Source organism: Pinus tabuliformis, chromosome 4_1 (assembly GCF_031772625.1).
Source record: "Pinus tabuliformis cultivar Carrire ecotype Pingquan chromosome 4_1, CPIR1, whole genome shotgun sequence".
NCBI classification, from domain to species: Eukaryota; Viridiplantae; Streptophyta; class Pinopsida; order Pinales; family Pinaceae; genus Pinus; species Pinus tabuliformis.
The window spans coordinates 834698048-834986405 of record NC_142303.1 but is presented as its reverse complement, the minus strand read 5'-3'; the positions used below and the strand labels follow the sequence as shown (position 1 = coordinate 834986405).

At 39.6% G+C, this 288358-nt stretch overlaps 1 protein-coding gene across 3 annotated transcripts; it reads right to left on the bottom strand.

Annotated features, from left to right (window-relative positions):
* Nucleotides 1-78970: 78970 nt before the first annotated feature.
* LOC149178807 (Plastid-lipid associated protein PAP / fibrillin family protein) lies at nt 78971-256520 on the bottom strand. Of its 3 annotated transcripts, XM_089420435.1 has the most exons (5): nt 255963-256520; nt 255756-255879; nt 254806-254985; nt 203719-203937; nt 78971-79395 (listed from the first exon to the last, which is right to left on the bottom strand). In XM_089420435.1, the coding sequence occupies exons 1-5, from the start codon at nt 256263-256265 to the stop codon at nt 79205-79207; spliced, it is 1017 nt and encodes a 338-aa protein (XP_089276561.1). In that variant the 5' UTR covers nt 256266-256520; the 3' UTR covers nt 78971-79204. The 3 variants fall into 3 exon arrangements, with proteins under 3 accessions (XP_089276561.1, XP_089276562.1, XP_089276563.1); XM_089420436.1 differs by lacking the exon at nt 203719-203937 and having other exon boundaries at nt 255963-256514; XM_089420437.1 differs by lacking the exons at nt 78971-79395; nt 203719-203937 and adding an exon at nt 177819-177886 and having other exon boundaries at nt 255963-256516.
* Nucleotides 256521-288358: the final 31838 nt, after the last annotated feature.

Genomic DNA, 288358 nt, shown 5'->3' with positions numbered 1-288358 from the left:
TGTATTGAATGGTGTCTTGACATGTAAACTCAACCAAGTAGAAAAGGGAAAGGAGAAAAACTTTAAAACAAGCATATTAACTTCAATTATATTTCAAATCCCTTAAGAAAGGAACAACCTATGTTGCAAAGAAAATAATATGGTTCCATATTCCACACATGCTACAAATGTTTAATAAATGCTTCAATCATATCTTTAATAAAATTAAATAAAGGGTAAAGAAGAGAAATGCTTCTTGCGCAAAGAGGTGAAGCAAGCGACTTTGTTGGGGTACTGAATATGCCTGCTGGTAGTGAAGCGATGCTTGTGTTTCCATGAGGTGACTCCATCGGGGTACTAAATAGGTTGACTGATAGTGAAGAAACACCGGGGAATGTGTTTAAATCTGATGATCAAAATATTGATATACTTATTATCCTTATCCTCTATTGAAGCAATTGAGGTATGGCTGGTTTTGTAAATGTTTTTGAAGCCAAGAAAGGAAAATAAGAGATATAGCTTCATCCAAGAAAGTGGAAAAGTGAGGGAAATATACATGGTGAATCAATAATTCCTAAAATACTAATACCTTTCACTTAAAGGTGAAACCTGAAAAGTGAAATTGGAGTTCTACCTGTGTGTTTCCAAATGTTGTCGCTGTGATCAACACCCTACAAAAGTTTTCCTACACTTGAATTTTGGATCTTGCTGAGGATCTTACGATCTGTCCCTCATGGTCACTTCATGGTTGATTAATGTTTTGTTAAATGTTCAAGTCTTTTTCTTAGACTTTAAATGTCAAATTCAATTGCTCACACATGCTCATGAATTCACAAACACACATCTTTATATGCAAGCTTAGATAGGCATTGCACGACTCTTGAAAGCAAGGCCTACACAATCACTATTGACTATGGATGAATAATCCATAAGAATAGTGCCTACACAATGTTCAACCCATGTTGATAGTCAATGCGCTACACCACCTGACAGTTCCTCTCACTTTGGTTGTTATTGTATTACTATGTAAATGAGTTTTCTCAATTGTAGCTTTTACACACTTTTTCTTTCATAAGTGTTTCTTTCCCCTTTGTAACTATTGCTTTTTTTCATGTTATTTTCGCTATGGAATGTGTCACTTTCAATTTTTTAGTGTTTTCAAGTGTCGTTTTCACTTTTCTTACTGTTGCAAGTGTCGCTTCTAACTATTTTTACTCCTGTATGTGTCACACATTTGCACATCACTAGAGGCATCTCTAGTGCACTTTTCTACATTAGATGGTCCTACATATCATAAGAATATGTTCTAGACACATTCCTACAACTTAGCACACTTTCTATTCACAATCAACCCTTGTGTCACAACTTGTGTTCTAAGTGTCGTAATGCATCATTTTAAACTATCACACTTAGAAATAAGTATCACTTTGATATTGTTTCAAGTTGTGATTGTTGTTCATGAATCACGTGCATTCCATTGTATTGTATTGATGACATTCATGTGTGTGGTCCATGTTTGAGCCTTGTTCATATGCTTCTCCCTCTCTTACTTTAATGATCCCACAGTTAGCCATTTTAGAGCTCTTCTTAGTCCTCCTTCCCAGTGCAAGTTATGAAAACTTCAATCCTTCATCAAGTGATGATCACAATCTACTTATGAGCCTCATTGATAAAATATTTACTTTCTATACTTTTTCATTGAGCCTCTCTTCAGGCCATCCTTTATGACCGCACATTGAAAACCTTAAGCATGGTCACCTAAACCTTGTTGCATGCACTAACTGACTGCAATGAGTTTTGATCACCTCTGCCATGCATAGCTCATATAGGACTTCCAGCTAACAATAAGGACCTCTTCCATTCCCTTGCAAAAACAAACTTCTCAATGCAAAGACCCTCCTCCCTTCATAATGTAGTGAGTACTTCCTAGGCCAAGTGACCTAAATCGCTGTTGCCTCCCTCAGTGAACTGCACAATACTATTTCTAGTGAGTCCCTCCCAGTGCATGGCACAGTTCCAGTAGATGTTGAGCCACTCCAAAAGACAATTTTGTTTCCCTTTAAGCCTCCTCTTCCTTCCCAACATAGGGCGTAGTTTCAGTTAGCAATGACTCAACCCTTAGCCACTAGACTTGCCCATTGCACAAAAGACCAGCTTAGACCTCTCCCTCCTAGCACATTTCACAATTATAGTAGAAAATGAGTCTTTGTAGAAGAAAATTTCACTACCCTTTAAGCCTCCCCTTCCTTCCCGACACATAACACAGTTCTAGTTAACAAGCCTTCAACTCTTGTCCACTAGACTTCCCCTTTGCGCTGAATCTTGTCTTATCTTTCCTTTTCTGTGCATTGTACAATCCTAGAGCATAGTGAGACCTCCTCTCAGTCATTTTCAATTCAAAATACACACTCATTATCTTCCTCTCCCTTTAACCTTGCACACTGCACAATCTTAGTTAGCAAGCTCATCACATTGTTCCTTGCACTTTCTCACTACGTTGGACCTTGAAGAAATCCTCCTCATAGCACATGGAAAATTTATAGTGAGCAATGGTGCTTTCCTCATACACTTCTGAGCTCAAGTTTGCCATCCTCGTCAAGCCCTTGTCATTCATTTCACAAGCCTATCACAAGCAACTTTTTCCATGAACTAGGTAGAGATATAATATATGATTTTAAGACTAATTTTTCCTTTTTATGAGTGATATTCATTGGCAGGTGTACCTCCTCAACAAGGAGAGATGATGCTCAAGGAATATAGTAAGGAGAAGGAAAAAGGAAGCACCTGTAGAGAAGAAGCAAAAATAAGAGCCATCACAGATACATGAAGCAGATCTTGTACCATGAAAAAAAGAAGACATTGCATGATAACACAGAAGGTCTCGATGCTGATCCAAGACCCTTTGGAGGGTGAAAATGAAGAGAAAAGTAGATATTTCATGAAGATTGAAGACAAAGAAACAAGAGATCAACTTGGTTTTGCCACATCACCATGAAGTTCCATGTCATCAATGCCAAGTTATGCTTGTATAAGTGTTATCACAATGTCATATGTGTCTGTGTGTCTCACTAGTTGAGGTGGATGTAATAATGTATTATCAAAGGAAAATGACTAAATGTAAATGTGTGGAAGTCCAAGAGTCACATGTGGAATATGAAAAGTCACATGTGGACAAATGAGTCAAATAGAAGTTCAAAGGTCATATTGGAAGTGTAAGAGTCATGAGGGTAGTTCAAGGGTAATGGGGATATGAAATATCATTCCTTTTGTTATAAAAGAAACCTCATAACTCAAGAAAAGGTATTATTAGAGGCTTAGGCTTTGGAGAGCTAGCCTTGGCTTCTCTAACTTGACATAGGAGAGAAGATCATTCCTTGGAGAAGCAACAAGTGACTTAATGTTCCACTACTAAAGCTAGCGGCTCACCATTGTAACTATGTGCGTGGATCTTTAACTTAATAATTTAAGCTCATTGAGCCAACACATTTTCATGCATGTATCGTGATTGTTGTAAGACTATTCTTGGGATGTTTGTGGTATATGTCATGTTCATATGTGCTAAACAAATTGAACTACTTCATTGGCTTTGGTACTTATCATGTTGAATGAGTGTTGTATTTTCTTTAATAGTTGTTGTGTCTATGTGAAATATTTTTCTAGATAACTAATGAATATTTCCTTTCTCTTGTGTGCCTCTCTTAGGATAGTATTATTACTTTCCTTCTAGAGACTCACTCTTTTCTCCCACTCGTGAAGGCCTCCTTTTACACATTGCAATTGGTGTTCCACAATGTCAACTTACTTGTTTGTTCAAAGGTTATGTGTATAATCCTTTATGTTATCCATTGAAACTAGGGAAAACCTTGAGTTGTGGTAGATAAGCCGATACTCCAGATGGGGCTCCTACATCAAATAGTGTGAGGCCTAATTGGGACTTCACATAGGGGAGACCCCCTATATATTGGCGGTATCCAACACCATCAACACATGGATTATTCAACATATGCACAAACACTTAAATTATTCCCTACCACTCTTAAAGAAGCAACCCTATGTTGGTTTATGGGATTGGAAGAAAATAACATTACAACATACGAGGTCACGAGAAAACAATTTCTTAAAAAATATCAAGATTATTTTAAATCTAGAGAATTGAAAGAAGAAATTTTAGGATGGCACAAAGAGAAAATGAAATCTTAGAGGACTATTTGGATGGGATTTTATATAACCTTTAACGTGCTAGACAACACAAGCTAGATCTTGAAACAAAAACATACTCTTTTTATAGGGTGTTTTAGAAGAATCTATGGATATGCTTAATTTAATGGGGTAGGGGATATCTCTAGATCGTCTTTTGATGGAATTTTTGAAATCTGTATGAGGTATTCTTGAGAACAAGGAAGAATTGGAAAATGTCCCCAAGATAATTTTCCTAGAAATATTAAGGTATCCTATACCAATGTAACCAAGACTGAACTAGGAAACCTATTGGAGAACTTTAAAACTAACATCCTCAACACACTCAGTTTGCATCTTGGTATCCTAAGCTTTAAAAATAAATGGGACGAAGAACATCTATCTCTTGCTATTTTTTGTCGTAGATTTCAAAAGAAACACCCAAAGAAATATTTCCCTCTTGATAATGTTGTTATTTATGATATCTATGCAAAAGAACGCACTACTAATAGTTGTCCATCCTTACCAGGGCTCAAGGAAGTGTACCATGGAGATGATTAGGAACAACTGTAAGCATTAGCAACCAAAAATCCATGGTAGCCTTGGTCACAAGGTATGCGTTTCAATCCATCTGCTGTAAATTCTTCATATTTATCAAGACAATAATATGTACCTTGGAATATTGCAGCATCATGGTAAGCATGATCCCAACAACTAGCTCAAAATCAACCTTGGTAGAAAGGGTGCCAAGGGCTTATTTATGGGACCATGCCTTCATATCCCTACTTTAGACAACCTCAATATCCTATGAAACTTCAATAGTTTCTACCACCTTATATGCCACAAATACCTACTCAAAAATAATAAAAACCACAAAACATGCAACCTCAACAACTGCAATGACCATCCACCCAACATCTTAGGAAAAATCAATTACTTATATAACCTCTTACTAACCATAACAAGAAGGCAACCCAGTTGGATTTGCAAGTTGAGTTGCATCCCTTCCCAACTTATATAATTACTCCCATGGAGGTGCAACATATTGATTTGCAATCTAGGAAGGTGCTCCAAAACCAAAACTCCATTATTATTGAAGAGGAAAGAGAATACGTGGTCCCTACTTCTACAACTGATAGTAGTACCCCTACTATCCTAAAGAAAAATATTGGTTTCCAAAAAAAAAAAAAAAAAAATCTTCATTAATAGATCCACCTTATCCTAAAAGGCTGAATGTGAGTAAGCTAGTGGTTTTTCCTAAATATGATTTGGTCACTGAGGTTAGAAATGTCTGCACTAAAATCCCTTTACTCTAAACCCTTAATAACATACCTATGTATGCTAAGACAATGAGGGAACCTTGCTTAAGAAACCTGGGAGAAAAAAGAGGGACCCACCCATTATACATCTCATTGTAGAGTCTACTAATTTAATTATCAAAAATTACATAACAAAGAAATATATAAACCCCAGTAACCCTATCATCTATGTGCACATACATGGATTTTTCATACCAAATATGTTAATTAATATTGGAGCAGCCATCAATCTTATGACTGTTCAAACCATGAAACATCTAAAACTTCAAAACTTCTTCCTACTCCAACTCTTCTTGAGTTAGATTATAAATCTAAGGTTAAATTGGAGGGAGTATTCGATGATGTAATTATTTCCATAGATCCATGGGAGTACCTTGTAGATTTTTTGGTTCTCCAGCCCAAGACCTCAGCAGGGGGACATCTTATAATCTTGGGGAGACTTTGGCTTGCTACCACTGATGCCTTCATAGGATGCAAATATGGTAACATGTTTATCTCCCATTGTTGTGTAGTAAAACAAATAACATTGTATCCACCTGCAAAATCTCTCATGGAGTTAGGAGTTACATGGTTTGATGTTCAAAAAGTGATGAACAGACAATTCAGCCTATGTGCACAATGGACCGAGTAAGGAATTTTAAAGAATGTATAAAATAAGACCAACTTAATTATTTCCTTTGTAATTTTATTTTTTTGCATACTTCTAATGCCCTTCTATTGGAACAAATTTTAAAATTTGATGTACACGAAATTAATGATTTAACATTTTTTTATTCATTCTATAACACTACAATAGCCTCCTCAAAAAATGGAACTGAATTATATTCTTGTTGAAATCAATGCTGGGAAAATTTTGAATATTAGTAACGAGATTACTGATACTCAACATAGGGAACTGATCCAAGTATTACAAAAACAGATAAAAGAATTTTCATGGGACTACCATGACATGAAGGGAATTGATTCTAAGATCTATTCACATCATATATATACTTAGGTTGATGCCCATCATGTCAAGCATCCCAAGAGGCTTATGAACCCAACACTCAAGGAAGTTGTTAAAGATGAACTACAAAAATTTCTTGACGCTAGTTTAATCTACCATATATTTGATAGTAAATTTGTTTCCCCTTTATTTGTGGCACCTCAACTATTGGGGAAATGTCATGTATGTGTATATTTTTGGGAACTAAAAAAAGCTACCATGAAAGATTACTTTCCCTTCCTTTCATTTATCAGGTCTTAGATACCATAGTGGGAAACAAATACTTTTCTTTTTTAGATGGGTATAGTGGATACAATTAGATTCAAATAATATCAAAGGATCAAGAGAAGACAATGTTTACTTTCCATTTACCAGGTGTTACCTTTTAGTGTGTGTAATGCCCCTGTCACCTTTCAAAGAGTGGTACTAGGGATCTTCTCAAGCCTTATTCATGATTCTGTAGAGGTGTATATGCACATTTTCACTATTTATGGTGGCACATTTGAGAAAGATTTGAACAATCTCAAGAAAGTGCTAATAAGATGCCAAGTTGCACATCTTGCCCTGAGTAATGTGAAATGTCATATGTTGTTGACTAGGGGTGTAGTGCTTGGTCATGTGATTTCTATTGTAGGAATTGAGGTAGAGCCATCCCAAATAAAAGTTCTGTCCCAACTATCGGTTCCCAAAATGAAGAAAGAGGTGAGAATATTTCTTGGTTTTGCTGGACACTATAGAATATTTATTGAGAATTTTACAAATATTTCTACTCCATTACTTAAGATGTTTCTTTTCTTTGTAATGACTATTTTTAGATTTCTTTTGAAGCTTTGAAGGAAATTTTTTTTGTTGTAACTATATTAAAGGGGCCTAATTGGTCCCTTCCCTTTCATATTTCCACAGACACCTTAGACACCGCTTTGGGGTATATCCTTGAGTAGAAACAAGACCAATACTCTTTTTCCATTTATTATACTAGTAAGAACCTAACCACTACTAACCTGAACTACACCATGATAGAGAAGGAATTCTTAACAATGGTTCATTCTATAAATAAATTTAGAAATTATATTATAGGTTACAGAGTTTTCATTCAAACTGACCACACAACCATATGATATCTGATGAATAAACTGGTAACCAATGGCAAGATCATGAGATGGCTCTTGCTACTATACGAATTCAATGTCATAATTGTGGACCACCTAGTAAGGAAAATGTGGCTGTCAATTTATTTTCCAGGTTACAAAATGAGGGTGATATTGTTCCGATAGATGTTAATTTACCTAATGAACAATTATTTTTAATGTCTACTCATTTTCCTTAGTTTTTAAACATAGAAAATTATCTAGTAGCGGGAAAATTTCCTCAATAGTTAACAACTCATGAGAAATGAAAATTATAAGAAGAAGCGCTACATACTCATGGATTAATGGTGACTAGTTCCATATAAGAGTAGACCTCATCATTCAAAGGTATGTTTGGGAGGAAAAAATGCTTGAAATATTAAGGGCTTGCCATAATGAGCCATGCAGGGATCACTTTTCCAACAAGCAAACAACCTATAAGATATTGCGATTGATGACCCTCAATATTACAACAAGAATGTTGCAACTCCAAAGAGGTCTTGAATTTAATTGTCAACATGGGGTTCATATAAACTTAAGAGGGGTTGAAACTATGTGTGCATCATGCAATGTGTTCTTATTTTATCGATATGATGTAGGTGAAAACAATTGAAGGGAAAATAGGTTGCACATAAACCATTATGCGATCTATGTTATAGGAAATACTAAAAAAATGCAGGAAGGAAATAACAACAAGTAAAACTATTTTCTTGCAAGAAAAGGAAAAATAATTTAAGAAAGATGGAACAAAATTAAATCTAGTTTACTATGCATTGGAATAAATTTTCAATTGAAAGAAAGTTTTGAAACATTATGTTGGTTGGCCTGACCCAGGTTCGAAGTTATTTAGCCAAACAAATCCCTACACTACTGGCCCTTTCGGCATCAGCCCGCGGAGCTCGGACTGAAGTCTCACCCGAAGCAGTATGGGGGGATGTTGAAACCAAGTTTCTGCACCCTTGAGATGTCTGAGATGTCAATTTATTCCAACTAGATCTGTCTTCGCGCAGGTTGTTTTACGCACTGTTCCAACCTTCAATACCTTTGATATCTGTTATAACCGTCTTTCACGCAGCCCTAACCAGGGGTTGAGATGCTTCGCACTGCTAGGGCAGCAAACTGCACTATTTCCCCAAACTACACCGCATGTCTTACTTATCTTCTTAACAGATCTTAGTTAACTTCGTGTAAACATATATTCTATCCTGCATTTACTTAATCAATACAATTATACAAATTTGCGCATCATATAAGTATTAGAAGTGAATTTCATACCCAAGATAACAGATGCATAAAACAGGAAATAAATACACATAAATGATAGGAAACTTCTCTTTATTAATATTTCCAACTATTACAGACTTAACTCACCCTGCGCACTCAGTTGTAGGGGTCTGTGCACTCAACTACGGACTACTAGGACTCTGCACACTCAGCTACAGAGCCTTCTCCTACTCTACGACCCAAAACTAGACTCTGCTTCACAAATCTATCTCACATACATCATATGTTCATATTTTCTTCTCAATTGATGTCTTAACTACCTAGAGCCTCACTCTATTTATACAATCCCATGGTCCACGGGCCATCGGTAGATTTCTATAGCCGACATTACAGTAACAAAACTAAGGGTGGACAACCTTATGACTCTTTTACAAACTACGTGCTCCACACCCACAAAATGCAGAGTCTTTACATTGGAATTACAATCTTTGATCAAAATCTGGGCTCTAAGCCCCAAAACTTCCCTTGGGGGATCCTGTGCCCAACAGATCCCCACCACAAACATTGTGACTCGCCCTTAAGTCAATCTATTGGTACGGAGATCTTTACACGAAGACCTCCCAACTCTGACTGGATCGTTGCAAGCTTGGCAATGCACTGAGCGGCTGCCTGCTGTACTTCCTCGACGCGTTGTTCAGTGACCGTTATGGCTGAGCTGCTACCCTAGATCCTTTCCTACATTTCTTGCAGCTGCGTGAGATTTGCTTCAATGGAGGCTGTAATGGTGTACGCCTCATCAATCCATGGCTATAAGCGTGCCTTCAAAACTTCTTCCTTATGCTGAGTAGCATCCACCTGCTCCTTGAGCGCTTTAGCCTGCTGCATCCTCGCAAGCCTCTGTGTAAGGGAAACCATCTACGTGGTACCTTTTACTTCATTGTATCTCTGTTGTAGCTCACGCATGCCTCTCTCTCTAGGCACTGTATGTTCAGGTCCTCCTGCAAGGTGGTGAGAATCTCGAATGATTGCTTGAACAACTTTGTGCAGTCTGTCGATGCACTGTTAACCTCCGCTATTGTTGTTGTAATCGCAATGACACACTGCTCCTTAACCTCCGACGGAGTTGAAGGCTGTGCCTTCAATTTCTGTTCTACTATCTAAAGGTTCAAATCCAACTGAACCCTGGCCATTTCTTCCTTTGCATCGTGCACATCTGCTGCTAATTTTTGGACGTGCACCTCCACTGGTTCTTCTGCTTGGATGGCCAATTCCAGGACCATCTAGTAGGCTTCCTCCACCACCTGCAGCATTTGTCTATTCTGCGCCACTACCTCATCACGCTGCAGGCTCAACTGTTCAATGTTGATGCACTGCTCGCTCATTACCTGGAGCGCGCAACCCTCCTTGGCTCATAGTTCTGTAGTAACTCCATCCTAGAAAATATAGAGTGTCTCTCGAGGGAGCGCAACTATTTTTAATATGATTCCCTTCAACCCACTGACCATAGGCTTGTCGGCCTCATTTTCTGTAATGAGTGCTCCATCTGGAAGCACTATGGTGTTGGTCATCAGGGCGTGCAACATTTCCTCGGCCGCGAATGTGCCTACTGCGAGGCTTGTTGACATAGTGCCAGCCTGTGGACTACGCGCCTAAAACTCCTATATTTGTGTCCAAAGAGCCCCCAACACAATCTAGTGTTCCTCCTCAAACTACTGGAGGGCCTCTACGGTGACGTCCCTCACTATCTTGCCAATGTCGTGTAGATCCCCCTAACTGAGGGTCATTGGGTTGAACGAAGTCTTTGAAGCCTTTGACTTCTTTCGCAACCCTACCTGTTCTCTTGGGCGCGGACATTTTAGCTGAGTGGACGTTGTTTGCGGGTCCACGCCACCTTGCTCTGTATCGATCTCCAGCTCAGGCGAAGGTGACTTCTGTCCTTCGTGCTATTCTTCTACTGCTTTCTATTGTTCTTCTACCAACTTCACAGCATCGTGCACCTCCTGGGACTTAGTTGATGTTGCTTCATTTCTATGCTTTTCTTCTGACTACGCCATCCACAGTTTCACCTCTTCCTTTTTCCGATGCGTGGCAAACTTCTCTGCTTCCACCACGGATCTGGCTGGGGCATGCCACTTCGGCGGCCATGACTCAAGGACTACAAAGATGACATTGTCTGTCGCCAGATAGGGTAACTCATGCCACGTCTTCATGGGGTCCTTCCACGCCCTGATGTAGACATGGTGAAAATCTGCCTTGAACTCCGCGAAGCTCTACAAACTATTGTAGACTATGGGCGATAACCGTGGCTTGTGATTAATCCCCATTCTGATGTTCATCTCCATGAGCACCCAGAATATTTTGTTGTCCCTTATCCTTTGTGCATCCCTAGTTGCCCACAGTGAAGCGTACTTCGCTGCCTCCAGAAGGTCCTGCGCAATCATCAGGAACTGGCTATCTTTGGGCAATTCCCATGCCACCAGTACTATGGACAACAGAAGCCACGCATAGTGAAAAATTTTTCCCTACTCCTGTGCCTCGCGGCAGTTCTCAAGGAACTCTCCGCATAAGTAGTTTTCCCAATTGAACTGGACCCCTTCTGCGCATTGCGCTACTAGCGAAACCACCTACGCGAGCACCTCATTCGCGCAGCACTTCCACATAATCTTCCCTGCCAATATCTGTGTCGCAAATTTAACCACAGGTTTGTTGATGCTGGAAATGGCGTACCCTCTCTTCTTCTTTTCTAGCTTAAACTTCTTCTTCATGGCCTTTGCGATGGCAAAATCATCGCTCTTTCCTTCTGAGATGTTTGCTGGGTCCTCCCCTTTGCAAGGGAGCTGGTTATTTCTGTGAATCAAATGGCCTGTGATGGGGATGGGCTCCTCCAGCCATAATCACCCATCATGTACCAAGTAGAGCAGTTGCCTAATGACAAAAAGGGTCACTTGGGCGCGATGGTAATGCAGCACCTAGAGCAAGTTTAACAACCCTACTTTCTCAACTCCTCTCAGCCATTTACGTGGCTCCAATTCTATGATTTTGGCCGACACGTCTTTCTTCTGGCACATGAGCTACACGGTCGCGAGATGCGAGAAATTCTCGTGGTCCGCGAGATCCCAATCCTCAAACCTTAGCACGGGCACTCGTCCCAAGTGCGCTCCTTCAAAAAAAATCTCATTGGGGAGTAGTGGAGTCTACAGAGAGCTCTTAATCTCATCTATATCTTTGGGCACCTTCGCTTTACCCTTCCGCGGAGGAACATATGCGGGCAACCTGGTAAGAGGGTCTGCACCCTGGGTTTCGACCTCCATTTCTACATCCTCCTCTTCTACCAGGATTTCTTTGAATTCTTCCTCCTCATCAGCCTCCAAATTGATAACCTTCCCCTTTTCTTCCATGGTGAGCCTAGTCCTCAGCAGATTTATAGGTGATATACACACCGGTACCATGGCCTGCTTGTCTTTCTTGGGTCTCGGCGTGTGCAATGATTTAGGGATTTCTGCGACTATCCCAACACTTTTTGGGGCTTCCACTTCCATAATGGCCTATGAAGCTTCCTCGGTGGTCATTACTCTAGTATCCATGGCTTCTTCAAGTGCTACCATAGTGCGATTCCACAAGTCTCTCAACATCTCAAGTAATTACTCAAGCAAAAAATTCACCTTTAGAAGTTCGAACAAGTCTGGGTTCATGAATGTTTGTGCGTGCAACAACTCAGTTGTCAAATTACCAAGTGTTTTTTACTGGACATACCTTTATAATTTATAACGCCTTTTGAATTTGAATTCGACCGTTCCCCCCACATTTGGTCCATTAATGCTTGATTGGTGGCAGATTTTCAAGAACCTAACCCATAAATTTTGCCTTAAATGCCTGCCGCCTGCTTCATTTAGTCTCAAATGAAGCATCACATCATGAATAGTGATTGTAATGGTCACTTTCCAGCCAACCCGCGCGATAGCGCAACTACCCTTACGTTGTCGCGGACCCTGTGACACTTCTCTATTGCGCATAGTCTTGACATCGCACAGTCCCCGAGCAGAGTAGTTTATAGTCCCGCGCCTCCTTTCAGTTGCCTGGAGCACTAAGACTGTGCTTCTATCGACTAGTCAAATGACCGAGCCCCCTGTGTATGTCTTCAAATGACTACCATTGACTTTTCCTGGGAAGAGTTCTCCATTTAAGTTTACCAACTGCACCGAGCGACCATCTGTGATCTCCTTAATAACATACGGTCCTAGCCAATTCATTCTGAGCTTCCCTAGGAATTTATCGAACTTACTATCATACAAAAACACTAAATAATTCACCGCGAAGGTACGCAACTTAATATGACAATCATGCGAAGCCTTTTCGGACTGCTTTTGGACCTGCTGGTGAAATCCAGCCAAAAATCGTTCTTCCTCGAGCTCCTCCAATTGCGCAGCCTCTCCTCCAGGGCTCCACAATCTGTCATACCTGTGAGCTCTGCTATGCGTAGACTAGGCACGATGTATTCCATAGTCATTACAGCTTCTACTCCATAGACAAGCCTAAAAGGTGTCTGTCCTGTTAGTTTCTTGCATGTCGTCCTATAAGCCCATAACACTACAAGTACGTGCAAGTTCCAATCACTTCGTTGCGCGTTGCATACTTTGTTCAGCGCATTGCATACCTTGGTGAACGCTTCTACACGTAAAATATTCTGCGTGATTGGTCTTCCTATATAATGTCTTCCCAACATTAAGAGCCATCTGTGAGCTCCCCCCCCCACCCAACACATGCTTATTGACCATGTATTTCAGCGCGGAGTACATGTGCATCCATGCAGGCTAGGGCTCTTTTCCATAGGCTTGCATCCTCCTGGCCAAATTCATGTGTGGACCATCCTGTCCATTGTACTTATATGTCAGTCACAACCTAAGCTTCCCAAATTGTGTGCACATCATTCCCCTACATTCGCGCCAGTCGTCAAAGCTTCCTTTGTGTGTACCCCACCATCTCACGGGTGTAGCGCGCAGTACCTAGTCCAAGGTCTGAAAGCGTTGCTTTTCCAGCACCTCCCTTTCAAATTTATCCAAGAAGGTATCTATCTCACTTAAGCCATCATAAGTAGGCAGGTCTCTTACTTCTGTCGATACGCAGTGCAACGACCTTTTCATCATATTACAATTTAGTGTAGTTACCTCATGTAACCGATTCTGCCATTGCTTTGTTTCCTCATCCGAATCCGAAGAACGGGAGCTTTCGTGCTCCCATGTAATGCGCCCATCCACAGTGGGATTCACCCAGTCCTGGTTTCATTTTTTTATCTAATAGATGCACTCCAAATCATCATCACTTTCATAGTCGCGCACCGGCTCCATATAGCACGATTCAATAGGGTCCAAGGGTAAAATTACCCGTAGTGACTTCTTTTAAAAAATCATTTTTTGCTTTTTCAGATTGATCACCCCATTCATGTCAGTGGCCCAATCAATTCCTAAGAGCATGGGGTAGGGGTTGTTGTCATCAACAATCTCTATTACTTCAAAGTCAGCCAGTGCACTCGCTCCCTCAATATCCATTGTTATTTCCTGCAATCGTCCCATGGGTATTATTTTCTGTTGGTTCGCCATTCTTAGCTGAATAGGAGACCGCTGCAGTGTAGGTCACCCCATTCTCTCCCATGTCTGCTTCGGTAGAGCATTTGCATCTGATCCAAAATCCATAATTACTTGATCCATCTCATATTCTTCGATCTGTGTGGTTAGCATAGATGCATCCATCTCCGGCTTCTGTTTATCTTTTCTTCGTGAAGTGGAGGCATCAGCGAAGCTCTTCTTAGCTTCCATGAAGGCTTCTTGAGTGCACTCCAAATCAAACTCCGCTTCTTTTGCTGGATCTTTGTGAACCCAAGTACTATCTTCTGGTTGTTTTCCTTTATCATCTCCTGTCGCGATTCTACTTCAGAGCACAATGTTCACATTCGGATCTTCCTCGCTTGGCTCATACCTCATCATCTACAGGTTCTAAGTTGTGGGAGGCGGTAGCACTCCTTTGTCTCGTATCCTAGCTATCAGTGTAGGACAATATTCTGTCTCATGATCAAACAAGGTGCAATACAAACATGACAGGCGCATTGGATTTGTGAAATCGTAGGCATAATGTCCTGGTCCTTCACAATTGTAGCATATCAATTGTCTGCAACCTCTTCTAGGTCCTCCTCCACCTTGGCCTCATCCGCACCCTTGAAATCTTGTTCGCGCCATTCCTACAGTCTGGTCAAGGGGCTGCGTTTTGGCCTGAACTTTATAGGTGGGAGTTCTATCCATCATTAACTCATAGCTTTTACAAGTGCACTCATCATGTCCCACTGACCTACAAAAGTTGCAGAACAACTATTGTGCACTTTGCGTATACTTCTGCAACAAGTGACAGTTGTCCATGGCATGTTTTCCAGCTATTTGAAAAATCGCGCACCACAAAGTAGGCACCGCGCTAGGTCCTGCTTATGCCTCTGGCCTTAAATGCGTCAGTCCTCCTCCTGCGAGATAATTTGTGAAAATCGGGTAGTGGTCCTTGTCATGACCCTTACCCTTGCATTTTACGCACCATACCTCTTCACACACTTCTGGTCAAGCTTTCCTATCCTGTTTCAGACTCTGCATCTCAAGACATAAATTATTTAGTTGCACGTGGATCTGCTAAACTCCTAAGTTAGGATCCTACATCGGGGTCTCATGTAGCCTCATATCAATCTCTAAGGTCTCTACCTGAGTCGTTATCTTCTGTTGTGATAACGTACTCCTTAAATGTGGCATTAGCGAAGCTACAAACCACTTGTGATGTTGTCCATCCGTCAGATTCATATTAGCTTTGTGAATCATACATCTCAACCTCTGATCTAGCTCCCAAGGAGTCTCGCCTAGTAGCATCATGATCTCTTTGAATCCAATGATCAACTATGCTTCAGACTTTGGCCTGCGAAATTCTCTATTTAGCGTTGCTTGGATATCCGCGATTCCCGCATTTGGATTATCATTGGAGTGCTTAATATACCAGGTTAGTGAGTGGTCATGCAGGGCGCTAACCAGTGTCTCTTTCTTTATATTATCATCTGTAACTCCTTGCACTTCCCATACATCCCTTACCACGAACTAGAATTGGTTTGAATCCTCATTTCCCAATCCTTTGAACACATGCAACTTCACTGTGCTTGCCATATTGAATCGCGGTGGTGGTGGAGGTGATGGCGGTGAGGTTGGTGGCGGTGTGGTTGGAGGTGGTATTCGTGGAATTCTTTGCCTTATCAGATGGATCGCACTTCACAGAGAGACCTTCACGAGCTCTTCCTCGTCCCCTCACAGAGGTGAAATCAAGGGGATATTTTCTGGTCCCTTATTTCCTTCGTTCCTGTAAGATTTTCCACTTCACGTAGCCCTGAACATCAAGGTAACTGCATAACCCTCTTTCGCACAATAGCATTTTAATCCAAGTATTTAAAGAATTTATGTACTTACCTCGCGGTCCTTTAAGAAAGCGTTGCTCTACCTTGCTATAACTGACTGAGGTGTCAACCGCAAACTCAGTAATGAATCCTCCTATAATCCAATCGAGCCAATGATCAACGACATGCACGATCTTATCCTCTGATGCTTCCAATCTTCGCACTAACTCTGGGGTCCACACAATAGGACCGTCAAGTTTCCACCTTCCTTGGCTATCTGCTAGGTTCGCGATCCACTCATATAGCTCAATAGGGAAGGACGCGAAGAAGATTTCATAGATCTCCATGTACAGGTAGCAGTATAACCACTCTTCTTTTGACAGTCACGGGTTCCTGTTCTCCTGCGCTGCGAACTCGTGAATTCTTCTACCCAACCAACCTTCAATTTCCTTCTTATTTGGATTCCAATGATATGACATCAAACATCTCTATGTAGATTCTAGTCCCGGCAACATAACCATTTTTTGGCTTATGGGGGCCTGACCCAAGTTCGGAGTTATTTAGCCAAACAAATCCCTACACTACTGGCCCTTTCGACATCAGCCTGCGGAGTGTGGACAAAAGTCTCACCTAAAGCAATATGGGGGGATGCTGGAACCAAGTTTCCACACCCTTGAGATGTCTGAGATGTCGATTTAGTCCAACTAGATTTTTCTTCGCGCAGGTCATTTCGCGCACTATTCCAACCTTCAATACCTTCACGATTTATTATAATCATCTTTCGCGTAGCCCTAACTAAGGGTTGAGATGGTTCGCGCTGCTAGGGCAACGAACTACACTATTTTCCCAAACTACACCACGTTTCTTACTTATATTATTAACAGATCTTAGTTAACTTCGTGTAAATAGATATTCTATCTTGCATTTACTTAAGAAATACAATTATACACATTCGTGCATCATATAAGTATTAGAAGTGAATTTCATACCCAAGATAACAGATGCATAAAACAGGAAATAAATACATAGAAATGATAGGAAACTTCTCTTTATTAATACTTCCAACTGTTACAGACTCGACTCGCTCTGTGCACTCAGTTGGAGGGGTCCGCGCACTCAGCTACAGACTACTAGACCTCCGCACACTCAGCTGCAGAGCCTTATCCTACTCTACGACCCAAAAATAGACTCTGCTCCACAGATCCATCTCGCATACATCATATGTTCATCTTTTCTTCTCAATTGATGTCTTAACTACTTAGAGCCTCACTCTATTTATACAATCCCATGGTCTGCGGACCATGGGTAGATTTCTACAGCCAACATTACAATAACAAAACTAAGGGCGGACAACCCTATGACTCTTTTACAAACTACACGCTCCGCGCCCACAAAATGCGAAGTCTTTACATCAGAATTACAATCTTTGATCAAAATCTGGGCTCTAAGCCCCAAAACTTCCCTTGGGGGATCCCGCGCCCAACACATTAAACCCTAATTTGCAGAAAATAAAGCATTTTTACTACAACAATTAGGTCAAAGATTTAGGGGGTCTCTAAGCTTCCAAATTTCATCCTCAGGATATGGTGTACATTGTAACATGTCAAGGAAGGATAATAATACTTTGGATGAAAAACTTGAAGATTTTTTATTCAAATTGTGGGTTGCTACAGGAATAAGAGATAGCCTTGTAAGAAAAATGTGTGCTAAGTGAGGTTTGTGGAATGAATATGGTTGAGGAGGGCTAAAGGAGGGTCAAGAAGTATTTTCCAATTCCTTATGCCTCTAAGTAAATGGTTTCTTTAGCCAAAGAGTGATTATGAGGCTTTCCTGTAGCTTTGCAAAATAGGAATTTATGCACTAATAGGTTGCAGAAATGCATGACAACAACAAATAAATAGACTTAATATAAGAAGGTTAAGTGCAAAGAAAGGAGTGATAATTACATCAAAGAATTTTTGTTAAATATAAAACAAAAAGCACAAATATTTTGACAAACAAACTATCTTATTGACCTATAGGATACCATATTTGTAAATGATGTCACATAAATGATTGGTTAAACTAATGTATGGAGAAGAATGTCGCTACATAATGTAACTTATTGTTGGATTTACTAAAGCAAGATGTGTTGATTTTTGAAACTGTGGTCAAATTCCACCATGGATAGCTCAAATGATTAATATAATGATTGCATTACATTCCTCTTTTCGAGAGGACCAAAATCAACCTAAAGATCACCCAATTTCGTTAAACGGAAGTTGAGTTATGAATTATTTTATTCATACATGTATTATGGAAAGGGTCGGCTCTAACAACATGAGTAACTGCTTTGGTCTGTCTTAATCCCAAGTGAACCCATAGGAAAGCCCATAAATATAAGATACCTCAATATCATTTGGACAAATCTTCTCTTCTCATTTTTCTTGGTTTGCACAGGTTCAATGGAAGGAGTTCGCTCAAGGGTCCAAAATCATAGGCGAAAAGTTCGCTATGGGTTAGGGTCTTCTGGATCTCAGTCGTTGGCATAAAACAGGGAATTTTGGTCCCTGGACGATGGAACATAAGCATATGAGATTGACTATAGACCCTTGGATGGTGGCATAAAGGCTTATGGGAGTGACTATGGCTTCAAAGGCAAATCAAAAGGTTCAAGTCCTCGGTCGCTCGCACAGAGTAGTCCTAAGAGCAACTAGGACATCTCAGTTGCTCATACAACAATTATAAGGGAGAAACTCTGGGATTTAGGTGTATTACACCACAATCGCACGCATAAATACTTATTGAGAGTGACCATGCAGTCATAGTCACCTGCATATAGTGTCCAAGAGAGTGACCAAGGAGTTTCAGTCGCACATAGACAATTGTGATGATGGCGACCATAATTTATATCTAGGGTTTGACATCTTGGCTTCAGTTGACTTCAATGATCTGGTAGATCTGAATTCCTCTCTACAATTATACAGATATGTAGATTTGTAGATATGATTTGTTAGTATCCACTGCAAACATATGTATTGGGCTCATTGACAGTGACAACAATTCTCAACAATGTTCGGCACAATGACATCAATATACAACAATTGACATCAGTTTGTGACAACACATTACAACCATCAGCATGAGGATTCTAATTCCTAGCATGATTAGATCTGTTTCATGAATATCATCATTTTTTTTCTACATAGATAAAGTTATGGATCATTGTACTCTCTTTTATTGCATCATTTGATGATGATCTAAGAAGAAGAATATTTGCAAGGGTTTTCCACATAGTGGGTTTTGCCCTATTCTTAGACTAATATTGGTGTCTCTATATGTGTGCATGCTTTCTTCTAATATTCCTTTTATGTTCCACTGCGTTGATGATGATGGTGATATTGTTTCTTTCTATGTTATTACACATGTCAATGTATAATGGTGGAGATCTGAATAATGTAATCATGATATGGGGTGAACTTAATGTATTAATGATGAAATGAAACTGTCATAGAAAAGAACAATGTCTCCCAATGAAAAATTAACATGGTATCGAAGTTGGGCTAAAGAAAAGTCATGGAGATCACCCCAACGATGACACCTTTTATGGAAGCACGAAGAGGATGGTGGAGACCTAAAAGAATTATATGGTTTTAAGAAAACACTAGGCATCTTGATGATTAGGGTTTGATGGATTATATGAGATTAGGGTTGGAGAGAAAACCCTGGTTTATGGCAAATACTTGATATTTGATGTATGAAACTTCTGCATGGTCTATGTGAATATGCTTAAGCACTTGTGGGAGATTTGATGAAGCCCTAAGGAAACATTGCTATATGGACCATGGACATTGATGGCTATTGAAGATTGGTTAAAGAGGGAGAGGATCACCTTTCATTGAAGATAAGTATATCTTGACTTATGGTGCTTCTTACTTGTTAGACTTATAGATTTGATGATTATGTTTATTGCTTGTACTTCCTACATATGCATTTGAGTATATGGATGTTTCTAACCTCCTTGATGAGATGTGATGAGTATATCCTTCTTAAGGATCATTTTGAGATGCAGATATGGAAAGAGACAAAGAGGTACTTGATGAAATGATGACAAAGTTCTTCAAGGAACCTATGTCTAATGAGTATATGCTTAGGTATTTGAATACCATAAGGTATGCATGTTGTGTTTCAACTATTGGCTCGGTAAGCCCTAAGGTATGACGAGAATGCCTCTCCCTTTAATGGATCATACATGCATATGAAAGTGACATGGTTATATGTCTCTTATGATGAAATTATGCACTTGGTGTTGAAAATTTTGAACGTCTTGAATTTTATGAGTCTATCTAATGTTGATACATTTATACTCTTCATGTTTGACTAACATCTATGATCTATCTGTCAGATATCTTGATCCTATAAATAAGGCTAACACCCTGGCTCTAGAAAATGATACTCTTGATACTTGTCATGATGGATTTCATATAGAAGGATAGTTCATTGACTCTTGTACATAAGTCTGGTGGTAATGCTTGTGATAAACATGATGAAAGAATATGGAAAGAGTGTTTAACACTCTTGTTGTTTTGATAATGCTTTATTGAATGACCTAATTTAATCTCATTGGTCATAAAGAGCATGGTAACCTTGGTGTGAGAGGTATAAGTGTGAGATTAATATTCTAGACCTCTTAATGCATGTGGTCTTGTCTTGATGAAATATGGTTAAACTAGATATAGTAACTTGATGAAGTGACTTGAAAGAAAATGCTATTATTTTCATTATCTTTGAGATATGATGTTGCATTTATTTACTACTTTGAGTCTAACCTTTGATGAAAGATTGATTTCATGACGCTGATAGCCATATGTTTATGATCTAACAGATCTGTTGTTGTATGAATCAAGTAGAGACATGTTGCTTACATGAATGAAGATGAATGATTCAGATCGCCAATTAGAGGGAGAATCTCTTCTCAAGATACTTACCTTTATTACTATTTGTATTCTATGCTGCTGAAGTATGATTTATGTGCATCTGACAGTATTGATATGCAATAGAGTCTTAGATCTGAAGCCCGTATAGAAATTAGGGTTTCTGCTCTGGACATAGTCACAAATCTAGGAGATCTTGTCCTTGGATGCACACATGCTAAGGTTTAGACATCATCCAAATAGCTAAAGTCGCTCTCATGCTAACCTAAAGGGAGAGACCAGAGGTTTGACTGTTGGTGACCATCATCTAAACCTTTTTGAAGCTATTTGAACTTTGAATCATGATGTCCCTGACATATTCTACCACTATTTTGTGAAGTTGTTGAGTTAAATTATTGCTCATATAATTAAGTATTGTGCATGAAATCAGATGGACACCTGGAAGATGTCAGTACCATAGATGTATTGCAGATAACAACAAGATCTTCTAGCAGGAAAAGCTTGAATGGTTTCCATAACATGGACATGAAAACTGAACTTGTGTTTGTAGGTGACTGGGACATACATATATATATGTCACTATGTTTGTGCTACAAGAGGTTGGCATGATTTTGCATTACTAGTATATATGAAAAGTGTTTTTTCATGATGCTTGACAAATAACTTTGAATTGATGATTGAGATGTGATTTGAATTTAGATCTCTCTACGATAGAAATTTGGACTTGACCTAATCTGATTTGACGATTTTTTATTTTTCCTGATATCGATACTATGTGGGCATGATGACTTATGTGGAAATTGGCCTCATTATTCTTAGCACAATGTTTGAAGTAATGATAGTTGTAATTTGGCATGAAAAATGGAACCTACATGACTCATCCTTGATGTATGACTTTTCACCTAGTGATAAGATGACTTGTATTATAATTATGAGAATGACTTAATCAAGTTCGGATTGATAATGCTTGACTTGTTGGCATGATGAAATCATGATTTGATATGAGCTCCACCTGTCTCCTGGTTGAAAGTATTAATATTATGATAATGATGACTTTGATAATGGTCATGATCTGACTTCTAAAATCTGATGAGTTGACTTTGTTGTTGATGGTACAACATTAAGTTATGTATGGATGATTATGATGGCTTAGCAAGGCATTGTGCTTAGAGAATTGCAATCCATATATGTATATATTTGATAGTTATCTGATGAAGTCAGGATGATGAGTTCCAAGGTATGACTTTGATATTGATTATGGTTTTGGTTTTATATCCTAATGATCTACTTGTGACAGGTGATGAGCCTTTGATGACCTAAATTAGAGGGATATGGCTTCTGAAGCCCAAAATGATGTATCATGCCATGATGAATCGATTTCTGGAATTCGGGAAAGAAATTCCATATTGCAAATCCATTGGTAAATGTTTTCGAATAATGAAAATGAAAATCGTTGGATACTATGATTTTACATTCAAAGATATTGTTGAACTTGACATGGCTTCTGACAGTTATTTGAAGCATTGATGTTCCATCTTGAACATCTGTATATATATGATGTGCATAGAACCTGAATAAATTTATGATTGAGTTGCTTCACTCACATAGAGTTTCCATCGAGCATGCTTTGAAATATATGCATGAGGTGTTCTACTTTGAGAATGAGATATTTCTCCTATGATATGCGTATGCATAGATGTATTGATATATTTGAGATTTTTGTTGATAAGCACATTTGGATAATGCTTTAGTATAAGATCTGCCATGATATATTGGATGAGAGGTTCATAACATGACCGAAGTTGATCATGATGTTACTAGCATGGACAACTATGAGGTAGGATGAAGAAGCTCCTTAGAGAGTTGATTTGAGCATGATTTGGATATGACATGGTCACATTACGATGACTGAAAATCCCATACATATAGTTGGGACCGAGATACTCTCATATTGATACAAGTGCAGATGTTTAAAACAAGCTCAAGATTATGGTTGGTACCTACTTGAGAGGGAGGATGATTATGGTATCCTTCTGTAATTTATATGATTATATATGATTGAAATTGTATTTTATTTGATTTTTTGTATGAATGGGAAACAACTGCTACTGCGAAAAGATGATACCATATTCGAGTATGATGAGAGTAGCACTCATTGAGGACATTGAGCCAACTCTTCCCCCTGTTTGAGCTCCCAGAGTGAGGAATTGAGGGATAAGGACTCCTAGGGTTGAGGTAACTCTAGACAATAGGGCACTCCCCTATTTGTTACCCATAGTGTTGAGGGTTTTACTTTGGTCTTTGCAGAGTATACCCTAGTTGGCATCATACCCACAAGCAGGGTTTGTTGGGAATATTACTCCTCGTTTGGCCAACAAGTTGAGGGCATACTTGGCAGTGTACAACCCAAGGCAATATGATGCAGGTGTTCTACCACATGACTATTCAGGGTCATCGATGGTAATATCAGTAGGAAATAAAATGGGTTGAGATAACCTGATAGGATTCCAAGTTGAGGGTAAGCTCCTCATTGAAATTACAAGGTCGAGGGTGTAATCCCCTATTTGATGAGTTATCCTATTTCTCGATATGAGTGGAATCTATTTCTCCTCGTCGTGATTCCAGGTTGAGGTACGCTCCCTGATGATATGCTCTCTGATGATGATTGATGATGATCCGAGTAGTAGCCTGCTGGTAGAGATTCCAGATAGTAGCCTGATGCATAGAGGGTAGAAGCTTGAGCTCCCCTCCAATATCAAATTCTTCTTCTTCTAGATCCGATAATATTCAACGTATTAGCAGGAATAATCAAGAGATAAGTAGGAATAAGCAAAGGATAAATAGAGATGTACAATGATGATTTGTGATGATGAGACACTTGAGATAGACATGGCACAATGACTACATGAAAAATATGATCCATGATGATATGTGATGACACTTGAAGATTCCAGAATGACATATTGTTTGATGGACATATATTGGCAGGTGGAATTCTACCTAGTGGAGAGGGAGTGTTAAATTTTGCAACCGTGGTCAAATTCCACTTTTGACAACTCAAATGATCAATATAATTATTTAATTAGATTCCTCTTTTCGAGAGGACCAAAATCGACCTAAAGATCACCCAATTTGGTTAATCGGAAGTTGTGTTATGAAATATTTTATTCATACATGTATTATGGAATGGGTCAGCTCTAACCACATGAGTAACTGCTTGGGTAAATCTTAACCCCAAGTGAACCCTTGGGAAATCCTATAAATAGAAGAGACCTCAAGATCATTTGGAAGCAGCTTCTCTTCTCTTTTGCCTTGGTTTGCACAGGTTCGACAGAAGGAGTTCGCTCAACGGTCCGAAATCATAGGCAAAAGGTTCGCTCTGGGTTAGGGTCCTCTGGATCTCAGTCGCTGTCACAGAATAGGGCATTTTGGTCCCTAGAAATTGGCACATAAGCCTGTGAGAGTGACTATAGACCCTTGTACTCTGACACAAAGTCTTATGGGAGTGACTATGACTTCAAAGGCAGATCAGAAGGTCCAGGTCCCCGGTCGCTTGCACAGGGTAGTCCTGAGAGCGACCAAGACATCTCAGTCACTCGTACAACAACTGTAAGGGAGAAACTATAGGATTTAGTGTATTGTGCCACAATCGTACACATAAAGACTTCTTAAGAACGAGTGTGTAGTCACAATTTCCTGCATACAGTGGTCAAGAGAGCAATCAGGGAGTTTCAGTTGCACACAGATAATTGTGATGAGGGCAACCAGAATTAAAATTAGGGTTTGACATCTTGGCTTCAGTTGAATTTAGTGATCTAGTAGATCTTAATTCCTCTCTATAGTTATACAAATCTATAGATTTATAGATATGATTTTTTAGTATCTGTTGTAAACATATCTATTGGGCTCATTGACAATGACAACAATGCTCAGTAGTGTTCGACACAGTGACAACAATATACATCAGTTTGTGATAGCACATTACAACCATCAGTATGAGGATTCTGATTCCTAGCATGAGTAGATCTGTTTCATGAATATCATTATTGTTTTGTTGCATAGATAAAGTTATGGATCATTCTACTCTCTTTTGCTGCATCATTTGATGAGTATCTAAGAAGAAGAATATTTTCATGGGTTTTCCCCATAGTGGGGTTTTCCCTTGTCTCAGACCAATCCTGGTGTCTCTATTTGTGTGCATGCTTTCTTCTACTGTTCCTTTTATGTTCTACTGCGTTGATGATGATGGTGATGTTGTTTCTTTCTATATTACTACACATGTTGATGTATAATGGTGTAGATCTGAATAATTTAATGATGATATGGGGTGAACTTAATGTATTACTGATGAAATGAAACTATCATATCAAAGAACAATGCCGCCCTATGAAAAAGTAACAAGATGCATAAGAAAAATTGAAAACAAGCTGATTCACTAACTCTACAAAGACAATTTCTAGGAATGCCACCACAAAATTAACCATTAAGTTAATGCATGGAATGTAAAGGTAAAAAGAGGAGGCTTGAGAACTTGGGTTGGGCCCTAACCTAAGGATACTAACTCCCCTAAAGAAAGATTATTCTAGGAACCAAAAATGCTTCTCATTGATCAGAAAATGTGCTCATACATAAAATATTACAAGACTAAAATTCTAGGTGAAATCCTTCAGTTGACTACTATTAATCAATATCCAAAAATTCAACTCCCTAATGGGCTACTCGAGCCCTTTATTTATACAAAAATAGATGATGGGAAACCTCCTTTAAGAGAGGGATGCTTCCCTCCAAAACCCCTAGAAAATGAGATCTGATTTCTAATGACTTCACAACTATAAGGGAATGATAATTTCCTTAAGCTAGCCAAGTTTTAGCCATCCTTGTAGGGTATAGGTACCATATTTTTCTCTTGGATGGATTCCTTTGTGATATGCACAAAATATTATTAATATCTTACACAATAAATACATTAGGCACACAAGATATGAAAATCATATCTAACCTTCCTAAGGACTTATTAAAGCTAAGAAATACATTATTAAGTGCAAAAGGAGAGGTTAAACATGCCTAGGAAAGGTTAGATGGGCCTTAAGTTGTTCCTAATTTGGAGGCCCATCATAGCCCCCTACTGAAATTGTTAACTCATCCTTGATCAACCTACTCATCTTCCTTTTTCTGTTGTTCTTCATTCATTCTCCTGATGGTTTGTCTGACATCCCATGCTAGATGAAAACCTGCATTTTCCTTAGTTTCTTTCCATTCCCTTGTTTCTTCCTCCTAATTATAACATTCTTGTAGTCCTAGTAGCAATGAAGGATTGAATTTGAGTCTAATCCAATGAAATCCAATTCTTTGGATGATTCTTTTGTACAAGGGAGTTTTGGCTAATGCAACTCTTAACCTTTTAGGTGAATGGTATTACTTGATCCTCATACTATATGGTAATGTGTGCCATCTCCTCTGAAGGCATGCAAGATTTCCTCATTCAATAGCCTAAAGGTATCCTCAAAATGGAGGATGGCCCTCTCTTTCCTTATCTTATAAAGTGTTTCTAGATTAGGATCTTCTATTATAAGTTGATGATTCAAAATGAGGAAATGTGGGGATGGAAGCTCTAGCCCGACCCATAGTTGTTCCTCCATTTCTTTGGCTAATAACCTCTTTACCTCCTCTACCCTGATTTCTTCATGCCTTAGCCATGAGGCTAGGGCCATCAATTTTGCATCACCCAATTAAGAATTTCATTCCCATATGTTCATGTTAGGTGTTATCACCAAAATAAGAGTTTACATTGTTCCTAGTCATGGTCTTAGATAAGTGTCAAGTCACCCTATGTTTTAAGAGGTAGGTGATAGGTTAGGAGTCTTAAAGGTCTCATTTTTCATATCTAAATAAAGTCTAACAACCTTATTCCATGTTTCATGAGTCTTACATTCCTTTTAGAAACTCATAGCTTAAACCATTTTGAAAATTTTTGGAATTAGCGCCGAAACCACATTTTCGTAGTGCAGACAGTGTAAAATGTCTGTTTTGCGCTATGAAAATGCTACTCTTTTCGTAGCACTTGTCCCTACGTACTACGAAAGTGCGAATTCGTAGAACAGTCTTGTCAACACATCAATCCGTTAAGATTTCGTTAAATTTTCATTATTAGGTGTCAGCTAGGAGTCAGTTCTTAAGCATGCCGCCATCCAAAACCCATCATTTCCAATTTAGGGCTCATCATGATAGGTAATTTAAAATTCGAAAGGGCTGGCTTGTCTCTCATTGTAGTTTGCATGCAAACCCTCAAACAGAATCGTTTTTCGAACGGTAAGTTTTTGGTAATTTCTTACCAAGGTTTCTTTCAACCATAAGCAAGCGACGCTGACCACCTTAGGCAAGTGAGGCTGATAAACAGAATTTTCAAGCAAGGTTGTTTTGTTAAAGGAATTCAGAGGCAAAGATGACAAAAGAAAGGAAAAGTACAAGTCTGGCCATTGTTTAAGAACCGAGCCTGAATGCACCGATGTCTTAGCTAGAGATAAATCAATTGTGGAAGCCTTCAAGAAAGCAGGATGTTGGGAGTATTGTAAAAAAATTGCAGGGAGGACATACTCATGTGACAAAGGAGTTTGCACTACATTTCACTGGCTCAAGCACAAAGGTTGAAATCCTAAACTTGCAAATTTCTCCAGAGATCATAGCTTTGGTGACAGAGATTCCTAGGGGGCAAGATATATGGTTCAAAAAATTCAGATTCGACATGGAACCATGTAAAGTGTTTCTAAAGCCAAAGTTTGCAGAAACAGACTTAACCAAGGTAGTTCCTAGGAATTACATCAAGGACAGCTATGCCAACTTGCTCTTCAACATTCAACGATATTTTACCTATGAAGGCAGATATCAAAAGGTTTATTCATATCATTTTGAACTCCTGTTGCATTTTACTAGCATGATTTCTTTATATTTGCCTTACTTCCTGTATCGAAGTGTAGCTAAGATGGCAGATAAAGTGCAGTTGAAATCTCAAGGATATGAAACTTCCCTTTTTCATCATGGTCTAATTAAACTGATAGTTTTACATGAACTCAAAAGGATCAAGAAAGAATGGTCTTCATTTCTATTTTTATGTGATTTTGGAGCGGAAAATCAAGATTCAGGTATTAGCCCTAAGGTTAAAGAAACTCCATCAGTAGAAACCAGCAAGTCTATAATGTCTAGGGCAAAAAGATTTGTTAAGTTGAAACCTAGGAAGTAGGTGAAAGAGCAAGTAAGCAAAACACCAATAGTTATTCTTGAAACTCCTAAATCTACAAAGGAAAAGATAGCTGAGGTTAAAGGAATGACACAAGAATAGTCAGCTACCAAACCAGTTCAAAGGAGATTGACTAGAAGTCATATTGCTAAGGAGAAGGGTATATCACTGATCTCGGGAGAAAGTCCAAACTTGAAGGGTAATTTAAATGATATTTTAAAAGCCATTGATATTGCTGGTGTAGGCAAATGTCATAGAGTTTGATAAAGGAAAGTCGAAGAAGATGAAATCCTCTAAGAAACTGGAAATTGAGGATGATGTTACAACATTTGTGTTCAAGCCCAGAAAGCCCTTAACCAGGCAATCCAAAAAGATGTAAGAGTCCAATATTGAGTTAGGGAAAATAGAATAAGCCTTCGCTGTTCAAGAAGAGTTGATGGACTTTTCATCACCAAGACCTGAAGGTGACAAAAACAGAGTTTTTTCCACTCAAACAGAAAAATCCAGTTACGAAGAAATGGAAGAAAGGTTAAGAGCAGCTAATAATGAAATTGCTAGACTAAGGGTGAGAGCAAGAAGGCATGCTATTGAGAAGACAGATTTCAAAAGGATAAAGGCTCTTTGGGAAGTTGAAAAAGTTTCCAAACCAGAAATAATCAGCAGTGAAACTCAGTACTTTACCTGGACTGTTCCTGCAATCAAAGAAGCCAGATATGTGAGGAGGATTAATGCTCAGCTGAGAGCTACTAACAGGTGATTAAAGAGACAAATTGAAGACCTAGAAATACAGTTAACAAAATCTGGAAAAAAGGGCTATAGCAATAATGAAACAAGGTGATGAAAAAGGGTGGTGAAGGATATATCTTAAAACAGTTTTGGCATAAAAAAAGAAGGACATCTGTGAAGCAGAACATCTTATAAGGGTAAGTTGTTTTGATTTTTGTTGATCATATCAGTCTTTATGAAATTTTGAAAAAATTTCCAAACTACATATTTTGAAGGTCGTGTTGAAAAAAGAGCATACACAGCAGTTTTGTAGTGCGCTACGAAACTGCTGAAGGTGACCATTTAGCACCTTATGGATGTATTTCGAAGGTAAGGTCTAATAAATTCCAAGTTTGATGATTTCTGGTAGACATATGAGGATCATTGATGAAGTTTCAGATGGAAGTGACGCAGAATGGTTCAAAGAAGTATTCCATAAGTAATATAAAAATTGTGCTATGAAAACAGGATATTTTCGTAGCACAATCATGTTTTATTCTCTTTTTCATCTATTCGAGATTCCATTTCTTTTACAGGTGGAAAAATGAAGTTTAAATGGATTACTAACACATGCCACTTATATGAAACTGCTCAAAGATAAGCATAAAGGATTTAGGGTTTTAAAGGGAGAAACTTTGTCTCCTTGTTTTTAGGACAGTTAGGTCATGACTTAGTAAGGTTTGCAACAACACTAGAGACATCATAAAGCTCGAAGACATGGATTAGCAGCTGATTAAAGAATGTATTTAAGTGATAGATAAGGTTGTTGAAAGCATGTTTTAGGATTTTCACTCATATTCGTATTAGGACTCTTAAAGACAGCTAGTTGTCAAGTTGTAATTAAGTAGTTTGTTTTATGAACAAATAGGTGTCAATGTTAGGAATTCGAATTTCCCTAAAGATGGATCATAGTATCCAAGGTTTTAAAAACTCTATATAAAGCATGAGAATCGAATTCCTCAGGGTTGCTAATTTCATTAGCGAAAGAAAGTTGTGTTATTGTAAGAAACTGTGGTTTTTCAAACTTAATACAGAGATCAGTTTGACTACTTAAGATTCACAAGGAGTTTATGTGTTTGATGTTCTTATGGCCTTTTTCAATTACTTATTTGCAGTGGTATGAGCTTGTGATACTTAGAATTCATTGGGAAATGCTCTAACTTCCTTCACATGCTTGTAAATTGTGTTGATTCACTGTGTTACTGTTTTACTTATAAACCTAAACTCTAAGTGCCTTGACTTCCATGTTTTGATGATCATGTTGTTTTGTTGAAGACTATTTTGAATCCATAGCCCAATAGATGTTTTCTAATCTATGATTCAACCAATTATACATTTGTCCATTGTTGTTCCTAGAGTTAGCCATCTAATCATTAATCAAAAATCTTAAACCTATTGAGAGAGCCCTCTCAGGTTGAGGAGGCTAAGCCTCAACCAAAAGATTGGTTTGAAAGAGTTACTTAGAGTCTACTTGATCAACAACCTATCAGGGTCAGATTTTGTGATAACATTAGGTAACACCAAGTTGTGGATGTAGAATTATGAAATCTTGGCCTTGTCCTCAATGTTGCACTGGAGGAAACAATCAATGAGTTGTCTTACATCTTGTGGGGAAAGGGAACACTTTTGTGCCAACATCTTAACCTGAAATTAACACTATTGATCTTTCAAAAACAAGGAGTAGGTATTTAAGGGGTGCATGTAGCTCATTGTTTCTACAAAGGCATTGGCCATAGTAGCAATTTGGAGTTATTTTTCTTGTAGCAACCTTTGTGTTTGTTGTAGCTGGGCCCTCAAATTTTTGTTTTCATTTTTCATATGATCTCTTATGTTAGCTTCATTAAATCTGAGGAGGGTCATCTCCTCTCCCGTGTTTTTCATCTTTTCTTCCATCCTTCCAACATCAAAAACCCCTTTAGATTATGAAATATATTTCCACCTATGGGTCCTACCTTTTTCTTCCTCAAGCTCAAATAATTACACTGGTGCTAGGGGGATAGGGTACTTTTCTTCCCTTAGTATAAGAGCAGTAGAAAGAGAGGTCTTTCAGAGCATCCGATTGTTTTGTTGTATGTTCATGTAGCACTGTAGTCTACACTTGTAGCACTATAATTTTATCCTATAGAACTGTAGTTTTCTCTTGTAGCACTGTAGCTTGAGTGCTTGGAACTTGTGTTTGTGCCTATAATTATTTTCCTTTAGGAGGTATGGAGGTTAGCCATATTTTTCCCCTTTTCATTTTTAGGTCCTTCCTTCTAAGGGCTAGGTGATTCTTCAATGGTGATTGGAGTGTGAGATGGAGGCTGAAATGTTCCAGTGAAATTTATTCTATTGTTTTTCCTTCTCCTAAAATAAACAAGAGGTTCTCTTGGTTTTCTCGTTTTGGGCCTTGTTGGACTGCTAAGGGTTGCTAGAGTAGCAATAACCTCCTTCTTTAGGTTTTATTCTCTTTGAGTTGTAGTACCCTATTTTTCTTCCTTCTTCATCCTCTTTGCTAGACATATTAATGTCTCAATAGCTTCCTAAGGCTTTTGAGATTTTTCCTGTGGTGTCGGTATATCCCAAGTCTCATATTTTGCTAAATGAAGCTTGGACAACCCTATCTCAACTATCTGTACCTCTATTTTTGGCTCCATTTTTACCTCTTCTTTTTCTTCTACCTATTTATTTATATTTTCCTCCATTTCTTCCTTTTTCTATTCTTACACTTATTCTCCTATCTCTGCCTCAACTTCTCCTTTTGTCCCCACCTTTTCTCACCCTATTTGAGGTTCTAATTGGGTCTCTAGGAAATCTTCCCTGTCCATATCAATGGGTTTTGTCCAAGAGATAGGGTTCTATAGGTGCTCCAGAGTCTATAATTATTAGTATAATCATACCATGGTGAGTTAATTAATTATGCTTCCCCCATTTTACTCTTGTGCTCATTTCATTCAGGGATTGAAGGGGAAAGTGTGGGATGTTGAGTTTCCCATGGGCAGGTAAGTCAGCATGAAATCTTAATTAGTGGAGTAGATTGAACTTATTTGCATAGACAAATACTCAACCTTCCCTCATAAGAAATGTACTTGAGTATGTGATAAGCCACCTCATCCCATGGATGTGGCAGGATTTCTCTTCTCATCCTATTCTTATCCTTGATATGTGTTCATTTGGGAGGAAACATATTTTCTTAGCATTGACTGCATACTTCCTTTCTTCTTTACTCCATTTGACTCCCTTGGGAAGAATGGTGGTCCTGCTAATGAGATATCCATTTAGATATATAATCAAGCACTTGACTATAGTAATCACCACATGCCCTTCAGGGTGTTGGAGGTTTAAGGAAAATTCTAGAGCAATTTCATCATCAAAACCTTTCAACCTTTCAAAGAATCCTAGCAAATTACAATTCTCAAAAATGTCTATGACTAGGGTTTTTATCGATTCTTGAGGTATCTGTTGGATTTATCCTATTACACCCACCCCCCCCGACCTTGGATTAATACACTTTTTATAGAATGGAGCAAGAAAAATTGGTAGAATGGGGTATTGGTCTTCTGCTATTACAAAAGTTTATGGTTTTATGTGCAATAAGAACATTTGTAATAGAGGAAAGATGCACAATTTTTTTCTTCAAGGATAGGAAATGATAATTATATCATGCAACCTTCCACCATTTGGCACACTATATTCACAAAAAAAAACATCGAGCCATCCAATTACTGTATTATTTGAGTTCAGACTATATATTGCAGAGGATTTATCCTTGATAATTGAGATATTTTGAACACTTTTGTCAAATGTAAGCAGGGAGAATTTTCTGACTTACATTTCATCCAAAGATCTCCTTGCTTTTCAATTCATTTGAGGCTCTTATTGGTATTCTGGGGAAAAATGCCTTCATGTAGTGATTAATCTATCTCCGGCAGCGGGCTATTTGTCTCTTGTAGAAATGCATGTAGGTTCTTGTAGCAAACTATCTCAAAAGCTTGGTAGTGGTGTTGATCTCCTCTAGTGATGGTGAGGCCTCATTAGAATTTTAAATAAGTTTACATACAAGATAGACTCAGAGTGCCTTGATTTAGGAAGTCATTTGTTGAGTTTGATGCAAGGCGATGGACTTAGTGCACAATGGTGAGATCCCCCCACCTAGTTTTTCATACTCCACGTCCCTCATAATGAGTAAATGATATCAACCCATCTTCTCAAGTCTTTTCCACTTTTTGTCTTATTCTTCTCCTACACATATGGGTGTCTTGGAGTAAAAGTGAATTCCACTACTAGATGTGGTCGGGACTTCCTACTATCTAAAACTGGCTATAAATACCTTTTCTCCTTGCACTTTTAATTTTTTCTCAAGCTTATAATAGGTTCAAAGGGTGAGGTTCAAGAGATGTATGCATGTGCCTTACCTTCAATGCTTCCTGCAGGTGTCATGTGTTAAAGTCGCATGGAATGTAAACAGCCAAGGTGGATGAAAAACATTGAATACATTATTATTGACATGATATGCATTTATAGTACATTTGTGTGACTATTGGGTTCCACATCCCAAGGTCTCTTGGACTCTCATGGTTGTTCACATTCTACACCAACCCATAGAGTATTAGGTGTCCAACATTCCCCCCCTTAATCCGAAGGGGTATGTATGAGTCCAAGAAGAGAGTTGTAATACAAAATGTGAAAAAATACATGGCAGCACTAGATTGAATGTGCTCTCTAAAATGTTGGTATAAGGGGGGTGGTTTAAGCATGACCACATACACTAGAATGCTTAGTGCAGTCCCCAGAACTCTTCCAAGTCTATCATGAAGCTCAGGTCTTCTACTAGAGGAAGTGCTCCTGATGTTTTGAAGAGGGAAACCTTCAACCATGAAAGGGAGGTCTTACCCCACATAAAAAGGGAGAACCTCAACCTGAAAAGGGAGGTCACAACCTGTGATGGTTTAAGGATTACCACCAACTCTAGAATGCTTAATGCAATTCTTGGAACACTTCCAAAACTGGCAAGAAGGTGAAGTCTTCTACTAGAGGAAGTGTCCTCAATTCTCTGAAGAGGCATCACCAACTGATCTGAAAATGGGGCAATAAAGGCTTGTTGTGAACTTACAAGAACCTCTTCCACTTCCAAAGCTTAAATATTCCCAAGATATTATGATTAACCAATGCGGAATTAATAATGTGCTTGAAAATAAGGCGTATTCTGGTGTTTATTTTTTACTGTTTATGTGCTTTAAAATTCTATTGTTTATGCTGATATAACATGCATATCACAATAAAATAGTGCAGCAAATAACAAACACATAAGACAACAATTTAATTAGGAGTTCACCCAAAACTCTTGTACTATGTCTCCCTAAGATCTAGTCAACTCGACTAGGCTCTCTGGGATTATGGCAACAGTCCTTTTACAAGCTCCTCTCTCAACTCGATTAGTTTACACAGAACACAATGGGTTTAGACACCATCTTATCCTTGGCTTTGAAGCTCTCGACTTTCTGGCTGCACTCTCGCTCTGACTCTTGGCTCTGGCTCTGGCTCTTGGCTTTGGCTCCTGGCTCTGGCTCTTGGCTCTCGGCTCTAGCTTCTCTGAGCTCTCTTTCAGCCTCTGCGTGCATCAATGATTCACTTGACCTCCAAGCGACTCCCTCGGCTGCTCTACACATTTGCTCTCGTTAGCCTTGCTCTCCCCCTCTCAATTGAGCTCTCTGCCTCCTTTGAGGTACTTTTCCGGCTTTTTGGCTACCCCAACCGTTTCTCTACATATCATCATCTCTCTGCACCTCTGCAGCTTCCCTGCTCCTTGTCAATTCAACTGGCCATCTGGATTTACAGCTCAGTGGCTTCAAAATGTATCATTGCCTGTAAAAACACTCGCTCGCAGCGTGGTATGAGGATCTAGAGTGGTTACAGAGGTTTCGGGGCCTTCTCTTAGGCAAAAAAACTGGAAAACGGAGAAAATTTCATTACATAGAGATTTCTGGAAAATACACTATCGAACATGAAATTCCATTCAATCACCCCTAGAATCCCTATGGGGTCCGCCATTAGGCAGCATATCGCATCGCATTAGCATTTTGGGTAAAATCCCAAATATACGGGAAATACGTGAAAAACTAGACAAAACTCTTTCTATCGAACTTGAAAAATTATCGCATCCACCCTATAATCATATCGAATCAGCCTTAGGTCACCTTCACAAGCCCCACCATCGATCTAGGTGATCTCCGATCCAACGGTCAATACGCAACTTCGGGTGGATTAAGGGTATGGAGGTTACCGACCCAAAAAGGGGGTTTTCCTCTCTCCTCCGCTAGCCACGCATCGTTCATTATATGGGATCGGGCGGAGCCGGCCCAATACCATTTACCGCCTAAGGCCCACCCGAAATCCCGCTTACGGAACTCAAATTTTATAAATCACACCTATAATTCCCCTTTGGGTCTGGCGTTATCACTTCGGGCATCTTTACTTTGTATTTCAGTTTTTACACCGAAAAGCGTTAATACACAGAAAATCCTTTTTACCGGAACTCAAATTTTATCAGGCCAGGTTTATAAAACCCATCGGGTCCAGATTTCACTAATCGCTAGTCGCATGTATATCACCCCATTTACATTGTTGCGATGCGACGTTGCGATGCGATACATCACAATCGCATGTCGCATAGCCCCGAGGGTTATTCCCTGTTCACTTAAGTCCGCTTCTTGGACCATCTCCGATGCGATTTCCCTTTATAAGGGTTTTCTTTGCCATTTTTAGGGGATTTTGCCTCTTTTTCCAAAGAACAAAGGGCAACTTCTTTTTGCGATAACTTATGCATCCTAAGTCCATTTTAGCCCATTCAAGTTGTATTAGATTCAGAAGGAAAAGATCTCTGCAATGGGGCTATTTCCAGGAACATCTTTGGACTTTCATTTTCCTCTGTGAGGAACACTTAGACTTAGAAGTCTATCCAAAATCCATTTTGGATCATGCCTTCCCACTAAAAGAACTTTTGGTCTCCAAAAGACTGATATACTAATCTGAACAGTAAATGAGAGTAACAACACCCTCTTTTCTTTAGCCTCCACACACTTTCCTTGCATAGTGCCTCTGAAATAAAGTCTCTGACCACTTTCCTTCATGGACATGCTGGTTCTCCTGGGAAGAATTGTCTTCCTTCTTGACCTCATGTAGAACTTCTGCTGAGATGGTCACAGAAGGTAGTTTGAACTTCTTTACCTTGATCATTGATCCAAGGTGGCTCAAACAAATGTGAAGTAAATTTGCTTCACAAAACTTTCATTTGTACCTATTTGACAAGCTGCCAACAACAACAGTTAACAACAACAAAAACACAAATAACAATTGGATGGCCTAAAGTCCTGCTTCCACAAAAGAAACACATTTTACATCTTGTGAACACCTCCATGTCTTACATTTGCATACAAATGATGGAGTAGACAACAAGCCCACAAAACATGCCTTTAAAACAAATGATCCTTCAAGTGAAGCATGTAGAAAAATACCATTAGGACTCTTTTTCAAAAGACGAAACACATCATCATTATCTTTATCTTGGAGACCAAGTTAACTTCTCCCAAGTCAACATTGCATGCATGTTTACAACAAATCAATCAACCCTTCAAGTTAACTACACATACATGTTAAATACAAGGAAATCATCAACATCCCTGTGTTCATGCACATCAATGCATGCATTTCATCCTTTAACTTTTGCTTAAGCACACTGTACTTTCGAAGCTGAAATATAATGTTGCAGCAGCAAAGTGAGTCTCCTACTCAACTTCTCCATTCACCTTCTTGGTAAAATCCTGCAACTTGCATTCCATTAACAAAGAAATGCAAAAAGATGCATCAATATACATGCCATCTTAATTGGATAAGAACTCTAACCATTCTTCACCAATCCCTTTCAAAGGTACTACCTTTGTCTGCACATCAGCATCAACATGTGAATCATCCTGAGACACATCATTCATGGAATCTTCCTTTCCATTTCTACCATTTTTTCTTTCCACCTTCTTTAGCTTTTGTGGAAGCATTGCTAGATTCAAAGTCCAACACCTTTCAGCAAGATGCCCTTTCTTATGGCAATAAGTGCATTTCATGTGCATCCTCTTGACAACATGATTTTCCTTGTCATATGGACCTTTGGCTTCTTGCTTCTTTTCCTTCAAAAGTTTCCTGTATGTGGCCATTCTCTTCCAACATCTAGAAACATGATGGTTATCCAAACCACAAAAGGAACATGCAATTATTTTCCCATATCTATGTGGAAATTTATCATGCTTTGCACAATCAAAAGGAAAATGTTTAGAACCAGATTTATACCTTTCTCTTTCACCTTTATTGCCTTCATGAGGAGGTGAAGCAAATGAATAAGTGGCTCCCTTTGGAGCACCATAAATCTCTTCAAGGTTGTTAGAGTCTCCACAACTCTCTGGTTCAAGTGTGTGCTTCTGAACACCTGCATCCTGCAAATGATGTTTCAAGCTATTGCATTCCTCCTAAATACAATCTTCACACTCTTGAGGTAGAGGACCTGAAATGAAACTCCTTCTTGGAACTGTTTCAATGGCCTTCATGGCGGCTTTGGAACCCTTTCCATAAGCTTGTCCATAGCCAAGACCCAAATACTTAGGCCTTTCCTCAACCATTATTGGCTTAACAATACCTTGTGCATGTTTGCCCAATCCTTTTCCTTCATAGACCATCTTGGACATTAGCTTGGAACCTATGCCTCTAGTTTGTTTTTCAAAATAACCAATATAAGAATTCATAGAGGAATTTGAAAAGAAACTAGAATGGTTTACCTCTTCTTCAAGCTGATACTTGACCAAGGCTTCTTTGGCAACAAAGAGCTGTGACTCCAACTCATGCATCCTTTTCAGGTTCATATTTGTAATATGAAGTTTCCTCTCCATTTCCTTCAATTTGTCAGAAAGAAACTGCTTCTCTTCCTTCATGGAATTCCACTGCTCTCTAAGTATGCTTCTTTTTCTTCCATCCTCATACATTTCTCTCACCTTTTCCATCATGATGAACAAGTATTGCTTCATGTCTACATCAAAGAGTCTTGTGATGTAGGAGGAATTTGAGGATACACTTGTAGAAGTTGTCATTATGCCAATGAACAAAAAAACTTCAAACAAGATTAATAAAGAGTTTATTTAAGCACCCTTTTGCAACAAACCTCTTGTGCTTCAAGGATTGCTTTGAGATCCTTTGGGATAGAAGAATGCCTTCAGCCCTTCTTCCTTCTTGTCCTTCCTAGACTGATCTATCAATAGCTTTCCCTTCACCTCTGTAAACTCAAAAAATAGTCAGTCTGCATACAAGCATACCATCAATCAGACAATCAATCCTTAACTACCAAACACCTTTCAGACAAGCAATCTTTGCTCTGTCAATCAAGCATTCTGAGTTGATACCACTTGCTCTGGTATACCCAGCTTTAATATCACCTTCTTGAAGGTGAGGTTAACCAATCAAAACCTCTGATACCACCTGATCTCAAAATGGGGCACTAAAGGCTTCTTGCGAACTTACAAGAACCTCTCCCACTTCCAAAGCTTAAATATTCCCAAGATAATATGATTAACCAATGTGGAATTAATAATGTGCTTGAAAATAAGGTGTATGCTGGTGTTTATTTTTGACTATTTATGTGCTTTAAAATTCTGTTGTTTATGTTGATATAACATGCATATAACAGTGAAACAGTGCAGCAAATAACAAACACATAAGACATCAATTTAATTAGGAGTTCACCCAAAACTCTTGGGCTATGCCTCTGTGAGCTCTAGTCAACTCGACTAGGCTCTCTAGGATTATGGCAACAGTCTTTTACAAGCTCCTCGCTCAACTCCATTGGTTTACACATAACTCAATGGGTTTAGAAACCATCTTATCCCTGGCTTTGAAGCTCTTGGCTTTCTGGCTCTGCACTCTCGCTCTAGCTCTTAGCTTTGGCTCTGGCTCTAGCTCTTGGCTCTGGCTTGTGGCTCTGGCTCGTGGCTCTGGCTCTGGCTCTTGGCTCTCGGCTCTAGCTTCTCTAAGCTCTCTTTCATCCTCTACGTGCATCAATGGTTCACTTGACCTCCAAGCGACTCCCTCAGCTACTCTGTGCATTCGCTCTCATTAGCCTTGCTCTCCCCCTCTCAATTGAGCTCTCTGCCTCCTTTGAGGTACTTTTCTGGCTTTTTAGCTACCCCAACCATTTCTCTGCATATCATCATCTCTCTACGCCTTTGCGGCTTCCCTGCTCCTTGTCAGTTTGACTGGCCATCAATCTCTGCGGCTTTGTGGCTTCAAAATGCATCATTTCCTGTAAAAACGCTCACTTGTAGTGTGGCATGAAGATCTGGAGCACTTACAGAGGTTTCGGGGCCTTCTCTCAGGCAAAAAAACCCAAAAACAGAGAAAATTTCATTACACAGAGATTTCTGGAAAATACACTATTGGACGTGAAATTCCATTCAATCACCCCTAAAATCCCTGTCGGGTTTGCCATTAGGCAGTGTATCGCATCACATGTGTTTTGGGTAAAATCCCAAATATACAAGAAATACGTGAAAAACCCATCAGGACTCTTTCTATCGGACTTTAAAATTTATCGCATCCACCCTATAATCATATCGGGTCCACCTTGGGTTGCTTTCACAACCCCCACCGTTGATTTGGGTGATCTCCGATCCAACGTCAATATGCGACTTCGGGTGGCTTAAAGGTACAGAGGTTACCGGCCCGAAAAGGTGGTTTTCCTCTCTCCTCTGCTAGCCATGCATCGTTCATTGTATGGGATCGAGCGGAGCTAGCCCAATACCATTTACCGCCTAAGGCCCTCCTGAAATCCCGCTTATGAAACTCAAATTTTATAAATTGCACCTATAATTCCCCTTCGAGTCCGGATTTATCGCTTCGGACGTCTTTCCTTTGTATTTCAATTTTTACACCGAAAAGCGTTAATACACAGAAAATCCCTTTTACCAGAACTCAAATTTTATCAGGCCGGGTTTATAAAACCCATCGGGTCCAACTTTCGCTAATCGATAGTCACATGTATATCACCCCTTTTACATCGCTGCGATGCGATATATCGTAATCACATGTCGCATAGCCCCAGGGGACCTTCCCTTAAGTCCGCCTCTTGGACCATCTTTGATGTGACTTCCCTTTATAAGGGTTTTCTTTGCCATTTTTAGGGGATTTTGCCTCTTTTTCCAAAGAACAAAGAGCAACTTCTTTCTGCGATAACTTCTACATCCTAAGTCCATTTTAGCCCATTCAAGTTGCTGTAGATTCAGAAGGAAAAGATCTCGGCAATGGGGCTACTTCCAGGAACATCCTTGGACTTTAATTTTCCTCTGTGAGGAACACTTAGACTTAGAAATCTATCCAAAATCCATTTTGGATCTCTAACTGAAGGCATGCTCAAGGGCATCTTTGTCTCTAGCTACAACTCTAAATCTGGTATGGCAAGTTATGGCTCAGGCTCGCTTGATGTGGCTTTGAAGCTTGTAGATGACCAACACTTCCCCCCCTGTCAGATACAAGGTGAGAATATGAAGAGATCTCAACTGCAATACTTTTCAATATTCAAGAACAAATCTTGTTGTATGAGCGAAATATCTTCTTGGTTCTTGAAGCCCATTGCCAAGAAGCGATCCATCCAAGATGAATCTTTGTTCTTGCAAGAGGTTTGTTTCTGAAGCATCTGTTTGAAGAATGACTAGTTTTATGACAGTGCTTACATGGATGAAGATCAAAACAATGATCTTTCAGATGGCCAACTCAGTCACAATGTTGGCATTTCACAATCTGTTGCTGTTGTGGAAGAGGAGTAGAATCTGGAATAGCTGAAGGTGAACTCTCATGAAGGAATCCAACACTCTAAAACTGGATGGGCTTTGAGTAATATGGAATATGAAAGGACATGTCCTTGTCATATCCAAGACCAGTTCTATGCTTGTTGTGGATAAGCTCTTCCCAAGGTCTGGTGACCGACTTGGGAAGTGGAACCTAAACTTCTACATCTTTATGTAAAATTGCTCTTGAGAGGGGCTCAATGATTTGATCAATTTCTAGTTTTTGATTGGAGTGTGTCTCAAATAGAGAATTGTCCTGAAAAAAGACAAGTTCAGAATCATGACTACATTTTTGCAACTCCTCTTGCTATAGCTGTGATTCAAGCTGCAAAAAATAAATTTTGTCTTGTGCATTTTGTAGACAAGTTTAAATTTCTGAAATAGAGGCTTTGCTAATTTTAACTGTGTTGTTGGTAGTAGACCTGATTAGAGTTTTCAGTAACTCTAATAATCCAGTAACTCTAGTAACCAAAAGCTAATGTTCACTACTCACTCAAGCTCTTATCCCATATCTTACATCGATTACAGCCAAACCACTATTTCTTTAGCCAATCCGTGGATGTCGACCTTCCCCAGCATGACCAGAACAAACAACTTCATCCTTGACTCCACTGCGCCTTTCAAGTTCAAAAACTAATAAAACCCAGGGATCAGAGCACCATGAAAAACCTTGATAGATGCTTGATTTTCTTCTCTAAAGAGAAATATCCACGCGACACCAGAACTGGTCCTTTGTGAGTAGACCTGGGCACATTCAGTTTAGAACCCAATTTCTTTATACCACATCAAACACAACTTTCATTAATAGTAGCAAAAGCCCAATATTTTAGACGCAATCACGTCCAACAGAGGTTGTGTTGGGTTTTTGTAGGAATGGAAGTTGGCCGAATATAGAGCCTTTGGTGCAGCCTGGCAACTTTTTTTTTTTTGACAGCCACCGTTACAATGCTCAACAGAGACTCTGACAGAGCCAAATGTGCGTAGTGATGGAAAAAAGGTAAGTATTATAACGCATAAGAATTGATAGTCATCTGAAGTGCTGAGAGAATGCAGTGAAACGTTAGGGGAAAAATGCCAAAAATAAAACTCCACAATAAGTATTGGTTGAGAAACACACAATCCAATGCAACATAGGCTAGTCAAGGATTGCTTCAACGCTCAAAATACAGTCTCACAGGAACTCAAAGTCGTTGTAAATTCAGTGCTCATAGAGATGGTATCCACGGTATCAGTAGTTAGAGACAAAGAATAGTTGCTGGGTATCCACGGTTCAGGGTATTGAAATCCAAGAGTAAACCATTAGATGAAATGGCAATAGTGTTCACATAGCCTCTGGAAATTTCTAATAGTGGAGAAGGATTACGGTGCAAAATTACCAGACTAGACTACTCAAAACTCAACACACAAAAATCGATTATGTCTAAAGTTTTAACACAATATTCCAGGGGTTCTACCCACTAAATGACTCATGGCTCAATGTGCATATCGCTCAAACTATTCATCGGTGCATAACACGAAGGACTCACAACTTCATCGCTACATTCTTTGAAGCCTCATAGCATTTAATGGATACAATATACATTCAACCGAATTCAACCAACACACTAATAAACTGAAACTTTGCGCAAAGGATATGAGTTGATGCACAGAGAATGAGGATTAAGTTTGTACTTTGTCTAAGAAATGAAAGGACTGAGTGTAGACTGATAATTATTGCAAGCGCTCAGGTGAATTGATATGACATCGTTGGCCTCTCTTAGAGCTACTATAGAACTGGGCAGGAAATCGCGACTACAATATAGCTGACAGGATTCACTCTAAGGTAAATGTAACGTTTATGCAGGAAGGATAGTGCAAAAGATAGAGAGGACAACTAAAATAGTGCACAATGGCAGAGCACATTCAGTTGAAGAAGACCACACAACTAATGGTGTTAGAAGGCCACATATCATGGCTCTAATACCATGTTAAAGTCACGTGGAATTTAAACAGCCAAGGTGGATGAAAAACATTGAATACATTATTATTGACATGATATGCATTTATAGTACATTTGTGTGATCATTGGGTTCCACATCCCAAGGTCTCTTAGACTCTCATGGTTGTTCACATTCTACACCAACCCATAGAGGATTAGGTGTCCAACATCATAGATGTTATTGGTTAAATTTTGAGGTTTCCTTTGAGGATTATGGTGAAGATTTAGCTGCCTTTGATATCTTTGTTGGGAGTTCTAATGTTCCTATTATTGCTCATAGATATCTTGCTAGAGCCTTTTGGTGGTGTTGCTACTGCTATAGATGACTATGATGTTGTTGTAGGTGATTGTGGTGTTTTTGTCGATACTATTGGTGGATGAGAGGTCTTATAGCAGACTACAAGGGATCCTATAGTTTCTCAAGGCTGATTTTATTGCCTTTTGAAGATGTTGGAACCTATGGCATGCAATGGCTCTTTTCAAACATGATGGAGACGTGGGTTTGTAGGGATTCTAAAGGTTGATACAATATTGTATGCTTCCTGTAACATTCATAGAATCTCCTCAAACTCATGATTTTACTTTTCTGAACCATCATAAAATTTTGATAATTCAGAGGGAAGTTGGTAGTGATTTTGGAGATGTTATTGCTTGTGACTAATAGGAAAAAGTGAGAATATTGAGCAATTGTGAATGAAAAGTGAGGGACAATGAATGGGAGAATGAGAGGTGATAGGTGCTGATGGAGTGTACGAATGTTAGGAAGCCTTAGGTACCTTCGTCTCACTTGCAGGTGAAGAAAACATTAGACCCGTGTCATTTTTATTCATTCCATGACATCATGTAGCATTATAGGGCCATCCTATAGCAACTTAGGACAATGAGAAAAAAAAATAAATAGGACTTGGGAATAATGGGTGGAGGCTTGTGAATGGTTGCGTAATGGATGAAAATGGTGTGGAGAGGCTTCCTTATTTCCGAGGGTAAAGGTACTTGTGCTTGCAAGCTGGCTTGATTGTCTTTCTTGTTGATTTTATGTTGTACCTACACATTCATTAGACTGAGTAAAACAAATTTTATTTTCATTATCTTTCTTCATTTTTCTTTTAAGGCCCACTAGATGCCTCATGGAGGTTTTCAGCTTTAGTAGGTTTGATATGGATGCATCATGGTGTTAGTGTCCTATATTATAGTAATAAAGGTCAAGCTTAGTCTTTTCATTATTATTGTCAATTTGTAAAGTTTTGTTATGATCTCTTAGAGATCAAGTTATTATTATTTTAAGAGAAGTGTGAGATCATGTGATTAGTTTGAGTATAAGTTAGGGTTATGTAAAAAATGTTTCAAGTGAGGATGGAAATAGTCATTGATTTCCTAAGTTCTAAATTTAGTAAGCTTAGGAAAATGTGTCAATCAAGTCATGAGTGCAGATCATAACAGATTTGAGTTTTCATCATTGGGTCGAGTTCAGTGGTGTCTTTTCAAGTCAGTTGCAAGGTCGAGTCAGCATATCATTATCATTTCAAGTTGTTGTTGTGCTTTCCCTTTGCACTACGCTTCTATAATTAAAAGGTTTTGTTGTGCCACGATCACTCTTAGGTTCCAAATTTATCTTCTCTAAGATAATTCACATTGTATGCTATCAGTTTCATTTTTAGTAATTGAGAAGAATGCCCAAAAAAGCTCGCAACCCTCATAAACTTGAATGTGCTGCGTTTTCTTGCTGCGCTATTGTCATAAGCATGAAGTTTGGTAGGAGATGGAATTTTTTTGTGATATTTCAGTTTATGGAGGCTCAAGGAGGTTGTTAAGACTGTAAACATAATCAACTAGCTATTTTATTCATTCAAAGACCCTAGTGCTCAGCCAAACCTATGCAGGTGAAATTGCATTGCACTTCTATTGTAGATGATGTTTTTCAAAGAAGGAAGGTTTGTAGTTTGGCCAAGTGTTTATTAATAGGTATTTTATAATTTAGGAGTTATTTTACACCTATTTGGAACATTCATAAGTACAAGGGATGATCTGAAGTATACAAATGGTGAATTCGTTGTGCTTTTGAAGTAGCGCAGCAAATGCGTTGCGCTTCCACACAATGAACATTTTGACTTTTTAATTCAACACAAAACCTCATGAAATTGATTCTCATGGTTATGAAAAATTTCCTTGAGTGTATTCAAGGTTAATCATTCAAGCATTGATTATCTAATATGAAAAGGAATCTCATTGCGTTTTTTCTGCAAGGGATTTGCTGCATTTTTTAATGTTTTAGCAGTTAACTTCAAAATCGGTTTATGATCGTATGGAGATGAATATTGAAAAAATGAAAGATATTTTTTCGAATACGAGCTAAATTACAATAACCTCCTTCAGTTTTGTAACAGGTTTCATATATTGGAAGATTCAAATGAATCTTTACAACCTATTTTTGGATTTTGTCATTTCCTATTTTAGCCATGATTTTTGGGTGCGGATCCCGAGGATATGGAGAATAATTTTCGAAAACTAAGAGAGGTTTCTATAAATAAAAAGCTAATATAAAAAAACATCCTTCGGTTTTGTAGCATATGTCATGATCCGAGAGATATGATCTAATATTTGGCCCATATTTTCCAAAATATCAGTCCCTATTTCCTAGCAAGCAGTTTCTAAATCTAGTGTAATTGACTCTATCTTTGGGGAAATGGTTGAGATCGACCCCCTAAGTTTAGGGATGAGCTAATTGTATATATTTCATGAATTTCACTATGAAAAGGGTTGGTTGGTCAAGGTTTGATAGAGAAGACATTGTGCATTGTTCATTTTCATTAAGTTTCAGTGAATGATGAAGGTTGAAGTCTACTTTTTCAGTGATTCATGTGTCAATCTCTTATAGTGATGTTTATCTCCTGTTCTTGTTTCATAATATTATTTTATTTCCATGTTTAAATGTCATGTATTCAATGTTTAATTAAGCATAATTTGTTTCATAATTCACTTTTTAAGTGCTTTGTTATGGCTTATTGAACAATTTAGTGTTTTTCTTCCCTTATGATATCTAAAATTCATCCTCAACTAGATGATTTAGATGTTATCAATTCCACTACTCCTCTTTTCACCTCTTTAAAAAGAAATTTTACAAAAAACACCATAAGAATTACCTACCTTGCCCCTATCTAAGGATTCCTCATTTTTCCCATCATATCACTGAAAATCATTAGCTCCCTATGACTCCATGCCCAATGGATTTTCCCTCTTCCCTACCATCAAACTGTTAAACCTATTTCCCTATGATCTTAATACCTATCCTAATACCTAAGGCTGAAGATTTATATAGAGAGGGACCTCTCTGAAACTAGAAGGGCTAGATTCTGGTTTTAAAGTGGTTTGTGGTCACCTTTGGGTTCCTCTCCTTGGCCGGGAGGAAATATGAAGTGTTAACACAAGAGAGATTTTCACTTGGGGATATTTTATTGCTTCTATTTTTTTCTTTCTCTCATGTTCACAAGCTACCTCAGGGAGGTTTTCAGCAAATGAGACTACCTCAAGTGCCTTAAACATGTTTTTCAATTGAGGGTTTTTTTCTATTTCTCTTTTTCTTCTTCTTTTTTTATTTTTTATTTTTTTTTGTTCTCCTTTTTCTTTGCTGAATGGATTGGGAGCTCTAATTCTCTCAATAAAATTCATCTCTTTTCTTATTGAATCAATAAACTTAGTCCTTGAGAGGGGCTTCCTGTAAAAATTTAGCTTGTAGCCATTCACTAGAAGTGGGTTCTTTTCTTCATCAATTGTCTTGATTTGAATTCAACCATTATCATGACATTTATCGGCCAAATAAGGTCCCATCCATCTGGTAAAGAGTTTTCCTTTAAAATATTTGAACCTAGAGTTATACAAGAGGGCATAATCACCCTCTTGGAAGGCTCTGGTATTAATATATTTATCATGCCAAACTTTCCTTTGCAGTTGAACCAATTAAATGTGCATTAAGGCTTGCATTCTGAACTCATCAAGTGCATTTGGTTGCTATAGTCTCTATTATTGTGCCTTGGTGAGATCCATGTTAAGTCGTGCTTCCATTCTTAGTGTTTGTACTCAAACTCAATAGATACTAAGGCCTTTTTTCCATATACCAAATCAAAGGGGTTGAACCCAATAATGATCTTCGAAGTGGTCTTGTAAGCCCAGGTGGCCTCCATAAGCCTTTCTGCCAAATATTTTTAGTTGTTGCTAGCTACCTTAATGAGAGTGCTTTCTAGTGCTCTATTAGTCATTTCCAATTTCCCATTTGCCTGAGGGTGTTATGGGGTATATTTTCCATGTTTGATATGATGTTGCTTCATGATCCCCTCTATTAGATTGGAAGTGAATTGGGAACCTTGGTTCATCACCAATTCTCTCGGGAAACCAAATTTTTAGAAGATGATTTCCCTTAAGAATTTGGCTATCATTTTCTCTATTGATGCCTTTACTGTTTACAGCGTTCATCTCAGCCCACTTGGCCAAATAGTCTGTGTACATAATAATGTACCTCTTTTGTCTAAATGGAGGATCAATAGGGCCAATAAAGTTCATGCCCTACTTCTCAAATGGCTCGAGAGTCACTTGAGGTTGTAAATATATCTCATACCTCTAATTAGGTTTCCTCGTCCTCTGATTTTCATCACATTATGTAGTTTATCTTTGTGCATCTTGATGAAGGGTAGGCCATTAGTATCTTGCCTGAAGGATCTTGTAGGCTGTCCTATTAACAACAAAATCACCCCCATAGGGTCAATCATGAAAAGCTAAGAGAATGTCATAAACCTCATCTTCCCTCATAAATCTTCTCAAGATCTAATTAGGCCCCAACTTGAAGAGGATACCCCTAATGCAAGTATAAGGAGCACTGTTTCTAGCAACCTTAATCCACGCATTCTATCTCACCTGATATTACTCCAAGTGTATTTGGAGCTTTTCTCCTTTAAAGATAAATGAGGGGGAAATTGGTTAGAAGCTAAAAAAATATCTATGTCAATGAACCATGGAGACAATAGTGATATGGAAAATTAATGCTCATTAGGGAGTTGGTCATTCACCATCTCTCCATCCTCTATAGATAAGGTTAGCCTTGATAAAAGATCTGCAACAACATTTTCTTTCCCTGGTTTATCAAAAATAATTAGATCAAATTGTTGTAGCAACAATAATAATCTAATGATTCGAGAATTTACATCAAGTTTATTCATTAAATACTTAATTGTGTCATGGTTAGTATGTACAAAAACCTAATATCGAGTAATGCAGTGCATGAATTTATTCAAAGAATTGACAACAACTAAAATTTCTCGTGTAATTAAGCTCAAATTTGGACAAGCTCTTACTAATGAAATAAATGGCATAAGGAAATTTACCTTCAAGATGTCCAAGTGTTACCCCAACTTCTTTTTTTGATGCATCTCTGTGGATGTGGAAGAGAAAGGCCTAATTCGAGCCTCTAAGGATTGGTGCAATTGTTGTTTATCCTTGATCTCTTTAAATTCCCTTTGACATAGATGTATCCAAAATAATTTTGAATCTTTTGTTAACAAAGAGAACAAAGGTGAAGCGATCTTGCTGAAATCCTTAATGAACCTTCTATAGTACCTAACAAGTCCTAAAGGACTCCTAACATCTTTCTGTTTTTTAGGAACACAAACCTTTCTAATGATGGCTATTTGATCGGTATCAACCTGAATTCCTTCCTTAGAGAGGAATTTCCCTAAAAAAATCCCTTCATTCATAAAAAAACAACACTTTTCAGGGCTCAAGGAGAGATTCATCTTTATATATCTTTACAAAAATTTGCATAGGTTGGAGAGAGATTCTTGGAAATCTTCTCCATAAAGTGTGAAATCATCCATATAGATCTCTACTGAGTCATGTACAAGATCAAAGAAAATGCTTAATACAACTATTTGAAAGGTAATAGGGGCATGACATAGGCTGAATGGAAGAAATTTGTAGGGAAAGGTTCCCCATGGGCAGGTGAAATTGCTTATATCTTGGTCTTTGAGTCTGATTTGGATCTAATTATACTCATTGAATCCATTAAGAAATGAAGAAATCCTTTTCCCCACACGAGCATCAAAAACTCAATCAATAAAGGGCAAAGGAAAATGGTCTTTTTTGGTGGCTTTATTGAGTTCTCTGTACTCAGTGCAAACTCTCCATTTTCCATTTTTCTTAGGGCCAATAACTAAGGGGGACACCCAGTCACTCTCTGAAATTGGATAGATAAAACTTGCATCTAATAATTTCTGCAATTCTTCTTTTACAATGTCTTTTAGTGTAGTGTTCATTCTCCTCTGAGGCTAACAAATAGGTTTGTGGTCCCTTTTGATGTATATATGATGAGTGTGTAATAGGAGTAGTCTCCCTTAGTTTATTTTTAATCCCATTCAAAGGCGTCAATATTTTGCCTCAAAACGATGAGCAACTTTTCTCCCTGATCAACTAAAATAAAGGGGTTGATTTTCAGAGTTTTGGAGGGGTTCATTTCTATGGTTTTCACATGGCTTTGGTCAAAACCAACAATGAGTACATCTTCCCATGAAATTTCTTGAGATTATCTAGGATTTCCTATAGATATGCCATCAATATTCATGGCAACATGATATTTATTTTGCAGAAATTTTTCAATCATATTATCTTTGTCTAATTGCTGCTACCAATGGTCGTCTCTAGTGTACAAATTGGGTAGGGTGATGGTTGATAAATGTATTCTTCTTCTTCTTCTACAAAAATAGGAAAATCATGCTAAATGAGGGTTGAGTAGGGGGGCATAACACAAGCTATTTTTTAGAAATCCCATTTGTAATGATCATATTTCTAGCCCTACAACTGTTGTATGCATGAAATATGGCCAACCAAGGTCTTCCTAGGATAAAAGGATAGCCATTAAACTTGGATTTGGGCTGACGAATAGGGAAATATGTATGAAACTCCCAAGAATCAATGGAAACCATGACATCGTCAATGATGCCTTCTAGTGCTACTATGGATCTATCAGCAAGTTGTAACATTGTGGTGGTTTAACTAAGGGATCCTTGGAAATTAAGCTTACACATAATATCCTTGGTCATGACATGAATTATAGCCCCTAAGTCAATGAGGGTGTTAGAGACTACAATATTGTTGATGTGCACATCTACTATCGAGATTCCAAGATCTAAATACCTTGGGATGAGGACATTCCCAAGCATAAGGTCATCTAGCCACCCTATCATTGCATTGATAGTAGGGGAATCTCTTTTTCTCTTTCCTGACCTCCTAAGACATTATTCTTTGATGAATTTGTTGTATATGGGAACATCATTAATGACCCGCAAGAGGGGAATCTTGAAACAATTTTTTTAGTTCTCCGAAAAATTCAACTTCTTTTGGGGTGTGTATTTTAGGAGGGATCAACCTTTTAGGATATAGAGGTTTGTTGGCTTGAGGAGTAGGATCTTCCTTCTCTTCTTTGGGTTTTTCTGTTGGAGAAGGTGGGGAGGATTTTGAAGTACCTTCCCCAACATAAGGTTAATTTCTTAGATTTCTACAACATAGGTTGGATAAGATGTCTCTCCACTGTAGACAGGTTGGGCCTACTTATTTTTGGGGTTCACGTTCAGTTGAAAAGGAATTTTTGGTTGTTTTGGAGGATTATTTTGGGGTAATTGTGGCTAAGGAGGAGGGGGAATTAAGGTAGGTGGTTGGGATGCCTGAGGCCTCCATCATAAAGATGGATCACCCCATTAAGGGGGTTGGTGTTGGTATGGATGAAAAGGAGGAATGAGGGGTTGGTGTTGGTATGGATGAAAAGGAGGAATGGCATGTTGGGAATGATAGGACCATGGAGTGGGCATAGACCAAGGTGAGGTGCTAGGTGGATACCAAGGTTGGAATTGTGCATTATAACTTGTATTGAAAGAGGAGGGGCAGTTCATATCTTGTTGATATGGTTTGGGACCTTGTGGCCTCTTCTGGTTGACAAAGTAGAGTTGCTCCATGCCTCCTTTCTCCTTGGTATGCAACTTTCAAACCTTTCAAACCTAGAAAACATGGATGTTTGTTAGTTGAGTGGTTTTCTTCAAACAGAATAAATCTCTATGAAATCTATGGGACACTCATTCATAGGATGTCTCTTAGTGCATCTAGGGAAAAATATAGCTAATTCCCTTTCTGCTTCTTGTTTTTTATTAATCTGTGGTGTGTCTATTTGCGTGGAAAATGTATGTAAGATCTTAGTTTTTAAATCTTATAACATACCTCCTATTTCATTCATAGCAATTGAAGTGGAGGAGGGAATTACCAAACCCTTTCTTGTTCTACCTATTTTTCTAATAGCTCTAGAATGATTTTTGAATACTATTTTGATGCATTCATAGTTGAACTGATAAATATCTCCATTTGATAACATGTTGGGGGTATCCATTGGTTCTTCTCTGACTCCCTGGAGTAACACTAGTTTTAAGGAATATGGATCAAGAGTGTAGTTATGTGCCCTCTTGTAACCTAGCTGGAATCTTCCCTCAAAATATTCTAGGGAGTCATCTGGTCCTTGAGTCATTCTAATTATTTCATCCCTTGTGTCTCTTGCTCTACAATAATCCCTGTATTTGGTGTTGAAGGCTTGATGGGACTTGGACATGGCAAGTGTCACATAGACTTAGTGTACTTGGTGTGGGTGCCGTACTTGGCAGACTCTAAGCCCTAGGATTTTGGTTAATGGGTCAATCTACCCCTTCTCCTTGGTTCTAATGGCTCAACCTCCCTTCCCTCTCACTTTTCCCCATGAAGTGATGTTGGCCCCTTCCATGATCATAAACTAGTGAAGGGCTACATCCTTGAGGGCAGAAGGAAACAATTTGAGCATATGCTCATTTGTTGTATAATCATATGTCCTACAAATTACAACAAATTCAAACATGAAAGTATTCGGGTCTTCAGTAGCCAATCCATGGAAATGTGGGGGAGCAGTTGGATAGATATTTTTCATTTTGGCTTTCCCATTTTCCTCCCTGATAGGAAAAACTGTGGGTTGCCTATTTCCACCCATGGTATCAATCAATGATGGAGGTTCTTCTCCTCCCACAATCTCCTTAGAAATCCTTGCTTGCTTACCTATAAAGGCCTCTATATCTTATGTGGATAAAATATGAAGCTCATAGTTAGTAAGAGAAGGATGGTTGTTTGTAGAAGTGGGGTTTTTTGGTAATATTTTTCTGTATTATCCCTAATTCTACGAGGCATGAAAGGAATATATTTTTTGGTTTTGTGATTTCATTTATGAGAATGCTAATGAATTTTATTTTGTGTTTTTGTAGAAAATGAAAGAAGTGAATCAACTAGGAAAGAAAAAAAATCATACTTTGACACTTGTAATGCCTCTTGATAATAATAATAATAATATATAAATAAATAAATAATAAATAATAAATAATAAAGAAAACAAAAATAGTAAATAATGAATTGGAGTTATATATATATATAGTAAATTAAGTACCGTTAACAAAAAAGTAAAAAGAAATAAATAAGAAAGAGTTAAATTAAGAGAAATATTGAATTAAGTAAAACATAGAACAAAGAAATAAAATATGCATGTTGACATATGGATTGTGTGCATGCAAATCCCTTTCCAATTCCCTTCCATTTTTGGAACTGTTGGTTCTATTTACTGGACGAAGAGGGAATGAGATGGGCATTCTTTGGGAGAAGAGTATTGAGAGGCAAAGGAAACATTGCCAGTAGTACATTGATTAAGGGCTTAGGGATGGCTAGTTATAGAAAAATTATGTGCAGCGAAGCCTACGGTTGGGTGGAGAGTTGTCCCCAAAATTTTGTTGTGGTTAGCGAGATTCAAATAGCATTCAACTCTGAAATCACAAGTAAGGAATATCAGTAAGTTGTCTCTGGTCATATTTTTCGAACTTCTATTCTAATTAGTTGAATAGTTGTATATTGATTATAAATCACATAATTAATTTAATTAATTGTATATTTAAATTGTGGGTTATTACATATAATATGAAAGTGATATTTCAACTCTATTGCACCTTTGCACTTTATATTTTTATTCATTAACCAATACAATTTTTCAAATAATTCACATCCTCAACTTTTGTAAAAATTTCATGCATTAAATTTAGTTACGTATTAATTTTAAATTACATGGTTTATTAATTTTATCTCATCGTTAGTGATTTTTTTTACACTTAAAAATTTCATTTGTTTTCGCTATATATGCCCATGAACAAGAATTACATCCAAGAATCTTTCACCCGAGATTTTGAATATTATTTACTTACTAACAATTATTTACTTACGACTAGTGATGATGATGAAGGTGTAAGATTTAATAATTACGACTAGTGATGATGATGAAGGTGTAAGATTTAATAAAAAATGTCTTTATAGTAATAATTTGTTAAGAAATCAATAAATAGTTAATTAATAAATATAGAAGTATATTTTTTAATTTTTAATAAAATATTTATTTTAGTTAATATAGTTATTTATTTAATTAGCTTAAAATTGTTTATTTATTTATTTATTAATATTAAGTGTATTATATATATATATATATATATAACTCAAGTAAAAGTTAAGGAGGAAATGTGTGGATGGCTAAAAGTGGCCGAAATCCAATCAAAAAAATTTCAAAAAATCTTGTAGAGGCAGTGGTTGAATCATGTTTTGATGGTGGAAATGGATTCAACACCATCAGAAACGTGTAGGACACCTAAAATTTTGAAGTTTAACAACTATAACTTGGATTTACAAAAATCATTGCCGGATTTTCTCTAAATATAACCGAAATTTTCATAACTTTCTGGGCAACTCCTCCACCTCATTAAACTACGTGAAAAGTTAATCTATTCATAATTAATTAGTTTCACTGTTAAAATAGTATATATATATATTTAAAAAGTTAATTTGAATTTGTTTTAATTTAAAAAAAAAAATTGAAAAATATCTATAGCAAAGGAATTATTTTCTAAGGAATTTTCTCGATTTCGTCCTTACTTCATCTTTCCCTAAACGAGAAGGACAAGTTTCAGCTTTCCTCTACAAAACCTTGGCATCGCTAGTCAGTTTTGATGGCTTCAGAATGTAGATAATGTAGAGGCTCCAAACGAAACTCGAAATCTATGAGAGAATTATGCACTTTTGATGTCGTTAAGAGGGCTTCCACCGGTTGCTAGTGATGGCTCTCGTGCTCTGTCTGCCTGGACGTTAAGAGGGCTTCCACCGGTTGGAAGTGATGGCTCTCGTGCTCTGCCTGGATGCTGAGGAATTTTACCTGGTCAATTTAACAAACAAACCCATGATTCAGTCGATGTGTTGGGCCCCTTGAAATGGACTACGACTTTCTATAAAAAAAATTGAAATGAAATGAAATGAGATTTTAAAGTCTACGAGACCAAAAATAGTCTATGAGACCATTAGTTCTTTGTTTTTCGCTCTTTGCAATTCAATGCTTCTCTGATTCAAATTGATGATGCACTGACCCAGCCTTCCAACAATCCCCTAACTAAAAAGACAATGCCAAGAAACTGATGCTAACATGTTCTCATCACTTTCTCTGATGTCTTTGAATGCATCACATTCCAAAATGAAATGCTTTTCCGATTCCACAGCCCAGACGTGCAAAATGTACACACCCGTTCTTCCCAAGCTTCTTTAGCCCTTTTCCACCGTCCTGTTTCACACCGAAGTTGATGTGAGTTGGTCCTTAGTTGAGCAATAAGAACCTTTGCCCTCCACGAAATACTAGCTCCAAAGAACTCTTTTTGTTGTAAATCACACGTAGAGTTGAATTCCTCGATATAATATTTCTTCTTTCTACCCAACTCTTTTCCCCATACCTTTTTACGAAACTTCTCCATAACAAAATCCTTTAGCTCCTTGCTATTTGTGGGATAGGCATTGAGGTAGATATTCCATTTTTGCATCCATGTGTAGTTTTGTTTCATCCATGTTTTCTTTCTTTCACTGATCCCTTCATTGAAGATAACATTAGGCCATCTACCTACTCTCATTTGTTCAATTCTTTTTAGGTATCTTATGAGTTGCACCATAGCAATTGCTTCAATGGACGCTGCTCATGTTTCACTCAACAGTGTCTCATAAGTTACCAAACTTTTTATTTTGTACTTGCTCATGATCAAGCGCTTTTGGATTTTCTCAATTTGTTTCCATTTTGAGACGGGAGTGCTGTTAGCCCGCAATTCACACCCATATAGCATCACTGGACAAACTAGGAGTCCAAAAAGCACTTTAATTGTTTTCCAATCCCATAACTCTGCGTCTCTACATCTGTTTTGAAGAGCATATAATGCTTTCCACCCTCCTAAAATTATCTTCTTTCTGCAGTTAATAGTATGCCTTCTTTAACAATAAGATTTCTATTTAGAAAGGAAATAGATAGGTGAATATAATAAAGTTGTTAATAAATTTTGGCCATTTTATAAAAAGGTTACTTTTTATCAAAATTAAGTTAATCAAACGTATGATATCAATCTAAATAAATAAATTATTTTGATTACCTTGTAATTTTATTTTTTGAATTTTTTTATATGCAAGATTTTATCTCTCCAATTTTTTTTTATGTGTCATGGTCTTACTATATAATACTATGTATAACAAATTCGCAAGTGCAATCCAAAATATGTACTTACAAATCAGTCCTTATAGTTGTGGCGTATCATCTCACCACGGCCACAAGGGTTTTGTTTTTGTTGGATTTTTTTTTTATAAAGGGTGGTTTGGACTTAAACATGAATGAGATACTTCAGACATTAACCATGGATTTCTCTTAATAATTTCTATTCACAAAGTAACCCCAATCAAAGAAACAATCATATCAAATTTGCAACCTTTTATAAAAATAAAAAATAAAATCCCTATCAACATAATTACTTAACATAAAAGTATAGTAATTTTAGGACTGAAAAGCATCGAATAGCAACTGATCCTTGTCATCTGTGTTTTTATTTAATTCAACATGGTTTATCATATTCCACAAGTCCTCAAATATCCATATACCTCATCATCACTATTTCACAAATATGAATTTTTTATTAGATTCATTTACATGCCTGACAAAAAGCGCTTGTTAGTTACATGTGACGGGGGACCCGAAGTCTAATTATATTATCTTTGAAATATATACAAAGCGATATGGATTTGAAGGCTAGCATTATATAGTCTATTATAATTGAAGCGATGGCTAAATTTTGGCAAGGTCAGGATTAATTTATAATAATAAAAAGGGACACGAGCTCCAATGAGTAGAGCATATCTTGTGAGAGAATTCCTAATTCTTTTGATTGCCCCATCAAACTGTCAATCTTCATAGAGTCGCTGGTTAGAATTTTTGTGAAGCAATGCACAATTTTCATAGTGCTCCTTTTATTCTTGCTACCACTTTAGAGGACCTTGGGTATGATTATTATTATAATGGTGGAGTTTGCATTTAATGGAGGAATAATAAAATGTAGATAATATTTAAAAGGAAGCTACTAGATGAGTATTAATTTTACTCAACTTTTAAATTTTATTAATTTCAATGGGTAGAAGTATAAGAAAGTTAGTTAGAATATTAGAATTTATAAAATGGACTATGTTGTTATGATGATACTCTAGTTATAACTCAAAAATAAATATCAAAGCATTGGGATAATTATCTTATATCAATAAATAATTATAATAATCTCAATAGCAATGATTGAATGATAATCCATAAACTAAATGTTTTTTGAATCAAATTTCCTATATGAAGGATCCAATTTTTAATTAGAGAATGTAACCATTTTTTTTAAGTAACTTGATATTTTCTTTAATTAAATGTAATACAAAGTTGATATTTGAGAAGATCAATGTTGATCATTTTTTAACTAACACTTAATTGCTAGACAATTTTATTTGCTAACTAGAACATGCTTTGTAGATTTATCGATTTAAAAATTAACAACTTATAGTAAATGAATAAGATGATTTGGAAATCTCACTCAAGATGATGTAATATACGTAAAAATAAAATATTTACATATATACATGTGAAACATTTTTTTTTTTTAACAAGATCGGCTGCTATATATTAGACTGAAAAAAGGAATAAGGCGTGAAGCCATACATGGATTGCTTCAAGAGCATTACAAATCCAAGGAGAAATCATGAGGCTCCTGTCCTTGAATCGATTTCTATAACTTCTAACTAAAAAACATCTATTGCTACTATAAATTCGGACATACTGGAGGCACCAAAACTTGCATTTACAGCACATAATTAATCAATGTCAATACGACTAATCTTTCTCGCTGTGGAATCCTCTGGGTTCTGGTCAGCTTCCATTGGCTTTGCACTTGAGGATGATGAGTTATCTTTCTGCTTTTTCTCCATGATTTCCCTTAAGATTGACAGCGATTCCTCAGCGTGTATGCATCTATTGCTGAGTCCGTTGAACTGCTCATGAAGAGTATGAACTCGGTGAAGAAACAGGTTCATTTCTGCGCGGTACTTGCTGTGTAAAATTCTGAACTGCTCGTCAAATTTGGCTTCCAGGTTCCGGATCTGTTCAGCGTGCCTGGCCTCCATGTTCTGGACTTGATCTTCCAATACCTTTTGTTGAGCTCTGACCTCTTCGAATTCGGCCTGAAGATCGCGGCAATGGAAGCATTGCTCAGGACGCTCCATCACTATTTGGGCTTGGATTCTCTGAGGGGCGATTTCACTGATTTGGGCTGCTAACTCCTCTTTGCTGCGGGGAATGTGAAACTTATCTATGGATGAGCTCACTGAGCCTGAGTGAAGGGGAAAGGAGTCTGAAATCAAGGAGGGATCGAAAGGATGAGGAAAGATGAGGGTCGAACCGGGAATATATAGAATAAGAGCACAGAGGGAGCGGGAACAGGGCTGCACATTCCTAGAAATGAACGACCCAGCCCAATGCAAGTCTGGAGTAGAGCAAGTGATTTGAATGATGGTATGATTACTTCTGGCATTTCGACGGATTCCCGGTCTGTGAATAGATTTCCCAATCCCGATTCTGAGCATACTGCCGTCGTCCACACCTGTTATGTCCTGAGTGTGCTGACTGGAATCGTGCGGGATGTTAGATCCTTTGTAATGGGAAGGTTGAGCTGATTTTCCTTTCTGCCTTCTGACAAAATTCCTTACATCCATATCAAAATTATGTTCTGCACTGCTGATATTTTCACAAGTGCGGATCCTGTCGATTAGAGTGCTGCATGCTTGGACTGATTGCTTGGTCATGGTAATGAGTAGGATGATAGGATAGCATTGCTGCTGAGTTGGCCTTGAGGTCGATCACAAGCCCTGTTGGCAAGACTATCAGCCTTTTTATTGAGACCACGCAAAATGTGGAAGTAAATGGTCTCCTCCATCAGATTGTTGAGGATCTGGTTTCTGTTATTGATTTGCTGAAGTAATATGTTGGGCGAGGACTGCTTGAGCACCATCAGACGGATTATGATAGCTGAGTCACCGAATATGGTTGCTTTCTTTATTCCTAGCTTGAGCAATTGCACAAGGCCTTGAAACAGGGCAAGACCTTCAGCCCTGTTGTTTGATAGTTCGCCCAACCCCCACTCGAATTGGAGAATTAGATCGCCATTTCCATTACATATTAACCCTCCTGCCCCAGCTTTGCCTGGGTTGGATTTTGAAGCTCCATCAAAAAACATGTGGTATCTATTACAATTACTCAACCATTGGACAAATTCTTCCTCTTTAAGCCTCAGCTTCCATCCTTTACTCTTTTCATTCTGTGGAAGACTCTCTTTCTGTAGCGCCTGAACATTGATGACATTGTCGGGCCCAAAGTTAAGCAAGTTTCTTTCTTCTGTGCTGAGATAATGGGTTTCAATCTTGCCTTGAGTACGGGAAATGATTGCTTCAACAGCAAGAGTCTTAGCTTTGTGGCAAATTATCCTTAGGTTGTGGTCTTTATCTTGAAAGACTTTTTTGTTTCTGGCCAGCCAAATGCTCCAGACCAGGGTAAGTGGAATTGTATTCCAAATCCTTTGAGTTAGATTGTTCTTCTTCCCTTTCCATGGGCAGATTTTCTTCCAACTTAGAACTGAATCAGCTATAGTTGCCCTTGGCTCCCAAGCAACCGCCCCTATTGCAGCCATGTTGTTCCAGCATCTCTTAGCAACTTGACAGTCTATGAACAGATGTTGCATTGTTTCTTCGGCTTGACAGCAGTTTGGACATCGGGAAGGTCCCTGAATTCCCCTTTTTTTCAAATTCTCTGCTGTTAGGATCTTTCCTTTCAAGAGAAGCCAAAAGAAAAATTTTATTTTGGGAGGGGCTTCAGCTTTCCAAACCAATTTCCAGTGAATCCATATTGCCTGAGGAAAGGTATTTTCACATATTCTTTGGTACCCTGCTTTGGCTGTATATAGAGTTCCTGTGGGATCCCAGCGATAGCTATCAACACTTCCTCTTTGAACCGGTGCTTTGCTGTGCAAAAGGTTTTCCAAGACAAGAAAACTTGCTTCTATTTCCTTAGGATAATTCGGGAAAGACCAGCCTGTCCAAGAATGAGAATGGTTTCCCCACTTAGTTATTTGTGCTAGATTCCATATTCCTCTGTTGTTGAGCCAATTGATAGCTGGGACTGCCTCCTTATTGGATCCTATAGAGTTCTGGCCCATAATTCTATCCATGGAAATACTTATGCTGCTGCCTTCCCCGGGAATTTTTGAGATATTTTGGGCAATGAAAGGAATGGTTTTCTTACACAGCTTCCAAATATTGGAGCTGTCCCTGATGGGGATATTGGTTTTTAACAGATGGTGCCTAGAACTGTTTAGATACTTGGCTTCGAGGACTGCTTTCCACCAAGCTGAGTCTCCAGTTAATAGCCTCCAGACCATCTTTGCCCCGAGAGCTAAGTTTAACAGGTGAGGTGATCTAATTCCGAGCCCGCCTTTTTCAAGAGGCTGGATGACACTTTTCCAATTGACTAGATTAAACTTCTTTTTCTCCGCTTTCCCTCCTTGCCAGAGAAAATGTCTGAGAGCCTTTTCCATTTTGTGATGAACGGCCATTGGAGCTTGAATCAAAGAGAAGCGATATATAGGCAGAGATATCAGACCTGATTTTAAGAGGACTAAACGGCCTGCTGGATTCAGCCACATGGATCCCCAGTGTTGAATTTTCCTTTTGATTTTATCCAGGATTCCACTCCAAGTTTCAGTTTTCAGAGGACCAATACCAACAGGCATCCCAAGGTAAGTGAAGTTGTTCCATTCCAGCTTGTGAGAGACACCAAGAATGGAAGCAATGGAGTGAATGGTGTGGTGCGAGGCATTCCATCCGTAAACACAGCTTTTCACTTGATTGATCATTCCACCTGAGAAAGCCATAAATTGGTCAAGGATCTTTTTGAACCGCCTTGCAATGGTGATCGATGCCCCACCCATCAAAAGGGTGTCATCCGCAAATTGAGAGTGGTTGATATTTTTTGTACCCTGAGCAAATTGGATGCCTGTGATAAGACCAACTCTTCGGTTATAATCCAAAGATTTACTAAGGGATTCTGCCATAAGGATAAATAAATATGGAGACAGGGGACATCCTTGTCTTAGACCTCTGGAGGATTGAAAGGCTTCACAAGGTCGCCCATTGATCAAGGGGGATATCCAGGGGTTGGAAATGCAAGCTTTGATCATGCTAATGAATGAGGCATTGAAGCCCAATTTGAGTAAAACAGCAAAGAGAAAGGAGTGTCTGACTCTGTCGAAAGCATTGGCAAGGTCAAGTTTTAGGACGAACCCTTTTTCCTTTCTGCTCATGCTAGAGTGGATTGCCTCTTGCACAAGGAGAATAGAATCAGAGATATGACGGTTGGGCAAGAATCCCCCTTGGTTTTCAGAGATTAAAGAGGTTAGATGGGGCTTAAGTCTAGCGGATAAGATTTTAGTTATAATCTTGTAAGAGGAGTTGCAAAGGGATATGGGCCGAAATCTAGAGAAGGTGGAAGGCCTGTTTTCTTTAGGGATAAGAGCAAGGAAAGTAGAGTTGGTGGAGCCCCCCAGCTTGCCTTTCCGGAAGGACCATCGAATCATCTTTAGAAGGTCTTTTTTTATCAGATGCCAGAATTCTCGATAAAAGCTTATTGAGAAGCCATCGGGACCTGGAGCTTTGTCCGGATGGAGACTCCAGATTGCAGAATGTACCTCTTCTTCTTCAATTTCTTGTGTGAGCTTGCTATTGATTTCTTGAGTGACATTGCTCGTCATATGCTGGAGAAGGCTCGAATAGTCCTCCTCGTTCTTATCTTCCGTTAGAAGTTTTTTAAAGTGGGAGGATGCAGCGGCTTTAATGGATTCCTGAGTGTCATGATTTTTCCCTTCGCTGTCTTTGATATTACTTACAGCATTCCTTGTCTTCCTGATTGTGGCTTGTTTGTGGAAGTATGAGGTATTCTTGTCTCCGTCGCGAAGCCATAACTGTCTTGATTTGATCCTCCATTTAATTTCCTCTTCTCTTGCTATTTGTTTAAGTTGAGCATACAGATGGATCTCATTTTCTTTAGCTTGCTGCGTGAGGCCCTGCGCTTCTATGTTTAGCTGGACGGACTCGAGATTTTTCTTTAAGTCTTTTTTGACAATCTCGGGTTCCTGATAGTTGTTTTTTGCCCAAAGTTTGAGGGCCTGTCTGGTTTGTTTCAGTTTGGTTTCCCAGATATAAACTGGGGATCCCTCCACGTGTTGGAACCATGCTTGCTTCACCACTTCTCTGGCCGCCGGGATGCGATTCCAAAGGGGAGAATATCTGAACGGGAGAGGCCCCGATTGGCTGTGATTGTGCAGAGAGAGGGTGATTGGATAGTGATCTGAAGCAGAAGAGCTGAGAATATCGGACTGACCAATCGAGAAGGTGGAGAGAAAGGTTACGTTCACAAGGAAACGGTCAAGTCTTTCCATGATATTACCTGCTCCGATTCGCTTGTTGCTCCATGTATATCTTCTGTTCTTTGGCTTTATGTCCACTAAATCTTTCTCTTGCATTATATGCTCAAGCTTGCTTCTGTAAGGGTCTGGGGCAAAAGTCCCTCCTCTTTTCTCGTTGCTGTGCATGACCAGATTGAGGTCCCCTGCGAAGATAATGTTGCTGTCTGGATCTTCTTCGATAGCTGTGTTCAGGGCGGTCCAGCAAGCTTCCTTTTCCCTGTAATGGTTAGGTGAGTAAACATTATATATTTTCACCTCGGCTCCATTGTCCTTGCCTTCCAGTTTGACGCAGATCCAGTTCTGGTGGATATTGAAGTAACTGCAGATCCATCTGCTATTATCCCACATAGTTAATATTCCTCCCGAAGCTCCTCTAGCTTCACTAGCGCATCCGCTATATTGTCTTTGTTGAGAGATGAGTTTGTTGATATCTGTTTGATCAAGCTTTGTCTCTTGGATGAGAATGATTTCGGGCTTTTCACTATTTATAAGCTCCCTTAGGGCTGCTTTCTTGGAGGGGTGCCCCATTCCCCTGCAGTTCCAGGATAGCAGCTTCATCATTATTTACCAGTGATATGGAGAGGTGCCCGCCTCTCTTTACCTTTATTATTGTTTTCCTTATCTGAGAATCCCTGGATGTAGGATTCGATAGGTGTTTGAGATCCCATTGCAATGTCTTTCTGGGCATTTTCTTCTCTGTGTTGCTTTGCTGACTTCCTTCCTGGTCCGTGCTTTTTAGGGATGTCGCTAGAGGCTCCATGTTCCTTGGATGAGCTTCTTGTAATTCTTATGGGGATTGAGTCAGGGGATGGCTGGGAAGAATGAGGGGGTGAGGGGTGTGGCAACGGGTCAGAAGAGATGGTTTCCAGAACCGGATCATCTTCAGAGAGGGAGGCAAAAGGATTGAGTGATGGAGGGATGGAGAGGTCCGGGAGATGAGGAGGGGTGGAAGAGGAATGAGGATGGGATTGCTTAGGGGAAGAAGGGGATTGCTGGGGATGAGAAAGAGATTGTGAAGGATGTTTCTGAGAAGGCCCTGGGATTTCAGATTCAGATTGCTTCGGGGGCGGATTCGGTTTTTTTTTTTTAACCGTTTCCCACTGTCCTTCTTGCTCTTTGGAGTCAACATTAATGAGTTTTGGGCATCTATTAGCAAAATGTCCATATTCGTGACATACCTTGCACTTGAAGGGGATCTGCTCGTAGTCCAGCTGTTGGATATGGCACCAGTCGTCCACTTTCAGTTTGATTGCCTCCGGAAGTCCGCGTCCAAGATCAACCTCCACACAAATTCGCGCACAGGCCTGCATGTTGTCCTTAGGTTCGCAACGATCTATGTATTTTCCGACAGCGTTCCCAATAGCTTTGACAGAGTCGTCTCCCCAGCAGTGGAGGGGGAGATGAGGGAGTCTGACCCAGACTGGAACAGCACTCGGTATATCCAGCTCGGGATCGAAATCCAGGGTCCATTTGTTGAGGTAAAGACCTCTGGAATCCATGAAGTAAGGCCCGTTGCGGAAGATAAGGTCCTTATCCTCCTTGGATTCAAAATGAAAAGTGAAGTATCCTCTGCCGCAAAATCTGATTGCTATTTTTCCTTGGACCTTGTCTGCCCAGTTTCGCTCCACCCATCTTTGCACAGTTTTGGGCGAGGGCCATAACCCTGTAAATTGACCGATTAATCCCTTCTCAGCAAGCGAAATGGCTGCCATGCGAGGAATGGTCGGAGGCAAATGAACTTCTTGCAGGACATCCAGTTTCTTTACAAATTTGGTTGCTGAGGGTCTTGGTCTGTTTTGAGGTAACGATTTCACCAGAGACGAGAATGCCTGCTGCAGATCCGGATCCCCTCCGGGCGGATCCGGAGGGTCCATGGGGGAGGCCGAGGGCCAAAAGACGGAATCGCAGAAGCTCAGGTTCGATTAGGGCGAACGCGCGCGCGATTTTCCCCTGATGTATATGATGGTTTTCTACATGTGAAACATTTTAGTAAAGGGGATCATAGATCATTAATTAAAATTATAGACGTGTTAGTTAATATTTGATATCTTGTTTTAAGGATTTATATTATGGTATAGATTTGTATTAGTGGACGTTATATATATTTAATATTTAAGGTATGATAAATGATATAATATGGGTAATAATTAAATATATTATTAGTATATGTGTTACCATTGTAATAAATCAAATTGTAATGGATATTTGTGTTTATTTTATTTGAAGTTATGCAATTTATGAAAAAGATTAAGGATTTTCGAAGGATAAAAATATAATGAGTAAAGGTTTTACGAACAAGTGTAAGTAATCAACAAGAAGTCAAATCTAATTTAAAAGGACCAATAGAGCTCATGGTCAACTATCTAGGAGGATGCAAATGTTATTTTTCATGACTTATCTATTTGATTAAATTGTGTGGTGAACTAGATAAGATTGCATAACTTAGCTTAGATAGATACTTTTGTGGAGTATCTAAATCATGTCTTATTGTTTCAATTTTATTGATACATCTAAATCATACACTATGATTTTAGTTATGGTTTTAGTTAACTGTTATGTCAACATAGGATTGTTGAGTATAATGTTGGGATGAGGTTTCATGATATGATGGTATGAGGATAATGATGCACATGTAGTTCTTATTTTTTTAGTTGTTATAATAATGACATTGTATGCTCATGATGGATATGGTATGCCTAATATGGAATAGGGATTATGAGGTTATGATATGAGGTGTACTGACATGTGGTTCATTTATTATGTGATGTCATGATATATCTTTGATGTTGATGTTATAACTTATAAGGGAATTTTATGATATGAAGCATATGGTAATTGCTTGCAGATTTTATGACATGCAAGAGTATGCAATTCTTTACTATTCAGAATATCGTGATTAACAATGATGTTATGTTATCATGATGACATGCAAGAGTTTATATGTGGATTCTTTTCTATGATTTTATGATTATAACTAATGCATTGGCTACATGTTGAAATGTTATAACTGACAGGAACTCTACAAGTGGGTCAATAGGGCCAGGTTATTTGGTGATCTCGTGGGATCCCATACCTATGAGGGAGAATATGTAACAACATATGGGTCGAGGACAAACTCAACCAACACTACATATGCTAGTGGTTCCTTTGTCTTGTATAACTCTTGATGGATAGATCTTGAGGGGCTATGGGACTATCTTAAGGAGGTTGAGTACCTGATATTGGATTGGGATGTTGAAGTCTGGTGGGGGTGTAAGAACTTCGATGACTGGGGATGTGCACCCTAGTGAGTGTGGAGGGAGTGGGCCATCCTTTCAAGATGCATGGAGTATTGAGCCGAGTGCCTCCCTTGCGGAAGATGAGGTCTAAGTTGGACGCGAGCCTTGGGGCCAGCCTTGGGCTATGATACAGACCGCTGAGGCTTTATGCCTGGTTTTGAAAGTTTGGAAAAAGGGCAGAGATTCCTTGGGATTTCCTTGGTGATGTGTAAACTTTCGATGCATGTTGGTTATACTAGTTCATTAGAGGGTGTAGGGAAATCATGAAGTAATAAATAACTAAATAAAATAAAATAAAAAGTTAAATGATTCAACTTAACTTCGAGACGAAGTTCCTTAAAGAGGGGGAGTATGTAATGCCCCCTAATAATAATAATAATAATAATAAATAAAATAATATTAATATATAAGTAAATAAATAATAAAGAAAACATAATAATAGTAAAAATAAAGCAGAGTTCTAAATATATATATATATATATATATATATATAACTAAACTATAAAATTAGTAAAATTAAGTAAAGTTAACAAAAAGTAAAAGGGAATAAAATAAGAAAGAGTTAAATCAGGAGAAATATTGAATTAAGTAAAACTTAAAACAAAGAAATAAAGGTAGCATATTGACACATGGATTGTGTGCATGCGGATCCCTTTCCAATTTCCTTCCATTTTTGGAACAGTTGGTTCTATTTAATGGACGAAGAGGGAATGAGATGATCATTCTTCGGGAGAAGAGTGTTGAGAGGCAAAGGAAACCTTGGCAGTAGTATGTTGATTGAGGACTCGGGGTGACCAACTATAGAAAGATTATGTGTAGCTGAGCTTACGGTTGGGTGGAGATTCATTACCAAAAATTTGTTGTGGTTATAGAGATTCAAATAGTGTTCAACTCCGAAATCACAAGTAAGGAATATTATTGCTATAGGTAAGTTGTCTCTACTCATGTTTTTCGAATTTCTATGCTAATTAGTTGAATAGTTGTGTTTTGATTATAAATCACATAATTGATCCAATTAGTTGTATATTTAAATTGTGGGTTGTTACAACACCTCCCTGACAATGACGCCAAAAAGTGATGGACCTCAGTGTTACAACAAAAATGATGCAACTCCCAAGGGGTCTTGAATTTAATTGTCAACTTGGGGTTTCTGCAATCTTAAGAGGATTCAACACTATGTGTGCAACATGCAATGTGTTTTTCTTTTGTTGATTTGATGCATTTGAAAACAACTGAAGGGAAACTAGATTGCACAGAGATTGTTTTGCTATCTATGCTACAAGAAATACTCAAAACTTGTAGGAAGGAAATAATAGCAAGCAAATCTATTATTTTGTAGGAAAATAAGGAAAACCAATTCAAGCAAGCCGAAACAAAATCAAATCTACTCTATTGTGCATCGGAAAAAAAAACTTTCAATTGTTTTTTTTTTAAACATCAAACCCTAATTTGCAAAAAAGAAAGAAATTTTACTACAAAAACTAGGTCAAAGATTATATGGGGTCTCTAAGCTTCCAAATTCCATCCTCAAGGTCTGATGTATGTTGTAACATGTCAAGGAATGATAATCATGCTTTGGATGAAAATCTTGAAGAGTTTTTGATGCAAATTGCAGGTTGCTACGAGAGTCTTTGTTTTACTATAAGAGACAATCCAATAAGAAGAAAAGTGCATTCTAAATGTGGTTTGTGGAATGGATAGGGCGAAGGATGGCTAAAGGAGGAGGGTCAATAAGTCTTTTCCAAGTCCTTATGCCTATGGGGAATTGGTTTATTCATTGAAAGAGTGACTCTAGTCATTTCCTTTAGCTTTTCAAAACAAGAATTTATGCACTAACAGGTTGCAAAAATGCATGATAATAAAAAATAAACAGTAATCTAAACAAGCTAAGTGCATATAAAGGAGTGCTAACTACATCAAAGAAATGTTGTTAAATCTAAAGAAAATTTCATAAAGAGTTTAACAAACAAACTATCTTATTGATCTACAAGAGACAATATTTATAAGTGATACCACATAAATGATTGGTTAAACTAATGTACGGAAAAGAATGTCATTTCATAACATAACTTATTGCTTGATTTACTAAATTAAGATGCATACAAATACAATATGATTCACTAACTCTACAAAGAAAATTTCCAAGAATGTCGCCACAAAATTAACTAATTAAGTTAATGCATGGAAAGTAAAGGTACAAAGAGGGGGTTTGAGCACTTGGGTTGGGCCTTAACCCACGGAGACTCAAGTACCTGCAGAAATTTCAGTGTAGGAACCAAAAATGCTTTTCATTGATCAAAAAATGTGCTCAAACATAAAAGATTACAAGACTGAAATTCTAGGAAAAATCCTTCACTTTACTACTAATTAATCTCCAGAAATTTGACTCCCTAATGGGATACTCAAGCCTTTTATTTATTAAAAAATAACTGAGGGGAAACATCCTTGAAGAGAGTGTTGCTTCCCTCCAAAAACCTTAGAAAATAGGATCTGGTTTCTTAATGAATTTACAGCTACAGGGGAATGATAATTGACTTAAGCCAACAAATTTTTGGTCATCCTTCAGGAGGGGATAGGTCCCATATTTTTCTCTTGGTTGGATTCCTTCGTGATGTGCACCAAATATTCTCAAATCCTGCACAATAAATACATTAGTCACACAAGATATGAAAATCATCTCTAATATTCCTAAGAACTTATTAAAGATGAGAAATACATTATTAAGTGCAAAAGGAGAGGTTAAATCTGCCTAGGAAAGGTTAGATGGGCCTTGAGTTGTACCTGATTGGGAGGCCCATCAATAGTATGGATATTATTGGCCCAATATTTTAAAAGACATTAAGAATTATGATCAGTAGTATGATAATTGTTAGAGAATTAGGCAACTAGTGCACACCAATGAAATGTCATTACATCCACAAGTGCTTATTGAACCATTTGAGAAGTGTGACCTATATTTTGTGGGCTCGAGCATGACAATGCCAAAGAATAAAAAGTACATTCTCGTATGTATTAACTACGTTACAAAATGGGTAGATGCTAAGGAATTATCTCTAGCTAATGAACAGTCAGTAGTATACTTTCTCTATGAAGAAATCTTTACCATATTTGGCATTCCAAGAGAAATTTTTAGAGATTAGGGGAAACAATTTATATCTAGACTTATTAAATCCATCATAAATCATTACAAATTAGCCATAAAACTTCTACCCTGTACCACCCTAAAGTGAACGATCAAGTGGAGTATACCAATAAGGTACTGGAAGCCATTCTAACAAAAACAATGCAAATTCATCACAAGGATTAGGGAAATCAACTGACTAAAGCACTCTATACTTACAAGACAACTTGAAAGAGTACTATAGGATGTACCTCATATGAACTGGTCTACAATGAATATGTCCTCCTTCTAATAGAATTTTAGATCAAAACCTTTCGCAGTGTAACCCAACTGGGAATGAATCTGATATAGGCACATCAACGAAGATTATTGCAATTGAATCAACTTAATGAGGTCATGAAAGATGTTATCCATCAGACTACTTTAGTGTAGCAACAAATAAAGAAGTGGTGTTAGGGCCTAGATCTACATCAGGCTGAAGGAAGGCAAGTCTAGGGTAACATCAAACCATGCTTAACCTGGTAGCTAGCCCTACTAGGTCGGGAGAGGGCTCTCTCCTTCTGAATTTCAGTCAAGATGACTAAATCAAATATGGATTTTAGGCTAGGTATAGTAGCTCTAGGGTTTTTTGGATTTGTTTTGGGTCGAAACAGCAAGAGAAAGGAGGATTTGGACTATGGAATCGATGTCAGTTTCTGCCGGCAAACCTAGGGAAAATTAAGTGCCATGTTCAACCAAGTGAAGATTGTAAATGTGAGAAGTATAGGGGAGAAAGCCCGCTGCCCTGCAGGCATCAGAGAAAGGATGAATCTGCAACAACTTTAGATGAAAGAGAATCACGAGGTTTCTCAACAGAGCATCTAGCCAAGGATGAATTCTGCTACAACAACCATTACAACTAACAGCAAAATCATCATGAAATGAGCATCATTACGAACGAATTCCTAAGAAATCACTTAGATAATGTTGTAACAAGGCAGAAAAAACATAATGTGTAAATGAATTACAGGAAAAACATACTAAACATCAACACCGTGATGAATCCTAGATCTAAAGGGCAAAAGACTATTTTATTAAAATGATATTCAGGAAAAATTTTACACAAAGCCAAGCAGCCTCTCTGCTGCCAAAATCGAACCTATACACTATGAAATTCATAAAATTTATACACTTAGGTCATCCCTATATTAAGGGAATTGAGCTCAACCATCTTCTTGAAAATAGAATCAATTACATTAAACTTGGACCGAATTTCTGAAAATAGGTGTTGAAGATGAACTCGTATCTCCTAAACCATAGCACCTGTTACAAAACTGAAAGAGGTTTTTGTAGATAAGGTCATTTTGGAGAAAAACCTCTCTCAAATTTTGGAAATTCGTTTCCAGTTGCTTGGAATCTGTGCCACAAAATCATCTCTAAAACAGAAAATCATTAAAAACTTAAATCTGTCAAAATGAGCTGTAAAGATCTAGTCACATATTCAAATTCACGACACCTGTGAATAAACTGAAAGAGGTTTTTGTTATATGGCTTGTGGTTAACAAAAACCTCCTTGGGTTTTTCAAAATTACTTTCCATATGTTGTAAAATGGCACCGCACTAAAATGACTAAAACAGTAAAATAAATGAAAAATTTGCTTTGTTTTAATGCAGGCTCCAAATATCACTGCGTATCTCCCACATGGTAGCACTTGTGCATAAACAGAAGGAGGTTTGTGTTATTGGTATGTGATGGACAAAAGCCTCTTTCACTTTTGAAAAATTCCTTACCATTATTTCAGAAACTGATATTGTACTAAACTTGTCATTGTGTGCAGCAACTGACCTCAAAACATGCATAACCAAGAATCACTCATTCATTTCGATCATATCTTATGATCTAGAAACCGGTTACAGGAGTGTGATATACCGTTGGAAATATTTTTCCGAGCTTCTTCTGATGGATCCATTTGTGACATGTTTTGTACTGAATATCATGTGAAAAACATCTAACCAAACCAAACCTAGTAAGAGCTCATGTTGATCCTTGGTGTCAGGCTGCGAAGACTGGAACTAACGAGCATGATCGAGTTTTCCAAAGGTGTGAATTTCCAAGACAGAAGATCGAGTTTTCCAGGAGGCAAATCAAGTTTCCAGAGGCTGGTGTGAGTTTTCTAAGAGAGAGTGTGAATTTCCGAAAGACCAGTGTGGGTTGCCAGTGAGAGTTTCTGGAGGTAGTGCGAATTATAGAAGGGGAAGACGTGTGGTTTCTTCAGGTTGATTTGATTAGCAGAAGTGAAGATAAAATATTGTCGGAGCTTTGCTAGTGTTAGGAAAGTAGTTGTAGTTTCTCAATAGCAGTTTTTTTTTAATGTGGTTCACGAACTCCGGAGATTAGTGACCGCTACGTCCACGAAAACGATTCTGGGTAGATCCCCGAAGTGATCAGTACCGTCGGCTCATATTGGATCCTAACCCCAGAGGGTGTCAAGGAGAATTGACCCCGTGATCTCTCATAACGAGGTACTTATGCAATGAATACTTGACCAATTGAGCTAACCCTCAGGGCTAGTTTCTCAATAGCAGTTTTTGGTGGAGATAATAATATAAACCCTCAGAGTTGAAAACTGGTTTCCCCACATTAGGGTGTTTCCATGGATGTTTTTCCAAAAATACTTGTCTCAATCGTGTGATTGGTTTCTCGTATATTTCACTGCAATTTATTTTATGAATGGTGATGTTCATGTTAATATTCATTACTTCCAACATAAGAATTAATCTTTCGTGAACAAGTAATAGGAAATAATTAACTGGGTTAATAACACCTTCTGAGTAGCTAGAAATTTCACATGGTATCAAAGCACTAAAGCATTAAGGTTATTGGTTATCTGAGCGTGAGGATTTCGAAGGAGAAACCAAAGGTTTTCACGTAGACGTATCTCTTCAAATTTATTAGAGTTTATTGTTTGAGGGTTTCAGAAATGGATTCAACTTGATTGAGGGATCATGACAGACTTGATGGTGCATCAAAATTTGGTATCTAGAAATCCATAATTTTATATTTATGGAGGAGCATGGACTGAAGGAGTATGTTATGGTATTTGTTGTCGTACTGACAAATCCGATGCTGTTTGCAACCTACCACAATGAGGATGCCAAGGCTAGGCGTATTATCTAAGATGGGGTTAAAGATCACATCGTTCGCCATATTGCAAAATTGGATACATGCAAGAATATGTGGGATGCCATCTTGAATTTGTTCAAGAATGCTAATGTAAATAGGAAATTGATCCTCGAAGAGAAGCTAAGAAACACCAAAAAAAAACAAAGGGGAAGGCGTTATCAATTATCTCACCAGGCTTAGATTAGTCAAGGACGAGTTAACAACTATTAGATAAAATATAGATGATGATGAGCTCGTGAGAACTACTTTAAATGGGTTCTCAAAGAAGTGGGACATATTTGTCCAAGTGATTAATGGACGACAAGACATGCCTGACTGGGATCGCCTGTGGAGCGATTTCACTTAGGAAGAGCTTAGGTTGAGCCTTAATAGCGTAAGTAGTAGTAAAAGCGAGAAGCATGAGGATGACAAAAATGTTGCTCTTGCAGGAAAGGGAAAAGCCAAGAAAGGCTCAAGCAAAGGGCCTAACTCCAAGGGAGAGAAGTAAAAAAAAACTTGAGAAAAATCAAGTGTTTTGGTTGAGGTCAACATGGACACTATCTTAGTCAATGTTTGAACAAAAAGAAGGGTGAAAAGAAGAAGTAACAACAGATAACAACTTCAACAGACATTGATGAATTATCTTCAATACTTGAAGATGAGTTTTCTCTTATAACTTTCCTATCCAGCTCAACCACCATAGGAGTCTGGTATATTGACAGTGGGGTGTCATGTCACATGACAGGGGTTAGAGAGAAATTTTCCAACTAAAAAGCATAGGAGATAGGCTTCTAGATTCAAATGGGAAACAATTCCAACTGTAATCCAGTTGGGAGAGGGACAATCACATTTCAAAGGGAGTGGAGAAAAAGTATCCATGTTATAGATGTGTTGCATGTGACAAGTTTTGGAATGAACTTGATTTCAGTTTCTATTTTTTAGGATAAGGGGTATGAGATATATTGCTGAGGACAACAAGTGTATTTGAAGCATCAGGATTGGAAGTCAGTAAAGGAGATTGGGGTGAGAAGAAACAAGTTGTACAGGTTGCAGTTGGACACTCTAAAGACACTAATTCACAACAACATTTTTATAGATATGGGAGAGCTATGACATAGGAGGATGGGTAATATCCATCATGGAGCACTTAAGTTGCTCAGATAGACCATGATAGATATTCCAAAAGTTAGTACAGAACATGATGACATGTGTAGAGGGTGTGTACTTGGGAAATTCACAAAGGCAACATTTCCAAGGAGTGACAATAGAGCCAAGGGTGTGCTAGATTTGATACATTCTGATATTTGTGGGCCATTGTCCACTAAGTCTCTCAGGGGTTATGAGTATTTTGTGACCTTTATTGATGACTTCTCCAGGAAGACCTGGATTTAATTCTTGAAGACAAGAGATGAAGTATTCAGTCACTTCCAAGAGTTTAAGGCTCTTATGGAGAACTCGACAAGAAAGAAGATTAAGGTTCTTTGGACAGACAATGAGGCAAGTACATCGAGAAAGCCTTCAAGAATTTTTGCACTAATGATGGAAACAAGAGAGAATGGACAACTCCATAAAATCCATAGTAGAAAGGGGTTATAGAACGAAAGAACAAGAAGATAGTTGGAGCAGCGAGGGCCATCCTATATGATCAAGACATGCCTATATATCTTTGGGTAGAAGCATGTAGCACAACAATTGACATTCAGAATAGGGTGCCACATAAGGTGTTGGGAAATATGACACCCGAGGAAGAATTTACAGGGAAGAAGCTAAAATTTAGTCATTTCAAGTTTTTTGGTAGTATTGCATATTCTCATGTTCTAGTTGAGAAGCACATCAAGCTAGATTCAACTGCAGAGAAGGGGTATTTTGTTGGTTACAGTGAAATATCCAAGCCATTCTATATCCCAGGGACTTAGAAGATCATCGTGAGATCGAATGTTAAGTTTCAAGAGGAGAAAGCCTTCAAGAGATCTCGTGAGTTGCTAGCAATTGATTAGAGTCACTAAGAAAAAGCTACAAGGGTTGAACAAGAATCTCAGTATTAGGGCACAAGTACCAATATAGTGATTGACACGAGTATAAGTGTCGAGGAAATTTTGTAGCATGTGGAGTAGCCACAGGATGAGGAGCTTGAAGCTCTACCCACCACAAGTGGGAGAAGAAATCACGAGGTTCTTAAGACGCTGAGAGATGCGCACGAGTTTGTGGGAGCTCTTAGATTGAGCACCAAGGGCATGAGACCACTAGAGAGATATTTCGGGTATAATGCATTAATGAATGAGCTTATTGAAAGTGAGTTTTCAAGCTATTAGGAGGTCGCACAACATTAGGTGTGGTAGGATGTGATGATGGAGTACAAATCCATCATGTGGAATGATGTTTGGGAGGTGATGCCTAGACCATTGGATAAGGCAGTGGTTGGTTCCCGCTGGATCTATAAGATCAAGCACACTATAGATGGAAGTGTAGAAAAGTTAAAGGCAAGGTTCGTAGCCAAGGGGTTCTCTCAGAAAGAGGGAATATATTATGAGGATACATACTTTGCTCCAGTGGCCAGGTATACTTCCATTACGGCCATGATCTCACTTGTAGCCCAAATATGATGGTAGATTCATCAGGTGGATGTCAAGACAACATTCCTTAAAGGAGTTATAGAAGAGGAAGTGTATGCCTAACAACTAGAGGGTTTTGAGATGCATGGGAGGGAAACCCATGTATGAAAGTTGAAGAGATCACTATATAGACTCAAGCAAGCTCCCAAAGCATGATATGGTCATATTGACAACTACTTGCAGGAGATGGGCTTTGTTCAAAGTGAGGCAAACTCAAACCTCTACTATCTTATGGTTGGAGGTGAGCCACTCATTCTCGTTTTATATGTGGATGGTTTATTTTTGATTGGGTCACAAGGGCTCATAGAAGACTACAAGAGGGACTTAACAACAAAGTTTGAAATGAAGGACTTGGGGTTGATGCACTATTTCTAGGACTCGAGGTGTGGCAAAAAGATGGGGAGATCTTCCTTAGTCACAAGAGATATGTTATGGATATCTTGAAGAAATTCAGGATATTGGGTTGTGGATCCATGTTTACACTTATGATAACTAATTGGAGGAAGATTGACGTGTCAAAGCAGGAGGCAACTGTGGACCTATGTCTACACATATGATAACCAATTGGAGGAAGATTGATGTATTGAAGCAGGAGGCAACTGTGGACCCATGTCTACACCTATGATCACCAATTGGAGGAAGATTGATGTGTCGAAGTAGGAGGCAATGGACCCCACCTTATATAAACAACTTATTGGCTCTCTCATGTATCTGGTCAACACAAGGCTGGACATTTGCTTTGCAGTCAACACTCTTAGTCAATTCATGGTGGATCCGAAGAGAGTATTTTGGACAACAACAAAACATGTGTTATGATATCTACGAGGTACAATTGAGTATGGATTGAAATATACTAAGGTTGATGGTGTTAGGTTGATGGGATATACTGATGCAGACCTGGCAAGTAATGCAATGGACCGGAAAATCACTTTAGGGTGTTGCTTCAACATTAGATCAAGGGTTGTCTCTTGGTACAATAGGAAGCAAAATTTGGTTGCGTTAAGCTCTGCAAAAGCATAGTACATGGGAACAAGCATGGCTATATGTGAGGCCATGTGACTGCGAAAGCTGCTAGTGGCACTGTTTGGTTAGAGGGTGGAGTTGACCATTATCCATTGTGATAATAAAAGTTGTGTCAAGCTATTAGAGAATCAAATATTTCATGATAGGTCGAAACACATTGACATCATACACCATTTCATAAGGGACTATGTACAACATGGATCAATTTGACTACAATATGTTCCTACATATCAATAGGTTGTAGACATTCTGATGAAGGCCTTGAATAAAGGAAATCTTGTTTTCTTCAGGGATTAGTTGGGTGTTGTGGAGAACACCTTCCTCACTAAGAGGAAGTGTTAAATATTGTAGCTCAGACAGTGTTCTAGTCTTGAGAGGTGACATTGAAGCTAGGAAAAAAAAAAATTTAATTATATCCAAGCCCATGTAATTTATCCTAAGTTTCAACTAGGGAAAATATCTTAATATTTCAATTAGTTTTTTTTAATATTTCCTAAGTTAAAACTTAGGGAAAGTGGCTAATTAATTGACATTAGTTGGGATAAGATCGATTTACCTCTAAAATATTGTAGAAAGTTTCTAAGATGATCTTAGCCATCGATTGAATCAAGTGAACTTCTCACCTCGTGGCTATTCATTTGTGAAAGAGAGATTATAAAGGGAGATCAATAGGTCGCTTTGGAGACACATCGAGTGGGTGATTTTCAATAAGACACTAGGAGGGTTTCAGCAGCAGTGATTGGGAGAAGAATTTTCAGAGGTTTTTACCATCAATTATTTTATGTAGGAGGCCAAGTTTTTCCAGTGAGACCATGAGCTTTAGGAGGAGGCCGAGTTGACCAGTAAATTCACAAGAGTAGAGACCGATATTATTTCCAAGAGGCAGATCGAGTCTTCGAGAGGCCTGTGAGAGTTTTTCAAAGGAGGTGTGAATTGCCAAGAGGGTAGATCAATTTTTCCAGAAGGCAAATTGAGTTTCCAGAGGCCAAAGTGAGTTTGCCAGGAGATAGTGCAAATTTCTAGAAGACTAATGTGAGTTTTCAGGTTGCCAGTGCGAGTTGCTAGAGGCAGTGCAAATTGTAAAAGAGGAACCGTGGGGTTTCTTCAAGTTGATTTGATTAGCAAAAGTGAAGATAAAATATTGTTGGAGCTTTTCTAGTGTCAAGAAAGCAATGGTAATTTCTCAATACTAATGTTTGCTGAAGATAATAATATAAACCCCCATAGTTGAAAAATGGTGTTCCCCACATTAGGTTTTTTCCAGGGACATTTGTCCAAAACTACTTTTGTCAATTGTATGAATGGTTTCTCATATATTTCACTAAAATTTATTTTGTGAATGTTGTTGTTCATGTTATTATTCATTACTTCCATCTGAAGAATTAATTTACCGTGAACAAGTAATAGGAAATAATTAACTGGGTTAATAACACCTTCTGGGTAGCTAGAAATTTCACAACAAAGACTATGGAAATTTGGGCTTCCATGGAGAAGTTTGGCAAAAAGGTTTATGTGTGTACATAGAATTTCTCCACGAGTGACTTGTGTAGAAGTAAAGAATGTAGATCATGCACAATAATGAACAAAATTACACTATTTCATAGATACAAACAATATTTGTTTGTTTGTTTGTTTGTTTTTTAACATTTAATGATGTGTCCCACCTCCAACCCACATGAAAGGATGAGATTGTTGGTACCTTACCAACCTCAATCAACAATCAACTCATCAATAGTGATTTATCAAGAGTGGGATTTGAGCCTAAGGGGAAAGGATAACAACTCCTCTCAATTACCCAAACCAGACTCAATTAACTAGCACTAAAAAATGTTATGCGATAGAAAACGCTACAAGTGAAGTCATGAAATCTAGCATTGCAACCCAATTGTACATAATGAAGTTTTGTTGCGCTTAAAATTTGCCACATAGTCTTACACGATGGCGTTTCAAGTGTCATAGTAAAACAATGAGCAGTGTGTTGGTGCAATTGGACAACTTCAGAGAAATTCATCTGAGATGTCAACAAAATTTGACTTCCTACAACCATGTCTCTTCCTCTTTCTCAATTATCATGTATTATTGTACTATACAAAATATAAACAAATGGATAATTAAACACTTGTTCTTCCCTTATCTAGTCTATTCATATTAGACATGACACTGTAAATGGATTTATGAGTAGCTTATATACTTCTTGGTGTTCATGTGACTTATAGTGCATTCTCTATTAACAAAATTCAGTATTAACTTGTTTCCCAAACATATATGCCATTATCTATATGATGTTTGTTCAATTTGTTAAGTTTATGAGTTATGCCATGAAATCAAAAGTTACTTTGTTGCCCACCAAAGATGCCATTGCCAATGTAATATTTGTTTGATCTGTAAAGTTTTTGACTTGGGCCATTATCATAAGAATGTATTTGAAAGAATGATTGCTTTATATTTGTGTCATGGTTGTACATTCTCTATGTCTACTCCTCTTCCATATTAAAAAAGTTAGGTAATTTGCAAAACTTTGACCTAAATAGCAGAAATCAAATCTTAGGTAACACTTAAGCATGTATCTCAACAAAAACAAAACATTAGCCTAAAAAGAACATACCACAACACCTGTGCACATAGAATACTACATGCCTTGTATTTCAAGCAGTACTTTCATGGTATTGGTATTAGTGATGCACTGGAATTGTACTAGATTAATATCACTTGATGGTATGATTTAAGAATGTTAATAAAATGATAAATTTTAAGGATCTATACTTATCCTAAAGTGTAAAACACTTGGTGAATTTTACTAATTCTTAAAATACCAATCATAAATGGTTTGGCGTTAATTTTGTAGAAATATTTTTTTTTTTAACGATTTTATATAATTTTTAGAAAAAATTAGTAAATCATGAAGGAAAACACTTTTATCCCATAGAATTTGATCAAATTATTTTAGAAAAAAAATGAAATTAGTAAATCCCTTTTCAAGAAAAAAACATGAAAATTAAACCCATGGGAAAAATTTAGTACCTATATTTTTCTATGATTGATAACACACATAATAACCAAATCTACTCCATATTCTAGATGTCAATGCCATTCTTGGTAACTAATAGAGTGAAAAGCAGATAACTATTATGTCTCCACTACACAAAATATCAACTATTTTGGACCAATTTTTTCATTGCAACAATAACAAGATAGAAACTCAATAGGAAGGAAAAAAAGAGAAAAGAAAAAGTTTTCAACATTTTGAATGAGATTACAAATTTAAAAAGTTGTTTAAATCTGTTATGACTTCATTTTTTGGCCACTAAAAATAACAAGAAAGGAAACTAGCATTTTTGGTCTAAAATCTAGCAAGAATCAGTTTGGATTGACGAAATCACAAATATTAGATATTAATTTTGCACCATCCAAATATAATAAGGGTATTGAAGAACATTGAATCCACTTTTACTTTAAAAATTAAAAAAAAAATAGAAAAATAAAATAAAAAATAAAAATCATCAAACTCGTAAAGATTTTTATTAACTAAATTCAAGTGATGACAAGCCAAAAAAAGCAGAAATCATAAAATGTTTATCCTCTTTCATTAAAAATATATAATTTTTACTTTAAAATCTTATCTTTGAACCTATTACTCTATCAATTTACTTCATTTACTTTATTGGCAACAACCAGGGGCCACGATAAATAAATTTTAAATTTAATATAAATGATGTAAGTTTCTTGTTATAAAATTTTATGACAAAAAGGAGCTAGTCTATTTGAAGTGGTTATTTTTACACCTGCATAATGATATGTCGGTGGATCCATAGAAAAATGTGGTGAAAATGTATTGCTAAGTAACAAAAGAGGCACAAGACCAATTTACAGCCAAATATAATTTATATTTAAAACTGTTATTTTAACTTCAATATACTCAGTCGCCAATCAGAATTATAAAATTACAAGAGATCATTTCTTGGCAATTGCATTGGTTCAAGACTACTTGGCCAAATGATATTCCATGACTAAGCTTGCCTCCTCCATCACCGTCGTTAACAAATACTAGGAAACTTATTAGAACAATGCTTCTAAATCTTATATCCATAAGATCAACACTAGCCACGCCTTTTAAAGATAAAAATCGAACCCCTTGAACCTCTGCCAAGCCTAATTCTCTCATCCAAATATATTATTGCAATTTTCACAGTACTCTGACCTCCATACTGAAAATTAAATGAGCCAAACTTCAAACTAGGTGGGTCAAATGTAATTTCAATCCATTTGTTGTCCAAAGGCGTGAATTTCCCTGCTTTCACAATATAGAAGGAATGTTGAGAATGGTATGAAAATTAGCAACATGCTAAAACAGTTGAAGGAAAATGATATCAGCATAATATACTAATGGAATTGAACAATCCTGCACTTCTACATGCATAATAGAAGTTGCAGTCATAGGAGAAGGAGATAGTGTGATAAAAATAAAGCTATAAGTATTAAAAAGGTTGTTAGACACAAGAAATAAGTGAAAGGACTCATCATCTAAATATGAATTCTAAATCCCAAATATTTTGAACAAACCAAGCTTGTCTGACTTGAATGATAATTGCCAATTATTCCTCAGCCAACGCATTGGGATTTTTCTTGAAAATCTTTCCTTCAACATTGTTCCAACAACTCAACAAATAACATGAAATGACCATGACCTATAATGCAATATGCAATGGCATCAAACAAAGACAGAATTTGACATTACAGACTGGCAATAATATTACACAAAAAATTAAAAGAAATGTCAACCGAATGATCCAATGAAAAAAGAGAACTTAGTGTGATAGCTTGTCATGTTCTCATTGGAATCACTACGATTCATTGAATACTCTTGCATAATCAATTCAACTACAAATCAAATTACAGTGCTTAATTAATCACACACAGCATTGTGCATAGGAAAGGACTGACAAAACATAGCAACTCAGAGGACACATCACATAAACCATAGCTCAAATAATTGGGCAGCAAAATCAACAAAGAAATTGTATCAACAAAACAAATATACAACAAAAAATACAAGCAATATGAAGCTTTACGTGTCCAATAGTGAATCAGCTACCCAACCCTAATATTATGTCATAAGGTGTATAAATAATCTGAAAAGGACAGACAAAATAGTTTGCCTCTTATCTGCTAATATTCAATATGTTACATTACTTCACATAAATTCAGGAAAGCAGAAGAGACAAAGTCATGGAAGATAATCCATTGCGATTGTTAGTATTCTTTATTGAGATTATGGCTAATCTTCACTGGAGGCCACATGCCAACCCTCTATTTGATGTATCAGTAGGTAGCTTTACTAAGCCCACATATGGGTAATTAACTGATCCGTAAATGGTAGGCCTGTAGCCTGTACATTTGTCAACACAGATCCTCTATAGAAATAGATTTTGTTCTCTGTGCTTCAATAAACAAATAGGGATAGCCATGATAAAATGTTCAGATATACCCCATACAACACTCCTAAATCTGTTTGCAAACTGAGTTTAGATGCTATGAATTAGAACTCAATTCATGTCCAGCACTTCCTAATCACAAATCTAGGATATATGGTTGTGGTAGAGTGATTACACAATCAAACAGATAACTGAGGTCTTTTCCTTTTTTCCCATTCTCCCACACAATTATAACAGAATGCAAGCGCTTCCTTCTGGGTATTGCTATCACCGTAGCCAAGGAAACCAATCACTAGCATTCTAATTTACAATTTACAACCTATTCTACAAAGACAATTAACAAATTGCATGACTTAGAATATATCACTGCACTAAGCAAGAATTGAATGAAGGGTTGGCTGTAGGTGCATTTTGACATGCCTTATACAATGAATCAACTAAAGAAAAACACTGCCATCAACTGAGAATGAACATTATGGATACCAATCAGTGGTTCCAAGTGCTTCGATAACCCAATGAACTCAGCAAGGAAGCTGTGGGTGCAATCACCAATCGAGGGATGAGATTATAGCTAATAATCAAGCATTGTAGAGGGGCTGTGGGCGCATTTTGACATGCCTTTACAATGAATCAACTAAAGAAAAACACTGCCATACTGAGAATAAACATTATGGATACCAAACAGTGGTTCCAAGTACTTCAATAACCCAATGAACTCAGCAAGGAAGCTGTGGGTGCAATCACCAATCGACGGATGAGATTATAGCTAATAATCAAGCATGATAGAGGGGCTGTAGATAGCATGGTGTATTGGTAATTCTCTTGGACTGTCATCAAATTCCAAGGGGCCAAATTCACACACATATACTACGAATTAATAATCTTCAGTGACTTATACCATTGAATAGAGCAAGAGATATTGTGCTATAGATGTGTTTTTTATGCCAGCAAACAAACCAATTAACACGTTGATCCTGTAGCATGTAAAAGACACATGCACAAGCAATTTCTTATGCCCCCACATAGAGCTCAATGTAGAAATGCAATAATGGATATGGGATTGTGCTGATATGGGTAAATTAAAGTGTATAGGCATTAATTTAAACCCAACAATCCAACTAGATGATAACCAGAACAAAAAACACAGAATAAAGTGCTTAGTCACATGCCATAGCAACAAAGATTCACTCCCAGATGTTCCTGGAAACCCCACTAGGAAGAAAAATATCTTCTAACTTCTAGGGGATTTTCATTAAGAGAAATTCATTAAAAAGAAGGTGAGATGTGAATAGAAAGCCTTATGCATAGTTCCCCACTAGAAGACAAATTTATATGCGTATTGAACTCAACAGCAATCTTTGCCCATGTGTGGCTAGGCACAATGTCTCCCATGTCATATGATCTTTGAGCTGACTGTCTCTTAGTCCTCTCTAGAACTGCCCTTCTTCAAATCCTGTTAGTCTCTGCTCTCTTCTCTTCCATTGAATGCCCTTCTTCATCACAACCTTGAATTTAATGGGCTTCCTTGGAAGGAAAACCATAACAATGGTTTACTTCAACTTTCAAGGAAATTTGGAACATTTTATCAGCTTTGCCAAAAAATGATTAAATGCTCACAAACTTTACAAAGAGATTTTGATACGGATCCAATTTTGATCACAGCTCCACATTTTGCAAGATTTTGGTCCCCAAGACCTTCAAGTCCCTTTGATTTCCTTTTTTCATTCAAGCATCCTCTGGCAAATCTCCAAGAAAGGGTGCAGGCTCCACTTTAGGACAAACGATAGGGGCTGAATAGGGGCTTGCTTTGGCATGAGTTTGTTGTCCATTTCATGGTTAGAGAGGACATTCATTGCTGCAACAGGTCACTGGACGTCCACTGTTCCTTGGGCTGCAAATGCAAGCAACTTCTCTTTCTTCTTGACTTTGAGTCTTTGACCCTCCAAGCTCTTGGTTGTTTGGTTCTTGAGATGGAGTTTTGGGTGAAGCATCCAACATTTGGCCTCCCAATGTCCAATCAATCTATAGCACTGGAAATAGTTCCTACATGGGCATCTTGACCTTCTAGAGTGCTAACAATTACTAGCCTTATGATCCATTTTCTTGGAACTGGGAAACAAACTGAAGATACTATGCCATACCTTTTCAGTTTGTGATAATGCTTGACAACTTGGTTGTTTGGTCCCCCAAGAGTTGGAATGGATCTAGATGGTGGAGTCATCTCTTTGCTGCCCTCTTCCAAGCCTCTACAAATAGATTTCAGAGGCTTACTACACAATCCTTTTCCATTTGTCTTTTTCTCCATAGTAATGTCTTCCTGTTTAGTTCCTCTTGCTTTGAAAAAGATGGTTCAAGCTAAACCTGTGCGGGATTCTTGTCTACTGAATCCTAGGTGTTCATGCTTGGACCTCTATTGAGATATAATAGGGATCACAATCCCTTGGTATTCCTTGCCTAGGCCTTGGCCATCATAGCCCATTTGTCTCATGAGCTTGGAACCAATGCTTTTAGTTTGCTTTTGAAAGTTACCAAAGGCCTCTTTAGCAAGAGCCTTGGAAAGTGAGTTTACCACGCTTGACTCTGTCATGGTGTTCGCGTCTGCAGTGGTAACAGAGGGAATTGGCTTGGACTCTTGGACAGCTTCTTGTAGCTTCTTCAAGGCCTCTTCCTTTGCTGTCAAATCCCTATATAGCAGAGTAGTCACTTCGATGAACCTCTCCTCTTGCCAATTATCCAATTGAGTGAATTTCTCCTTCACTTGCAAGACCTGTCATCTGCTCCTATCTAATTTCACCCTCTAGTGAAGAAGTCCTGGGATTTAGCAAGTTTTTTTTCCATCTCATCCGCTTTCTACTTCCAATACCAAATTTCCTCTTGGATCTACCTGTTTAAGTCTCTCAATTCTTCCAACTTCTCCCTCTTCAAGGTTTTGTCCATGGAAATTGCTTCAAGGTCTCTCATGAACTTGTTCTGATACCTTATGATCTATAAACAGTAGACCTATGGCCTATCCATTTCGTCAACATAAATCCTTTGCAGAAATATATTTTATTCTCTGATCTTGAATGAGAAAATATAGATAATCATGATAAAATGCTCAAAGCAAACGATGTTCAGATATACACCAGACAATACTCCTAAATCTGTTTGCAAGATGGGTTTATATACTCTAATTTAGAACTCAATTCCTATTTAACACTCCCCAATCATGAATCTGGGATATATGGTTGTAGTAGAGTGATTACACAACCAAATAGGTAACTGAGTTTTTTTTTCCCATTCCCATACACAATTATAACAGGATGCGAGCACTTCCTTCTAGCTATTGCTCACTATAGCCCAATGTTTTAAAAACTGGCTCGGTTTGACTTGAAACTGGTCAAACCAGCCAAGCAGATAGAGCGCCGGTTCAACTTAGTCAACAAACTGGACCGACAGACTGATTTGTACTGACTTGGTATCAAACCAGTCTAAACCAGCTGAGCCAGCTCACTGACCACATACACATTTTTAGGTCTGCACACAGGTTGACAATGGAGACAATGTTTTGGCTGTGTATGTCCACTGTATAGTGTTTTCCCTTCAGTTTTCCTTTCTCCTTGTTTGCTGGATCTGGTCCTTTATAGCGAAGATTCAATGAAGACGTTTAAGTCATTATCATGAGGATGATAGGGGACCTTTGGAAGGCCTGAAATATGCATGGGATGGGTCTAGACTCTACAAAAGGGATTGCTGCATCTTCACATCAATAGAATGCTGTTCTATAGGCAGTGTTGTAACTTGTAATAATCCTAATCCTACATGTTGAAAAAACACCTTGCCAGGAGCTAACACAAACATCATTTTTTCATCATTTTATTAACTTAGAATCAGTGTTAGGTCAACAGGGGAGAAGATCTAAAATCTGTTGATAATCCCAGGAAAAAAGTGAATAAAAGCTGATGGTATTTGCTGGCAAACGCTCGTCTTCACTCAGCAATATGTTCATGTTATTGTTAACTGGGCACTTTCATGGTTTTTGAAGGCTTTCCAAGGTTCTATAAACAAAATATAAAGCAAGACGACATTGCATTTCCAGCAAATGATTCAGTTAATGGGGTTGTTGCATGCAGTCAAAGGATTGGAAGTTGTTGGCGGCATAACTGCTTTCAAAGAATCGTAAGTTGTTCGGAACATTATCTTAAAAATAATTGTTTCATTAAAAATTAATTATTTTATGTATTTTTTTTAAAACCAAGTCATTGAGTCTAAGTCAAAACCTGAGTTGATAGGTGGCCGAGATAAGTCTGATTCCGAGTTTTAGAACATTGTTATAGCCAAGGGAACCAACCAATAGCATTCTAATTTACAGTTTACAACCTATCCTATGAAGACAATTACCAAATCACATGGCTTAGAATATATCACTACACTAAGAAATTATTGAATGAAGGGTTGGATGTAGGTGCATTCTATATTTCTTACATAGTGAATCAACAAGAGAGAATGACTGCCATCCACTGGGAATGAGCACTATGGCTACGAATCAGTGGTTCTGAGTGCTCCAACAACCCAAGAAATTGAGCAAGGAAGTTGTGGGTGCAATCAACGATCCAAAGAATTAATCATGAAACTATAATTACAACAGCTTTCACCAATTGAGAAATGAGATATAGCTAATAATCAAGCATGGTAGAGGGGTTGTAGATAGCATGGTGGATTGGTAATTCTCTTGGGCTGTCACCAAATTCCAAGAGGCCAAATTCACACACATATACTAGTCATGACTCATTACAATATTCTAGCGACTCATACCATTGAATATAGCAAGAGGTACAGTGGTGTAGATGTGATTTTTACCCCAGCAAGCAAGCCAATTAACACATGGATCCTATAGCATGTAAAAGATGCATTCGCAGCAGTTTCTTGTGCCCAACGAACAGAGCTCAAGGTAGAAATGCGATAGTGGATATGGTATTGTGTCGATATTGTTGGCATTATGACATAGGCTTGGCACTATGGCACAGGTATTGTCCTTGATGGCAACACACTCGGCAAATCACTCAGTTGACAGTTCAGGATCACAGGCTCTCAAAATAAAGGAAAAGGAGGTATACGCAGGTTCCCGTTGACCAAGCTGCATATACACGCGGATTCATAGACCAAAAGGCGCATATGTGTATACATGCACTTTCATGCACAGAAAAGCGCGTACAGTTTGGAAAACTTGGTTTTTGGTCCTTGGTATTCAGACCTATGGTTTTGGACCATGGTATCTCGTCCGAAGTATTGAACCCAGGTATTGGTTCTAAGTGGTTTTGGACCATGGTATTGAGTAAGGCCTAAGACTATAAAAGGGGAAGGAGATCATTAGGAAAAGGCACTCAAGGATTGAATATCTTATGAAGAACAAGATCTAGAATACTGGTCATTGGGTTATGGTGCATAGCTGGATCTAAATCAAGGAGGAACCTGAGTGCTAGGAGAAGGATAAGTTCTATTGATGGGTCAAGATCTTAAGTCTTGAAGAGAAGTATCTTTGTGTGATTTTGATCTGTTGTATTTGGCGCATGACTTGATCTATAAATCTGATGATCTGGGTATAACTGATGTCTGAATAATTGAAAATGGTAAATTATCTTTTATAGATTTGTACACAAGTTCAGCACAGCAAAGGTGTGTGTATACACGCAGTTTCGGCCATTCAAAACAGGGTATACGCAGGTTTGCCTTAATATAGCAGTGTATGCACGCAGGTTCTACATATTGAAGTAGTGTACATTTAATAAAATCTATTTTAGTTACTTCTGCTTATTACTGCAGTGTTTTGGATTCAGAATTGGTTTCTGATTACTATTACTGTATTCTGGTTACAACATTCTAAGAAGTGATTGCTTGATTCAGTTTTTGGTTGGTGCAAAGGAAATTGGTTGAGGCAGATATATTTGATGTTTGATTGATGTTATTAATGGATCCAGTCTGAAAATTTATGAAACGTGGTCCCTGGAAGAAAAGAGAAGGTTGTAGCCTTCTGTAGGCCAGCACCTACGTACTAGTACATCAGCTAGTACAAGAGCTAAGGGGGTTGTAGCTCCCTTCCAGGAGAATCTGGAGAACGAGAGAAGGTTGTAGCCTTCTGCAGGTAGAAGCTTGCGTACTGGTATAAGATTGCACCAGTACAAAAACATTGTAAAAAGAAGTTTCTTATTAAAAGAAGATAGAGATGAATTGCAGCAGGTGGTTTTCACCCACATTGGGTTTCCACCTTATATCTTGTGTTCTTGTGTGTGATTGTCTGCTCTATTTTACTGTACCTGGTTATTGTTTATATGGTTCTGATGCACAGATTAATGATCAACATCTGAAGAATAAATTAAATTATAAGTCTGCAGGTTATACGCTAGTTTCCTGAACTACAGTTGCATATATACGTAGTTTTCACTAACTGAAGTAGCGTATACAAATTGATTGTAAAATAAAAAATAATTGACTTGCTAATACTGATTCACCCCCCTCTCAGTATTATTTCCAACAATTGGAATCAGAGCAGGTCCTTGAGAAGAAGCTTGATCGCTTGAAAGAAGATCTATCATCATGAGCAACTACGAAAAAGAGGCATCCATCCGGCCACCAATTTTTGATGGGAGCAATTTCGTCTATTGGAAGGTAAGAATCACAGCCTATCTTCAATCTCTTGGAACAGAAGTTTGGGATATTGTGGAAGGAGGATACACATTTCCAACAGCAACTCCTACAGATACGGCAGGTAAAAAGTAGTATGAAACAAATGAAAAGGCTGTCAATACTCTATTGGGGAGTCTATCACAATCAAAATTCGTCAAGGTTATGCAGCTCAAAACCGCCAAAGAAATATGGGACAAGATCGTTCTAAGCTATGAAGGAGATGATCAGGTAAAACGTGCAAAACTACAATCTCTTAGAATTCAATATGAAACTCTCAAAATGCAAAATGATGAAAGTGTAGCTAATTATTTCCTACGTATAGATGAGATTGTCAATCGAAATAAAAGAAGTCACTTTAGTTGAAAAGGTTCTAAGATCCTTGTCTTCTAAGTTTGAATGAAAAGTTTCTGCCATAGAAGAAAGGCAAAATCTTCAAAGTATTACTATGTCACAGCTGCACGGAATCCTAACTGCTTTCGAAATGAGAAAAGGGGGTCCATCAGACATGAGAGAAGCCGCATTCAAAGCTTCAGGAAAAGGAGAATATAATGAGTCAGAACATATGTCAGAAGGAGAGGAAGAATCAAAATTTGTCAGGAACCTGTTATCACCCCAAGAAACTCTCCTAGGTTGTATCTCAGAGATGCTCGGGAACATTACAAACTCAACAAAAAGTTAGAAATGGCTGAGTGGAAGGAATGATGCATATTCAAGCCAGATAACCACTTCTACTATGCTTAACTCCAGATATGGGTGAACACCCCCAGACTACAAGGCTTTAGACCACCAATTACTCACAGTTTGAGGATTAAGTGAACATGGAGAATACTGACCACACTAGCAGATGCATAAGACCATGTGATGGCCAGCTGCAACCAGTAAAGAGGCCTGCAAATCTACTTCCTAATGCACAGACAGGATGACAACTCTCTGGCACTAAGTAAACAGAAACCTGCATAGCACATTCAATGATACATACTAGATTTTAACACAGAGGTGGGATGACAGCCCCTCTAATGCTAAACATCAAGAGCACATGAAAAATACATAACAGGCACAGCCTAGAACAGAGTAGAAATGGAAAGTGAGCAATTAACAGCAAAAGAAGCTTGTATTAGCTGAAAATGAAGACCAAACGCTGCAAGTATCACAGTAGTTACAGTCTCCAGAAGTTGAATCTTACATCAAAACAACATCCATCAACCCTCATTACATTTGTGTCCTGGGTATATATAGAGTTTGTTTACAAAGATATTCTGTTGTTCTATGTGTGGAGGGGTCATAATGGACCACCAACCACCTTAACTCTCTAATAGAGTCTCTACTACAAACTGCATGCTTTAATGAACAAAATTGGCCTTTTGAGATACTATGTTGTCCTTCTCGAGCAGGTAGAGTGTTGACTGAAAGAAGCTCCATAACTGATAAATGCCTTTAACTGCTCGAGGTTTGTACTTTCCTTCCTCGGCCATGCTGTCTCTTGAATGATGTAGTTGAATATTTGCTGCAAACGGTACCGGGAACTGGTTATGCTCGTCCTTCTCCCTCTCGGGTACGCAATGTGTTGAATGCAGTAGTTGAAGTAGTAATGCACTAGACACTGATAGATGGTCGCTTCTGTCCTTTGGGTGCATGTTACAAGTCGAAAACATGGAGACTTTCATGGCGGACGAAGGAGCAAAATGGGAATAGATATCAGCCATTAGATCACATGGAAGGACGGCGGAGATCTATCGGCGGGAACAAACAGGATCAAACCAACATGGGCCGTCGGATCACGGGCAAATAGATCCGACGGCGATCAGGCGCGAAAGATGTATGGGAGATAACGCACGGGAGAGAGGACAAGGGCGGTACGCAGTATTCCCCGCACCGCTTTCGGAGGATGGCCGTATTCGTACAACAGGTGCGCGATACGAGTCATCACGCGACGCGTGGCAGAGGAAAACCGCTTTCCCCACGGGTTAACGCGTGGGCTATTCACGGGGTCGGGAGGCGCGAATGCCGTCGGATCGCACGACGTACGATCGGACAACGGGGGAAACAAACGGAGTTTAATGCGCGGGGAAAAGGCAGAGACCATTCGATCAAGCGGTAGATGATCGGACGGCGGAAACTCGATCGCACGGACCCTGACTGATGTGACAGGAAAGGGCTCACAAACAACGCGTTGTCACATGATCGCGGTTATATGACCGTTTGAACTCGGCGCCCAGGGGCTAAGAAAATATGGGTTATGCAGAGCTTAGAGGAACAAAACATATGCAACAAGGTGAAAGGAAGTAAGTGGGGGAATACGGAAAGGCGAGGATAACCAATGTAGACCATCTCTGAGCCAGCAACCAAGGACCGAATTTATTCCTCCTCTTCGAAAATCAGCAACATGTAGCAGAGCTAACACTGGCTCCTTTTGGGGATGAGATCCTCCCTGTGAGGTCTCAAGAACTGCAGACCAATGCCTTCATACAAAACAAGCTTAAAAACATTGCCTAGTATCCATTGGGCATGGAGTCTAATTAAGTCTACGCTAAAACCTGTAAAAGAAAATGCTTACAATCATTAAGGCTTGAGAACCTTAAACAACATAAATCTTCAAAAATTGGCCATCTGATGGGCCATCAAAATTGTTTCTCCTCCTCTCGGCCAGTTCATCATAGATCTACAAAATTGGGTTGATTTGATCCTCTACCTCAAAGAGTTTAGGGCATTTGACCTTATCTGGTAGATATGGATCAAATTTCATCCCCTTTCTGTATACTCTCATCCTTGGATGTTCTTCATGGGAGCTTTTGTACACCTGCTGAATAACCATGGTTGTTGTGTACTTCTCTGTGTCATTTGTGGCTTGCACAACTAATATGAATGGTGAACCAATGTATTCTTGTGCGGGGGACACAGAGACATCATCTACTCCTTCATTTTTCTTAGAACAGTCCACATCCAAGGAGGAGTCCCAAAACTGTGCACCCTCTTCCTCTATCATCTGGCAAGCTGCCCTTTCAAGCTGTGTGGAGGCCATATGGGCAGGCTTCGGAATATCAAGACAGATATTATCCATATCAGCCTTGAGCATTGAATTTTGTCCTGCCTCAGTGTTCAAGGGGCAACTTTGAGGGATTGTCACTGGAACAGTCAGAGAAGCATAAGATGATGGGGAGCTTTCTTCTCCCTTTTTGATCACTGAAACGGGGATAAGAGCAGGCTAGTCAATCTGCAGATCTGCATAGTCATTAGAAGATGTGCTGGCTTTAGGCTCAGATTCTTGGAGGATGGTAGGACCTACTGCTAGCTGCTTCTGTTGATCAGCTTGTTGTTTTGCAGGTACAACAAACTGGTGAGCAGTGCCTATAGATAATGACCTCTCATAGGCGGCTCTGGTTAGGAAAGGGGCACTGCCCTTATCTTCCAAACCATGGACCTCCTCCTCTTCTTCAAGCTGCTCTTCTTCCATGACTATATTCTGAAAAAGGGTCTTCACCCTTTGATCTTCGTTTGCATTTTTGCTTCTCTGCAAAATCTACAACTGTTCCTTTGCTCCTTTATATGGATTTGACATTGAAAGAGTAAAGGTATTAGGAACTCCTGCTTCCTCAGAATACTGCTCAGCTTGTAATTTGGAAACTTCAGCGGTTAATAATTCTATCATCCAGGCCATTTTATCGATCTCAAGATCTGAGGATGATGAGGACTCACCCCCCTGTCTTCTCCTTTCAACATCACCTTCGAGTCTTTCTACAGCCATGATGTTTGATTCTACTTCAAAGGCTGCATCTTGCATATCAGCCAAGGAAGCACATCTTCTTTCTCTTAACAGCAGGCAGAACTGAGAATCGAAGGCGTTGGCATAAGTAAGCATAGCAGAAGTAGGGGTGGGTTTCACTTCAGCTAGTATTCTGCTGTATATATGGTTGAATCTGATGTTAAAATCGGACAGCAGCTCACCCTCTTCCCTCTGCAAGTTCCCAAATTTAGTATGATAATAGAGCAGATCTCTCTTATCCCCCCAATGCTTTAGTAACACATCATCTAGGGCCTCAATGTCTGCAATAGACCTAGGGGGTAATTCTCTAAACCATTTTCTAGCTTCCCCATCTAGGCTTTAGACAAAAACCCTCATCCACACATCCTCTTCATTGATATCCAGGTTATCAGCATAGCCATAAAAGGACTCAAGGTGCTCATCAGCTGTTACTCCTTCTGTACTAGTAAACTTAGGCATATATTCTTGATAATCCCTTGCAGGCATGGCATTCAAAGGGACAGGCAAGACCAAGGGTCCATACCTAGCAGCAACAATTCTTTCTATCTTTGTAAGAGCTTGCTGGCCTGCCATGACTGGGGTATATGAAAGGATACTGGTAGACTGAGTGGTATGAGGCAATGTAATGGATGACAGAAACAGAGGAATATGATGGACTGTATGGGGTGCTTTCTTTGGACTGAAATCCGAAAGGGAAATGAATGACTAAGGAGCTTTATGAATCTCTGAAGGTGACTTTCACTAGCAGAGATACATGGGATTTCTAAGGCTTACCTAGTCCTGATGCTCCTTTCTATGATGCTTTTTTCGGGTTAACAATCTTCTCAGGGTCAGGCACTGGAACAGCTGGTGATTTCTCAGGATTTCTTCAAGTGTGTCTCACGAGCTGAGCCAGGACTGAAATGTGGAGTCGCCAAAGGTTGGTCTTCCTCCAGTGGAGTCGCCAGATAGATGATTACAACTAGAAATGTGCCAAGACCTTGTCTATCATCAAAATCTGGAACTGTGTCGTTCTCCCAGGGAAGCTGAGCTTCAATCTCCTCTCCCCAGCAACGGCGCCAATTAATGTTATCACCCCAAGAAACTCTCCTAGGTTGTATCTCAGAGATGCTCGGGAACATTACAAACTCAACAAAATGTTGGAAATCACTGAGTGGAAGGAATGATGCATATTCAAGCCAGATAACCACTTCTACTATGCTTAACTCCAAACATGGGTGAACACCCCCATACTACAAGGCTTTAGACCACCAATTACTCACAGTTTGAGGATTAAGTGAACATGGAGAATACTAACCACACCAGCAGATGCACAAGACCATGTGATGGTTGGCTACAACCAGTAAAAGGTCTGCAAATCTACTTCTTAATGCACAGACAGGATGACAACTCTCTAGCACTAAGTAAACAAAAACCTGCATAGCACATTCAATGATACATACTAGATTCTAACACAGAGGTGGGATGACAGCCCCTCTAATGCTAAACATCAAGAGCACATGAAAAATATATAACAGGCACAGCCTAGAACAGAGTAGAAATGGAAAGTAAGCAATTAACAGCAAAAGAAGCTTGTATTAGTTGAAAATGAAGACCAGACGCTGCAAGTATCACAGTAGTTACAGTCTCCAGAAGTTGAATCTTACATCAAAACAACATCCATCAACCCTCATTACATCTGTGTCCTGGGTATATATAGAGTTTGTTTACAAAAATATTCTGTTGTTCTATGCATGGAGGGGTCATAATGGACCACCAACCACCTTAACTCTCTGATAGAGTCTCTACTACAAATTGCATGCTTTAATGAACAAAATTGGCCTTTTGAGATACTCTGTTGTCCTTCTCGAGCAGGTAGAGTGTTGACTGAAAGAAGCTACATAACTGATAAATGCCTTTAACTGCTCGACGTTTGTACTTTCCTTCCTCAGCCATGCTGTCTTTGAATGAAGTAATTGAAGATTTGCTGCAAACGGTACCGGGAATTGGTTATGCTCATCCTTCTCCTCTCGGGTACGCAATGTGTTGAATGTAGTAGTTGAAGTGGTAATGCACCAGACACTGATAGATGGTCACTTTTGTCCTTCGGGTGCATGTTACAGGTCGAGAACATGGAGACTTTCATGGCGGACGAAGGAGCGAAATGGGAATAGATATCAGCCGTTAGATCACATGGAAGGACGGCGGAGATCTATCGGCGGGAGAGAAGCGAGGAACAAACAGGATCAAACCAACGTGGGCCGTCGGATCGCGGGCAGACAGATCCGACGGCGATCGGGGCGCGAAAGATGTATGGGAGATAATGCGTGGGAGAGAAGACAAGGGAGGTAAGCGGTATTCCCCGCACCGCTTTCGAAGGATGGCGGTATTCGTACAACGGGCGTGCGATACGAGTCATCGCGCGATGCGTGGCAGAGGAAAACCGCTTTCCCCGCGGGTTAACGCGTGGGCGGTTCGTGGGGTCGGGAGGCGCGGATGTCATCGGATTGTGCGACAGACGATCGGACGGCGGGGGTAACAAACGGAGTTTAATGCGTGGGGAAAAGGCGAAGACCATTCGATCAAGCGGTAGATGAACAGACAGCGGAAACTCAATCGCACGGACCCTGACTGATGTGACGGGAAAGGGCTGGCAAACAGCGCGCTGTCATATGATTGCGGTTATATGATCATTTGAACTCGGCGCCCGGGGGCTAAGGAAATATGGGTTATGTAGAGTTTAGAGGAACAAAACAGAGGCAGCAGGGTGAAAGGAAGTAAGCGGGGGAATAGGGAAAGGCGAGGATAACCAGTGTAGACCATCTCTGAGCCAGCAACCAAGGACCGAGCTTATTCCTCCTCCTCGAAAATCAGCAACATGTAGCAGAGCTAACAGAACCTTCAACGAGGCTCTGGAAGATTCAGAGGTAAGTTACCTTTCAAATGCTTTGCTTGTGGAAGAGTCAGTCACTATGCAGCCAAATGTCCTCATAAAGATAAGCTTGATAAAGGTAAGGAACTGGTTAAATGGAATAGAAAACAGAACGTAAGTAAGAAGAGCTATTATACACATGAAGACAGCGATGGACTTTCAAATAGTGATGAAGATGAACGTGCTAATGATTATAGACTTTTGATGGCTTTTGAAGATGATGATTACTTGGATGCTATAAATGAAGATGATCTCTATGAAGAAATTTCTAAACTTAAAATCTGTTTAGAAGAAAAGAGTATGATTATAGATACTCTGACATTCCAACTTGCTGAAAGGGAAAAATACAATGAAAAGTTAGAATGTGAAATTGTGGGACTTAGAAAAGATATTGAGAAAACAAAAGCTTTTAATCTCAGATTTGCTAAAGGATCTGAAACTTTAGATGAGATTATCAAAGCGCAGCATTCTCCTCTAATAAAAACAGGTCTTGGATATATGGAAGAAGCATCTCAAGCGCAGAAGTCATCCACCTCCAAAAGTTATCTTGAAGCAGCGAGGAGAAGTGAACAGGTTGACAATCGTCAGCAAAGGCATAAAGCGGATCATCAGGTAAATCGGGATCAATCTAATTCAAGGATAAACAGAAGCTACAACCAGCCACAGGTAAATCATTCCCAATTTGCTTCAAGAATGAATGTCAATGGAAACTATGTTCACATGCTCAGTAGATTTGATAATCGCAGGAATTTATTTAATGGCAAATGTTTCTCATGTCATAACTTTGGACACAACGCTGCTCAATGCGCTGCCTACAATACCATCATGACTAGGGAAACACAAAATCAAAGGAGTATAACTGGGATCATGAAGAGGACCTTCAATAATTTTTCTGCTCTTGAAAATGAAATAGAATGCTCTATTTGTAACAACTTCGGTCATGAAGATTCTAAATGCAGGAGTAAGTTTCGGCAAACATCTCAGAAGGAGCAAGCTTCATTAGGTCCCAAAACATGGAGAAAGAAATAACCGCAAATAGAAAGATGTGGTATAGCCTTATATGCAGAAGGACAGGAAAATCAGTGGTACATCGACAGTGGATGCTCGAAACATATGACAGGTGATAAAGAAAAACTTCAATCATATAGTGCCTTAGAAAAGGAAAGGAAGGTCTCATTTGGAAATGACACCCCTGCACTCATAAAAGGTAAAGGCTCTGTTCTTTTAAAAGAAAAGGTCAAAGCTGGAAATGTTATGTATGTTGATGGCTTAAAGCATAATATATTGAGTGTTAGTCAAACGTATGATCAAGGAAATGAGGTAGTATTTCGATCAAATGGATGTATTGCTCATGAGCTTGATATAGGAGAAACAGTGATCAAAGGCATAAGAACTCCAAATAATTTATATACTCAAGAGAGGACAGCAACAATGCTATCTAAGCAAAAACGATGAACACTGGCTATGGCACAGAAGAGTGGGGCATCTGAGCTTCCCTCAGATAAGGAAAGCATGCAAGTATCAGGCTATTCGCGATCTTCCTGACATCAGAATTCCAGACAATACAATATGCAAATCATGTCAGTTTGATAAACAAACCAGAACACATTTCCCTGAGAAGGAAGGATCAGCTAGTAGGCCACTTGAACTTGTCCATACTGATTTATGTGGTCCATCAAGGAAAAAGTCACCTCGAGGAGAAGAATATTTTATATTGTTCATTGACGATTTTTCCAGGATGTGTTGGATAGGACTTCTGAAGCATAAAGACGAAGCTTTCGAAAAGTTCAAAGCTTTCAAAGCCTTGGTTGAAAATGAATCAGATCGCAAAATCAAATGTCTCAGGTCTGATCAAGGAGGGGAATTTACCTCGGATGAATTTTTTGACTTTTGTGAAGAACATGGAATAAGAAGGGAATTTTCTACTGCAAGGACTCCTCAACAAAATGGAGTGGTAGAAAGGATGAACAGAACAATTTAACAAACGGCTCGTGCTATGCTTGATGAGTCTGGAACTCTTGCAACCTTCTGGGGTGAAGCTGCATTTGCTGCTGTTACTATTCTCAACAAAACAAACGTCTGGGTAAACAACACACAAACTCCTCATGAACTTTGGTATGGTAAGACCCCTACTGTAAAATACTTCAAAGTTTCTGGAAGCAAATGTTACATCAAAAGGACTGATGAAAAGCTTGGCAAGTTTGAACCTAGAGCAGATGAATGGATTCTCCTTGGTTACTCTTCCCGAAGTAAAGGATATAAGTGTTACAATAAAAGACTTCGTAAAATTGTTGAAAGTATTGATGTGGTGATTGATGAAGCAGGCAACAATCCAAAACAAATAAAAACTGAAGACTTTGAAGATGATGAGGATTATCCTTCAACATCAAATCAGACTAATGTTGAAGAAGAAACTTATGAGGCACCAAAAGAACAGATAAGGGTAGAAGAAAAGACTCCATCCAGGTACGTCCAGAAAAACCATCCAGAGACTCAAATTTTGGGGCAGAAAGAGGCAGGTGTACAAACAAGAAGAACTATTATAGAAGCTTCAAGCTATCTAGCATTGCTCTCCTCCGTTGAACCACGAAATGTAAGTGAAGCATGCAAAGATGAATGTTGGGTCAAGGCCATGAATGAAGAACTTGAGCAGATTGAAAAGAATAACACTTGGGAGTTGGTTCCTAGACCAAATGATAAGAATGTCATAGGGACAAAATGGATATTAAAAAACAAGCTGAATGAAAATGGAGATGTTATTAGAAACAAGGCCATACTTTTTTGTAAAGGGTACGCTCAACAAGAAGGTATAGACTTTGAAGAAACTTTTGCACCGGTTGCCAAACTTGAAGCCATAAGAATGTTCCTTGCTCTTTCTAGCTTTCAAAAGTTCAAAGTATATCAAATGGATGTGAAATCTGCCTTTCTAAATGGAGACTTAGAAGAAGAAGTGTATATTGAGCAACCAGATGGATTTATCCTTGGAAATGATCCAAAACTTGTATGCAGACTCAAAAAGGCTCTCTATGGTCTTAAACAGGCTCCAAGGGCTTGGTATTATCGTCTGGACAAATACCTCCATCAACAAGGTTTTTCAAAAGGATCAGCAGATAGCAATCTATATATAAAAATTGACAATGATAAATTGTTAATACTTGTTGTGTATGTTGATGATCTCATCTTTGGTAGCAATGAAGAAGACATGAGTCAAAACTTTGCCTTGGTGATGAAGAAAGAATTTGAAATGTCCCTACTTGGTGAGCTCGCATACTTTTTTGGTTTACAAGTCCAACAAAACAAAGACGGTATCTTTCTATCACAAACCAAGTACCTCAAGCAGATCTTGAAGAAATATGGCATGGAAGATTCGAAACCAGTATGTACCCCTATGGTAACAGGATGCAGCCTCAACGCAAATGATGAATCAACAGTAATACATCAACCAACCTATAGATCCATGATTGGTAGTCTACTCTATCTGACAGGTACCCGACCAGACATCATGCATGCAGTGGGAATAGTTGGAAGATTTCAGGCAAATCCAAAGGAAGCTCATCTTCAGGCAGTTAAAAGAATTTTCAAATATCTTCAAGGAACTCAAAACTATGGCTTATGGTATCCTAGAGATACAGATCTCACACTTCATGCATATACAGATGCAGATTGGGCAGGAAGCGTGGATGACAGAAAAAGCACTAGTGGTGGTGCATTCTTTATGGGATCCAGATTAGTGTCTTGGTTTAGCAAGAAACAAAGTTCAATTGCTTTATCTACAGCTGAAGCAGAATATGTGGCTGCTACATCTTGCTGTACACAACTCCTTTGGATGATGCAAACATTGCAAGACATTCAAATCACTTGTACTCCACCCATCTCCATTCTATGTGATAATACAAGTGCAATCAGCATTTCAAAGAATACTGTCATGCATTCCAAGACCAAGCACATACCTATCAAATATCATTTCTTCGGGAACAAATGCTTGAACAAAAAGTCAAATTGGAGTATGTTCCCTCCAAGGAACAGGTTGTTAATATATTCACCAAACCACTGCCCAGGGAGACATTTGAATACCTCAGATAGAAGCTAGGAGTAATTGATGCATCATCTTGCTGTTGACACTTATCTGTTTCAGAGAAAAGTGGGTGTACGCGAGTTTCATGAAGCGTATCCACGTACATACGCAAGTTTCAGTGGATACAGTCACGTATATGTTGGTTTGAAGAAAAACAATGGGCCAGACTCAGGATGAAAAGAGTCTGATGTGGGTCTGATCATCTGGCACAGGTTCAGGGGGAGCATATACTTCTAATAGTGCATTGTTGGCATTACCTTAGAAGATCTTGGTACAATTTCACAGTTGTTTCTGATTCAGGTGGAACAGGTGCAGAGGGAGATCATGGTTGCTAGTCTGGATGGTGATTGACAAATGTTGTTGATATTGTCTTAGATATTTGGTCTCTATGTCATGTATTTCTTTGAGTATCAAGGTCATGTAACGACCTATTTTGTTTCCCCACTATGCCTGGGATGGATGATGTAATGTTCTTGTTTTATCATGTACAAACTTTTGGTGTATCCCCACTTGGTTGGATGGATGAGTCAATTTTAAGATATCCCCACTTGGTTGGGAGATGGATGTATGTATGAATCTTTGGTGATAGGAAAGTCATTTATGATGTATAGAGTCATGTTCTTTCTTGTAGAACATCTTTTTGCAGACCTTGCCTACAGTCAAGGGGAGCATGGACAACACAGCAGAGCAGAAGATCTCAGCAAGCACTCAGGGGGAGCATAACCCTTTGCCCTTGATGACAAAGGGGGAGAATGACTTTAAATAACTTGGGGTTGCCATCAAGTCCAAAAGGGGAGATTGTTGGCATTATGACACAGGCTTGGCACTATGGCACAGGTATTGTCCTTGATGGTAACACACACGGCAAATCACTCAGTTGACAGTTCAGGATCACAGGCTCTCAGAATAAAGGAAAAGGAGGTATACGAAGGTTCCCGTTGACCAAGCCGCGTATACACGCGGATTCACAAACCAAAAGGTGTGTATGCGTATACACGCACTTTCATGCACATAAAATCACATACAGTTTGGAAAACTTGGTTTTGGTCCTTGGTATTCAAACCTATGGTTTTGGACCATGGTATCTCGTCCGAGGTATTGAACCCAGGTATTTGAATTTTGGACCCAAGTATTGGTTCTAAGTGGTTTTGGACCATGGTATTGAGTAAGGCCTAAGGCTATAAAAGGGGAAGGAGATCATTAGGAAAAGGCACTCAAGGATTGAATATCTTATGAAGAACAAGATCTAGAATATTGGTCATTGGGTTATGGTGCATCGCTGGATCTGAATCAAGGAGGAACATGAGCGCTAAGAGAAGGATAAGTTCTATTGATGGGTCAAGATCTTAAGACTTGAAGAGAAGTATCTTTGTGTGATTCTGATCTGTTGTATTTGGCGCATGACTTGATCTATAAATCTGATGAACTGGGTATAACTAATGTCTGAATAATTGAAAAGGATAAATTATCTTTTATAGATCTGTACGCAGATTCAGCACAGCAAAGGCGCGTATACACGTAGTTTCGGCCATTCAAAACAGCATATATGCAGGTTTGCCTTAATACAGCAGCGTATGCACGCAGGTTCTACATATTGAAGTAGCGTACTCTCATAAAATCTGTTTAGCTATTTCTGTTTATTACTGCAGTGTTCTAGGTTCAGAATTGGTTTCTGGTTACTATTACTGTATTCTGGTTACAACATTCAAAGAAGTGATTGATTGATTCAGTTTTTGGTTGGTGCAAAGGAGATTGGTTGATGCAGATATATTTGATGTTTGATTGATGTTATTAATGGATCCAGTTTGAAAATTTATGAAACATGGTCCCTGGAAGAAAAGAGAAGGTTGTAGCCTTCTGTAGGCCAGCACCTACGTACTAGTACATTAGCTAGTACAAGAGCTAAGGGGTTTGTAGCTCCCTTCCAGGAGAATCTGGAGAATGAGAGAAGGTTGTAGCCTTCTGCAGGTCGAAGCCTGCGTACTGGTATAAGACTGCACCAATACAGAAACATTGTAAAAAAAAGTTTCTTATTAAAAGAAGATAGAGACGAATTGTAGCAGGTGGTTTTCACCCACATTGGGTTTCCACCTTATATCTTATGTTCTTGTGTGTGACTGTCTGATTTGTTTTACTGTACCTGGTTACTGTTTATATGGTTCTGATGCACAAATTAATGATCAACATCTGTGTTATCACAAAATCAAGCACTGAAGGCTGCCAATCAGTAAGACTCTGTGTAACTATTTCAAACCAGGCTTTTGACTAAGGCTTAGCCTCCTTAGTCTGAGAGGGCTCTCTCAAAGGGGTTACTGATTTCAAATATTGATGAGATGGCTAACTCTTGCAAAGTAAATTTAACATATAAATTGGCTGGACAAACCTTACACAGATTTCCATTGGGCTCATGGAGTTAATCATTATTTCAGTAAACTATTAAACCACTCATTCATAGAAGTCAGGGCATGTAATGTTTAAACACTCAAGACACCTCTCAAATAAACCTCAACCTACAAATACACACAGGAAATCAGAGCAGCAGAGTGAATTCTGAGTGATTGTGTATCTATAAAGCTGTAAAACATAAAGGATAAAACAAAACACATACATCTTGAGCATCTGAAACAATGTATGAATCCTGAGAAGAAAAAGCAGTCATTTGTATTACTGAAAACAAGTTCTTACATAAGCCAAAATAACTCTGTTTCTCAAAAACATCCAACCCTCATTACATCAAAGTTTGATCTATATATAGAGATACACCCTTAACTAATTTGAGCTTCCTCCTCCAGCATGAGGGGAGCTCGATGACTGCTACTAATTACTCCTATCTACCATTTAACTAAGTCATTAAATACATTAAGTGCTGAGCTGTAATTACAAAGAGTCCTAACTAAACTAAAACTCTGATTCTGTTCTCCTCGTAGCATGATTCTTTCTTGATCCTTAACACCTGTCTCCTTAAAGCTTGGTCGAGATAGCTGAGAGAAGGATGCAATGAACAAGCTAGCTTTGGATACTGAATGCGCTGATGGTTCATTAATCATAAGGATAAAACCCCTGTTTTTCCGGTCTTTGTCTCCCACCATTCTTCAAAAATTAAGCAGCATGTTCCCAGCTCTTTAATACCCCAAAAACAACGAGCATCACCATATTCCCAAATGTGCTGGAAGCTTCTTTGATGGACAGGTGTGCCAACCAACTTCTCGTATGCAGCTCCCTCAAAACCCTAATCACCGAGGATAAAGTGGCTTTATAACCAAAAATCTTAAACTTAGGTTAAAAGATTTCACCTTTTGTTAAAGGTACACCTGGCATATGTTGAATGGCTGTGGCAGCTTCCTTTGATCCCTTTCATGTCACTGAGGTGTTCCCTTTGCAAATTTCTGATTCTTCTTTCAAATTGTTTGCCTGCGTTTTAAAAACAACACCTACAACAGTTTCGCAATTTTGTAGCGCGCTACGAAACTGCGAAACTGTTTTAAACAATTTCCATTTCTCTTGAGATTTTTACTGCTCTGCCACCTGATTGCAAAACTCCTTTTTACCTTGGATATATATAGCAGGATCTACATGCCTTCAAAATAAGGAACTAAGTAAAATTTTACAAAACTTAGAACACACCTTTCTCACCATCAATGAGCAGCCAGTTAACCTAGCTGTGCTTTTAAATTTGCAACCTCTCTCTTTAAAGCTTTGTTTTCAGCTCTCAAATGCATGTTCATTTTTCTGATGAGTTTAGCTTGTTTGAGAGCTGGGACTGTCCATGTATATACATCAGCCACTGAATCTACTTGACCCACTAGGTTTTTACTACCTTTTAACACAGCTCTTCGATAGTTGGCATACCTGACTGCAAGCTCCCTAGTGACATTCTTCGCCTTGGCAATTACATCTTTTACTGTCTCCTTCTGGCTCTTTATAGCTATGATATTTCCCCCTTGGGAAATAATGACTGTTCTGTTCTTGCCTTTTTGCTTGATTTGTTTTGCCTCCTCTGTTCTAGACAGCTCTTCAACTACCTCTGTTCTGGGCATTTTTAAAACTTTCTCTCCTTTATGCAGCTTCTCAGCTTCCCTGACTTGTTTCCTTGTAACCGGCCTTCGTGGTTTGAAAATAAATTCCTCACCAGGTTCATCAAACCTTAGTCTCTTTGAAGCTTTGGACTTTTTAGTGCTCTCCGGTGATGATTGAGTCAAATCAATGTGCATTGGTTCAACATGCACTGGTTCATCCTGCTCAAACTCAATTGCCTCAAGCAAATCACTCAAACTGGCCTTAGATATTGGACTTTCCTCAACAGCTACTGATTTGCCCTTTTCTTTGCTTAATTGACTCCTTGTCTTAACTCTTGATACTTTTTCTGACCCACTTAATCCAGGTACATCTTTCTTGTGCTTGACCTCTTCTTTTGATGATGGCTGAGGTGGCTCTTTAATAACCAAGGGCTTCACTGATTTATTTAATTTAGTCTTGGTCTTCTTTTTATCCTTTACCTCCTTTCTAAGCTCAGCTATTGTGGGTTCCTCAACTGATTCTTCTCTTTCTTTAACCGGCTGTGGAGTCAGGCCTGTTTTACTCTGAAAACCAGCCATAAAGATAAAAGAGTTCCAATCCCTACCAATTTTCTGAAGACCATCCAGCACTAACAGTTTCACTAAACCATGATGAAATAATGATGTCTCACAGTCATCCTTTCTTAATTGCACTTTATCACACATTTTACTGAGACTACGAAACAGGTAAAATGGAATATCTATGGATGCTTTACCAGTAAAGTGCAACAACAACTTAAAGTGATAGGAGTAAACCTTGTTATATCTACCCTCACAGGTTAAATACTTTTGAATGCATGTAAGAAGCAGAGCATAGTGCTCCTTAACATAGCTTCTAGGCACAGCCTTTGTTAAATCCTCATTCACATATGCCTCTTTAAGAAATTCTTTGCAGGGGTTCAAATCAAATTTAAAGTTCTTAAACCACTCCTGCCCCCCTCTTGGAATCTCAGTTACATTAGCAATTGCCTCTGGAGATACTTGAAATTCTAACATAGATACTTTAGAACTTAAACCTGTAAAGTTCAAGGCAAACTCCTTTGTTACCTGAGCATGGCCACCCTGCAGCTTCTCACAGAAATTCCAACAGCCAGCATCCTTGAAAGCTTTCCTGACACCTTCGTCTCTCAATGCAAGGTCCAATCCTTCAGGCTCCGTTCTCTGACATCTTCCAGACCTATGCTCCTTTCTCTCCATTCCGCTTTCGAAATTTTTTGCACAGAGAATGACCTCCAGCCTCAGCTCAAATGGCAAATTCAAATTTTTAGAACGCAGGCTCGCTTGAAAAAGAAACTCGGGCTCATTTGCAATTCGGATATCTTATCACACAAGCTGGCCACTTTATGCATCATTTACAAACATCATAAAACATCCATGCATGATAAAACCGTTAGAATGATTTTTATGTACATGCCTATGAATCTATTGGTGGAGTGATGGCTCATAAGTGTTTGGGAGGTACGCCAACTGACAATAACCGGACAGAGACAGTGACTCATCCCCAGACGTGACCCTTTAGGAATCTGCGCTGCAAAATGCCCGAAACCGCGATTTCGTAGCGCAGACAGTTATAAATTAGCAAAATGCGCTGCAAAATGGCTGGATGCTGACGCGCTGCGAAAAAGGTTAAAACATAACTGCGCTGCGAAAATACGGAAAGGACCAGTGACATGTACAAGATAAGACATGGCTTATGCAATCATGATGGAGGATGACCAATAGTATTAGATAATGATTCACATCAAGACCCTTTAGAAACATGACCCCTAAGTAAGAAACATAGGACAAAACCCATTTGACACCAATTTTTGACAGTGAACTTTGGACAAAAATTATATACATATGACTGTAGTTCTAGGTGATAACAGTGGCTCCACTTGGGATAGTGTGCTCCTGTAGTACACTAAGAACTCGTAGAACCAGTGCTTTGTCCATTTTATAAAACATACACACAGCTGACAAGCATTCCTTTCTAGCTTTGTGGGCCTTCTCCTCGGGCTAAAGCTTTTCTGTTCAGCTTGTCATTTATTTTCAACAAGAAAAATTCACAAAACGGTTATATACAATGCTCATGAGATACTTGGCAGACTTTCACTGATTGTAATGCTTTAAGAACCTGCCATTAACAGGTCCTCCAGCATATGGTGTTCCATCAACTTCTTGCAGAATGTAGGTGTTATTTCCATGGAAAGCAGAAATCTGATATGGCCCCTTCCATAAATTTTCAAATTTGCCATGTTTACCTTTCTCTTCAATTCTTGCTTCCCATTTCAGGACTTTGTCATTAATCTGAAATGTAACCTCTTTGATCTTCTTGTCAAATGCTCTCTTGACCCGATTCTGGTTCTGTTGATGACCTTCAAATACTTCATTTCTTTTCTCCTGCAAAGCTATCAACTGATTAATCCTTCGCTGTATGGCATTTGGTTCCTCTTCTAATCCCTGAATTAGCTTCATAACTGGTACCCCAAGAGATGTTGGGAAAATAGCCTCTGCTCCATACACAAGTTCATATGGTGATGTTCCAATGGACCTCTTGGTGCAAATTCGATCAGCCCACAAGGCATACTTCAGCTTTAAGTGCCAAGCCTTTTTATTTTCCTGCAGCAGCTTCTTGATAATCCTCACAAGACTCTTGTTTGAACTTTCAGCTAAGCCATTTCCCTGTGGATAGTAAGCAGTGGAATGACCAAGGGAAATATGGTACTGATGACAAAAATTTATCATTCTTTTGGACCTAAAAGCCTGGGCATTGTCTGTGATAATCTTGAGTGGACAACCAAACCTTGATAAGATGTTATTTTCTAAAAAGGAAATTATCACTGAATCATTTGCTTGCCTGGTAGGTATTGCCTCTATCCACTTTGTAAAATAATCAGTGGCTGTGAGAATCCAGCGATGCTGCCCTGATGAAGGAGGATGGATCTCCCCTATGAAATCTAATCCCCACTGCTGGAAGGGTGCTTCAACATAAATAGGAACCAATGGCATAGGCATGAGCTTTCTCTTTCCCTCAAATACTTGGCATTCATGGCATGATGCTATCTTCTTATAAATGTCTCTGAACATAGTTGGCCAAAAATATCCAGCTCTTAAAACTTTGTTTGCAGTGGCTTTCCAATAGTGATGGCCTCCACAATCTCCCTTATGAAATTCATCAATGACCTTATCAGCTTCTTCTTCAATGAGACAATTTAGCAAAATTCCTCCTGCATCCTTCCAAAATAAATTTTGCTCATATACAAAATATCTGAGGGACTTCAACTTGGTGAACCGAGCTTTAGATTTGGAAAGGCTATCAGGGGCTCTATTGTACTGCAAGACAAATGCCACATCCTTATACCATTCTGATGTCAAAAACTTTTCATTGATTTGGATCAATTCTTCTTCATTCTCAGAAATTTCTGATATTTCTGTGCTAAAATTGATACCAATACAGTCCAGATTTGACTGAGTCAGCAATTTTGCTAAGCCCTGACCCTTTACCAATTTGGTGGGCCTGATCTCAATGTCATATTCCAACAGCTTGGCTATCCATTTTCCTCTTTTTCCATCCGGGTCTGCTTGTGTAAGAATATCTTTTATAACAGCACTTGGCACATATGCAACAATATGAGAGTGCAACACATAAATTCTGAAATCCTTAATTGCTTTCACCAATGCATATGCCTGCTTCTCTAAGATATTATATTTTAATTCAGCATTAGCCAATGTCTTGCTAAAGAAAGAAATGGGCTGTTCAGTACCTTGACTTCCTTTCTGCAGTAAAACTCCAGCAATTGTGTCTTCAGAAGCAAATGTGAAGATCAGGAACTCCTTGGTAAAATCCGGGCTGATGAGGACTGGTGCTTGAGTAAGTGCTTTTTTGATCTCTTCAAATGACTTCTTTGCTTCAGCTGTCCACTTAAAATCTGCTCCTTTCCTTAGCATCTTTGTTATATGTTTGACTACTTCAGCAAAGTTAGGAATGAATCTTCTAACAAAATTAACTTTACCAAGAAAAGATTGAACCTCTTTCTTGCTCCTTGGCAAATCTAACCTTTGAATAGCACTGACTCTATTAGGATCAATCCTAATTCCCTCTTCAGAAATAATATGTCCAAGCAATTTGCCAGAAGTTAAAGCAAAGATACTTTTGGTTGGGTTTAAAGAAATACCAAACCTCCTACACTTTAGTAAGATCCTTTCAAGGTGCTTTAAGTGATCCTCTTCCCTTTTTGAAAAGACTGTGATATCATCAAGATATACCACCACCGATTTATCTTTTTCTTCAGCAAAAGCAATGTCCATAGCCCTCTGGAAGGTCGCTCCTGCATTCATGAGGCCAAAAGGCATCTTTGCATACATAAATGTGCCCCATGGTGTAGTGAAAGCTGTCTTCTCCTGATCATCTGGATGAACAAGGATCTGATTATACCCTGAGAAGCCATCCAGCATAGACATTCTTTGGGAACCAACAATATTTTGCAAAATGAGATCCATTTTAGGAAGAGGGTAATTATCTTTCAGTGAAGCCTTGTTTAAGTTCCTGAAGTCTATGCAAATTCTAATCTCCCCATTCTTTTTCCTGACTGGTACCAAGTTAGCCAGCCAATTTGAGAATCTGATTGGAACAATAATTTTTGCATCAAAAAGCTTTTTCACTTCCTTTTCAATTAGTGGCATCAAAAGGGGATTAATCCTCCTTAATTTCTGCTTAAAAGGCTTCTCATTTTGCTTAATTGGGATGGTATGTTGTATGATTGAAGAATCATACTGCTTCAGATCAGCATAACTCCATGCGAAAACATCAATAAACTTCTTCATCATCTCAACATATTTGACCTTCATATCAGCTGATAAGAACTTTGAAATCTTGACTAATTTAGGCACAACTGAGTCACCTAAATTACAGCTTTCTATTTCCTCTTCATTAGCTTGCAATCTTGGTGCTTTAAACACATCATTTTGATCAAATAACTTTTCAAGTGGAATAAGGCCTTTAGGAATTAGGTTGTTTTGTAGCTGCAACACTTCAGACTTTTCCCTTGTCTCTGTTAACATATTCTGCTGATCTATTTGATTATGCTCAAATTCCTCTTTCAATTCAAGAAAATTTCTTACCTGCTGATCATCTTCAAAGACTTGCCAGTTTATGATATTGTCTGGGATGACTGGTCTATGGCGAACCTTCACTTCATAGCTATCAGAAGAATGTTTAGGAATAATAAAAAGACTAGCTGCAACAGCAAGAGAATCTGCAACAGAATTTTGATCTCTGGTTTTTATACTGAAGGTATAGGATTGAAATTTTTCCAACAATTCCAACACTAAATTTCTGTAGGCTCTCATCCTTGCATCCTTTGTTTGATATGCACCTTGAACTTGCTTTATAATTAATTCAGAATCTCCACAAACAGCGATGTTCTTTGCCTTCAACTCTATCAAGGTTTCTAAGCCTAATACCAGAGACTCATACTCAGCCATGTTATTGGTACAATCAAAGTTAAGTTTGTATGACAGAAACTTACTTTCTTCAGTTGGACTAGTGATCCAAATCCCAGCTCCTGCGCCTTCTTTTCCTGCTGCTCCATCAAAATATAGGGACCAGCAACCAGTGATGTCTCTTTCATTTCTTTGTTGTACCTCCTGACACTGATTTTCTGCATGTTCATCTTGTGATTCTTTTCCAACTAATTCATTGAAAAGAATAGCTGATCCAAGGCCTGTATCACAAGAGTAAATAGGAAAATTCTGAGGCTTGTCCTTGCTGCTTACCATATATGCCATCCTTGTTTCACGATATAACCTCCTTTGTTCACCAAACACTGGAATGGTAGCATATGTCAGATCCATTTGCATGGTACCCTTGATTTTTGCTGCCCATGACCTTGAAAGAAGCATCCCAAATTTAGGTGGAATGTCTGCAACAACAATGTCCATGACAGTTGTTTTTGCTGGGATTTGAGTGAGTGCCACAACAACATCTTTTATCAACCCAATACAATGAACTCTCTTTGAATCAAAAGAAAATAAGTCCTTGTATGGTCTAGTTACTTCTAATCCCAGTCTTTCCATGATTACCTTAGGCATGAGATTATGTGATGCCCCTGAATCCAGCATAGCATTATGTAGAGTCATATCATGGATATTAATGCTTATATAAAAAGGAGGAAACTCATCATTTTGTTCATCCTCAAGTCTTGGACCTAAACAGATAATAGGATTATCCTCTTGCACATTTAGAATATCAGCCCCTCCTGGTGGAGAATTAAGCATTTCCACAATCTTGCTTCTATATTTGTCTACTTTCAGGATTTCATTGAATGGGACTGATATTTTAATTTTTGCAATCTCATTTTCTATATTAAAAACAGAAGTAGACTTTTCAACTTCCTTAGGAGGAGCAGGGGTTTGAGTATCCTTCCTATCAAGAGGGGAATCACCTTTACCATCAATCTGCTTTGACTTTTCCTTTTTATCTTCAACTGCCTTTGAAAAATTCTTCTTGGGCTGTGCTTTATTTGCTGTAATAGGGACATCTCGGTTTCTGAGATTGTACTGCTTCTGAATCTCAAAAATGGCATGCTGATAACCCTTTAAGAAATCTGAAGGCTCCTCTTCTGCTTTTAACTGGCTGGACTCATCATGTTCCTCCTTTGTTAAGAAAATTTCTGAATCTTCTTCACCAAAACAATGAATAGATTCCTCAGGTACTTCTGGTTCTTCTTCTTCATCCACCATGTTTTGCTGGAAAGGAGGTCTCACTGGAGGATCCGCCTGCTGATTTCTATTGTCTCTTGGCCTTTGCTGATTTTGAGGCCTTCTAAATTGAGGGTTCCTAAACCGAGGCTCTTGTTGTGCTTGGGGAGCAGCAGTATTCCCAAGTGCTAATTGGTCCATCAATTTCTCCATGGTTTTCATCATGGTTTCAAATTTATCTTCTTGAGCAGAGGTAGAAGGCTTCTCTTCTTCCTTTATCTTGGTCTTTGCCATCTTTGACTTCTTAGCAGCAAGCATATTCACATCCACTTTGATTGCATCATTTTGCATTTCAGCCAGAGTAGCAGACTCTCTTTCTCTGAGTAAAAGAGAGAAATCTGAGTCAAAGGACTCAGCATATCTTAACTGTGCCAAAGCTCCAGGAGGTTTCAAATGTGCTGGAATGGAATTATATACTTTATTAAACCTCTTAGAAAAGTTTTGAACAGTTTCATCTGGAGCTCTTCTTAGACTATTATATTCAGTGAGGGCTTGAACAGGATTAGTTCTATTTCCCCATTTCCTCAGAAAACTATCTTCAAACTCAGCCCAACTATGAATGCTACCAGCTCCCAGGGCTTTAAACCATTTTCGGACTTCCCCAATAAAAGTTTGAGCAAACAGTCTTAATTTTACATCTTCATCATCCACTTCTTCCCTGTCAATAAAATCATTGAATCTATCCACATGTTCTTCAGCTGTAATGTCTTCATCTCCTCCCCATGTTGGAATTCTAGCAGCATATTTACTAGGGAGATCATGCAAAACAGCAGGGAGAGCTAGGGGAGCATACCTAGCAGGTACAGCCATAATGAATGGAGGAACAATGACAACAGGTATTGTATGACCAGAAGGACCAGAACTAGTATGAGATGTTGTCTGAGGACTATTTGGACTAGCAGAGGCAGAAGATAAAGTATGAGTACGGAAAGGGCTATTGGGACTTTGTAGACCACTGACAAAAGAACTCCAATTTGGGAGAGGTAAACCAGTTTTAGACTTAAGCAAAACTTCAAAAGGGTCAAGCTCCTTGAGCTGTTTCAAGTCCTCCTCCTCTAATAACAATTCAGAAGTAACAATTTCCCAAAACTCTTCTTTATCTTTTTGTGACACTAAAGATGAAGTATCAATGCCTCTCTTTTGTAAATCCAAAATGATACCAATAAGTTCTTCTTCGTTTTCAGACCTCAACAAAACTTCTTGAATTTTATCATCAACAATTTTATCTTCAGGACTTCTAGAAAACTCAGGAAACAAAGACTTTGAAATATTTGAAGTACCTGGTATATCAGAAAATCTTTGTCTACTCCTTGAGATGATATTAGGATTCTCCACAGGACTAGGTGGGTTTGGGTCAGGATTACTCCTTGTATATCTTCCTCTCGAAGCCACCTTTTAAACTTTAAGAATTAATGGAGTCACCAAGGTAGAATGCAGCCTCGAAAACCTTTTTGAGCTCCTGCTACCTTCAGAAGTTCAATCTTAAAATTTCGGGAATGAGTAATCTTCAGGCTCCCGGCAGACGCACCAAAATGTTATCACAAAATCAAGCACTGAAGGCTGCCAATCAGTAAGACTCTGTGTAACTATTTCAAACCAGGCTTTTGACTAAGGCTTAGCCTCCTTAGTCTGAGAGGGCTCTCTCAAAGGGGTTACTGATTTCAAATATTGATGAGATGGCTAACTCTTGCAAAGTAAATTTAACATATAAATTGGCTGGACAAACCTTACACAGATTTCCATTGGGCTCATGGAGTTAATCATTATTTCAGTAAACTATTAAACCACTCATTCATAGAAGTCAGGGCATGTAATGTTTAAACACTCAAGACACCTCTCAAATAAACCTCAACCTACAAATACACACAGGAAATCAGAGCAGCAGAGTGAATTCTGAGTGATTGTGTATCTATAAAGCTGTAAAACATAAAGGATAAAACAAAACACATACATCTTGAGCATCTGAAACAATGTATGAATCCTGAGAAGAAAAAGCAGTCATTTGTATTACTGAAAACAAGTTCTTACATAAGCCAAAATAACTCTGTTTCTCAAAAACATCCAACCCTCATTACATCAAAGTTTGATCTATATATAGAGATACACCCTTAACTAATTTGAGCTTCCTCCTCCAGCATGAGGGGAGCTCGATGACTGCTACTAATTACCCCTATCTACCATTTAACTAACTCATTAAATACATTAAGTGTTGAGCTGTAATTACAAAGAGTCCTAACTAAACTAAAACTCTGATTCTGTTCTCCTCGTAGCATGATTCTTTCTTGATCCTTAACACCTGTCTCCTTAAAGCTTGGTCGAGATAGCTGAGAGAAGGATGCAATGAACAAGCTAGCTTTGGATACTGAATGCGCTGATGGTTCATTAATCATAAGGATAAAACCCCTGTTTTTTCGGTCTTTGTCTCCCACCATTCTTCAAAAATTAAGCAGCATGTTCCCAGCTCTTTAATACCCCAAAAACAACGAGCATCACCATATTCCCAAATGTGCTGGAAGCTTCTCTGATGGACAAGTGTGCCAACCAACTTCTCGTATGCAGCTCCCTCAAAACCCTAATCACCGAGGATAAAGTGGCTTTATAACCAAAAATCTTAAACTTAGGTTAAAAGATTTCACCTTTTGTTAAAGGTACACCTGGCATATGTTGAATGGTTGTAGCAGCTTCCTTTGATCCCTTTCATGTCACTGAGGTGTTCCCTTTGCAAATTTCTGATTCTTCTTTCAAACTGTTTGCCTGCGTTTTAAAAACAACACCTACAGCAGTTTCGCAATTTCGTAGCGCGCTACGAAACTGCGAAACTGTTTTAAACAATTTCCATTTCTCTTGAGATTTTTACTGCTCTGCCACCTGATTGCAAAACTCCTTTTTACCTTGGATATATATAGCAGGATCTACATGCCTTCAAAATAAGGAACTAAGTAAAATTTTACAAAACTTAGAACACACCTTTCTCACCATCAATGAGCAGCCAGTTAACCTAGCTGTGCTTTTAAATTTGCAACCTCTCTCTTTAAAGCTTTGTTTTCAGCTCTCAAATGCATGTTCATTTTTCTGATGAGTTTAGCTTGTTTGAGAGCTGGGACTGTCCATGTATATACATCAGCCACTGAATCTACTTGACCCACTAGGTTTTTACTACCTTTTAACACAGCTCTTCGATAGTTGGCATACCTGACTGCAAGCTCCCTAGTGACATTCTTCGCCTTGGCAATTACATCTTTTACTGTCTCCTTCTGGCTCTTTATAGCTATGATATTTCCCCCTTGGGAAATAATGACTGTTCTGTTCTTGCCTTTTTGCTTGATTTGTTTTGCCTCCTCTGTTCTAAACAGCTCTTCAACTACCTCTGTTCTGGGCATTTTTAAAACTTTCTCTCCTTTATGCAGCTTCTCAGCTTCCCTGACTTGTTTCCTTGTAACCGGCCTTCGTGGTTTGAAAATAAATTCCTCACCAGGTTCATCAAACCTTAGTCTCTTTGAAGCTTTGGACTTTTTAGTGCTCTCCGGTGATGATTGAGTCAAATCAATGTGCATTGGTTCAACATGCACTGGTTCATCCTGCTCAAACTCAATTGCCTCAAGCAAATCACTCAAACTGGCCTTAGATATTGGACTTTCCTCAACAGCTACTGATTTGCCCTTCTCTTTGCTTAATTGACTCCTTGTCTTAACTCTTGATACTTTTTCTGACCCACTTGATCCAGGTACATCTTTCTTGTGCTTGACCTCTTCTTTTGATGATGGCTGAGGTGGCTCTTTAATAACCAAGGGCTTCACTGATTTATTTAATTTAGTCTTGGTCTTCTTTTTATCCTTTACCTCCTTTCTAAGCTCAGCTATTGTGGGTTCCTCAACTGATTCTTCTCTTTCTTTAACCGGTTGTGGAGTCAGGCCTGTTTTACTCTGAAAACCAGCCATAAAGATAAAAGAGTTCCAATCCCTACCAATTTTCTGAAGACCATCCAGCACTAACAGTTTCACTAAACCATGATGAAATAATGATGTCTCACAGTCATCCTTTCTTAATTGCACTTTATCACACATTTTGCTGAGACTACGAAACAGGTAAAATGGAATATCTATGGATGCTTTACCAGTAAAGTGCAACAACAACTTAAAGTGATAGGAGTAAACCTTGTTATATCTACCCTCACAGGTTAAATACTTTTGAATGCATGTAAGAAGCAGAGCATAGTGCTCCTTAACATAGCTTCTAGGCACAGCCTTTGTTAAATCCTCATTCACATATGCCTCTTTAAGAAATTCTTTGCAGGGGTTCAAATCAAATTTAAAGTTCTTAAACCACTCCTGCCCCTCTCTTGGAATCTCAGTTACATTAGCAATTGCCTCTGGAGATACTTGAAATTCTAACATAGATACTTTAGAACTTAAACCTGTAAAGTTCAAGGCAAACTCATTTGTTACCTGAGCATGGCCACCCTGCAGCTTCTCACAGAAATTCCAACAGCCAGCATCCTTGAAAGCTTTCCTGACACCTTCGTCTCTCAATGCAAGGTCCAATCCTTCAGGCTCCGTTCTCTGACATCTTCCAGACCTATGCTCCTTTCTCTCCATTCCGCTTTCGAAATTTTTTGCACAGAGAATGACCTCCAGCCTCAGCTCAAATGGCAAATTCAAATTTTTAGAACGCAGGCTCGCTTGAAAAAGAAACTCGGGCTCATTTGCAATTCGGATATCTTATCACACAAGCTGGCCACTTTATGCATCATTTACAAACATCATAAAACATCCATGCATGATAAAACCGTTAGAATGATTTTTATGTACATGCCTATGAATCTATTGGTGGAGTGATGGCTCATAAGTGTTTGGGAGGTACACCAACTGACAATAACCGGACAGAGACAGTGACTCATCCCCAGACGTGACCCTTTAGGAATCTGCGCTGCAAAATGCCCGAAACCGCGATTTCATAGCGCAGACAGTTATAAATTAGCAAAATGCGCTGCAAAATGGCTGGATGCTGACGCGCTGCGAAAAGGCTAAAACATAATTGCGCTGCAAAATCAACCAATAAGACTGCGCTGCGAAAATACGGAAAGGACCAGTGACATGTACAAGATAAGACATGGCTTATGCAATCATGATGGAGGATGACCAATAGTATTAGATAATGATTCACATCAAGACCCTTTAGAAACATGACCCCTAAGTAAGAAACATAGGACAAAACCCATTTGACACCAATTTTTGACAGTGAACTTTGGACAAAAATTATATACATGTGACTGTAGTTCTAGGTGATAACAATCTGAAGAATAAATTAAATTATAAGTCTGCAGGTTATATGCTAGTTTCCTGAACTACAGTTGCGTATATACGCAGTTTTCACTAACTGAAGTAGCGTATACAAATCTGATTGTGAAATAAAAAATAATTGACTTGCTAATACTGATTCACCCCCCCTCTCAGTATTATTTCCAACAGATATGAGTAAATTAAATAATGTACAGGCACTAATCTAAATCCAACAATGCAATCAAATGATAACTAAAACAACAAAAACAACCACAGAATAAAGTGTTCAGTCACATGTCATAACATAGCTGACTGTAACATCCCCTGGTTAATATTACTCTCTTGTAAATAATTCTAATTATTTTAAAAGGCTGAGAGAGGGACACAGATTCCATTGCTTGAGGTAGGAGATTGCTTGAGGGAATTGTTGTTTTAAATATCAGTCCTGGTTGGTTGAGTGGGCTGACTATGCCATAAATTAACTGAAAGAAAAGGGACAGGGGCAGGTGTCCTTTGACTCTCTTAGCAACCAAAACAGGACAAAAACATAAAGGCGACATGGGTTGTGCTATCCACGAGGAGGAGAATGCTACAGAATCGTGGAGAAGAAGGGCAGTTAGTCGTGGAAAAAGGGAGAGGACCCGGAGATTATTCGGGGATGGATACATGCGCTCTCTGGAGGGGAGAGGCAGAAAAAGGTGGCATTTAGAACTGCTGTAGTAGAGGCAGGAAAAGATCATCGCAAGCTGCATTGCAAAGCAATGGAGAAGGGTAAAAACCAGCTGAAGGACTCCTAAAAAACTTGATGGGCATAAGCATTACAAAGAGAGCAGTGGCTTGCCTTGGGGATGAAGGCAGGGTGACCTGGTGGTATTCTAGCTCAGTGGTGCATTCGTTAAAGGCTTCCCTCTGAAGGCACTCCACCTCAAGCTTTGGAATCTAGCTCAGCGGTGACAGCTACAAGTAATAGCAGTTGTAGCTTGTCTATGGTTGGGTGGAGAGTTGAAGTCCCACTCTTAGTTGGAACACTTCTGTACTGAATAAGATAAGTGTTTATTATGCTCTTTATTCACAATAAAAACATGTTTACATTTCTTGTCTGAAATGGCGTTATTAATGCATGAGACATGATTGTGATATTACTATCTATAGGATTGACTAATATGTTGTGTCACTGTTTTAAAAGGCATAGGAACAACATGTGTTGATGTTGGTTATGTTCCAGTAGCAATTAGTATGGAGATCCTTCCTCATTGCAGTGACGTGATTATGTTGATTGCAAGCTCTTACTAACATTGCTTATGTGGCTGTGTGGTATTACTGAGGATTTCTTTCTCTCTAATCCTTAATGACTTGTTTATTTTATATGGTAGCCTTCTCCAAATCTTCATAATGTATACTCTGGGTCTACATTCCCTATTAACAAGAGCTCAAGCCAGAGTGAACCTTGTGTTTCAGTGCTGCGGATGGCACAACTTCATAAGCTTGAATGACTTCATTTACATACCTAGACTTCACATAATGTTGCATCTCTGCTATGCACACGACGATGTGAATCTCTCCATTCTGGGTGTTATATTCTGTATGCAGTCTCGGTGCTAGAATGATGTGATAAACACCTGTTTGAATGGCTAGTTACAGTCATGGTGCTCAACTAGATTTGTACTCTATTAGTGTGAATATAAGTGTGCGTGTGTGTGTGTGTGTGTATTGGTTATTCTCTGATAGTAATTGTATGGAAGGTCCTTCATAAATCGCAGGATCATGAACTTGTTTTGATTAAGTTCAGGGTAGCATATCGAAGATCCTCTCTCCTCGCTAGTCTGCTGGTCTGTCTATTTCATCTGGAATTTCTCTAAGCCTTCCAATAACGCAAACCCACGTTCTTGGGTCAGTATTTTTACCTTCTCCAAGTTTAGGGACGAGTGGGCCTTGTTCTCCTTGTTATAGATAAGATTGCTTTAGCAGCTAGAGGACTTGGTTTTATACTTCTGAGATGGGCATGATACTGCCCTTAAGCCATAAGTATGATGGGAATTTGTTCCTCTATGGACATGTACTCCCATGTATGCTTTTAGTTAGATGTATGGATTCTGGTACATTGATTGATCATCAAGGGAGACCATAGACCTCTGAGAGGCTGAATGGATAAGTCTTTGGTTTGAATGGACAATTCCCTGTACAGTGTCTTGTATTTTTTTCCCTTAAGAACCTAGAGATGGTGACGCTATTGTAAGCTCAAGAGGGATAGCATTGGCAGGTGCCTTAGGAAACCTTATTGGCGGTAATCAAGCTCTAGTGCAAATCCAAGCTATTATAGAACCACCATGACCTCGACTAAGTGTATGTAACTGCACACATAACGTAGAGCGGGAGGAAGACCCTTTCTCTTATCCTCAGCCTCTTAGTCTTATCCACGATATTGGATGGGTTATCAAGCAACGCGACAGTCGGCTTGACGGCCTAGTTGCTAGCCATATGACTGCAATGCTAGACCAAGAGCTAGAGCTCGTATTATCAATGACTGGGAATAAGCAAGAGAGATCAATGGCCGACAAGAAACCTGAGATGACATAACCCTAGAGGCCATGTCTCGAAATCTCGCAAATGGCCACACAAGGAAGAGACCGAGCTGACTCAACACTGGACTAGTGTGGCCGAGTCGGCAAAGTGGAGAAGGTTGGGGTGAGCCGAAGTCCCCGTATTGGCTAGTGGAAGGGGGCCCAATAACCATACGGAAGGTTTGTCGCAATGGAAAAAGGCTAAATATGGGCCCGCTTTGATAAAGAAAATGGCGCGACAAGAGATGGGAATATCTTTGTCTCGAAGTCTCTCTCCCGGAGGTGGCTATGTGTAGCACTCAAGGGAGAGTCAAGTTGACTTAGCATTGGGCTGTCGTGGCAGGATCAAGGTCGTTGGAGTAGTTAAGTGAGGGGTGAACCGGTGGACCAATAGGGAGTATTAACCACACGTGGAATTAGACTTGCCAGGACACGTGAGCCCGGAGGCTATTCCCTGAAAGTATAAAGCGAAGCACATACTGAAAGGAGCGGGATGACGTAAGCCCGGGCTATGGTGGCATACATGTGGGCCCGACTGTTTATCCATTGGTGCAAGGGCGGACCCATCTTACAGGTCAGCCCAAAAGACTAACCCCGGAGCATTCGTAGGTGCGCAAGAGAGGAAGCGTCAGGTAACAAATTCCAGGAGACGAGAAAGGTTTCCGTCAATAAGTGATCTGTCAATTGACCACTAACACATAAGCCCAGAAGGTATTTCTCGGAGTTGCCTGCGAAGGTGCTAAAGTGAGAAGGGTCGTGATAATGGACCCAGGTAACAGGGGATTTAACAATATTTGATGGTCCTTCAATTTTGGATTAATAAATGTATATATATGTGCATATAATTTCATATTTAGGCATAGCACGAGGAAGTGTGGTGAGCCAACCCATGAACAGGTCAGTAGCTAATTCGCCCAAGCTGAGTGGCATTGAGAGGTTGGTTAAGACTGCCACATGGTGGAGTGGTGGCATGGCGCCTTCTAATTCATTAGAACTCAAATGTTAATAACTTTTGATCCAAAGGTCAGACTGAAGTAAATTTTATATCACCGGAATCGTCTTGACAAGACGAATGCAACGGTGATGTCTAATTGGATTTTTGGGCTAGTTAAAAAGATCGAAAATTTTAGACCCATTTCCATAACGGTACCTTCGATCTTGGGTTAGCACAGTAACCACCTTCTAATCTGTGATTTGGTGTGAATTAGGAGGGGGTGTGTTACAAAGATGTTCTTGAAAGCCCAATCAGGTAGAAAAACACGTTCTTGGGTATTTTCATTAAGATGAATTCATTAAAAAAAGTGTGAGCTATGCATAAAAATCCTTATGCACCGTTAGTCACTAGCATACTCAAATTTACAGGTGGATTGAACTCAACAACAATCTTTGCTCATAGGCACAATGTTTCCATTGTCCTAGGATCTCCGAGTTGATTTCCTCTTAGAGCTCTCCTCTCTAAAATTGCCCCTGTTCATTTCCTCTTAGTCTCTGCTTTCTTCTCTTCCATTGAATACCCCTCTTCATCATAGCCTTCATTTTTAATGGGCTACCTTGGAAGGAAAACCATTACAATGGTTCATTTCAACTTCCAAGGGAATTTTGAAAATTTTCCCAACTTTGCCAAGAAAACAATTAATTATTAAATATTTACAAGTTTATAAAGAGATTTGGACAAGGATCCAATTTAGATCATTAACCTACCTAACTGTATGTTTATTTGACTAGGTCATCCTAGTGACCCTCTCGTGGCTAGTGCCCTAAAACCTAATGGAAGTGCATAAATACATCACCACCCTCATTTGTAAATCATTCACTCTGGTTGTTAATTGATAAAAAGCCTAAGGGAAATCTTTCTCTAGAGCACTTATCTTATTCATGTGCTTGGGTATTCCAACAATTTCTCTTGTGTGCATCATTTAAGTGTTGTTTCCTTTCTGTTGTATTTTTTATATGTTTGGATTAGGATTTATTGAATATTTCACTGTAGATCCATTGTTTTATGATCTCAACATTGTATTGTTACCGCTCAAACTAGCAGGGGACCTAAAGGGGGGCAAATGCTAGACCAAGGGCAACAAATGGAGACTTAGCTCACTGTAACCTCAGCTAAGGCTCCCTACTATTTACAAACTTTCATCGACGGGAGCAGACCCAATATATATGGAGTCACAAATGAAGGATAAACCGACAAATGGATACAAAGTGACCCAAATAATCCCTTTCCACAAGAGTTTGAAGAATGGAGCTTGCTTGCTTTCTAAGCAAGGTACAATGTCTTCTAGGAGAAGGATGGGAGGATTTGAGGGTTAGGCTTAAGAATATGACTTGTGAGAGAGTTTCCCAATCCCTGAAATCCTTATTGAAATTGGTATCTCGGATGGTTCTTGAAGAATTGTCTTTTCAAAGGAATGGGACCACACAGGACCAAGTGGACCCAACCTAGGTTAGGAGGTAAGAGTTTAGCAACCAACGATATTCTTAACCCAGATAGGAAGGGGGAAAGGATCAAAGAAAGGATTTTCACTTAAAGGTGTTGATTTGATCCTATGAGGCACTAGCCTTGGGGATACCAGGGCAAAGTTTGATCTCGGAGCTAGGGCTTGGCTTTTCTCACAACTCCACTGTTGGAATGGCTTCAAAATTGGAGGAGGCCTTGAGGAGACACCAACACAAGGGATACTAGGAGATCAAACTTTTTGGAGGGCTATTTTGTCGGAAAAATGATGCCCTAGGTGACCCAACCTAGCTAGACCTAGGAAAAGGTGAAAAAAAACTGATTTAGGGTGACCACCTCTTGGTAGATCAATGCCTTAGTCTTGGGAGAATGGACCTTATGATAAATATGAATCAGGACTTCGTTTCTTAGTCAAGGAGGCCTTAATATTACCTCGCTAGCCTTCTAGGGAAAAGGGAAGCAACCTTACAACTTTTATACTTCGACTTGCAAAAGGAGATGGCTTATCAAGATGAATTCATTGATAGAATTATCCCTAGGAAATTTCATTCAAATTGCATGGCCCATACATTAAGAGATGCCATATAGAGACAAAATCCCACAATTTAAGCAGTAAATGCGTGCAGTGATTAGCCCTAAAAATAGCGAAAATCCCAATCCAATGTATATGACAAAGTAAAACAAGAATAGAATTAAAAACATGTACTTACATGTAATAGAACATATCCAACCATCCACATTTTAACAATAGAGAAGCTCCAAGACAAGATAAACCAAATCCACACATCAAAATTCATCCATAAAGCTCCAATTCATTCTCCAAGAAAAAGTACGAAATTCTCAAGAGAGATGAGATTCAATCCAAAGTGAATTCATCTAACTCTTATTTATACACTCATTAGGAGTTTGAATTACCTAATTGGACCTACATTAGCCCCTAAAATAAAATAATGTGCAGCTTAACAAACTTTTGGTGACAAGCCCACCAAACTAGCTCACAAATAAAATAATAAGCCTCTCAAGAGGTCAGAGGATAAATAATACATGGCGTACCGCCCTCCAAGAGGCCTAATGAGGTCCATAGGTGCCATAATGAAGAATAGGACCCTCAAAAGTGATGGATAAGGGGTTGGCCCCTTGTTCTCCAAACAATAAAGATGTGGTGCTCCCAGTGGGTGTGGGGGCACAACCATAACCTTATGGCTCTCCAAATGAGTCGAAGATGCCTGTAGATCATCTGTAAGGGCTTTGATGATGGTGTAGGTGATGCCACATCATCCTACAAGTTCTAGGTCAGCTGCCAAGTCTATGGTACATTTGTGGGGTCGGCTGGGCAAAGGTGAACCAGGTGCATCTTCCTTGTCCAATAGTGAATCTCAAGCAATCTCTGAACATCTTCGGGGATCCATGGAATGTTGTCTGCTGATGTGGAGGCCCATGGCTCTCAACACACACCCTACATGTGCCAATGCAGCACTTTGGAGGATTAGGACCTCACATAGAGAGACCAAACCCAAGATGTAGACCATTTGCAATCCTGCATAAGATCTAATGCATCCCCTAGCCTTCCAGTACAACAAGTCATTAGAGAAATTGAGTAAATGAGCTTACCAAACATGGACCACATGTGGGGACTTCATAATGGTCTACCCTTCGATAATGGGCTTCGAGATGCGCCAATGTCTCGCAAACTCCAAATGGGGTTAATCAAGTATCCTATTAGGTGGTTTCTACTTCTAAAGGGGATAATATGTTTAAGGTACATCCTTTAAAAGGTGGTGGTATGTGATAGAGAGGTGAATGGAGTAGGGGATGAGAAGGGGCAGCCCTAGGCCACATGCTGGGTTGCAAGGGTAGCTAATAAAAGGGAAGCCCACACTTGGGTTTATAACGTATAGGAGGGAGAAATTTTGATACATGAGGTGCCCCAACCTTGATTTTTCCACCCTTATTTATATGCATTTTTCCTTTTTATGATTTTTCTTTGATTAACTACTCGGGGCTCAAGGGGTAAGAGCATGATGTGTGAGATATAGCAATGAATACCCCTTTTTAAGGTAGGGTGGTTCATTGCCCACCAGGGGTTGGGACAATCATGGGTTGCTATATGATGAAGGGGGCTCATAGAACCTATAGGAACCAGGGTGATGGCCATGATGATGGGGTAGAGCTCATGTATTAGCTTTTGCCCACGTGCTAAATGTGTTTGTCCCAACCATCTTTTGCATTTTGTGGTACATTTTCCTGTTGAATGTGGCCAATTATGCTTTTATCTTTCTTTTTAGTTGCATCAACCTCTGGGGCATCATTCTAGGCCTAACCCAAGGTGTGGGCAAGGGGAAGGGGAAAGCTAACCCTATGTGGACCCAGTGGAGGAATGTGGACCCAAGTGGAAGAAATGATGAATGGGGTAATAATGAGTGGAAAAGGGGTAATATATGCGGATAAGGAAGCGGGAACACAACCAAAATCAAGGTTTCCTATGAAATACCATCCCTAAATGGTCAGTAAAAGAGATCCCAGACTAGAGTCCAAGGTTAATATCCAAAAGGGGTCTAGGGGATAAGAGCACAGACCTAGCCCATTCTTTTCGTTGAATACCCCCATTAATCCATGCCTAGAAGTGTGATAAAAAAACTACAATACTCAATTACCAAATGACAAGGAATACCTTTAGGTTCGGGAGGCCCACCTTCAAACATACAATCATGCCAGATGGGTGAGGGACCACATGGCTAGCTCAGATGGTGTAGAAATGACACAATGAGCTAGCTAGTGGTTGCAAGAGGCTTTTGGCTACCGACTAAGGACCATCTTGGAGAAAAAAAATCTCCTAGGGATATCACCCACAAAATGGTGGGCAACAGGTATCTAAGCTCAATTTCAAGTCGATTGACTTGACTATTGTTCACTGCAGCAATTCTGGAAAGCATCCTAAATTGTGTGATGAACAAGGTCCAGCTCCAAATAAAGAGTCATCAACCCTAGGGATTCATCTTTTGTCAAACATACTCGACCATAATTATCATTATCTTCAATGCAAAGTGATTTCTCCAAATACATCCAAAATCCTTTGCTGCTAAAACAAGTTGTCATTTGATCAACCCGCATGTGGTGGTTGGCCCCATTAAAACATGGAAACAACCATTGTCCATCCATAAAACCATTAAAACCTGCAAAAGATTGGCTGCAAGAAAAAAAAAAAAAGAAAAAAAAAAATTTCCCTAAAAGAGAGCACAATGTGCAAAATAACTCCTTAAATCTATTGAAAAGGACCAACAACAAAGGAAGAAGGTAGTTGGTGAAAAAGAGGGTAGAAAAGCCTAACTGACAGTCTGTTATCCAAAAGGGAGTGTTGAAACCCTAGTTTCAGACTTGAAATGATCCTAAAACAACAATGGAAACCCTAGTTTTAGAGCTAGAACATCCCTGAAACAATGTTGGAATGAGAAAAATAAAAGGCCATACTTTCTCAAATGGGTTGTTAACGACATAGATGACAAGTTCAAAGTTGTTCCTTCCAAATATTGTAATGAAGTTGAACATATCTACGAGTGAGGAAGCCATCTTCACCCCCAACTTCAAATAGATTAATTGCTACCACTATGATGAATTTAGTCCAAGCTAGGGGTGAAGAAGACCTCCCCAGCTAGTACATACATTCTGATTCATCACAATATCCAAAAGAAACAACTTTGAACCTGTTGTTTATATCTCTAACAAAAGATCTATTTGGCCCAAATTCCACCCTTTTGCTAGTGTGTATGGTGCCATAAATAGACAATAGACTAAATCTCACTCCAAGAACATGGAGAACATTCACATACTTAGCATTATCAATAACAACAATGCCACAAATAGAGACTAGGAGAGTTGAGCCATTATTGATAATATCTTGCTCACCTTTTATGTTGAACACTATAGTTAGAGAGAGAAGGTGCTCAACATAAAGCTGAGCATGTAAATATTGACAATGACTCTAGTCTCCCAGTTTTTGGTTGTGGCACTATGTTAGTGATAATGCTAAGTATGGGGATGTTCTCAATGTTCTTGGAGTGGGGCCAAATCTACTCTCTCTTTATCAATGTTACAAACATCGCGATCGGGATTAAATCGGCGAGGGTCCGAAATCGGAAAAAATCGGGAAAATCAAGAAAAAATCGGTAAAAATTGGCAAAAAATCAGCAAATACAAAAATATTCATTTTTTTTCAAATTTTTTAAAGTCTAAAGCATCCACAACATAAAATAAAAGCATTGACACATAAATAAGAAAAGAGAACTAATACATAAGATGTGTAATATCATGTCTAGTGCCATCACACATAACAATGAATCATGTCCTGGATACTAAGTCCTCAATCCCAACTCAGCCTCAAAATATCAACAAAAAATATAATAATGCATCTCATATCATGAGTCATAATGTCATATACAATGAACTTAACCAAATAACTAATACTATTGATTTCCTCTGCCCCTCTTGCAAGAAAATGTAACAACTTTCCCTCTAGATGAAGAAGGTGGTGGGGCTGGCAATGGACTCTGTTGTGCTCTAGAAGGTGAAGAACTAAGAGCTATAGGAGGTAGACCACGTCCTCTATTGGTGACGGGGGTAGGTGGTGTTAGCTCCTCCTCCTGTTGCTCCTCCTCCTCCTCTACCCCCTCCACTACCTCCTACTCTAACCAATCAGGGGCCGACTCCATGATAGGTCTCTCGGCCTTAACCCTCCATGCAACAGTGGTGTCAATCCCATCTAATGAGATGGCCTCCACATCAGGTGTCCTCTCAAGTTGCCTCACCCACAATCGAAGATTGTAGCAGACATAGACCATGTCATTAAGTCGTTGGGACTCCAACTTGTACAAGGGTCATAAATTAATAAATTATAAATAATAAATTAATAATTATAAAAAATTATTATTTAACGAATTCAAAAAATTAATTGGAAATTTGGAATATTTTAACTTGTTGTGCTTCTTAGTGTGTATTTTTTCAAATACACTCCAGTTGTGCTCGCATCCCGAGGAGCTAAAAATGTTTGGCTGAGCACTCAAATGGCAAGCCTTTGGAGATTGAGTACTCTGCTACCGTAGCTTCTCCACCATGCATCTACAACAAATAAGATAAACATAAGAAAAAAATGAAAGTTGAAAGTTGAAGCAAAGTATGAACTTGAAGAGACAATGCATTTTGAAACAAACTAAAGCTTACTTGGCATTTTAGTCTTCCTATCATGGATAGCCATGTCAAAGCTAAATGTGCCAGCTGTCATCCTATATATCTCCATTTCTTTGGAGATTTCTGCATGTTCTACTGGAGATGGCACTATCTTCCGAACACAAGTGAAGAATCCATCCATAACCTCAGCATCAAATAAGAAACCACAAGAGTAAGAAAATGTCGGGTTCAGGTAGATCCCTACAGCATGAATGGGACGATGAAATGTATTGTTCCATCGCTCATCAATCAATTCCCATAGGAGTTGTTGTTTCTTAAACCTCTTAGCCCCCTTATCATCGTAGCTTTGAATGGTCCCTTTGGCCTTATCCATGGCCTTATACAAGTAGCCCATTGCGGGCTTGTTTCCATCAATTAATTGAAGAACCTTTACCAAAAGTTCAGTAATGCTACTCTCGCCCAGAATATTTCCTGGTATGAAACTAACCTGCATATGGCCCCTCCCTTTGGTTTGTAGCTATATGACAAAGCACACCACTCCTCTGAAAGAAACATTCTCTTCACATCCCACATAGAATTTAGGAGGGATTGAAGAGATATGAAACTGGTGGCAAACCGTGTAATGGCAGGGCACACCAACTCCTTGTTGTTGGTGAATGTTCTCATCAAATGAAGCACAAATGCATGATTATATATAAATTTTGTAATGTTTTTTTATGATTCAACAATATCCTTGACAAAAGGAATTTTTCCTATGTCCTCCAACATCAAATCAATGCAGTGTGCAGCACAAGGTGTCCAAAATAAGTTAGGATGCCTCTCCATAAGCATCTTGACAACAGCGACATAATTTGCAACATTGTCTGTTATGACTTGGACAACGTGTTGTGGACCCACCTCCTGAATGAGCATGTCCAACAAATCACATAATAACTGTGCATCTTTGATTTGTGCAGATGCAACAACAAATTTCATAAACATTATCCCCTTAGGACAATTAACCAAAAAGTTAATAAAGCTTCTACCCTTTTGATTAGTCCAACCATCTGACATCACAATGCATCATGCGTGTGCCCATGATCCTCTAAACTCCTCCAATCTCTTAGCGCAGTCAACCTTTTCATTTTGAAGAATGAACCCTCTAAAGTCATCATATGAAGGGACTTTGTACCCTAGGCCAACAATAGCAATAACATCAACCGCGGGCTGGAAAAATATATTGTTCCTGGCAATGTTACTTGGGAGTGGGAGCGAAAGCGGGGAGCGGGAGAGACATTTTCAAAAGCTCCCAGTTTGGAAGCGAATCCTGAAGCAATTTTTATATAATATATATATATTTTTTATATTTTGATACATATATGTCAACAAAAACATGTAGAATGATGAATTAGATATAAAAAACATAAAAAAACATAGATTGATCATTGAACCATATAACATCAATCATCTAGAAGTTATAATCTTCATCAACCACGTCCACAAGTTAGTAACATACATACTACAACATATTGAGTCTCGTGAATCATGATCCATCAATCTTAAAGTTTCAACTTCAAGCTTTCAAAATTGAAAATTCAATTATATAGCATTTATCATCATTGATCACCAAAGTTGTACTTGTAAGCTAAGTTTAACCATTACAAAATAATATCTAACATGAAATGAAATGTTATAAAATGAATTATGAAATGAAATGAAACAACTTTCACGAAGCATCATATTCATAATTCAGAATCATTACCAATGAGTTATAATTGCCAACTTCAAACTTCAAACTTAAATTGTCACAGTCATATATTGTTTACAAAAAATATCATTATGATATGAAAGAGTCAAGACTCAACAATTATGAAAACTAATAGAAACTAGAAAAGGCAAGTAAACTGTAAATCTATTATCTACTACTACATGTGGCCCTTGCCACGAGAAGTGTCTAATGTATGAGCAAGTCGTGGTGATCTTCTAGGAGTCTCCTGCACAAACCGACGACCAGAACTAGAAGGCACATGCCCTCCACGTGAGGGTGTAGATGGAGGCGGCAACAGCAAAGGAACAAGACTCGGAACTTGAGCACTGCTACTGGATGGTGGAGGTGGCAGGGTTGTTGCTTCATCTTCCTCTCTTATAAGTTCCTCTTCCAATTCTTCAATATGTATAGTGCCATCCTCCAAATTATCATCCTCTGTGTGGTTGTCCCAAATTTTATATGTTGGATCCTCATAAGCCCGATCACAGTAATGACTCAACAACTTCAAGTTGTAGTGCACATAAACCAAGCTTTCTGCCCGGTTTTCATTGAGTCTGTTTCTTTTCACATTATGTATGAAGCTGTAGGTGCTCCAACACCTCTCTGCAGAAGAAGTATTTACAGCCTGTGAGAGAACTTTTTTTGCCAATTTTGGCAAAAGTCCATGGCCACCATATGATTCCCACCATGTGAGAGCATCAAATCTGTCTCTATCTTCCATTGCATGAAAAGTACCAAACAAACCAGTGCAACTGAAGTATCTGCCTATTTCAAGACACACGCTAGCACATTCCTCCCTGTCAGATATCAACTTTTCTAATGCTTCCAAATATCCTTTAGATACCTCTTCATCTATATGGGGTTTGGTCCTAACCCCACCCCCTGGTGCAAGTTGGCCCAACCAAAATGTAGAGTAGTATTTTGGCGTAAGGATATACGCCAAGCAATGTAGTGGAACATTAAGTTTATCCCACCGTACACACACACAATCATGAATCAGTTTGTACAAGTTGGGATCATTGTTATGAACAATATCTTTTATTTGCCCCAACATGGTATCCATCTGCTGATACACCTAGCCAATCACTGGTTTATCTGTATCTGCAAACCAAATCATGTGATAAATGGGCTTGGTGAAACCCAATACTTGCCTCACACATGCCCAAAACATACCATCAAGAGCGGCCTCCTCCACCTGTTCAAAACCTTGCCTGCCAGCTGCATTTGTAGCCCTTTCCTTTAATACCTGCCAGTGTGGACTTGATACCATGCTAGCCAATGACTCTCTTACCTTCAAAAGGTGCCTAAAGGTGAGGTAATAGCTACCAAATCTAGTCCTCGCAATCTTCAACAACTCCAATCTTGAGTGACTGCAGAAAAGGCCATGGGTATTGCTATGATTTGTAATAAATTTTATCATTTGTTTGCCTTTCTTGTACAAATCACCAATCCATTTGTAATGTTCATTTTTGTTCTTAACAATATCATGCATCAAAAGGTTCATTGTGTGAACCAAACACCCAGACCAAAATATGTTGGGGTATTTATCCTCAATAATTGCTCCCGCTGCCTTACAATTAGGAGCATTATTAGTGATGACTTGGATGACATTGTATGGCCCAATACGGTTAATTGTTTCAAGTAATGGTTCTGCAATGTTGATGGCTGTCTTGAACTTGTCTGAGTAATCATATGCTGAAAGAAAGATGGCACCACTAAGACACAGTGAGAACACTTATCAATGGCTTGCCTTTTACATTTGTCCATCCATCAAATACAATGGACACCCCATGGTCAGTCCAAGAACTTGTTATTCTATTCAAAGAATGTGATATTTTTTCTTTTTCATGATGAAGTCCAACGGTTCTTGCCTTGTCATACCCAGGGCTCTTGTATCCTTTAGGGGCATCATTTATGGCAGAAACCATTTCATGCCAATAAGGTGAGCGAAGAACATTGAATGGTATCCCACATGCATAGAGAAACCTGTAAACTTTCGAATCCACATCATTCCTACACCCTTCATCAAGGAACTCTGATATGGTTCTACGCCTTAAACCTGGTGACCCTGTGCCTCCATATCCACTGCCTCGGGAGGATCCTGAAGGAGTTCTTTGTGCATGTGATTGTGAGCTTGGTTCAAAGAAACCCTTTGATTTTTTAGATTTGTATTGGGCTTCCTCCTCTTCCCTTATGTATTTGGCTCTATCTGCTTCTCACACACCTGTACAAGTTTTGATTCCTATTTGTTTATCTCCATCCCATGGCATTTTCCCGCAGAGGTGTTTTTCAGCACGGGTGTATGAACCTGTGTAAATATTGTTGCAATGGGGGCAATGAAATTTAGTGGTTCCACCCCCTTTCCCTGCTTCAGGCCTATTAACATATTTCCACAATGGGGTTTGGTCTTGTTTAGTTTTTTGAGCTGACTCATGTTCACTCTCCTCCAACTCCTCCTCACTAGGGTTTTCATCAAATCCACTATGTCCCCCTTCTTCATCCCCTTCTTCATTTTCAATTTCAACCTCCTTTTTCTACTCTCCAGCACCATAATAACCAAAAAAGGAACCAAGAAGAAGAAAATGCCAAGAAATATAACCATGATGTTTGAAATTTGATTCTTGAAGATTTGAATCTGCAAAATTAAAAAAAATGGAATGGGAATGAGAATGGCCCATGGGAAATAGAGAAAAAAATTATTTATTTATTTAGAAATTAGGAATAATTTCATAAACATTAAAAAAAAATTGCTAGACATTCTATTCAATATTGTAGAGCGGCGAGCCTACCTCTTTGGCGTCCAATCTCTTGCAAGCTCTTCAATCTCCCTTTGCAAGCTCTTCAATCTCCCCTTGCTCCTTGCTCCTTGCTCTCTCCTTGCTCCTTGCTCTCTCCTTGGCACTTTGCTCTCTCTCACTCTCTCCTTGCTCCTGAGTCCTCACTCTCACCCTCTTTCAATCTCCCTCTCTCAATCTCAATTGAGCTCTCACTCTCACTATCACAAATTCACAATGATAATGAAACCCTCCTACCCTCCCTCCCTCAATTTATAACAAAAAAACCGATTTTTTTTTCCGCGCCATTCGCTCCCATCCGTCATTTTAGTCGCTCCAGGAGCCATTTTTATAACCCAGAAGCGGTCGGGAGCGATCGCTCCCTGACCGCTCCCGGGTTATAAAAATCTCTCCCGAAGCAACAGGAGCGACGCTCCCTTATTCACTCCTCAAAATGGCAGGGAGCGCAAATTTTTTTAACGGGAGCGATTTTGGGAGCGCACTCCCAACCCGCTCTCGAGTCGCTCCCGCCCAGAGCGCGGATTAGGAGCAGGATCGAGGGGGGTGGGGCGCTCCCCCGCAAAACTGGTTCCTGGCAACACTGAAAGGAATATCACTCCAAGGAAAATACTTGCCCAACAACTTGTCAGCTTCTTCGTCCTCCCTTGTTTTAGTAACTGACGAAATAGATGGTTGTGCACCAGGTGTGGTTCTAGGAACAAAAAATGATGAGGTAACTATTGTTGATTTTCCATGACCTTGGGTCTAGGTTAGAGTCTTAAAATCACTGACGCTACCAAACCAAGATTCTCAACCATAAACTACTTTGCACAATGGAAATTTAAAGCAGTAAACCACACATGCACGATCATAGACAACGTTTTACAGTTTTCAACCCAACTTCGTTATATTAACAACATATAATACAACATTCTAGGGCTCCTGTACCAGGGATAATGGCCCTTAGTACAAGATACAAAACTAGGGCTCGATGTCAATCCATCGACGACTAATCTACCCTCAACAAGATACTCTGACCATCTGGTTGATGTAGTCGACTTCACAACTTCCCTCAGCCGTACCTTGTACCTGCCCAATCCTTCGGCTTCCGATTTGCAGCTCCTGACTCTATCAATGCTCCAAGTCCATCTGGCCACTGAATCTCGTCTGTCCAATCTGCTCTCTAGTTGTGCCTTTGTCCATCAAGGCCACAACACATCGAGACTCCTATCGATTTGTTCACAACTCCACTTGTGAACAACTCTCGATTTGCCCACTGCTGCTCCTCAACTACTCAGGAACTTCAACCCACTATGGTATTCCTACGTTGCTTTGATGAACACCAACATAGGGCACGGAGCGTTGTCACCTATCACTGCAAGATGTCCATCTCCCATAATGAACATGGGCTAGGAGGACTGCCCATCATCTGTTGTAGAAGTCCTTCTCCACACACAAGTTTGGCGCTCCACAACTGCTCCTCTGGTTAGTCAACCCTTGAGCTCAACAGCTGCCTCTCTAGCAACTACCTATGTCCATCAAGGTGTTGCTCACCGGGCTCCAACTTGGACATGATCACACTGTCCTCCAACAAACCATAAGTGCCCAATCTCGTCCACACTTGGTCTTCTTTCACGCTACCCTCCAACAATCCACGAGAGACCAAGTCCACGTTGTAGCATCTGCACCTAGTTAGGGCATCCCCACACTTGGGAGACCCTTACACATGGCTGCCCACAGACTTCTCTAATCCGCCCTTTACCCTGCAATAGAGGAGGTATTGCACAAATCTAGGCACCTCAATGTGTCCTCGCCTAGGACACCATCAATCCATCATACATGGGTCCATCTACAACATACCTTCTTGTTGTCCTCTTGCCTCTCGATCTAATGTGTCTATTGTCACCTTGGCTGCTTGGTAGGCCTCCTAACAATCCACGTGGGCTCCTCCAAACAACTCCTAAGGCCTCCTACAAGTAGCCCACAAATTGACCCAAGCGATGGTCAACACTTTGACCCAATGCACAAAAATCTTCTGTTGCAAGTCTGCTGCTCAATCATTGTGGAATCTGTCACTAGTGTAGGGCATCTAATCACCAGATCTGCCCCTCCTTGTTGACTTCCACACACTGCTTTTAAGTTTTAACTGATCCTAAACTAGGATCCAATACTTGCAAACATTCACTAACACATGTACCTTTGTCCACTGTTTGAAGGCTGCTTTAATGCTGCACAATGTTGCACGAAGCGGGAGCGCGGAAGCGGAAGCGCGGAAGCGTCATTTTCCAAAAATCTAGGAAGCGAAGCGTCCGCAGAAGCGTCTGCTATATATATATATATATATATATATATATATATATTTTTTTTTTGCATTTATACTCAAAACAAACATCCCAAATACCAAATTAATTGTAGAAGACATGAAAACATGCATATTTTTGCATAAATCAAGATAGATATGGCATCCATGATTCCATTGTAGTTACTAGTATGTACAACAATCATCTATATTCTAGCTATTACAAACATACATCAAATTTTTAAGCATATTATAAAACATAAAACATTTAAGCATATTATAAAACATAAAACATAGAGCATATTATGATTTATCTAGCAAGTGAGCAACTGTCAACATTTGTCATGTCCAAAATTCAAATAATAATGTTTACAAAATATGTCACTTGGTCACCGCCAAGCCAAAAAGGTTCAAAATTCAAATTCACAAGTCTACAAGTCTAATGAGTAATCTATGACAAAAAGTAGTAGATTGTGAATATATCTACTAATCTCTCCTCCTTCCACCACGAATAGAACGTGGTGGCAATGAAGAAGATGGTGCCTGTGGAAGTCGTGGCACTGAAACTGATGAAGAAGAACCCCCTGCTGTTGGTGTTGAACCATGGAACCTAGGAACCAAGGGACCAGATGGGGGTGGGGGTGGTGGCATATCAACACGGTCATCATCATCCTAGAATCGCTCAAAAAATTCATGCAAAAAAAAAACACTAGTTAACAAAAAAATTAAAAACATGAATAATTGAATTAGAGAAATGCTTTATAAGGGAAAATTGGAAAATTCATACCACAATGGACATACCTGGAAAAGAGCATCCTCTAATTGCTCTAGTCGCAACACTCCATCCTCCAAATTGGGCTCCTCTGGATTCTTGTCCCAAATCAACAAGTCTTTATTAGACTTTGCATCTTCACAGTAATGGGACAACAATCGCAAGTTGTAATGAACATAAACCAAGCTCTCTGCCCGGTCTAAAGTCAACATGTTCCTTTTAACACTGTGGATGAAAGAATAAGAGCTCCAACACCTCTCTGCAGAAGAAGTGTTTACCACCTGTGATAGCACCCGCAATGCCAAACTCTGTAGAAGTGGAGTACCCCCTCCATGCATGTTCCACCACTCAAGAGCAGAAAAAGTCTCTCGATCTCTAATTGCATGCATGCTCCCAAATGGACCAGTGTTGAGCGTATAGTTGCTCACCTGTCTCCGTACCAATGCAGCCTCCTCCTCATCAGGGATTAATTTACTCAATGCAGCCATATATTTTTGGTGAACCTCTTGATCTTGGTGTGGTTTTCTCCTGCTTCCCCCCCCAGGTGCTGGTGTTGAAAGCCATGATGGATGATAGTATTTAGGTGTCAAAACATATGCTAATGCATGCAATGGAATATTTAGCATTTCCCATCGGTTTTGCACCTCTACACGAATATAATTGTACAAGGTGGTATCTCTAGGCTCAACAATGTCTTTAATCTGCCCCAACATGCTATCCATTTGCTCATACACCTCCCCAATTACTGGTCGATCTGAATCTGCAAACTTGATCATGTAATAAATTGGTTTGGTGAATTGCAAAATATATTTAACCTGTGACCAAAAGTAATTGTCAAGAACAGTGTCCTTGACTGCATTAGCACCATCTGTGTCAGTGTTAATTTCATCCCATGTTTCAGCACACACCAGATTAGTTAAAGCTTGTCTCACCTTCACTAGCCGCCTAAAGGTGAGGTAATAACTAGCAAATCTTGTCTTTGCAATTTTAAGCAATTGCAACTTGGAGTAAGTGCCATAGAAGTAGTTTACCCTTGTATGCCCTGTGATGAATTTAATGAGCTGCTTCCCTTTCCTGTAAACCTCAGCAATCCACCCACAATCTTTGTGTTTCACAATATCATGCATCAAAAGGTTCAATGTGTGAACCAGGCACCCAAACCAAAAGATGTTTGGATGAGTACGCTCAATAATTTTTCCTGCTGCCTTACAATTTGCTGCATTATCTGTGATCACTTGAACCACATTATTCGGACCAACATCTTTGATTGATTTCAATAGGAGATCTGCAATGTTTTGTGCAGTTGCACTGATGGAGGAGGAGTCATGACATGCAATAAATACTGCACCACTAGAAGAAACACCAAGAACATTTATCAAATGTTGGTTTCTAATATTTGTCCACCCATCTGATACAATGGAATCATGGATACCCCACAATCCACCCACTCATTTGTAAAACGTGTCAAAGCTCTTTGAACCTTAGCTTTTTCTCTTTCTAATAACACTGTTCTAGCTTTCTCATAGTTGGGGGCCTTGTATCCTTTTGGGGCTTCATTGATGGCCTTTACCATGTCATGCCAATAGGGAGAGCGAAGCACATTGAATGGTACACTGCAAGCACAAAGAAAACGGACTATCTTTCCATCCACATCATCCCTCCCAGCAACATTAAGGAAATCCCCTATTGTTCTTCTACCTCCAGAGCTTGCAGAAGTACCATGAGGAGATGAGCAACTACCAAATTTAGAGGTTGCACTTGATTCAGAATGAGCTTTTGGTTTCTTGTTTTTTTGTTGTGCAGCCATCTCTATTTGGATGTATTTTCTTCTTTCTTCAGTTGAAATGTTTGGGCAAATTTGTACCCCCACAGAACCCTTTTTTTCATCACTGTCCAGCACCCCACAAAGATGCCTCCTCAGACGGGTATATGAACCACAATATGGTTTTCCTCCATGACAACCATGAGGGCACACAAATTTGTAAGATCCACCACCCTTTCCCCCATCAAGTTTGGTCACATAGTTCCACAAGGGTGTTGATGTAGCTTTCCCATCTTGTGTTTCAGTGTCCCCTTCAAGTTCATCCCCTTCCTCTTCAAACCCTTCCTCCTCATCATACATTGGGTCACTACTATTAGGACCATCACCAATGTCCTCTTCTGTTTCTTCCCTTCTATTCTTCACCCTTGCCATCATTAAAACCAAGAGTGGAATGATACATAGAAGCCAAAAGAACACCATCTTGGAATATGGATATAGGTGGTGGACAACCTGTAAATAAAGGAGCAAGTAGAAACAATGGGAAAGAGTAGGAGAGGGAGGAGAAAAATACAAATTTTTTTTCAAAAAAACAAGGGAGTTTGGGGTTTGAACTTACCTCTTTAGCTCTTGTAGATGAAGTCCTCCAAGCTCCTCCTCCTTCTCCTAGCTCCTCCTTCTTCACTCCTCCAAGCTCTCCTCTCTTCTCCTCTCCTTTCCTCTCTTCTCTTCTCCTCTCCTCTCTTCTCTTCTCCAACTCTCATAAACTCAAAGTGAGAAAATGAGGAATGAATGGGGGCTTTATTCTTTTCATTCCTCACCCTAACCCACCCCCTCATTGCTAAGTTAAGTTAAATTTAAAAAAAAATTTAAAAAAATGATGTATTTTCCCTTGCCCGCGCGGTTTTGGAGGAAGCGCTCCGAAGTGCTGCGTGAAGCGCACGCTTTCGGGCCCGAAGCGTGGTGCTTCGGAGGCCCGAAGCGCCATCCGAAGCGCGCTTCGGGGCCCACGCTTCCTAAAATCCAGGAAGCGCTTTAAAAAAACTGAATCGCGCTTCCTGGGGCGCTTCCGGAACGCTTCCGTACGGAGCGCGATTCCGGCCTAGGATCCGCGGGGGGGGGCGCTTCCTGCAACGTTGATGCTGCAAACTAGGGCATCATGATAGTCCCTATTCCAACCCTTATCTCTGCCCAGAATTGCCCCTAAGGATTGCCGCTATCCTTTAGTGAAAGGATCTCCCTTCACGCTGCAATGTATGGGCAGTTTCTAGCCCTTAATCAAGGACTATCCTCCTATTTTGACAGCGGCTCACCTTCAACATCTTCAAACAATCTGCGGCAACCTCAATTGAGGGTTGTCCCTCCACAAGCAAACCCTCAAACAACTCCCCATTCCTCCAGCCCTCCAGCAAGGCACTACAGCATCACTACAGCAATTTCGGTGCTCCTGAAATGCCTCCAAAACAGGTCTGCGAGGAGCCTCCTCAACTCGTCCCAGCCTCCAGCACTTCGGTCCTTAGGACAGCCCTGTTCTTAGACCTGTTTGCACCCTCAAACCAATCTGCACTCTCCATAGCAATTCGGCCTCCAATCTGGGCTCTCCACGCTGTCTCAAGTCCTCTCCTTGCTACAACTAGGGCACAAAAGTATCTCTCTCCACTGAGCTCTTGTGAGGCAAGTATTGCTCTCTTTTTGGATGCATGAAAACACTTCAAAACACCTAGTATTTATACACATACAAGGGCTCAACGAATTGATGAGGAGACCCATCTATTGGACTTCTTTTACACCAAGCCTACATGACTTGGTAACCAATAATTACCTTGTCAACTTCAAAAATTCATTTCTCTCTAACGACAACTCAGATTCGGATGATTCTCAATGTGTTGGAATCGTATTGCCTAGCACTATCATCCTCATCCATCACATGTTTTACCTCCATCATAGTTTTGGCCCAAATCATGATGGGTGCAAAACCCCCTAGCTTGAATCTCAAGCCCACAAACTCATTTGTGGCACTTTGACCTCCAACCCTTTAACACTAGGGCTTGGAGTACCTCCCAAGCTACACAAATCAACAACTATGGGATTGGGTGTAGATGCTGATGGTGAAGTACAACCAGTATCACTCTCACGGTCATCTTCCAATCCTAACACTGTACTCCCTGCTATTTGACTCTTCAGAGCTGCCTTGGACAATTTGGTTGTCTCTATTTCTTCCAATGATTTGAGGGCTCTTCGGATGATTTCTGGATTTGTATTTGAGAAAGGCCCTACCTCATGTCCAGGAATTTCCCCCCTGTCATATGATGCCCACATAACTTGCAAGTCAAATTTGATTTGTCAAACCCTCCTTCAGGTTCACCAAATTCTCACAGAGGGTCCAATTTCTTTGGCATGTTTGTAACTTTGTTGAATCTTGAGTTTTAATGTAAGATTGAAGTTTGAAATTTGAACCTAGGGCACAAGAAGAATTACAAGTTAAACAAATGAAATTAAAATTTACATAAAACATTTTGAACTTTTGACAGGAATAGATTAAAAAAAAACCCTCAACTCAATGCAACAATAATGGCAAAAAATACACATTCAAACCCAAGCAAAAATGATGGAAAAAACTAGGGCACAAGAAGAAATTAAACAAATATAACTAACAATCAAGATTCTACATTTTCTACCAAAAAAACCCTCTCACTAAATGCAACAAAAATGACAAAAAAACACACTCAAATCCAAACAAAAATCATGGAAAATAAATGGGTGATAGAAACCCAGGGAAAAACAAGAAAAAACAAAAAAAGAGCCAAATTTGATGCTCATACCTAAAAACCACGCTCTACAAAAAGAAACTTGGTCCAAACTTGAATTTGTTTTGCTTGGGATGTTAAATTCCTTCACTTTTCTCCTCTCTTTCCCTTGTAGATGAGTCCTCCTCCTTAGCTCTCACTCTTGCCCTCTATTTGCAAAATGAACCAAAAAAATACCGAAAATTACCTTTAAAAACTCAACTTGCGATTTTTTCCCGATTTTTTCAAAGTGAAAAAATCATCGATGTTATCAGACAATAAAATTGGGAGCTAAAAAAAACACGATTTATTGAAAAAATCGCAATGTTCGCAACACTACTTTAGATATCTCAAAATCCCATCGTTGAAATTTCTTCAAAATTGGAGGGCACCTAGGAGACACACCAACGGCGTAGGGTCCAGGAGATCGAACCTTCTTGATGGGTGGTTTACAAGATAAATGATGCCCTAGGAGACCTAATGGGCTATACCTAGAAAAGGAGAGGGAGTTGGATGAGAAAGGTTTAAGATGATCACCTTTGGTTGGACCAGTGCCTAATTCTTTGGGGAGAAATGGAATCAAGTAGAATTATGACTATGGACCTTCGAATTTTCTAGGTCAAGGAGGCCTCAAAGACAACTTCACTTGGCACTAGGGCAGTAGCAAAAGCAACTTCAAAGACTTTGTACTTCGTTTTGCAAGATAAATGGCTTATCAAGATGAATTTCAGTAATGAAACATCCCTAGGAACATTCATTCATTATACATGGCCCATACATGAAGCATTCACTATCCAGAAACAAAATTTCCACAACTTCGCATAAAAGACACAACAAATAAGCCCTAGTATAGCAAAATCCCAACAACAATGTATGTGACAAAATTAGAAAGAAAGAATAGCATTAAAATGAGCTTACATGTATAAGAACATATTCAACCATCCAAATACTTTCCATCAAGAAGCTCCACGACATAGGAAAATTATCCAAACATCAAAATTCATTCCATGTTCCAAAAATTCGTCCTCCAAGAAGGATAGCGAAAATATCTAAAGAGGTATAAGTTCCAAATCCAAGTGATGATGCTAAAATGAATCCTCATCACTTCTATTTATACACTTCTAATGGGTTCGATTTAGCTACTCGGGCCTACATTAGCCCCTAAAATAAAATAATGTGCACAATAACTAACTTTTGGTGACAAACCCACCAAACCAACTCATAAACAAAATAATAAGCCTCTCAAGAAGTCGAATGATCAACAATATATGACGTTGGGTCTTCTAAGAAGCCTGATCAAGTCCATAAGTGCCACAATGATGAATAGGACTCCCAAAAGTAGTGGACAAGGGGTTGGCTCCTTGTTCTCCAAATAATAACTCTGTGGTGCTCCCAATGGGTGTGAAGGCAACACAAGTGACCTCATGGGTCTCCAAGTAGGTCGAACATGCATGTAGACCATCTGTAAGGGCTCAAATGATAGTGTCAGTGATGCCACATCAACATACAAGTCTTGGGTCATCTGCTAAGTGCATGGTATAATTGTGAGGCCAGCTAGGCATGGTGAAGCAAGTGCATCTTCCTTGTCCAATAGGTGAATCTCAAGCAATCTCTGAACATCTCTGGGGATCCATGGAGTGTTGTCTACTGCTGTGGAGGCCCATGGCTTTCAACACACATCCTACATGTGCCAATGTAGCCCTCTAGAGGGTTAGGACCACCTATAGGGAGACTAAACCCAAAATGGAGACCATCTCCAATCCTGCATAAGATCCAATGTGTCCCCTAGCTTTCCAGTACAACAAGTCATCAAAGGAAATTGAGTAAAAGAGCTTACAAACCATGGACAACAGGTGGGCACTTCATAATGGCATGCCCTTCCATAGTGGGCTTTGGCATGTGCTAATGTCTCCAAGCTCCAAATGGGGTTAACCAAGCATCCTATTAGGTGGTTTCTACTTTTAAAGGCGATAGTATGTCCAAGATACATCCTTTAAAGGGTGTTGGCATGTGATAAAGAGATGAATGGAGTAGGAAACGAAAAGGGCAGCCATGGGCCACATGCTGGGGTACAAGGGTAGCTAATAAAAGGGAAGCCCACACTTAAGTATATAATGTATAGGAGGGAGCAATCATGATACATGAGGTGCCCCGGCCTTGATTTTTCCACTCTTCTTTATATGTCTTTTGTCTTTTATGATTTTTCTTTAATCAACTACTCAGGGCTCAAGGGATAAGAGTATGATGTGCAAGATATAGCAATGGATACCCCCTTTAAGGTAGGGGGTTCATTTCCTACCAGAGGTTGGGACAATCATGGATTCCTAAATGATAAAGGAGGCTCATCTAGGGCCTGTAAGAACCAGGGTGATGGCCATGATGATGGGGTAGAGCTCATGTATTGGCTTTCGCCCACGTGCTAAATGTGTTTGTCCCCACCATCTTTCACATTTTGTGGTACATCTTCCTGTTGAATGTGGCCAATTATGCTTTTACTTTTCTTTTCAATTGCATCAACCTCCGGGGAATCAATCCAAGCCCGACCCAAGGTGTGGGCAAGGGGAAAGGGAAGGCTAACCCTATGTGGACCTAGTAGAGGAATGTGGACCCAGGTGGGAGAAATGATGAATGGGGTTATAATGAGTGGAAGAGGAGTGATATATGAGGATGAGGTAGCAAGACCACACAACCAAAATCAGGGTTTCCCTTGTAGTGCCATCCCTAAAGCCCAAAGGTCAATAAAGAGATGCCACAGGACTAGGGTCTAAGTTTAACATCCAAAAGAGGTCTAGGGGACAAGAGCACAGACCTAGCCCACTCTTTCCACCGAATCCCCCCCATTAATCCATGCCCAAGAGTATCCATGATAAGCAAACTACAATACTCAATTACCAAATGACATGTCATACCTTTAGGTTCGGGAGGCCCACCTTCAAACATAAGATCATAACAGATGGCTAAGGGACCACATGGCTGGCTCAGGTGGCGGAGAAATGGCACAACGAGCTAGTGGGTGGCTGCAAGGGGTTGTTGGTTTCCAGCTAAGGACCTTCTTAAAGGAAAAAAATCTCCTAGGGTTATCACCCACAAAATGGTGGGTAACATCTAGCTCCAACTAGGACGTGATCTCTCGAAAAAGTGGACGAAGCTACTAAAACAGGAGTTTACGAGAACTCTAGCAATCTCTTGGTTTCTGTAGACCTGTTACCTGCACATATAATAGATGAAAAATTGTGGGGCAACATGCTTTCGCGAAGTCTCATGATCACACATGCTTAGATTAGACCCATAAAATCGACTCATAGAAGTAATTTTCAAATGCAGTTTTTAAATCTAAATGCAGCTAATCTATCATGAGAAATATCATATGACATTAGTTCTAATGCAAAATCAGCATGCAATGCATCCTACTTTACCATGCATATGGTATAATGTCAAGTCTCAAGGAAAGGGGTGATATGACTTAACTTGACCACCTCAGGCCAAATCTCGTTGTTAAGTCTAGCAATGTAATAATAGTCCTCTCCAACTTTTCCATGAATCTTGACAGGGATTGGGTCTCTATCAACCAAGACCAAGTCCCCGACCTTATATTCCTTTTTAGGCTTCCACTTTTTACTCGTCTTGTGATTTGGTCATTTGAGAATGCAGACTTCTTGTGATGGGAGAATAGGAGAAGGCTTCTCGATTTCATGTGTTTCATAGTATGGGATTGGTCCAGGCTTGATCACATGAGAAAGGTAGGTAGGCTCTCTATAGAGGACAAAAGGGGTACCATCAGTTTGTGGGATAGTAGCATATGACAAGTCCATTTGGAGATGGCCTCCAACCGTGGCTCCCCACTTCCTAGATAAGAGCATCCCCCATACATCAGGGACATCTATGACCATAACATCCATGAGAAGCGATATATCAGGGTTCCTAGCCAAAGAGACCTTTAGGTCTTTTATGGACCTTCCACCCCTATGGGCTTAGAGTTAAAACCACATACCTTTTTGTATGGGCGAGTGATGTTGAGACCCAATTGCTTCCTAACCTTTAAAGGCGTGATTTTTGCGGAAGCCCCCGAGTCTTACATACAAATGTGTAAGAGGAGGTCATTGATAGACAGAGTGAGCATAAATGGTTTATACCCAGGGTTTCGATCAGGAATATGAATGTTTTGTAAGTCTTCGAGTAACTCTTTCCTAAATACCTAGGGACTTTTTGATTTGTTGTTGCTGCTCAGGAAGTTTTGCAATCTCTTTTAAAGGAATAAGTATGGTTATTTTCCCTATGGCAGCCCCTACGTCAATGTCAAGCCTAGCCTCCTTTCCCTTTTCTTTCTTCTTGATGTTTTCTCTCCTTGGAGGATCCTTTTTTGAATTGGCTTTGGTTGGGGGATCCTTTTTGGGAGGAATTTTAGGGAGGGGCTTGCTTGGGCAATGAGTCTTCTTTAGGTGGTTCCTTAGAGGTTGTAGGGTCTTTATTATTGTCCTTTCGTGAATATTGGACCCCTTTGAACCTTCCCTTGCTATCAGTATTAAGAATGGATTCTTCCTTTTCTTCCTTAAGGGTGACCTCACTAATGGGAGGGTGCGTGTACGAGCCTCCCAGCAAAATGTTGAAAATGTCAGATTCCACAAGGTTAGCTTGCTCATCTATTTCTTCATCATCACTTCCCTCATCCTCGGAAGACGAGTCTTTCTTATCTGCGTTAGTTGGAGCCAAAGTGTTTGGGATTTGAGATGAGCTTGGCTTATCTTCTTCATTTTTCTTTTTGGGAAAGGGTTTTCCTTTTGGAATATAACTAGATTTTTGGGCCCTTTCCAAGGCAATGATTTTATTCATGATAACCCTGTCACGTGAGTTGACTTCTTCACTAAACTTCTCCATTTTCTTGAGGATGGCCAAGAGGGTTTCTTCGTGTTGATCTTTGGATTTCTCCTTCTTGACCTCGGTTTTAGCTCTAGGGTGGTCAGTGACATCCACTTTCGAGATTCGTAAGTTTTCCTCAACTTCCATTGCTATCTCTTTGGCTTCAACCAATGTGGAAGGTTTCTTGTCCCTTAATGCATAGGTCAAGTGGCCACCCACAACTTTTATGAATTTGTCAAGGATGTTAGCTTCGGAGGGTTTCAAATGATTGGGGATATCCTTGACTACCCTATCAAATTTTTGAATGAATTCCCGAATGTCTTCCCTTCCCTTAGTTATTTGATAGAATTTTTCAATGTTAAAGGTTCTTTGGGCATTGCATGACCATCTCTTCATGAATAGGTCCTCGAAGTCATCAGAGTCTTCTATGCATGCTGGGGGAAGACTAAGGTACCATTCTCTTGCTTGTCCTTCAAGTGATAGAGCAAAAAGCATCATGAGCCTATCTTCATCGAAGATCATCCTAGGGGACATCTGCCAATAGAATTCTTCAACAAAGTCATGGGCACTCCAAGTAGCATCCCCTTTGAACTTGGGTAACCATCGGTTATACTTTTCAGGTAATGGTTTGGGATCATCACTCAATTTCAAAGGGGCAAAGACACTAACCAAGTGTCTTTCACTTTTGGTCATCTTGGGTTGGTCTTGTTTTGGGTCAGTGTTAGAACTAGATGCCATCTTTGGGGAAGGGTCATTGACCTCTTGAAATTCAGGGAGAAGAGCGGTCCCAACAGGTGATGGGGCTCTTTCCTTCTTCTTTTTTGTAGCAACCCTAGTTTCAGGAGGAATGTTGTCGCTTTCAAGTAAACTAGGGGTTTTAAGAATGAGTGGAGTCACCAAAGGAATACTTGAATTGTCGTCAATGAATCAATTCCTCAATGATTCACTAGGGAGGTAGACTTGCTTCCTCCCTGGCAACGACGCCAAAATGTTACTGCTCAAACTAGTAGGGGTCATAGAGGGTCACTTTCTAGGTCAAGAGCAACAATGAAGCTAAAGCCCACTATCACCACAGCTAAAGCTTCCTACTCTTTGCGGACTTTCACCAATGGGAGGAGACCCGATATATAGAGAATCACTTATGAAGGATAGATCGACTAAGATGGATGTGAAGTGATCTCGATGGCCTTTTCCTAGGAGACACTCAAGAGTGGGCCTTGTTTGCCTCTTAAGCAAGGTGCAAGGTTCTCTAGGATAGGGGAAATATGGATTTGAGGGATTGGCTTAGGGAATATGACTTGCAATGGAACTTATGAAACCCTAAAATCCTAGTGGAACTCGGTCTCCCAAGTGGTTTTTGAAGAGTCGACTTTGATAAGATATGGGACCACAAGGGACCAAGTGGACCCGGGGGTAGGTTTTAGCAACCAATGATATGCTTGACCTATTCTATAGGGGGAAAGGGACCAAAGAAATAATTTTTAATTCAAGACAATGTGAGGGTCCCAATGAGGCTTCTAGCTTGAGGAAACTAAGGGCAAGATTCAATCATGAGGCTAGGGCTTGACATATCTCAAAATCCCACTATCAGAATTTCTTCAAAATTGGAAGGCACCTAGCAGACACACCAACGCAGCAGGGGCCAAGAGATCGAACCTTCTTGATGGGTGGTTTACAATATAAATGATGCCCTAGGAGACCTAATGGGCTAGGCATAGAAAAGGAGAGGGAGTTGGACGAGAAAGGTTTAAGATGATCACCTTTGGGTGGACCAGTGCCTAATCCTTTGGGGAGAAATGGAGTCAGGTAGAATTATGACTATGGACCTTCGAATTTTCTAGGTTAAGGAGGCCTCAAAGACAACTTTGCTTAGCACTAGGGCAACAACAAAAGCATCTTCAAAGACTTTATACTTCATTTTGCAAGATAAATGGCTTATCAAGATGAATTCCAGCAATGAAACATCCCTAGGAACACATTCATTATATATGGCCCATACATGAAGCATTCACTATCCAAAAACATAATTTCCACAACTTTGCATAAGAGATGCAATAAATAAGCCCTAGTATAGCGAAATCCCAACAACAATGTATGCGACAAAATTAGAAAGAAAGAATAGCATTAAAATGTACTTACATGTATAAGAACGTATCCAACCATCCAAAAACTTGCCATCAAGAAGCTCCAAGACATATGAAAATTATTCAAACATCAAAATTCATTCCATGCTCCAAAAATTCGTCCTCCAAGAAGGATAGCGAAAATCTCTAAAGATATATAAGATACAAATCCAAGTGATGATGCTAAAATGAATCCTTGTCACTTCTATTTGTACACTTCTAATTTGTTTGATTTAGCTACTTGGGCCACATTAGCCCCTAAAATAAAATAATGTGCAAAATAACTAACTTTTGGTGACAAGCCCACCAAACTAGCTCATAAACAAAATAATAAGCCTCTCAAGAGGTCGAATGATCTAGAAGCCTGATGAAGTCTGTAAGTGCCACAATTATGAATAGGACTCCCAAAAGTAGTGGACAAGAGGTTGGCCCCTTGTTCTCCAAATAATAAACTTGTGGTGCTCCCAATGGGTGTCAGGGAAACACAAGAAACCTCATGGGTCTCCAAGTAGGTCAAAGATACCTGTAGACCATTTGTAAGGGCTCAGATGATGGTGTAAGTGATGCCACATCAGCATACATGTCCTGGGTCATCTGTTAAGTACATGGTACAACTATGGGTTCGGTTGGACATGGTGAACCAAGTCCATCTTCCTTGTTCAATAGGTGAATCTCGAGCAATCTCTGAACATCTTTGGCGATCCATGGAGTGTTGTCTACCGTTGTGGAGGCACATGACTCTCAACACACCCTACTTGTGTCAACGTAGCCCTCTAGAGGGTTAGGACCCCGTATAGGAAGATCAAACCCAAAATGGAGACCATCAGCAATCTTGCATAAGATCCAATGCCTCCCCTAGCCTTCCAGTACAACAAGTCATCAAAGGAAATCAAATAAAAGAGCTTACAAACCATGGAAAATGGGTGGGCACTTCGTAATGGCATGCCCTTCCATAGTGGGCTTTGGCATGTGCTAATGTCTCCAAGCTCCAAATGGGGTTAACCAAGCATCCTATTAGGTGGTTTCTACTTTTAAAGGGGATATTATGTCCAAGGTACATCCTTTTAAAGGGTGGTGGCATGTGATAAAAAGATGAATGGAGTAGGGAATGAAAGAGGCAGCCCTGGGCCACATGCTGGGGTACAAAAGTAGCTAATAAAAGGGAAGCCCACACTTAGGTATATAATGTATAAGAGGGAACAATAGTGGTACATGGAATGCCCTGGCCTTGATTTTCCACCCTTCTTTATATGCCTTTTGCCTCTTACGATTTTTCTTTAATTAACTGCTCAGGGCTCAAGGGATGGATAGAATATGTAGTGTAAGATATAGCAGTGGATACCCCCTTTAAGGTAGGGCGGTTCATTGCCTACAAGGGGTTGGGACAATCATGGGTTCCTCAATGATAAAGGAAGCTCATCTAATGCCTGTAGGAACTAGGGTGATGGCCATGATGATGGGGTAGAGCTCATGTATTGGCATTTTTCCACGTGCTTAATGTGTTTGTCCCAACCATCTTTTGAATTTTGTGGTACATCTTCCTGTTGAATGTGGCCAATTATGCTTTTACTTTTCTTTTCAGCTGCATCAACCTTCGGGGTATCAATCCATGCCCGACCCAAGATGTGGGCAAGGGGAAGGGAAGGCTAACCCTATGTGGACCCAGTGGAAGAATGTGGACACAGGTGGGAGAAATGATGAATGGTGTCATAGTGAGTGGAAGGAGAGTGATATATGTGGATGAGGGAGCGAGACCACGCTACCAAAATCAGGATTTCCCATGTAGTACCATATCTAAAGCCCAAAGGTTAGTAAAAGAGATGCCATGGGACTAAGGTCCAGGTTTAACATCCAAAAGAGGTCTAGGGGACAAGAGCACAGACCTAGCCCACTCTCTCCGCCGAATCCCCCCATTAATCCATGCCCAGAAGTATCCATGATAAGCAAACTACAGTACTCAATTACCAAATGACAAGGCATACATTTAGGTTCGAGAAACCCACCTTCAAACATACGATCATAACAGGTGGGTGAGGGACCACATGGTTCAATGTTGCACGAAGCGGGAGCGAAGCGGAAGCGTTTTTTGGAAGCGGGGATGCCGAAGCGTTATTTTCCAAAAATCTAGGAAGCGAAGCGTCCGCGGAAGCGTCTGCTATATATATATATATATAGATATATATTATAATTTTTTGCATTTATACTCAAAACAAACATCCCAAATACCAAATTAATTGTAGAAGACATGAAAACATGCATATTTTTGCATAAATCAAGATAGATATGGCATCCATGATTCCATTGTAGTTACTAGTATGTACAACAATCATCTATATTCTAGCTATTACAAACATACATCAAATTTTTAAGCATATTATAAGACATAAAACATTTAAGCATATTATAAAACATAAAACATAGAGCATATTATGATTTATCTAGCAAGTGAGCAACTGTCAACATTTGTCATGTCCAAAATTCAAATAATAATGTTTACAAAATATGTCACTTCGTCACCGCCAAGCCAAAAAGGTTCAAAATTCAAATTCACAAGTCTACAAGTCTAATGAGTAATCTATGACAAAAAGTAGTAGATTGTGAATATATCTACTAATCTCTCCTCCTTCCACCACGAATAGAACGTGGTGGCGGGCCTCCACGTGGTGGCAATGAAGAATATGGTGCCTGTGGAAGTCGTGGCACTGAAACTGATGAAGAAGAACCCCCTGCTGTTGGTGTTGAACCATGGAACCTAGGAACCAAGGGACCAGATGGGGGTGGGGGTGGTGGCATATCAACACGGTCATCATCATCCTAGAATCGCTCAAAAAATTCATGCAAAAAAAAAAACACTAGTTAACAAAAAAATTAAAAACATGAATTAGAGAAATGCTTTATAAGGGAAAATTGGAAAATTCATACCACAATGGACATACCTGGATAAGAGCATCCTCTAATTGCTCTAGTCGCAACACTCCATCCTCCAAATTGGGCTCCTCTGGATTCTTGTCCCAAATCAACAAGTCTTTATTAGACTTTGCATCTTCACAGTAATGGGACAACAATCGCAAGTTGTAATGAACATAAACCAAGCTCTCTGCCCGGTCTAAATTCAACCTGTTCCTTTTAACACTGTGGATGAAAGAATAAGAGCTCCAACACCTCTCTGCAGAAGAAGTGTTTACCACCTGTGATAGCACCCGCAATGCCAAACTGTAGAAGTGGAGTACCCCCTCCATGCATGTTCCACCACTCAAGAGCAGAAAAAGTCTCTCGATCTTTAATTGCATGCATGCTCCCAAATGGACCAGTGTTGAGCGTATAGTTGCTCACCTGTCTCCGTACCAATGCAGCCTCCTCCTCATCAGGGATTAATTTACTCAATGCAGCCATATATTTTTTGTGAACCTCTTGATCTTGGTTTGATTTTCTCCTACTTCCCCCCCCCAAGTGCTGGTGTTGAAAGCCATGATGGATGATAGTATTTAGGTGTCAAAACATATGCTAATGCATGCAATGGAACATTTAGCATTTCCCATCGGATTTCCACCTCTACACGAATATAATTGTACAAGGTGATATCTCTAGGCTCAACAATGTCTTTAATCTGCCCCAACATGCTATCCATTTGCTCATACACCTCCCCAATTACTGGTCGATCTGAATCTGCAAACTTGATCATGTAATAAATTGGTTTGGTGAATTGCAAAACATATTTAACCTGTCCCCAAAAGTAACTGTCAAGAACAATGTCCTTGACTGCATTAGCACCATCTATGTCAGTGTTAATTTCATCCCATGTTTCAGCACACACCAGATTAGTTAAAGCTTGTCTCACCTTCACTAGCCGCCTAAAGGTGAGGTAATAACTAGCAAATCTTGTCTTTGCAATTTTAAGCAATTGCAACTTGCAGTAAGTGCCATAGAAGTAGTTTACCCTTGTATGCCCTGTGATGAATTTAATGAGCTGCTTCCCTCTCCTGTAAACCTCAGCAATCCACCCACATTCTTTGTGTTTCACAATATCATGCATCAAAAGGTTCAATGTGTGAACCAGGCACCCAGACCAAAAGATGTGTGGATGAGTACGCTCAATAATTTTTCCTGCTGCCTTACAATTTGCTGCATTATCTGTGATCACTTGAACCACATTATTCGGACCAACATCTTTGATTGATTTCAATAGGAGATCTGCAATGTTTTGTGCAGATGCAGTGATGGAGGAGGAGTCATGACATGCAATAAATACTGCACCACTAGAAGAAACACCAAGAACATTTATCAAATGTTGGTTTCTAATATTTGTCCACCCATCTGATACAATGGATACCCCAGAATCTACCCACTCATTTGTAAAACGTGTCAAAGCTCTTTGAACCTTAGCTTTTTCTCTTTCTAATAACACTGTTCTAGCTTTCTCATAGTTGGGGGCCTTGTATCCTTTTGGGGCTTCATTGATGGCCTTTACCATTTCATGCCCATAGGGAGAGCGCAGCACATTGAATGGTACACCGCAAGCACAAAGAAAACGGACTATCTTTCCATCCACATCATCCCTCCCAGCAACATTAAGGAAATCCCCTATTGTTCTTCTACCTCCAGAGCTTGCAGAAGTACCATGAGGAGATGAGCAACTACCAAATTTAGAGGTTGCACTTGATTCAGAATGAGTTTTTGGTTTCTTGTTTTTTTGTTGTGCAGCCATCTCTATTTGGATGTATTTTCTTCTTTCTTCAGTTGAAATGTTTGGGCAAATTTGTACCCCCACAGAACCCTTTTTTTCATCACTGTCCAGCACCCCACAAAGATGCCTCCTCAGACGGGTATATGAACCACAATATGGTTTTCCTCCATGACAACCATGAGGGCACACAAATTTGTAAGATCCACCACCCTTTCCCCCATCAAGTTTGGTCACATAGTTCCACAAGGGTGTTGATGTAGCTTTCCCATCTTGTGTTTCAGTGTCCCCTTCAAGTTCATCCCCTTCCTCTTCAAACCCTTCCTCCTCATCATACATTGGGTCACTACTATTAGGACCATCACCAATGTCCTCTTTTGTTTCTTCCCTTCTATTCTTCACCCTTGCCATCATTAAAACCAAGAGTGGAATGATACATAGAAGCCAAAAGAACACCATCTTGGAATATGGATATAGGTGGTGGACAACCTGTAAATAAAGGAGCAAGTAGAAACAATGGGAAAGAGTAGGAGAGGGAGGAGAAAAATACAAATTTTTTTTCAAAAAAACAAGGGAGTTTGGGGTTTGAACTTACCTCTTTAGCTCTTGTAGATGAAGTCCTCCAAGCTCTTGCTCCAAGCTCCTCCTTCTTCACTCCTCCAAGCTCTCCTCTCTTCTCCTCTCCTTTCCTCTCTTCTCTTCTCCTCTCCTCTCTTCTCTTCTCCAACTCTCATAAACTCAAAGTGAGAAAATGAGGAATGAATGGGGGCTTTATTCTTTTCATTCCTCACCTTAACCTCACTCTAACCTCACCCTAACCCACCCCCTTAATGTTGAGTGAACATAACTTTAAAAAAAAATTAAAAAAAGAGTGTTTTTTTTCCCTTGGGCGCGCCCCTTTTTGCCGAAGCGTACGGAAGCGTGCGCGAAGCGGCCGCTTCCTGCTCCGAATCGCCGCGCTTCGGAGGCCCAAAGCGCCGTACGAAGCGCGCTTCGGAGCCATGGAAGCGGCGCTTCCGGCCGGCGCTTCGGAAATTCCAGGAAGCGTCTTAAAATGCCGAAGCGCCGCTTCCGAATTCGGAAGCGCCGCTTCCGAGGAAGCTTCCTAGGCGCTTCCGTACGGGGCGCGCTTCGGAGCTTCGATCCAGGGGGGGGGGGTGCTTCGTGCAACACTGACATGGTTGGCTCAGGTGGCGAAGAAATGGCACAACAAGCTAGTGGGTGGTTGCAAGGGGTTGTTGGTTGTCAGCTGAGGACCATCGTGGAGAAAAAAAATTCTCCTAGGGATATCACCCACAAAATGATGGGTAACAGGAACCAGGGTGATGTCCATGAATAAGGGGTAGAGCTCATGTTTGGCTTTTGCCCACGTGCTAAATTTGTATGTCCCGACCATCTTTTGCATTTTGTGGTACATTTCCTGTTGAAAGTGGCCAAATTATGTTTTTTCTTTTCTTTTTTCGTTGCATCAACCTCTGGGGCATCATTCTAGGCCCGACCCAAGGTGTGGACAAGGGGAGGGGGGGCTAACCCTATGTGGACCCAGTGGACACATGTGGACCCGAATGGGAAAGGAGATGAATGGGGCTAAAATGAGTGGAAGGGGGTGATGTATGTGGTGTCAGGAAGCAGGACCACACAACCAAAGTCGAGATTTCCCAAGTAGTGCCAACCCTAAAGCTAGTGGGTAGTAAAGGAGATCCCACAGGACTAGGATACAAGTTTAACCACAGAATTGGTTAGCCCCACTCTTGATCCTGAAAAGGTTTTTAGGTTGCGATTAAACAGACTCTCTTCTCATAGACTTCTTGTTAATCTTGGATAGGAAGCTATTCTAATATCCATTTGCTTTTTCAGGGTCAAGCTCAACAAAACATCATGGATGACTTGTTTGCTCCCTGTAATTTTGCTAGCATTCAAGGCTATGCAATGTTAATTTTTCTAAGGGCTATATGGTTCTTTGCTTTGATAATTGCATTTCAACATTTGCATATTAAATTCACCCATAACAACTTAACATTATTCAGATGTACAACTTTATTCAGCAGCATATGCAATTATGTAGAAAGAACAATATCATCATCATCAATGCAGCGGAACATAAAAGGAACAATAGAAGAAAAGCATTCACATATAAAGACACCAAGATTGGTCGAAGACCAGGGCAAAACCCACTAAGGGGAAAACTATTTCAAATTCTTCTTCTTATTAGATTGTCATTGAATGATTCAGCAAGAGAGAGTACAATGATCCAGCAAAATCAACTAAACAATATCCATGGGATGAACCTAACAATGCTAATACTCCTTCAGAAGCCTGCAATCAACTGTCATTGTCTGTGATCAACCCTCGAACCCCACGGTCAACTGATAAAACCAAACCCTCGGTCCCAACCACACGGAGAGAGAGTCGTGGTGTGGCTGAAACACTTCAACTGCGCTCATAGGCCTGCATCCCTATGGTTGTGACCGAAAACTTCTTGTATCATGCCTGCGGCTAATAACCAAAACCCTATAACACACATGCGAGCTTCGGACCCTGTAATTTTGGACCTATGTGAGCCAATCTCCGCAAACCTACCTCAGACTTGTGGGAGCCAAAATAAAGAAAGAGAATAGAAGAATGATCCAAGATGATGTCCAAATGAGGTTGAGGTCACTTGTATTTATAGCCTTCCAAGGGGGTCCAATTTGCTTTAGGGCCGACCTGATCAAGTGTGCACATGTGAGCTTCAATTCAAAAATACACTTTCCCTTGTCCAAATTGAACGCTTCAATAGTCAAAATTGGTCCTCTCGAAAAGAGAAATCTCATCCCATGGTTGGAATCTGTCACTGGGCTACCAAATTAACACTCCCTCTCTCAACTAGGGAGAAATTCTAACTGCATCATGTAATCATCGCAAGAATCCTGTCATCAAATCATATCCAATCTTAAGTATCTCGTCATCAAATGTCATCAATGCTCAACTCTTGCTTATTCCTCCTTATCTCTTGTTTGTTCTTGCTCATATGCTAAACATTATTGAATCTAAAAGAAGAAGAATTTGATATCGGAGGGGAGCCTAAACTACCACTCTCTATTCATCAAGGAGCCTCTGCTACCACCCGGAATCACTACCAATGGGGAGCCTAATGCTACCACCCAGGAAACATCAGAGAGCACATCTCAACCTGGAACCACATCGGGGAGCACATCTCAACCCAGAATCTCATGGGGGAGCAAAACATCTCCAACCCCATATCGAGCAATAGGTGATAGGGGAGGACATCTCAACCCATCCTATTGCCCCACTGATCTTCCCAACAATCCCTCAAGAGTCATGTGGTAGAACACCTGCATCATAATTTGACCTTGAGTGAGATACTCAACTTACCAAAGGTAAGGATCACACTGTAGATTCAAACTGCAGCTTGTAATATGTTAAAACAATTTACTTGAATCTACTCTACTCATCAGCTGAAACAAAAATTAATCAATGAAATCATGAAAAATATAAGAGAAAGAATTCAATCACACATAACACAATGATTTTATGGGGAAAGCCACAGCGAAAAACCCCTGCTATCTGTATATTGCATTAATTAGAAAATATGAGAAGATTACAATGCTTTGCTCAAGCCTGAGCAACATCTACACTATCTCTATCTATCTCACTACTTCTCAGACAAGATAAAGCCAATATTTAGCCAAATTCTTGCTTTCCCAAGTCCCTATTTCCATGCGGTGTTCCCTTGGGAATTAGCCCCTATTTAATTAGGAAATTCCTCAAATATGAATTGCACAATCCTCATAGGCCTTCCCCTGATTACATGCACCATCGGTTTAATTTAGATGATTTTATCACTGATAGTACACTGTCCTTGAACTCCAATCTCAAATGGGTCTTTCTTTGATCAAACATGCATGAGTTAATTATGAGTGAATCTTTAGTTTACTGGTTGATCACTGCAAGCAGCGCCACACATTGTCCTTCAGGCAACGCCCCACTGAACTTCAAGTAGCACCCCACTACTACAGGCAGCTCCCCGCTACCGCAAACATCACCCCACTACTAGACCTTCCACTAATTCCTCCATCATTTGGAACTAGTTTAACTGACTTTAATTTAGTTAGATTGAATTAAATAATTACAACTCAAAATAAACTCAACTAGTGCTCCTAATTGTAAGAGACACTCTACATGACTCTAATTAGACTCTCAACTTGAATTAACTGAGCCAACTAAGTCAAATTATCTTAGTTAACTATTACAAGTTGTCATGAGATGTGGAATTACAATTTTATTCCCAATTTAATTCAAAGATAATTAAATTAGGATTTTCGTGTTGCATTTTCAACACTCCCTCTCAACAAAAAAGGGATTATTTGCTACCCCGATCCTACCTCTGTGAAACTCGAATTTGCATCTTAACAATGCCTTTGTCAAAATATCTGCATCCTGCTCCTCTGTAGGAATTTACTCCAATAACATGATTCTCCTCTGCACACAATCTCGTAGATGGTGATACTAGATGTCGATATGCTTGGACCGATCATGAAAAACTGGATTCTCAGAGAGTTTGATACAACTCTGGTTGTCACAGTAAATCACTGTAGGATCCATTTGCTGACCAAATAACCCAACAAGGATCTTCCTCATCCAGATAGCCTCACAAGTTGCTTGACTAGCAGCCATGTAATTTTCTTCTGTTGAATTGAGTGCAACCGATCTCTGCTTCCTACTATACCAAGAAACTTTGTTGACCCAATACTGAAGATTCCCCCTGATGTGCTCTTCATGTCGGATGGACTCCTTACCCAATCTACATCTGTGAAGCCTTGAAGCTTCACTCCCTTTGTCCGTCTGTACCAAAGACCAAACTGAGTGGTGCCTCTGAGGTATCTCAACACATGTTTAGTTGCCTTCCAATAGAGTTTGGTTGGCTTAACCATGGCTTAACACTACAAAACACGTATGGTCGTGTGTTCACCAAATACATAAGTGAACCCACAAGTTGTCTATAAATAGTAGCCTCCACTACTTCACCTGAAGTAGCATCTTCCTTCCTCCAATTACCTGCTAGAGGAGTCTCCATGGGTTTGTTGCTCTCCATGTGGAACTTCTTCAGTATCTCGTTGGCATACTTTCCCTGAGAGACAAATAGTTCCCCATCTCCTTACCATACTTCCATACCAAGGAAATAATGCATGAGCCCTGTTACCACTCAAACCAGCAGGCGACCTAAAAGGGTTCCTAACAAGGCAACTGCTAGGTTAAGGGCAGTTGTGGAAACTTAGCCCATTGTCACCACAGCTAAGTCTCCCTGCTCTTTACGGACTTTCACCAATGCGAGGAGTCCCAGTAGTGTAGGGGTTCACTTGTAAAGTATATGTCAAGGGATGTGAGAAGTGACCCCGAAAACCCTTTCACGATGATGGAGTGAAGAATGGAGCTTGCTTGCTCTTTAAGCAAGGGACTTGGTCCACCAAGGATAAGGGGTGAGGATTGGAGGGTTGAGGGAGAAAGGATAGGCTTATGAACAAGTTTCTCAATCCCTATAATCCTTGGGAAACTTGGATTCCCAAATGGTCCTTGACAAATAGTCTTTATTGAGAAGTGGGACCACATGGGGCCAAGTGGACCCAGCCCAGGTTCGAGGATGGAATGTAGCAACCAATGATGTTCCTATCCTGGACAAGGTGAGGGGAAAGGACCAAACAAGAATACTTTCTTCAAAAGGTTGAATTGATCCTATTGAGGTCTAGCCTTGGGGATGCCTAGGCACAATTCAATCCTAGAGCTAGGGCTTGAGATTCCTGGAGATTCCACTATTAGAATTGCCTCAAATTTGGAGGAGAAGGGAGGGGGCCACCAACGCAGTAGCCTATAGGAGATCAAATTTTTTCCTTGGGTCCATTCTCGGGAAATTGATGCCCTAGGTGACCTAATGGGGCTAGACTCGGGGAAAAAGGAAAAAATGGTTAAAAGAGGGTTGAAATGATCACCCTTTTTGAGGGATAAGTGCCTAGTTCACTTGGGGATATGGAATCAAGGATAATGATGAGTAAGAACTTGGTTTCTTGATCAATGAGGCCCAGAAAGTCAACTTCATCCAATGTTGAGAGAAAGAAAAGAAAAGTGACCTTCAAGCATTTATACTTTAAAGCACATGATGCAATATTCTTGAGATAAATAAATCTCTAGGACATTTCATTCATATAACATTGGCCCATACATTAAATTAGCTAAAACATGCTCAATTCCACATTTCGATAATGCAACAACTAGCCCTAATTTTAGCAATATGCAGCAACAAGAATAATAACATCAAAATTTACTTACAACGTGTTGACCACTACGTGTCAACTCCCCATAGCAAGTACACCCCCTTTTCTTCGCAAAAGGGATAGTGCTTGATTGACATGTCCATGCCATTCGACAGTCATCGTCGACTTGATCATACTATGTTGTAAACCCAGTCTGCATGTGTGAATTGTAAATAATCTTAGCAGATATGAGTCATGTATGTAAATTGCCTAGGTGGACCTAATTTTCTAATGATAATCTATGTTCCGGAATGTTTTTTGTCTCACCGATCCATGATTGGCAGAGTTTTCCTTCAGCCTAACCCCAAAGCCGGAATGAATTTTGTCATTAGAATCTTAGAGGAATCCTAGTGTGTTAATTTGCTAGATTATAGTTGTGTCGCAGAACTGGGCGGTTTATGAGGGTCTATGTCAAATGGGTTTTCCCCCTTGAGATGTAAATTTGTAAAAGTCATGATGTAAAGTGTCTTGAGGGTTAGAAAATGTTTTAATCCCCTCATAAGTCCTAAGTCCTAGGTCCTAGGTGATTTTTCCAAAGGCTAAGTTCGAGGATCCATTTAAAAATAGATTAAAAATAAAAAACAATAAAAAATTAAAGATATAAATAATTAAAAATAATAATAATAATAATAAATAATAAAATTAAAAAATTAAAAAAATAATTAAAAAATAAATAATAAAATAAAATAAAAACTTAGAAATAATAAAATAATAATATTTTTGAGTAAATAAATGCAGAATTTCAATTTTTTAGTGCATTAAAAAATTCGATGGATGAGATTAAGAGATATCTTGATCCTCATCGACGGTCGAGATCATTTTGACGTGGATCACTCAAACTAGCTGTTGGGAATTTTTCCTTTAAATAGGGTGCTAGGGGTCATTTGAGATCATTCGATCTATGAGTCTTGTGCTGAGGAAAGCTCTCTTGTAAACTTTTTTCTGGTGCTAATAAAGAAAGACTTTGGGGTTGAAATCTTGCTGGTGTTACTCTCCTGAAGTGCTGTGAGCTGTTTTATTTTCTGCATATTTTTATTTTTCAGCCATTAGTAATAGCTTGATGTAGAGTATTGTTGAACACAGGTATCTTGTTCACTTACTAGGGTTTGAATGGTAATAAGATTTCTGAAATAATGGCAGGTATCTCCATTGTATTTGGAATCTTGTATTGTTTTTTCCCTCTTTATTGATAGTTGAAGTGAGCTGTGCAGGAAACCCTTATTGAGAATATCAGTGGGCGTTTGGGGAAGTTCTCAGCTGAACCAGCCAACTCCCACAAGCATTCTCTTGCAGAGCTCAGCCAATTTCGATCCTGGGTTTATCATTTAAGTTTGTTTTAACAAATGCATGAGAGATTTCTGAAGTATCTTATAGTGAATCTGATATTCTGAAAATATTATGGAGGGTTACTGGCAAATCTGCCTTTTGTAGAGTCACAAAGCTGTAAATAATTTTAGCTGGTTCATTTATTTTTATTTACGTTTTAGGGTTTTGGTTGCTTGTTTTCATTGATTTCAGGTTGCAGGTGCAGGTTTTCAATCTATCTAAAGAGGGTCAGCTATCTGCCTACTGGGGTTTCATTATTGGCAGAAGTTTTGTTCGAAATTTTTCTTATGTGTTGCTCTGGGCCTGCAACAGGCTCCCCATCAATTTCCAACGCTACCATATCTACAAAAAGTCTCTGCATCCTCTCATCATTCAACAAACCCACAAATCGCTGCCCTTTTTCCACACGTCCAGCTCTCTGTCGTCCACATCCGCCTGCTAATTTGCCTTATTTTCTACGTTGTCTATGTTCCCGCGGCTCCATTCTTCCGCCATCTTGTTCCCATTGTTCAGATCATTCATCTGTAACCGTATTTTTGTAATACATGTGCTTTTCTCTATCTATCCCGCGTGCAGCCATTCCACGCACCTTGCCAATCCCAATCTCTCAGATCCGTTCATCACTGCTGCGAACCAATCTTCCTCTTGCGTGCTGCTGTTCAATTAAACGTTGCCATTGCATCCGTTGCCCCTCGTCCGGTTTTGTCGTGCTACCTTCGTTACCTACGCAACCTGCAAAAACGTGTGCACAACCTTCCTTGTCGACGTTCAAACCTATTCCCTTTGCTGACCGCCTGCCTTCACTCGCAGTGTTTCTTCACTCTGTCCACCATCAAAACCTTCAGGCCTGTGCGTTGGAGCAGACATAGTTTCAGTTTATGCGTGGAGATAGAGACCAAGCATTTGATTTTTTATTTTTTATTTTGTGTACGATTCCTTTCTTGGTTAATGCGTTCCAGGTTTTAGAAGAGTTAATAAAGTTTAGTTTAGATTTTAAAAATTTTGGTTTCTATATCTATGATCAAGTAATTGGTTGCATTTTTCATTTTTCTCAGATTTAGATTAGTTCTGAGATTTATTTTATTTATTTTTTAAATCTTGGGTATAGTTTAGCTCAAAGTTTCTTTTGGTTCTTTTTTTTTAGATTTTCTTTAAAGTTCTTTTTTTTATTTCATAAAGAAAAAAGGTAATAAATAAAAAGTTTTAAAAGAGTTTTTTTAAATAGATTTTAATTTTGAATTTTAGTTTTAATAAATCTTTAGTTTTAGATTTAGATTAGGACTTAAGCTATCTTTGTTTAGTTTTTTTTTTTATATCAAAAAACATCATAAAAAAATAAAAAGTCCCAGAAAGCAAAAAGGGTTTCTTTCATTTAGTTTAGATTTTTTTATTTAATTTAGTTTAGATATAATTTTGTTTAAAGTTAGACCTTTTTTAAACTTTAAAAATAATAATAATAATAAATAATAAAAAAAGGCTTAATTTTTCTAGTTTTGTTTTCTTTTCTTTTCATTTAGATTTAAACTTTAACAAAAAAAATTAAAAATAAAAATAAAAAATAAAAATAAAAATTTTAGAATTTTCTTTAGATTTAAGTTTTATTTATTTAGATTTCTGTTTTATTTGAAAAATATAAAATATTTTTTTGAGAAAGTTTTTGCCAGTTTGAGTCTTGGCTCAGAAATTTGTTATGTTTTATCTTTTCTGCTGAGGCTAAAATTTTGATGTGGGAATTAATGTTTATCATTTTTAACATGCTTAAATGTTCATTCGAAGATTAACTACATGAATGTAATCTCTGGCTAGCATCTTACGTGGTTGTTTAAAGCACTTTAACTTTCGAAATTTTAATTGTTGGAGTATCATTAAGCCTTTATTGATTATCTCGCATGTGGTAAAAGTTAATCTTTGTTGTTTGATGGTAAAACGATTGTTAATGAGTTCATATCTCTGCAACATTTGACAAGTAATCGTTTAATCTAAGTTACCAGGATTCGGATACGGATTCGGATCCGGATCCGGATTCGGATACGGATCGCTAGTTTTTGAAAAGCCAGGATCCGGATACGGCAAGTAAAACAATATAAAATATTTTATAATTTGTAAAAAATAAATTTATATAAAAATAAAATAAAAACATATATTAATTTTTAAATATATAATTTTATATAGAGTACCTATAAAAATAAATATTAGATATATTAGATAAATAGTATCAGAATTAATATATTATTTATAAATATTAATTAATTTGTATAAAATAAAAAAATTATAATTTCTGTTTAAAATTTTAAATATAAAACTTCTATATAATATTTTTAAAATAATTATTAATTTAATATATTAAAATTAATGTATCATAATATTGAAACATTAATTACTAGTTATTATATTTAAATTAAAATAAACTTACTTTATGAAACTTTTAAAATAAACCTATAATTTAATAGTTATTATATTTAAATTAATTGAAGTTACTTTATAGAACTTACTTCATCAAATTTCTAAAATAAACATATAATTTAATTAGAATATCCCAACATCCGTATCTTATAATCTTGAAATAAAGTTTATACAATGGTTAACCGCAGGTTTATAAATTTGAAATTAATGAACTCCCTTGTTAATTATTCCCACGGCTGATTTTTCCAATATAGCGTTATTCATCAGCTGACATTTTCTTTCTGGAATTCTGCGCTGAGATATAATTTGAAAATATGTGCTGACGTCAAACCATATTACACAGATTAATGAACTCCCCCACAGATTAATGAACTCCCGCACGGCTGATTTTTCCAATATCGAGTTATTCATCCACTGATATTTTCTTTCTAGATTCTGCGCTGAGATTTAATTTGGAAATATGTGCTGACGTCAAACCATATTATAGACAGACAAATATTGGGCGGGGCGGATCTTCGTGGATCCGGATCCGGATCCGTCTCTGATCGGGGATCCGCGGATCCAGCGCTGGCCTGAAGGATCCGGTAACATAGCGTTTAATCATTTATCTCATAAGGCACTAGTCTATTAACCTAATAACAATCAATTAAGTGCTTGTTCCCCCTCGTGTCTCCCAGCCCAACTGATTCACAGTTGGTCATCCATTTTCCTATAGAGTCTACCCCCCTTAGCCGCGGGAGACAGGCTTAAACGGAGAGATCGGGGATCAGAGTGACAGCCCCCGGTCTGAGCGTTGTCATGACAATCTGTGCGACAACACAATGTTATAAAGTATATCCAACCAGCATTTCGTTTGCTCAATAAAGCTCCAAGACAAGAGAAATAGCCCAAATCCATACATCAAAATTCATCAATCTCCAAAAATATCCACCAAGGAAAAAGTGCGAAAATTCTCTATGATTAGAGAGATCCCAAGTCAAGTGATGAAATGAATGTATCTAACATCAATATATAGCCTCCTAAGGAGTTCGAATTAGCCTATGGGCCTACATTAGCCCCTAATGATAAAATAATGTGCAAATAATAACCCCTATTGGTGACAAGGCCACCAAACTAGCTCACGAATGTAAAAATAAGCCTCGCAAGGGGCCAACTAATAGTATGTGCATGTCGCAGGACCCTCCAAAGGCTCAATAGTATCCTGAAGTGCCATATTGAAGAATAAATTCCTCGGAATATGCTGGACAAGGGGGTGGCCCTTGTTCTCCATGTAGTAGACCTATGGTGCTCCCAGTGGGTATGAGGGCACATAGATGACCCCATGGATTTCCATATGAATCAAAGATCCTCTGCAACAATCCAAGTGGTGGAATGAATGTTGCCATGACATCGTACAAGCCCTAGGACACCTGTCAAGAGTGTGGGGCTCCTGTGGGGGCTTGTTGGGCATAATGTACCAAGCATATCATCCTCATCCCAAAAGTGGATCACTAGTAATCTCTGAGCATCCATGAAGGCCCATGGAGTGTTATCTGCTATTGTGCAGACCCATGGCTCTCTATGCACACTCTACATGTGCCAATGTAGACCTCTGGGGGTTAGGATCCCATATAGGGAAACCAAACCCAAATGGAAACCACCTATAATCCTGCATAAGATCTAATGCGTCCCCTAGACTTCCAATACAACCAGTCATTAAAATAATCGGGTAAAAGGCTTACAAATCATGGATAGCAATGTGTGCACTTCATAATGGCATGCCCTTTCGTAGTGGGCTTTGGCATGTGCTAGTGTCTCCAAGCTCCAAAGGGGGTTAGCCAAGTACCTTATTAGGTGGTTTCAGCCCTTAAAAGGGATAATATGTCCAAGGTACCTCCCTCTAATGGGGGTGGAAAGTGACAAATAAGTGGAATGGAATAGGGAATGAGAGGGGCAATCCTAGGCCACATAGTGGGGCATAAGAGTAGCTAGATAAGGGGAAGCCCATACCTAGGTACCTAATGTATAGGAGGGAGCAATCGTGGTACATGAGGTGTCCTGACCTTAATTCTTCCACCCTTCTTCATATACCTTTTGCCTTTTATGAATTTTCTTTAATTAACTGCTCGAGGCTCAAAAGACAAGAGCATGATGTGTAAGATATAGTAGTGATTACCGCCTTTTAGGTAGGGCGGTTCATTGCCCTCCAAGGGTTGGAACAATCATGGGTTCCTGAATGATAAAGGAGACTCATCTAGGGCCTATGGAACTAGGGTGATGGCCAATGATTGGGGTAGAGCTCATGTAATGGATTTTGCCCACGTTCTAATTATTTTTGTCTCGACCATCTTTTGCATTTTGTGGTACAATTTCCTGTTAAATGTGGTCATTTATGCTGTCCACTTTTTCTTTCAATTGCTTCAACCTTCGGGGCATCATTCTAGGCCTAGCCCAAGGTGGAGGCAAGGGGATAGGGAGGCTAGCACTATGTGGACCCAGAATGGGAATGTGGACCCAGGTGGGAGTAAAGATGAATGGGGGTATAGTGAGTGCAAAGGGAGTAATATGTGTGGATAAAGGAGCGGGACCACGCACCCAAATTCAGGGTTTCCCAAGTACCACCCTAGAACCAAATGGTCAATAAAGGAGATCCCACGGGACTAAGATCCAAGGGTAACAACCAAAAGAGATCAAGGAGACTATTACAAACTAAGCCCACTCTTTCTGCCAAATCCCCCCATCAATCCATACCCATAAGTATCCATGATAAGTAAACCCAATACTCAATTACCAAATGACAAGACATACCTTTAGCTTCGGAAGGCCCACCTTCAAACATACGATCAATACAGGTGGGTGAGGGACCACATGGTGGGCTCAGGTGGCAGAGAAATGGCACAACGAGCTAGTAGGAGGCACCAAGGGGCTGTTGGCTATCAACTGAGGCTCATCATGGAGAAAAAAATTTCTCATGGGGATATCACCCACAAAGTGGTGGGTAACAAGCCCTAGGTCCTTCATCTCGAATTCTTTGGAAGATCCTCTTTGCAAGATTTTATCAGCTTCTCATCACCTATTAGAATCAAATCATCAACATATAATACTATAATCAACAATTTACCTTCAACCACAATATGGTAAAGGTTTGCATCTGCTTCACTTTTGGTGAAGCCCAACCTGGTGAAATAGCTATCAATCCTGGTGTACCAAGCACGAGGTGCTTGTTTTAGTCCATACAGCGCTCGCTTGAGTCTGCACACATGCGACTCTTTGTTGAAGGTCTCAAATCCTTTTGGCTACTCAATATACACCTCTTCCTCAATCATACCATTGAGGAATGTTGTCTTCACATCCATCTGATGTATCTTCCATCCCATCTGCGCTGACAGTGCTAGAATAGATCTGATTGAAGAGTACCTTGCTACTGGAGCAAAGGTCTCATTGTAATCAATTCCCTCCACCTGAGAGAACCCTCTGGCCACAAATCTGGCCTTGTGTTTCTCCACACTCCCATCTGCTGCTTGTTTTACCTTGTAAAACCATTTGGAACTCACCACAGACTTGTCTGCTAGTCTTGAAACCACTTCCCAAACATTGTTTCTGATAATGGAGTCATACACCTCAACCATGGCATCAACCCGTTACCCACCATTTTGTGGGTGACATCCCTAGGAGAAAAAATTTCTCCATGATGGTCCTCAGTCAACAGCTTGCAGCCACCAACTAGCTCGATGTGCCATTTCTCCGCCACCTAAGCCAGCCATGTGGTCCCTCACCCATTTGTCATGATCGTATGTTTGAAGGTAGACCTCCCAAACCTAAAGGTATGCCTTGTTATTTGGTAATTGAGTATTCTAGTTTATTTATCATGGAAACTTTGGGGATGGATTAATGGGGGGAATCGGTGGAAAGAGTGGTCTAGGTCTATGCTCTTGTCCCCTAGGTCTCTTTTGGGATGTTAACCTTGCACCCTAGTCCCTGGGATCTCTTTTATTGACCTATTGGTTTTAGGGATGGTACTACATGGGAAACCCTAATTTTGGTTGCGTGGTCCCACTCCCCGATTCGCATATATTACTCCCCTTCCGCTCATTACACCCCAATCATCTCTCCTCCCACCTGGGTCCACATTCCCACTAGGTCCACATAGGGTCAGCCACCCCCTCCCCTTGCCCCACATCTTGGTTCGGGCCTGGAATGATGCCCGGAGGTTGATGTAGCTAAAAGAAAAAGAAAAAGCATAATTGGCCACATTCAATAGAAAATTGTATCACAAAATGCAAAAGATGGTTGTGACAAAAGCATTTAGCACGTGGGAAAAAGTCATGACATGAACTCTACCCCATCCCATGGCCATCACCCTGGTTCCTACATGGCCCTTGATGAGCCTCTTTTATCATTCAGGAACCCATGTTGTCCCAATCCCCGGTGGGCGATGAACTGCCCCAACTTATAAGGGGGTATCCACTACTATACCGTATGCATCATGCTATCATTACCTAGAGCCCAAGTAGTTAACCAAAGAAAATCATAAAAAGGCAAAAGGCATATGAAGAAGCGTGGAAAAATCAAGGTCGGGGTAACTCACGCACCACGATTTCTCCCTCCTACAGATTATTTACCCAAGTGTGGGCTTTCCTTTTATTAGCTACCCTTGTACCATGGCATGTGATCCACGTTGCCCCCTTTCATTCCCTACTCCATTCCATCATTATGCCACATGCCACCACCATTTGAAGGATGTACCACAGACATACCACCCCCGTTAGAGGTAGAAACCACCTAATAGGATGCTTGGTTAACCCTATTTGGAGCAGGGAGACATTAGCACATGCAAAAGCCCACTATGGAAGGGCATGCCATTATGAATTGCTCACTTGTTATCCATGGTTTATAAACTCTTTTACTTGATTTTTTTAATGACTTGGTGTGCTGGAAGGCACAGGGACGCATTGGATCTTATGCAGGATTGCAAGTGGTTTCCATTTGGGTTTGGTCTGCCTATATGGGGTCCTGACCCCAGAGAGCTACACTGGCACATGCAGGATGTGTGTAGAGACCCATGGGCCTCCACAGCAACAGAAAGCACTTTATGGATCCCCACATCCATTCATAGATTGCTCGTGGTTCACTTATTGGACGCGGAAGATGCACCTGATCCGTCATGCTCAGTTGGCCCCAGAGTTGCACCATATACTTGGCAGATGATCCAGGACTTGCACGATGATGTGGCATCACCTACACCATCATCCTAGCCCTTGTAGGCGATCTACATGCATCTTTGATTTGTTTGGAGACCCATGACGACACTTGTGTGTCCCCACATGTCATTTGGAGCACCACATGTTATTACAAGGGGCCAACCCCTTGTCCACTGCTTTTAGGAGTTCAACTACACATTATGGCACATATGAACTCCATTAGGCCTCCTCCAAGGCCCAACGACATGCACTATTCATTATTTGACCTCTTGAGAGGCTTATTCTTTTGTTTATGAGCTAGTTTCGTGGGCTTGTCACCAAAAGTTAGTTATTTTGCACATTATTTTATTGTAAGGGCTAATGTAGGCCTAATTAGCTTAAATCAAACTCATTAGAAGTGTATAAATACAAGTGATGTGAATTCATTTTAGCATCATCACTTGGTTGGACTTGTATCTCTTGTGAGAACTTTGCTATCCTTCTTGGAGGACGAAATTTTGGAGCATGGAATGAATTTTGATGTTTGGATCATTTTCTCGTCTTGGAGCTTCTTGATTGGCAAAATTTTGATGGTTGGATATACTCTAATACATGTAAGTGCAATTTTAATGCTATTCTTTTTTCTATTTTTGTCACATACATTGTTGCTGGGATTTCGCTATACTAGGGCTAATTTGTTGCATCCATTATTGCGAAGTTGTGGGAATTTTGTTTCTAGATAGTGATGCTTCATGTATGGGCCATGTATGATGAGTGAATGTTCCTAGGGATGTTTCATTGTTGAAATTGGTCTTGATAAGCCATCTATTTTGCTAAACTTGAAGTTGCTCTCCTTTGCCCTAGTGCTAAGTGAAGTTGCCTTTAAGGCCTCCTTGACTAAGAAAATTCAATCTGAATTCATAATCATTCTTGACTCCAATCTCCCCAAACGGTTAGGCATTGGTCTACCATAGGAGATCACCCTAAAACCTATTTTTCTTCACCTTCTCCTCTTCTTTCTAGGTCTAGCCCCATAGGTTACCTAGAGCATCAAATATCTCACAATCTATCCATCCAAATACTTCGATTTTTGGTCCACAACTACCTGGTGTGTCCTCAAGAAGCCCTCCAAATTTCATGAGATTCTAATGGTGGGATCTTGAGATATCACAAGCCCTAGTTCGAAGACCAACTCTTGCCCTTGGTTTCCCTTTAGGCTAGAAACCTCACTGAAATCTTTGCATTGCCTTTCATTGAAAATTCTTTCCTTGATCCTTTTCCCCTCCCTAATTAGGTCAAGTATATCATTGGTTGCTAAATCTTATCCCCTTGACCTAACCTTGGGTCCACCTGGTCCCATGTGGTCCCATGCATTATCAAGGTTAATTCTTCAAAGATCACCAGGGACCTATGTTTCCACAAGAATTCTAGGGCTTAGGGATCTCTTTAAGGCACATACTCAAAACCTAACCCTTGAAATTCTTCCCAAGTCCTTCCTTGAGAACCTTCCATCTTGTCTTCCAAGACAAGAGCCATATATTTGAGCCTCTCTTGTGAATAGGCTTCTAGGATCACCCCTCACCCGATCATTGGTCCATCCATTTCGCAATCCTTATCATAATGGGTCTCTTCCCATCAGTGAAAGTCTGTAAAGAGTAGGGAGCCTTAATCGAGGTGACAGTAGGCTATCGCTCCATTGCTGCCCTTAGCCTAGTAGCAGCCCTTCAAGGATCCCCTTTTAGGACCCCTTCTAGTTTGAGCAGTAACACAACCCATACTGGTTGCTACACTGCTTCCTCAAATGAGGATGGCTCAACCTCTACACTCTCGCTCATCAGAGCCATGTAGCCAATGTACCAATCTGGTGACCTCCTCTACCTGCGCTGTGATGTGGGTGCTCCCACATTCTCTCTAGCATCATGCATCAATCTGTCATCCTCTCTGGTGTGCTTCCTTCCATCTCTGGAAGTCTCTGCATGAGTGGGTGCTTCCACTCTCTGCTCCTCTGCATGTGGCTACTCCACATCATCCTGAGGTTCCTCCTTTGGAGCTAAAAGCTCCTCATCTGCATGTAACTGAAACTCCCTCTCGAGGGAACATCTCATGGCCTTCTCTTCATCATACTTCACATCTCTACAAACCATTGTCATCATGTTGGATGGCAGGTACACCCGATAGTTGTGAGGTGTATCAATGTACCCCACAAATATGTCCAACTCCGCTGTTGGCTCTAGCTTTTTCCGTGCATCCTTGGTAACATGACGGTAGACTGGTGAACCAAAGATCTTGAAGTGTGCCAAAACTAGTTTCTTACCTGAAAAAACTTCCTCTGGTGTACTCATCCCGAGAATTCAATGAGGGCTTATGTTCTGCAAATAAACAGTTGTATTGCATGGTTCAGCCCACAAGTGCAATAGTAGGCCCTGATCATGTAACATCGCCCACGCAGATCCCACAATCCTTCTGTTCTTCCTTTCAGCCACCCCATTTTGTTGTGGTTTATGGGGTGCTATTAATTCTCATCCGTAATGTCTTTTGATGCACATAAGTTCTTGAATTCGTTTGACACATATTCTCCATCGTTATCGCTTATCAAAGTTTTAAATTTCCTGCCAGTATCTTTCTCGACAAGTAATTTAAATTCACAAAATTTAGCAAATGTTTGATCTTTCTTCTGCATGAAGAAAATCCAACACTTACAAGAACAATCATCAACAAATATTACATAATACATGTGCTTGGTCATGGAGGCTGTTGAGAACGTTCCACACACATCTGAGTGAACTCTATCAAGGATCGCTTGTGCTCGGCTGTCTTTATTGTGAAAGGAAGCTTTGGTGTACTTCCCCAATGTACACCCTTTACATGTGTCTCTCTGCTCTAGTGTACCCTTGGGAAGTTACGTAGAAATTCGCAGCATGATCTTCAAAGCTTCGTGGTGCAAGTGACCCAATCTTCTATGCCACAACTCACCAATGTCTTGGCTCTGCACCTTCTTTGCTTTTGTGCTCAAAGAAGTGCAGCCTTCTACATCCAATTTGTAGAGGTTCTTCACCCGAACCCCGATCTGCTTCACTTGTCCTGAGGCTATGTGACGAAGGAAAGCCTTTCCCTTACTAAATATCACATCGCAGCCACGGTCCTCCAACATGGCAGCTAAAAACAAATTCTTCTTCAAACCCGGTACATACATGACATCTTTTAATGTGAGCGGAGAACCAGACTCCCTCTGAAAGGTAACAGTACCGATGTCGGTCGCGCCATACCTCTTGTTGTAACATTCTTTTGTATTTTACATTTACATGTCAAAAAGAAAAGAAAAGAAAAAAAAAAAATATATATATATATATATATATAAAGAAAAAGAAAATGAAAAATAAAAAGGGATAAAAAATGAATATGACAAAAATATCAAAAATAAATGAATCCCTAGAAAAATAAAACTAGTGAGCAAATTGAAATGCCACTTTAATTCCAAAAAATGTAAATTTTTATAAGGTTTAAAACATTAGTATTTATGCTTTATTCGATTATTGTTTTATATGTATTTTATATGGCATAATGCAACAAAGGTATTTGTCGTTTTAAAGGTCGCGCTGGAACCAATAGCGTCGATTTACTCCGCGCAGATCTACGGCAGAAAAGAAATTCCCCACCCCCCCCCCCCCCCGGCGCTTCCGACAAATAATATGAGGGGGGGGGTCAATAAGTAGTTTCTCCCGAAAATACCAACCACGACGTGGCAACTGCTAGGCCATTTCAAGGGGTCCCCTCCCTATTCCACTTACCCCCCCCCCCCCGAAATACCACCTCCGCTCAATCGCCAACGGCTCGTCTATCCACCGCTCGCCTCCTTCCATACAACTATTACCCCTCGCCACTCTGCTTCTGCCCCCTGTCTTGCCACGTCACTCCCTGTCCATGTCATTGCCCGTTCAACGTTCAAAATTGTCGTCAATTGCAAATTGAACGTTATGTTATTAAATTTCTGTGCCCTACCCGTTTGACCAATAAATCCTCTCCACTCCATAATCGTTAAACTTGTCGTTATCAAATCGATTTAACTATTATAAAAGATCTTTTGGGGCCAGTACTTCATTTTGTTTTGCTTGTCATTGATCTCGTAGGACGAAGGACAAAACTACTACCATCTGCCAACTTTCAACAGCCAATTCCTTGTGCACAGTCAGCAATTTTAAGGGTAACCCTGTCCTCCAAGCTTTCTTCGATCCAACTTTCTTTTATCTAGTATTGTCCTTCTATTCCCTGTTTTTCATTTTCCAAAATGTCGAACCACAAGGGAAAAGGGAAGGCTACAAAATCAAATCCCCTCATTCCCCCAGTACCAGATTTTGATAAATCCCCCTTAATAGACACCCTATACAAAATTGCAAAAACCCTGTCTAAATTTGACGTCTACAAGCTTCATAACTGGGCAAAGCAGAAGTACCTGGATAAAAGTGATGAATTAAGTGTCTAGGAGTCCTTTCTCCCACAATTTGTTTTCCCTCTCTATCGGGTGCCACCTTAGATATTTGCCAAGTCAAAGGGCAGTGATTTCCCAGAACAATGAATTCATTTTCACCATTTCCCCTTAAAGCATCTACAAAGCCCTGCAAATTGAATATCAAGTCTCCCATCATCCTTTTTTGCTGATATTTTAATGGAATTATATAACAAACTGAGATTCCCCACGAGAGCCCAAATTTTTGAGTATTTTCTTCCTGAAAATGCCGAATTACCCAGGACCAGTCCCCCATATCCAGCGTCAATTTTCCCTGAAATGTTCAAGCAGGTGATTCTATGGTAACCCAACTGCTTAGGTACCATAATGATTAGTGGGTAGACGAGATAGTGTTAGGATTTTTATCTACTTTTGTAGTTGGAAAACAACCCTCCCTCCTTTTCAATTACAGTCAGTTTTTGGCCAACTCAATCCATGACCAGTTTGTCAATTTCAAAGCAGAAGGTGTCTTTAAGTATCAATCAGTCCTAGTTTACCTTATGCTATTTTATCAGTCAAACAAATTTAAATTTCCTTTACAGAAGACAGATAGCGAAGGTAACCCCTAGTCAGTCATTCACTGGACTTCTCTAGTTAGAAATAACTCAGAGGAGTATTCTTATACTGATTATGTTGATAAATTTTTATATACCTCACTATGTTTGCTAAGCAGTGATGTAATCCCAAGGATTTCACCAGAGATAAAGAATTTTTTACACTTGTCAGAGCAAGCCAAAGTTGGAGACTGGTATTTATACCAGAACTACACTGAAATTAGAGTTTATGGATCAGAATTGCCTCCTTACAGGTTGCCAGTTTTTGTACCTGTTAGGATCTTTGCATTGGAATACTCTAGGCAAATGTTAAATATGGATGAAGTGCATTTTGTTTCTTACAAGAAGAAAGCACAATTCAAATTAAAAGCTCATATAGGGCCCTTCATCATCAACACCAAAGCTGCAACAAAGGAAATAGATGCAATCTTGGGTCAAATGAAATTCAAACTCAGTTTTTCTTGGTCTTATGATCCTCAGGCATCATTTCCAAGCTTAGACTGGAACAGAAAAGTACTTCTTATGCACACACACCAAGGCTTGAGATTGAACAATATGCCAATCAGGAAGAATGGACAGAGGGTACTTTACAAGAAGCTGAAGAACAACTGGTCAGTCAGTCATCCATGCAGACACCTATTTCTAAAGAAAATATATTCAAAAGGGATAGAGAAGATATGTCCCCAACTGACTCTAAGGCTGCACAATTTCTTGTTTTCAAAAGGAAAAAGACCAAGGACCATAATAATACTCAGAAGTCAAATTCTCAAGTCAATCCTCAAGTGATCACTATTCAAGATGAAACTCTAGAGGAAGGGGACACAGAGCAGCCAGCCACAGTGATTTTATCAAGGACCCCTATCATTCCTTCTACTCAAGTAGAAGAAACAGTACAATCACCTACTGTAGAAGCAACAATCCAATCTCCAGTATCATCTAGTTCACAAATTTCAACTCAACAAAGTATCTTTTCAAGATACAGGGAAATAAAATTAAAGAATGAAGCTTTGAAGGCTTCCACCTACTCTGAGTTTTGGAAGCAGACAACTAAGACTCAACACATACTACTTTCTGCATTCGATTCAGAAAAAGGACAGTTCCAGATGGCCTTCATGGAACCTCTAGTGCCAACCCCCAAGAGTGCTAAAGACTATAAAGCCTCCATTTTTTCAATTGATACCAAGAAAATACATGAAATCGATCAGATTGATTTACATAAACAAACCGGGGAGTTGATATTTTCATCACTCACCAGTTCAGCAATGATTGTTTCCAAATTACAGTCATCTTTGAATAACATGAATTCTCAGTTAAAGATTGAAAAGATGTCATCATTTGCTAAGGATAACAAGATCAAATATCTAGAAGATTTGATCATAAAGCTAGGACATGATCCTAAGGATATCAAAGCAGCAGAAGAGCTCATCAAAAACAAGGAAGCAGACATTCAAGCATTGAGGAAGCAACTGAAGCTACCCTCCACAAACATCCTCAAGCTAAAGAGGTTGCCAATATAGAAATGGAGAAAGAAAAACTTTTTACTATAGTGGTTGAGCAAAATGCACAGATACAAAAGATGGAGCAGGGCATGGAAGCACTGTTGAAAGAAAAAGAACAGTGGGAAGCAGCAAGAGCATCTACAGGAACAGGTACAGTGGCAGAAACTTCAATAAGGACTATAGTTTCAGAATCTACAGAAGAGCTTACCAGAGCTCTGGATGAATTATCAACAGTTCAGTTAGAAAAAAAATAAATTGTCAGCAAAATTGGTTAAGATGGAAGAGAATAAACTTAAAACTGACAATGCATATTTGTCAGAACTCCAGAAAAACTACAAACTCATGCAGCAGGTACAAAAATATGAAGACCAATCCTTTGTCATTCAAATGTTAGCAGAGGCTAAGAATAGTATTTGGCAGAATATAAATGCCAACATAACAGACATGTGGCCTTCAATACAGATTACTTTTGAACAAGAAGAACTTGTGCATAGAGTTAAGGCAGCAATAGAAAATACAAAGGTAGATTTGGAGCACAGGCCAGAAGAAGCACAAAAGATCATCAAGCTGCTAAATTCCAAAACCAAGGAGGAACTAAAAGACCTCAACATTCCAGACAGAACAGTGATAGTCATGGAGGTTAAGAGGATCTTGACCAAAAAGAATTTGATGATACAGTTGGAAAATAAATGCAAAGATCTTGAGTTGCAAATCAGAAGGTTCAACAGAAAATTTACATTGTTGCAGGAAAAAGGCTTGCCTACTCTTAGGAATTCTAATGGCCAATTGATCCCATTAGAAAACTACCAAGAACAACTGTGCAACATAGGTGTTGATGCTTCCAAATTTACAAAAGCTAAAGGAATTATCAGTGGGGAAGCATTCATACAGGGAATATAGTTTGATTTAAATATCCAGCATGAGGTCCACCACCTTTTTGTAAATAAACCAACTTTTGACACTTACACCAAGGTGGATGAAAGATTCAAAAATATGGTTAGCTTTTCTATCCCAAGTGAAGAAAGGTGGGACCAGTTGCTAGAATTGATCGAGTGAAGTATAACTAAAGGAACAACATTTCCAGCAAAGTAGCAATAGTCATCACCAGACTCCTACATAGCCTCAACAGCACAGCGAATTTTCAGCAGATTTTCCTATTTTTTCTTCTATATCTGAAAATATTTGTCTTTAAACAGATATTATTTTGTAAATGTATTTTATTTGAAGTCCGATCTAAGATGTAAAAGTTTCTATAAATACTTAGAATAGAGACTTAGAAATGGTTGAACCATTGTGATAGACTTTTGAGCAGACTTGTATCCTTCAAAGTTATTTTTGAAATAATAAAAGGATTCTGGATTCATTTCAAAACAGCTTGTGTCCTTGTAAGTTCTTCTTTGTCATTATAATTTCACTATGTTTTAATCTACATATGCTTGAAGTTTATGGGAGTTCTGGGTATGATAATATTGAGTTTCAATTTATCTGAAATCCCCCATGAAGTTATAATCCTTTACAGAGATTAGTTAATTAAACTGTCTGTTTGATTTAACTCCTCTACATCACTAAATTGTCATCTTCCCTTAAGTTTCAAACATATATTGTTTGGTTGTAAAAGTATTTTACACGCATCCACTGTATATGACTGGTTAAATAATTTGTTTGATGTTTAACAAATCATATAGTTTCTAAAGTTTCAACCTTACATATATTATCAAAGCTAAATTACTGTTAGAGGTGAAGAATCAACCCTTCTAATAAATCATAAGTAATTAAGAAATTGCACCTGTTTAAACAATTTAGAGCTTTGGTCATCCAAAAACTTTAAAAACCAACAAAACATTATAGATGCTCTGGCATAATTCCTGACCTAGAATTATCTTTAGAGGTACAACACCTCCCATCATCTTCCATCTCGATGTGCATTTGGAGGTGCTTCTCCTCCAAGTCATTGAAGAACTCTTTGTTGTCGGTCATATGGAATGAGGCTCCACTATCCAAATACCACACACTACCCATCACCGATGTCACCATGCAAGTGATGAGGGTGAAATCCAGCTCGAATTGTGAAGTAAGAGCTTCACCTGCCGCTCCTCCTAAGGGCTTCTTGCCTGTGTTCTTGTGTGGACACTTCGTGGCATAGTGTCCCAGCTCGTGACAGTGAAAACATTTAATCTTCAACGTGTCCTTCTCGCTGCCCTGACTGGAATCTGATTTGGAATGGGATCACTTCCTCTTCCCTTTCTTCGCCTTTCCAACTAAGGCACAATTTTCCTCATCATTATGCTTGGATGAGGATCTATCTCTGGTGTTCCACCAAATCTCTTCTTGTACCAAGTTGGACCACAAATGCTCCCACTCTGGTAGCTTCTCCCTCCCATTAATTGAGTCCTAGTAGTTATGCCAACTCTTGGGAAGACCTAGAAGTGCTAGGCTCACTAGATCGTCTTCAACAATTGTAACATCGACACTTCCAAGATCATCTCGACATTGGGTGAACTTGGTCAAGTACTTCAGTATTGTGTCGCCCTTCTCCATCTTGATCTTTCTGAGCTTGTCCTTCAGTGCCAACTTCCTGTGGTCACTGTTGTTTTGAAACAGGTTTGTCAAGGCCTTCCACATTGCAAATGGAGTTTCCTTACTGTGGAGGTTCGAGACAATATGATCTCAAACTCCTTCTAGGATAATCCTTCTCGCCTTTGCCACACATTTTCTCCACTCTGCCAGATCTTGAGCATCAGCTGGCTTAGGAATATCTTTGTCTATGAATTCCTTAAGCCTGTTGTCTTCCAACACTGCCTCCATCCTGTCCTTCCAAGCAATATAGTTCAAACTACCCTCAAGGGCATATTCGAGTCTCAATCCGTAGAACGACATCCTGCTGGCTTTGAAGTATGATACTACAAATTTGATTTCTCTTGCAAAAGACACATTCAAATTCTCCTCTTCTATAGTGATTTTAGCTTTGATACCATGTAGAAATTCCATGTAAATTCAAATTGCAGATTGTAATATGCTAAAACAATTGACTTGAATCTACTCTACTCATCAGCAGAAACAAAAATTGATCGATGAAATCACGAAGCATATAAGAGAAAGAGTTCAATCACACATAACATAGTGATTTTCTAGGGAAAGCCACAGGTACAAACCCCTGTTATCTGTATATTGCATTAATAAGAAAATATGAGAAGATCACAATGCTTTTCTCAAGCTCGAACAACCTCTCCACTATCTCTACCTATCTCACTGCTTCCCAGACAAGCTCAAGCCAATACTTAGCCAAATTCTTGCTTGCCCAAGTCGTTATTTCCTTGTGTTTTCCCTTGGGAATTAGCCCCTATTTAATTGGGAAATTCCTCAATTATGAATTGCGCAATCCTCATAGGCCTTCCTCTAATTGCATGCATCATCGGTTTAATTTAGATGATTTTACAACTGATAGTACACTGCCCTAAACTCCAATCTCAACTGGCTCTTTCTCTAATCTGACATGCATGAGTTAATTATTAGTGAATCTTTAGTTTACTGGTTGATCACTACAGGAAACACCACACTGCACTTCAGGCAGCACCCCACTGAACTTCAAGCAGCACCCCACTACCGCAGGCAACACCCCACTACTAGACCTCCCACTAATTCCTCCATCAGTTGGAACTAGTTTAACTGACTTTAACTCAAATAAACTAAATTAAACAATTAGAACTCAAAATAAACTCATCTAGTGCTCCTAATTGTAGGAGACACTCTACATGACTCTAGTTAGACCCTCAACTCGAATTACCTGAGACAACTAAGTCAAATTAACTTAGTTAATTATTACAAGTTGTCATGAGATGTGGAAATACAATCTTATTCCCAATTTAATTCAAGGACAAAATTAAATTAGGATTTTCTGTAGAAATTCCCACTGTAGATCAACAGATTATGCAATATACTAAAACACAATACAAGATCTACTTCTACAACACTTTGCGGAAGCTTAATCCAATTGAGCAAGATCAAGAGAACGCATATAACTGAGAATGAGAAAGCAATCACACATAACACAAAAGAAATAACTTGGGGAAAACCTCAGCCTAAAACCCCAATCTCTGTATTATCATACAGTGGAAATCTTGTTCAAGTTACAAAAAGAATCAGCTCTCAAGCTATCCTGCTCTCTCTGCAATCAAACAATACATCTCACAGACTAAATAGACATAGTATATGTCCTCCTCAAGCCCTCCAAGCCTCCTATTTCCTTGCGCAATTTTTCTTGGGGTCCAGTGAAGCCACATGTGTGAATTGGCCTCATCACACTCACAAAACCTAAAGAAGTAACTGTGCAATCCTCAAGGAAAGAATTCCTTCTGCATGCAAAGAATATTCACAATGGAATATTCTAGCAACTGATAGTACACTGCCCCTCCATCTGATCTCAACTGGGTCTCTGTCTGAACTGACATGCATGAGTTATTTATGAGAGAATATTCAGTTATCTGAAATGCAACAGTTACATGCATGCAAGCATTAACTAACTGAACTTACATTAATTCAACAAACTGTTTGAATTAATCTAACTGGACTTGACTCAATTAACTGAGCCAACTAATTACAACTCAATATTACAACTCATCCTTATCTCTTTAACTGATGGATAAATTCTTCAATTAATGGAGAAACTGTTGCATACCCCCACATAGACTTCATGTTTGATTTTCCTTAACTAATTAACTCAAGATGAATTAACTAATTATTTTACAAACAACTGCTAAGATCAAATTCGAATTTTACTTCACTATTTTAGTTTAGGAACTGACTAAAATAGGAAGGTATCCCGAAATGCTATTTATAGAATGCTATTTTTAGCACTTCCAATTTTTCATTCCTTGTTGCTATGTTCCACACGGCTGAAATGCTATTTATAGCAGTCCTATTTTTAGCATTTTTATTTTTAGCATTTCTTGTTGCTATTTTCAACATTTTCTTGTTGCATTTTCAACACACACACCCCCAAGCCTCCTCAACCCATTGGCCAGACGAGGAAGGGCAATCCTAACAAGCCTAGCTTGTGGGTATGATGCCAACTGGGGTCAACAAGCAAAGACCAAGATAAGGGAGAAACATCTCCAACCCTATGGGTAACAGATAAGGTAGCAACATCTATGACCCTATTGTCCAGAGATCCCTCAACCCAGGAGCCCTCCATCTCAATTCCTCATCCTGGGAGCTCAAACAGGGGGGAAGAGATGGCTCAATGTTCTCAATCAGTCATGCTCTCTGTAGATTAGAAACATATCATCGTGCTCATATCTGGTACCTTTAATCATCATGTCACAATCAAATCAAATATCATATCAAATATATATATATATATATATTACAAAAAGGATGTTTTTTTCATCCTCCCTCTCATGGAGGCAGCAACCACAAGCCTAAGCTTGTCTCATACGATAGCATTGTCTCAATATATGAAGAGATCTTAGTCACAGCGATATTCGGGTTCTCTACCAATCGGATCCCATTCAATATTATCACAATGTATCCCTCACATATCCAAAACCTGCTCAAATAGCTCTCCAAAGAACTTCTTCAACCTGTCGCACAACTAGCCATGCTAGCATCACCGTACTCAACCTCGGTCATGCTTAAAGCTATGGTCTTCTCATCCAAAAATATCATGGCAGATCTCATACTAAGGTAGCACCCAGGTGTTCATCTCATCAATAACGATCCAAGCAACATCAATATATCTTTCCAGTCAAATATCATAGGAAGAATGTCTCAAACCAAAAATGGATCATACCATGCAAATATCTCAAAGTGTGATTGGCGACAACTCAATGTGTAGGAAGGGGCTCAATCATGAATTCACTCAAGTTGATCTATGCAAGACATATATATAAGGATGGGTGTTCACACGGAACATCTATGCTTCAATCAACTATTGGTTGCAAAGTCAAGTTCAACAACATTGCTTCATTAATTCTTTAAATTCAATCAGAGTGTCCATGGATTTACACTTTTCAAAAACTCTTCAATTGCTTCACTATATAGATTCTCTTTTCCAAACTTCAGAAAATAGGTCATCATGTCATGATTCGTCATTTCGAACTTCAGAGGTTAACTCCCTCTTACTTTGATCATCAGAGGCTCATTAACAGGCTCGGGAAGCTTGCTTCAAACTATACAATGCTATCTACAATCATAACACTTGACCAAACCAATATGCTCAGCCTTACACAAATCAATATTGTGCAATCAAATCAACTAAGTCAACTTATCAAGCCTTAGATGCCAAATCAAAGTTAATATCAAAGTCATAAAAGTTTCTGCCAATAACACTGTAACAAACTCTTTAGACCAAGTGTCAGATAGAGCTCATATCCAAATATCAAGTCACGACTTCATCTATTGTCATGTCAACAAATTTAAGCAATATCAAATTCCATCAGGTCATTCACATAATCATAATATGAATTATCACTAGAAGCAAATGCATATACCAAGGATAAGTCACAATTGTTTATACTTCAACCAATTTGCCAAAGCCAACGAAACCAACACAAAATCAATGACAACATCAATCACTAAAAGTCATTGTGCCCACATAGCATTGTCATCAAGGCAAACCATCAGTTATCAAATCACAAACCCTAATTTGTTATCACAATGAGTTCAATCAGTCCATAACATGTCTATGAACTATCAAGCATGAAGTCAATGTTCTAAAGCATCATCAATCATCCAAGCCAATATGCTCACTAAGTCAAGCCAACAAGCCAAATCTTGTCAAACCCTTGCAATTGTTATCAAATACTATCATATATTGACTTCAATGATCAAATCAAAATAACATACTAATATACATATTTCGGTCCGCTGCAAACACAAGTTTAGTCAACACATTATTTATAGAAAGTCAAACATTCAAACTTCCCAGCTCATAGAACTTTCTGATGTCTGCTCCATATCTGAAAGACTGTCATACTCCTGATGCATCCCTGATTTTATGCATAAAGCTTCAGTGTTGTGACCTACAAGCATAATCGCACCCATCGGCTTTCCTTCGTGCGGTTGTAGGCCTATAACCGCATTAATAAGCTTGGTTCCATGCAGTTGGGGCTTAGACTAAGAAAAACCCTCTCTTCTCAGATCAGGACTTGTTGCAGACCAACAACATCAAATATTTGTTTATTTATGTCAGAAAACTTCAAAAATAAAGAATCTTCTATACATCTAATGCAAATGATAATAGGTGTAGGGATCTTATGGAGAGCTTTTTCCTCTGAATGGGAAGCCACTTCAGTCTTCATCATTCAAGACATCAGCCTGTCTATACTAATACTATCATGCATTAGCAAAACTGTCAAGTCATGAAATCAAACTATATCAGGTTCTAGAACATATATTCATCATAGTCATAACATGTTAGCATCAACTACTTCATCATCACATATTGACATCAAACTTTCATCAAGGGTTAGACTCATATGATTAGGGAAGCTGACAAGAGTATCATCATACTTCAAGGATTATAATCACCACATCACTTCTTTATCATATATTCGATCATCAATTCGAGGCATCCGGATTTATCACACTATCCAATTCACTAAGCTTATTAAAATCTAAACAAGGTCAAGAAGAAGATCCTTAATATCAATCTTATTGTTATAGTTCTATCATCATGGTTACCATTATCAATAATATCAAGCTATGATATAAGAATCAATGTGCTAACCTTCTTTATAAGATCAGAAAATCCATTATGTCTAAAAATGAGAGATGCTTTGCCAAACATCAAATATACCAATATCTCAAAAAACAATGTTTCTAGGTAGCTTTGCCATGACTTAATAAAATGTAAGATACTTGTTCAATACCAAGTGCACCATATCACCATAAGTACCATGAATCAAACCTACTTTCATATGCAATATGAGTCATTCATCATACCTTAGGGCTTACCTTGCCATCCAATATTTGCAGCTGAAACATAACATTGAAACAATACATCATATATACCTTGTAGTATTCAGATCCCTGTGTATCTTCTTATGGTAGTTGTAGCACCTTGTCAACATTTCATCAAGTTCCTCTTTTCATTTTCCAGCACTAATTCTTCTCTTACTGCACTAGCCATGATCCCCAAGAAGGATCCACTTATCTCATCTCATCAAGGAGTTAGAAATATCCAAATACTCACATATACATGCAGGAAGTATAAGAAATAACCAAATCAATAAATCTTAAACAAAAGTAAAACATAACTGTTGGCATTATGATACAAGTGTTGTCCTTGATGGAAACTCACACAGATGACAGTTCATAGTGCAAGAAGTTAACAGCAAAGGATTACAGATCAGACTCCAGAGATTGAAGAAAGAGAGGTATACACTTGTTCACTGTGTCAAAGCTCGGTTTATAGACATAAGAGACCCAGGGGAAGCTGAAAGTGTAAAATTTCAGTATTCCAATTCTCATACGCAGTTATTATGAAGAGAAGTAGCGTATATACGCGAGTTAGAAGCTGCACAGTCGTGTATATGGTGCTTTGAAGAAAATGCAGCAGGACAGACTCAGGAAAAGGGGTCTGCTATGGTTCAGTCAGTTATCTATTATCTATTTTGTTCTGATTGATGATGGTTACAGTGTGCTGATGATATGAGGAAGTGTTTTTGGCCCTCATAAGTTGATGAAGATGCTTTGATGATTCTGACTAACAAATGCAATGATCAAATCTGATAGTAAACAGTTAGCACAGGTTCAGGGGGAGCGTATGTTTCTAATAATGCATTGTTGGCATTATAATAGAAGACCTTGGTACATGAAGATGCTTATATTACTTGATCCACATAGTTGTTTGATTCAGGTGACTCTTTTGATGATGGACATATACAGGCTGTTGATCTTGATGCTGCTGACAGATGCTAATGATGGAGATCATATATGGTGTATGATAGTTGCTGATGACTATCATGGTCTTGTTTAGATTGTTGGTCTTTGTTATAAATGTCATGTATATCATTTGATGTAAAGGTCATGAAAAGACCTAATTTGTAACCCCACTATGCATGGGAAGGATGATTGCTATTTCAGTCATGTATAAACATTTTGTATATCCCCACTTGGTTGGGTGGATGAGTCAAATTTGGTGTGTCCCCACTTGATTGGGAGATTGATGTATGTATGAGTCATTGGTGATAGGAAGGTCATACTCAATTAGTTGAGTTATAGAGTCATGTTATTCTTTTGAAAAATATTTTTGCAGACTCTGCATGTGCTCAGGGGGAGCATGGACAGTTTAGTGCATCTCAGCATGTACAAAGGGGGAGCTTAATTAGAGAATTCAGCATGTACTCAAGGGGAGTATGGACAGCATAATGTATATCAAAGGGGGAGAATATCTTGGTCCGCCATTTGCCCTTGATGTCAAAGGGGGAGAGTGTCTTGGTGTTGTTGTTGCCATCAAGTCCAAAGGGGGAGATTGTTGGCATTATGAAACAGGTGTTGTCCTTGATGGCAACTCACATAGATGACAGTTCATAGTGCAAGAGGTTAACAGCGAAGGATTACAAATCAGACTCCAGAGATTGAAGAAAGAGAGGTATACGTTGGTTCACTGTGTCAAAGTAGCATATACACGCGGGCACACAGAACAAAAAGAGTGTATAGGTATACACGCACTCCCACAGGAAGAAAAGCGTGTACATGTTAGAAAACCAAGGTTTTGGTCCAAGGTATTGACAAAGGGCCTAAAGCTATATAAGGAGGAGAAGATCATTAGGCCAAAGTGTGCAAGTAATGAGTATCTTATGAAGAGTGAGACAAAAGCAAATATGCATGTTATGGATTTATGGTGTTTTGCTTGATCTGAACTAAGGATGAACCTTAGCAGTTGATGAGGGATGAGATCTAATGATGGATCAAGATCTGAAATGAATTATTATTATATGGTTTGATCATGGATAGTCTAGATCTAAATGCTAATGCGTGATTTACACTGAAAATGTTCTGATTTGGGTATGACTGAAGTCTGAAATAGTTGTGATGTTTTAAGTTAGCATTTGTAGATCTGTACGCTGGTTCGCTTTGGTAAAAGTGCATATACACATTGGTTCGGCACATCAAAGTAGTGTATACATTATGAAATATGATATTTGAAGTTGCAGTTGGTTCTGGTTGTTATTGCAGAGTTCTAGGTTTTGCTCTGTGTTCTGGTGACTATATTCTGGTGACAGTGTTCTGAATGTTCAGATTGATTGATTGTGATTTGCTTTAGTGATGACGGGTTGTCAGTGATTGGTTGTATAGCAGTGGTGATTGTTTTTGAGCTTCAATGTTGCTGATGGGTCTAGTATGAAAATTTGATGAAACGAGGCCTTCAAATTATGGTGTTGTGTTCTATGAGTATCCAGTCTGAAAATTTATGAAACGTGGTCCCTGGAGGAAGAAGTGAAGGTCGTAGCCTTCTGTCCTACGTACTGGTAAACATATCAGCCAGTACAAGAGCCAGGGGGTTGGAGCTCCCTTCCAGTAACAACTGGAAAACGAGTGAAGGTTGGAGCCTTCTGTACGCCGATGCCTACGTACTAGTAAACGGATCAGCTAGTGCAAGAGCTAGGGGGTTGTAGCTCCCTTCTTGTAGAAGCTGGAGAACGAGAGAAAGTTGTAGCCTTCTGCAGGTGGGTGCCTACGTACTGGTATGAGTCTGCACCAGTACAAGATTGTAAACAGGTTTTTCTTATATTAAAAGATGCCAGCAGCAGGTGGTTTTTGTCCCGCATTGGGTTTCCACCTTAAATCTTGGTGTTCATGTGTGTTTCTTATGTGTGATGGTTTGTTCTGTTATCACTACACATGGTTACTGTTTATATGGTTAATGAAGTATTGATGCACTGATTAAAGATCAACATATGATGAATTAACTGAATCATAATTTTGTTGGATATACGCTGGTTGCCTTAAATACAGTTGCGTGTACACGCAAGTTACCTTCATTGAAGTAGCGTATATAAATCAGAGTATGAAAGAAAAAGTTATTGATTTGACTAATACTGATTCACCCCCCCTCTCAGTGTTATTTCCGACAATTGGTATCAGAGTAGATCCTTCAGAAGAAGCTTGATCGCTTGAAGGGAGATCTTTCAAAATGAACATTCACGAAGGCATGGGATCTATCAAACCGCCAATCTTTAATGGGAACAACTTGGTATATTGGAAAACACGAACTAGAGCGTATCTTCAGTGACTTGGAACTGATGTTTGGACAATTGTGGAGAAAGGATACCAATATCCAGCAACAATCCCCACAGATCCAGCAGAAAGGAAAACATATGAAATCAATGCCAAAGTTGTCAACACCTTATTGGGAAGTCTATCAGAATCAGAATTCGTCAAAGTCATGCAGCTCAACATAGCCAAGGAAATATGGGACAAAATCATTCAAAGCTACGAAGGTGACTCCCAGGTAAAACGTGCTAAACTACAAACTCTCAGAATCCAGTATGAAACTCTCAAGATGCATAGTGATGAAAGCATTTCTAGTTATTTCTTGCAAGTAGATGGGATTGTAAATAATATGAGAAATCTGGGCGAAGAAATAAAGGAAGCCACTTTAGTTGAGAAAATTTTGAGATCTTTGTCTTCTAAATTTGAGTCAAAAGTGTCTGCCATAGAAGAAAAACAGGATCTACAAACTATTACTGTGACTCAACTCCATGGAATCCTAACTACCTTTGAAATGAGAAAGGAGGTCCATCAGATATGGAAGAAACCGTTTTTAAAGCATCAGCAAAGGGAAAAGAAAAGGAAGAGCATAATGAATCAGGACACATTTCAGAAGAAGAAGAGGTAAATTTTGTCAAGAAGCTTCAACGGGGTTCCAGAAGATTCAGAGGTAAGCTACCATGCAAATGCTTTGCTTGTGGTAGAGTTGGTCATTACACTGCTAGATGCCCTCATGTCAAAGGAAAGATGTCTGCAGAAGGTAATAGAAGTTATTATACTCATGATAATAGTGATGGCTTGTCCAATAGTGATGAAGATGATCAAGAAATTAAACTACTCAGGGCATATGAAAATGATGCCTTAGAAAAGGAAGATTTCCTTAAAGAAATCAGTTTGGCAGAAAAGGATACAGTCATAAACACAGTGACACATCAACTCACTGAAAAATACAAACACAATGAAGTGTTAGAATGTGAAGTAGTAAGTCTAAGAAAAGAACTTGAAAAGACAAAGACTCTGAATCTTAGATTTGCTAAAGGATCAGAAACATTAGATGAAATCATCAAAGTTCAGCGTTCGCCTATTATAAAGACTGGTCTTGGTTTTCATGAAGGTGAATCTAGCTCAAAAGATGAGGTAAGGAACTCCAATGAAAAATCTAAAATGCTCAACAAGGAGATAAAAGGTCAACCCCATCAACAACCAAGGAAAGAAATTCTTCAAAGAAAATCTTTTACTCCTAACTGTGGAGGTGATAGTCGGTTATTTCCTTCGATGAACAATGTTGAATGTTTTATATGTCATAGTTTTGGACATGTTGCAGCCAAATGCAGAAGTAGAATGGTTCAAGATCGTCACACAGAAATATCATCAATTTCCAGGTACTTTAAGGGATAGTGTTTTGCTTGCAATAGGTTTGGTCACAAATCTATTGATTGTGATAGAAGGAATATGAAACATGTAAGATGCTATGTGTGTAACAAGTTTGGACATAAAGCAAAGGAATGCAGGAGCAAATTTACAAACAATCCAAGAAGAAGGAATTGTTGTCAGAAAGATGTGGCATAGCTTAGTTTACAAACATAACAGACCCAGGGGAAGCTGAAAGTGTAAAACTTCAGTATTCCAATTCTCATACGCAGTTATTATGAAGAGAAGTCGTGTATATACGCGAGTTAGAAGCTGCACAGTCGTGTATATGGTGTTTTGAAGAAAAAGCAGCGGGACAGACTCAGGAAAAGGGGTCTGCTATGGTTCAATCAATTATCAATTATCTATTCTGTTCTGATTGATGATGGTTACAGTCTGTTGATGATATGAGGAAGTGTTTTTGGCCCTCATAAGTTGATGAATAACTAGTTGATGAAGATGCTTTGATGATTCTGACTAACAAATGCAATGATCAGATCTGATAGTAAACAGTTGGCACAGGTTCAGGGGGAACATATGTTTCTAATAATGCATTGTTGGAATTATAATAGAAGACCTTGGTACATGAAGATGCTTATGTTACTTGATCCACATAGTTGTTTGATTCAGGTGACTCTTTTGATGATGGACATATATATAGGTTGTTGATCTTGATGTTGCTGACAGATGCTGATGATGGAGATCATATATGGTGTATGATAGTTGTTGATGACTATCATGGTCTTGTTTAGATTGTTGGTCATTGTTATAAATGTCATGTATATCATTTGATGTAAAGGTCATGAAAAGACCTCATTTGTAACCCCACTATGCCTAGGAAGGATGATTGCTATTTCAGTCATGTATAAACATTTTGTATATCCCCACTTGGTTGGGTGGATGAGTCAAATTTGGTGTGTCCCCATTTGATTGAGAGATTGATGTATGTATGAGTCATTGGTGATAGGAAGGTCATACCCAATTAGTTGAGTTATAGAGTCATGTTATTCTTTTGAAAAATATTTTTGCAGACTCTGCATGTGCTCAGGGGAAGCATGGACGGTTTAGTGCATCTCAGCATGTACAAAGGGGGAGCTTAATCAGAGAATTCAACATGTACTCAGGGGGAGCATGGACAACATAATGTATATCAAAGAGGGAGAATATCTTGGTCCGCCCTTTGCCCTTGATGTCAAAGAGGGAGAGTGTCTTGGTGTTGTTGTTGCCATCAAGTCCAAAGGGGGAGATTGTTGGCATTATGATACAAGTGTTGTCCTTGATGGCAACTCACACAGATGACAGTTCATAGTGCAAGAGGTTAACAACAAAGGATTACAGATCAGACTCCAGAGATTGAAGAAAGAGAGGTATATGCTGGTTCACTGTGTCAAAGTAGTGTATACACGCAGGCACACAAAACAAAAAGAGCGTATACGTATACACACACTCCCACAAGAAGAAAAGCGCGTACATGTTAGAAAACCAAGGTTTTGGTCTAAGGTATTTTGGGTCCAAGGTATTGGTCCTAGGTATTTGGTCCAAGGTATTGGTCCTAAGTGGTTTTGGTCCAAGGTATTGACAAAGGGCCTAAAGCTATATAAGGAGGAGAAGATCATTAGGCCAAGGTGTGCAAGTAATGAATATCTTATGAAGAGTGAGATCAAAAGCAAATATGCATGTTATGGGTTTATGGTGCTTTGCTTGATCTGAACTAAGGATGAACCTTAGCGGTTGATGAGGGATGAGATCTAATGATGGATCGGGATATAAAATGAATTATTATTATATGGTTTGATCATGGATAGTCTAGATCTAAATGCTAACGCGTGATTTACACTAAAAATGTTTTGATCTGGGTATGACTGAAGTCTAAAATAGTTGTGATGTTTTAAGTTAGCATTTGCAAATTTGTACGCTGGTTCGATTTGGTAAAAATGCGTATACACGATGGTTCGGCACATCAAAGTAGCGTATACATTATGAAATATGATATTTGAAGTTGCAGTTGGTTCTGGTTGTTATTGCAGAGTTCTGGGTTTTACTCTGTGTTCTGGTGACTGTATGCTAGTGACAGTGTTCTAAATGTTCAGATTCATTGATTGTGATTTGCTTTAGTTATGACGGGTTGTCAGTGAGTGGTTGTATAGTAGTGGTGATTGTTTTTGAGCTTCAATGTTGCTGATGGGTCCAATATAAAAATTTGATGAAACGAGGCCTTTAGATTATGGTGTTGTGTTTTAGGAGTATCCAGTCTGAAAATTTATGAAACGTGGTCCCTAGAGGAAGAAGTGAAGGTCGTAGCCTTTTGTCCTACGTACTGGTAAACATATCGGCCAGTACAAGAGCCAGGTGGTTGGAGCTCCCTTCCAGTAGCAACTGGAAAACGAGTGAAGCTTGTAGCCTTCTGTAGGTCGGCGCCTACGTACTAGTAAACAAATCGACTAGTACAAGAGCTAGGGGGTTGTAGCTCCCTTCCAGTAGAAGCTGGAGAACGAGAGAAGGTTGTAGCCTTCTGTAGGTAGGTGCCTGCGTACTAGTATGAGTCTGCACCAGTACAAGATTGTAAACAGGTTTTGTTATATTAAAAAAAGACAACAGCAAGTGGTTTTTGTTCCGCATTGGGTTTCCACCTTAAATCTTGGTGTTCATGTGTGTTTCTTATGTGTGATGGTTTGTTCTATTATTACTGCACATGGTTACTATTTATATGGTTAATGAAGTATTGATGCACTGATTAAAGATCAACATATGATGAATTAAGTAAATCATAAGTTTGTTGGATATACGTTGGTTGCCTTAAATACAGTTGCGTGTACATGAAAGTTACCTTAATTGAAGTAGCGTATATAAATCAGAGTATGAAAAGAAAAAGTTATCGATTTCACTAATACTAATCCACCCCCCCTCTCAGTATTATTTCCAACAATAACGAACTAACATAACTTGAAAGAGTACTTATTTTCAATGAGAGGTGATCATCTCCGTCTTGAACCAGCCTTCAAGGGTCATGACTATCTATTGACTATATTCATCAACTCCATCAACAACCAGGCCTAATAGAAACTATCCCATCTAGGGCTTCACTAAATCTGTCACAAGTGCTTGAACATCTTCACATTGATCATGCTAGTGTTTCTAGATTGCATATCTCAAATCTTTGCCATAAACCAGGGTTTATTCCAAACCCTAACCTCATAATATCCATCAAACCTTAATGCACAAATTGCCCAGAGTTACCTTCAAAACCTAACATTCTTTTAGGTCTCCAACATCTTCTCTTGCTTCCATCAATGGTGTCTTCTTAGGAGTGATCTCAATAACTTTTCTTCAGCGCAGCTCCGATACCACGTTAATTTTTCTTAGGGCTATATTGTTCTTTGCTTTGATAATTGCATTTCAACATTTACATATTAAATTCACCCTATAACAACTTAAAATTATTCAGATGTACAACTTTACTCAAGAGCATATGCAATTATGTAGAAAGAACAACATCATCATCATCAATGCAGCAGAACATAAAAAGAACAGTAGAAGAAAAGAATTCACACATAGAGACACTAGGATTGGTTGGAGACTAAAGAAAAACCCATTATGGGGAAAACCCTTTCAAATTCTTCTTCTTATTAGATTGTCATTGAATGATTCAGCAAGAGAGAGTACAATGATCCATATTAGCAACCATAAACCTATCCAGCAAAATCAACTAAAGAATATCCATGGGATGAACCTAACAATGCTAATACTCAAAACCCTGCTTCAAAAACCCGCAATCAACTATCACTGTCTGCGGTCAACTGCCAAGCCCTGCAGCGAACGAGCGAAATCTGCAGTGAACTAATAAAATCAAACCCTAGGTCCCAACTGTAGACAAAGAGAGTCATGCATGCAGCTGAAACACTTCAACCACACGCATAGGCCTGCATGCCTGCGGTTGTGACTAAAAATTGCATGTGTCATGCCTGTAGCTAAGAACCAAAACCCTAGAACACGCGCAAACTTCGGACCTGCAATTTCGGACCTGTGCAAGCCAATCTCCGCGAACCTACCTCAAACCTGTGGGAGCCAAAACAAAGAAAGAGAATAGAAGAATGATCTTAGATGATGTGCAAATGAGGTTGAGGTCACCTATATTTATAGCATTCCAAGGGGGTCTAATTTGCTTTAGGGTCGACCTGACCAAATGTGCACATGTGGGCTTTAATTCAGAAATACACTTTCCCTTGTCCAAATTGAGCGCTTCAATAGTCAAAATTGGTCCTCTCGAAAAGAGGAATCTTGTCCCATGGTTGGAATTTTTCATTAAGCTACCAAATTAACATCCAAATGCTATTCCAGACACCCATCAAAATGTTTCCTTCTTTTCAAGGCAATAATGCACTTTCAACCAAAACTCACCTTAGGAATTTCAACCTTTGTGTGAGTAAATGGTGTAATAATGCCAACCATAACCATGAGAATGTGAAGATGAGGCTCTTCGTCCTCTCTCTTGATGAGGATGCTCTGGATTGGTTCACAGAGTGTCTTGCTAACACGTTTGATTCACTGAGATCTATTATTAGTGCCTTTAATGACAAGTATGGAGATAAAAGAGAAGAAAGACACTTGCTTAACGCTATTAGCCATATGAATAAGAATGAGAATGAGATTATGGAGGAGTTTAATAAAAAGTTTAATGACATTGTTAGAAAGTTTGCCTCAAGATTACAAGCCTCTCGAGAAGTCTCTTTTGGTATATTATATTGATGCATTTGCAGTTCACACTTCTTATGAGCTAAGACGTGCTAAGCTTAATGATTTAAAGATTGCTCAAATTTTAGCTGAGGAATTGGAGAAATGTAGAAAAGCGTCTGGAAAGTCTAAAATTTTGGGATTTACTAGGGGTCATCATAAGAATGAGTCAAAACATAAAGAAGTTAAAGAGACTGAAAGTGATCCTATTAAAGAATTGACACAACTCATTAAAACCATGGAATTTAATCATTCAAATCAAATGACTGCCCTTCAGAATCATTTGGTTTCCATGGAGAGGTCCCAAGGAAATAAGTTTCTGAATAATAGAAGTAATGAGAAGTGGCAGAAAAGAGGCCCTCCTAATGAGCAGAGACCACCAAACCCACTTGAGTCTACAAATCTTTCTGATCAAGCTCCACCTTATTGTAGACTTTGTATTGAATTCCATGATGAGGCAACTTGCCCTATAGTGAAGAGGATCATTGAAGGTGGAATGGCGGGGACAAGTGATCAGATTATTGTTGTTGGAAAGGAACATAACTTGTCTATGGAGGATTGGATGGAGGTTGTGGAGAAAAGTCACAATGTGAAGACACTCCAATCTTCTTATAGCGTAAATAATTTTAATGATGAAAGGGATATGGTCATTGAGTTGCATGGAGAAAAGCCTTCTCCGGATCAAATTTTGGAGATTGCAAAGGATAAGGAATTAACTTATCAGCAATAAAGAGCAGAGTGAGACTCAAAATGCCCCTAGGATTTCTATTCATGGTCTACAAATCTCTCTGATAAAGCTCCACCTTATTGTAGACTTTGTAATGAACTCCATGATGAGGCAATTTGCCCTATAGTGAAGAGGATCATTGAAGGTGGAATGGCGGGGACAAGTGATCAGATTATTGTTGTTGGTAAGGAACATCACTTGTCTTTGTCTATGGAGGATTGGATGGAGGTTGTGGAGAAAAGTCACAATGTGAAGACACTCCAATCTTCTTATAGCGTAAATAATTTTAATGATGAAAGGGATATGGTCATTGAGTTGCATGGAGAAAAGCCTTCTCCAGATTAAATTTTGTAGATTGCAAAGGATAAGTAATTCACTTATCAGCAAAAGAATAAAGAGCAGAGTGAGACTCAAAATGCCCCTAGGATTTCTATTCATGGTCTTAATATCAACTTGGGAGGTTGGATTAATAATGCAAAGATATTGGTTCCGTTGACTGATATTTTAAAGATCCCCTCTCAGAAGTCTAAGTTATTGAAAGTTATTTATGTCCCTCGTGGAAAAGGGCTTGAAGAGGATGTTTCGGTTATTTTGCAGAGCATGGATTGTCATAGAGATAATAAGGATCATCAACCATTTTTCGGTACCTTGCTTGTCAATGGTTTTCAATTATATAATTGCATGTTGGATTCAGGTGCATTAGCTAGTGTCATGACCAAGAGGGTCATGGAACAACTTAATTTGAGAATATCTAAGCCATATCACAACATTTGTGCCATGGATTCCAAAGGAATTGAAGTTCATGGTTTGATTAAGGATTTACAAGTTCATTTATCTGCTTACCCAAATATAATGATTGTCATGGACATTGTTGTGATTGATGTACCTAATGCTTGGGGAATGTTGCTATCAAGGAAGTGGGTCGCTGATCTAGGAGGGAGTATTTAGATGGATCTGTCTTATGCTACTATTCCCTCACCTAGAGGCAGTGGTTTTGTTAGACTTGATAGGGAGCTTGAGAGAAGATTTCATGTGGAGGACCCCAAGATGCCCAATAATGAAATTATATATGAAAGTATTGGGAACTATTCTATCTTGTCTAATTTTGTAGTTCCTGTGGATGAAAAGGCTGATGGTTTAAAAAATGGAATATGGCATATCTATTTCTATGGTGTATCCTCCATATTTGGTAAACGTGTTGGAGCTGTGCTTAAGTCTCCTCTTGGTCATGTTTTTAGATTTGCCTATAGATTGGAATTTGAAGCAACCAACAATGTGGTGGAGTATGAAGCCCTTTTGTTGGGTCTTGAGTTGGAAAAGGATTTGAGGGTTAAGTTGCTTAGTATCAAGGGGGGTTCTGATCTTGTCATTATGCAAGTCAAAAATAAGTTTGCTTGTAAGAATGATAGGCTCAAGAAATATCAAAATGCAGTCGAGGACACTGGAATTTTTTGATGCTCTTAATATTGAGATTGTCCCTAGAGAAAAGAATATCCATGCTGATGAGCTTGCGTTGGCAGCATCCACTTTGCAACTTTCCGATGGATTGGTGAATAGTAAAGTTAAGATGGAGGTAATTTTTGGGCCTTCGATTCCTGATAATGTTGAGCATTGGAAGGTGTTTAATGATGAAAGTCAAGTAATTTGTTTTCTGAATAATTTAGAAGAATTCAAGGATTTTAACATTGGCTACAAGGAGGGATGTAATTATACAGAGAGTGATGATATAACAAATCCTACTCTCAAAGGTCAAGTAGCCTTGGAGTGACTCTTTGATAGGCATGATGCCACAAAGAGGAAAGAAGAAAAGAAGATTGATCTAGGGGAATTCATTGAAGTAAATATCGATACCTCAAATGATCCTAAGATTGTAAAAATTGGTAAAGGTACGAGTGAGGAAGAGAGGAAAAGATTAATCAATTTACTTCATGAATATATAGATGTGTTAGCATTTTCCTATCATGAGTTGAAAGGTTACAGGTGTTGGAAAATGTAACTAGCTTCAGTCTTCATAATTGTCATTGTACTCATGTCAATATGTATATCTTATGTAACAAGCAAAATAAGAAAGAAAAATTATTATTTTAAAGCATGTGTTTCATGCTTCTTTTGATTGGTCTTCTAGGTAAAGCATGTTCTTCATGCTTCTAGGGTTTGTCATCTCATAAGATTTACTGTCGTGAGCCAAGAAAGTCAATGGCATGTCTATAAGACCCATCTAGGCAAGATGTAAAATGTAAAAGAATTTATTTTGAGTCAAGAAAGTCAAAATAAGCCTCCAAGCACAAGTGGCACTACCAAAGACAGGTTGGCCTAGAGAGGACTTTTCAACCTCCACAAATAAGTATAAATTGAAGCTACTCGACCTCATTTGGACACCAGTTCGATCTACAATCAAGAAGTTCGATCTGAAGTGCAAAATACATGAAGAAAGCCAAGAAAGTCAAGGAGAGAGAAGTTGAAGCAAGGAGAAAGGAAAAACGAGTCTCTAATCTAGTATTTGCCCTAATTTCTCTCACACATGCGAAGTTACTGGGCTATTGTAGGGGCCGAAGTTGCAGACCTACTACAAGTCCGAAATTTAGTTGCTAGAGGCCGAAATTCTAAGATTGCAGCAAATCTGGAAGGGTTTGACTCTTGTTGACTTTGTTTGACTTTGACTAGTAGGAGAAACTTTGTGGGAGGGTTGACTTGGTGCTTGGAGGAAGTCTTGGCCTTGAGGTTTGGGTCTTGGTTTTCTCATTTGAAGCAGATTCTATAGGAAGAGAAGAGATTTTTTCTGGAATTTTCCATTGGAGTTTTGCCCTGGCTTGGAACCTATACCTTGTGTCCATTGTTATTGTTTTACTCTTGATAATTGTTTGATGAAAAGATCTAATAAAGAAACATAAAGAATATATCTAAAGTTCACAAGCAATTATTAAGGTTAAGGAGAAATTGAATTAATAGCTTCCCTACTACATTCTCCAACATGGTATCGGAGCTAAGGTGAACAAAAAGAAGGTAGTTGGAAGATCATCTTGTTGACATAAGAAGAGACTGCTTGTCAAGGGGAATCATTTACAAAAAAGACGCAAAGAAAGAAGAAGAAGACCTATTGAGCTAGAAGGAAGGTTACTACATCAAGGATTTCATCATCTCAAGAAGGATCAAACTCTCATTGAAGGAATGAAGATAAGCTCTTGTTGAAGATTCTCTAGTGCATTATCTTGAAGAGAAGGAAGCATCAAGGAATCCTAGGATCATCATCTCATTGAAGTTGTTGGAAGACACTATTGTTGAAGGGATCCTAGAAGTCATCATTCTAGGGCATCTTTGAAATCTCCTGAAAAGTCTTAAAAGCATCAAGATAATTAAAGGCACTCTCAGAGAGTTGAGTTGAAAAGGAGTAGAAAGGGATGATTTTTGGTCTTTGTTTGTGGTTTGGTTTGGCACAGATTTAAGAAGGATAATTGGTCGAGTTCTGGGCACATTTTGAGAGGATTTATCTCTACCGAAGTTCCGTTGTGATTACAGGTAGGTGGAAGCACCATTTTGAAGACGATTGAATAGTCTAGGAAGCTGCCTAGACTAGGTTGCATCTTTCTGTGGCAAAAGTTCAACAACAGAGGGACTGTGCGAGAATTTGGACGCAAACTATAAATGTTGCAGGATGCCCTAGTTAGGGCCGAAAAAGCTCAGATGAGTGTGCTCGGATTTGAATATTTTAGAGGTCTAGTTGAATGTTCTTAAAGAGGAGAAGAGTGCAGGTTGAAGGACCTAACTTTGGACAAAATTGAAAGTCACCTTGAGGTTGCTATAGGGCAGAAAGTAGATGATCTTGGGAACTCTTGTTGTAGACCTTTGAGGACTATTTCTACGAAATAAGAGATGTACACATACCTTATGAAGATATTACAATTGAGAGACTAGTTACAAGGGCTTGGAAAAGTCATTTTCAATTGAGAGATGATTATGTGTGTATTAAATGCTCTACCATCTTATTGGAGCAATTTTGCAACTAGTATTTACTCTAAGAAGGATCCTACACCTTTTTGATGAGTTATGGGCTCAATGTATCTTAGAAGAATCTAGGATCAAGACAAATGATGACACCAAATCAAATGAAAGGTCTCAAGCCTTTATTGCAAGGTCCAAGAAGATGAAGAAAGGGAAGTTTGGAAAGTCCAAAAGAAAGTCAGATATGTCCAAGATTCAATGCTTTGGATGCAATGAGTATGGACACTTTAAGAGGGATTTTCCAAACAAGGTGAACAACAAAAGAAAAGAAAGAAGTGAAGCTCACATAGCTAAAGAAAAGGGAGAACCTAAGAAGAAGCCAAAAGGAGAAGATCCCAAGGATATTTACTATTGAAGGAAGCTTCATCCCTACCAGGTTCTTTATGCAACTTGTCTTTCTTTTATTAAGTAGAAAGTAGAGTAACATGCATTGTTAGATACTCTAGAAGAGTCTTGGTTTTTGTAAAAGCATGGAATCATAAATAGAAGCATATATGATAGCAGAGGAATTAGAGTCTACATAATCAAGTTGCTTTGAAAAGTCATCTAGCAGTCAAAGAATGAGAAGATTGGACCATATTGCATATTATAGTTCATCCAAGCATTTTCTAACATATTGTTAGAGGTAGTCATTTTGCAAATAGGGATCATCAAGATCCAATAAGAACCATCATTTAGGGAGGTTCTTGGAAGAAGCATTATGACTGAAACAATACTCTTGAAGGATGAAGGAATGCAAATGGTCGAGTTGTAGTGTGAAGGGCATAATGAAAGTCTTTCTACTCCTAGAATAAGAAACCTATCTTTGACAGGTATAAGAAGCAAGCTTGTTCAAAAAGGATGGCTAGATGGTTGTATGGAAGCAAAAGGTAAGCATAAGTAACTCTTCTCTGGAGTAGGGTTCATATCTATAAGAATCTTACAAGAAAGAGTTGGTTGGTAAGTCTTCCATATGGTTACTGTTACCCACCATTTTGTGGGTAATATCCCTAAGAGAAAAAATTTCTCCAAGATGGTCCTCAGCCAGCAACCCCTTACAGCCACCAACTAGCTCGTTGTGCCACTTCTCCGCCACCTAAACCGGCCATGTGGTCCCTCACCCATCTGTCATAATCGTATGTTTGAAGGTGGGCCTCCCAAACCTAAAGGTATGCCTTATCATTTGGTAATTGAGTATTGTAGTTTGCTTATCATGGACACTTTTGGACATGGATTGATGGGGGAATTGTTGAATTTCCACAATCTTGGGTTAGATAGAATCTTCAAATCTTTAACGCTACCAAACCAAGAATCTCAACTATAATACTTTGCACAACGGAATATAAACACTAGTAAATCTACTAATGCACAAAATATGGACAAATTTTTACAATTTTCAACCCAACTTCGTGATATTAATCAACATATAATACAATAGTCTAGGGCTCCCGTACCAGGGATAATGGCCCTCATACATCCATTGATACAAGATACAAAACTGGGGCTTGGTTTCAGTCCATCGACAACCAATCTACCCTCAACAAGATACTTTGACCATCTGGCTATCGCATGCTCTCTCAGCGCCTCTCGGTCGTACCCTATACCTGCCCGGTCCTTCGACTCACAATTTGCAACTCTTGCCTCTATCAATGCTCCAAGTCCATCTGGCCACTAAACCTCAGCTATCAATCTGCTTACTAGTTGCGCCTTAGTCCATCAAGGGCACAACACATCAAGACTCTTGTCAAGTTGTTCACAACTCCACTTGTGAACAACTCTCAACTGCCCACTGTTGCTCCTCAGCTACTCAGGGACTTCAGCGCACTATGGTCTTCCTATGTTGCTCCAATGAAGACCAACATAGGGCACGAAGGGTTGCCGCCTATCACTGCAAGATGTTCATCTCCCACAATGAAGATAGGCTAAGAGGACTGCCCATCATCTGTTGTCGAAGTCATTCTCCAAACACAAGTCTAGGGTTGCTCAACTGTTCCTCTGGTTCGTCAACCCTTGAGCTCAAAAACTACCACTCTAGCAACTACATTTGTCCATCAAAGTGTTGCATATCGGACTCCAACTTGGGCACTATCACGTTGTCCTCCAACAGACCATAAATGCCCAACCACTATCCACACTTGGTCCACTCTCACGCTGCCCTCCAACAGTCCACGAGTGACCAAGTATGTTGTAGCATCTGCTCCTAGTTAGGGTATCCAACACTTAGGAAACCCTTCCACATGGCTTCTAACAGACTTCACCAACAGTCCTCTCCTAGGACACCTATTACTCCACTGTGAGATCTGCTCCTAGTTGGGGTTTCTTAACACCCAAGACAACCCCAACACATGGCTCCCACGGGTTGCTATATAACTGGTCCAAAACTAATCTGAAACATGGATCCAACACAAGGCAAACTTCACTCCAAGTCTCTTATGTCATTGTTTTCATTCAATGTTCCTGGTTAGGGCACTTGCACGCTGCAACAACCCTTATAACACCACCCAAACAACCCTTAAACAGTGGCAACTTCCCTTCATTTGTTGCAGCCTTCCCTTGGAGGACACCTCACCTCCTTCGTTGTTGTTTTGGGCATTGACCAGCCCTCAACCTACCCTACGCACCTTTGTTACAGGTTGGTAAGGGTTGCCTACCCACAGTAGCCTTCTCAAGGTTGCGGCTGCCTCTTCCAAGGATTCTCCACCCACAAACGTCTTCAACATAGACCTGCGTCACTCCTCATACTCAGCCTTCTTGCAAGTGTAAAATGGTCCCTCAACAGTCACAAGAAGGCTCATACGCAACCTCTTCTCCTCGCTGAGATACCCTTCTTCTTGCGGCCCAAAAACAGAGGTCTCTCTCTCCTTGAACGAGCTAATCCACTCCTTCTTCGTTGCCTTTGTTGCACCTTTGGATGTGTTAAAATGATCCTCACTCACCTCATATTTATACACAAACATGAGGGCTACATGTGGTGTCAACAAGTCTAATTTGGACACAAGACGACCTGCTCTTTTCTCCCAAATTAATCCACAACCACATATATTAACTTCAAAAATTCATAACTCCATTTCTACAACTCAGAATCGGATGATCTTCGTTGCGTCGGATTCGTCTCGACGAGAGCTATCATCCTCATCCATCACATGTCAAAATGTGCTCATGGTTTTGGCCCAAATCACGATGGGTGAAAAACCCCAAGCTTGGGTTCCAAGCCAACAAGTGACCCCTTGTGGTGCTCCACCCTCCAAACCCTGAATCCTAGGGCTTGGAGTACCTCCCAAACTATAAAAATCAACAAGGATTTGGCTGAAATAATCAGCTAAGTCTGTGCTTTTGTCCTCTAGACCCTTTTTTGGATGTTAACCTTGGATTCTAGTCCCGTGGGATCTTTTTTACTAACTATTTGGCTTTAAATATGGTATTTCACGGGAAACCCTGATTTTGATTGCGTGGCCTCGCTCCCTCATCCACATATATTACACCCTTTCCACTCATTATTACCATATTCATCATTTCTCCCACCTAGGTCCACATAGGGCTAGCTCTCCCCTTCCCCTTGCCCACACCTTGGGTTAGGCTTGGAATGATGCCCCGGAGATTGATGCAGCTAAAAAGAAAAGAAAAGGCAAAATTGGCCACATTCAATAGGAAAATGTATCACAAAATGCAAAAGATGGTCGGGACAAACACATTTAGCACGTGAGCAAAAGTCAATACATGAGCTCTACCCCATCATCATGGCCATCACCCTAGTTCCTACAGGTTCTATAAGCCTCCTTCATCATATAGGAACCCATGATTGTCCCAACCCCTGGTGGGCAATGAACCGCCTTAAAGGGGGGTATCCACTTCTATATCTCACACATCATGCTCTTACCCCTTGAGCCCCAAGCAGTTAATTGAAGAAAAATCATAAAAGGCAAAAGGCATATAAAGAAGGGTGGAAAAATCAAGGTCGGGGCACCTTATGTACCACGATTGCTCCCTTCTATACATTATATACCCAAGTGTGGGCTTCCTTTTTATTAGCTACCCTTGTACCCTAACATGTGGCCCAGGGCTGCCCCTTCTCATCCCTACTCCATTCACCTCTTTATCACATACCACCACCTTTTAAAAGATGTACCTTGGACACATTATCCCCTTTAGAAGTAGAAACCACCTAATAGGGTACGGGATTAACCCCATTTGGAGTTTGGAGACATTAGCACATCCTGAAGCCCCTTGTGGAAGGGCAAATCATTATGAAGTCCCCGCCTGTGGTCGATGGTTTGTAAGCTCTTTTACTTGATTTCTTTGATGACTTGTTGTACTGGAATTCTCCATCTTGGGTTTGGTCTCCCTATACGGGGTCCTAACCCTCCAGAGGGGTCCACACCGACTAGGAGCACCATAGGTTTATTGTTTGGAGAACAAGGGGCCAACCCCTTGTCCATCACTTTTGAAGGTCCTATTCTTCATTATGGCACCTATGGACCTCATCAGGCCTCTTGAAGGCCCCTACGACATGTATTGTTTATCATTTGACCTCTTAAGAGACTTATTATTTCATTTGAGAGCTAGTTTGGTGGGCTTGTCACCAAAAGTTAGGTTATTAGCACATTATTTTATTTTGGGGCCTATGTAGGCCTAAGAGACTAATTTGAACTCCTCATTAGTGTATAAATACAAGGGAGGTGAGTTCATTTTCTCATCATCACTTTGGATCGGATCATTCTTCTCTTTAGAGAATTTCGCACTTTTTCTGGGAAGATGAATTGGAGCATGGATGAATTTTGATGTTTGGATTGGAGTATTTTATCTTGGAGCTTCTTTATTGTCAAATTGTTGATGGTTGGATATGTTCTATTACATGTAAGTACACAAATTTAATGTTATTCTTGTTTTACTTTTTGTCATATGCATTGAATGGGATTTTCGCTATACTAGGGCTAATTGTTGCATTGCATAATTGTGAAATTGTGGAATTATTGTTTCTATATAGCATCTCTCAATGTATGGGCCATGTATGTGAATGAAATCTCCTAGGGATAATTCTACTAGTGAATTTATCTTGATAAGCCATTTCTTTTTCAAAGCGAAGTATAAAAGCTTTGAGGTCACTTCTTCTTGCCCTAAAGGCCAAGCGAAGTAGTCCTTAAGGCCTCCTTGACCGAAATACAAAGTCCTTTCTCATCATTCTCCTAGACTCCATTCTCCCCAAGGGATTAGGCATTGGTCTACCAATAGGTGATCACTCAAAGAACATTTTCTCCACCTCTTCCCTTTCTCTTCTAGGTCTAGCCAAGTTGGGTCACCTAGGGCATCATTTTCCCGACGAAATAGCCATAGAAAAAGTTCGATCTCCTAGCCTCTACTGCGTTGGTGTGTCCTCAAGGCCTCCTCCAAATTTGAAGCCATTCCGACAGTGGAGTTGTGAGATAACCCAAGCCCTAGCTCTAAGATCAAACTTTGCCCTGGTATTCCCTAGGCTAGCACCTCATAGGATCAATTTGACACTTTTAATTGGAAATTCTTGCTTTGATCCTTTCCCCTTCCTTGTCTGGGTTAAGAACATCATTGGTTGCTAGATTCTCTCTCCTTAACCTGGGTTGGGTCCACTTGGTCCCGTGTGGTCCCATACCTTTGAAAAGTCAATTCTTCAAGAACCATTCGAGAAGTCAAGTTCAATAAGGATTTTAGGATTAGGAAACTCCCTTACAAGGCATATTCCTCTACCTAACCCTCAAATCCTCCCCTCCTTATCCTAGAAATCTGTGTACCTTGCGTAAAGAGCAAGTAAGATCTATTCTTTAACCCCTTCTAGGAAAAGGATCATTAGGGTCACTTGGCATCCATTTGTTGATTCATCCTTCACAAGTGAATTCCATATACCGGTATCCTCCCATCGGTGAAAGTCCGTAATGAGTAGGGAGTCCTAGCTGAGATGACAGTGGGCTAAGTCTCCATTGTTTCCCTTGGCCTAGAAGTTGTTCCCTTTAGGAATCCCCTTTAGGAATCCCCCTACTAGTTCGAGCGGTAACAGTTACATGATGCTAGAAAGAAGAAATTTGACATGCTTTGGAATGACAAGAGATCAAGACTCTCACACAAGATTGCATGGCATAAATAAAACAATATTGATCAACATCAAGTATAATCTCTAGAAGAAAGAAAGGTAGTTAACAATGACAACTCCAAAAAAGATATTATAGCTTGGTAATCAAGTTTGATTTATGGGCACCTAGATTAAGATGAATGCATGGAGAATGATCCTTGTACGATATGGAGATGGGTCATGCGAAAGGATGCTGATCTCGAAGGACTCAAGTAAGTTAATACTTTGATGAGAGGGCCATCATGATAAGGTAAGTCTGATATTAATATTTTGATATTGGTTATATGTTTGACATATTGTTTTGCTACTTGAAAGGATATTGCAAAAATGCATAATGGCAATTGAGGCAAGTTCAACTGTTGGTGTTGAACTCGATTCAAAGAACATATGGATTGAGTAAATGGTTTTGATAATCCTTAAAGGTTCTTGAAGTCAAGATGTTTACATTATCATCTTGGGATTGAAAGGTAGTAGTATACGAAGATAACCTAATGTTCATGAAGATTACTTTCATGTTTAGAGGGAGCTTTGGTTAACTCTATTTTGGAAGGCTCAATACAATGCCTTCATTGATGATGACTAAAGGAAAGTGATATGAAAGGTTGATGGCCTGAACCATGTCACAAGATTAAAGGAAGTTGATGGCTCCACAACATCCAGGAAGAAAGAAGCTCAATATGATCAGAGACAACGGAAAGGAGCCATGCAATTATCTCCATGAAAAACTGGTAGCTAAACCCTAATACACTTATGAAGACAAGCTAGAGAGCTTGTGGTTATGACTTCCCAATTGAAAGGAAGTGAAAGAATCTCCTCTATGTTTTAGAGGGAGTAAGAAGTCTCCTTAAATAGGAGCAAGGATCTATTCCCTGATCAAGTGGGAATGAGGACATCCTCCTTGGTTGAGAGGGAGTGATGATGGACATTGTATTATCTTCTATCATGTGTCATGCACTAGGCCAGGACTAACAGTGGTACGTCTAAGTGAAGGCCATGGTAGGGAGAATGGAGGATTGGATAAGCATATGTGATCTCCTTGAGGATAGAGAATCCAAGATAGGAAGTATTCTTGTTGACCGACACTCTTTGAGGATTGGACAGGTATCCAAGATAAGAGTGGTCGAAGAGGACCGATATTCTTTGAGGATTGGGAATCCAAGATAAAAATAGTCCTAAAAGGACATACCTAGTGAACATCCGGATGGGGTATGTACCTTGAAGAGGTAGTGTGGTATCTCACGTAAAGCCTCCCAGCATTATGCTCTAATATAAGAAGAGTTTCTCAAGTTAAGGTCTTACTATGTTGACAATGTTGGTCATAATGTTGATGCTTAAATATGGCTTACCAATCCGACTCTCCTTATGAGAACTCTTCAATTTGAGAATAACCGGTTGTACAATTATGAATACTTCCCTAGTTAAGAGGGAGTGTTGGAAAATGTAACTAATTTCGGCCTTCATAATTGTCATTGTACTCATGTCAATATGTATATCTTATGTAACAAGCAATAGAAGAAAGAAAAATTATTATTTTAAAGCATGGGTTTCATGCTTCTTTTAATTGGTCTTCTAGGTAAAGCATGTTCTTCAAGCTTCTAGGGTTTGTCATGTCATAAGATTTATTGTCATGAGTCAATAAAGTTAATGCCATGTATATAAGACCCATCTGGGAAAGATGTACCATGTAAGAGAATTTATTGAGTCAAGAAAGTCAAAATAAACGTCCTAGCACAAGTTGACCCTACCAAAGACAAGTCGGCCTAAAGAGGGCTATTTGACTTCCACAGATGATTACGAGGGATTGTACAGGCACCGCGACAACCGCTCAGGGCGGGGGCTGTCACTCTGATCGTCGCCCACTCCATTCTAGGGGTAGTCCCTATGAGATGAGATAAAGGAAAACAAGTTGGGAACCAACTTGTTTGGGAGACACGGATGAGTGGCCTAGTTACTTGGTTAAATTTAGCAAGATTAATGATTAAATTAGAATTTAAGTATGAGACCAATACCTTAATGGAGTCACAATTCTTGCTTATGATAAATTAAGACCAAGTGATCGGATGGACACCTGTTGCTTGAATGATTAACTAACCTATATGATATTCAAGTCCTAGGACCTATGTTAGGTGCAGTGATCTTGGTTGATTTTAATTATATGCCTAGTCTAAGTATGACCTTCCCTTAACTATTTTGAAATTGGGCTCCAAGGTAGGTTGTAGGAAGGAGGCCAACAGGAAGCAGGATAAGGCTTGATTAAAGATACTTTTTGTTGTGCTCCTATCACCCAATGCCTCCAGCATTGCAGAGAGTCAGAGACTGTGGCTCTGATGACTGCAAGGTCACTGTGTTAACCACCAAAGAGTTTCCAAGCCCCTCAAGCTAGGTGAGAAGGGTTGCCCTCAATTTCTATGAACCTAGCTTATGCTAGGAGGTAAGTTTTAATGCAAGCTAGATCTAGGATTCTTATGCAAGAGATTATGAGTGAGATTATCTTGAGTTAAAATTGTTTATGTTACTTAAGTACTTAGTGTTAATTAGCTTATAGCGAGAGTAATTGACAATTATGAGACGACAATCTTGAACAAGATAAATTGCTTTAGAGACACAAGTGCAAAACTTCAACAAATTCTCACAAGATGTAAAATGTCAAATTTTCAACAATGTTCAATACCACTTCAAGATAAACCAATCACCATTCAAGATAGCCAAATGAAAACTTAGATGCCAAGACTTATAGTCATTACCAAATACAAAGGTGTCAATTAGATTCCAATTATCACAAGATCAAATCTCGAGTAGGAGTGCTTTAGGTGCCAAATTCCAGAATTTTACAAACTTAGAGTAAACCACACAAGTGTTAAATCTCAACAGTCAAATCAACAATAGTACTTCAGAAAACTTCAGCGCTTGTTAATGTTATGACAGGAGTAGAAAAATCATTCTAAATTATAAAATTTGTCCAACACATGAAATACAACTTTCCAATGCCAGCAGAAGTAAATTTGTGTGTCTAGCTTACTTTATGATGATGTATTCAGTGATATTTCAGATCTGTAATAAGTTATTACAGCAGTAAATTGACCCACAGATCAGCAAGCTAATGATGTCAGAACCAATGCCCAATATACCCAAAAATAGTAAAATTCACCCAACTTAAAAAAAAAAATCATTTTTTAGGGTTTTTAGAGAGTGTGATTTAGAAAATTTCAGATCTGATCTATTTACTACAGCAGTGAATAATTGACAGATCAACAAGCTAATGAAACTATAATCAGTGCCCAAATGCCCAAAAATGGTAAGAATTTATTGAAACTGAAAATTTTTAGTTTTTTTATCCAATTTAGGTGTATGCTTCAGAAATTTTCAAACCTGAAATTTTCAGTTATGTAGTAAATTCCAGCAAGCATAAAAATTAGATCTAGGCTAGATCTGGGTGCCCAAGTAACCAAAATTTAGGGAAATCAATATTTTGCAATTTTAAACAATTTTGACCATGTAGCATGTGATTTTAAGGTTTATTTATTACTGATCTAACTGTTGTAATAAAACAGAGATAAAACTAGGGTTTAGAGGTCAAACCCTAGGCCTCAAGCCTTGTAGAAGCACTTGCCCAAATGGCCCAAATATTTTGGATGAAGATGTCACTTGAAAATTAGAGGTTTAGAGACATTAAACTTGCGAAACCACCAAGGAACAAGTCTTAAAAAATCAGATCAGGGTTTAAGGCAGACTAGGGCAGAAAATGACCAAGGAAGGGCAACGCTAGGCCAAGGAAGGTCAGTGTTGGGGGATAAAGATGCTAGGAAGGAAGATCGGGGGCTAAAATGACAAGAGGAGGCTCAAAAGGACTAACGCCGGAGGAGGAAAAGGCCTTAAGGCTAGACGTTGGCCAAAACGGGCTAAAAAGTTAGGATTTAAGGGCCAAAAAGCCCACGAAAAGCCTAGAAGGTTGTCATCTAGGGTGAAGGAGGCAGACCAAGGCCTCTTGGGCCCACAACTAGCCTAAAAAGGCCTAATACCCTTGACACAAGGCCAAAGAGAGAAGGTTGAGGCCCCTAAAGGCTATATCCTGCCCTAAAAGGGCCTAAAAATATGACGTTGGGGGCTCTAGGGGTGACACTGGCAAAGAGAAGGCTGACGTTGGGCTTGGAGGGGTTGAATCTGGTCCCAGGGAGGTCAAAAAATTGAAACCCTTGTCTCAAAAAAAATTTCCTTCTTCAGATCTGAATTTTGCCGCAAAATCTTTAGTGAATAGCCCTGCAAAATTGTCTAGAGACTAGATCTTACCCTCAAAGGCCTAGATCTAGCTCTTCTTCCACTTAATCTCTAGATCCATCCTGCAAAAATGAAAATAAAACACCCAAACCCCAAATATATAAAAAATATTAAAAATCCCCGAAATCCAAGTTAGAAAAAATTATTTACAGGTTAGATCTACAAAATTATTTACAAGATTTACAAATATACAAGGGTTTTGAAAATTTTTAAATTTTGAGAAAAATATTTTTATGGAGTTTTTTCCTTTGAAGAATGGCTAAAAATACTTTAGAAACCCCAATGTATATTATAGCCTTAGCGAAGATTTAATCCACCATATAAATGTTTGAAATCTAAGCAACAGCGATTCTTGCCCAAGTTTGTGAACTTGAAGGCCAAGGACTGAAGTGCCTGCAAGCACTATGAATTTATCTCAAAAATAGTTTGTTAGATCACATGGGGAATCAAACCACTTAAGATTAGCCCAAAATTATCAATAGTATGGTTTTATCTCCATCTAATGGAAAAACAAATCTTACCAATATTCAGCACAACACAAGGATGCTCGTAGTCAGCACATACCACAAATCAATAAGCAAGAACACTTTGAATTGCACCTCAAAGTATTTATTATGATTGAAAAAGCAATTCCCAACAGAACAATAGTTAAAAAGTTGTTTTAACAACAATTTTCTTGCCATAGATAAAGATGCTAGTGACTCAAATGACGCTAATTTATAGATTTATCCTCTAATTGGAAAAATAACGGCTAGTTTCTTTGATCCTTGTCAAAATAATCTCGGACATTGATAAACACTTCAAGATCTTTTAATCTTGGCCCTTGATTTTTTAATTTTGAGGAAATTTCGAATTTATCATTTAATTCCATTTTTATTAGCTCAAAATTAATTGTTTTGAGCTAATTTCCTCAAAAAATTGATTTTGACTTAACCACCAAGGTCCAAGGGTCCAAATTTTCTTGAAATATACAATATTCCCTTGGTGGAGGACCTTTAAAATTTGATTCCTTTAGGACCCACGAATTTTTCCACTTCGAAAATTATTTTTCCTAATACAACTTAATTTGACTCTAATTAATTAATTTTCTGACTTAGGATTTAATTTTTATTTTGTCAGAAAAATTAATTAATTTACACGAGGGGATTTAATTATTTTTCCACTCTCTAATACATAAGATTTTACATTTACAACCCTCAAAGGGGGAATACACATTTGGCTTAGACACTCAAGACACATAACCCATCTATGACACAATATGATCTAGTAGACCAAGTGATTTGTAATAAAATAATTAAGCTAACTAGCATAAATTATTCCCAAATCACTTTTACATCAGACTCGACTAAAAACACTAGAACTCACCCAAGATTTCAACATTAAATTTCACCCTAGCTTTGGTGTTTAAGCTGGAGGGAAAAAACTCTTCTGATTAGCCATGTCTAGAAACGCATGTAATTAGCGAGGTTAAAAAACCTCTTAGAATGGAGTTCGTCATCAAAATTATAGGCTTACCTAGGTTGTTACATATACTCAAGGTCTTACTAGGATCATTCACATTACATAACTTGCAGAATGGGTTTACAATGACATGCAGACTGTTGATAGATGACTCGATCTTGTTGAAAAAAATTGGCACTTCCACTTCCTTGGAACTTTGACAAAATGTATGCAACGTTTGGCTCCATATGGGGACAAGTTGCTTTTGTGAAGTAACGTGAGAACACCAAAATCCTGCATCCGAGAAAACAGATGTCCATCAAATAGACATACATTCAAAATCAAAATCATCATGCATATATAGAAAATCACTGGAATAGAAAAATCTACTCTAACAAACTGAAATATAAAAAACATAATATAAATGCGCGAAATAAAATTATCTAACGACATGAAATAAAAAGGGAATAGGGTTAGAGATAATAATACAAAAATGCCCTATGGCATCATATGTCTTCAACATAGTGCATACTGAGCATCTGTCGACTTTCTGGCAAGTTTGTGGGTTGTTTTTCGGATGTGCCCTCTTGATCCTGCATATCGTAGGACTCTGTCTTATTTGAATATCGAGTTGCTCTCGGTGATTAGATGCATCAAACTGTTTTTTTTTTCTTCTCAGTGGGTTGCGATGTCAACAATGACACCATTGCAGATTTCCTGACTTGATCTTGAAGATGTTCGGAAAAAAGATCCGAAGAATCTGAAGTATGCCCCATCTTATTCTAAATATACTCTGTCAAAGGAGACACATAAGCTTGATAATTCTCAAGCTCTTTTCCAACTACGGTGACCTTCTTGCAATGAGATGAGAATTGCTCTGATGGAATAGGGGACCTGTAAATCGTGAAAATTCCTTTGTGCTTCCCCCTTGGGTCTTTCGGTCTTAGATGAAGTCTCGGAACCTGTGCCTTTTCCATCATTTGCAGCTTATTCTGAAGAATGGTCTTTTCAATTCTAACGGCATCCATCTTATTTGAGTGTTCAACCTTTATAGCATTGATTTCCTTGGCATGGTTTTCCTCCATGGTTAACAACTTATTCTGAAGATATATCTAACCAGGTTCCATATCTTTTATTGTTATGTCATTATCAATTTTTATGGCAATCAAATGATTCTGCATATTGGACATCATAGCTTTCATCTCTTGAGCGCATTTTTCCTCTATGGTGGCTATCTAATTAGAATGATTAATTTCCATGGTTTTCAGGTCCTCAGCATGTTGCTTTTCCATGGCTAATAATCTGTTCTAAAGATTGGCTTCTCTATCTTGAATAGAGCTCATTTCTTTCTTATGATTTTCCTTTATGGAGCTTAGCTCTTCAACATGTCTTTCTTCAATAGCCATCCACCTAATGTGCATGGATCTCATTTCGCTAGAGTGATCAGCTATCAATTTCTCTTGATTAAGTCTCATGGTTTCTATCGTTTGAATTAATTCATTGATAAGATGCTTATCATTCTCGTTTTCATCATCGATATTAATTTGATCATTTGTTCCTGCCTTTCCACTATCAAGGATTCTTATTGCGACGGCAGAAGTGGATCCATCATGAGAGCGGTCACAAGATTTGCAATATGGCAAAGGTTGACGCAACACATTCTCTTGACACCTTTCTATGATATTTGGGTCTTTTCCAGGATTACTCTCATCCCTCTTCATAGTATTAGAGGTACAAGGCAAACCCCCTTAATTTTCATAATTGTTTTTAAAAGCATCGATGATGACTTGTAAGGAGTTAAAAGAATTGTTTGGAAAATCACAAAACCAATTCCTAGCATCACCTTCCAAGGAAAGGACAAAGAAATGCATCTTGACATCTTCATGATCATATGCAGTTGCATGAGCATACCTTTCTAGACAAACTTTGAACCGTTGGATGTGCTTTGTAGCAGTGATTGCATCATTACCCGTGAAAGAAGGTAATTTATTAATAGCCATTTCCAGTATGTCATGAGGAATGTTAGTAAAATGCAAAGGGGCGAATAAGTCATCCATGATGACCTGCTTAAGGGGAAAAGAAGCTAATGGATGTCAGAGAAAAATCGATGTTCAAGAAAAGCAAGAGATCCAAAAGAAGCGAGCTTCTAGCAAGAACTCTTGTAAGAAATGAAAGAAGTGGAGTCGCCACTTGAACATGAATCTAACTCTAAAATCCAAAAGGCGGAACCAACAAGTTAGTTAGGAAGAAGCAGATGGATATTAGGGAGGGCTTCCTGTCTAAGAAAAATGAAAGCTTTCTAGAATGTAATTTGTTCAGCCAAGCTCTGAGAGCAAGGTTAACCAAGCTGCCAGAATTCTTTCTAATGAAAGTTTTTGTGAATGGATGAATCAATGGAGTCACCACCCACACAGGAAACTAACCCAAATGTCCAGATGTTAAGGTGCAAATAGAAAATGAACAAAGTGATAAGAAGATTAGTGAGATATCAAAGCGCCAGAAAATGTGGTCCTTGACAGATCAAGGAGATGAAAATGGATTAGAAGATTATGAAGATTGTCATAAACCCCGGGAACGAAAAATCTATCCCCGGCAACAGCGCCAAAAATGTTGTCGCCCGGATTGTACAGGGACCACAACAACCACTCAGGGCAGGGGTTGTCACTCTAATCCCCACCCACTTTGTTCTAGTTGTCTCCCAATAGCAGGCTATGGGGGGTAGTCCCTATGAGATGAGATGAAGGAAAACAAGTTGGGAACCAACTTGTTTGGGAGACACGGATGAGTGGTCTAGTTACTTAGTTAAATTTAGCAAAATTAATGATTAGATTAGATTTTAAGTATGAGACCAATGCCTTAATGGAGTCACAATTCTTGCTTATGATAAATTAAAAACAAGTGACTGGATGGATACCTACTGCTTGAATGATTAAATAACCTATATGATATGCAAGCCCTAGGACCTATGTGAGGTACAGTGATCTTGGTTGATTTTAATTATATGCCTAGCCTAAGCATGACCTGCCCTTAACTATTTTAAAGTTGGGCTCTAAGGTAGGTTGTGGGAAGGAGGCCAACAGGAAGCAGGCTAGGGCCTGATTAACGATACCTTTCATTGTGTCCCTATCACCCGATGCCTTCGGTGCTGCAAAGACTGTGGCTCTGACAACTGCAAGGTCACTGTGTTAACCACCGAAGAGTTGCCAAGCCCCTCAAGCTAGGTGAGAAGGGTTGCCCTAGATCTCTATCAACCTAGCTTATGCTAGGAGGTAAGTTTTAATACAAGCTAGATCTAGGATGCTTATGCAAGAGATTATGAGTGAGATTATTTTGAGTTAAAATTGTTTATGTTACTTAAGAGCTTAGTGTGAATTAGCTTATAGTGAGAGTACTTAACAATGATGAGACAACAATCTTGAACAAGATAAATTGCTTTAGAGACACAAGTGCAAAACTTCAACAAATTCTCACAAGATGTAAAATGTCAATTTTTAAACAATGTTTGATACCACTTCAAGATAAACCAATCACCATTCAAGATAGCCAAATGAAAACATAGATGCCAAGACTTAGAGTGATTACCAAATGCAAAAGGTGACAATTAGATTCCAATTATCACAAGATCAGATTTAGAGTAGGGGTGTTTTAGGTGCCAAATTCCGAAAATTTTACAAACTTAGAGTAAACCACACAAGTGTTAGATCTCAACAGCCAAATCAACAGTAATACTTCAGAAAAATTCAGCACTTATTAGTGTTATGACAGCAGTAGAAAAATCACTCTAAATTATAAAATTTGTCCAACACATGAAGTACAAAACTTTCCAATGACCAGCAGAAGTAAATTTAAGCGTCTAGCTTACTTTATGATGATGTATTTAGTAAGCTCTGTAATAAGTTATTACACCAATAAATGTTGATTTGGGGTAGCATCGGATGTGCTCTAGCCATGAAAATTGGTGGAGAGGCTAAAGCACATAAAATCTCCAAGACCCGGAAATGGTTTGGGGAAATTCCACCCAGTTAGAGAGATATTAAAATAATTAATATTTTTAATGGGGTTCCTAAGTCTAAACTTAGGAAAATTAAAATATTAATGGGTATTAATATAAAACTAAGTGAGAATGTTCTAAAAGACATGAATCAAGTCAAATCTAATCTTAGCTGTTCATTAGAGATTTAATCTCGTTCGTTGAAGACTCAACAGAAAAAGTATAAGAGGAGGCTTGAGGGTCAGTTGGAGATAAAACAAGATTGATCAGTCAGTTCGATTTTCTGGAGCGGGGTTTGTTGAGAGAAATCGATTAACTGATCTGAGTTGCAGCGAGGGGCAGTGAGTGCATAGCAGAGAGGCAGAGGAGGCTATGCGGAGCCAGCAAGAGCCACGCAAAGGACCAGAGTGACTGCGCAAAGGCTAGCAGGGCCTGCATGGGTGACACAGAAGACTAGAGAGCCAGCACAGAGCAGCAGAAGGCTAACACAAGGGGCTTCTGAGTGACGCAAAGACCAGGAGGGCTGACGCAGAGCTTCAGAGAAGCGTTGAGAGAGATTTTCATGGAGCAAACTTGTTGAATATCTGCTTCCGAAGAGAGGTATTACTGCCAGATTGATTTCTCTATTGGGTGAGCCAGTTTGGCACCCTAGTTGTACTCAAGAAAGTTGCTTAATAATAAAACCCTCAGAACTGTTGCACCGGTTTTCCCAAGTTGGTTTTTTCCAGGGACGATTGTCCAAAAATAACAGTGTGTCCCTTGTGTGTTTATCTATTCTTTCAGTTGATGATCTGTATGGTTGAGACTGCATTTGTGTTTATTTTCAATATTTATATGGTTAAATAACTTGTTAAAAGAATAAACAAGTAGGTGAAATAAACCAGATAGTGCAGGAAGAATTTCTAACGAGTTAAACTTAGAAATTTCAACATGGTATCAGAGCGTTGCAAATCACAGGAGAGCTGAAGGCACCAGCTAAATCAGAAAATTTGCAGTAGAAACAGCTGTCCCGAGAGACAGAGTTGTTCCTAAGCAGAAGGCAGCAGAGAAGGAGTGACGCAGAGGGCCTACGTCATCAGTTCGAGCCAGAGAGAGGGTTAGCGCAGAAGCAATGAAAGGCAGAAGAGGCTCACAAAGAGCCACGTCATCCTACTCAACCAGGTAGGAGTGACGCAGTTGGCCAGAGGAGCAATTCAGCCTTGTCGGGATTGCGCAAAGCTAAGAGGCTTAGTTTCTTCAGCTGTTGGGGCCTAGGGCGTTATGGGCAGATTGTGGATTGTGAAGCTGGTGGGGTGTTGTTGCTGTCGAACCAGAACAGTACCTAACGGGACAAAACCAAGGTAGAGGGATTCGCTACCTAGGCGGATTTCTAGCCAAGAAATCCAAATCAATGTTGCAGGAGCAAAGGAGATCGAAAAGGAGTGGTTCGACAATTGAGGGAAATCGAGACTCAAAGGGAGTCAAGGAGAGGATTTCTAGGAGGGAAATCGAGACTCAAAGGGAGCCTAAGAGAGAAATTCCAGGAGGGAAGTTGAGACTCAGAGGGAGTCGAGGAGAAGAGCAGAGATGTTAATGAACGGACTGAGGGATCAGGACAGGTTGGACAAGGCATCCAACTTTGTCATCTGGAAGGCCAGAATCCTGTCTGTTCTAGATAGACATCGCATCAAGGGCTTCGCCTTGAGAACCGTGGCTATCCTAGTCGACCCAGCTGATAACAAAAGGTATGAGGATGCAATGGCCAACGCAAAGTGCTTAATCCTTGATGGGGTCAAGGATCATGTAGTTCAACATATTGTCGAGAAGAACACAGCAAAGGAGATGTGGGATACCTTGACGACATTGTATCAAGGCACTTCCGTGCAAAGGAAGATGCTACTGGAGAATCAGAGGCAACCGTATCAGATACAGAAGGGGGAGCAGATAGATCTATACCTTAGCAGGTTGCAGGAGATTCGGGACCAACTTACTTCCATATGGGCCATGCCTAATCAGGAGTTCATGGTGAGAACCACCCTGAATGTAGTCTCTGAGGAGTGGGAGACATTTGTCCAAAGCATTTTGGGCAGAGCTAATCTTCCAAGATGGGAAGAGATGTGGGCAGCTCTTCGCCAAGAAGAGATCAGACGATTGACCAAAGTGGGAAGTAGCAGCAAAGGAGGTCGAATCAAGAAAGAAGAGGAGGAGGATGTGGCTCTGGCATCTACGGGACAGCAAGGGAAGAGGAAGAAGAAGGACATCTCCAAGATAAAGTGCTTCCATTGTGGGGAGCTGGGTCATTATGCAACCCAGTGTCTCAGGAAGAAGAATAAGGGAGAGGCTTCTAACTCCAAGGCATCTCCGGCTAAGGCGGAGAAAGAAGTCGAGACGGATGACGATTGTGCCATGAGTGCTCATGCACATCTAGAGAAGAGGTGGGGTGAGATCGAGTTGTAGTCAGGAGGACTACAGGAGATGAGGGGCAAGATCCTTGAGGTACCCAAACTCTTGGATCATATCCAGCTATGGGAGCCCCGAGAGACAGTGGCAGGATGACGGATGTCGGCAGAAGCAAGATACGGATGGAGCGGCAGAACAGTGCTAGAGTGCAGGGATCTGTAGCAGCACAGTGAGGGTTGTAGCAGTGCAAGAGGCACAAAGGAGGTCGAGCAGTGCAAAAAGGCATAAGGTGTTTGCAGCAATGCGAGAGGCATAGAGTTGTTGCAGCAGCACAGAGGCAGCAAAGGGAGCACAGGAGAGCAGCAGAGGGAGCTTCAGCACAGGAGGGCTTCTAGCCTGACAAGGATGTTAGTAGCTGGGTAGATCAATTACTTACTTCTCGGTAACTGAGTTGCAGTGCAGTGATTAGCAGTGGTAGTGCTATGGACAGCACGATGTAGCATGATGAGAGAGAACTGCAGTGCAGATGTAGTGTTGGGAGGAAGGAACAGCAGTAACACAGATGCAGAGGGAGCTGCAATACAGATGTAGCAGTGGCAGTGGCAGAGCCATGGGCAATAGTACAGGAGGCAGCAATGCAGAGGATGTTGGGCAACAAGCCAAGCATCAGCACAAGTACCGGTGCCTGATGATTAGAGTGATGTTCAGTGGTGGAGCATTACTAGAGCACATTCTTCGCTAAGAGGGAGTGTTGATTTAGGGTAGCATTGGATGTGCTCTAGCCATGAAAATTGGTGGAGAGGCTAAAGCACATAAGATCTCCAAGACCCATAAATGGCTTGGGGAAATTGCACCCGGTTAGAGAGATATTAAAATAATTAATATTTTAATGGAGATCCTAAGTCTAAACTTAGGAAAATCAAAATATTAATGGGTATTAATATAAAATTGGGTGAGAATGTTCTAAATGACATGGATCAAGCCAAATCTAATTTTAGCCGTTAATTAGAGATTTAATCTCGACCGTTGAAGACTCAACAGAAAAATTATAAGAGGGTTGATGGTCAGTTGGAGATAAACCAAGATTGATCAGTCAGTTCGATTTTCTGGAGCGGGTTTTGCTGACAGAAATCGAACAAGTGATCTGAGTTGCAGCGAGGGTAGTGAGTGCATAACAGAGAGGCAGAGATAGTGTCGAAGAATCAGTGCAAAGACAGAGGAGGCTACGCAGAGCCAGCAAGAGCCATGCAAAGGGCCAGAGTGACTGCGCAGAGGTTAGCAAGGCCTGTGTGGGTGACACAGAAGGCCAGAGAGCCAACGCAAAGCAGCAAAAGGCTGACGCAGGGGGCTTCTGAGTGACGCAGAGACCAGGAGGGCTGACGCAGAGCTTCGGAGAAGCGTCAGAGAGATTTTCATGGAGCAAACTTGTTGAATATCTGCTTCCGAAGAGAGGTATTACTGCTAGATTTATTTCTCTATTGGGTGAGCCAGTTTGGCACCCTAGTTGTACTCAAGAAAGTTTCTTAATAATAAAACCCTCAAAACTACTGCACCGTTTTCCCAAGTTGGGTTTTTCCGGGGACGCTTGTCCAAAAATAGCGGTGTCCCTTGTGTGTTTGTCTATTCTTTCAGTTGATGATCTGTAGCTGGTTGAGACTGCATTTGTGTTTATTTTCAGTGTTTATATGGTCAAATAACTTGTTAAAGGAATAAACAAGTAGGAGAAATAAACCAGATAGTGCAGGAAGAATTTCTAACGAGTTAAACTTAGAAATTTCAACAGTAAATTGACCCACAGATCAGTAAGCTAGTGATGTCAGAACCAATGCCCAATATACCCAAAAATAGTAAAATTCAACCAACTTAAAAAAATAAAAAATAAAAAATAAAATCAATTTTTAGGGTTTTTCGAGGGTGTAATTTAGAAAAAAATGATCTGATCTATTTACTACAACAGTGAATAATTGACAGATCAGCAAGCTAATGAAACTATAATCAGTGCCCAAAATGCCCAAAAATAGCAAGAATTCACTGAAACTGAAAATTTTTAGTTTTTTATCCAACTTGGGTGTATGCTTCAGAAATTCTCAGTTATGCAGTAAATTCCAGCAAGCATAAAAGTTAGATATAAGTTGCCCAAGTAGCCAAAATTTAGGGAAATCAATATTTTGCAATTTTAAACAATTTTGACCATGTAGCATGTGATCTTAGGGATTAATTATTACTGATCTAACTGTGGTAATAAAACAGAGATAAAACTAGGGTTTAGAGGTCAAACCCTAGGCCTCAAGCCTTGTAGAAGCACTTGCCCAAGTGGTCCAAAAATTTTGGATGAAGATGCCACTTGAAAATTAGAGTTTTGAAGACCTTAAACCTGCAAAACCACCAAGGAATCAGTCTTAAAAAATCAGATCAGGGTTTAAGGTAGACTAGGGCAGCAGGGTTTAAGGTAGACTAGGCCAAGGAAGGTCAGCGTTGGAGGATAAAGAGGCTAGGAAGGCAGATCGAGGGCTGAAATGACAAGAGGCTCAAAAGGGCTAATGTCGGAGGAGGAAAAGGCCTTAAGACTAGATGTTGGCCAAAACAAGCTGAAAAGCTAGGCTTTAAGGGCCAAAAATCTTACGGCAAGCCTAGAAGGTTGTCATCTAGGGTGAAGGAGGCAGGCTGAGGCCTCTTAGGCCCATGGCTAGGTCTAAAAAGGCCTAATACCCTTGACAAAGGGCCAAATAGGGAAGGTTGAGGCCCCTAAAGGCCACGGCCAGCCTTAAAAGGGCCTAAAAATATGATGTTGGGGGCTCTAGGGGTGACACAGGCCAAGAGAAGGTTGATGTTGGGCTTGGAGGGGCTAGATTTGGTCCTGAGGAGGCCAAAAAAGTAAAACCCTTGTCTCAAAAAAATTTCCTTCTTCGGATCTGAATTTTGCCGCAAAATCTTTAATGAATAGCCCTGCAAAATTGTCTAGAGACTAGATCTTACACTCAAGGGCCTAGATCTAGCTCTTTTTCCACTTGATCCCTTGATCCAACCTGTAAAAATGAAAATAAAACACCCAAACCCCAAATATATACAAAATACTAAAAATACCCGAAACCCAAGTTAGAAAAAATTATTTACAAGTTAAATCTACAAAATTATTTACAAAATTTACAAATACACAAGGGTTTTGAAAATTTTTAAATTTTGAGAAAAATATTTTTATGGAGTTTTTTCCTTTGAAGAATGGCTAAAAATACTTTACAAACCCCAATGTATATTATAGCCTTAGCGAAGATTTAATCCACCATATAAATATTTGAAATCCAAGCAACAGTGATTATTGCCCAAGTTTGTGAACTTGGAGGCCAAGGATTGAAGTACTTGCAAGCACTATGAATTTATCTCAAAAATAATTTGTTAGATCACATGGGGAATCAAACCACCTAAGATTAGCCCAAAACTATCAATAGTATGATTTTATCTCCATCTAATGAAAAAACAAATCTTACCAATATTCAACACAACATAGAGATGCCCGTAGTCAACACATACCACAAATCAATAAGCAAGAACACTTTAAATTGCACCTCAAAGTCTTTATTACGATTGAAAAAATAGTTCCCAGCAAGACAATAGTTACAAAGTTGCTTCAGCAACAATTTTCTTGCCAGAGATCAAGATGTTAAGAGACTCAAATGACTCTAATTTATAGATTTATCTTCCAAGTGGAAAAATAATAGCTAATTTCTTTGATCTTTGTCAAAATCATCTTGGCCGTTGATAAACACTTCAAGATCTTTTAATCTTGGCCCTTTATTTTTTATTTTTGAGTAATTTTCGAATATATCATTTATTCCATTTTTATTAGTTCAAAATTAATTATTTTGAGCTAATTTCCTCAAAAAATTGACTTTGACTTAACCACCAAAGTCTAAGGGTCCAATTTTTTTTAAAATATACAATATTCCCTTAATGGAGGACCTTTAAAAATTGATTCCTTTAGGACGCACGAATTTTTCCACTTGGGGAATTATTTTTCCTAAGACAACTTAATTTGACTCTGATTAATTAATTTTCTGACTTAGGGTTTAATTTTATTTTGCCAAAAAAATTAATTAATTTACACATGAGGAGATTTAATTATTTTTCCACCCTCTAATACATAAGATTTTACATTTACAATCCTCAAAGGGGGAATACACATTTGGCTTAGACCCTCAAGACACATAACCCATCTGCGACACAATATGATCTAGTAGACCAAGTGATTTGTAATAAAATAATTAAGTCAACTAACTTAAATTATTCCCAAATCACTTCTACATCAAAGTCGACTGAAAACACTATGACTCACCTAATATTTCGACAATAAATTTCACCCTAGATTTGGGGTTTAAGCTGGAGGGAAAAAACTCTTCTGATTAGCCGTGTCTAGAAACACAGGTAATCAACGAGGTTAAAAAACCTCATAGGATGGAATTCGTCATCAAAATTATAGGCTTACCTAGGTTGTTACATATACTCAAGGTCTTACTAGGATCATTTACATTACATAACTTGCAGAATGGGTTTACAATGACATGTAGACTACTGATAGATGACTCGATCTTGTTGAAACAATTTGGCACTTCCGCTTCCTTGGAACTTTGACAAAATGTGTGCAACAGGACAATTTCAACTCACTTGGTCAATTTTCATCCTCTTTGTGGACAAATCGACTCACCCATGGACCAAAGGAGCTAGATGTTGGGAGGAATAACGATGATATCTCGCTTTTTGACCATTGAAGATCATGTTCAAAGGGAAATCGATGCTTGGACAAATTCGGCCCCTTTGGGGAATTATCTAATATTTTGTAATAATTTCAAGAAAATAAAAAAAATTTAAGGCATAGGGTTCTATGAATAATCATGGGAATAAGTGCTTCCAAGGTCCAAGTAAGGAGGAAAAAAGGCTTCTTGGATTTACTCCAATGAGTACTAGGCTCATACAACTCTCAAAGAAGTCCCCAAGTCAAGGAAATCCAAGCTAGGGTTTCCCTCTTAGGGCACAAGATTTCATGGATGAAAACTAATGGGATATTTGCTAAACTTAGAGGTCTTATAGATAAGACCCTAAGCTTGAAGATTATGCTCCCAGAATCCATCTTTTCACTCTCTAGATAATTTTGCTCTATGCCCTGGCCTAGCTATCCAAGAAGAGGGGACCGAAATTCTGGAAGGAGAAATTATGAAGAGAAAAAGGTTTGATCACCAAATGGCTTGGAGCAATGCCTTGTCCTTTGAGCTTATGGAGTCCTATATGCTTTCGATTTGCTAAAATCGTCCTTAAGGAGGTCAAGAATTGATGCCCTATCTACCAACACTCAACAATTACCTGCTCAAAAATTATGGATTTTTATGGAAGAAAATAATATTTCAACCACTAGGAACATTCATCATTTGCCATACAATGAATAACATGTGCAATTGTCAACCAAATAGCCTTCAAAATTATCTTCAATAAATTAGGGCACAATAACATTAACCTAGTTGGAGCAATTCCATACATTAGACATTCTAAAAGCAAAACTTCAATATAAAGCACTTACAAGATGACAACATGATATATCCATCCATAATTCAAGAGATAGCTCAAAAGAAAATCGAATTTTAGCTCCAAATATCAAAATGCATCCAAGATCATCCTATAGCCAACCAAAGAAAAAGTGTGAATTTTCTAAGAAGACCAAAATTCTCAAGTGTCATGATGATCCAATACAAATGAAGTTGAGTTCTATTTATATGAATCCTACTAGGTCGAATTTAGCCTATAAGCCCCTAAGCATTATAAAAAATGGGCAAGATACATCCCTTGGTCACAAGCTGACCAAGTAACTTTTACAAATTATGAATTGGCCATCCAAAAGCTAGCCAAATTGATGACATCATGTTGATGCAGGGCCATTGGAGGGCCATGTTGAATCGTCTTGGTGCCAAAATGCGTGAGAGGGCTCCATAAATCATGAACTAAGGGATGGCCCCTAACTCTCCATGCAAGTCATCATGTAGGGCCCCAAATTGGGTTTGGGGCACAAAAGTTGGTCTCATGAGTCTCCTGATGATGGAATAGCCTGTAAATGCTCCAATACTGAGGGCTCTGACGATGGTGCTTGCCCTCCTATGTCTCATGGGGTGAGACAAACCTTCTTTGGGCCTTTGATCAATTGCCAAACCATGTGATCCCTACTAAGTCAACTAGGGCACACTGGTCCAAGTGCATCATCTTGTAAATAAAGTGGGGCAATGAGCAGACTGTTGAAGGTGTTGAGGATGCCCACAGCATGAAATGATGCTCTACACATGATGGGAGTCCCATGGCTCTCAACGCTTCACCCGGGGTTGTCGATATGATCCTCTGGTGGACTTGGGCCCCAAATAAGTTGCTCAGACCATGATGAAACCATTTGCTAGTTACATATAATGTGCAGTGTTGCATCCTCACTATTATGTACAATAATTCATTAGTGCATCTAAGTGAATCAAGCTTGTTTGTCAAGGGCACATTGAGACTTCATATTGGACGGCCTCTCCAAATTTGGCGTTTTGATATCATAATGGTGTTACCTCCCTAGGTAGGAGTGGCTAATAAACAACCCTATTAGGTGTTCCTAGCCCCTAAGGGGAAAGACAATTCCCTGGTATATCCTTCATTTGATAGGTGTCATGTGAATGATGATGAATGAGTGGGGACACAAGGGTCTCAAGGCCAAACGCCATGGGTTCAAAGGTAGCAATGATGAGGGATGTCCACATATTGGGTGTATAGATGTAGAAGAGAGCAATTGTGGATACATGGGTTACCCTAGCCTTTATTTGTCCACACCCTTCTTTATTTGCCTTTTGCCTTCTCTTCATTTTTCATTGTATTACTACTCAAGGCTCCAGGTAGTGAGAGCATGTTGTGTATGATGTAAGTAGTTATTACCCCGTTAAGGTGGGGCAAATCATCGCCCACCAGGGCTTGGGATCTGCATGGGTTTCTTAATGATGTGGGGGCACTTATGGGGCCCTAGGAACTAGGGTGATGGCCATGACGATAAGGGGTAGAGCTCATGTTTGGATTTTTCCACGTGCTATATTGAATTTCATGGCCATATTTCGCATTTTATAATATTTTTTTCTTTTGTTTCTTGCTTGTGGCCATGATATGCTTTTAACGTTCTTTCAGCTGCATCAATCTCCAATGCAACATTTTCAGGCCCGACCCAGACATGTGGACAAGGGGAGGGGGTATGCCAGTGCCTTGTGGACCCAGAGAAGGAAAATAATGAAATAGGGCTTGTAATGTGCAGAGGGGAGTGAAAAATATGGAATGGCAAAATGGGACCATGCTACCAAAATCGAGGTTTCCCAAGTAGTGCCCTTCCTAAAGTCATAGGCCAATAGGGTAGATCCTACGAGACTAGGATTGAGGATTAACCCCCCATTTAAGGTGAGGGAACAAACCACAGTCAAAACCCTTCCTTCTTCCAAGTCACCTAACAATCCATGCCCAAGGAAAAACAAGCATAAGCACCCGATTGCACAATGAAAAACATATTTTTTGGGTTGGATTTCTCACCTTCTAACATATGCTCTCGACAGATGGGCGAGGGGACACATGTTGATGCAAGGAGCGGATATCAACTGGCACAATGCATCAACTACACTGGTCGCTGTCAAGGATTGTTGGTTGTCAACTAAAGAGATATCTAGGAGAAAATTTCTCCTATAGGGTCAACCACTTTTGTTGGGTAACATCTGGCTACAACTAGGACATGAGCTCTTTGTGAAGTGCACAATCAATGTACTCAAATGGGGGGGTCATGAGAACACCAACAATCCTCTGGGACCGTAGACCTCTATCCTGCACATCACAAACAATGTCGGAAGCATGTGTCCTGGGAGTACATTTATCACACATGTTTTCATCAAATAATAAAAACATACAGAAAAGGAAATCTACTCCAAAATGCAAATCTAATCTGAATGCACCTATTCTAGCATGGGAACATGATATGATGATAGTAGCTATGCAAAATTGTTAAAATTGGCAACTAGGGCCAAACTCCACATGGGTCATCTCATTTATGACGGCTGATATTTTTTTTGGATTCCTCCGAGAGGTGTAGGATTGATCTAAAGATCATCCCATTCTGACATGTACAAATGAAGTTATGAATTTATTTTTGGTTATGGACAAATTGTCAAGGTCGGCCAGCAAACTCATGTAGGCTCAGAAGCCCAACAGTGATGTCTATTCATCCTCAACATTAGCCTATAAATACATGATGCCTCATCCTCATTTGGACATCACTCATCTTCACACATCTCTCTCTCTCCTCATCTGATTGGGTACGCATTTCTGGGCAGCTTCTCTCTCCACACGTGAAAAGGAAAGGATAACAATTTTCTATTATGGACGTTTGACCAATGTTGACCAGCCAACGTTGACCTGTTTGACTATGTTTTTGTGAGGGTTATTTCTGTTTGGGCAGATCGCATTTCTGGGCACAGAAATCGAGGCAATCCATACTGTTTGACCAACATTGACTGTGGTTAGGGTTGACTACTGGTTGATGGTTTGACCAGACTTTGACTGGACAGAATTCGACTGTTTTGAGCATTGTTTCATCTTGCTGTTTGGAGGCTGAAGTTGACCGAATCTGAGGGTCAAATCTGCCCTATTGACCAGCGTTGACTTTTCTGGTTAGGGCTCTTTTGTTGCTGTTATAAATTATCATAATTTGTAAATTGTACTATCTTTCTCTATTGAACTATTGAAGACTAAAAGAAGAATTGATCAAGGATTTCCCCACATTGTGGTTTGTCCCTGGTTGGTGCCACATCTTGTGTCCTATTGTTTTGGCTTGTCTTCTACTGTTTATGTTTATGTTCTATCAGCGTTTTACTTACATGTTTATGTGATTGCTAAACTGATATTGATATTGGGCTCATAAAGAAATTGAAGTAAAATTGCTCTAAAGCATAGAACATACCATTGTTGCCTAAAATTAACATGGTATCAGAGCTGAGGTGAAGACAAAGCCCAAGCAAGAGTGAAAGAGCAATCACCAAAGACAGTTGGACAAGGACAAAAGACTCAATGGGTTCCTCATCCTACTTCCCGGCTGAAGACAAGCTCCATGATAAATCTGACTATCATGGATGGAAGATGTCTCTTGATTTGACCTTGGAAGAAAAGGAAGTGATGGATTATGTGCAGGGTAAAATCCTTGAGCCTCCTTCAAATGCACCGGCTGCTGCAAAGACCAAGTACAATAAGGCTGAAGTCAAAGCAAAGAAGATTATCAGGGATTCCATTGACAAGCATCTGGTGGCCTATATCTCCGAATTGAAGACCTCCAAGGAGATATACGACAGGTTGGTCGGCATGTTCAAGGTTAGTAATGCTAATCAAATTCTCTTTCTCAAGAATAAGTTGAAGGATATTAAGAAGGGCAAGGACGAGGACATTCAATCCTATTTCTTGAGGATTACTGAGATCAAGAATGATCTACTCTCGATTGGAGAAGTCATTCCTGACAGGGAACTTACTCTCACCACCCTTGGAGGACTCCCACCTAAGTGGTATGTATTTAGAACCACTATACTCAACAATGATCAAATTCTAGGGTTTGAAGAATTGATGTCGAGATGCATTCAAGAAAAAACAAGAATGATGGAGCAAGAAATGCCTTCTAATAGAAGCAACCCCACTGCATTCTTCGCTCATGCCAAGAGGAAGAACAATGCAAGTTCAAAGAAGCAAAGTCAAGGAAGATCGAGATTCAAAAATGGAAGGAAGGGAAGATGCTTTGTTTGCAATAAGTTTGGCCACTATGCAAGGGAGTGTCCTAATAGAAGGGATACACCTCGAGACAATGACTATCATAACAACTCCAGGGGCAACTTCAACAACAACGATCAAAGGAATGGCAGGTCTAATGGCAAAGGGAAAAGGAATGTGGGACATCAAGGAAATGGTCGAACCTCCAAGAAATCAAGGAACTCCAGGTATGATAAATCCAATGTTTTTAACAATAAGCAAAAAGAGTACTATCTTATATCAGCCCTCTCCACTGCCTCTCCTCCGAACACTTTGGGAAATTGGTTGATTGATAGTGGTGCTTCAAGGCACTTCACCAAATACAAGGAAGCCCCCTCTAATCTAATAGAAAAGGAGATAAACTTGGAGATCATCCTTAGAGACGATGCCACCTATCCCGTGAAGGGAGTTGGGAATGTTACCCTTCAATTGAATCAAGGTAACACTATTCATTTGCAAGAAGTACTATATGTACCCGATCTCAAGAAGAACCTAGTGTCCATTTCAACAATGGAAGATAAAGGATTCAAGGTGGCTTTTATCAATGGAAAGGTATGTGTTTGGAAAATAAATTTCAAAGATGCTTTTACTCTTGGGTTCAGGGTTGACACTTTGTATCAAGTTGGAGGAACTCCATTAGGAGCCATATCTTGCAACACATCTCTACAATCTGAACTATTGCACTGGAGGTTCGCCCATCTTCATTATAAGGCCCTACTCGATGTGAGACAGATGGTGACAGGTATGCCCGAGTTCAAAGTAGAGCATGAAGGTGTATGTCCGGGATGTGCTGAAGGAAAACTTACAAGGGGACCATTCCCCTCAAGTAATAGCAAGACCACAGACATATTGCAATTGATCCACTCCGACATATCTGGTATGATGCCCGTAAACTCCTTGGGAGGATACTTATATTATCTCACCTTTGTGGATGATTATTCTCGCAAGACCTGGATCTACTTCTTGAAGAAGAAGGATGAAGTGTTCACCTGGTTCCGACATTTCAAAGCTTTGATCGAAAATCAATTCGAGAAGAAAATCAAGATATTGAGGACTGATAATGGGACCGAATATGAATCCAATGAATTCCAAGATTATTGCATAGAAGTTGGCATTAAGAGGGAGACTACAACGCCATACACTCCTGAGCAAAATGATGTGACTGAAAGGAAGAAACGCTCTATTGTAGAAGTTGTCCATGCCATGCTTCATGATCAAGGCCTTCCTAAGTTTCTATGGGTTGAAGCTGCAAATACTACCGTGTATGTTCAAAACCGATGCCCTCATCAAGCATTGGACCCCAAGACTCCCGAAGAAATGTTCACTGGTAAGAAACCCGATGTCTCTCATTTTAGAATTTTTGGAAGCTCCGTATATTTTCATGTGCCGAAAGAGAAAAGAAGCAAATTGGGTGCATCTGGGAAGAAAGGAATCTTTGTGGGCTATAGTGAAAATTCCAAGGGATATAGAATTTATGTGACTAGTCAAAAGGAAGTTGAAATAAGGCATGATGTCACCTTCAACGAAGATATGGCCCTTAGGAAGATCAACAACCTTCCCATCCTAAGGAAGGACAAAGAAGCTGACACAGGAAATCAAGGTGAAAAAGAAGACGAAACGATGTCTGATGTTGATAAACCAATGGATCCTATTGATCCACTCCCTCATGAGCATTCCTCCTCCAAGAGGAGACCCTCATGGCTTAGGGAGACTATCGAAGATGCTGAGAGGCACATTGCACCAAGGGGGACTTTTTGTGAAAGCAAGAAGCCAAACAGGTACCAAGTATATTTGACTGCCATGAGCACTATCATTCAAAATGAGCCTTCATCATTCGAAGAAGTCGTGAAACAACAAGTATGGAAAGATGCTATGAATGAAGAATATGAGTCAATTATGAAGAATGATGTCTAGGATGTGGTCCCTAGACCCCGGGACAAATCGGTTGTCACTTCTAAGTGGCTCTACAAAATCAAGCATGGAGCTGATGGAAGTGCAGAAAAGTTCAAGGCTCACTTTGTTGCTCGAGGCTTCTCTCAAAAGGAAGGTGTAGATTATGATGAGATATTCGCACCTGTAGCCCCATACACCACCATCCGCTCGATCATAGCCCTTGCTGCCTCGCAAGGATGGAACCTACATCAGATGGATGTCAAGACCGCCTTCTTGCATGGTTCAATCAAAGAGGAAGTCTATGTGGAACAACCCGAGGGGTTTGAAGTTCATGATCGAGAATCTCATGTATGCAGGTTGAAGAAATCTCTCTATGGATTGAAGCAAGCACCCCGGGCTTGGTATGAGAGGATCAATAGCTATCTGACAAAGCTGGGATTCACTAGAAGTGAAGTCGATCCGAACCTTTACTTTAAGGTTGAAAATGATAAACCTCTCATTCTAGTACTTTATGTGGACGACCTCTTTCTAACATGTGCAGACCCTCTAATTCACAAATGTAAGAGGGAGTTGGCTTCTGAATTTGAGATGAAGGACCTGGGACCGATGCATTGCTTCCTAGGGTTAGAGGTCTGGCAAAAGCCAAGTGAAATTTTCCTCTCTCAAGGAAAATATGTTGTGAAGATATTGCAAAGATTTGGGATGGTGGACTGCAAGCCTATGACTACTCCGATGGAACTTAACTTTAAGAAGTTATGTGGTAGTGTTGTTAGACCTGAATTGGGAAATGCTTCTGACTATTGTCAACTCATAGGAGCACTGATGTTCTTGGCGAACTCTTGTCTGGACGTATGTTTTGCAGTTAACACAATGAGCCAGTACATGGTTGAGCCTCATCATATACATTGGATTGCTGCCAAAAATCTTCTGAGATATCTTCGAGGCACAATCACTCATGCACTAAGATACACTGCCGGAAATGTGAGGCTGCATGGTTATTCTAATGTTGATTGGGCTGGCAATGTGGTAGATCGCAAGAGCACTTCTGGATGTTGTTTTCTTTGGGTTCTGCATCAATATCTTGGATGAGCAAGAAGCAAATATCAGTTGCCTTGAGCATCGCCGAAGGCGAATACATAGCTGCTAGTATGGCCTCCTGTGAAGCTATCTGGTTGAGGAAGCTCTTCAGTGAGCTGTTTGGACATGTGCTGGATACCATCATGTTTCTCGTGTTTTATGATCGCTCCAAGCATATAGATATCAGGTACCACTTTATCCGGGATATGGTACAATGAGGAGCAATAAGGCTCCATCACATTGGGACCGATGAGCAGGTCGTCGATATTCTGACAAAGCCCCTAGGGAAGGTCGAATTGTTGGCCTTTCGAGAACGACTTGGAGTCGTGGAGAGACCCTCTTATGAGGGTCCTGTATGAAATGAACATTGAGCTCTGGGAGCTCCGGGGGGCTTGGGGTACTTCTTGGAGCAGTGAGAAACCATAGGATGAGCGGTTCAGCCTTCCCCTAGTGGTCTGTTGTGTGCAGGGTGAGTGGTTCATCCTTCCCCTGTGATACCCCTTGGCGACTGTGAGCAGGACGAGTGGTTCATCCTTCTCTTGCCGAGACATCCTACCCATGAAGTCTAGGACTTATGGGAAGTACCTCTCATCTAGCCAATGAGTAGGTAAATGAGGATAGGGACCATAGTACTACTGATGGACGCATCGTGTACTACCGTACTCCCTATGCTAGGATGTCCAATATTGATCTGGGATCAATGGGAACTGACTTCGGGTCAGTAAGAGTGGTATGAGACACTCTCTTTTGATTGGAACTTACTTCGGGTCAGTAAGAGTGGTATGAGACACTCTCTTTTGGTTGGGACTGACTTCAGGTCAGTAAAGAATGGTATGATACATTCTCAATCACTTCTTCTTCTTCTTCATAGTTCAGCAGAGAAGAGCGGAGCAGTGCATGGATGGCAAAGATAGTACAGATTGGCAGATGGATTAGCAGATGGAGTTCTCCCTAGTTGAGAGGGAGTGTTAAAATTGGCAACTAGGGCCAAACTCCACATGGGTCATCTCATTTATGATAGCTAATATTTTTCTTGGGTTCCTTTCTCCGAGAGGTGTAGGATTGATCTAAAGATCATCCCATTCTGACATGTACAAATGAAGTTATGAATTTATTTTTGGTTATGGACAAATTGTCAAGGTCGGCCAACAAACTCATGTAGGCTCAGAAGCCCAATAGTCACGTCTATTCATCCTCAACGTTAGCCTATAAATACATGATGCCTCATCCTCATTTAGACATCACTCATCTTCACACATCTCTCTCTCCTCATATGATTGGAGACGCATTTTGGGCAGCTTCTCTCTCCACACATGCGAAGTAAAGGATAGCAATTTTTTGTTCTGGACGTTTGACCAACATTGACCTGTTTGATTGCGTTTTTGTGAGGGTTATTTCTGTTTGGGTAGGCCGCATTTCTGGGCACAGAAATCGAGGCAATCCGTACTGTTTGACTAGCGTTGACTGTGGTTAGGGCTGACCGCAAGTTGACTGGTTGACCAAATTTTGACTAGGCTGAATTCAACTATTTTGAGGGTTGTTTCATCTTGCTATTTGGAGGCCGAAGTTGACTGAAGTTGACCGAATCTTTGAGGGTCAAATCTGCCCTGTTGACCAACGTTGACTTTTCTAATTAGGGCTCTTTTGCTGCTGTTATAAACTATCAGAATTTGTAAATTGTACTATCTCTCTCTCTGCTGAACTATTGAAGACTAAAAGAAGAATTGATCAAGGGTTTCCCCACATTGGGGTTTGTCCCTGGGTGGTGCCACATCTTGTGTCCTCTTGTCTTGGCTTGTCTTCTATTGTTTATGTTCTATCAGCGTTTTACTTACATGTTTATGTGATTGCTAAACCGATATTGATATTGGGCTCATAAAGAAATTGAAGTAAAATTGCTCTAAAGCATAGAACATACCATTGTTGCCTAAAATTAACAAAAATCAATATGCAATGCACCATGCTCTAACATGCATGCTACATTATGCAAGTGCTAGGTATAGTCATACAGCCAATGCAACTAACGTATAATTAGATCAAGATCATATTTCCTAGCCCTATGATCAATCATGATATGTACTTGAAAGCAAATATGATAGCTATGACACCCATATGCTAGGTCACAAGGGTGAGAGGTGGGAAAATAAGGTTACCATGAATCATGTAAAGGGACCACAGACAAAGAAGGGGAATATGAATGAAGCCCGCACCATCAAGTCTTTTCCTCAATCAAGAATATGGAGAAATCAATGATCAAGATCCATAAATTTTTCTCAAAGGCTCCTTTATTCATGGAGTGTTATCCTCATGCTCCTATCGGGAGGGATAGGAGGAAAAAGAAGGTTGGCAAGGGGAATTACACCAATCACGTTTTCTATTGCAAGGATCATATTGAAAAGGGGCAACCAACGTGTGCTCATCATTTTTAATACTAAGGCCCAAGGATTGCTCAAAAGTGATCAACGTTTCTTGATGACATGGAATACAAGGCAAGTCAAGATCCTTATCAGGTTCATCATCAACATCATAAATGGGGTCTTTGTCAAAGTGGTAGCTAACAATCTCCCATTTCCCTTCTACAACATGCAAGTAGTCTTCAATGTCAATTCTCAAGGGAGCCATGGGATCACCTTGCTCTTCAAAGGGCTCAACTTCGCTTTCCACAAATTCCCCTTCTTCATCGGTGTCATAGATAGGATCTTTGTCGAAATGATGGCCACTCATATTCCATTTCCCTTCATTTATACACATGAAGTCACAAATGTCAACCTTTGGGGAATCAATGGTGTCCAAACTTTCAATATCTTCACGGAGTACATCATCCAACATCATTTCATGCGCCAAAGAATCACCTTCATCACGGACCAAGGGATTCATGGAGCTTTCCTCCTCTTTGCTATCATAGTCAATTCCCCAATTTGCGATCCAAAATTCTTCCACATATCCCTCATCTTCTTGAGGATCTTCTATATCTATGGCTTCCTCGATACCATCCCAATCTTCCCCTGACACATCCAGTTCTATGATTTATTCAGGCGTGAGATGATACCACGGGTGGTTTTGTTGCAAATTACAATGCCTTTCTTGGACCACATCACACAAGATCTTGACTAAATAGTTTTGGTAAGCGAGCTCAAGGAGAAGGATGTCTATAGGATTTTCCTCATATTCGTGTTTTATTTGATAGAGCTTTCCTCCCTGCTCACTACATAGATTCAATAGGAAACTCTTGTCCTTACGATCCATTAGCTGCCTACAATATTCTCTATATTCATCCACCCTTTCTTGCAGTATTTGAAGAGTTTTAGGATCAAATAGCTTATCATCATCTTGGTCATCACAAGGAAAATCAAGTACCATTGCTTCATCACAATGAACCATTTCCTCAGACTTTGCATAACAATCAATTGTAGAGTCACCAGGGTGAATTTAGGGTGCCTTGAAGAATCCTTATGTCACCCTACAAGCATTTGACCTTGGAGCTCAATGAAGAACAAGGGCTTCGTTCTTCCAATGGAATCGCCAGAAGAGGATCTATATTGTCATTAAAGAAATCACCTCTTCAAAATTTGACCAAGGAGGGGGATTTGCTTCTTCCTCGACAACGGTGCCAAAAATGTTACCACAAAATCTAGCAGGCCCTAAGGAAGGGAAACCTATAGGACAAAGAGCTAGAGCAAGTGATAACAAAGGAACAATGACCCATTATCAACATAGTCAATGTCCCTTACTCTTTACGGACTTTCACCGATGAGCAGAGTCCCGATAGTATGGTGGTCACAATTTAATGGATTTTCTAACGTTTGAGGTGCTAGGTGATAGAATAGGCCCTGTTATGGCTGACCCCTAGAGGAGAATTTTTCTCCAAGATATGTCTTCAGCTAGCAGTTGGCAGCCCCTTGCAGCTCAACGTGCTACCATTCTCCACCACCTAAGCCAGCCATTGTGTACCCTCGCTCATATGTTATGATCGTATGTTTGAAGGCAGGCTATCCAACCTTGAAGGTATGATTTTTCATTACGCAATTGGGTGTTTACGCTTGCTTTTCTTGGGCACATTTGGGAATGGATTAGTGGGGGGATTCAGAGGAAAGAACGGGTTTTGACTGTACTCTTGGTCCCTTACCTCAGCTAGGGGGTTAATCCTATATCCTAGTCCAGTGGGATCTCTTTCATTGCCTACTAGCTTTAGGAGTGGCACTACATGAGAAACCCTAATTTTGGTTGCATGGTCCCACTTCCCAATACAATATATCTCACTCCTCTCCGCTCATTACAAGCCCTTTTCCACATTTTTCCCATCTAGGTCCATATTTGTCCATTGGGTCCACAAGGTGTTAGCCTCCCCTTCCCCTTGTCCCCATCTTGGGTCGGGCCTGGAACGATTACCCGGAGGTTGATGTAGCTAGAAAGAAAGATAAAAGCATAATTTGGCCACATACAATAGGGAAGGTACCACAAAATGCAAAAGATGGTGGGGACAATAAAATTTAGCACGTGGGCAAAAGCCAAATATGAGCTCTACTCCTTATCATTATGGACATCACCTTAGTTCCTACGGCCCCTATGAGTGCCCCCTACATCATTAAGGAACCCATGAATGTCCCAACCCCTAGTGGGTGATGAACTGCCCCACCTTAAGGGGGTAATCACTATTGCATCTTACACATCATGCTCTCATCCCTTTGAGCCCTGAGCAGTAAAAGGAAAAAAATCAACAAAAGGCAAAAGGAAAATGAAGAAGGGCGGAAAAATAAAGTCTGGGGTAACTCGTGTGCCACGATTGCTCCCTCCTGCATTCATATACGCAAGGTGTGGGCCTCCATCATAGCTACCCTTGTACCATGGCATGTGGCTTGGAGCCTTCCCCTTGTCCCCACTCCATTCCATCATCATTTCACATACCACTCGCCACTTGAGTGGTGAACCTTGGACTTGTCATTCCCTTAAAGGTTGAAAACACTTAATAGGGTCCTTCAATAACCTCTCTTGTCGAGTGAGGCTACACCAGTATAGGTTCAAAGCCCAAATTGGAAGGGAAAGCCACTATGAAGTGTCCACTTTTACCCTTGGTTAGCACGCTTATTTACTCAATTGTGCTAAAGAATTATTGTATTTGAAGGTGAGGAGACGCATTGGATCTTATACAAGATTGCGAGTTAGTTTTCATCTTGGGCTTGGCCTCCCTATACGGGATTCAAGCCCTCCAGAGGATCACAATGGCCCTTGTAAGGTGAGCATTGAGAGCTCTGGGCCTCCAGCCATGCAAAACATTGATTGCCACACCATGGGCTTCTTCAGCACCACCACTTGTTCGTGCTCCAATTATATAGAGTTGAGATGCACTTGGACCACATTGCCTAGCCAGCTACGCATTGCACCTGACACTTGGCAGTTGATCCAGGGCCCAGAGGAGGTTTTGTCTTTCCTAGGGAGACATGGGAGGGCATGTGTCATCTTCTAGCCCTCATTGATGGAGCATTGACTTGATTTTGAGCCACTTGGAGACCCATGAGACCATTGCTTGTGCCCCAGAGCCACTTGGGAGCACCACATGATGTTTTGCTTGGAGATCAAGGGGCCACCCCCTTTGACCATTATTTGTGGAGGCCTCTTCTTCATCATGGCACTTGAGGACTCAACTAGGCCCTCCAATGGCCCTTTGCACCATTATTTTATCATTTTGGCTTCATTGGGATGGCTTATCTTACACATTTGAGCTATTTGGTGGGCTTGTCACCAAATACATGTTAATTTTGCACATTAAAATAATATTAGGGGCATTTTAGGCTAATTCGAATTAGAGGAGGCTCATATAAATAGAGCTAATCCTCATTCATTTGGATCATCATCACTTGAACTTGGATATCTCTTCTTGAGAGTTTTGCACTTTCTCTTGGTTGTCTATTGGAGATCTCTTAATGCATTTCGATATCTTCGGAGCTGAAATTTCGTTCCCTCTTGGAGCCATCTTCTTTATCTTGGATTTTGGATATATCTCTTGTTGTCTTGTAAGTAATCTTCTTGAAGATTTTTGCATGAAAAATCTCTAATTTGTGGAATTTTGTAGCTAACAATTTCTTCTTTTTTGCCCTAATTATTGAATATCATGTGAAGGATTGTGAGATTGCAAATTTGTGCATGTTACTCATTGATAACAAGTGGATGAATGTTCCCAGTGGAGTAAAACTTGTTTTTCTTCCATGAAAATCCATAAATCTTGGGTGGGTAAATGTTAGAGAATGCTTGCTAGGGCATCAGTTTCTAGCCTCCTTGAAGACAATTTTGGCCAAATTTCGAATCACATAGACTCCATAGTCCAAGGACAAGGCACTGATCTGAGTGAATTTGGTGATCATTGCTTCTTCCCTTCTCTTTTTCTCCTCCAACTTTTTTGACCTCCAAACCTAGACGGCCTAGCTAGGGCTTCCTACGAAATTCATTAAAGGGACTATTTTTTGAATCTGCTTGGATAGGCTTATGCGTTGGTGATTCCTCTAGTGATTCTCCAGGTTTCATGCAATTCCCATAGTTCCTTCTCGAGAAATCTCAAGCCCTAGCTCTAATTTTGAAACCCATCTTGAACGTTTAGGTGTGTTGGTTTTCTTGAGGTTTTGCGCACATAGCATTCGATGGAATAAATTATTCAAACCCTTTCTCCCATCCCACCTTGCCCTAGAGAGCACTTTGGAGAGTCTTTTCCCACTATTACACATAAACCCTAAGTCTTGTGTGGTCCCATTCTAGGTTTCTCAAGGATAGCTAGGGCTTATTTAGAAGCACATAAGCATCATACAAAGCTTCTTGAGTATTCCTAAATATCTCTACAGCCTTGACCTTAGGCCGCCTTGCCATCATTGGATATCATTAACCCTAGGTCTAGGTCTCCTCATAGGTCTTTCTTGGAGAGCCTTTTTGCTTCTCCTGAAGCATTGAGCCTTAATTTGAGTCTCTCCTTTGAATGGGCCTTGGAAATCACAATATACCTAGTCATTGATTCCATCATTGATAGTGATTTCCCTCATACCAGGACTCCTCCCTTTGGTGAAATTCCATAAAGAGTAGGGGACACTAACTAAGGTCACAGTGGGTCTTTCTCTTATCGTTGTCATTTGTTCTAGTAGTTGTCCCTTAGGTACCCCGCTTAGGACCCCTGCTAGATTGTGTGGCAACATTTTTGGCGTCGTTGTCGGGGACACAAGACGTGTCTTGTTCCTATACGACATCACTAATATATCCTTTTGGCGACTCTGTTGGAAGAATGATGCCCTAATTCTTCATTAAACTTCAAGGACAATGCTTGTAGGGTGAAGCAATCATCTATCAAGGCACCTTTGAATTCACCCTGGCGACTCCTACATAATTGGCATGTGCAACCTAATAGGATGTCTTATTTTGATGAATCCCTGACCCTAGACATCACTACCATCCCTAGGTACCCTAATCATGTTACCTAGAACATTGTACGTGGGGTGCCCAAGTTTGATGGTGATCCCCTTTCTACAGTTAATCATGTAACAAGATTTGTTGCATATGCCTCAAAGGCTATAGTGGTTCACCATGATGTCATCATAATGTTATTCATGAGATCCCTCCACAGTGATAATTCATGGTTACATAATTACAAACCCAGGAGCATCTCATCAATTGAAGCATTCTTTGACGGCTTTCTTAAACATTTTCAAAATTACCAAGTATTAGCTATTCAAGAGGAAGCCTTCATTGAGCATGAAGAAGATCTTGGACAAGATGACCCCACTCCCCCCTTGGACATTGACGTTAGTGATTACTTGCGTATCAAGGAAGGGAAGTGGGAAATTGATGACCATCATTTTGACCAAGACCCTATTTATGATACCGATGATGATACTGATAAGACCTTTGTCTTGCCTTATTCCCCATATCATCAAGATGAGGTGACTTTTTCCCAGCCATATGTTGAGAATGGTGGGCCCGTGATGGTTTTCCCTTTTCGAAATCATCCTCATGATGAGTATCATAGTTGTAATGATCTTCCTTGCCATCCACATCCATTTCCTTCCCATCATGACCTTAGGGCTACTATGAAGGGTGACATCTCTGAGAAGGACCATGATGAGGATAATAGGCTTGAGGTGGCCCTTCATCGGAGGTTCATGACCTTGATTGTAGATATCTCTATCTTTTGGCTAGAAGAGAGGATCTGATGGAGCAAGTTGCATCCCTCTTTTCCTTCTCCATCCAAGAACTTTCATATATGGTCACTTTATTTTCCCACCTCCCACCCTTGTGACCTAGAAAATGAGTACCATGATTATCGTGTTTGCTCTCAAATATACATCATAATGAATAATTGGGGTAGGAAGTCTGATATTGATTGGATGATATGTTGGTTGCATTGGTTGTATGATTACACTCAATATTCGCATAATGTAATATGAATGTTAGGGTAGGATGCATTACATATTGATTTTGAACTAGAATTTAATATCATATTATGTTCCCATGCTAGATTAGGTGTATTTTAGAGTAGATTTTATTTCTTGTTTGATTTTGTGAGCTAATGAAAGCATGGGTGATCAAAGTACGCCATAGACATATGTTGCCCCTGTTTGCTTCGTCTATTATGTGCAGGTAACAGGTCTGTGATCCCAAGAGATTGTTGGTGTTCTCATGACCTCCTCGTTCGAGTACATGGTTCATGCACTACTAAGAGCTCATGTCCCAGTTGGAGCCAGAGGTTAACCACCACCAGTGGGTGACCCCTAGAGGAGAATTTTTCTCCTAGATTTGTCTTCATCTGACAGCCCCTTGCAACACGATGTGCTACCATTCTCTGCCACCTAAGCCAGCCATTGTGTACCCTCGCTCATCTATTACAATCATCTGTTTGAAGGTGGGCCATCCAACCCCAAAGGTATGATTTTTCATTGTGCAATTGGGTGTTTACATTTGCTTTTCTTGGGCACACTTGGGCATGGATTAGTGGGGGGATTCAGAGGAAAGAGCAGGTTTTCACTGTACTATTGTTCCCTTACCTCAGCTTGGGGGTTAATCCTGTATCCTAGTCTAATGGGATCTCCTTTATTGGCTATTAGCTTTAGGAGTCACACTACATGAGAAACCCTAATTTTGGTTGTGTGGTCCCTACTACCCACCAGCAATGGTGAACCCTCTAAGAGAAAATTTTTCCTAGATTTGTCTTCAGCCGATAGCTAACAGCCTATTGCAACCACCTAATAGCTCAATCTGCTACTATTCTCCGCCACATGAGACAGCCATTGTGCGCCCTCGCTCATCTGTCATGATCATATATTTGAAGGTTAGCCTTCCAACCCAGAAGGTATGATTTTTCATTATGTAATTGGGTGTTTATGCTTGCTTTTCTTGAGCACACTTGGGAATGGATTAGTGGGGGGATTTCGTAGAAAGAAAGATTTTGACCAAGGTTGTGGGGAGCGGCTCCCCCCCTTCGAATTGCTCCCAGAGCGCACTCCGAGCAGGAGCAAATTAGGAGTGGCCTAGGAGCGCACTCCCGAAATTCGCTCCTGTGCGCTCCCACAAAAAAAAAATCGCTCCCTGGTTTTTTTCACAAAAAAAATTGTCACAAAGATGTTCCAAACGCAATTTTTTTCAAAAAACAAGATCTTTTTAGTAGGGCAGCGTAATATTCAAGCATATGGCCCTAGTATTGATATGAAATTCATGGTAATGTTAAATTCTTAAAGTAAAAGTGACATTTTCCTTTATCTTTCATTTTCATCCTTTTATTTAAAGTTTTAACATTACCATGAAATGGCTTAGGATGTTTGATAGTGGTTCCAACCTCATTGGATTTCATATGGAGAAAGTTGAATTTTAGATCTCACTCAAAATCCAGTAGACTTATCAATTTTTCAGGATTTCAGGATTGGGGGGATTGCAATGTTTCCATTGGATTTTGTCATGTACTAGGGTATGGGACTCGTATTTAATCAAGAGCACCAAGCCCTCTATGTACCTTCATGTTAGTGACATTGGTTGTCAAACTCCTCTATCATGACCCTACTAAAAATGTACCCATCACTCAAACAAAATATTGACTTGACATGCTACATTTTTTCTATCTTATGTTAATTGCTTAGAGGGTGATATTAATGACAAAGATCCCAAGATAGGCAATGATTTTGATGATATGTAGCTATTTGTTGTAGCATGATTTTTTTGGATGCTAGAGGCCATCTAGAGCCTATTTGTTGATGTATTTTTAGTTCAGAGATGGATTACACTCAATGTTATTTTGGTTATGTGCACCCTTACATGCTATATAAATGGAAACTTGTAACTTGTGGACGTGGTTGATGAAGATTATAACTTCTAGATGATTGATGTTATATGGTGTAATCCATGTTTTTGTTTTTTATTACTAATTCATCATTCTACATGCTTGTTGACATATATGCATCAAAATATATAAAAATATATATTATATAAAAATTCGCTCCCGATTAGCTCCCAAACTAGGAGCTTTTGAAAATATTGCTCCCCGCTTTCAAGTAACCTTGGTTTTGACTGTACTCTTGTTCCCTTACCTCAACTTGAAGGTTAATCTTGTATCCTAGTCCCGTGGGATCTCTTTTATTGGCTACTAGCTTTAGGAGTGGCACTACATGAGAACCCCTGATTTTGGTTGCGTGGTCCTGTTATTTTTCCACGACATTGGAATCTAGGTTAGGGTCTTAGAATCACTGACACTACCAATCCAAATACCTCAACAAACTACTTTGCACAACGGAATATAAACAACAATAAATCAATCAGTGCATAATATAGACAACATTTTACAATTTTCAACAACCCAACTTCATTATATTAACAAATTGTAATACAATTGTCTAGGGCTCCTGTTCTAGGGATAATGTTCATACATCCACAGATACAAGAATACAACTAGGGTTTGGTGTCAGTCACTTTGACAACCAATCTATTCTGAACAAGATACACTGACCGTCTAGCTGATGTAGTTGACAATCACAGCTGCCATGGTTGTACCCTGAACACACCTACCTGGTCCTTTGGCTCCCGATCTGCAGCAACGCAGCTCTGCCTCTATCAATGATCCAGGTCCTTTAGGTCACTAAACATGGCTCCAATCTTCCCTCTAGCTGATCATTCGTCCATCCATGACTCAACACCTCGGGTCTTCACATCTAGCCACTTGCTGCTCCTTTGTCCTTCAAGAAGTCAATGCCCTTGGCAATTCTTGCCCACTAGTTGCTCCTTAGTCCTTCAAGGACACAACTCTTAAGGACTTTCTTCCAACTATTGCCTTCCTATGTTGCCCGAGGGTTGCCCACTTCTAATGTAGATGTCCTTCTCTAACCAACAATCTAGGGCTAGTCAAACTACTCCTCTTGACCTCCTTCCTTTGTCCTTCAAGGATCAGTCCTTAGCTCACACAATGTTGCCTCTCCTAGCAGCTCATTATTCCTTCAATGTTTGCACTTAGGGCTAGGAGCAAGCCACTACAGCCCTCCCAAATTTGTTCTTTTGGATGCTCCAAATATTGTCCTAAACTAGGACACCTCATCCACTACCTAACACATCAACCAAGGAGAAATACAACCATACCTTAGCAAACTTCTCCTTCACGGACTAGTGCAATTTCTTCTGTGGATTTCGACCCAGATTAGGGCTTGCTAACAGACCACGTCATCCCACCAATGTTGGCCTAAATCACCTCAAAAAACTTCGCTCTCGTCTCTTGTAGGCTCCTCCCTTCCTACGTTGCCTTCTAGCCTTCTTGAACTGTTGTTCCAACAAATTTCTAAGTACAGACTAGCTGTTGATTTGTGGTAGCATCAGATGTGCTCTAGCCAACGAAATTTGGTGGAGAGGTTGGGGAACATGAGATCTCCAATACCTAGAAAGGGATTCGGCAGATTCTAAACAGTTCAGGAAATATTAAAATAATTAATATTTTTAATGGAGTCCCTAAGTCTAAAATATTAATGTGGATTAATATAAAACTGTGTTAGAATGGTCCAAAAGACATGGATCAAGCCAGATCTAATCTTAGCCGTTGATTAGGGACTTAATCTCGGTCGTTGATATGTCAACAAGAAAAGTATAAGAGGAGGCTTGAGGGTCACTTAGAGAGGACACCAAATGATCAATCATTCTATTCTCTAGAGCGGAGTTTGCTAAGAGAGATAGAATCAGTGATTGGAGTTGCAGCTGAGGGGCATTGAGTACAGAGAGACAGAGAGGCAGAGATAGTGTCGGGAGATCAGCGTAGGAGCCAGAGAGAGTGACGCAGTAGTAGCCAGGGCTCACGCAGGGCCACGCAGAGGCAGCCAGGAGCTGCGCAATGCTTCAGAGAGGCAAACGTTGCTGACGCAGGGCCTCCTGAGGTTGACGCATGCCTATTCAGGGTGACAAAGGGCCAATGCTAGGCAGAGAGAGGCTGACGCAGTCCAGAAAGGCAGACGTTGGGGTTTCTGGGGCAAATTGGAGCTGAGGAGTTATCGGAAGGTTTATCTGGGGTTTCAGCCGGGACATTTGTCTTAAACTAAGAGGTATTACTGCCAAGGAAATTCTCTGTTGGGTAAGTCGGATTTGGCACCCAGATTGTACTCTGAAATTGCTTAATAAGAAAACCCTCAAATAGCTGCACTGGCTTTCGCGCATTGGGTTTTTCCGGGGACATTGGTCCAAAAATAATGGTGTCATTTTGTGTGCTTGTTTTTGTTTCCTTCAGTTGATGATCTATAATATGTTGAGCATGCGCTAGTGTTTATTTTCAGTATTTACATTGTAAATAACTTGTTAAGTAACGGAACAAGTAGGTAGGAATAAATCAGTAAAGTGCATGGAGGGTTTCTAACTGGTAGACTTAGAAACTTCAACATGGTATCAGAGGGTGGTTGCAGATCACAGGAGAACTGAGGACATCAGCCGAGCAAAGCAATAGCAGCAGAAAACAGTTGTCCTGAGTGAAAGAAGTTGTTTCTAGCAGAGCAACAACAAGGGAAGGGTGACACAGTGCCTGCATCATCAAGGGTGAGCCAAGAAGAGGCAGCGCAGAGGCTAAGGGAGGCAAAGGGAAACTCATGCAAAAGCTAGGAGGGCTGACACAGTCGGCTAAGGAGATCGGGTTGCTGGTGTCGGATTGCGCAGAGCCTAGGAGCTCTCACCTTCAGGTTGCTAAGGTTTAGGAGGCTGTGGGAAAGTTGCAAAGTGGCGATGGTGAGGTACTGTAGTCAGAACAGTACCTGACAGGGCAAGGCCAAGAGGAGGGAGTTGCTACCGAGGGTTTCTAGCCGAGAAATCCGGATCAGTGGTGCGGTTGCACAGACTATCAAAGTAGGAGGCATCTTGACATCGGTAGAAGGATTTCCAAGAGGGAAATCGAGACTCAGAGGGAGTCACATCAAGAACTTCCAGGAGGGAATTAGAAGAGCATCATGGCACTACACAAAGTAAGACACCAGGACAGGTTGGACGAAGCGTCAAACTTCGCAGTCTAGAAGGCCAGAATCTTATATGTACTTGACAGAAATCATGTCAAGCACTTCGCCTTGAAGACGATAGCTATCCCAATCGACCCAGCTAAGAACGACAAGTACGAGGAGGCAATGGCGAGGGCCAAGAGCATCATCCTTGACGGGGTAAAGGACCATGTAGTACCACACATTGCCGAGAAGGAAACGGCAAATGAGATGTGGGAGGCCCTAAAGAAATTGTACCAGCATACTTCTCTATAGAGAAGAATGTTACTAGAAAATTAGTTGAGGTCATATCAGATGAATAAGGGAGAACCGATTGACACCTTCCTCGGAGAACTGAATGAGATCTGAGATCAGTTGACTGCCATAGAAGCCACGCCGGATCAGGAATTGATGGTGAGGACAGCCCTGAATGCAGTCTCAAAAGACTTGGAGGTATTTGTCCAGAGTATACTGGGCAGAGGGACACTTCCACCTTGGGATGAGATGTGGGCGACTCTTCGCCAAGAAGAGATCAGACGGCAATCAAAGGCGGGAAGCAGCGATAAGGGGATCAGAGTCAAAAAGGAAGAGGAGGAAGATGTTGCCCCAGCATCTGAGGAAAGGCAAGAAAAGCAGAAGAAAAAGGATCTCTCCAAGATCAAGTGCTTCCACTGTGGGGAGCTGGGTCATTATGCGACCCAGTGTCCAAGGAAGAAGAGTAAGGGAGAGTCTTCCGAGACTAAGGCAGTGCCAGCAAGGGCAAAGAAGGAAGTGGAGACAGACGATCACTGTGCCATGAGTGCACACGCACCACTTGAGCGGAAGTGGGGAGACATCGAGCTGTAGTCAGGTGGATTACAGGCGATGAGGGGCAGGATCCTTGAGGTACCCAGCCTCTTGGATTAGACCTTGCTACGGGAGCCCCAAAGAGGAGCAGCAAGAATGGCTGATGTGGGTAGAGACAGATGCGGATGGAGCAACAGAGAGAGTTACAGTGCAAGAGTCCTGAGACAGTGCGACGCTAGCAGGCTGCAGTAGTGCGAGAGGCACAGGAGTGTTGCACCAGTGCAGGATGGCACAGAGAGGGGTGCAACAGTGCGAGATGCAGGGAGTTGTTGCAGCAGCGCAGAGGTCAGAGAGGGAGCACTTGTCAGCGATAGAGGGAGCTTTAGCATCAGGAGGGTCTCTAGCCCAACAGAGAGGTCAAAGTTGGGAGATCAATTACTTACTTCTCAGTAACTGAGTTGCAGTGCAGCAGTGGGCAGCATGATGAGAGGAGTTGCAATACGGATGCAGTGTTGGGAGAAAGGACCAGCAGCAGCACGGATGCAGAGGGAGTTGCAATATCGATGAAGCAGTGGTAGTGGCAGGGCCATGGGTAGCAATACAGGATGCAGCAGTGCAGAGGATGGTGGGCAGCAGGCCTAACATCAGCACAAGGACCAATGCCGGATGATCAGAGTAATGCTCAGTGAGGAGTATTAATAGAGCACAGTCCTCGCTAAGAGGGAGTGTTGATTTGTGGTAACATCGGATGTGCTCTAGCCACGAAATTTGGTGGAGAGGTTGGGGCACATGAGATCTCCAATACCTAGAAAGGGTTTGGGCAGATTCTAAACAATTCAGGAAATATTAAAATAATTAATATTTTTAATGGAGTCGCTAAGTCTAAACTTAGGGAAATTAAAATATTAATGTGGATTAATATAAAATTGTGTTAGAATGGTCCAAAAGACATGGATCAAGCCAGATCTAATCTTAGCCATTGATTATGGACTTAATCTCGGTCGTTGATATGTCAATGAGAAAAGTATAAGAGGCTCGATGGTCACTTGGAAAGGACACCAAATGATCAGTCATTCTATTCTCTAGAGCGGGGTTTGCTAAGAGAGATAGAATCAGTGATCGGAGTTGCAACTGAGGGGCATTGAGTACAGAGAGACAGAGAGGAAGAGACAGTGTCGGGAGATCAACACAGGAGCCAGAGAGAGTGATGCAATAGCAGCCAGGGCTCACGCAGGGCCACACAGAGGCAGCCAGGAGCTGCACAGTGGTTCAGAGAGGCCAGGGTTGCTGACGCAGAGGACCAAAAGGTTGACGCAGGGCCTCTTGAGGTTGACGCAGGCCCATTCAGGGTGACGCAGGGCTAGCGCTGGGCAGATAGAGGCTGACATAGTCCAGAAAGGTAGACGTTGGGGTTTCTGGGGCAAACTGGCCGGAAGGTTTATCCAGGGTTTCAGCCGAGACATTTGTCTCAAACTGAGAGGTACTACTACCAAGGAAATTCTCTATTGGGTAAGCCGGATTTGGCACCCAGATTGTACTCTGAAATTGCTTAATAAGAAAACCCTCAGATAGCTGCACCGGTTTTCTCGCATTGGGTTTTTCTGGGGACATTGGTCCAAAAATAATGGTGTCATTTTGTGTGCTTGTTTATGTTTCCTTCAGTTGATGATCTATAATATGTTGAGCATGCACTAGTGTTTATTTTCAATATTTACATTGTAAATAACCTGTGAAGTAACAGAACAAGTAGGTAGGAATAAATCAGTAAAGTGCATGGAGGGTTTCTAACTGGTAGACTTAGAAACTTCAACACTAGCCCTAAACTAGGGCTCGGTCCCTCTTGAAGAAGCACAGAACCTTGGACAACTACCAACAGAGATTCGTAACATGAATTATGCACCAAACTAGCCTAGATTTCTCCTCCTAGACCTCAGCCTACAATCTTAAACAACTCAACCCTCAAACAATCACAAGAAGTCACCAAAACAAGCTCCTTCTCTCCTTCGTTGGGGTCTTTCAGATCTGCGACCACTTTAGAGGTAGTCTTTTTTGATGTGTTGTTCATTGGATGTGAGAATGAGGCTCCTCATCTCTTTTTATACCTTTCTCTAGGGTGTGCAACAAATAGCCCTTGGAGCATCACTAAGTCTAGGCCGACTTGAATTTTGTTGCACAAGCTCACACAAATCACAAATAAATTAATTTCTCTCAAACCACAAGGCCTCTCTTAGTGCTTCAAGTGGCTCCTTGCTCCTTTAAGGATGCCCTACAATCTCCAAGTGCCAAGTGTCCAAATCTCTCCTTGGTTTTGGCCCAACTCCTTTGGGTGCAAAACCCCCATGCTTGGGTTCTTAGCCCTCAAGTGGCTTTGTGGTGCCAATTCCTCCACAACCCTTTAGCCTAGGATTTGAAGTACCCCCAAGCTACAACTTTCAAAAGGTCCCACTTCTCGATACCATCTATCTCACTCCCCTCTGCTCATTAACAGTTGTTTTCACATTTTCCCCATCTGGGTCCACATTCGTCCATTGGGTGCACAAGCTGTTAGCCTCCCCCTCCCCTTGTCCACATCTTGGATTGGGCATGGAACGATGCCCTGAAGGTTGATGCAACGAAAAAAAAAAAGCATAATATGACCACATACAAGGAAATGTATCACAAAATGCAAAAGATGGCCAGGACAATAAAAATTCACATGTGGGAAAAAGCCAAACATGAGCTCCACCCCTTATCATTATGGCCATCAACTTGGTTCTTAGGGCCCTTATGAATGCCCCTCTCACCATTAAAGAACCAATGATTGTCCCAACCCCAGGTGAGCAATGAACTACCCCACCTTAAGGGGGTAATCACTACTACATCTTACACATCATGCTCTTGTCCCCTTGAGCCTTGTTACCTACCACCTGTGGTAGTGTATATAAGAGAAATTTTCTCCTAGATGGTCCTCAGTCGGCAATCAGCAGCCCCTGCTAGCCACCAGATAGCTTGATGTGCCATTATCTCCACCACCTGAGCTAGCCATGTGGTCCCTCGTCCACTTGTTATGATTGTATGTTTGAAGGTGGGCCTCCCGACCTAGAAAGTATGGCTTTTCATTAGTCATGGGCACTTTTAGGCATGGATTGGTGGGGGGATTCGGCGGAAAGAGTGGGCTAGGTTTGTACTCTTGTCTCCACCGTCCGATTTCGTGGTTAGCCTTGTATCCTAGTCTTGTGGGATCTCCTTTATTGACCATTGGCTTTAGGGTTGGCATTACATGGCAAATCCCAATGTTGGTTGCGTGGTCCCACTTCCCGACACCATATACATCACTCATTTTAGCCCCATTCATCTCTTTTCCCATTCGGGTCCACATATGGTTAGCCTCCCCCTCCCCTCGTCCACACCTTAGGTCGGGCCTGGAACGATGCCCGGAAGTTGATGCAGCTAAAAAGAAAAGAAAAAGCATAATTTGACCACCCTCAACAGGAAATGTACACAAAATGCAAAAGATGGTCGGGACATACAAATTTAGCACGTGGACAAAAGCCAAACATGGGATCTACCCCTTATCCATGGCCATCACCCTGGTTCCTATGGGCCCTAGATGAGCCCCCTCCATCATTAAGGAACCCATGATTGTCCCAACCCCTGGTGGGCGATGAATTGCCCTACCTTAAGGGGGTATCCACTGCTATATATTACACAACATGCTCTCATCCCCTAGAACCCCGAACAATTATGAAGAAAAATCAATCAAAGGCAAAAGCCATATGAAAAAGGGTGGAAAAACAAAGGTCAGGGTAACTCATGTACCACAATTTGCTCCCTCCTACACTCATGTACCCAAATGTGGGCTTCTCTTATTGTAGTTACCCTTGTACCATGACATGTGGTTTAGATGATTCCCCTGATCCCCACTCTGTTCCATTACTATATCATTTGCCACCTACCACTTGAAGGATGTACCATGGACATGCCACCCCCTTTAAAGGTTGAAGCGACCTAATAGGGTCTTTGATTAACCCCCTTATGAGCTTGGAGACACTTGTGCATGCCAAAGTCCACTATGGAATGGCATGCTACCATGAAATGCCCCATTGATTTCATGACTTGTAAGCTCTTTTACTTGATTATTATAATGCTTTGTTGTATTGGAGGGCAAGGGGACGCATTGGATCTTATGCAAGATTGCAGGTGGGTCTCCATTTGGGGCTTAGTCTCCCTATATGGGGTCCTAGCCCTCCAAAGGGCCACATTAGCACTTGTAGGGTGAGCGTTGAGAGCCATGGGCCTAGCAGAGACATGGATCCCCAACACCACTCATTGATTACTTGTGTTCCACCTTTTGGATGAAGATGATGCACCTGGTTCACCATGCCCAGTCAGCTCCACACTTGCACCATACACTTGGCAACTGATCTGGGGTCTCAATATGGCTGATGACATCATCCTAGTCCTTACAAATCGTTTACAGGAATTTTCGATCTGCTTGGAGACCCATGAGGATGTCCTTGTGCCACTCACACCCACTTGGGGGCACCACAGGGATTTGCTTGGAAACAAGGGGCCAACCCCTTGTACACTATGTTTGAAGTCCATTCTCACATCATGGCACACTCTGACTTCATTAGGCCTCCTGAAAGGCCCAACCCTCACTTTATTGATCATTCTACCCTCTTGAGAGGTTTATTATTGTGTTATTGAGCTATCTTAGTGGGCTTGTGTTAATTTTGGCAACTAGGGTCAAACTTCACATTGGACAACTCAAATGAGGCAACTCATATTTTTCTTGGATTCCTCTCTCCGAGTGGTGTAAGATTGATCTAAAGATCATCCCATTATGACATGTACAAATGGAATTATGAATTTATTTTGATTATGGACAAATTGTCAAGGTCGACCAGTAAACTCAAGTAGGCTCATAAGCCCAACAATCATGTCTATTCATCCTCAACGTTTGCATATAAATACATGGTGCCTCTTCCTTAGGACACTTCGCTCACTCGCAATCTTCTCTCTCCTACATTTGATTGGGTACAAAATTCAGAAGGTGCTCTCCACACGTGTGAGGAAAAGGAAGGGTTTTATGTTCCAGTCGTTGACTAAAATTGCAAAGGTTGTTTTTTACTGTGTTGACCAAGCGTTGACCTGTTTTGAGTGTGGTTTTGGGTGGAGGAATTCTATTTGAGCAGGCCGCAATTCTAGGCATGAAATCCAAGGCAATCTGACCTTTGTTTGACCAGCGTTGACTATGCTAGGGCTGGCTGCAGCATTGACCTTTGTTGACAAGATTTGACTGCACTTTTTCGTACTATTTTTGGGTTGTTTGGACTTGCTGTTGGAGGCCGAAGTTGACTGGGTTTGACCAAGCTGAATTGAGGAAGAATTCTACCCTATTTGACCAGTGTTGACTTTCTGGTTAGGGCTTTTTGTTTCTGCTATTTCACTGATCAGAATTTCACTGTAATTGGGCAAGTGAATATTATACATTGTACTCTCTCTTTGCTGAACTTTTGAAGAATTATAAGAAGAATTGATCAAGGGTTTCCCCACATTGGGGTTTGTCCCTGGTTGGTGCCACATATTGTGTCCTCTTGTCTTGGCTAGTCTTCTACTGTTATTGTTTATGTTCTATCTGCATTTTACTATCATCATGATGTGATTGTTGAACTGGATATTGATATTGGGCTAATAAAGAAATTGAATTAAAATTGCTCTAAGCATAGAACATACCATTGTTATCTAAAATTAACAGCTTGTCACCAAGGGATGTTATTATTGCACATTATTTTCTTATTTGGGGCTAAATAAGACAAATTAGGCTATTTGAATCCCCTATTGGATTGTATAAATAGATGAGAGGATGGTTCATTTCTCTCATCATCACTTGGATTGGATTAGTATCTCTTGAGAGACTTTCGCACTTTTTGTTGGGTAGACTTTTTGGAGTATTCTTAATGCACTATGATGTTTGGGTTTTCGCTATTGTCTTTGGAGCTTCTTTCTAATGCAAAGTTGATGAATGGATATACTCTCTCTCTCATGTAAGTCAAATTTTGACGCTATTCTTGTTATTTTACTGGTTTACTACATGTTATGGTTATCATTATTCTTGTATAGGTTAAAGTAAATGTGAAATTCTTCTGGGAACCTTGAATAAGTGATTTAATGCATGCATTGTACTTGAAGAGAGTGGGTGAATGTTTCTAGAGGCACCTAATAGGTTTTAAGCCTCAAAAATTTATCTCTTTGGCAATTTTGAAGTGTAAATCTTTGATTACCTAGTTGTTGCCCTTGAATAGGCTAGCACAAGTTAATTAGGGCTCCTTAGCTTACGAAAATTCTCAATCTATATATCTTGACTCCATTAAGCCCAAGCAATAAGGCATTGATCCTCGTATCCCTTTGGTGGTCAAATTTCCTTCTTTTTCTTCACTTTTCCAAATTCTAGGCCTAACCCTAGAGGGTCACCTAGGGCATCAAGCGAAATATTTTCTAGCCATCCAAAACCCTTGAAAATTGGTCCACAACTGCGTTGGGGTCTTCTCAAGGAGCCCTCCAAATTTGCAGTCAATCCGGCGGTCAATCGACAATGGGATCCTAAGATATTACAAGCCCTAGCTTAGGGACCATTCTCCTCCGTAGGTCACTTTGGGTTAGTGTCCTCATTAGGATCATTGCATTTGGATTTCAAAAGAAAATTAGTCCTTTGATCTTATTCTCCTCCCTAACCAGGTCAAGCCCCTCCATTATTGGTCAACTCCACACCATTGACCTGGTTTGGGTCCACTTGGGTTCTTTGTGGTCCCACAACTTCATAACTCAAATTCCATGAAGATTACATAGAATCCATTCCTCTATAAGGATCATTAAGTCTAGGAAGCCCCTTGTCAAGGCATATTCCCCAAACCTAGGCTCAAGTATCCCCTTAGCCCTTCTTGGAGAGCCCATCACTTTGCTTCTTAAGCAAGTAAGCTATATAACTGAGTGTTTCTTGTGAATAGGCCTTAGGAATCACTCTATATCTTATGATTGGTCTATCCATCCTTGTGATTCATCTCATACTGAGACTCCTCCCAATAGTGAAAGTCCGTAAAGAGCAGGGAACCTTAGCTGAGGTGACAGTGGGCTATTGCTTCATTATTGCCCTCGACCTAGTAGTTGCTCTATAGGATCCCCTTCTAGGACCCCTGCTAGTTTGAGTGGTAACAAGCCCCGAGCAATAAAAATGAAGAAAAATCAATAGAAGGCAAAAGGCATATAAAGAAGGGTGGAAAAACAAAGTTCGGGGTAAATCATGTACCATGATTGCTCCCTCCTACATTCATACACCCAAGGTATGGGCTTCCCTCATCATAGTTGCCTTTGTACCATGGCATGTGGCTTGGAGCCTCCCCTATTGCCCCCACTTTGTTCCATCATTATTTCACATGACCCCTACCATTTGAAGGATGTACCATGGAAGTGTCACTCCCTTAGAGGTTGAAACCACCTAATAGGGTCCTCCATTAACCTCTCTTGTCAAGGAAGGTAATACTAGTACATGTTCAAACCCTATTTAGAAGGGCATGCCACTATGAAGTATCCACTTTTGCCCCTGATTAGCAAACCTATTTACTTAATTGCACTAATGGATTATTGGTATGGAAGGTGAGGAGATGCATTGAATCTTATATAGGATTGCAGGTGGTTTTTCGTCTTGGACTTGGCCTCCCTATATGGGATCCAAGCCCTCTAGAGGGTCATAATGGCACTTTTAGGGTGAGCGTTGAGACCCATGGGCCTTCAACCATGTAGAGCATTGATTGCCACACCATGGGCTTCTTCAACACCACCACATTGCCTATTCGTGCCCCACTTTTACAGAAATGATGATGCACTTGGACCACGGTGCCCAGTTGGCTACACATTGCACTCGACACTTGGCAGCTGATCCAGGGCCCAGAGGAGGTTTTGTCCTTCCTGGGGAGACATGGGAGGGCATGTGTCATCTTCTAGCCTTCATTGATGGATCATCAACTTGATCTTGAGCCATTTGGAGCCCACAGAGCCCAAATTGGTGTTTGGAGATGTTTTGCAACATTTGGAGGGCATCCCCCTCTTATTCACCATGTTTGAGGCCCTCATTCTCATCATCAGCACAAGAGGCCTCAACGCTACCCTTCTAGGCCTCCATGACATCCTAGCGTGGCCCTAAGAAGGCTTATTCGATTTATTTTATGAGCTATCATGGTTGGCTTGTAACCATGGGTGGGTTGCTAGATATTTTAGGCATTGGATGGGCCTTTCTTTTATTTGTGAACGCTTAGATCATGTATAAATAGATGAGGCCTAGCCTCATTCTATCATCATCACTTGGATTTCGATATCTCCTCTTGAGAAATTTCGGACCTACAATTGTTAGACGAATTTGGATGATTGGATGCATTTTGACATTTGGAAAAAATTCGTTATCTTTCTTGGAGCTTATTGTTGGCATTTTGATAAATGGATATATTCGTAATTGTCTTGTAAGTACTATTTGATGCTATAATTTTTATCTAATTAATGTCTAATGCATGGAATCTTGTCTTATGGTTTTTAATGTGCCCTAATTAATGAAATTTGGTTAGAACATTGAAGTTATTGAAAATTTTGCATGTGTTATTCATCAATAATGAATGAATGAATGTTCCTAGAAGTTGTATTGTACATCGCATCCTTGAAACTCCATTAATTGTTGCCATCAAAGTATAAATTTCTAGAGTAGTTGTGTAGTTGCCTCTCCTAGGGCTAGCGAAGCTACCTCTAGGATGCCTTGAAGAGCGAAGTTACCAAATCAAGATAGTCCTTGACTCCAATTCTCCCAATTGCTAGGCACTAGTCTTAATCCTTGGTGATCAAACCTAAATTGATAAATCATCTTTCTATCACCTCCTTTTACCTCTTTTTCTTCGTCCCTTTAAGGATAGGGAGGTCCCTCTAGGGCTTGGAGTGAATTTCAATAAGAGAGTGTTTTTTGAATTCTGTCCAGACAGGATTCATTCTTAGTGTCTCCTCTAGGCATCCCCAAGTTTTGAATGAATTCCAACGGTGGAATTTCAATAGAATTGATGCCCTAGCCATCACACCAAGTGGGAACCCTACAAGCTAATCCTTCAACTTGGGGATTCTTTGAAGGTTTATGCTTTAGTACTTGTTGAAGTATATCATTCACAACCTTTTATTTTGTCTACCTGGACATTGGATGAACGCTTATCTCGTCATATATCTCAACTTTAGGCTCGTGTAGCCTTTCTTTCAAGGGTTTTTTCTTGAAAAGTATTCCTAGCTTCTCCCAAACCTCACACTTCCTTTCCATTGAATGAGCCTCCTTGCCTCACTTCAAATCTATCCTTGATATATCTATCACAAGTGAGGGATATTGGGACTCAAACCGTCATTGAAAATCCGAGAAGAGAAGGGGACTTAGGTTGTGGTGACAGTGGGCCTTTGTCCCAACGTGTTGTTATGCCCTTTAGCTTTTGCCTCTATACAAGGCCTACTAGTTTTTGCAACAACAATCCCGCTTCCCAATACCATATATCTCACTACCCTCCGCTCATTACAAAAGCCCTTTTCTACATTTTTCCCATCTGGGTCCACAATTTTTCCATCGGGTCCTCAAGGTGTTAGCCTCCCCTTCCCCTTGTCCCCATCTTGGGTCGAGCCTGGAACGATGTCCCAGAGGTTGATGCAACGAAAAAGAAAGATAAAAGCATAATTTGGCCACATACAACAGGGAAGGTACCACAAAATGCAAAAGATGGTCAGGACAATAAAATTTAGCACGCGGGCAAAAGCCAAACATGAGCTCTACCCCTTATCATTATGGCCATCACCCTAGTTCCTAGGGCCCCTATGAGTGTCACCTACATCATTAAGGAACCCATGAATGTCCCAACCCTTGGTGGGCAACAAACTACCCCACCTTAAGGGGGCAATCACTGTTGCATCTTACACGTCATGCTCTCATCCGTTTGAGCCCCGAGCAATTAAAGGAAAAAAAAATCAATAAAAGGCAAAAGGAAAATGAAGAAGGGTGGAAAAACAAAGGTCGGGGTAACTCGTGTGCCATGATTGCTACCTCCTACATTCATATACCCAAGGTGTGGGCCTCCATCATAGCTACCCTTGTACCATCGCATCTTGGAGCCTTCCCTTTGTCCCTTTGTCCCCACTCCATTCCATCATCATTTCACATACCACCTACCACTTGAGGAGTGTACCTTGGACTTGGCATTCCCTCAAAGGTTGAAAACACCTAATAGGGTCCTTCATTAACCTCTCTTGTCGAGTGAGGCAACACCAGCACAAGTTCAAAGCCTAAATTGGAAGGGAAAGCCACTATGAAGTGTCCACTTTTCCCTTGATTAGCAAGCTTATTTACTCAATTGCGCTAAAGAATTATTGTATTGGAAGGTGAGGAGACACATTAGATATTACACAAGATTGCAGGTGGGTTTTCATCTTGGACTTGGCCTCCCTATACTGGATCCAAGCCCTCTAGAGGATCACCATGGCCCTTGTAAGGTAAGCGTTGAAAGCCATCCATGCAGAGCATTGATTGCCACACTATGGGATCCTTTAGCACCATCACTTGCTTGTTTGTTCCCCAGTTATATAGAGTTGATGACGCACTTGGACTACATTGCCCAACCATCTACACATTGCACCCAACACTTGGCAGTTGATCCAGGGCCCAAAGGAGGTTTTGTCTTTCCTAGGGAGACATGGGAGGGCATGTGTCATCTTCTGGTCCTAATTGATGGAGCATTGACTTGATTTTGAGCCACCTGGAGACCCATGAGACCATTGTTTGTGCCCCAGAGCCAATTGGGAGCACCACATGATGTTTTGCTTGTAGATCAAGGGGCCACCCCCTTTGACCATAATTTGTAGAGGCCTCTTCTTCAACATGGCACTTGAGGACTCAACAAGGCCCTCCAATGGTCCTTTGCACCATTATTGTATCATTTTGGCTTCATGGGGATGGCTTATCTTACACATTTGAGCTATTTGGTGGGCTTATCACCAAAGACATGTTATTTTTGCACATTAAAATAATATTAGGGGAATTTTTTGGCTAATTCGAATTAGAGGAGACTCATATATATAGAACTAATCCTCATTCATTTGGATCATCATCACTTGAACTTGGATATCTCTTCTTGAGAATTTCGCAATTTCTCTTAGTTGTCTATTAGAGCTCTCTTGATGCATTTCGATATCTTTGGAGCTGAAATTTTGTTCTCTATTGGAGCCATCATCTTGATTTTGGATTTTGGATGTATCTCTTATTGTCTTGTAAGTAATCTTGTTGAAGATTTTTACATGAAAAAAATGTGTGGAAATTTTGTAACTAGCACTTCTTTTTTGCCTATTATTGAATATCATTATAAAGGATTGTTAGATTGCAAATTTGTGCATGTTACTAATTGATAACAAGTGGATGAATGTTCCTAGTGGAGTAAAACTTGTTTTTCTTCCATGAAAATCCATAATTCTTGGGTGGGTAAATGTTAGAGAGTGCTTGTTAGGGTACCACTTTCTAGTCTCCTTGAAGACAATTTCGGCCAAATTTCAAATCACATAGACTCCATAGCCCAAGGACAAGGCACTGATCCGAGTGAATTTCGTGATCACCCCTTCTTCCCTTTCTTTTTCTCCAAAATTTTCGGCCTCCAAACCTAGACAGCCTAGCTAGGGCTTCCTGCGAAATTCATTAGACGGACTATTTTTTTATTCTGCTTGGTTAGGCTACTGCACTGGTGATTCCTATAGTGATTCTCTAGGTTTCATGCAATTCCCACGATTCATTCTCGAGAAATCTCAAGCCCTAGCTCTAGCTTTGAAGCCCATCTTGAGTGTTCAAGTGTGTTGGCTTTCTTGAGGGTTAGTGCACATAGTATTCGGTGGAATAAATTAATCAAACCCTTTCTCTCATCCCACCTTGACCTAGAGAGCACTTTGGAGAGTCTTTTCCAATGATTACACATAAACCCTAGGTCTCGTGTGGTCCCATTCTAGGTTTCTCAAGGATAGCTAGAGCTTATTTAGAAGCACATAAGCATCATACAAAGCTTCTTGAGTATTCCAAAATATCTCTGCAACCTTGACCTTAGGCCTTGCCATCATTGGATATCATTAACCCTAGGTCTAGGTCTTCTCATAGGTCTTTCTTGGAGAATCGTTTTGTTTCTCTTAAAGCATTCAGCCTTAATTTGAGCCTCGCCTTTGAATGGGCCTTGGAAATCACAATATACCTAGTCATTGATTCCATCATTCATAGTGATGTACCTCATACCAAGACTCCTGCCATTGGTGAAAGTTCGTAAAGAGCAAGGGACACTAACTGAGGTGACAGTAAGTCTTTGTCCCCTTGTTGTCATTTGGTCTAGCAATTGTCCCTTAGGTACCCCTCCTAAGGACCCCTGCTATATTGTGTGGCAACAGGACCTCTTAAGGGAAGCTCAAGGTGATAAATAAGTGGCTTTCAAGGGTATTTCACTTCCTCCAAGAGACCTAGAAGAAACATATGCAAGGCCTAGGGTTTTATGAATAATTGTGGGAAGAAGTGCTTACAAGGTCCAGGCAAGGAGGAGAAAGGACTTCTTGTGATTTACTCAAATAAGTACTAAGCTAATACAACCCTCAAAGAAGTCCCCAAATCAAGGAAATGCAAACTAGGGTTTCCCTCTTGGGGCACACCTAGGGCACAAGATTTTATGGATGAAAACCAATGGGATACTTGCTAGACTTTGAGGTCTTCTAGATAAGACCCTAAGCTTGAAGTCTATACTCTCGGAATCCACCTTTTCACTCTCTAGAGAATTTTGCTCTATGCCCATGCCTAACCGTCTAATAAGAGGGGACCAAAATTATGGAAGGAGAAATTATGGAGAGAAAAAGGTTTGATCACCAAATGGCTTGGACCAACGCCTTTTCCTTTGGGCTTATGGAGTCTCAGATGCTTTAGATTTACCAAAATCGTCCTTAAGGAGGTCAAAAATTGATGCCCTAGCTACCAACCCTCAACAATTACCCACTCAAAAATTATGGAGTTTTATGTAAGAAAAATAATATTTCCTCTGCTAGGAACATTCATCATTTTCCATACAATGAATAACATATGCAATTGTCAACCAAATAGCCTTCAAAATTATCTTCAATAAATTAGGGCACAATAGCATTAACCGAGTTGCAACAATTCCATACATTAGACATATTCTAAAAGGGAAACTTCAAAATAAAGCACTTACAAGATGACAACATGATATATCCATCCATGATTTAAGAGATAGCTCCAAAGAAGATCGAATTTCAGCTCCAAATATCGAAATGCATCCAAGATCATCCAATAACCAACCAAAGAATTTGCCAAGAAGGCCAAAATTCCCAAGTGTGATGATGATCCAATACAAATGAAGTTGAGTTCTATTTATGAGTCCTACTAGGTCAAATTTAGCCTATAAGCCCCTAAACATTATAAAAAATGAGCAAGATACATCCCTTGGTCACAAGCCGACCAAGTAACTTTTACAAATTATGAATTGGCCATCAAAATGCTAGTCGAACTGATGACATCATACTGATGCAGGGCCATTGGAGGGACACATTGAGTCCTCTTGGTGACAAAATGTGTGAGAGGGCTCCATAAATCACTAACTAGGGGATGGCCCCTAATTCTCCATGCAAGTCATCATGTGGGGCCCCAAATTGGGTTTGGGGCACAAAAGTTGTTCTATGGGTCTCCTAATGATGGAATAACCTGTAAATGCTCCAGGACTGAGGGCTCTGATGATGGTACTTGCCCTCCCATGTCTCATGGGGTGAGATAAACCTCTTCTGGGCCTTGGATCAACTGCCAAACCACGTGATCACTGCTAAGCCAGCTAGGGCACACTAGTCCAAGACTCCAAGTGCATCATCTTGTGAATAAAGTGGGGCAATGATCAAACTATTGAAGGTGTTGAGGGTGCCCATGGCATGAAATGATGCTCTACACATGATGGGAGTCCCATGGCTCTCAACACTTCACCCGAGGTTGTCAATATGATCCTCTGGTGGACTTGGGCCCCAATTAAGTTGCCCAACCCATGATGAAACCACCTGCCAATTACATATAATGTTCAGTGTTGCATCCTCACCATTAGGTACAATAATTCATTAGTGCATCTAAGTGAATCAAACTTGTTTGTCAAGGGCACATTGAGACTTCATATTGGGCTTCCTCTCCAAATTTGGGGCTTTGACCTCGTAATGGTGTTACCTCCCTAGGTGGGAGTGGCTAATAAACAACCTTATTAGGTGTTCACAGCCCCCAAGGCTCAAGACAGTTCCCTGGTACATCCTTCATTTGATAGGTGTCATGTGAATGATGATGAATGGATGGGGACACGGGGGTCTCAAGGCCAAATGCCATGGGTTCAAGGGTGGCAATGATGAGGGATGTCCACATATTGGGTGTATAGATGTAGGAGGGAGCAATCGTGGATACATGAGTTACCCAGGCCTTTATTTTTCCACCCTTCTTTATTTGTTGTTTGTCTTCTCTTGATTTTTCATTGTATTACTACTCAGGGCTCCAGGTAATGAGAGCATGATGTGTATGATGTAAGCAGCTATTACCCCCTTAAGGTGGGGCAGTTCATTGCCCACCAAGGGTTGGGATGTGCATGGGTTCCTTAATGATGTGAAGGAACTCATGGGGCCCTAGGAACCAGGGTGATGGCCACGAGGATAAGGGGTAGAGCTCATGTTTGGCTTTTTCCCACATGCTATACTGAATGTCCCAGCCATCTTTCGCATTTTATAATATTCTTTTCTTTTGTTTCTTGCTTGTGGCCATGATATGCTTTTAACATTCTTTTAGTTGCATCAACCTCCGGGGCAACATTTCCAGGCCCGACCCAGACATGTGGACAAGGGGAGGGGGTATGTCAGTGCCTTATGGACCCAATGGTCATGTGGACCGAGAAAAGGAAAATGATGAAATAGGTCTTGTAATGTGCAGAGGGGAGTGAAAAAATTAGAACGGCAAAATGAGACCACGCTACCAAAATCAGAATTTTCCAAGTAGTGCCTTTCCTAAAGCCATAGGCCAATAGGGGAGATCCCATAGGACTAGGATTGAGGATTAACCCCTCATTTAAGGTGAGGGAACAAAACCACAGTCAAAACCCTTCCTTCTTCCAAGTCAACCAACAATCCATGCCCAAGATGCCCAAAGAAAAACAAGCATAAGCACCCGATCACACAATGAAAAACATAACTTTAGGGTTGGATTGCCCACCTTCAACATATGCTCTCGACAGATGGGTGAGGGGACACATGCTGATGCAAGGAGAGGAGATCAAATGGCACAATACATTGGCTACAGTAGTGGCTATCAAGAGTTGTTGACTACCGGCTGAAGAGATTTCTAGGAGAAAAATTATCCTATAGGGTCACCCACTTTTGGTGGGTAACAGACGTCACATAAAAGGGTTTCTCCCAACGAGAATCAAAAAATACAGTGTGGATTAAGCCAAAGTGGGGGGCGATTTCCAGAAGGACCAAGCCCACTTCCTAGACATAAGCCGTACATAGTGACCTAGAGAAATATCTACTTTATAATCCAGCAAAGGGTGAAACTCCAAGGCACATGTAAAAAATTTCAACAACCAAATTAATAAATTCTTCAAAAATTTCCAAATTTCCTTTATTTTTCTGCATTAGGATAGGTTTTCTGCTTGCTGGTTTTTACTGTCATAATAATTTATGGCAACCTTTTATAGGGAAATATTGAATAAATTGCCAGATCTAAACCCCATTTAGGTACAAGTTATCATTGTTTGACTTTTACACTTGTATCTATCCTTCTAGTTGCAGATTACCAAGTTAAGAGGATGTTTTGCTTGTTGAATTTGTGTATTCAGCCATCAAAAAACAAGTTCTAAAGTCTTGCAAGTAAGTATATTGCATTAGAACTTGTAATTTTCAGCTCTTTACTTGTTTATCAACAATATTTTCACATTGTAGTTGAATAAAATTCATGTTCCATCTATTTAAATTGAATATTAATTTTCCAGAAAATTTATGGGTTATTAAACATAACCCAGAATTCTGAAAGCCAATTTCTAGCTAGCTGGAAATTGACTTTTCAGCACAAATTTGATAGAGGGGAGGCCCCAAAGCCTCTATAATCACCCTTTAGCCTTTCTACACTCTTGGGCAATTCCCTAGAGGTGTTTTCCACAAAGTACATTGGCTATTTTATCAAATAAGCTTGTTGTCCTTGCATTTCTATGCAGGTTTTACAGGTTTTCACACAGGATAGCAAGTTATTTTAACTCATAACTCCTTAACCATACTTCAAAATCAAGAAATAGTCACATATTTAGTTAGGGTAATCCCAGTAAACCAAAATCCATAGATCACAAGATATATCTTTGAAATATTTTGGCTACTAATATTAAATCTGTTCTGTTTTTAGTACCATTTTACACAGGTCAGCAAACAATTTGAGAACACTTCCACCCCATTAACTCCATAAGGCATTGGACACCAACTAGAGCTATTGGGTGATATTTAGGGGCTCCTTCCTCAGTCGTTTAGGAGGTGTTGGGCCTCTGGGGCTCAGGTTGAGGTGATAGTGGGTCCTTACCCTGTGTGTGCCCATTTAGCAAGACTATCAGGACTCAGGACCTTAGCAACTCTGCTAAAAAGACCAATAACACTCTAGACATATAGTGATCCGATGGCCCATATGCTCTTTGATACTAACAGCTATTGATCGATGGCTTGACACTCAAATGGCCCATGATCTCTATTTAAAGAACATGGAGGGTCATTTGTTAATGATTGATTGTGAGAAAATTAATAAATTGCCTAGGGTGGCCACATTGTCTGCGGCCATGGGCTTTTTTCTCTTGGGTATTAACCACGTAAAAACACTGGATTTATGATCTTTGATCTCATTGCATGTGTGATTATTTAAGATGTTCATCCTATGTGGAATTAGGAATATCTTGCTTTCCCAAACATTCCAAATCATGATACACCCCTTGAAATGCTTCACCACATTTCTAGGCCACATGGTATGCATTTCCATGTAATAGGGCATTCCAGGGATCTAAATGTGGGGATTTTATGCATTTCCTGCAACTCAGATTTACTAGATAGTAAGAATTTAGAATAAATTTTCCAAGCGGGTTTGGTCTAGTGGTTCCAAGACAGGTTTCCATAAAATTTCAGTCACTAAATAACTTTTCTGAAATACTAGGATGCCCCTTCTCAGGGAATTATGATCTGCAGCACCTTGATCTAGGCCATGAACTCCTTTTTTCCCTTTTTATACAGTGTTGCTATATAGGAAAAAATAATCCAATGTATAAAGTTTATTTGCTGATGTTGTCAAACAAACATTTAAACTTTAAAAAAAAATCTCAAGAATAACAACAACCTCCATAGTGCATACATCTCTTACTGGACTAAGATAACCAGGCTACACTATCACGGTTCCGTTGGAAGCATCATTTTATCAGGTTATTGTATAGCTTGTTATGTCACAAATATCAATACAATTATTTTGGGCCCTAAAGATTAAGATTTCCTAATTTTCCGAAACAGACACATCTAATTCTTATCAAAGATGACCCAGAAACTCCAATGCTTGGAAAAAAACAGAATTTCTATTTTGGTTTCTGGTAGGTTCCAACGAAAATTACTGCAACCTAAAATACAATCACATAAAAACAGAGATAATATATTATTTACCTTCCAAGGAAACTTCTCCATCAATTGCATTGAAAGCAGAGAAGGCCACCTTATTACCCACAAAATCTGGAGCCTGTATACTCTGTGTCATTTCCTTTGTTCTCAATAGCAGTCTCCCAATTGCACTTCGATAGTAACCTCCAGGTGATGTTGGGTTTGAGCAATACGCAACATCCCACTCTGAAAACATAAGCCAAATTATCAACTAAATAACAGGGTTTGAGCAATATTCAACATCCCACTTTGGAAACAAAAGCCAAATTATCAACTAACTAACATGCTCCTTATTTATCGATAGAAGATTATTTACAAAACACCTTTGGAAAACAAAAGCAGCTAAACCATGAGCATCATTGTTCTAGTTTTCTTGGTTCCAAGGCTGTCTCAGGTGGTGACATAGAATGAATTTCACCGGCAAAAGGATTGAAAGTTCCTGGGGTAGGATAAATAAGCCTTTGGGTTATCTATAGACATATATATAACTGTTAGCCCATATGCACACCCTTTTGCTTCCTTGCATATGTGTGATCTTGCATGCATCCTGTATAACATTAAATTATGCATAAAATTAAACTGTACTTCCTTTAATGCCGTGATCAAGTTAATGAACGAATGATTGTATCTTTCTTTTTTCTTCACCGGCTAAAATTGCAAAATGAATAAGACCATTTCTCGAACCTGAATTTGATTCTTTTTGCAAGCACAAATTGAATGCATGTACAAGGTGTTTGACATTGATACAAAACATACATTACAAAAGTGTGCATCCACGAACTAATCCATCCAATGCAATGATATGACGCCTAAGAACTTTACTGTGCAAATCTTCGCCAAAGGCACGTTAACATGTGCACATTAAATTAAAGCAAATGACATTTTGCCATGTTTTTCCTGTTAATATTTTCTGACAAAATTTGAAGGGCTGATCACTTATACTTTTGAATTCTCACCTCCAAGTATAAATGGAGACTTGAGGGGCTCTGGCATACATAAACGCTCCAACTGAGAGACAATCCTAGCAACCCTTTCATGCTCTTCATTGCTTAACTTGGCACCTCTGTCTGTTCCCTCTACCTATCAAGTATATCCTGATACTTAAATTATTACCAACAGAGAGATATTTAGAAGGAAAACACAGGGACAGAGAAGAAGGATACCATGGAAAGAAGAGTGCCCAAAAGGTTTTCTGCACTGTTTTCAGTCTGTTGAAGAGAAGTAGGAGCAGGAGATGCTCTCACTACTGAGCTTCTAATAACTGCTCTGGGTCGAACAATGCTGGTGATTGCCAAGCCCTCAAATGGGTGTTGTGCATTGCACCCCTCAATTCCATTTGCATTGGATTTAGAGCTGCTGAAGGCATCGCCGAGACAATTGTTAACGTTGGCACGGACTTTTGGTCTAATGAATGTTGATGTTGCTGAGAACAGAGAAAGATATGAAGAGGAATTGACGAGGGCCATCGGCTGAGTAATGCCTGGCCAACACCTTGGTACGTGGTCGTGGACCAATATCTTAAGAAAGATGATCCTGGTTTTGTGCAAAATAAGCTAGAGTTCGATGAGTGTCATACATAGAAACAAGAATTGGATAAAGCTTGGATATGGTCAGAACATCCAACCAAGGACATGCCACTTCATTTTGTTTTTGTTAATGAACCTGCAACTAAAAAGGCCGGGTCTCCCACTTCGTTCTGTTTTCGTTAATGCCCTTGCAAGTAAGTAAGAAGGTATTTATCATCACGTTATTTTGCTTGGTTAATGACCTTCTAAGTCAAAGCCATTCTTTGTTACGTTGTTAGTGTAATAAAAAGTGAAGAAATGAAAAAATATAAACATATAACATATTATTGATAGCAACGCCATCACTTTGGAAACTCTCACCCTATTAGGATGTTGAAGAGATCGCTACTATTTGCTCACTCTCTTTCTTCCTTCCTTCTAGGAAGCTTAATGGTTGATCACTCTCTATCTGTGATATTTTATATACACATGTCAACGTTAATGTTTGCTTACTCTCCCCCTTTGAAATCAATGGCAAAGGGTTTAAATACCCTCTATGTGACCAGTCTCCCCCTTAATTGTACCACTAGCCGCTAATTATTATATGATTTTTATGAGAGCACTATGGACATGTCTACAAGATAATTTACATGCACCACAAAGATTTATGTTGCACTGCTTTATGAAATGCTCCCTCTAAACTTGTACTCCTTCTGTTGATCTTAAAAACTCCCCTTGGATTTGATAGTCTTTCTTGTCTTGAATCATTATAGCCAGTTGTGTACATGTTTGGACGATTGCCCTATCTTTTCTTGTAAAAGAAACTAATGAAGAGAAGAATGAGACATCACTCCCAACTTCTACCTTAAATACGCCAAAGGTTCTCTAGCAAGAGGTTTGGTGAAGATGTCAACAACTTGTTCCTTGGTTGAGACATATTCCAACTTCACGATTTGATCAACCACCTGTTCTCTAAGAAAATGGTACTTGATGGGGATATGCTTGGTTTTTTAATGAAGAAGAGGATTTTTGAATATACTAATTGCACTTGTGTTATGAAAAATAATTGGAATAGGTTTATCATAAGTGACCTTCGTGTCCTATAAAGTTTGTTTTATCCACAAAATTTAAGTGCAACTAGTTGTAACTGCTATATATTCAACTTTAGCAGTCGAAAGGTAGATAGATTATTGTTTTTTGCTCAACCAGTCTACTAAGCAATTCCCAAGAAAGAAAGCACCACCACTTGTGTTTTTCCTATCATCTACATTTCTAGCCCAATCAGCATCTGTATATGTAGTTAATGAAAAATATTGACCCTTTGGATACCATAGACCATAGTCCATTATGGCTTTTAAATATCCTAGAATTTTCTTAGCAGCTAACAGATGACTTTGTTTGGTGGTTGATTGATACCTTACAACTACACCAACATCTTGCATAATATTTGGGCATGAGGTTGTTAGGTACAAAACACTACCAATTATAGATCTATACATTTTTTTATCTACCTCTAATGACTCATCATCTTTGTTGAGCTTGCATCCAGTGACCATAGGAGCACTAACGAGGGAGCATTTTTCCATCTCAAACTTCTTCAACATTTCTTTGAGATATTTGCTTTGGAAAATGAATATACCTTTTTCTAATTGAGTAGTCTATAGACCAAGAAAAAATAAGAGTTTCCCAAGCAAGGACATCTTAAACTCGGTTTACATATTTGCAACAAATTTTTTACTAAGTGAATCTACATCACTACCAAAAATGATGTCATCAACATAAACAACAATAATTAAAAGAATTGCATTCTCCATTTTAATAGACAAGTTATTGTCAGTTGTTCCCCTTTTGAAACCTTGTTGATATAGATGTTGGTCTAATCTGGAATACCATGTCTTGGGTGCACGTTTAAGTCCATACAATGCCTTCTTCAATCGACACACTTCCTTGAGATTTTCTGACAATCGAAAGCCTTCATGTTGTTCTATGTAAATCTCTTCTTCAAGCTCATCATTCAAAAAGGCTAATTTTACATCCATTTAATAAACTTTAAAATTCTTATGACAGGCAAAATCTAGAAACATTTGAATTGCCTTTAATCTTGCTATAGGGGTAAAAGTTTCATTAAATTCAATTCCTTCAATCTAAGCATAGACTTTGCATGCTAATATGGCCTGATTTCTTACCACATGTCCACTCTCATTTAATTTGTTCCCGAAGGCCCATTTTGTTCCTATGGCATTTTTATTTAATGGCCTTGTGTTTGATCCAGTTCCTCATTCATAGCTTTTATCCAATGCTCATCTTGACTTTCCGAATGAAAATATTTTGGTTCAATCATGGATAACATAGCAATGTGTGCTTGGTTGTGGGTATTCATTAATATTCTTCGAGTTTGAACTCTTGCTTCCTTATCACCAACAATATGATCTATGGGATGATTGTTTTGTACGTACCTTAAGCGAGTTTTTAGGTGAGAGAATTATGTATCTACTTCTTCCTCTTCTCTTCATTTTTCAAGTTGTTATGTTTCATATTCATTGTTGGTCTAATCAACTGGACTAATAAATATTTGTTGCTTGGTTTGAGAGGCAATTACTCATCTACTTTTACATCAATGTTGTCAATTACTTTGCATAGCCTTTTATTGTAACATTTGTAACCCCTGCTCTTATTAGAATACACCCCAAAAATATTCCTTCATCGGCCCTTGCATCAAATTCTTTAAGATTATCATGTTGGACCTTTCATTTTTGTGAACATTTTTAGCAAAAAAATAGCTGCGAAAAATAGGAAACAAAATCTGGGAAAATGAATGGTTAATCTAGCCAGAAAATAGCAATGGAAAAGAAGAAAGTAGCAAGCAAAGGATCAAGCAGTTATAATGGAATCTATCAAATCCGTGAAAGCAAGCTGCTAAAGTTGAGAGATCAAGTAAATGTGGACCAAGCATGTATGTATCTCATTAAGATGATTAGAGTGGACCACATCAAGAAAGCGCGAACAAGATCAAAGGGGCCAAAGATTATATATAGACACATAGAGCAAGCCACAAAGAGAGAGATCATAAGAAGGTTGTCATGTTGCCAGAATTAGGACCTATATTCAGTTGATGTATTTCATTGTAATTTTGTTATAATCTTGAATCTATAATGACAGTTCTGGGAGAAATTTTGAATAGATCCCTCTAAGCCAATATGGATCTGTATATGTAATGTTAGGTCGGCTTGAATATATAAGAAGAGATTTTTGCAGGGAATTATATCTACATTTTATGTATGTGTGTGATTGTAGTTGTGTGCCTACTTTAAAAAAATTTAAGATCTCTTTTTAAATTCTATGTGATGTATTTATTTGTTTCTTATGCAAACATTATTTAGTAGATTTGTGAATGCTAATGATTTCAATGTATATTTGGATTGAGGAAATGCATTATGTCAACTCCTAAACCCCAACCATCACTTTTAAGTTTCGGCACGCCTCGGGTGAGACCTTCTTCACTTGTAGAAGATTGAAAATGCCAGCATCATGCTAGACTACAACGAGCCCTTTGTTGGCACCTTGTGGTAGAACCTTGGGTCTCTATAATCTAAAATTTTCATCAATAAATGGTCATGTTGCTCAACCCTGAAGATTCATTGGGATTTTTAGATAAGGAGACCATGATCATCAAGAGCAGTGTTCAGGAATGGTGTGGGAAGAGGACCTTGACTCATTTGTTCATCAACAGGCTGAATTGCGGTAGAAAAACTTAGATTGGGTTAGGGATGAGATTCTCTTTGCAGAGCCATCCTGTGACCAATATGAAATATTTTGTTGCAAATTCCTTGAGGAGAGGTATCATTGGTTGAGTAGACTACAACACTCCTTGGGAACTAGAAATGTTGGGCGAATCTTTAGAACTTGGACCACAACCGATCTAGTTTCTTTACATTGGTTGAATCATGAACTTACGAGGGTCGTTGACTTTTGGGTACAAGCCACATTAGAAGGATATATCATTGAGTTTGTTGAAGAGAATTGTCATTTGTTTTTTAAGGATGAAGCAGTATTCAAGTATGGGTTAAGAGGATGGTTGTTGAGGGAGATCCCTCAATGGATTAAAGTTCTTATGGTAGAAGAATGATTATTGTCATTTCCTCAAACTAATATGGCAGTGTAAAACCCTTGTACTGTGGGTAGGGTTTTTGGGGGAGATGATGATCAGTTGAAAAGTTGAGAGGAAGTTTCAATGAATGGGGAGGAGTTCTGGAAGTCACGATACTTTAGAGAAATTAGGAGGGCACGAATATCTAATGAATGGAGGGAACACAAGTTATGCAAGATTAAAAGAAGGCGAAGGGAGTTGCAACAGATAGGTGAAGTGTTGAGTAGTCCAAGGTTGTGAAGAGGAGAGATGAGTAGTCTGGAGTTACAGAATGAGATAGTAGGAGAAGGATCTAACTCTAGCACAAGAGAAGGAGCTACAGGAGATGAGTTAGGAAATCAAATTAGGAATAGTGAGGCCCTTCAGGAGTCAGAAGGAATCTGAATGCCAGAAACACCAGGACAGAAGATCGTGATGACTGATCTAAATACTCTTGTAGATGAGGAGATGAAATGTGTTATGAGAAGATTGTTTCATGAGGATGATTCCTACCCTACAAGTAGTAGTGCGGAAGGTAGCAAAATGATTGGCTCTCTCCCTACCCTTCCCCTTGTACTCTATCAAAACCCTGTAAGCTTCATTTCCAAGTTAGTAAAGACTCTGAAGTTCCATAGAATTCATAAGGTATATACAATTGGTAGTTTTGGTAGCAGTAGAAATTTCACAAACTATTCACAACCTGGTTTGAGAGGATTTATCTTAGTGGCGTTTGGTCGTACTTCAATGGCTGGGAACGTAGTTGGATCATTTACTCGATATCCTAAATCTTTAGTCCAAGGAGATGAGGACGCAGACCAACATTGGCACTTGTGTGAAGCTATATATAGATCCATACAAACTCTAGATGACTCTAAAGTGATTGAATTCCATACCACATTGAGAAATAAAGCTCTTCGGTGGTTTTTTAAATGGTTGTTGATAGTTCAAAACCTAACCTTGGATACAACCATACAATAATTCATTAAAGAGTTCAAATTGCCTCAGTCCGAGTAGCATGGATTGGTTGAGTTGTGGGACATTAAGCAATGAGAAGGAGAAATCACGTGGGAGTGTATGTAACGGTTCAAAGATGATGTTGGGAAGTTGACTTATTTGATTCATCCACACCACTAGAAAGATTGGTTCATCAAATCATTATTGGCATTGACCAAAATCCCTTTAATGCAACAAAATATTGGTAATATACATGATGCATTGGAGTATGCCATGAATATAGAGGTAATGGTAAGGTATCCTCATGATTTAAGAGCAAGTTTTGCTTCTAGTGATCCTACTATAATTGGTCTACAACATCAAGTTATTGATTTAACCAAACAACTCAAGGACATGAATGTTTCCAAACCTAGTCGTCTGCAAGTTTGGTGTACAATCTTTCATACTGAGGGGCATCATGCTATAGAGTGCCCAAGGTCACACAATGTAGGACCTTCTACTATACCTCTGGGACCACCTTCATCGCATGCCGGACCTTCTGGAGGAGTTGCACAAGTCTCAACAAATGTTCCTTTTCAGGGACATACCTAGTACCATGTGTTTCCTAATCAACAAGTTATGTTTTCTAATGATTATTGTTAAATTTGTCGTACTTATGGCCATTCTTCTCGACTTTGTCCTGTGTTACAAAAATATTCAAATGTCCCTAATAACATGTTTTGTGAGTTTTGTGGGTCTTCCGCTCAGCATATAGACCAATGTAGAAACTTGGATGTTTTGGCTGATTGAGTAGATCGTACTGCATTTTGAGTAAATGAGCCCCCTTGAGAAAGAGGTCCATTTCGATGTTATAACTGTAACTAAGAAGGCCATGTTGCTAGAGATTTCCGTTGCTAAGGAGGCCTTAGTGTTCTCATTGTCGAGTGCAACTAAAGACTGCCTGGAGTTGATTGCTTGATGGGAAGAGCACAATAGGTAAAGGGGAGCTAACTTGATTAATGGAGAACCAAGAAAGCATGAATCAATTTTGCATCCTAATATTAAAATTACTACAGAGGAGGCAAGCAAATTAGAGCTAATAAGGAAGTGTTTGAACAACCTACTATAACAAAAGTTGCATCCCCCTAAAAACCATATGACTTGCACCAACAGAAGGAATATTATAAGGATGCCGTTCAAATTTTTAAGTAGTTGATTTCTTCTTATAGCCCTAAATTTGTATAGTAGGAGAAGAGACAAGTGAATAATCCTTATTTCCCTCAAGAGACATTTCAGCCTGTTATTAAGTGGTCCAAATTGTTCCTGCATATTTTGAGTGATGAGCACTTATCTGGTCAATTGTGGAAGAAGCTAAAATGCGTTGTAAAAGATGAGGAGTTTTTAGAGCGTCCCATTTCCGCAAACTTGCTAGAACAACATAGCAGACGAGTTCATTGCAACAAGTGCGGAACTAGAAGGGAATTCTACATCGATGCTCAGATTGCAAGGTGCCAAATTAAATATACCATGTGGGATCTAAGTTCTGACGTGAATATTTTACCACGAAAGACTTTAGAAGCATTGGGAAGACTCAAGTTGGTGTTCTCTCTTATCTAGTTGTGCATAGCCAACCAATATTGCATTCTCCCTATTGGTCATCTAGAGGATGTAGAAGTAAACATTGTTGGAGTTAACACCTATGCATAATTTGAAGTCATTGATATTATTGGGGACAAAGAGCCTTATCCATCCTTTTTGGGAGTCGATTGGGCTTTTGAAAACTATGTTGTCGTTGATCTCAATTGGGAAACCATGATTTTTGAGGTCGATGGAGTTCAGTTATTTAGCCTTTGGATCCTTACTAAGGTCCTAGGCTCATGGAGCCTGCTGATGATGCAAAGGACACTGATGTTATGGATCAGCTATATCAACTAACTGCGGGGAAGAGGGAGGATTACATTAATCCTACAACATATGGGTCTCTCAGTTGGAGAAGTGTTTAGCACATTGAAGTTGGTTTAGAAGTTGCATTGGAAGAGTGGCAACAGGGAGGCCATGAGTTATATTCTAGGAGATGTGCCACTATTCATTGTACTAGATGGATTGTTACATACATAAGGTATTATCCTAAGTTTAATGGTATTAGTGCTATAGCTAATTTTATTAAATAAGTTGAATTAAGCATTGAAGAAAATCAGAGGCTTCCTTTAATGGATGTTGCTTTACAAGCTACTCATACTCGATGGTGGTCAACTCACCGCGACCAATTCCAAAATTGGGACTGAATTAAATCTGCTATGCTATGTCGATTCACTGTACCTAAGAAGTGCATGAATGCAATTCCTATGTATGTGTTGATTTTTGAGTTGCTTGGGAGGTACTCCAAGCCCTAGGGTTTGAGGTTGGAGCACCACAATGGGTCATTGTGGGTTTGGAACCCAAGGTTGGGGTTTTGCACCCATCAATGTTTGGACCAAAACCATGAGGCATTTTGGACATGTGATGGATGGAGATGATATAGGACAACGAGTAGAATCCAACGCTTCGAGAATCATCGAAATCTAAGATGTCTTTGATGAGTTATGAATTTTTGAAGTTGATAATGAATTTTTTGGGCATTCAAGTCATGTAGGCTTGAAGAGTTTAAGTCCAAAAGTCATGTCTCTTGTGTAATTCGTTTGGCCCTTCTAAGGTGCATAAATAGAATGTGAATGTGATTCATTTTAACACATCCAAGTGAGCAACACAAGGACAATGAAGAGGTATAGAAGACGGCTCATAGAGGAGAAGAGTGACACATATGTGGTGGCCGAAAAAAAGAAGTATCTTCAGTGAAGGAAAGGGAGTTCGGTTGGGATCCTTGGTGACTGTTTGAAGGTATGGTGAAGTCTGCTGGAAGGTTGCATTATAAGAGACATGTTCTAGGCTAGTATAGCATAGGAATTCCTCACTGAAGTAGGTCAAAATGATGATCTTACTGTGATGATTAGGTCGCAGGCCTGTAGTGTTTGGTTTGAGGGTCAAACAACCTTAAATAGGTAGTTGTAAGAGCTTACTCAAGCAACGAGGTCACCAACCTTGTGAAGGGAAGAGATATGCATTAATTAAGGTGAGTTTTGGTAGGATTGGTGGGTTGTTGTAGGCTACAAGAGAAGCCTTAGCCAGTGGCTAGAACTTTGTTCATGAACAATAGTCAAAAGGTATGTCATTTCTCCATTGGTGACTTGTGTTGGATCCTAGTATTTGGATGAGTTTACATTTGCAGCCTGTGGGAGCCATTTGGAGGGCTTAACTTGGTGGGAAGAAGCCCCTCCTAGGAGCAGATCCTACAATGATTGGATTGGACATTTAGTGGTTGGTGGAGGGAAACAAGAAAGTGTCCAAAGTAACCCTTGACAAGCAGTCATAAAGAGAGCTTGACAACTGAAGGTTGGGTGAAGTTGATGATCCCAATGTGCAATACATTAATGGACTAGTGGATCATTAGATTGGCAGAATGGAGCTTAGGTATTGGCCAAACTAGAAGAGCAGATTGGATCAGCTTGTGTTCATTGTAGCAGAAGTGACTTATAACAGTGATAGGTGGTAGCTCTCCTGGAGACTCTATGTGTTGTCTCTTGATGGAATAAGGGACACTAGAGAGCATAACGAGAGCGAAGGACCGACAGGATGAGATACAACATAGAGACTACAATGAGATTGTCAGTGTATATTGTATTCTTGTACTTGTGGATAATTGAGGGTCATTATCCCTTATGTGGGAGCCCTAAACAGTTGTATTATATGTTGATTAATATAATGAAGTTGGGTTGAAAATTTCTAAAATGTTGTATATACTTGTGCATGTGTGATTTACTACTATTTATATTATACTGTGCAAAGTAGCTTTGTTGAGATTCTTGGTTTGGTAGTGTCAGATATTTTAAGATTCTATCCTAGATCCAAGGTCATGGAAATTCAACATGATTTCAGAGCATGTCTGAGCTACTTTGGGAGACAGTGAACTAGAGTGTGCACAACAAAGTACAACTTAAGAGGGAGTTGGTCACATTATAGGTGAAGGGCTAACTAGAATGTCGAAGTTGCAGGTTGGTCTCTGGTATGAGGACGGGTTGGAGGGGTTGTCCAACTATAGTCCATGGAAGGAACGGATCAAGTTGATCTTGCAGGTCAACAATATCTAAGAGTTCGCCGATAAAGCCATAAAGAAGCCAACTGGCCCAAAGGAGCTAGAAATGTATGAAGATTTGTATACAAGGGTGAGATTGATTATCCTATATGGAGTGAAGGATCCCTTAATACCTCATTTGTCCGGGAAGAACACTGCACATGAGATGTAAACGACTCTTCAAAATTTGTTCCAAAATAAGAATGATAATTGGGTATTGGTATTGGAGGATAATTTTAAGTCCACCAAGATGATACAGGGTGAAGGAGTGACTTCGTATCTGACAAGATTGTCTCAGTTAAAAGATGAACTTGCTACCATTAGTGTGACTATTTCAGATTATGATATGGTGAGGATTGCTTTGAAAGGGTTCACCGAGGAATGGAAGCCCTTCGTCAAGGGGATTGTTACTAGAGATAATTTTCCAGACTAGAATAGGTTGTGGAATGACTTCATTAAGGAAGAGTTGTAAGATGAGGATCTTCACCTGAAGAAGAAGGTTTTCGATGATGATGTGGCACTTGTAATATGAATGAAGGGTAAGCAGAAGAAGGACTTGAGTAAAATCAAGTGTTTCAACCATGGTGAGATGGGTCATTTTTCATTGAGATGTCTGATGAAGAAGAAGATGGGAGATGATGAGAAGAAGAAAGGGAAGCAGGTCATTAGTGTTGCCACCTCTGCTTACATAGATGCTCTCACTAGAACGTTGGAGAGGAGGACTTTGCTATGATCTCTCATTTCTCGTAGGGTACTATCGATGAGGATGGATGGTACGTGGATAGTGGTGCGTCAAAACATATGACAAGGTCACAGGTGGTTTTCGAGACTCTAGTTGAATGGGACTCGAAGTTACACATGGTGTTGGGAAATAAGATTCAAAAGAATATATGAGGATCGAGAGTTGTTCCATTCAAGTTGGAGATAGGATGAGTGATGCGGGTCCAGTATGTATTTTTTGTACCAGGACTCAGATATAGCATGATATCTATCTTGATGATCGAGAAGAAGGGGTTTTAGGCCTTATTCTAGGATGGGAAGGAAAGGATCAAACCTAGAGGCTCTAGCTCCACATGTATTGTACTTGGAGTTAGAGAGCATAGTCTATATAGGCTGACGGGAAAGCCTATTGATCATGGGAAGAAGAAGTAGGAGGACTAGGTGCAGGTTCAGTGAAGCAGGTGCAGGTGCAGGCTTCAGACGTACAGGTATAGGTTTCAAAGAAGAACGTTCAGGTTCCATAGACTCAAGGAGAGTCAAGTTATAAAGGGAGCTTGCAGGTTCATAAGGAGACTTTGCAGCCCAAGAAAAGCGCATGGTCAGTGGTGAGCAAGGGTGCTCCTACAACTGCTAAGAAGGAATCATGGAGAGAGTGGAAGACATTCCAGGAGAAGAAGAAGAAGCAGGATTCTTCCAGTGATAACGACACTTCTGAGAGAGGCATAGTTCATACTACAAGGATTGTTGCGGTTGTGAGCGCCAAGAGTTGGGTGAGTATTGCAAGTAGTGATGATGATGATGATGAGTTACTTCCTAGTCTTGGAAGTGCCTCCCTCGTTAAGAGGAAGTGTTATTTGTTGAGTAGCTTGGAGGTACTCCAAGCCCTAGGGTTTGGTGTTTAGAGATTGGAGCACCACAATGGGTCATTGTCGGCTTGGAACCCAAGGTTTGGGTTTTGTACTCATTGAAGTTTGGGCCAAAACCATGAGGAATTTTGGACATGTGATGGATGGATATGATAGAGGATGGAGAGGAGAATCCAACGCTTCTAGAATCATCGAAATCTGAGATGTCCTTGATGAGTTACTAATTTTTGAAGTGGACAATGATTTTTTTGGGCATTCAAGTCATGTAGGCTTGAAGAGGTTAAGTCCAAAATTCATGTCTCTTGGGTAATTCGTTGAGCCCTTCTAAGGTGTATAAATAGAAGGTGATTGTGATTCATTTCAACACATATCCAAGTGAGAAACACAAGGACATCGAAGAGGTATAGAAGGCATCTCGTAGAGGAGAAGAATGACACATCTGTGGTGGCCGCAAAACATAAGTATCTTTAGTGAAGGAAATGGAGTTAAGATGGGATCCTTGGTGACTATTTGAAGGTACAGTGAAGTTTGCTGGAAGGTCGCATTAGAAGAGACTTGTTCTAGGCTAGTATAGCGTAGGAATTCCTCCTTGAAGTAGGCTGAAATGATGACCTTACTATGCTAATTAGGTCGCATGCCTGTGGTGATTGTTTTGAGGGTTAAACAACCTAAAACAGGGAGTTGTATGAGCTTACTCAAGCAGTGAGGTCACCAACTTTATGAAGAGAATGGAGTTGCATTAATTAAGGTGAGTTTTGGTAGGATTGGTGGGTTGTTGTAGGCTATAGGAGAAGCCCTAACCAGTGACCATAATTATGGTCATGAACAAAAATCAAGAGGTATTTCATTTCTCCATTGGTGACTTATGTTACATCCTAGTATTTGGACTAGTTTGGATGAGTTTACAATTGCATCCTGTGGGAACCATTTAGAGGGCTTAACTTGGTGGGAAGAATCCCCTCCTAGGAGCAGATCCTACATGGATTGGATTGGGCATTTACTTGTTGGTGGAGGGAAACAAGAAAGTGTCCAAAGTAACCCTTAACAAGCAGTCATCAAGAGAGTTTGACAACTAAAGGTTAGGTGAAGTTGATGAGCCTAATGTGCAGTACATTGATGGACTAGTGGATTGATAGATTGGCATATTGGAGCTTAGGTATTGGCCAACCTAGAAAAGCATATTGGATCAGCCCATGTTTATTGTAGCATAAGTGACTTGCAGTAGTGATAGGTGGCATCCCTCCTGGAGACTCTATGTGTTGTCTCTTGATGAACTAAGGGGCACTAGAGAGAAGAATGGAAGCGAAGGACCAGTAGGATGAGATACAACATAGAGACCACAACGAAGTTGTCAGTATATCTTGTATTCTTGTACTTGTGGATAATTGAGGGTCATTATCCCTTGTATGGAAGCCCTAGACAATTGTATTATATGTTGATTAATATAACAAAGTTAGGTTGAAAAAATTGTAAAAAGTTGTCTATACTTGTGCATGTGTGATTTACTGTTATTTATATTCTATTGTGCAAAGTAGTTTTGTTGAGATTATAGGTTTGGTAGCGTCAGATATTTTAAGATTCTATCCTATATCCAAGGTCATGGAAATTCAACTGTATGAAGGTCATACTAGTCCACAGAAGCATATCCAAATCTGTAACACTATTTGGAAGGAGGTTGGATTTCCTTCTAAGTTGTGGGCACATCAATTCATCCATACTTTGGGAACACTTCTCCAAGCTTGGTTCTTGAAGGAAGAAATGAAGAGGTAGACAACAGACTGGGATGCCTTAGTGTCTCAATTCTCTAGTGATTTCACGTTTTCAGATGAGGATACACCGAATTCTAAATCTCTAAAAGAAATCAAGAGGGTATTGTTCCCTACTGAAAAACCAATTTCTCGGTCTGTCAGTAATCTCAGTTGCGAGATTATGCATGATTCTGGATTTCAACGAGTGATTGCTTGCGGAAAAATAAATAGAGAACTTGACAATGATGACTTAGAAGAATTAAGACATTTATCCTTCCAAGAATATGAAGGGGAAAGGAGCATTAAGGATGATTCCCTAAAGGACACCCCTCATTTTAAGCCTTTGAAGTTGTAGAAGAATAGTATTGGTTCATAGAATAAACCCAAATTGGCATCCATTGGTGATTATTGGGATTTGCTAAAGGAGTATGAAGATATGGTCCTTGTATCAGTTTCAGAGCTTAAAGGTATTAAAGGGGATTTGGGAGAAATGAAGATTATTTTTAAGCCTAATGCTCACCCAATAAAGCATCATCCCCATCGATTGAACCCGAGGGTGAAAGAAAAGGTCAACAACGAAATTGATAAAATGTTAGCTACGAGACTGATTTTTCCTATTGATGAAGTCGACTGGATTAGTCCTATCATTATTCAAGATAAGAAATATTCAAATGATATCAAGGTCTATGTGGATTATCATAGCCTCAAAAATGATTGTGTTCATGATCTGTTCCCAACTCCTTTCAATGATGAAGTATTATATAATGTTGTGGGATAGGATGCTTACTCTTTCATAAATGGGTTCTCTAAATATCATCAAGTCATGATTGCAAAGGAGGATAAGAAGAAAATTACTTTTCCCACTGAATGGGGATCATATGCCTATCATGTTATGCCTTTTGGCCTTAAGAATGCTCCATTTTTCTTTTCCAAAATTGTTATTATTACAACCCGGGGTTAAAAATCTATGTAATAAAGTTAATAAAGGCAAAATAAGACGAAGGTCATGGGACATGTATTCCAAGCTAAATGTTGGGCAAAACATCCTAGCAGGTGTTCATTTTGTTTATTATGGCTAGGGGAAATTGGCAAAGGCAATGGCAAACGCAAAGGCAATGGCAAAGGCAAAGGCTTTGAAAAGGCAAGAGACATTAATTGGCATTTTATTTATGAAAATAAAGGAAATTGGGAGAAAAGGAAGGTGAAAGGTCACAGGTTGCATGCGAGGAGGAAATTGAAGGAAAAATAATGGAATTGAAGAAAATAGAGGCCTTAATGATAAAAAGGCTTCTGAGGATCAGATCACAACCTTTTGGCAATTCAGTTTTGGAGCTCTTTCTCTATTCTCTCTACTCTCTCATACTCTTTCACACCTAGAGCATTCTTGGAGCACTGTAGCATTAGAGGAAGGAAGGAAAAGGAAGGACAAGAAAGCAAATATCAAGCAAGGAAGAGTTGGATGAAGTGGCTACAACAGGATTACTTGCAACTATCGAGTTGCATGTATGATTTCCTTGCTAGTTTTGGCATGCATTGTACATGCATGTGTGTATTTGGTTCTCTTATTGTCATTGGCATGGGTTTTGCCAGGTGTGATAGTGATTTTCATCCTTTCCTTGCCATTTCAGGATAGCCATGGTGTGACGGGTTTCTTTCATTTGGTTGAGCTGGATTGTTGGATGGTTTCGAAACTGAGGAGGTGGTCTCAAGAAAAATCACAAGGCCTAGGAATCCCTGGACCAATAAAGGTGGGATTGAAGTAAATCCTGATTGTGTATACCCTCGTTGGGTCTATGAATCCTCGATCAGTAAATGGTGGGATATACGGTACAACTTAGAGAGTGGAGATAAACAAATTCCTTACGGTTTAGGTGGAGAGATCTAGAGGCATCCATGCTTGTATAGGTCTAGTGATCCCTAGACTTTGTATGGCGGGATTGTGGTAAAGCATGGTAGTGTATGTTTCTGGTTTGGGCCTAGGAATCCCTTGGCAGGATATACGATAAATCCTAGTTGTATAGACGAGGGTTTGGGACTAGGGATCCTTGACCAGTGTATGGCGGGATTGCGGTAAAGCCTAAGAAATCCCTAGTTGTTTTGTTGTGAGTCCCACATTCATGCTTGGAATATGGCACATGGGTGATTGACTGAAAGAAATATCTGGTTCAACCCAATCTATGGTGGGGTGTAATGTGGAAGTCCCTTGCTTGGTTGTGTTTTGCATATGTTAATAATGTTAAAAATAGCAACAAGAAATTCCAATTTAATTTGTCCTTCAATTAAATTATGAACCATATCAAAATTCTATTCTCATAGCAACTTGTAATAGTTAACTAAGTTAATTTCACTTAGTTGGCTTAAGAAATTCGAGTTGGAATTCTATCTAGGGTCATGTAGAGTGGTCCCTAAATTTTAGGGGCATTGGTTGAGTTATTTTGAGTTGTAATTAATTAACTCAATCTAACTGAGTTATAGTCAGCTAAACTAGTTCTAACCGTTGGAGGAACTAGTAGGAGTTCTAGTAGTGGGGACGAGCACTAGTGCATCCTCAGTACCACACCATTTAATTGAATATTCACTCATAAATAACTCATGCATGTCAGTTCAGAGGAAGACCCAGTTGATATTAGAGTTTAGGGACAGTGTACTATCACTTGTATAATTTTCCGAGTTGTACAAATGGTGCATGCAATCAATTGAGGGCCTATGGATGGATTTTGTAGTTATGGAGAGTGGATTTCCCAATTAAATATGGGCTAATTCTCTCAGGAATTACGTAAGGAAGCAGGGGCTTGGTAGGCAGTAGAATTGGCTAAATGTTGGCTTGAGCTAGCTTGTGAGGGAGAGAGTTAGATTGTACCAGTGCAGGAATTGTTCGAGTTGAACAAGCATTGTATTTTCTTCTCAGGTCTTCTAGTTAATGCAATATAGATAGTTGGGGTTTTGAGCAGTTGCTTTCCCCAGAGAAATATTGTGTTATGTGCGATTGATATTCTTCCTTTTTTTCTTCTTGTTTTCATCGTTCAATTTTGGTTTCCGCGAAAGAGTAGAGTAGATTCTTGTCTTGTGTTTTAACATATCACATAGGTTGTTTAATCTACAAGTAAAAGTCTACAAATAAGAGCTCTTTGTTATTATGTTGTTATTATGTGTCTTTAATGGTTGTTCTATCATTGTTATTTTGCTGGTTACATGTGGGTTATAAGCATGGTTTATGATAGGCTTGAGTTATGGCTCTCATCATGTTTAAATTAGTAAATTAAATGTTAATGAATCAATGACCTAATATATGATAACGCAACTAATGTGAGAGGGAATCACACCTTCTTGACGAATCTCAGATAAGTATGAGGTCCCTATGTTCAGATGTGTATTTATGGCCTGTACATTACATGTTCATGATGTGTTTGATGATATGTCTGTCATGTTTAGGATGAGTCAAGTTAGGTCCTGGTTCAATTTTTTCATTAGAGGCCTTGTCTTCTTGCTATTTATCATTTTTTAGAATTTCATCAAGTTCTAGGCAGAGGATTGAGTCCTAGCCTTGAAAAAGTGGCTCATATTTCGGAGTCCTTGGCACAAAACTCCCTGAAAAAGACTGCAATCACATGGCGGCTTTGTTGTGGGAGTGACTGGAGGGTTTCAGTCACATGGAAGGCTTGTCATGGGAGTGAATGGGGGTATAGTTCAGTAAAAAGGCAAGTTAACTTAGGGGTTGGACACCTGGAGTGGTTGGATAGCCCTTAGGGTTCTGTAGCTCATGAGGAAGGTCAGTTTGGTTTTTGGTGTGTCGATTCCACTTCCTTAACTGTAAATGGGGAGTTGAATCATATCATAGTAACTCTTCGTCACATGTTTACTCCGGTGGACCGGTTAGCTTGGGTAAATGTGGGAGGAGGGTGTTACCTAGTGGTATCAGAGTGGGTTTTGTTCTCTTTGGGTGATGTTTGGTTTTCATTCTCCTTGGACGATATCTAATACCACAGAGTGGTATCAGAGCGAGTTTTGTTCCCTTTGGGTGATGTCTGGTTTTTGTTATCCTTGGGAAATCTCTGATACCACAGAGTGGTATCAAAGGAGGTTTCATTCTCTTTGGGTGATGTCTTGTTTCTATTCTCCTTGGGTGATATATGGTACCAAAGAGTGGTATCAAAGCAGGTTTCATTTTCTTTGGGTGAGGTCTGGTTTCATTCTCTTTGGCCGATATCTAATACCACATAGTGATATCAGAGCATGGTTCACCCCTTGGAATGGTTGAGAAATATGTGTTTTTCATGAATGCATATAAGTTGTATATGTGCCTAATGTATATACATGGTGATGGTCACTGTTGCAGATGTGTTGTCATGTGAAAGTTGATGATGTTGTTGTTGAAATGTGGTTGTCATGAATGCATGTCGGTTGAATATGCATTTGTTGTGTATGTTTGTTGTCTATGTGGATGTGTGCATGCATTGTCATGGTTATTGTGTCATTTATGAGGCCATGTTATGTAGTTGGTATTGTCATGCATGGTGACTGGATAATGATGGAGATGATGTTGTTATAATGTTATGATTATGATTATACATGTATCATGCTAATCTGGTTGATCTTGTAGATGAGATATCCTCCCTTGAACTATACAGAGATATGTTGGTTATGTTTATGTTTTGGTTTAGCTGACATGATATACCTTGTAGGAGAAAAGGATCAAAGATGACTAGCAAGATGGTGGATTACAGTTCACGAAAATGTCCTTATAGATCAGATGAGAAACATGGTGATGGGTACTCTCCTAACATAGCAGATACCTTGAGAAGTTTGAAGGAAGAAATAAGAAGTTGCAAAGAAGATAATGGCAAGATCATTTAGGCGCAAGAGAAACAAGTAGAGGTTAATGCAGTTATCCTTCAGAGTTTGTCAGAATTACGAAGAAAGGGACCACTTAGAATCATTCATGGATAGGAGGACAAGACTTATGGGGCATATGGAAGTAGGTATCATGGTGGGAACAGGTTGGATAGGGATGATACGATCAGAGATGGCAAGTTCTTGGATATGCCGGATAGCAGAGGTGATGGACACAAATTCTATTCTAGTTCGATTTTGATAGGTACCATGGTCATCATCACTATCATCCTTACAGGAGGAGTGATAAGGGATACTTCCTAGATGAGTTTAAGAAAGCCAAGCCACCTACATTTGATGAATATTTGAAGAAGCTGAAAGATGCAAAGGCATGGTTACTTGGGATGAAGAAGTTCTTTGAGTTGGATGATTACAAAGAAAAACATGAAGGAAAAATAGTTATATTTAGCCTCAAAGGGAAAGCAAACATCTGGTGGGAAGATGTGAAGCAGGTTAGAGACATCATGACAAAGAAGTTGAGTTGGCATGAATTCAGGAGACTTTTAAGGAAGAAGTACTTTTCCGAAAGGTACTATGACAGTAAAGCCAAGGAATTCTATAAGCTAAATATGGGATCAATGAAAGATGAGGAGTATATGACCAAGTTCCTGGAATTGTTGATGTATGTACTGTATCTTAAAGATGAGAAAACCAAAGTTCGACGATTTTTCAGTGGATTACCGTTAACATTTAAATATTAGATTGAGTATGATGAGCCTTGGTCACTTGAAGAAGTCATTGGAAAGTTGAAACACTATTATGATCAATCAAATGTTGGCATTATGATTCAAGTGTTGTCCTTGATGGCAACTCACTCAGAGGCTGGTACAGGTGCTCAGAGGTTGGTACAGGTGGTACAGGTGATGGCAACTTAATCAGAGGACAGATCTGAGTATAGCAGGCCAAGACAATTCATACACGCAGGTTCGTTAAGCCCAAGTCGCGTGTACACGCAGGTTGGCTTCAGTAAAAGCGCGTGTATGTGAAAACGTACCTTTGGTCCATGGCGGTTAGTCCTTGGAAGTTGTGCTATGGTTTTGGACCATGGCGTCTCGACGGACGTGTTGATCCCTAGTTTTGAAGTTGATGGTATTGTGTTACTATGGTTTTGGACCGTGGTATTGTAAAGGGCCTAAGGCTATATAAGGAGAAGATCATTAGGCAAATGCATGTAAGCAAGGTGCAAGAGAGTATGAGTGATGAAGATCTGAGGAAGTGTGAGATCCAAGTGCTGGTTATGGGTTGGTGATCTAAACCAAGGTTTCACTCATGTGGAGGATGATGAATGATGGAACGAGATCTCAAGGGTTGGAATGATTATCTTCATATGGTTTGACTCTGGATAGACTAGATCTACTGACGCATGTTTATTATTATGATCTGGGTATGTTTTGATGTCTGATATAGCTACAGAGTTTTAAGGTTGAATTTACAGATCTGTACGCGGGTTGATTTTGGTAAAAGAGCGTATACACGCAGGTTGGGTTCATCCAAGTAGCGTATACAATGTGAAGTATGATATTTGAATATGGAGTTGGATCTGGTTATTGCTAGGTTATCTGATTGTTGTTGACAGGGTTACAGTGATTCAGAATTGGGTGTTTCAGTGATTGATGATGCAGGTTGTACTACAATGATGATTGTCTTATGGATCCAGTCTGAAAATTGATGAAACGTGGTCCCGGGTAGATCGTAGGCTGGCACCTACGTACTGGTAAACATATCAGCCAGTACAAGAGCCAGGGGGTTGCAGCTCCCTTCCACTAGCAGCTGGAAAACGAGTAAAGAAGCATTTTGTAGGTAGGCACCTACGTACTAGTAAATGGATCGGCTAGTACAAAAGCTAAGAGGGTTGTAGCCCTCTGCAGGTTGTAGCCTGCGTACTGGTAAAGGACTGCACCAGTACATTGTAAAAGAAGTTTCTCATTAAAGAAGAAAGAGACGAATTGCAGCAGGTGGTTTTCACCCACATTGGGTTTCCACCTTATATCTTGGTGTTCATGTGTGTGGCTTTTGATCTGTTCTGTTATACTGCACCTGGTTACTGTTAATGTGATGAATAATGTCCTGATGAACTTAACTGAAGAATAAGCTAACTAAATTATGAGTTTTCTTCTTATACGCTGTTTTATTTAGTCACAGTAGCGTGTACACGCTGGTTCACCTAACTGAAGTAGCGTATATGTTTCTGAGCATTGAAAAAGTTTGATTGATCTGATAATACTGATTCACCCCCCCTCTCAGTATTATTTCCAACATCAAAGTGTAAGACAAAAGCTTAGTAAGGTTGGAAAGGGAAAGACAAGACTAAAGGTAAATGGTAGCCGAAAATGACAAGACCCCAAGATGTAGGTGAAAAAGAGAATGTTGTACCTTATAAGAAGTTTAATGGAACTCAACTTGGAGAACAACAGAACAGAGGTGATGGTAGGAGAAAATTTTAGTGTTGGACATGTGGTAAGGAGTATATTAAAAGAGATTGTTTGCATAATCAGGGTGGTAGACCTCAGATTTATAGTGCATAGGAGGCACAAATAGTTGGGGATGTTGGGTAGAGTATTCCTCGGATCTACGCGGCATTGGATAACAAGCAGGTGGATCACCAGGCATCTATTATCATGATGGACGGTAAGCTTTGTCATCAAGTTGTTTCTATTTTTATTGACCTTGGATCTAATTATGGTTATGTTAATCTTGACTTGGTGGAAAAGTGTCGTTTGAATAAAGAAGTGCATGTAGAGTCTTGGTTAGTGCAGTTGGTTACATATACAAAGAAAAGAGTTCACCATTATGTAAGAGCTTGTGCATTTTAGTTGAATGGTATGCCTACATCAATGTGTCTAAATTTACTTTTTTTTGGGTTTGTACATTATCCTATTGGGTATGGATTGGTTGTATCTTCATATGACTAAGGTGGATTGTTATGACAAGGGTATTGAGTGCTTGGATGATAATGGGGAACAAAGAATCTTACAGGGTAAGAAGAAGGCTACATCAGTTAGAATGGTGACAATTATGCAGGAAAAGTGTAGTTGTAAGAAAGGATGTGTGTTATTTGTAGTACATATTTCTAGTGACAAAGGTAAAGATGTTGAGGGTATAAAAGTTTTGAACAGGTACCTGGTTTTACAGCAGTTTCAGGATGTATTTCTCATGGAGATTTCAGATTTTATGCCTCATAGAGAAGTGGATTTTTTAATTGAGGGTGTACTAGGGGAAACACTAACATCTAAGGCACCTTATAGGATGAGCACTCTAGAGTTAGTGGAATTAAAGTTACAGTTAAAGGAAATGATTAACAAAGGATACATTAGGCCAAGTGTATTGCCTTGGGGTGCACCAGTGTTGTTCATGAAGAAGAAGGATGGTATTCTCAGGTTTTGCATTGATTACAGGTAGTTGAACAAGGTAATCGTCAAGAATATGTATCCATTGATAAGGATTGATGACTTGTTTGACTAGTTGAAGGGAGCAACAATGTTCTCGAAGATTGATTTGAGATCAGGATGCCATCAAGTACGCATTAAAGAATAGGACATCCACAAGACTACTTTTTGGACTAGGTATGGGCATTCTGAGTTTGTTGTAGTTCCATTTGGTTTGACTAATGCTCCAACTACTTTTATGTGCTTGAAGAATAGTGTGTTGTGTCCTTATCTGGACAAGTTTTTTATTGTATTCATTGATGACATATTGATATACTCTAAGAATGAGGAAGAGCATGTTGAACACTTAGAAACAATTTTGAAATTGCTAAGAGAGCATCAGTTGCACGCCAAGCTTACCAAATGTAGTTTCTTTCAGACATAGGTGAATTACTTGGGGCATGTTGTCTCCAAGGAAGGCATAACAGTGAATTCGAAAAAGATAAGAGCTATCATGGAATGGGTAGCTCCTAGGAATGTGGATGAGGTTAGATCATTCATGGAGTTAGCAGGTTATTACAAGAGGTTCATTTGGAACTTCTCTCGGATTGCATATCCTATCACATCATTGCAGAGAAAAGGGAAGAAATTTGAATGGAGAGAGGAATGCGCAACAAGTTTTGAGCAGTTGAAACACTTGTTGACAAATGCTCCAGTTCAAAATTTATAGATCCAGATAAATAGTTTGTGGTGTGTACATATGTTTGCAAGGGAGGACTTGGTGGAGTCCTTATGTAGGAAGCACAAGTAGTGTGCTATGAATTAAGGTAACAAAATGAGCATGAGCAGAACTATGTGACATATGATCTTGAGTTTGCAGTGATCATCGATGCTTTAAAGATGTGGAGACATTATCTTCTTGGTAGGCGATTCATCTTGATGAGTGATCATAGTGGATTGAGATACTTGTTTGACCAACCGAATCTGAATGTTAGGAAATCTAGATGGTTGGTTGCGATTAGTGAGTTTTACTTCAAGATTAGGTACATTAAAGAGAAGGAAAGCAAGGTTTCACATGATCTTAGTAGAAGAGTGCAGGTAAATCATATAGAAGCTATGAGTTCTTATGGGACAAATTTATAGGATTATATCTTATAGGCAAGATGACAGGTATAGGTTGCTTAAGCATAGGTTATAGCAGGGTACAGGTGATCAGGATGTGGATTATCATTACACAACGGATGGTTTGATCATATTTAGGGACATGATATATGTGTGGATAAAAGTGAGTTCAAGAAGCTTATCTTGAGGGAATTTCATGCTAAGTTGTATTCAGGTCATCCAGGATATCATAAGACTCTAATAGTAGCGAATAAGTTTTACTATTAGTTCAATTTGAAGAAGGAAGTGGTAGAGTTTTTGGCTAGATGTTTAGATTGTTAACAAGTAAAATCAAAGTGTAAGCATCTAGGTGTTTTACTACAACTGATTTTGATTCCAGAGTGGAAATGGTAGGTCATTTCTATGGAATTTATTACAAGTTTGCTGAGGACATCTAGACAACATGATCATATCATGTTTGTGGTGGACAAGTTGACAAAGGTGGCACACTTCATTCCATAGAAGTCGACTTATTCAACTAGTGATGCTTCACATGTTTTCATCAGGGAGATAATGAGGTTGCATGGTGTTCTAAAGAAGACAGTGTTAGACAAAAGTGCTAAGTTAACTTCTAGGTTTTGGAAGGAGTTATTTGTGGGTTTGGGTATAAAGTTGGCCTTCATAAAGACTTATCATCCACATACAGACGAAAAAATAAAGAGGGTCAACAAGATTTTGGAGGACATGTTGAGATTGTATGTTATGCATCAACAATGAAAGTGGGAAGAATATCTACCTCTAGCTGAGTTTGCTTACAACAATTGGTATTAGGAGTCACTAAGAATGAGTCTGTTTGACGCACTGTATGGGTAGATTTTTAGTATTCCTGTTAGTTGGAGTGATCCAATGAACAAGTTATTGATAGGGAAAGACATGTTGGCAGAGATGGAACAGGAAATGCAGGTTATCAAGAAGAATCTGAAGGCAACATAGGATAGGCAGAAGAATTACACAAATCAACACAAGGTGTTGAAGGAATTTCAGGTTGGGGAACAAGTGTATTTGTGCATTAAGACCAAGAAGAGCTCCTTAAGGATTGGGTCATGTGTGAGGCTAGCACCCTGGTATTGCGGGCCTTTCGAGATCCTTGAGAGGATCCGACAAGTGGAATACAAACTTGCACTGCCTTTGACAGTGAAATTCCATGATGTTTTCCATGTTTCATTTCTTAAAATATGTGTAAAGGATATTGATCATGTTATTGATCGGTTTTTATTCCAGGTGGAGACAGAAGGATAATTCTAGCCGGAACCTCAGTGCATTTTGCAGAGAAATATGCTCATGCTCTAGAACCAAGAAATCGATCAGGTTAAAGTGTAGTGGAAGCACTTCGGACCCAATGAAGCTACATGGGAGATGGTTGTTCAGATGCGGGCTATGTATCCTTCCTTGTTTGCTGGTTGAGGAAAATCAATTTTGGTATATATATATGGATGTAAATACTGCCATGAGTTATGTTATAAAGCTCCAATAAGTGGTAAGGGTGTCATGTCATTATGATTGTCATGTTGTTATGTTTGTCATGTTGGTTTGCTTTTCAACAGGTTAATCATTGTAAAAACTACATCAAGCTAAGTTATAAAGCTCCAAGGGAAATATGCTTTGGTTTTCATTGGTCTTGCTGGTTGTAGGTGTCATTGAACATCGGGGATGGTGTTCTCTTAAGGGGGAGGGGTCTGTAACAACCCCAGGTTAAAAATCCATGTAATAAAGTTAATAAAGGCAAAATAATACCAAGGTCATGGGACATGTATTCCAAGTTGAATGTTGGGCAAAACACCCTAGGGGGAATTCATTTGGTTTATTATGGCTAGGGGAAATTGGCAAAGGCAATGGCAAAGGATTTGGAAAGGCAAGCGACATTAATTGGCATTTTATTTATGAAAATAAAGGAAATTGGGATAAAAGGAAGGTGAAAGGTCATAGATTGCATGTGAGGAGGAAATTGAAGGGAAAATAATGGAAATTGAAGAAAATAGAGCCCTTAATGATAAAAAGGATTATGAGGATCAGATCACAACCTTTTGTCAATTCAGTTTTGGAGCTCTTTCTCTATTCTCTCTACTCTCTCATATCTTTCACACTTAGAGCATTTTTTGAGCAATCTATCATTGGAGGAAGGAAGGCAAAGGAAGGACAAGAAAGCAAAGGGAAGCAAAGATCAATCTATGAAAAGAGTTGGATCAAGTGGCTACAACGAGATTACTTGAAAGTATCAAGTTTCATGTATGATTTCCTTGCTATTTTTGGCATGCATGGTACATGCATGTGTGTATTTGGTTCCCTTGTTGTTGTTGGCATGGGTTTTTCTAGGCATGACATTGTTTTTCAGCCTTTCCTTTCCATTTTCGGATAGGCATGGTGTGATGGGGTTCTTTCATTTGGTTGAGCTAGATTGTTGGATGGTTTTGAAATTGAGTGAGGTGGTCTCAGGAAAAATCACAAGGCCTAAGAATCCTTGGACCGATAAAGGTGGGATAGCCGTAAAGCTTGATTATGTATACCCTTGTTGGGCCTAGGAATCCTCGACCAGTAAATGGCAGGATATACAGTAAATCTTAGAAGGTGGAGATAGACAAATTCCTCATGGTTTAGGTGGAGAGATCCAGAGGCATCCATACTTGTATATGCCTAGTGATCCCTAGACTGGTGTATGGTGGGATTGAGGTAAAGCCTGGTAGTGTATGTTTTTGGTTTGGGCATAGGAATCCCTTGGTGGGATATACAGTAAAGCTTAGTTTTATAGATAAGGATTTGGGCCTAGGAATCCTTGACCGGTATATGGCAGGATTGCAATAAAGCCTGAGAAAGCCCTGGTTGTTTTGTTGTGAGTCCCACATTCATGCTTGGAATATGGCATGGGGGTGATTGGCTGAAAGAAAGATTTGGTTTAGCCCAATCTATGGTTGGGTGGTACATGGAAGTCCCTGACTTGGTTGACTTTTTCATATGTTAATAAGATCTCTTTTCCTCTTATGTATTATGTGTAAATATACGTGTTATTATGTGTCATTAATGGTTGTTATATCATTGTTATTTTGTTGGTTATATGTTGGTTATAAGCATGGTTTATGACAGACTTGAGTTATGGCTCTCATCATGTTTTGATTAGTAAATGAAATGTTAATGAATGAATTACCTAATAGATAATAATGCAACTATTGTGAGAGGGCATCAAACCTTCTTCATGAATCTCAAATAAGTATGAGGTCCCTATGTTTAGATGTGTATTTATGACATGTACATTACATGTTCATGATTTGTTTGATGGAATGACTTCCATGGTTAGGATGAGCCAGTTTAGGTCCTTGTTCAAGTTTTGCATTAGAGGCCTTGTCTTCTTGTTATTTATCATTTTTTCAAAATTTCATCAAGTTTTGGGCAGAAGCCTAAGTTGTAGCCCTGAAAAAGTGGTTCATATTTCAGGGTCGCTAGCAAAGAAATGTCTAAAAAAGACTGCAGTCGCATGGAGGCCTTACTATGGGAGTGACTGGAAGGTTTTAGTCGCATGGACGGCTTGTCATGGGAGCAACTGGGGGTCTAGTTTAGTAAAAAGGCAAGTTAACTCAGGGGTTGGGCACCTAGAGTGGTTGGATAGCCACTGGGGTTTTGTAGCTCCTGAGGAAGGTCAGTTTGGTTTTTGGTGTGTCGATTCCACTTCCTTAACTGTACATGGGGATTTGAATCATGTCATAGTAAGTCTTCGTCACACGTTTAACTCAGTGAACTAGTTAGCTTGGGTAAATGTGGGAGGAGGGTGTTACAGTTATTGCAACATTCACGGAGTATATACATAAGTTCTTTGAAGTTTATATGGATGTCTGGATAGCTTACAGTCTTTTCAAAAAGCATGTTGTGGGTTATTTTTGACCGATGCAGGTAGTTTAAGATCCCTCTAAACTTGAAGAAATGTATTTTTTGTGACTTTTGGAACTTTCTGGGTCATATTATATGCAAGGATGGTGGATCAATGGATTATGCCAAAGGTGCAATAATTCTTAATACACCGCTACCTACAAGCATCAAGTAGTTGATATCTACATTTAGGCATACATATTATTATCTTAAATTCATCTACAACTATGCTCTAATTAATTCATCACTAGACAAGTTGTTGAAGAAGACTGAACCCTTTAATTGGACCTTAGAATGTGATAATGCATTTGAAACCCTAAAAGAAGGGTTGGGAAGTGCTTTGATTCTAGTCTATCTAAACCAGAATAAAGAATTTCATGTACACATTGACTATTTATAACCCCCTCCAGCTCATTTCACACAAACTCTGTGTTTTCTACAGGATTCATCGTAGTCCTACAGGAATTTCCTGTAGGAATGACAGTGACCTTGAAAACCACAAGAAGGGCAGTTCGAAAGAAAGGTGATGACACAAGACAATGTCTAGATGAAAACCATTTACCTCACCACACTATAGCCATTCCTTTCATCACCATGTCGTCCCTGCATCCATCAAAGAAATAAATTCAAAAAATATATTATAGGTTACAAAAAAAAGAGAAGGAAAAAGACAAAAGAGAGAGAAAAGTGGGAAAGAGGAACCATACCCAAAGGCAACATACCTCACCTACCATTCCCTACCACCCTTCTCCACTCATTTCAACATCCCTTATGCTTCAGGGTTGAGGAAAAATATGAATTTTAAGGGAGAGGAAACTACAAGACTACCTGTAGACATCCTGTAGTAGCCTATCCCACAAAGGAAACCGCAGAAAGTGAAACCATCTTTAGAGCAGGGACTAGAAGGATGAAGAATCTCCTCCAGATCTCAACAACATCAAGAAGATAACCAAAAAAAGGTCTAGTACTTGCCTATCAAAAGGAACAAAGCATCAAAAGAGGCAAATACACAGTGAAAATATGCAGAATGAAAAGCACATCAAAGAGGCACCACTCTCCAGCATGCATCATCAATGAAGCACCTTATCCACAGGTATGTCATCTTACTCATGTTCTCTCATTAGTACGATATGATCAAAACTGTAGGATTATGCAAGAGTTGATTTTATAAGTAAAGGTGACCAGTTAACTTGGCCACCTTCGGCTAGTCGACGAGAAGAAAAGAGTTAGACCACTCCATAAGTGGAAAAAAGTAAAATCAAAAGAAAAGGGAATAAAGCCAAAAAAGGATAGGAGTGGGAGATAATTATGAGGTAAGGTGGAATGATGGACTGATAGTGGGACCAACGGTCCAAAAGGAGGTGCTCGTACTTAGCCAACCAACACACCACCCCATATGATCATTCGTAAATGGAAATAAAACACTGATTCCCATATGAAGAAAGCAAAGGAAACTTCGAGGATTCATCAAACGAAGATATTTCTCTCAGCCTTCCTGAAATAGCACCTACAAGATACAGTCAACATCTACAACACAAGAAGCCTACAGGATACAGAGGAATCAACCTACAGAGCTATTAGTGGGCACCAAGGGAGGTCAAATCAAGGGTTATCCTCACCAGAACGTAGCAAACTAAGGTAGGAGCCATACCTTCCATATTTTCCATTTGAAAAAAAGAGAGGAAATCCTCAATTTGGTTAGGAATTTGCAGTGCATCTCAGGATAGAAGAATTGTATTGCATGTTACTAAAAGTTAAAATTCAAAACTTCCTCACCTACCATAATTCTTCAACTATATCCACACAAGCCTCTACAATTACCAGGGAAAGATGATAGGAGGTTTCAACAAGAGAGAACCCACAAACACAGCAAGGATCCATTAGCATCCTCTTGTGGTGGAAATTTTCACAAGGCATCAATGGATGGGGTTCTTTGAGAGGATGAGAGGATACGATGATGATGTGGCTAGAGAATTTTCCCTCTCACTCATACCCCTCACTAGGACCAATTCCATTGCTGTGGTGAAGGGTTTATTAGTAGAAATTACCCCTGAGGTTATAAGCATAATCACTACACTCCCCCTAGGGTTACCATGGAGAAAAGAAGACAAGGGTAACAACACCCTTGCAAAGAAAAGTTTCTTTTTGGAAGGAGAAGAACCAATAAAGGACAAAAATGGGGTTAGAAGGGAGAGCATTCCATACCCTTGGAATGAAGTCAGTTACCATCTCATCAAATATATTTCATGTGAAGGGAGATATAGTGTAGTGTATGGATACCACTTCAGACTCCTCCAAGAACTGAGATTTGGAGAGAACACACCTCCTCATAATAGATTGAGTATACCCTACTTTCTTCTACAATCCATGATAGACATGAGCATCAAAGTGCAGGAGGGAAAACATCAACAACTAGCCCATCATGGGTTGATCAAACTCATCCTTGAAGATGCTCTACAAAACTTAAGATTCCCTATTGCATGGACAACATTTATAGACATGCAGGCAGAAGGAGAAATTCAAGCTATTGAATATGACAGAAGCCCTACTGCTAGTGAGGGAGAAGAAGAAACAGAAGAGGAAAAAGGAGAAGAAACAGAGGAGGATATTGAACAAGAAACAGAGGAGGAAAATGAAGAAGAGATAGAGGAGGAAACAAAAGAAGAAACAAATGAGCAAAGTGAAGAAATAGAGGAAGAAAAATAAGAGGAAGGAGGAGACAAAGAAGAGGATGAGAAAGAAAATGGAAAAGAGGAAAAAGGATAGAAGGATGAACAAAGGTCTGCAACTCAAGATAGAGAGGAAGAAGAATCACCAAGGGTATCTCCAGAGCCTACAGAGAAAGAGGCAATAGCTGCTCTTATTGCCCTAAGTACACTTGTCAAATCAAAGGGGAAGAGGAAAAGACAAACCCCACTGTACTTCAAGACAAGAAAGAGCACTAGGATTAGACAAGGAAGACCTCAAACTCCCACCAAAACTCCAATTGTCATTGACAATTCACTTAATCAACAAGATAAGGAAACCCCTCTAAAGAAAAATGAAGGAGAAGGATCATCGAAAAAAGCTTCTCCCAAGTCTCCAATTACCTATGTTAGGAGGCATGTCACAAGGTCAACCTCATCAAAGGGAAAAGGTCTCCTATAGGAGACATAGATAGACCTATAGGAAGCAAAGGCCATCCTACAGGAAACTCTGTCAAACCTACAAGAAACACATAAAAGAGACTAGGAAGGAATTACTCAACAAGAAACAAAGGAAGAAGGCCAAGAACTGAGAGAACCTAGCCCATAACCAAACCTCAGCTCCTACTACAGGTTCATTGAAGGAGGTAGGGTGATACCACAAAATTTTTCCATTCCCCTATTTTTTGAACTTGAGAAAGAGAGGGAAAGGACACACAGGTGGATGCAAATTGCTAAATCAAAAGGGGTAGAGGATGTAGGCCTCATGGAGGAGAAATTGCAAGAGATGGGAAGAGAACTAAGTAGCATAAGAGACAAATAAGTAATGATGAAATCTCAGTTAGAGGCTAAGAACACATGGCTAAGTAGGCAACTACAAGAAGGGGAAAGCCAATTGGAAACTATGGCTAGTTTTTCCATGGAGGCAATCTAGTGTAGGATGCCAACAAAGTCTTATGCCTTATACCTCAAGGAACAATGGTTACAATTACAGAAAAGACCATAGCACAAAGAGGAACTATGCCCTTCCAAGACTATAGACAATTCATTGGTCTCTGTGATCAAAGCACCTTGGAAGATAGAGCAAAAATATCTGAGTTTTACGTACACAATTTGGCATTGACAGATTTAAATGTGTGGGACCCAAATCCAAAGCCAGGTGACTTGCAATTGATGGCCTTAGTTTCATGGATGAATCATGAGGAGGCAAGAGATACAAAGATGAAAAAGGTAATGGAAAAAGAAGAGACAAAACCCCTTATGATCAAAGCAAAACAATCTAACCCAATGGCTGTCATCAACACCCACAACCTCATTGTAAATGATCCCAAGCTTGCACCAAGGTACCTTGTTGTACAAGAACATGTAGTCACACACTTTGAAGACATGTTCATATTGCTAGGAGATGACAACCAACAAGTCTGCCAAAGGAGATGGAACACCTTGCCTTACAACCTAAAAATTAGAGAATATCATTCTCCTGACAGAATGAGGGAGGCACTAAATAGAACCCCAATGTATAAGCAGGCACTACAAAGAATCAAAGTCAATTGGATTGGCTTGAGGCTCAGTCCACCATTGCTTTTTGGAATGTTGGAAGGAAGAAAAGAAGAAGAATAAAGAAATAAGTGGGAAGAGATAGAGAAGAAGGCAAGGTTTTATTCATAGGAGGAAGAGACTACAACGGAAGCATAGGATGTCAGGGAAGCCACTAGAGAAATGAAGGACATGGACATAGATTGAGTTGTTTAGAGGCTGAGCAACACTTTCAGTAGGGGGTGATGATGAGGCTCATAATTGGGTAAAATATATGGACCTTAATACACCTCCAAGCGTACTAAAATAAACTCTTCTCATAATTCTTTACATGTTTTTATTATATTTTGCTTAATGAGATGAGTAAAAGTAAGATGTTATGTCTAGTGTCTAATGTGCATTCATTACAGGTTTTTGGGAGAAAATTACGGCTAATTAAGGTGAAGGAAATTGAATGAGACAAGAAGGAGAGATTATAGGAGAGGTATCTTCCTCATTAAATCCTCACTCATTCGAAGATCCCTCAATCAAATCACACCAGCTCAGAGTTGCAGGCAACCGAGTCATGAGGATCATTGGCAACTGAGCCAGTGATAGTTAAGAACCAGTTAATCTTGAGATTGGGAGCCAAGCCTCCCTAGATTTAAGGAAGTTGTTGGAAACTTCAGTTGTATAAATAAGGAGGCCTAGAGCCTCATTAGGATTTGGATTTTATATGAAACATAGCTAAGCACTTTTGAGTTGAAGGATTGTGACAAAACACTATTATGTATTTTTTGATATGTTAATGAAAATGAGCATTCTCTTGATCCAACACTAATTTTACTCAGAGTGCTAAAGATCTTATGTTAGGGCCCAACCCTAGTAGTAGAGGTTCCTCTTACGTAACTTGTATGCTTAGGTTAATTTCATAGATTTCTTGTTGAACTGATTTTGATATTGTGACATTACAAGTATTGGTGATTTTGATTAGTTTGCTTCCATTTGTGCATAGCTTCAACAATAGCATTAGAGAGGCAAGGAAATATCAAAAAGGCTGATAACAGGTGGATTTTGCCTCATTCCTCCCTTTAGAGACCATGGTTTGAGGAAAAAATCCCATTCAGCCTAGAAAGACAAAATTTTGGTTTCTTATGAAATTTAGGGTTTTTTTTCCAATTAGGTCAACATCTTTCAGTTTTAGAAGATAGGTTGCAGTTGTCATTTCTGATATCTTAAGATTTGTATTAGATTTGATGGTGCTTTCATAACAGGATTCAAGCATTTCTATGCATGAGTTAGGCAAATAATTGATGAAATTATGTTTTCCTATGATGATGTGAACCTTTCTTGTTTTGACATGATTTATGGATAAATGCCAACAATGATGTGTATGTTGCAAGAGTTTCAATATTGCAGGAAGACATCATATCATTAGTCTCAGCCAAAGCATACCCACCCATGATTGCCAAAGGCCACTAAGTTCACAATCCGAGTTATCATTTAACAAGGACAACTTGCCATGCTCGTTGAGCAAATCCAACCATCATACAAATTAGGTTTAGTTCTGAGTGAGTCATAACCACTTCCTTGCCTTATTCATTCCATCACTCACCTTCCCTAAGCTCCATACCACTATCCAAATCACTCCTTATGCTTTTGGCCTATTCCTGTAGGAAAACAGGGGATCCTGTAGGTGAATTAGGACATCCTGTAGACATCCTGTAGGATGACCTGTAGTGGTCTGTTTTGAGCCCGATTTGTGAGAAATGCATCATGAAAGCTAGGAGAAGAACCCTGCTTGCCTCCCAAGCCATTTGACCCATCACAACCATATATCTCCACACCTATCCGACCTGCCATGCAATTAAGAAGGATTAGCATTCATGTTTTCACAAAAAGACAAAAATAAAAAGGTTGTTATGCTTATTCATGTGCACAACAGTTAAGTGTTTGATTAGATCAGATTTCATGCTTAGGTTAGGTAGGGTTTCACATGTGTTAAATTATAATTACTTTGACA

Excerpts from the sequence above, each read along its gene's own strand:
- LOC149178807 (XM_089420435.1), bottom strand. The coding sequence starts at position 256,265 with ATGGCCCTCGTCAATTCCTCTTCATATCTTTCTCTGTTCTCAGCAACA. Across the intron at positions 255,880-255,962 it reads TGGGCACTCTTCTTTCCATG|GTAGAGGGAACAGACAGAGG; the intron begins GTATCCTTCTTC and ends TATACTTGATAG. Across the intron at positions 203,938-254,805 it reads TGGAGAAGTTTCCTTGGAAG|GATTTTGGTGTTCTCACGTT; the intron begins GTAAATAATATA and ends TCTCGGATGCAG.